Source organism: Bos grunniens, chromosome 1 (genome assembly GCF_055505025.1).
Source record: "Bos grunniens cultivar Pamir isolate PY7600 chromosome 1, Bosgru_T2T1.0, whole genome shotgun sequence".
Taxonomy (NCBI): domain Eukaryota; kingdom Metazoa; phylum Chordata; class Mammalia; order Artiodactyla; family Bovidae; genus Bos; species Bos grunniens.
In genome coordinates this window covers 17,932,674-18,176,466 of record NC_141165.1, presented here as the reverse complement: position 1 = coordinate 18,176,466, position 243,793 = coordinate 17,932,674, and the positions used below count along the sequence as shown (strand labels likewise).

The 243,793-nt window shown below is 42.4% G+C and overlaps 5 protein-coding genes, 1 long non-coding RNA gene and 3 other non-coding genes across 22 annotated transcripts; 3 read left to right on the top strand and 6 right to left on the bottom strand.

Moving 5' to 3' along the window:
• Positions 1–9,132: 9,132 nt before the first annotated feature.
• On the bottom strand, positions 9,133–15,517 carry HMGN1 (high mobility group nucleosome binding domain 1). 3 transcript variants are annotated; one of them, XM_086342726.1, is made up of 6 exons: positions 15,395–15,517; positions 15,032–15,064; positions 14,917–14,946; positions 14,784–14,834; positions 11,695–11,823; positions 9,133–9,988 (listed from the first exon to the last, which is right to left on the bottom strand). In XM_086342726.1, exons 1-6 carry the CDS (start codon positions 15,407–15,409, stop codon positions 9,941–9,943), a joined length of 306 nt encoding a protein of 101 aa, XP_086198852.1. In that variant the 5' UTR covers positions 15,410–15,517; the 3' UTR covers positions 9,133–9,940. The 3 variants fall into 3 exon arrangements, with proteins under 3 accessions (XP_086198852.1, XP_086198927.1, XP_086199010.1); XM_086342801.1 differs by lacking the exon at positions 14,917–14,946; XM_086342884.1 differs by lacking the exons at positions 14,917–14,946; positions 15,032–15,064.
• A 658-nt stretch (positions 15,518–16,175) lies between these two features.
• On the top strand, positions 16,176–19,595 carry LOC147379071 (uncharacterized). Of its 2 annotated transcripts, none has more exons than XR_015142902.1 (2): positions 16,176–17,059; positions 17,535–18,346. It is a non-coding gene; the product is annotated as an uncharacterized LOC147379071 (long non-coding RNA). The 2 variants fall into 2 exon arrangements; XR_015142910.1 differs by lacking the exon at positions 17,535–18,346 and adding an exon at positions 18,424–19,595 and having other exon boundaries at positions 16,181–17,059.
• A 5,991-nt stretch (positions 19,596–25,586) lies between these two features.
• LOC147379070 (histone-lysine N-methyltransferase SETMAR-like) lies at positions 25,587–40,618 on the bottom strand. The gene is made up of 4 exons (XM_086414914.1): positions 40,607–40,618; positions 38,602–39,147; positions 38,293–38,325; positions 25,587–26,701 (listed from the first exon to the last, which is right to left on the bottom strand). Exons 1-4 carry the CDS (start codon positions 40,616–40,618, stop codon positions 25,685–25,687), a joined length of 1,608 nt encoding a protein of 535 aa, XP_086271040.1. The 3' UTR covers positions 25,587–25,684.
• An 8,974-nt stretch (positions 40,619–49,592) lies between these two features.
• GET1 (guided entry of tail-anchored proteins factor 1) lies at positions 49,593–64,610 on the top strand. Of its 9 annotated transcripts, none has more exons than XR_015142555.1 (7): positions 49,593–49,779; positions 56,642–56,722; positions 57,629–57,794; positions 58,799–58,866; positions 61,098–61,216; positions 61,881–61,995; positions 63,712–64,610. XR_015142555.1 is itself a non-coding variant. In XM_086342057.1 (6 exons), the coding sequence occupies exons 1-6, from the start codon at positions 49,603–49,605 to the stop codon at positions 63,783–63,785; spliced, it is 681 nt and encodes a 226-aa protein (XP_086198183.1). In that variant the 5' UTR covers positions 49,593–49,602; the 3' UTR covers positions 63,786–64,610. The 9 variants fall into 9 exon arrangements, 5 of the variants coding, with proteins under 5 accessions (XP_086198183.1, XP_086198233.1, XP_086198307.1 ...); XR_015142510.1 differs by lacking the exon at positions 61,098–61,216 and adding an exon at positions 60,475–60,545; XR_015142676.1 differs by lacking the exon at positions 56,642–56,722.
• A 12,516-nt stretch (positions 64,611–77,126) lies between these two features.
• On the bottom strand, positions 77,127–119,073 carry LCA5L (lebercilin LCA5 like). 2 transcript variants are annotated; one of them, XM_086341976.1, is made up of 11 exons: positions 118,851–119,073; positions 118,374–118,536; positions 105,672–105,829; positions 102,396–102,724; positions 101,980–102,126; positions 95,462–95,976; positions 91,987–92,124; positions 86,877–86,961; positions 83,451–83,557; positions 83,168–83,285; positions 77,127–77,956 (listed from the first exon to the last, which is right to left on the bottom strand). In XM_086341976.1, exons 4-11 carry the CDS (start codon positions 102,712–102,714, stop codon positions 77,226–77,228), a joined length of 2,160 nt encoding a protein of 719 aa, XP_086198102.1. In that variant the 5' UTR covers positions 102,715–102,724; positions 105,672–105,829; positions 118,374–118,536; positions 118,851–119,073; the 3' UTR covers positions 77,127–77,225. The 2 variants fall into 2 exon arrangements, with proteins under 2 accessions (XP_086198102.1, XP_086198069.1); XM_086341943.1 differs by lacking the exon at positions 101,980–102,126.
• LOC147379068 (small nucleolar RNA U2-30) lies at positions 98,604–98,673 on the bottom strand. Its single transcript, XR_015135411.1, has one exon. It is a non-coding gene; the product is annotated as a small nucleolar RNA U2-30 (small nucleolar RNA).
• LOC147379067 (small nucleolar RNA U2-19) lies at positions 98,803–98,882 on the bottom strand. Its single transcript, XR_015135408.1, has one exon. It is a non-coding gene; the product is annotated as a small nucleolar RNA U2-19 (small nucleolar RNA).
• Positions 119,074–135,472: 16,399 nt separating the features above from the next.
• Positions 135,473–208,395, top strand: SH3BGR (SH3 domain binding glutamate rich protein). Of its 2 annotated transcripts, XM_086342533.1 has the most exons (8): positions 135,473–135,600; positions 143,207–143,392; positions 154,649–154,729; positions 177,906–177,980; positions 178,833–178,925; positions 199,052–199,081; positions 204,008–204,157; positions 207,967–208,395. In XM_086342533.1, the coding sequence occupies exons 1-7, from the start codon at positions 135,556–135,558 to the stop codon at positions 204,122–204,124; spliced, it is 627 nt and encodes a 208-aa protein (XP_086198659.1). In that variant the 5' UTR covers positions 135,473–135,555; the 3' UTR covers positions 204,125–204,157; positions 207,967–208,395. The 2 variants fall into 2 exon arrangements, with proteins under 2 accessions (XP_086198659.1, XP_086198735.1); XM_086342609.1 differs by lacking the exon at positions 154,649–154,729.
• On the bottom strand, positions 182,976–183,082 carry LOC147379065 (U6 spliceosomal RNA). Its single transcript, XR_015135229.1, has one exon. It is a non-coding gene; the product is annotated as a U6 spliceosomal RNA (small nuclear RNA).
• Positions 208,396–243,793: the final 35,398 nt, after the last annotated feature.

The following is a 243,793-nucleotide window of genomic DNA, read 5'->3' as shown; positions in this document are numbered from 1 at the left end:
AGCAGAGACATTACTTTGCCAACAAAGGTTCGTCTAGTCAAGGCTATAGTTTTTCCTGTGGTCATGTATGGATGTGAGAGTTGGACTGTGAAGAAGGCTGAGCGCCAAAGAATTGATTCTTTTGAATTGTGGTGTTGGAGAAGACTCTTAAGAGTCCCTTGGACTGCAAGGAGATCCAACCAGTCCATTCTGAAGGAGATCAGCCCTGGGATTTCTTTGGAAGGACTGATGCTAAAGCTGAAACTCCAGTACTTTGGCCACCTCATGCGAAGAGTTGAGTCATTGGAAAAGACTCTGATGATGGGAGGGATTGGGGGCAGGAAGAGAAGGGGACGACAGAGGATGAGATGGCTGGATGGCATCACTGAGTCGATGGACGTGAGTCTGGGTGAACTCCGGGAGTTGGTGATGGAGAGGGAGGCCTGGTGTGCTGTGATTCATGGGGTCACAAAGAGTCAGACACGACTGAGCGACTGAACTGAACTGAACTGAAAGGAATGGCCAATTGGACTGAAAATCTTTTCTGAATGGTCTCTTCCTGACTGACTTGAAATGCTATCTTTATCCTGTAGTAAATCTGTTTTGGCCTATTTTGTTTTATTGACTTTTTCTCTATTTCTGCTCCAAAAATCATATGGCTTTTATTGCTGTAGTTTTATAGGAGCTTGTGATATCTGATAGAGCAAGACTTCTCTTATTTATATTTATTATCAAAAAAATTCTTTGCTAATCTCACAATTTTATCTTTTAGATGAACTTTAGACTCAGCTTTCCAATTCCTAATGGAAAATCTACCAATATTCTGATTGGAATTGCATCACATTAAGAGATGTCACCCTTAAATATTGACTCTTTGTAGGAACATTGTGTTCCCCATTTATTCAGATCTTTTACATTAGTCAGTCAAATCTTTTATTTTTCTTCATAGAGAAAAGTGCCCATTTTTAATGCTGGCCAAGACCCATTTTGAATTCCAAAGTTCAGAAGAGCAGTGTGCTCCTTGTCAATGTCAAGTATCCAGGCTTTTTTTATCTGGATATCTAAAGAAAAGTATTTTATTCATATTCAGTTCACTTCAGTTCAGTCGCTCAGTCGTGTCCGACTCTTTGCGACCCCATGAATCGCAGCACACCAGGCCTCCCTCTCCATCACCAACTCCCAGAGTTCACCCAGACTCACGTCCATTGAGTCGGTGATGCCATCCAGCCATCTCATCCTCTGTCACCCCCTTTTCCTCCTGCCCTCAATCCCTCCCAGCATCAGAGTCTTTTCCAGTGAGTCAACTCTTTGCATCAGGTGGCCAAAGTACTGGAGTTTCAGCTTTAGCATCATTCCCTCCAAAGAACACACAGGGCTGATCTCCTTCAGAATGGACTGGTTGGATCTCCTTGCAGTCCAAGGGACTCTTAAGAGTCTTCTCCAACACCACAGTTCAAAAGAATCAATTCTTCTGCACTCAGCTTTCTTCACAGTCCAACTCTCACATCCATACATGACCACAGGAAAAACCATAGCCTTGACTAGACAGACCTTTGTTGACAAAGTAATGTCTCTGCTTTTGAATATGCTGTCTAGGTTGGTCATAATTTTTCTTCCAAGGAGTAAGCTTCTTTTAATTTCATGGCTGCAATCACCATCTGCAGTGATTTTGGAGCCCCCAAAAATAAAGTCTGACACTGTTTCCACTGTTTCCCCATCTATTTCCCATGAAGTGATGGGACCAGATGCTATGATCTTCGTCTTCTGAATGTTGAGCTTTAAGCCAACTTTTTCACTCTCCTCTTTCACTTTCATCAAGAGGCTTTTTAGTTCCTCTTCACTTTGTGCCATAAGGGTGGTGTCATCTGCATATCTGAGGTGATTGTTATTTCTCCTGGCAATCTTGATTCCAGTTTGTGCTTCTTCCAGTCCAGCGTTTCTCATGATGTACTCTGCATATAATATTAGCTCAGGTAAATTAGTTGAATGGTAGTGGTAAAGAATCTACCTGCCAATGGAGGAAATCCAAGGGACCCAAGTTTCTATCCCTGGGTTGGGAAGATCCCCTGGAGTAGGAAATGGCAACTGGTTCCAGTATTCTTGCCTGGAGAATTCCATGAACAGAGGAACCTGGCAGGCTACAGTCCATGGGGTCACAGAGAGTCAGACACAACTGAGTGACTGAGCACACACCCATGTCACTCAATATTTAGTTCACTTTGGCTTCAAAGATGAATACGAAGTGAAGCAAGGGGACTTCCACATGGTCCAGGGAAGTCAGGTTTGATCCCTGTTGGGGAACTAAGATTTCACATGCCAAGAAGGAACTAAGCCCATGGGCCACAACTTGAGAGTCCAGGAGCCACAACGGAAGATCCCACGTGATGCAACAAAGATCCTCATGCTGCAACTAAGACCCAAAGCAGCCAAATAAATAAGAAGTGAAGCAGAAAGTGAGAAATCATGCTACAACAGCTAAGACTGTCTTTAAATACATTTCTTGTGAAAGCCCAAGTCAGCACTGGTGGAAATTTTAATCTTGCATATTTTGATAAACAACCATCACCTTATACAGACACATCCAAGCATGCAAGACTTTCAGCTTTTCCTCTCTATAAATCATGCATAACAGATTAGTATATTCAAAATTTTTCATATGTTACTTGAATGTATCATTTGCTTTCATACATTTTTCAACTTGAATTTTCTCTGGGTAACAAAGTTCTTTCCATAAAACCACAAAAACTCCCAAAAAACTGCTTTCCGAGATAAAAAGTAATATTAGCAGAATTTACAGTTAGGAATTACACCTAAAATGCAACAGTAGCCTTTACAGTACGTTAAAGATGTAAGGGAACACTATCGGACTTAACCAATGCCACATTCTAGTGAGTAAACACAGCCAGATCTTACGAGCCGGAGTTCTCATTTATAGCACTCAACTTAAAGTTGGTTCAATCAAATGTATTGTCTAAGGTTTTGCACTGAAAACATATATCGGTGTAAAGGGGAATACGTCTAACAAGAATCTAGGTACTGTAAGCTCTGAGAATCACTGAGGAATAACAACATCAGAAATTTTATTGGCAGGCTTCTCTGGTGGCTCAGCAGTGAAGAACTGGACTGCCAAAGCAGGAGACATGGGATCTATCCCTGGGTCAGGAAGATACCTTAGAGAAGGAAATGGCAACTCACTCCAGTATTTTTACCTGAAAAATCCCATGGACAGATGAGCCTGGAGGGAAACAGTCCATGGGGTGGCAAGGAGTAGGACACGACTTAGTGACTGACCAATAGCGAACAACCATTTTATTGCGTGCTCTGTGCCAGCACTGCTTTAACTCCTTGGACCTTCTGAAATAGGCATTAATATCACTCCAGTTAAGTCCTATTACCAGTCCCTCTCCCCTTCCCTGGTGGGGTCACAGGCTTCTGCAACCAAGGTAGTGCAGCTGCTGTAACCACCCTTGACTCAGACCTGCATTTGTACCACGTTGTCCAGACTCTCTCTTGCCTCCCTGCTCTGTGGTTTCAAGAGCAACTTTCTTACCAATCATGTTCCATTTCTATGCCCTCCCAAAATTTCCAAACACCTTCTTACTTAAAAAAAAAATCCAAGTGGATTCAGTGTCTGATGCTATTATAGGTGGAACTACACCAGATTTTTTTTTTCTTTTTAAAACAGCAGCAGCTTGTTAAATTGAATCTGCATGAAACCCTGACCAAACATGTAAAACTTCAAAGATAAATGAACAATTTTTACCACCTATGTAAATATTTGCTTCCTGTACATTCTGTTCGTTTCCTATTTATAGGTATTTTTAAAATATCCATCTTTATTTGCTTCAAAATAATAAGGATGGACTAGATTGGTCATGTTGGATGGCTTTGGGGACTGGTTGACTGAAACATGGGGATTTAGTATACTGTACTTATTTCTGAGTATGAGTAATATCATCCCTAATTAAAAAAAACTGTGATGGCCAAATTATGGCACAGCCATACAACGAACTATTAAGCCAATATTAAAACATTTTACAAATAAAACCCAGAGCTTCCCTGGTGGCTCAGTGGCAAAGAATCTGCCTGCCAATTCAAGAGATATGGGTTCAATCCTGATTCAAGAATTTCCACACTCCGCGAAGCAACTAAGCCCATAGGCCACAACTGCTGAGCCTGTGCTCTGCAGCCTAGGAGCTGCAACCACTGAAGCCCAGGCACCCTAGAGCCTATGCTCCGCAATAAGAGAAGTCCCCACAATGAGAGGTCTGAGCACCACAGTAGCCCCTGCTCGCCACCGCTAGAGAAAAGCCCGAGCAGCAACAAAGACCCAGTACAGCCAAAGATAAATTAAAAAAAATTGTAAAGAAAACCCCAAACATATATGAAGAAAATCCAACATGTTGAAAACAATTATTTTTAGCTTCCAGGATTAAATGATTGTATTTTTCAATTTTTAAAAAAAATGTAATCCTAAACAATTATGATCTGAAAACCAACTTGTTACTTTCTGAGCTGCTTCCCATCATCTATTTAAGATTCTTTTTTACCTATTTAAGGTTAATGTTTTCAAACTCTCAGCTGCCTTGCAATTAAGTGATGGAACAACTCTGGATTGTAATAGGCAGATATATACTTAGAATTTATCTGTAGAGATTAATAGAAATCACCCATATTTCAGTTTCACAATGCTTGTTTTAATGGGGAAAATGTCTGGCAAATTACATTCCTGAAATAAAATACTACGCAGTGCTTACAAATGCTATGGAAGAATACTCATTAACCTAGGGAAAAAGTTCACAGTATGGGAGAGACTACAAAACTGGATGTAGAGGGAATACCCTGGCGGTCCAGTGGTAAGGGCTCTGTGTTTTCACTGCCAGGGGCCCAGGTTCTATTCCTGGTTGGGGAAATAAGATCTGTAAGCTGTGTGGCTCAGCCAAAAGCAAAAAATAAAAATGGAAAAAAGGACTTTCCTGGTAGTACTCTGGATAGAAGAATCACTTGGCCAATGCACGGGACAGCAGTTTGATATTTGGTCCGGGAAGGTCCCACATGACTCAGAGCAACTAAGGAGATGCGCCACAACTACCAAGCCCGTGCCCTAGAGCTAATGCTCTGCAACAAGAGAAGCCACCACAATGAGAAGCCAAAGCTCCACAGCTAGAGTATCCCTCACTCTCTGTAACTAGAGAAATCCTTGCTCACAGCAATGAAGACCTAGCACAACCGAAAAAAGAAAACCAAAATGTATGACGCCAATTTTGTAAATTCATATAAGCACAGAAAAGGATCTGAGAAAAACGCATCTTTAAATAGTTGCCTAGAGAGTGATTTATAATTTCAGGTGTTTTTAGCTTGTCTGTTTCCTGCAGTTTTCCCCCCAGTGAGCATGGATTGCTCCTGTACTCGAATTACACACACATACATACATATTTCTCCTCCCTGCACCTGCCAAATCCCCTAATTCCTGTCCCCAACCTCACAGACTTTTGCACATGCTTCCCAACACCCCTACAACTCTTTTCTGGGGCCTCTGTGATTATCATGCATCTCTGCATCACGCACCAGGCTTTGGTCTTTAAATCCTCTAATTGGATTCATCTGAAGGTCAACTCCAACCTCAGTTCAGTTCAGTTCAGTCGCTCAGTCGTGTCCGACTCTTTGTGACCTTTGAGGCCATGCCAGGCCTCCCTGTCCATCACCAACTCCTGGAGTTCACTCAGACTCACGTCCATCGAGTCAGTGATGCCATCCAGCCATCTCATCCTCTGTCGTCCCCTTTTTCTCCTGCCCCCAATCCCTCCCAGCATCAGACAAGCCCAAATACAGGGCTCTTGCTGACTTCCCTAGCTAACAAATGAAACTGTAAGATTTGTCAGTGAAGTGAAAGTCACTCAGTCGTGTCCGACTATTTGTGACCCCATAGACTATACAGTCCATGGAATTCTCCAAGCCAGAATACTGGAGTGGGTAGCCATTCCCTTCTCCAGTTGGGATTTTCCCAACCCAGGGATCAAACCCAGGTCTCCCACACTGCAAGTGGATTCTTTACTAGCTGAGCCACCAGGGAAGGTCTGGTTCTATTTGTCAGCATTATTACTAAACAGTTCTCTTCCTTGTCCTTTGAGGTTTGCTGTACTGATGTCCACTCAACCATTCCTATCACTTGGTTCTCGTTGTTCAGAACTAGTTGTTCAAAGTGTAGGAGATGAAACTTTTCCTGAGTACTGATCCCAGAAAAGATGCCTCAAAGTGGTGTTCTTTTTCCTATTTTTTAATTGAAGGACAGTTGCTTTACAGAATTGGTTTCTGTGAACATCAACACAAATCAGCCATAGGTATACATACCTAAGACATAGTTTTTAAGTAATAGTTTTGACAGCTGAGGGGAACATCCACTTAAGAGTTCACTTTTTAAGAAAATTAATGTCTCTTTAAACGTACTATTATAGCACTGAGTTCAGAATAAGAAAATAGTTGTGACTGTAAACATGTATCATGTTCTTAGGGGTGGGATGGTTGGGTAGTACAATAAAGACTGCCAGATGGGTTACAAGGTTACAACTATTTTCTTTGTTTTTTTAGATACCCCTTAACCTGTGAGAAACAGCTGCTAGAAATTCTGGTACCCAAAAACTGCATAAGTAGCCATTCACACAGCAAAATGTTTCAGCTCCTTTAAATTTGCATATGCACTTTGACCTATTCTATCAAAACTTATAAAGTGTCTGAAGGGAATGGCCATCCACTCCAGTATTTTTGCCTGAACACCCCATGGACAGAGGAGCCTGGCGGGCTACAGTCCATGGGGTCCCAGAGTCAGACATGACTGAGCAACCAAGTTTTATTAGCGTCAGGATCAAGAATTTTCACATTCTCCAAGGGTTGCCAAAGCCCTCTTTTTTTTAAATTTAATTTTTAAACTTTACAATATTGTATTGGTTTTGCCAAATATCGAAATGAATCCACCACAAGTATACATGTGTTCTCCATCCTGAACCCTCCTCCCTCCTCCCTCCCCGTACAATCGCTCTGGGTCGTCCCAGTGCACCAGCCCCAATCATCCAGTATCGTGCATCGAACCTGGACTGGCGACTCGTTTCATACATGATATTATACGTATTTCAATGCCATTCTCCCAAATCATCCCACCCTCTCCCTCTCCCACAGAGTCCAAAAGACTGTTCTATACATCAGTGTCTCTTTTGCTGTCTCGTATACAGGGTTATTGTTACCATCTTTCTAAATTCCATATATATGCATTAGTATACTGTATTGGTGTTTTTCTTTCTGGCTTACTTCACTCTGTATAATAGGCTCCAGTTTCATCCACCTCATTAGAATGGATTCAAATGTATTCTTTTTAATGGCTGAGTCATACTCCATTGTGTATATGTACCACAGCTTTCTTATCCATTCATCTGCTGATGGACATCTAGGTTGCTTCCATGTCCTGGCTGTGATAAACACTGGGGTACACGTGTCTCTTTCAATTCTGGTTTCCTCAGTGTGTATGCCCAGCAGTGGGATTGCTGGATCATAAGGCAGTTCTATTTCCAGATTTCTAAGGACTCTCCACACTGTTCTCCATAGTGGCTGTACTAGTTTGCATTCCCACCAACAGTGTAAGAGGGTTCCCTTTTCTCCACACCCTCTCCAGCATTTATTGCTTGTAGACTTTTGGATCACAGCCATTCTGACTGGCGTGAAATGGTACCTCATAGTGGTTTTGATTTGCATTTCTCTGATAATGAGTGATGTTGAGAATCTTTTCATGTGTTTGTTAGCCATCTGTATGTCTTCTTTGGAGAAATGTCTATTTAGTTCTTTGGCCCATTTTTTATTGGGTCATTTATTTTTCTGGAATTGAGCTGTAGGAGTTGCTTGTATATTTTTGAGATTAGTTGTTTGTCAGTTGCTTCATTTGCTATTATTTTCTCCCATTCTGAAGGCTGTCTTTTCACCTTGCTTATAGTTTCCTTTGTTGTGCAGAAGCTTTTAATTGTAATTAGGTCCCATTTATTTTTGCTTTTATTTCCAATATTCTGGGAGGTGGGTCATAGAGGATCCTGCTGTGATGTATGTCAGAGAGTGTTTTGCCTATGTTCTCCTCTAGGAGTTTTAGTTTCTGGTCTTATGTTTAGATCTTTAATCCATTTTGAGTTTATTTTTGTGTATGGTGTTAGAAAGTGCTCTAGTTTCATTCTTTTACAAGTGGTTGACCAGTTTTCCCAGCACTACTTGTTAAAGAGATTGTCTTTAATCCATTGTATATTCTTGCCTCCTTTGTCAAAGATAAGGTGTCCATATGTGCGTGGATTTCTCTCTGGGCTTTCTATTTTGTTCCATTGATCTGTATTTCTCTTTGTGCCAGTACCATACTATCTTGATGACTGTGCAAAGCCCTCTTTTTGGTACCAGTTCAACCCAAACCAATGTCCTCTGGATTTTTTTCTGTAGTTTCACTTTTTAAGATGCCACATCTTGCCACTCCCTGTGAACTCTGATCTTTTGGGGCCATTCAAATGGCACACAGCCTTTGCAGAGTTCTATGACCCTGTAGGAGTCATTTCTAAAGCACTCATGCATCCTACTCATCAAATCCATATGTGGTGTAACATCAAGTGTAGAGAGCTCTAAACTCTCTTCCATGGCTTCTCCCTCTTCAGTGCTGACCCTTGCAAAGTGCTATCTCTGGCCCCACTTCTGCATTTACCAAATCAGCACAGGTGTCCAGTATTATCTCTGAAGACTATTTAGATGGGAAAACAGGACAATACACATGAAAACAAGTCTTGAAAATATGCACACACACCTAGTTCTAGCTTACTCATTATTTAAAGCTTACTTCATAAGAAAAGTAGTAATTAGGTATTTATTTTGCTTCAGAGAACAAGGCGCTCATTTCCCAAAAAGCCAATTTGGTCACAAAAATATCTGCAAGGTACACTGTAGAAGTATTATAGAAAAAAGTAAGTAAGAACGCACACGGAAATTCTTTAAAATCTAGGGAACTCCCTGGCGGTCCAAGGGTCAGGACACTTCAGGCTTTCACTCCTGAGAGGGAATGAAGATCCTCCAAGTCACTAAGCCAAAAATAAATATATATATAAAATTTAAACCAGAACTTAATACATGCATTTCATGAAATTCTTTTATAACTGAGATTTTATTGGTTGTTTTGAGGATCACTACACAGACATTTCAATTTGTACACAATTCTTCACATATGTACCAGAAATCTAAAATATCATGTAGTTGTGATTCATAACAGTTATTCCAGTGACTTTCCAGCTTAAAATTTGGAGCAAACTTCCCTTAACAGGATATCAAGTACCAATATCTTCAAATATTGATATGTTGTTACATCATAAGTCCCACTGATTCACAATTTAATATCATATACACTACATACCCAAACTGTCAATCGTTCACAGCACATTAACCAAGTTACTAGGAAAACTGGACTACCACGACCAAAGATGTTATAGTATAGTGCACAAAATTCTGACCAGGAGAGCCAAGATCAAAAAGTGGTTTGCTGTAGGAAATAATTCTACCAAAACGATATGGGAAGAGAAGTAATTTAAAGTGTTCAAGACATTAAATGCACAACTTACTCCAAACTGCCATTTAGTATGCTTTTGTGTTACAGGATATAAAAGCTACCCCCCATCTATGGAATGTTAAGCTGACACCCAAGACAATCAAAGCCTCCCGTATCCAATATCCCACTATTTTCTGGTTGTACCAAAAAATAAACAACCAGCAAATGATTTCACCTCTTAAAAAAAAGCATTTACACTTAAAAAATGGGATGAGGTGGGATTCCCTCCTTTTTAAAAATGTTTCTAGAGCTACTAAAAAACTTGCATTTACAAAATAGTTGATAAAAATATTCCTCTGGATTGTACAAGAAGGGAAACAGGGACCACTGACAGGACTCGGTATGTGGTTATTAATCAGACTTGGCTTCTTTCTCTTCTGCTTCGTCAGAGGCTGGGCTCTGCAAATCAATGAAAAAAAGTGATCAAACATTTGACTCCTGCATCATTGCTATAATCAATGCTATATTTAGCATTTATAATAAGTTTTCCTCATTGTACTATTAAGTCTTAAAAATACATTCAACCCTCAATATTTGTAGATTCTGTACTGGTGAATTCAACAACTCACTACAAGTTATTTGTAAACCCCAAATCAATACTGATGGCATTCCCACGGTCTTGTGCAAATACATAGCAGTAAAACCATGAGTCACCTGACACGCAGTCTCAGCTAACCCTGCTTGTTTCAGCTCTAACGCTGTAAACAAGCATTTATTTCACAGTCTATTTAGTGCTACACGTATCAATTTTTTTTGTCCTCATGGTGGAGAAAATGTTGACTAGACAAGTCTAGTGTTTTTCAAGACTATGTGCAACAAGGCTGTGGTGTACATCTGTGTATATGGAGAAAACCGACAATGGACAGCTTGACTGAAGCACAAGTTATACTGCTGCCTCTCTTGGCCCTGCGTTCTATAATTCCTCAAAAACACGTATTAAGCATGAATGCACATAAGGTTGGGGGCTTCCCTGGTGGCTCAGTGGTAAAGAAGCCACCTGCAAGGCAGAAGATGCAGGAGACTCAGGTTTGATCCCGGGTGAGGAAGATCCCCTGGAGAAGGACACGGCAACCCATTCTAGTATTCTTGCCTGGAGAATGCCATGGACAGAGAAGCCTGGGAGGGTACAGTCCATGGGGTTGCAAAGAGATGGACATGACTGAAGCTACTAAGCACACACGCACTTAAGGTTATGGTTTGATCTGTTGATGGAAATGTTGCAATGAGTGTATTTTGAGACTCTAACCCTGTATTTCCACTACATGCAACTATCCAGTATTTGGAGCAACCTTATAGAATACAACCATCACAGATAATGAGAATCAACTATAGTTTGATAAAAGGGATTAGAAGGTGACATTCTCCCCTTATAATTGTATTAGTTATTTACCACAACCTTGAAACCCACTTATTTTTATAGGTAAAATCTTTTTTTTCAGAGCTTAAAAGGATAGATTGAGGACATCAACCCTTTTAGTTGATCGAAGTTACTACCTAAATCTAGACAAGTGGCTACTTTTAAGAAAAACTTCATTATATAAAAGTTGAGAAAAATGTGAAAAATTAACGGAATGGATTAAAAAAATTTTTAAAGGAACATCCAGAATATTAGAAACTAACAAAGGGAATGTATGTATATCTATGGTTGATTCATGTTGAGGTCTGACAGAAAACAAAATTCTGTAAAGTGATTATCCTTCAATTAAAAAATAAATTTATATTAAAAAAAGAAACTAACAAAATTATTAAGATCTACAGATGGCAATTTGGTTAAAAAAAAGACCAGAATGTTTAAACAAAATCCCTACATTATGTAAAGAAGAATAATTTAGTAAAAGAAATCTTTAAAAAAAAATCTAGCAATTAATAAACATATATACAATAAAAATGGTGAATCTGAATGTAAAATTCTGTGTACGATTTCATGTTTACAGTTAAAAAAAAAACCCATTAAAGGTAAAATTTAAAATATTATCTAAATTCATAAAAAATATTCTGCCCACTTGGAGCAAAATACAATCTTTGTTCAATATTATAAAGATTGTCTTATCTGCTACATTATTCACTGTTGAGAGTCAAAATTAAATCACACACACACTCCTGACCTCCTCGTTTTTAGTCTCTCCATTTTCTGCAGGTAAGTCTTCTTTAGTCTCCTGGTTGGCCACTTCCGCCTGTTTTCCCTTTGCTCCTCTTTTCCCTTTTGTTTGCACTTTTTTGTCTGAAGATTTATCCTGTGATAAGAGTAAGAGTATATTTAAGTATCAACTCTGCACTTATCAACATTTTTTGACTTGCTAGGAATTGTCCCTACCATAGCTGCAGTGTTAGTGCTGCCGCTTGCCAGTCTGAGTTACAGGACAGACTTCAAGGTCAGCCCGCAGCAAACAGGACCACATAGCATGCTGAGGTCCTAACAGCACCTGTATACCAAGCCTCACCAGACTCAAGACAATTACATCTAAAGCCTCAGCAACTCCTTCTCCACTGTTCTCTGAAGTTCCAACAGGAAAGAACAGACAAACTGAAGAATTTTTGCAAGGCTCTCTCCCAGCCCCCAACCCTACCCACCCCCAAACTTCTTTTAAGTGGGAACAACAATCAAATTATCAAATAACCACTGTCCCGAGGATTCACCTGAGAAAAGCACCATGTTGTAAGGTCAGATTGATTACCCTGCTCCAGTTAGTCCCTTGATACATAATCAATAGCTAAAAAGATCGAGTTTATAATTTCATTTAGGCATATGAAGTATCTGAAAACACACAGGTATGTGATGATAAAAGACCTTCAAAGGTTATGCCGCTTTAAAATAATATACAACAGTATTTCTGGATTCGATCCACCAGTGGGGAAGGAGAAATCTAACAAATATTTCCTATAAGTAGAGGATGTAGTTAACAGTCAAATTAAGTCAAGTCACCAGTGAGTTGCGTAATACTGACCAATACTTGCATTAAACAGCCACAAAGATACAGAAGACCTTACAACTTTAATGCTAAGGGAGCGGGGGATCAGTGGAATGGATTCTGTGCCAATAGTGGCATTCCATACATGACAGCAAGTCAACCACTAGCAACTGAGTATCTTTAGAATAAACAATAAATCATCTAATAACAAACGTATTTGGGGCAACACTGCTACATATAGACACACCATGAAGTGTCACAACACTTTCTGCATTTAAAAATAATTCTTTAACAATCTGATTGCTTTAGATTTCTCATTAATTTCATAACCGCTATCAGAGCATCATCAAAGTATAAAACCTTAAGTGGATAACAGCCTAGACTGAAATATCACTTTTAACTACTAACAGCCGGAAATCGAGATGAAAGAAAATAAATCTACGCATCTATAGAATGGTAATCAATACACCAAAAGCTTTACCTTCTGTTTAAAGCTTTAAAGTGGATCAATTATGAAGACAATACTACTTTATTAAAATTAAACGGAAGAAAAACTTCTCCCTTTTCCCATCACTTTTCCTTTAGGAAACTGAGCCGACAGGTTTGTTTCTCAAGGAACACGTGAAAACTTACCTGTTGGCCTCTGAAAGGGAAGAAGAAAAACGTTAATTACATCTAATGGCCCCAAATGCAACTGATAGTAAAATTTGATTTTTTTCTTTTTGGCCGCACTGTGCACCGTGTGGAATTTCAGTTCCCTGACCCGGGATCGATCTGGGGTCCCCTGCATTGGGAACTCAAGAGTCTTAACAAACTTACTACTGGGGAAGTCTCTGAACTGTTTTCATTAAAAACAAAATAAAACCCCAAACTTTTAGGACAGATTAAAACAGAGACAGGTAAATAAAAAAGATGTAAAAGAAAACAAGCATAGCATTTTAGCCAATTGGTTTATTGAAAAAGTAAATAATAAAAGACGAGTAGTAATAGTATACTTTACAAGTGGATACTTTCCAACAAGATCTATTTTCCCTGCATTCATGAAGTTTCCCTTTACTGATTTTTCGTATGGAATTCTTCATTTTCAGGTCTGAGAAATTCCAAGTTGGCCTACTACACCTATACCTTCTTTAAATCCACTTTGAAAAGATCACAAAACAACTTTCTATTGGGAAAACTCTGAAATTTTTACACTCAGCTCTGTACAATGTTTAAATAAAGACAAAGGAAAATTTTTTGGTATTATTCGGTATTTAGCTTTCACCTATACTCTTAGGAAAGGGGAGATAACAATGAAGACTGAGGGGAGAGGAGGCTTCTAATAGCAAACTTTCACCTAAGTTTTGAGTTAACAGAAGTTAATCACACCAGGAATTTCCCCTGAAGAACAAAGAAGAGCTTTAGAGGGTGGTATCAATGCTAGATCCAAAGAGTCACAAATGATGTACACATATTTTGCTGTCCCAACTTAGATTTTCAAAATACAAACATCCAACAACTACCCAAACACTCTCCATGTGAATAAAGCAATCAGGAATCTATTCCAGAGCAACACTATTTACGATCATCTTAAAGAATGTCAGGATAAAACAATTTAGAGAACTTTCACATGAACTATACAAAATAATCTTAAAAGAGGAATGTTCTCAGAGAATATAATTTTTGATCTCCCCCTGCACATAAGGTATAATCCCATACCTTGCTTTGCAAACCTCATATGCAAAAACAGTCCCCATCTCCTGGCTTCAGTCCTAGCTTTTCTGATACTCAGAATAGGAAGGCCAAACATGCAACAGAGAACCAACAGGGAACCATTAACCATAACATACACATTACAAAGAATGAATTACCCTGGTGAGTCAAAGTTATTCAATATTTTCAGTTTCAGAATTTAAATTTCCCAAATTCTGGAGCAGCACTAATGTGATACGTTATACTCTCGTAAGCCAGGATGATGACTACATTCACTGAATTTTTCTCATACTAAAAAAGGCAGTTGGTGATGGACAGGGAAGACTGGCATGTTGCAGTCTATGGGGTCGCAAAGAGTCGGACACCACTGAGCCACTGAACTGCAAAAAGGCACTGTTTATTGAAATTATATAACATAAAACTAAAGTGGTAAATAAAATAACCCTCCGACGACTTTTCGGCAGACTGTGACAACAAACTGTGGTTGATTTGCAGAGTCTCAAAGTTAAGACCTCCGTTGCCAACAGTAACCGTTAGAGACCTGCAACAATTCAAAGACACCATGATCTCTAAAGGCTGAGTCTGAAACCTACCTTTCCCGCCGCCTTTTTTGGCTTCGTTTCCACTTTTGCAGGAGCCGGTTTCTGAAAGACAAAGGTAACACTGAGCTTCTTCCCTAGGTTCGAACCCACGGAAAAGAAAGGTTAGGGAGCTCGCTTTACTTACAGCTGACAACCTCGCCGACCTCCTCTTGGGCTTTGGGAGAAAAAACGAAAATGAGCAAGGAATGCGCGGTGCGGAGCAAACCTAGCCCACCCCCGGGAGCGGAGCGTGTTCTTACCTCCTCCTTCGCCGCCCCCTCGGCGGAGCTGACCTGCGGGAGAAAGAAGAGGGCGAGTGGGCACAGCCCGTGAACAAAAGTGCCCGCGCGCCCCGGGCCTGTCTGAGCGCGAGAACAATGCCCGGCCGCGTGACGTCAGCGGATTCCCGCCGCCGCGTTCGAATCTCGCACCCGGCTCCTCGGGCTGCCGAACGTTCCAGAACGCGGCACGGAGGCCGCCGTGCGCTAGCCCTCCCGCCCGCCGCAAGTTCGGCAGCCTTCCCGGCCCAGCGCTGCAGAGGAAGCGGCGGGCCTGGGCCTCGCGGGGCTCTGGGGACGGCCGGGCGGCGGAGTGGGCGTGTGCGGGACGCGGCCACTGCTCACCTTCCTCTTGGGCATCGTGGCGACGGGGCGGGCGAGAGCCGGGTGCCTGAGGGCCGCGGCGCGCCGAGAGCCTTCGCGAAGCTGAGTAGCCTGACCGCTGCCGCTCCTCCCGCCGCCCGAGCTGCTGGGACCCGCGGCGGGGGTGGTGGGAGAACCGGATGGAACCGGATTGGGAGCCCGCCCCCTCCTCCCCCCGCGTCCCCCGGCCGCGGGCTCCCCCTCCCCGCCGGCCGGGCCGCCCCTCGCCCTCGCCCCCGCCCATTGGCTGCGGGGTCCACCGCTCCGCGGCCCGCACCCCGAATAGGTGAGGCCGGCCGTCACTCGACCACTGCGCCCCGCCCCCGCTCTCGGCGCCCCCACCCGCCCGCCGTCTCGCGGGGCCCCAGACCCAGGCGAGGGGGCGGGGCCCCACAGGCCGCTCTCGCCTGACGGTAGTTTGTTTGAAGCCGAGCCGCAAAGTGCGGTCTGCACGCTGATTGGCGGACGCCCGCCACGTGGTCTCCGTGTGCGCCCACCCACAACCCTCCGGGGTACCTGGTCGCCAGCCAGCGCCAGGGAAACCCCGAGGTTAGAGTCCCTTCTCTGTAGGGGCAGTTGGGTCGGAAGGTTTATAGTTCACAGAATGGGAAGGGAGAGACAACGGGTTTAACTACGAACCAATTTTCCCCACCTCAGTCGTTAAGAAAAGCTATCTACTAGGTTTACAGTCTTGCTGGCCTGCGGTCTTAATGCGCAGGCGCGGGATGGAAGGTCGTGGGAAGGAACGTCCGCGCGGGGCGCCACTGCGCAGGCGCGGATCTTTGCGACGGCGCTGGATTCCCAACCAGTATACCCTGGTCGGGTCTTTTCGTATAGCTTTTTAAAAAAAGTTGTCCGTCCCTTGAGGGGCTGGGGGTGCTGGCGGTTCGTCTCAGGAGCTCAGTGGGCGTCTGAGTCCACACCCACCAAGCCGAGGACGCGCGGACCCACTCTCAGATCCCTTGGCCGGCCGATCCTCTCCTGCGCTGAAGTGAAAGGGCAAGAACGCCCACCCAGTTCTTGCTTGTTTTCTAACCACTTCCTGACCCAACTACCTTTCTGAGGTGGAAAAAAAGAGTTTCACGCTGGGAGTCAGCTGGGAACCAGTGAGAGCACGTTACCCAGTTTCTTTACTGAATAAGAAAATTTTGCTTGTAAGGACCACTTGAGTTACTGCAGAAGAAGTTTTTAATCAGAACAGTGTTAACTGGAGTTCATGGAGAGGAAGAAACAGACTGAAAACAGACTGAAAGTCCACCACTGAAGAGCTCCAGATAAACCATGACACTATCACATAGTGGAATAATGAGCTACTGCGAAAAAGAATGAGGCTGCTCTTTGTAGAAATGAATTTTCGAAACCACTAGTCAGACTCTAACTCCTGATCCATAAGTATTGCCTTCCCATCTCATTCAAGAAAGTCTTGGACTGCCCTTGCGGTCCAGTGGTTAAGACTCTGGGATTCCACTGCAGGGCTTGTGGGTTTGATTCTTGGTCCGGAAACTAAGGAGCTTCCCAAATAGTGCAGCGGTAAACAATCATGCCTGCCACTTCAGGAGGTGGGGATTCCTTCCCTGAGTGAGGAAGAGGAAATGGCAACCCACCCCAGTATTCTCGCCTGGAGAATCCCATGGACAGAGGAGCCTGGTGAGCTATATTGTCTATAGGGTCCCAAAGAGTTGGACTCCACTGAGCACACATGCATGCACTGGGAACTAACATTCCCAGATGCATGGGAATGCTTGGCCAAAAAAAGTCTTAAGTTCTTAGAGTGGCTTATATGGTCCTCTGCCAATGGGCCCACTTCAAAAGGTTTTTCCCCTTGGTTCTCATTACCAGTCTCAAATAGGCTGGGCATCACTGTTTCTGGCCTTGTCACTTGCTGTTCCCTCAGCCTGGAATGCTTCCTGTGCTGCTTCAGACCAGTGCCATCTCTTCCTCACCTTCTGTGGGTCTTTCCACAAATGTCACCGTGTCATTGAGACCATTACTGAGCTGTCAGTTTAGGATTGCACCTCCCAATCTCCAGTTCTTGCCACATCTGTTAACTAACTAGCTGCTGCTGCTGCTGCTGCTGCTGCTAAGTCATTTCAGTCATGTCCGACTCTGTTCGATCCCATAGACAGCAGCCCACCAGGCTCCGCCGTCCCTGGGATTCTTCAGGCAATGACACTGGACTCTTGAGAGTCCCTTGGAGTGCAAGCAGATCCAACCAGTCCATTCTGAAGATCAGCCCCGGGATTTCTTTGGAGGGAATGATCCTGAAGCTGGAACTCCAGTAATTTGGCTACCTCGTTCGAAGAGTTGACTCACTGGAAAAGACTCTGATGCTGGGAGGGATTGGGGGCAGGGGAAGAAGGGGACGACAGAGGATGAGATGGCTGGATGGCATCACTGACTGGATGGACCTGAGTCTGAGTGAACTCCAGGAGTTGGTGATGGACAGGGAGGCCTGGCGTGCTGTGATTCATGGGATCGCAAAGAGTCGGACACGACTGAGCGACTGAACTGAACTGAACTGATGCTGAGTATAAAGTTACATGTTCGTTGTATATTTCAGCAAGGTGCCCGGAGAGGTGGTGCGATTGGTTGCTTGTGAGAACAATTGGGGGAGAGGGGAAAATGAAAATTTACCTTTTTCTTTTGGACAAGAACCCTAATTTTTTCTTTTCTTCTTGAGATCTATTCTGGCAATCCTGTCCCCCTTTAATGTAATCTCCCCCTTTTCAGTTCCTTCCACGTCACCTTGCAGTATTTCTTTTATGATTGGTCACATTCCATAATTGCTTTATGTGTTTAGTTATTTGCTGCCTGTCTCCCTTACAAGAGTGGGAGTTCTGTAAAGGTAGGAACCCTGTTAATAATCGTCCCCAGAACCTTAGATGTTTGTTCAGTTAGTAATTCTTTTGGAATTGAAGTATATTTGATTTACAATGTTGTGTTCATTTCAGGTGTATAGAATAGTGATACACACACATATGTAATCTTTTACATATTCTTTTCCCTCACAGGTTGTTACTCGCTCCCACGCCCTGCTCCTGTTTACATTAAAAAATAATAGCGTTGGGACTTCTGGTGGTCCAGAGGCTAACACTCCTGTTCCCAGTGCATGGGGCCCCAGTTCAGTTTCGTGTCAGGGAACTAGATTTCACATGCTGCAACTAAGACCTGGTTCAGGCAAGTAAATATTTATTCTAAAGAATAGCATCAGAGTGTTTCCAAGTTTTGGCACAAACATGTACTGAGCCCCTACCCTCTGCCAGTGGTTGTGATAATCCCTAGGTTCAGATCAGATCAGATCAGTGGCTCAGTCGTGTACAACTCTTTGCAACCCCATGAATCAAAGCACGCCAGGCCTCCCTGTCCATCACCAACTCCCGGAGTTCACCCAGACTCACGTCCATCGACTCAGTGATGCCATCCAGCCATCTCATCCTCCGTCGTCCCCTTCTCCTCTTGCCCCCAATCCCTCCCAGCATCAGAGTCTTTTCCAATGAGTCAACTCTTCGAATCAGGTGGCCAGAGTACTGGAGTTTCAGCTTTAGCATCAGTCCTTCCAAAGAAATCCCAGGGCTGATCTCCTTCAGAATGGACTGGTTGGATCTCCTTGCAGTCCAAGGGACTCTCAAGAGGCTCCTCCAACACCACAGTTCAAAAGCATCAATTCTTCAGCGCTCAGCCTTCTTCACAGTTCAACTCTCACACCCATACATGACCACAGGAAAAACCATAGCCTTGACTAGACGGGCCTTTGTTGGCAAAGTAATGTCTCTGCTTTTGAATATGCTATCTAGGTTGGTCAGAACTTTCCTTCCAAGGAGTAAGCGTCTTTTAATTTCATGGCTACAGTCACCATCTGCAGTGATTTTGGAGCCCAAAAAAGTAAAGTCTGACACCGTTTCCAGTTTCCCCATCTATTTCCCATGAAGTGGTGGGACCGGATGCCATGATCTTCGTTTTCTGAATGTTGAGCTTTAAGCCAACTTTTTCACTCTCACTTTCACCTTCATCAAGAGGCTTTTTAGTTCCTCTTCACTTTCTGCCATAAGGGTGGTGTCATCTGCATATCTGAAGTGATTGATATTTCTCCTGGCAATCTTGATTCCAGCTTGTGTATCTTCCAGTCCAGCGTTTCTCATGATGTACTCTGCATATAAATTAAATAAACAGGGTGACGATATACAGCCTTGACGTACTCCTTTTCCTATTTGGAACCAGTCTGTTGTTCCATGTCCAGTTTTAACTGTTGCTTCCTGACCTGCAACAGATTTCTCAAGAGGCAGATCAGGTGGTCTGGTATTCCTATCTCTTTCAGAATTTTCCACAGTTTCTTGTGATCCACACAGTCAAAGGCTTTGGCATAGTCAATAAAGCAGAAATAGATGTTTTTCTGGAACTCTCTTGCTTTTTCCATGATCCAGCAGATGTTGGCAATTTGATCTCTGGTTCCTCTGCCTTTTCTAAAACCAGCTTGAACATCAGGAAGTTCATGGTTCACGTATTGCTGAAGCCTGGCTTGGAGAATTTTGAGCATTACTTTACTAGCGTGTGCGATGAGTGCAATTGTGCGGTAGTTTGAGCATTCTTTGGCATTGCCTTTCTTTGGGATTGGAATGAAAACTGACCTTTTCCAGTCCTGTGGCCACTGCTGAGTTTTCCAAATTTGCTGGCATATTGAGTGCAGCACTTTGACAGCATCATCTTTCAGGATTTGGAATAGCTCAACTGGAATTCCATCACCTCCACTAGCTTTGTTCATAGTGATGCTTTCTAAGGCCCACTTGACTTAATTCCAAGAACGTGGTGGTACTTCAGTGGGGAGAAAAGTATTAATACACAAATTGGCCTGAATTACTAAGTGGAAGAGGAAGCCACTAAGAGACAGAACATCCCAAGGCATATGTTCTTAGCAGAATGAGACAGCCATGCAGAACCCTTAGAGTGGCATGGATGGACACACTGACAGTGGGAAGGGAAAATGCGTGAAAAGAGGCAGAAAAAAGAAGGGCATCCTGCAGAGAGCACTTGACGCCAGGCTAAGAGATCTGGCTGTTGGCCTGGGAGACATTGCAAGGTTTGTTTTTTCTTTTTTTCCCCCTGATGTCCATTTGTGGGATTTTAGTTCTCTGACCAGGGACTGAAACTGGGCCCTTAGCAGTGAGAGCTCATGATTCCTAACCACTGGACCACTAGGGAATCCAACAAGGTCTTAAGGGAATGATGTGCTGAGAGCTCAGCCTCATGAAGGTCTTTCTCCCATGAGAACTGACAATGCACTGGGCCAGAAGTGATGACAGATGGGTGGCCCACAGGTGTTTGCTTTACTTGTGACTTTTCTTAAAGTTGCCAAGACAAGGATGTGGAGCAACTGGAAGACAGTAAGAAAAGTCTTAGTATTTTTTTAAAAAGTAAACAGATACTCTGTGACTCAGTAACTCCACTGCAAAAACATACCAAAAAAAAAAAAAGCTTACATCTGTTCACAAGAAGACATGAAATAGAATTTTCATAACTGAACTATTTTATAAGCCCAACTGGCAGCAACTTAGATGCCTACCAACAAGAGAATGGATAGGTGGAAAAGTATGAGCAATGAGAAACGGCTGCCTGCAACTCCACCCAAGATGAGGCCAAGCACAGTACTGAGAGGCAGGCCAGACACAGTACTGTGTGATCCTGTTCATACAGTACAGAAAGGCAGGCAAAACAAATCCTGTGTGTCAGAAGTCAGGATAGTAATTGAGGTGGGTGGGATGCTAGTGACTGGAAGAGAGCAATGGAGGGCTTCATAAGGGAGCTGGCCATCTTCTATTTAAAAAAAGGTTTTTTCAGTAATTTTGTATCTTGGCCCAACTTAGTTTTTTAATTTTTGGCCGAGTGGCATGTGGGATATTAGTTCCTTGACCAGGAATTGAACCCGGGCCCCATGCAATGGAAGCTTAGAGTCTTAACCACTGGACCATCAGGGAAGTCCCATCTTGTATTTATTTTTTTTAACGTTACACATTAATCTAAAACGTCAAAAGTTTAAAAAGACCAAACATATTGGCAAGGATATGGAAGAACTGGAAGTCCCAAACTCTTCTGGTAAGAATACAACAGGAAACAACCATTTAAGATTATAGTGTGTGCTGATGTGCTTAGTCATGGCTGACTGTAGCCCACCAGGTTCCCCTGTCCATGGCATTTTCCAGGCAAGAATGCTGGAGTGGGTTGCCATTTCCTTCCCTACCATCTTGTATTTCTTGATCTGTGTGTTACTTGTACTGTTGTGTTTGCTTTGTGAACGTTCATGGAGCTGTGCATGTGCACGTCAGCAGTAAAGTTTGTAAAACTTTTTTTTTTTGTAACATGCCCAAATCAGGTAATTTCACCTTCTAATAGGGCGCTTCAGCTTGTCCTGGTCTCCTTTGTGTGTGATTCCACAGCACACTTGACCTTCTAACTTGTAATGAGGCTTCCTTTTTCTAATGTGTCAGGGTCCCAGCCCTGGTGATTTTTCTCACCTGTGTCTTCTACCAAGCCTCTGAAGGCATTTTAGTTTGACCTGCCTGTATGTAAGCATATGTAATTATAGATGCCACTTGTTATATTTCTGTTTATTTTTGGAAGAAATATTTATGTGGCTCAAAATTCCACAAGAGCAAAATGCTTTCCAGAGAAGTCTCCATTCTGCTTCTGTTCCCCCAGAGGTCTGGCTGTCTCAAGGAGCTGCCAGTGCTGCTGCTTCTTGTGGATCCTTCCAGAATGCTTTATGCAAATATAAGTGTATATATAATATATACTTATTTTTCACAGTTTGGCACCTTGCATTTTTCAGTTAATGGAGTTTGTTTCCTATGAGTACTTGTTAAGATTCCTCCTTTTTATTGCTGCATTGAAGTGCACTAAATAGATGTACCAAATGTTTATTATTTTGGGGGGGCCATGTCACGCAGCCTTCGGAATCTTAGTTCCTGAACCAGGGATAACCCTCGCGCCCTGCATTGGAAGCTCAGAGACTTAACCAGTGGATGGCCAGGGAAATCCTTGTACCAAAGATTTTAAAACCAAATTCTCCATTGACCAAACTTTACAAATTGTGCCGTGTTTCGTTCCCGCAAAGGATGTTGCAATGAATAACCACGTACATACACATCATGTGCATACTGTATAAAACAAATGTCCTTACAAGCCCCAGTACGGGCTGAAATGACTATTATAAAGTCCACTTATGCCTTTGCAAACTTAAGGTTGAAATGTTCAACACTTAGCAGTTTTAAATAATTATAAAGCTAGAACTAACTTTTGAGCCTCCCCAAATCTCTACAAAACCAGTAAAATTTAAACCAGTAACATTAACATGAATATGAGTTTTGCTAAAAGCAAATTGCTGCATGCATATGGTATTTGGCCCATATGATCTCTGCGGAGATTGTTCTGGCACCTTGTGTGTGTAATTGACAAGCCATCCTTTATTTGGCCTTCTGTGGTATGACGTGGGCTTCATGTGATATACACTGTTTATGAATTAAAATCATTTCTACAGTTTTATTATTACCCATAAACTGTGGAAAGCTGGTCGCACTTGATGCCAAATATACACACACACCCAAAACAGCACAAAAATAGGTAATGCTTGGTCAAAAGTGGCAATCTATGTTGGGTGATGCAGAATGTCAGATAATCACCTGAACACACAAAGGTCTAAAAATTCCCCAAGAATCCACAGGACTTTTGTATACATTCACGAAAGTATCCTCACCACCACTCTACCCAGGGTCCACGTGACCCACTTTGGAAAATCATGCATTGATTCAGGCTAGTCAGGACGTGCTTGCAGGAATTTTAGAATTACAAGCTTAATGTAGGGCAGAAATGGTGGTGACAGAGAAGGTTCTGAGGGGAACTGAGAAAGAATGGATAAGAGGCAACAGTTTGCCTACCCCTTACCAGGTGGTGTCCTCAACCTAGGGATAGAGTGACCTAGGGATAGACAGGCACAAGAGTTAAATGCCTGTCCTCCTGGGGCTTCTGCTCCAGTGGGAATACCAATAAGGAAAGTAACAAAATTCTTTCCCATGGTGACGGCACCTTGAAGGAAGCAGTGTCCTAATATAGAATGTGCTGGAAGCACACAGAAGGGAGCTGCTGTACATGGGATCGTTCGGGAAGTTCCCAAGGGAGAAAAGGGAAGGGTGAGATGACCTGTACTCTGAGGGATCTGAGGGAGAAGCCTCTGGACAGAGGAAACAGCTCCCACAAAGATCCTGAGGCAGGACCAAGCTTGGTGTCCACGAAGGAGGCAAACATGTTGTGCTTAGGGAAGGCAGCAGCCAGGATGTGAGAGCAGTGGTGGAGCTCTGAGGGCATCTGAAGTCATCAATCTGGACTCCCAAGTGGAGGCTGGGCTGAGAGGTTGGGATGTGAAGTCTGATCGCTGGGAGGAGGCACAGGAGACCAGGAGAGGTTTTAAAGTTGTCTAGGAGAGATTTCTCTGGTGGTTCAGTGTTTGACTCCAGCTCCCAACTCAAGAGGCCCTGGGTTAGATCCCTGGTCAGGGAACCAGATCCCACACCCTGCAACTAAAAATCCCGCCTGCCACAACTGAGACCCAGTGCAGCCAAATAAGTATTTTAAAATGTTAAAGTTATCTAGACAACAAAATGACTAGGATGCTAGCTGTGGGGATGGAAATAAATGGAGGGAGGGTCTGGGACCTATTTTGGTGCGGGTGGCTGACAGGACTCTTCAGTGGATTGGGTGGGTGAGAGATGAGAGTTTTGGTTAGGAGTTACAGAAACCCAGATCAACATGAACAATAAGCAAATAGATTAAATAAGCAAAACCATGACAGTGTTCCACACTGGGGGATTCAGTGGCTTACTGTATTATCACAATCACAGATTCTTTTCTACCCTCTGTCATGCTCTTGACTCCTCCCTCCTAAGCCAGCTTCCCCTTTGGTCCAGAAGTGCAGGTCCAGATGTTACATGCAGATTTATAGCATCCAGGAAAAGCATGTCTCTTTTATCCTAAGCCCTGACTAATTGCCTTTATTACTGGTTGGAACTGTCACATGGAAGGGAGATGGGATATCCTTAGAGAAAATCAAGCCAATCCTGGATTTGGGCATAGGGCCAAGAATGGGAATGGATGCCTGAACAAAAGAAGGGTCGTGTGAGGAAGGACGAAGAGGGGAACGGGCTGATCATCACCTGTGTCTAGTAGGCTGTGTGGTTAGACAGCCACTCGCCAGGCTAGGGACCTAGGAGTTTTGGGGGAAGCAGGTGGGCTTGGTATTGACACACTGAGTGTAAAGGGCTTGGGAAATATCCAGAGTCTGGCAGGTAGTTGGATCTACAGGTTTGGGGCTCTGGGGAAGGACAGAGCTGAAAGAAGTGATGTGCTCTGGGGGCTGAAACCAAACGGATGTAAATAGTCAACCAGGGTTTGGAAAGTGTCACCACACTGAGAACTAAGCATGTCACCAATTGTCCTGATGAAGCCGTTTCAGCAAGTGGTAGGGAGGAACCAGACTCAAGTTAGAGAGTAGAAAGGAAGGTAAGAAGCAGAGTGAGTTTCAAACCCTACTGTGCTGGGCTATACTGTACTGCATCCCAAGAAGCCCAGTCTCGGCCAGTTTGTTCATGTGGTGAAGACTGAATATAAACAAGGGCAGGTGTGAGCCAGCATGCAAAAGAAGGTGAGAGGGAAGACGACGGCCAGAGACTCAAATGCCTCTGTTCACTGCTATGCTGGATATCCAAGCTGCAGAAGGATGAGATGTAAGGGATGCAGAGAACAAAGATATGGGCCCTGATACGGGAGCTCTTGAGGACCACTCTGCTCAGTAAGTTGGCCAGAAATGCTGCAACACAAAGAGCCCAAGGATGAACAACCGATATAGATCTTACCATGCAATACTCGTTTCTAGCCTGCTTGCAAACTTTATGGATACACGACTGTATAAATATTTGTTACTAGACAAGATCACTGGCGTTATTATTGTTACAAGCTTTCCTTTCCAGCAGTCCAATGTACTTACTGACTGTTATTTTAAAAAGAACATTAAGCCAGGAGGAACCTGGTCACATTATTCTTTCCTGCTCCCAGTGAAGTATGCCTTTCTAAATATGGAAAGGAAGTGTTTTAATATACTGGGGCTGCTATAACAAAAATGGCATAGACTGGGTGGCTTATAAACAACAAATTGTTTATTTGGTGCAAAAGTAATTGCAGTTTTGGACCATGAATTTTAAATTATTATAACTAGGCTCAAGCACATCTTTATTAGTCAAAATAGGAACCATTACAATCAACACATTTTTGCCAACGAGAAGTAAGTTCATTTATTCCTGTAGCGTAAAAACCCGTGCTTCGGGATTCGACAAACTCTTGGAAAGCATTTTCTGCATCCTGCTGGTTGTGGAAGCGTTTACCCTGCAGAAAGTTGTCGAGATGCTTGAAGAAGTGGTAGTGGGTTGGTAATAGGTCAGGTGAATGTGGCGGATGAGGCAAAACTTCGTAGCCCAATTCATTAAACTTCTGAAGGGCTGGTTGTGCGACATGTGGTCGGGCATTGTCGTGGAGAAGAACTGGGCCCTTTCTGTTGACCAATGCTGGCTGTAGGTGTTGTAGTTTTTGGTGCATCTCATTGATTTGTTGAGCATACTTCTCAGATGTAATGGTTTCACCAGGATTCAGAAAGCTATAGTGGATAAGACCGGCAGCAGACCACCAAACAGTGACCATGATCTTTTTTTGGTACAAGTTCAGAGTTTTCCCTCGATCCAACCTCTGAGCTGGTTGTCGCCGGTTATCAGATAAAATCCACTTTTCGTGGCATGTCACAATCCGATCGAGAAATGGTTCATTTTTGTTGCGTAGAATAAGAGAAGATGACACTTCAAAACGACGATTTTTTTGAATTTCAGTCAGCTCATGAGGCACCCACTTATTGAGCTTTTTTACCTTTCCAATTTGCTTCAAATGCCGAACGACTGTAGAATGGTTGACCTTGAGTTCTTCGGCAATTTTTCGTGTAGTTTTAAGAGGATCGGCATCAATGATTTCTCTTAATTGGTCGTTGTCAACTTCTGATGGCCGTGCACTACGCTCGTCATCTTCAAGGCTCTCATCTCCTTTGCGAAACTTCTTAAACCACCACTGCACTGTACGTTCCTTAGCAGTTCCTGGGCCAAATGCGTTGTTGATGTTGCGAGTTGTCTCTGCTGCTTTACGACCCATTTTGAACTCGAATAAGAAAATCGCTCGAATTTGCTTTTTCTCTAACATCATTTCCATAGTCTAAAGTAAACATAAACAGCAAATAGTAAGTCATTAGGAAAAAAACATACATCAAGAAATGCCCATTAAAGTGATGTATAACAAAACCACATTTAAGAATATACTGCATTATCAAATGGAAAATTTAAAAATGCAAAAACCACAATAACTTTTGCACCCATCAATACAACAGTATTTTTGGATACCATCCACCAATGGGGAAGGAAAAATTTAACAAATATTTAATATTTATTTCCTTTAAGTAGAGAAGGTAGTTAACAGCCAAATTAAGTCAATAATGAGTTTTACAATACTGACCAATACCTACATTAAACAGCTACAAAAACAGATCTCACAACTTCAATGCTAAGATGGGGGAAAAAAATCAGTGGGATGGATTCTGTGCCAATAGTGGCATTTCATACATGATAGCATGACAACAACTAGCAATTCAGTATCTTTAGAATAAATAATAAATTACCTAATAACAAACAGAATTGGGACAACACTGCTACACACACTGACACCATGAAGTGTCACAATTGTTTCTGTATTTAAAAACATTCTTAATCTGATTTCTTTCTGATTTCTCATTAATTTTATAACCACTATCACAGTAACATACAAATGTGAAAACTGAAAATATCCTACACTGGGATAATACCACTTTTAACTAATAGCTAGAAAGCAAGAGTAAACAAAATAAATCTACATGTCTCTATCATGGTATTAAAGACACCAAAACCTTTACCTTCTGTTTAAGCCTTCAAATGGATCAATTACAAAGATGACTAAAGGGAAAAAAGCTCCTTCCTTTCCCCATCATTTTTCCCTTGGAAAAACTAAACCAACAGGTTTGTTTCTCAAGGAACATGTAAAAACTTACCTGTTGGCCTCTCCATGGGAGGAAGAAAAACATTATTTACATCTGATGTCCAAAGCCAAACTGGAAGTAAAATCTTTTTTTCCCCCCACCCTCTTTTGGCGGCTCAGATCATCATGTGGGATCTCAGTTCCTTAACCAGGGAAGGAATCTGGGCTCCCTGCATTGGGAACTTGGAGTCTTAACCACTGGACCACAGGGAAGTCCCTAAACTCTTTTTAGGGACTCTTATTAACAACAACAACAACAAACTTTTAGGGCAGATCAAAATGAAGCCAGGTAAATAAGAAAGATGTAACAGAAAATAGGCATACTATTTCAGCCAACTGGTTTACTGAAAAAGCAAATAGATACATAATAGTAGTAAACTTTTCATGCAGATATTTTGCAACAAGATCCACTATTTTTTCCCCACCTTCATGAAATTTCCCTTTACTGCATTTTTGTACAGAATTCTTACAATTTTTCTGGTCAGAGAAATTCCAAGTTGACATACTATGCCTATACCTTCCCTGGATCCTTTTATAAAAGATCACAAAACAGAAACTTCTTTTGGAAAAACGCTAAAAATTTTACACTCCATTCTGTAGTTGGTTGCCAAGTTGTGTCCAATTCTGTGACCTCACGGACTGCAGCATGCCAGGCCTCCCTGTCCCTCACCATATCCTAGAGTTTGCCTAAGTTCACGTCCATTGAATTAGTAATGCCATACAATCATCTCATCCTATGTCATCCCCTTCTCCTTCTATCTTTCTCAGCATCAGGGTCTTTCCCAGAGAGTAGGCTATTCACATCTGGTGGTGAAAGTACTGGAGCTTCAGCTTCAGTCTTTACAATGAGCATTCAGGGTTGATTTCCTTTAGGATTGACTGGTTTGATCTCCTTGCTGTCCAAGGGACTCTCAAGATTCTTCTCCAGCACTAGAGTTCAAAAGCATCATTTCTTTGATGCTCTGCCTTTTTTATGGTCCAACTATCACATCCATACATTGACTACTGGTTTGACTATACAAACTTTTGTCAGCCAAGCAATGTCTTTGCTTTTTAATACATTGTCTAGGTTTGTCATAGCTTTCCTGCCAAGAAACAATCGTCTTTTAATTTCACGGCTGCAGTTACCATCCACAGTGATTTCAGAGCCCAAGAAGAAGAAATCTGTCACTGTTTGCACCTTTCCCCCTTCTATTTGCCATGAAGTGACGGGACCAGAGATCATGAACTTAGATTTTTAATATTGAATTTAAAGCCGGCTTTTTCACTCCCCTCTTTTCACCCTCATCAAGAGGCTCTTTAGTTCCTCTTCACTTTCTATCATTAGACTGGTATCATCTGTGTATCTGAGGTTGTTGATATTTCTCCCAAAAATCTTGATCCCAGCTTGTAACTCATCCAGCCCAGCACTTCCCATGATGTTCTCTACATATAAATTAAAAAAGCAGAGTGACAATAAACAGCCTTGTCATACTCCTTTCTCAACCCTGAACCAGTCAGTTGTTGCATAAAGGATTCTAACTGTTGCTTCTTGACCGGCATACAGATTTCTCTGGTATTCCCATCTCTTTTAAGAGTTTTCCACAGTTTGTTATGATACACAGTCAAGGGCTTTATGGTAGTCAGTGACACAGAAATAGATATTTTTCTGGAATTACCTTGATTTCTCTATGATCCAGTGAATCCTGGCAATTTGATCTCTGGTTTCTCTACCTTTTCTAAACCCAGCTTGAATATCTGGAAGTTTCAGTTTATGTACTGCTGAAGACTAGCTTAAAGGCTTTTGAGCATAACCTTACTAGCATGGGAAATGAGTACAACTGGCCAGTAGTTTGAACACTCTTTTACTAATGCCCTTCTTGGGAATTGGGATGAATTGACCTTTTCCAGTCTTGTGGCAACTGCTGGGTTTTCCAAATTTGCTAATATATTGAGTGCAGAACTTAAATAGCATCATCACTTAGGATTTTAAATAGCTCTGCTGGAATTCCATCATCTTCACTAGCTTTACTTGAAGCAGTGCTTCCTAAGGCCCACTTGACTTTACACTCCAGAATGTCTGGCTCTGAGTGAGTGACCACACTATCGTGGTTATCTGTGTCATTGAGATAGTTTTTGTACAGTTTTTCTGTGTATTCTTGACATCTCTTCTTGATCTCTTCTGCGTCTATTAGGTCTTTACCGTTTCTGTCCTTTATTGTGCCCTTCTCTGCATGAAATGTTTGATATCTCTAATTTTCTTGAAGAGATTTCTAGTCTTTCCCTTTCTGTTGTTTTCCTCTATTTCTTTGCATTGTTCATTGAAGAAGGCCTTCACGTTGCTCTGGAACTCTGGATTCAGCTGGATAAACCTTTCCCTTTCTCCCTTGCTTTTTGCTTCTCTTCTTTCCTTCATAGGTCAGTGCCTTGTTGTGGAGAAGGAGCTTGCGTAACTCAATGAAGCTATGAGCCACGCCACGCCACGTAGGGCCAGTGAAGAAGGACGGGTCATAGTGGAGAATTCTGACAAAACGTGATCTACTGCAGAAAAGACTGGCAAACCACTCCAGTATTCTGGCCGCGAGAATTCCGTGAACTGTGTAAAAATGCAAAAAAGATATGACACCTAAAGATGAGCCCCCCATGTTGGAACATGTCCAGTATACTACTGGGGAAGAGCAGAGGACAATTACTAATAACTCCAGAAAGAATGAAGAGGCTCAGCCAAAGCAGAAACAATACTCAGTTTTGGACGTATCTGGTGAAGAAAGTAAAATCCAATGCTGTAAAGAAGAGTATTGCATAGGAACATGGAATGTTAAGTCCATGAATCAAGGTAAATTGGACGCAGTCCAATCAAGGTGAATTGGAAGCAGATGGTAAGAGAAAACATCGTCTTAGGAATCAGTGAACTAAAATGGGTGGGAACAGGCAAATTTAATTCAGGTGACTGTTATATCTACTACTGTGGGGAAGAATCCCTTAGAAGAAATGGAGTAGCCCTCACAGTCAACAGAAGAATCAGAAATGCAGTACTTGTGTGCAACCTCAAAAATGACAGAATGATCTCGGTTCCTTTCCAAGAAAAACCATTCAACATCCAAGTCTATGCCCCAACCACAAATGCTGAAGAAGCTGAAATTGACCAGTTCTATGAAGACCTACAAAACCTTCTGGAACTAACACCAAAAAATATCCTTTTCATCACTGGATTGAAATGGAAAGCTAAGGAAGTCAACATGCACCTGGAGTAACAGGCAAGTTTGACCTTGGAGTACAAATGAAGTAAGGCAAAGGCTAACAGAGTTTTGTCAAGAGAATACACAGGTCATTGCAAACACCCATTTCCAATAACATAAGAGACTACTCTACAAATGGATATCACCAGATGGTTAACATTGAAATCAAGTGATTACATTCTTTGCAGTGAAGGATGGAGACGCTCTATACAGTCAGCAAAAACAAGACCAAGTTAACTATGGCTCAGATCATGAGTTCCTTATTGCAAAATTCAGCCTTAAATCGAAGAAAGTAGGGAAAACCCGGAGAAGGCAATGGCACCCCACTCCAGTACTTTTGCCTGGAAAATCCCAAGGACGGAGGAGCCTGGTGGGCTGCAGTCCATGGGGTCGCTAAGAGTCGGATACAACTGAGCAACTTCACTTTCACTTTTCACTTTCATGCACTGGAGAAGGAAATGGCAACCCACTCCAGTGTTCTTGCTTGGAGAATCCCAGGGACGGGGGAGCCTGATGGGCTGCCATCTATGGGGTCGCACAGAGTTGGACACGAATGAAGTGACTTAGTAATAGTAGGCCATTCAGGAAGGACCTAAATCAAATCCCTATGATTATACAGTGGAGATGATGAATAGATTCAAGGGAATAGACTCTGGAAGACAGAGTGCCTGAGGAACTTTGGACAGAAGTTTGTAAAAGTGTACAGGAGGTGGTGACCAAAACCATCCCAAAGAGAGGAAAACAATAGACTGGGAAAGACTAGAGATCTCTTCAAGAAATTAGAGATCTCAAGGAAACATTTCATGCAAGGATGGACACGATAAAGGACAGAAACAGTAAGGATCTAAGAAGCAAAAGAAATTAAAAAGAGGTGGCAAGAATACACAGAAAAACTATGCAAAATAATCCAGATACCCACAATGGTGTGGTCACTCACCTAGAGCCAGACATGCCAGAGTGTGAAGTCAAGTTGGGGTTAGGAAGGCTTACTGCAAAGAAAAGTAGAGGACATGACGAATTGCATTTGAGCTATTTCAAATCCTAAAAGATGATGCTGTTAAAGTGCTGGACCCAGTATGTCATCAAATTTGAGAAACTCAGCAGTGGCCACAGGACTGGAAAAGGTCAGTTTTCATTCCAATCCCAAAGAAGGGCAATGCCAAAGAATGTTCAAACTACTGCATAATTGTGCTCATTTCACATGCTAGCAAGGTAACGATCAAAATCCTTCAAACTAGGCTTCAGCAGTATGTGAACTGAGAACTTCAGATACACAAGGTGGGTTCCAAAAGGCAGAAGAACCAGAGATCAAATTGCCAACATCTGCTGGATCACAGAAAAACAAGGGAATTCCAGAAAAACATTTACTTCTGCTTCATTGACTATGCGAAAGCCTTTGACTGTGTGGATCACAACAAATTGTAGAAAATTCTTAAAAGAAATGCACAGACCAACATAGTTGTCTCCTGAGAAATCTGTATGCAGGTCAAGCATCAACAGTTAGAATGAGACATGGACCAACCCACTGGTTCAAAATTGGGAAAGGAGTATGTCAAAACTGTATATTGTCACTCTGCTTATTTAACTTCTATGCAGAGTACATCATGTGAAATCCTGGGCTGGATGAATCACAAGCTGGAATCAAGATTGCCAGGAGAAATATCAACAACCTCAGATATGCAGATGATACCACTCTAATGGCAGAAAGTGAAGAGAAACTAAAGAGCTCTTGATGAGGACTAAAGAGATGCATGAAGAAGCTGGATTAAAATTCAACATTCAAAAGACTAAGATCATGGCATCTGGTGCCATTTCTTCATGGCAACTAGAAGGGAGAAAAGTGGAAACAGTGACAGATTTTATTTTCTTGGGCTCCAAAATCATTGTGGACAGTGAGTACACTCATGAAACTAAAAGACGCTTGCTCCTTGGAAGAAAAGCTATTACAAAGCTAGACAGAGTATTAAAAAACAGAGACATCACTTTGCTGACAAGGTCCCAAGAGTCAAAGCTATGGTTTTTCCAGTAGTCACGTGCGGATGTCACAGTTAGACCTTAAAGGTGGCTGAGTGCCTAATCCTTTCAAATTGTGGTCTTGGAGAAGACTCTTGAGAGTCCCTTGGACAGCTTCAAACCAGTCAATTCTAATGGAAATCAACCCTGAATATTCATTGGAAGGACTGATGCTGAAGGGGAAGCTCCAATATTTTGGCTGCGTTAGGTGAAAACGCAGCTCACTGGAAAAGATCTTGATGCTGGGAAAGATCAAGGGCGAAGGAGAAGCGGGAAACAGAGGATGAGCTGGTTGGTTAGCATTACCAACTCAACGGACTTAAGTTTGAGTAAATCTAGGAGATAGTGAAGGATGGGGAAGCTTGGTATGCTGCAGTCCACGGGGCCACAAAAAGCAACATGACTTAGCAACAATACACATTACATAAAATAATTTTAAAAGATTGTTGGTCATGTTCTCAAAGGACACACCTCTTGATCTCCCCCTGCATGTAAGGTATGACCCCCTATCTTGCCCTGGGAACATTACTTGCAAAAAGTTACACATTCCCCATTTCCTTGCCTCAGCTCTAGCTTTGCTGATATTGTCATATGAGGAAGTACAAGCATGTAACCAACAGATATACTAACCAAAATGCACACAAAGTAAAGAATGGATTTCTCTGGTAAGTGAAGGTTATGCTTCAGTATTTTCAGCTGTCTTAAATTTCCCAAATTCTGCAGTAGCATTAATCTGATACATTATATTAATATTACCATAAGCCAGGTAAATGACTGTGCCAAGTTGCTTCAGTCATGTCTGACTCATTGCGACCTTATGGACTGTAGCCCACCAGGCTCCTCTGTCCATGGGGTTCTCCTGGAAAGAATACTGGAGTGGGTTGCCATTCCCCTTTCCAGGGGATCTTCCTGACCCAGGGATAGAACCCACATCTCCTGAGGCTCCTGCACAGCAGGGGGATTTTTTACCTTCCCTTGAGCCTCTAGGGAAGCCACAGGACAATGACTACATCTACTGTATTTTACCCAGACCAGAAACAACATTGTTCCAAAGGAACATTTCATGCAAAGATGGGCTCGATAAAGGACAGAAATGGTACGGACCTAACAGAAGCAGAAGATATTATGAAGAGATGACAAGAATACACAGAAGAACTGTACAAAAAAGATCTTCATGACCCAGATAATCATGATGGTGTGATCACTCATCTAGAGCCAGACATCCTGGAATGTGAAGTCAAGTGGGCCTTAGAAAGCATCACTATGAACAAAGCTAGTGGAGGTGATGGAATTCCAGTTGAGCTATTCCAAATCCTGAAAGATGATGCTGTGAAAGTGCTGCACTCAATATGCCAGCAAATTTGGAAATCTCAGTAGTGGCCACAGGACTGGAAAAGGTCAGTTTTCATTCCAATCCAAAAGAAAGGCAATGCCAAAGAATGCTCAAACTACCGCACAATTGCACTCATTTCACATGCTAGTAAAGTAATGCTCAAAATTCTCCAAGCCAGACTTCAGCAATATGTGAACCGTGAACTTCCTGATGTTCAAGCTGGTTTTAGAAAAGGCAGAGGAACCAGAGATCAAATTGCCAACATCTGTGGATCACAGAAAAAGCAAGAGAGTTCCAGAAAAACATCTATTTCTGCTTTATTGACTATGCCAAAGCCTTTGACTGTGTGGATCACAATCAACTGTGGAAAATTCTGAAAGAGATGGGAATACCAGACCACCTGACCTGCCTCTTAAGAAATCTGTATGCAAGTCAGGAAGCAACAGTTAGAACTGGACATGGAATAACAGACTGGTTCCAAATAGGAAAAGGAGTACGTCAAGGCTGTATACTGTCACCCTGTTTATTTAACTTATATGCAGAGTACATCATGAGAAACGCTGGACTGCAAGAAACACAAGCTGGAATCAAGATTGCCGGGAGAAATATCAATAACCTCAGATATGCAGATGACACCACCCTTATGGCAGAAAGTGAAGAGGAACTAAAAAGCCTCTTGATGAAAGTGAAAGTGAGAGTGAAAAAGTTGGCTTAAAGCTCAACATTCAGAAAACAAAGATCATGGCACCCGGTCCCATCACTTCATGGGAAATAGATGGGGAAACAGTGGAAACAGTGTCAGACTTTATTTTTCTGGGCTCCAAAATCACTGCACATGGTGACTGCAGCCATGAAATTAGAAGATGCTTACTCCTTGGAAGGAAAGTTCTGACCAACCTAGATAGCATATTCAAAAGCAGAAACATTACTTTGCCAACAAAGGTTTGTCTAGTCAAGGCTATAGTTTTTCCTGTGGTCATGTATGGATGTGAAAGTTGGACTGTGAAGAAGGCTAAGCGCCGAAGAATTGATGCTTTTGAACTGTGGTGTTGGAGAAGACTCTTGAGAGTCCCTTGGACTCGTGGCTTGAGATCCAGCCAGTCCATTCTAAAGGAGATCAGCCCTGGGATTTCTTTGGAAGGAATGATACTAAAGCTGAAACTCCAGTACTTTGGCCACCTCACGCGAAGAGTTGACTCACTGTAAAAGACTCTGATGCTGGGAGGGATTGGGGGCAAGAAGAAAGGGGTCGACAGAGGATGAGATGGCTGGGTGGCATCACTGACTTGATGGACGTTAGAGTCTGGGTGAACTCCAGGAGTTGGTGATGGACAGGGAGGCCTGGCGTGCTGCGATTCATGGGGTCACAAAGAGTCGGACACGACTGAGCGACTGATCTGATCTGATCTGATTATAACACAAACTTAAAAGTGGTAAATGAACTCCTACTTTTCAAGAGGTTATGACACCAAACTCTGGTTGGTTTTGAGATACTCATAGTCAAGATGTCAGTGGCCAGAAGTATGCATTAGCAGCACTGGAACATTTTGAAGACACCATGGTCTTTAAAGGTGAGTTTGAAATCTACCTTTCCGGCTGCTGTTTTGGCTTCGTTTCCACTTTTGAAGGAGCAGATTTGTAAAAGGTAAAGTTATTAGGTTGGTGCAAAAGTAACTGTGGTTTTGCACTGTTGGACTTTGCTGTTTGACATAGGGATACATTCTAAAATTAATGAGGTTATGCTATACATGAATGTAATATGCATTTATCGCTTTTTAAACTTTTGTTATGATTTATTACTTGCTATTTATTTTAGATTACAAAAATGATGTTAGAGAAAAAGCAAATTAGAGTGACCTTCTTATTCGAGTTCCAAATGATTGCACACACATTTGGCCCAGGTACTAAGGAAGGTACAGTGCAGTACCGGTTCAGGAAGTTTAGAAAAGGAGACAAGGGACTTGAAGATGAGGAGTGTAGTGGCTGGCCATCAGAAGTTGACAGCTACCAACTGAGAGCAGCATCAAAGGTGATCCTCTTACAACTACACAAAGAGTTGCCCAAGAATTCAACATCAACCATTCTACTGTCATTTGGCATTTGAAGCAAATTGGAAAGGTGAAAAAGCTTAATAAGTGCGTGCCTCATGAACTGACTTCAGATCAAAAGAATTGTGATTTGAAGTGTTGTCTTCTCTCATTCAATGGAACAACATTGAACCATATCTCAATCCAATTATGACGAGCCACAAAAACTAGATTTTTATCCAACAACCGGCAGTGACCAGCTCAGTGGCTGGATCAAAATGAATCCCTGAACTTGTACCAAAAAAGTGTCATGGTCACTGTTCGGTGGTCTGCTGCTAGTCTGATCCACTACAGCTTTCTGAATCCAAGTGCAAGCATTACATCTGAGAAGTATGCTCAGTAAACCGAGATGCACCAAAAACTGCAGCGCCTTCGGCCAGCACTGGTCAACTAAAAGGGCCCAGTTCTTCTCCACAATGCCAGACCATAGATTGCACAACCATGCTTCAGAAGTTTTACGCACTGGGCTACAAAGTTTTGCCTAATTTGCTGCCATATTTACCTACTCTCTTGCCAACCACTTCTTCAAGCGTCTTGACAATTATTTGCACGAAAGCTGCTTCCACAACCAGAATGACTAAGAAAATGGTTTCCAAGAGTTCATGGACTCCCAAATCAGAGTTTTATACACTAAAGGAATAAACAAACATTTCTCATTGGCAACAATCTGTTGATTGTAATGGTTCCTACTTTGATTAGTAAAGATGTTTGAGCCTAGTTATAATGATTTAAAATTCACCTTCTGAAGCCACAGTTACTGTTTGCAAAGACCTAACAACACTGAATTTCTTTCCTGGGTTGAACCCCAAGAAAAAAAGAGGTTAGGGGCCTTGCTTTACTTACAGCTGATAGCTTTGCCAATCTCCTCTTGAGCTTTGGAAGTATATAAAATGAGCCAAATTGCCAATATCCATTGAATCATCGAAAAAGCAAGAGAGTTCCAGAAAAACATCTACTTCTGCTTTATTGACTATGCCAAAGCCTTTGTGGATCACAATAAATTGTGGAAGATTCTGAAAGAGATAGGAATACCAGACCACCTGATCTGCCTCTTGAGAAATTTGTATGCAGGTCAGGAAACAACAGTTAGAACTGGACATGGAACAGACTGGTTCCAAATAAGAAAAGGAGTACGTCAAGGCTGTATATTGTCACCCTGCTTATTTAACTTATATGCACAGTACATCGTGAGAAATGCTGGGCTGGAAGCACAAGCTGGAATCAAGATTGCCGGGAGAAATATCAATCACCTCAGATACGCAAATGACACCACCCTTATGGCAGAAAGTGAAGAAGAACTAAAGAGCCTCTTGATGAAAGTGAAAGAGGAGAGTGAAAAAGTTGGCTTAAAACTCAACATTCAGAAAACAAAGATCATGGCATCCGGTCCCATCACTTCATGGGAAATAGATGGGGAAACAGTGTCAGACTTCATTTTTTTGGGCTCCAAAATCACTGCACATGGTGACTGCAGCCATGAAATTAGAAGACGCTTACTCCTTGGAAGGAAAGTTATGACCAACCTAAATAGCATATTGAAAAGCAGAGACATTACTTTGCCAACAAAGGTTCGTCTAGTCAAGGCTATTGTTTTTCCAGTGGTCATGTATGGATGTGAGAGTTGGACTCTGAAGAAAGCTGAGTGCCGAAGAATTGATGGTTTTGAACTGTGGTGGTGTTGGAGAAGACTCTTCAGAGTCCCTTGGACTGCAAGGAGATCCAACCAGTCCATTCTGAAGGAGATCAGCCCTGGAAGGTGTGATGCTAAAGCTGAAACTCCAGTACTTTGGCCACCTGATGCGAAGAGTTGACTCACTGGAAAAGACTCTGATCCTGGGAGGGATTGCGGGCAAGAGGAGAAGGGGACGACAGAGGATGAGATGGCTAGATGGCATCACTGACTCGATGGACGTGAGTCTGAGTGAACTCCAGGAGCTGGTGATAGACAGGGAGGCCTGGCGTGCTGCGATTCATGGGGTCACAAAGAGTCGGACACGACTGAGCGACTGAACTGAAAATGAGCAAGGAATGTGTGGTATGGTGCAAACCGAGACCACCCCCGGGGAACGGAGCGGGATGGCGTCTTACCTCTTCCTTTACTGACCCCTCCGCGGAGATGACCTGCAGGAGGAAAGAGACGACCAGTGGGCGCAGCTCGCGAACAATACTGCTCTGACGCCCAGCAGCCACGGGCGCGTGACATTAGCGGCCTTCACCGCACCGGTTCGAATAGCCCACCCAAGCTCCTCCGGCCGCCGAAAGTCCCAGAATCGCCCGGCGCCCGCTCAGGTTGGTCCGGCCGCCTTCCCGGCACAGCGCAGCGGGCCTGGGCCTCGCGGGGCTCTGGGGACGGCCGGGCGGCGGAGTGGGCGTGTGCGGGATGCGGCCACTGCTCACCTTCCTCTTGGGCATCGTGGCTACGGGGCGGGCGAGAGCCGGGTGCCTGAGGGCCGCGGCGCGCCGAGAGCCTTCGCGAAGCTGAGTAGCCTGACCGCTGCCGCTCCTCCCGCCGCCCGAGCTGCTGGGACCCGCGGCGGGGGTGGTGGGAGAACCGGATGGAACCGGATTGGGAGCCCGCCCCCTCCTCCCCCCGCGTCCCCCGGCCGCGGGCTCCCCCTCCCCGCCGGCCGGGCCGCCCCTCGCCCTCGCCCCCGCCCATTGGCTGCGGGGTCCACCGCTCCGCGGCCCGCACCCCGAGTAGGTGAGACCGGCCGTCACTCGACCACTGCGCCCCGCCCCCGCTCTCGGCGCCCCCACCCGCCCGCGGTCTCGCCGGGCCCCCAGACCCAGGCGAGGGGGCAGGGCCCCACAGGCCGCTCTCCCCTCAGGCCGCTCTCGCCAGACGGTAGTTTGTTTGAAGCCGAGCCGCAGTGTGCCGTCTTGCGCTGATTGGCGGATGCCGGCCACGTGGTCTCCGGGTGCGCCCACCCACAACCCTCCGGGCTACCGGTTGGCAGCCAGCTACAGGGAAGCCCCGAGGAATGAGTCCCTTCTGTGTAGAGTCGGAAGGTTTATAGTTCACAGAATGGGAAGGGAGAGACAACGTGTTTAACTATGAACCAGTTTTTCGCCTCACTCAGTTGTTCAGTCGCTCAGTTGTGTTCGACTCTTTGTGACCTCATGGACAGCAGCACTCAAGAAAAGGTATGACTCAATGAACAAGAGTTTGAACAAACTCCCGGATATGTGGACAGGGAAGCCTGGCGTGCTGCAGTCCATAGGATCGTAAAGAGTCGGACACGACTGAGCGACTGAAGAAGAAAACGTCTCCAGGGTCGGTGGTCTGCGGGAAGCGAGTCTTGGTGCGGGGGCGGGGGGTGGGGGGGGCATCTTGCAAAGTTGGTGCGGGGCGCCACTGCGCAGGCGCGGGTCCTGGCCGTGCTTCCCTGATAGGTTTCTGGGTGGGGTCTTCGTGAGTAGCTTCTTTAAGTCGTGCATTGAGGGACCAAGAGTGCTGGCAGTTCGTCTCAGGAGCTTAGTGGGTTTCTGAGTCTCCCCCCCCACACACACACACCCACACCAGGCCCAGGATGCTCACCCTCTCTCAGACCCCACCTGGACCACCGATCCCCTCCTGTGCAGAAGGGAAAGCACATCCACCCAGCTCCTGCCTGTTTTTTTTTTTTTTTTTTTTAAACACTTGCTGACCTAAACACCTTTCCGAGGTGGAAAAGAGCTTCAGGCTGGAGGTCAGAGCTGGAATTCCATAACTGGTGAGATCACATCACCCAGTTTCTTTTCTTGCTGTTGTTCACTCGCTGAGTCGTGTCCAATTCTTCGGGACCCCATGGACTGCAGCATGGCCAGCCAGGCTTCCCTGCCCTATGAGTTTGGTCAAACACATGTCCATTGAGTTGATGATGCCATACAACACTTTCATCCTCTGTCACCCACTTCTACTCTCAGTCTTTCCCAGCATGAGGGTTTTTTCTAATAAGTTGGCTCTTTTCAGCAGGTGGCCAGAGTATTGGAGCTTCAGCTTCAGGATCAGTCCTTTCAATGAATATCCAGGGTTGATTTCCTTTTGGATTGACTGGTTTGATCTCCTTGCTGTCCAAGGGACTCTGAAGAGTCTTCTCCAGCACCACAGCTTGAAAGCATCAGTTCTTCAGTGCTCAGCCTTCTCCATGGTCCAACTCTCACATCTGTACATGACTACTGGAAAGCCCATAGCTTTGTCTATATGGATCTTTGTTGGCAAAGTGATGCCTCTGCTTTTTAATATGCTGTCTAGATTTGTCGTAGCTTTTCTTCCAAGAAGCCAGGGTCTTTTAATTTCATGGCTGCAGTCATCATCTGTAGATTCTTTGCTGAATAAGAAACTTTTGTTTAAAAGTACCGCTTGAGAACACAAGAGAACACACTGGAAATATTGGAAATACCCTCTTTGAACAACACAAACCTTTCTACACATGGTCATCACCAGATGGTCAATAGCAAAATGAGATTGATTATTTGCAGTCAAGGATGGAGAAGCTCTATACAGTCAGCAAACACAAGACCTGGCGCTGACTGTGGCTCAGATCATGAGCTCCTTATTGCAAATTTTAGACTTAAATTGAAGAAAGTAGGGAAAACCAGTAAGCCTTTCAGGTATGACCTAAATCAAATCCCTTATGATTATACAGTGGAGGGGATGAATAGAGTCAAGGAATTAGACCTGGTAGACAGAATGCCTGAAGAACATGGACAGATGTTTTTTTGTAACATTATATAGGAGGTGGTGATCAAAACCATCCCAAAGGAAAAGATAGGCAGGAAAGTAAAGAGGTTGAGAAGGTTTTAGAAATAGCTGAGAGAAGAAGAAAAGTGAAAAACAAGAAAGGGAAAAATACACCAAACTGAATGCAGAATTCCAGAAAGTAACAAGGAGAGATAAGAAAGCATTCTTTAGTGAACAATGCAAAGCAATAGAGGAAACCAACCAACAGAATGTGAAAGATGAGATCTCTTCAAGAAAATTGAAAATATCAAGGGAAGATTTCATGCAAAGATGGGCACGATAAAGGACTGAAGGTCTTTTTGTTAAGGACCTAATGAAAGCAGAATAGTTTAAGAAGTTTTGGCAAGGATACAAAGAACTGTACAAAAAAGTCTTAATATCCCGGATAACCATGATGATGTGGCCACTCATCCAGAGCCAGACATCCTAGAGTGTGAAGTCAAGTGGGGCTTAGGAAGCATTACTAGGAACAAAGCTAGAGGAAGTGATAGAATTCCAGCTGAGCTATTTCAAATCCTAAAAGATGATGCTGTGAAAGTGCTCCACTCAATATGCCGCAAATTTAGAAAACTCAGCAAAGGCCAAAGACTGGAAAAGTTCAGTTTTCATTCTAACCCCAAAGAAGGGCAGTCCCAAAGAATTTTCACACTACCATGTAATTGGGCTCCTTCCACATAAACAAGGAGTACAGGAGTACATCAAATACAAAAAAATGATCAAATAAATAACCTTTGGGCTCTTTAAAAAATAAAATATAATGTCAGACCATGCACCAGTTCTTGTACTGGAGGGAAGATGTTACAAAGGATGTTATTTGGTTAACTGACAAAACTGGAACACAAATGGCAGATTAGATAAAATACTGGATCAACGTTTACTTCACTGTAGTTGATAAATGTACTGTGATTATATAAGGGAATATTCTTAGTTGTATATTGAAAGATATAAAGTAAATGATAAAGCATAGGGTAAAATGTTAAATGTTAAAGTAGGTGAATATTAAAAAAAAAGGGTACTGGGTTTTTTGGACACCATTTATATATTTATGTTTGAAATTTTTTTTACTTGTTTATTTTGCTGCATTGGGTCTTAGTTGTGGCATGTGGCACCCATCTTTCCTTACAATGCAGGGGCTCTCTAGTTGTGGCATTCAGGCTGAGTTGCTCTCAAGCGTAAGTAAGTGAAGTATCTCAGTCATGTCCGACTCTTTTCGACCCCATGGACAGTAGCCTGCACCAGGCTCCTCCGTCCATGGGATTTTTCTAGGCAAGAGTACTGGAGTGGGTTGCCATTTCCTTCTCCAGGGAATCTTCCCAACCCAGGGATTGAACCCAGGTCTCCCGCATTGTAGACAGACACTTTACTGTCTGAGCCACCAGGGAAGTCCATGAGGGATCTTAATTCCCTCGCCAGGGATGGAACTGGAGTCCCCTGCATGCTTAGGCAGATTGTTAACCATGGTACCACCAGGGAAGTCCCTGCTATTATTTTAAAATAACTTTTTAGAAGAAAAAGCTCATAACAGTTTTATTTAGAGATGCATTTCTGGACACAGTAAAAGCCTATGAAAAATCGAGGTCTAAATGAGATTTATTGCACTAACAACAGTAAGAAGTTCAATTTTTACCCTACTGAATTTTGCATCAGAATGGCTTAGCATAACAAAGAGAATGGTTCTAGCAATATTTTTCTTAAATAGAGGTGAAATTCACATGACATGAATTAATGCCTTTAAAGCATACAGTCCTATTCAGCCATAACAAAATATCGAAATAATGCCATTTATAGTAACACAGATGGGCCTGCTGCTGCTGCTGCTAAGTCGCTTCAATTGTGTCCGACTCTGCAACCCATAGACGGTAGCCCACCAGGCTCCACCGTCACCGGGATTCTCCAGGCAAGAACACTGGAGTGGGTTGCCATTTCCTTCTAGAGATAGTCATATTGAGTGAGGTAAGTCAGACAGAGAGATAGAAATATCATATGATATTCCTTATATGTGGAATCTAAAAAAATACAAATGAACTTATACAAAACAGAAAGAGTTACAGATGTAGAAAATAAGCTTATGGTTACTGGGGGGAAGGGGAAGGGATAAATCAGAAGATTGGGATGGACATATACAAATTAGTATTAATATTTATAAAGTATCTAACTAATAAGACCTCCTGTATAATACAGGAAACTCTACTTAACCCGCTGTAATGGTCTATGTGATAAAATAATATAAAAATTTAGGTATCAATAGAAATGGTTCTTGACACAAATTGGAAAAAAAGTATACAGTCCATTGTCATTCAGTACATTCATGATGTTGTTCAACCACTAGCAATAACCTCTCTGCCTTGAAAGATATTTAACATTTGCACTTTAAAATTCTGCACAAATGCTTTTTAAAAACTAAGAGTCAACAGTTAAGAAAAAACAACAGCTCAAATTACAATCTGCTACACTTTCCTTTCTAATTAGCTCCTTATACACACATGTGCAGGCACATGCATATACACACAAGAATGCTTGAATATTCAACTATCATAGAATGCAGTTTTTCAAGAGATCCTAATTCATTCATTGTTAGCCATCTTGGACCTAGGACTGGCTGCCAATATACAGACAAGTTGAAGCCTCTGACAGCCACTGAGCAAGATGATGACTATAAGATTTGTGTAAGCGAGGTACCTGCCTGCACTTCATTTGTGCCAGTCAATTACTGAAACAAACACTGCAGATTTTACTTAACTTACTCTGAATATCGATGTTCCCCTAGCTCCCAGTGGAAAGATTGTGGGTCATTTCCTTGGTTCAACCTTGTATGTGATCATCGTCATTATTTAGTACAACCAAGTGGGCAAAGCTAAGAAGAGGTGAATTCAGTTCCCACTAAACTGTTTCTTCTCTTTATTGCTTCTGTTTTCCCTGATTTGGGAATCCCTGAAGCTCATGGCATCTGGTCCCATCACTTCATGGGAAATAGATGGGGAAACAGTGGAAACAGTGTCAGACTTTATTTTTTGGGCTCCAAAATCACTGCAGATGGTGACTGCAGCCATGAAATTAAAAGAAGCTTACTCCTTGGAAGAAAAGTTATGACCAACCTAGATAGCATATTGAAAAGCAGAGATGTTACTTTGCCAACAAAGGTCTGTCTAGTCAAGGCTATGGTTTTTCCTGTGGTCATGTATGGATGTGAGAGTTGGACTGTGAAGAAAGCTGAGCACCGAAGAATTGATGCTTTTGAACTGTGGTGTTGGAGAAGACTCTTGAGAGTCCCTAGGATTGCAAGGAGATCCAACCAGTCCATTCTGAAGGAGATCAGCCCTGGGATTTCTTTGGAAGGAATGATACTAAAGCTGAAACTCCAGTACTTTGGCCACCTCATGTGAAGAGTTGACTCATTGGAAAAGACTCTGATGCTGGGAGGGATTGGGGGCAGGAGGAGAAGGGGATGACAGAGGATGAGATGGCTGGATGGCATCACTGACTCGATGGACATGAGTCTGAGTGAACTCCGGGAGTTGGTGATGGACAGGGAGGCCTGGCGTGCTGCGATTCATGGGGTCACAAAGAGTCGGACACGACTGAGCGACTGAACTGAACTGAAGCTATCTCATTTTCACCTTGCAGTTAGTTCAGTGTTGCCTTCTGGGTGTGCCTGTCTTAAGAAGACTCCACAGGTGGGCCGCCCTCAGTCACTGACCCTAAATCACTCAGTTCTGGGCATGTCTCTGCTTCCTGCTGAAGTTCCTCCAAGTATCTGACCAAGATTTGGTCTCTATTAGAAAACTCATTTCTCCAATTGTTGCCGGCCAAAATCTTGGCTTTCTCTACTCACCAAAGCCAAATAAAAAATACAGAGAGAGAGTTTGGAGGAAATAGAAAGGTGGCTTTAATCCTCAGCTGGAGGAGAGGGGAACACAGTAGGTTTATGCCTCAAGAACTGTGCCCCCCTCCCCATTTCCATGAGGAGTCTTGGTGTCGTCAGTCACTAAGCCGTGTCCAACTCTTTGTGGCCCCATGGACTGCAGCATGGTTGGGTTTCCCTGTCCTTCACTATCTCTTGGAGCTTGCTCAAACTCGTGACATTGAGTCAGTGATGCCATCCAACCATCTCATCCTCTGTCATCCCGTTCTCCTTCTGCCCTCCATCTTTCCCAGCATCTGGGTCTTCCAATGAGTCATCTCTTCCCATTAGGTGACCAAAGTGTTGGAGCTTTAGCTTCAGCATCAGGTCCTTTCAATGAATATTCAGGGTTGGTTTCCTCTCTGTATGAGGAGTCTAGGGACTGATATAAGATGAAGGCTCAAAGCCAGGGGTCGGTGATAAGGAGCAAAAGTATTAGGGCCTCATATTCTTCCATTTGCAATGTTTCAAAAACAGTCATTGGCTGGCCTCTGGTAGCCTCTGACAGTCTGGTATCCTGGTAGTTTGATCCATTGTCTTTTGTTTATTGTACTGTGGCCTTCTTTCTGATTTGTAAAAAGAGAAAAGGGGTGGTCTGTGAAGAGAGTGCTGCAAAGGTGAACAACAGCTACAGGTTGTAATTAGCACAGAGTCAAAGGAGAATAGGTGCAAAATGGCTTAAGGGGCAGAACAGACACTTAGTTACAGACAGGCAGAGTCAGGGGGCAGAAAAGCAAACTTAGTTACAGACTACCGATTAGGAACAGTTAAAGTAAAAACTAGGAATGTTTAGGTCTGCTCACTGTTCTCAAGAAAGGGAAAGAAAAACTCATTCCTCTTTTTTCCTTTTCACTGCAACAGTCTCAGTAGTGGTTTAACATTGACATAAAAGCCACTGATATAGGGCAGGAATACACAGAAGAACTATACAAAAAAGATCTTCATGACCAAGATAATCACGATAGTGTGATCACTGACCTAGAGCCAGACATCCTGGAATGTGAAGTCAAGTGGGCCTTAGAAAGCATCACTATGAACAAAGCTAGTGGAGGTGATGGAATTCCAGTTGAGCTATTTCAAATCTTGAAAGATGATGCTGTGAAAGTGCTGCACTCAATATGCCAGCCAATTTGGAAAACTCAGCAGTGGCCACAGGACTGGAAAAGGTCAGTTTTCATTCCAATCCCAAAGAAAGGCAATGCCAAAGAATGCTCAAACTACCACACAATTGCACTCATCTCACACGCTAGTAAAGTAATGCTCAAAATTCTCCAAGCCAGGCTTCAGCAATACGTGAACTGTGAGCTTCCTGATGTTCAAGCTGGTTTTAGAAAAGGCAGAGGAACCAGAGATCAAATTGCCAACATCTGCTGGATTATGGAAAAAGCAAGAGAGTTCCAGAGAAACTTCTATTTCTGCTTTATTGACTATGCCAAAGCCTTTGACTGTGTGGATCACAAGAAACTGTGGAAAATTCTGAAAGAGACAGGAATACCAGACCACCTGACCTGCCTCTTGAGAAACCTATATGCAGGCCAGGAAGCAACAGTTAGAACTGGACATGGAACAGACTGGTTCCAAATAGGAAAAGGAGTACGTCAAGGCTGTGTATTGTCACCCTGCTTATTTAACTTCTATGCAGAGTACATCATGAGAAACGCTGGGCTGGAAGAAGCACAAGCTGGAATCAAGATTGCCGGGAGAAATATCAATCACCTCAGATATGCAGATGACACCACCCTATGGCAGAAAGTGAAGAGGAACTAAAAAGCCTCTTGATGAAAGTAAAAGAGGAGAGTGAAAAAGTTGGCTTAAAGCTCAACATTCAGAAAACGAAGATCATGGCATCTGGTCCCATCACTTCATAGGAAATAGATGGGGAAACAGTGGAAACAGTGTCAGACTTTATTTTTCTGGGCTCCAAAATCACTGCAGATGGTGACTGCAGCCATGAAATTAGAAGACGCTTACTCCTTGGAAGAAAAGTTATGACCAACCTAGATAGCATATTGAAAAGCAGAGATGTTACTTTGCCAACAAAGGTTCGTCTAGTCAAGGCTATGGTTTTTCCTGTGGTCATGTATGGATGTGAGAGTTGGACTGTGAAGAAAGCTGAGCACTGAAGAATTGATGCTTTTGAACTGTGGTGTTGGAGAAGACTCTTGAGAGTCCCTTGGACTGCAAGGAGATCCCACCAGTCCATTCTGAAGGAGATCAGCCCTGGGATCTCTTTGGAGGGAATGATGCTAAAGCTGAAACTCCAGTACTTTGGCCACCTCATGTGAAGAGTTGACTCATTGGAAAAGACTCTGAGGCTGGGAGGGATTGGGGGCAGGAGGAGAAGGGGATGACAGAGGATGAGATGGCTGGATGGCATCACTGACTCGATGGACGTGAGTCTGAGTGAACTCCGGGAGCTGGTGATGGAGAGGGAGGCCTGGCGTGCTGCGATTCATGGGGTCGCAAAGAGTTGGACACGACTGAACGACTGAACTGAACTGCACTGAACTGAACCCCATTCTGTGAAGTGGTATGAAGAGGAATTGTTGTATTATGTCAGAGGTTCCAGTTTTTCTTTTTTTTTGAGGGTCCAATTTTGAAAAAGAAATGGTTTGGTGAAAGCCCCCAGTGGTGATAGTATCTTCTTCCAGTCTTGCTCTGGACTGAAATGCATTTGTGGCATTATCACAATCTTTATTTTCTAAGGGATGGCTGCTTTCTTTTTTTTTAACTTGAAAATAGTGTGATGCTTGGATAGTGTTGTCAGCCTTCAACTGTTGGTGCTTTTTTGTTGTTCAGTAGCTGAGTTATGTCTCTTTTCGACCCTATGGACTGCAGCACACCAGGCTTCCCTGTCCTTCATCTCCTGGAGATTGCTCAAACTCATGTCCATTGAGTTGGTGATGCCATCCAACCATCTCATCCTCTGTCATCCCCTTCTCCTCCTGCCATCCATCTTTCCCAGCATCAGGGCGTTTTCCGATGAGTCAGTTTTTGAATCAGGTGGCCAAAGTATTGGAGCTTCAGCCTCAGCATCAGTCCTGAGAATGAATATTCGTGGTTGATTTCCTTTAGGATTGACTGGTTGATCTCCCTGCTGTCCAAGGGGACTCAAGAGTCTTCTCCAGCACCACAGTTTGAAAGCATCAATTCTTCACCAGTCAGACTTCTTTATGGTCAGACTTCTTTATGGTCAGACTCTGATGTCATCCATCCTCTATGGTCCATCCTGTATGGTCATCCATGACTACTGAAAAAACCATAGCTTTGAATATAGGGCTCTTTGTCTGCAAAGTAATATTTCTGCTTTTTGAGAGCTGCCCAAATAGAGCAATAGGAGAGAGCTGAGTTACTCGAATTGGGTTGCCTTTGAAGACCAGGTACTGCTGGTCTTTTCTCACCACTGTTGTACTATCCTAGACTGGACACACTCCAGGGTTTTTTTTTTTTAAACCAAATCCTGGGGAGCAGGCAATACTGTCCTCTTCCTCCTGAAAGTGGAGACTGGTTTCGGGGAAATGGACACAGGAGGACCTGCCTTCACTTTTCACAAGGTTGTTGCTGCATCCAGTTCTAAACTTTTAGTGGATAGAGGTAGCCAGGGTGCAGCCTTGGCTGGTCTGGCTTCAGGGTAAGGCTATGGAGAAGAAGCAGGCTCCAAGCCTGTGTTTTGGTAAGCTTAGCCACCTTTCCATGAAAATAATTCACTGTCTCTATTGAACAGTCACATCTCACATGTCTTCTTTAACCAGAAATTTGTAGAACCACAGCTCCTCCATTCATTTGGATTGGAAATTAGTTCTCAGACTCCAGCCAGGCAGAAGAGACAGCTAATCATCTTTTGCTTTATCTACTACACATAAATGGGATTAGGATCCTTTTACTGCAAAAGCGTCATCTTCACCTACATGTGGGTTTGTGCGCAGTCGCTTCAGTCCTGTCTGACTCTCTGCGACCCCATGGATTGTAGCCTGCCAGGCTCCTCTGTCCACGGGATTCTCCAGGCAAGAATACTGGAGTGGGTTGCCATGCGAGGATGGAACCCTGCGTCTCTTGTCTCCTGCATTGTCAGGCGGGTTCTTTACCACCAGCGCCACCTGGGACGCCCTTTTTTATAGGTTGAATGTAACCATGGCCTTTTACGATACTACTTATTTTTCAGGTATGCAGTTTTGTAAATTACTTAGATTTATGGACTTCCCTGGTGGCTTATTCGGTAAATCGTCTGCCTACAGTGTGGAAGACCTGGGTTCGATCTCTGGATCAGGAAGATCCTCTGGAGAAGGAAATGGCAACTCACTTCAGTACTCTTGCCTGGAAAATCCCATGGACGGAGGAGCGTAGTAGGCTACAGTCCATGGGGTCGCAAAGAGTCGGACATGACTGAGCGACTTCACTTCATTTAGTTTTGAAATGTAAAGACTACTTACTGAACTCTACTTGCAAAACGTTTTTACGTTTCCTTGCTACTGTAATGACGGTCACTATTTACGGGACTGTGTCTTTAAAAATACAGTTGCTTAGGAATAAAGCTGAGTCAATTTAAAGAAAGTATTAATTACATAATAACACAGGTAGTTTGCTGATAAAACAAAACTAAAGTCACGGTGGAGGCCGAATTTGGAAAATAGGTTCCGCAGAGATGAAGGAACCGGAGGAAGAGGGCTACGGAAGCCAGGAATGTCAAGAAATTAGAAGAAAAGATGGCCCCGCCTCCCGAAGCGCGGCTCAGTGCGCAGGCGCGGCGGCGCCCCTCTGCGGGTCGCAGTTCTCAATGCGCACGCGCGGCCGTCGGCGTGGTCCCCATGGAGCTGCTTTAGCTGACCCGGCGACGCCGCTAGCTTCCGAGATGAGCGCTGCCGAGGCCGACCGCTGGGCGTGGCTGCTGGTGCTCAGCTTCGTGTTTGGGTGCAATGTGCTCAGGATCCTCCTCCCGTCCTTCTCCTTTTTCGTAAGTGGCTACCTGGCCCTCCAGGGACCGATGGGGTCGCAGCTTTGGTCCTCGGCCAACCTGCGGTAGACATAGGGGTCTCCAGCTGGCCGCCTGAGGGCCGGATTCGGCCTGCTGAGGCGTCTCGGTTGGGCTGTTCTGTGTTCTAAGATGTTTTTGAGTGTGCTAGCGTTTGGGTACAAAGCTTTACCCCTAAATCTGGATTTCTGGATTCTCGGTGAGAAAAAACAAAACATAATAACCTGCCCACACTTGGCCACATTTTCACGTGGCAGCAGTCTTAAGCCTGGAGTGCCCAGTGCCTTTCTGCCGGCCTCCCCCCTCATTTCTGTTATCCTCTGGCCCCTGGGGGCGGAGAGCAGCCTTCGGGTGCTGAGGGCCAGGGCTCGGCAGCCGGGGCTCCGGGAGATCCCGCCTTGTGTGTAGTGTCTATTGTGCCAGGTCCCAAGGGATGGGTCTCAGGGTGCGGGGGCTCCCATTCGTGGGGCGGGAGGGGTTGGAGACAGCATAGACAGAGAATCTCAGTGCTCTTCGTGTTGTTTCCTGTACCCAGAGGAGCCACGGCCACCTCGGAGCACTTTGCGGGGCGTTTTGCCCATCATGAGTACAGTTCCTCGTGTTCAGTCGCCAGGACTGCTGTCACTGTCATCCCATCTTCCTACACCTCCAGGAGGAGGTGTCTGGCCCAGAGTCTAGTAGTTGTACTAAGTCATCCAGCTGGTGACTGATGGCTGGAGATTTGATCTTTGGTTTGTGATCCTCCAAGGTCTGCCCTTCTGGAGCGTGAATATGGATGGGGTTGGGTGGCACATTTGATGGGAGATGTGTTTGGGAGACGTAGGGAGCTGTTCCCCGGGGAAGGGCGCCCTCTGTATGCCCACAGTAGTTCTGAGGAACTGTCTGACTCAGACCCAGACTTCAAAGGTGGGGAGCACCACACTGTAGCAGGATCCGGGGAACTCAGTACTGCTATTCTCTCCAGATATAAATCTGCGGCGGCGGTGATGGTCGGGTGTTTAAAGATAGAGAAGATTTCTACTTCTTTTTCTTTTACTCTACCCTGGAAGAGACCCTGATGCTGGGAAAGATTGAGGGCTGGAGGAGAAGGGGGCGACAGAGGATGAGATGGTTGGATGGCATCACCGATTCGATGGACATGAGTTTGAGCAAGCTCCAAGAGATAGTGAAGGACAGGGAAGCCTGGCATGCTGCAGTCCTTGGGGTCAGAAAGAATCGGTCACGACTGAGCGACTGAACAACAACTGGTATCCACCGAGTGCCTGTTTTATGTAAAACTCTATTCTAGGACCTTACCACCCAAGTGTGTGCTAGTCTTTTGTGACCCCATGGACTATAGCCCACCAAGCTCCTCTGTCCATGGGATTCTCCAGGCAAGAATACTGGAGTGGTGGTAGCCATTTCCTCCTCCAGGGAATCTTCCTGACCCAGGGAACGAACCCGAATCTCTTATGTCGCCTGCTTTGGCAGGTGGGTTCTTTACCACTACCACCACCTTGCCCTGAGGCATGGGGAATTCTGTCTTAATCCCATCCCCCATTCAGAATTTTTCCTGATGCTGCCTTGTCTTTAAGATGATGTCCCAAGTACTTAGCATTGCATAAAATACCCTTGAAGAGCAGGCCCTTGCCCACTTTTCTTTTCTTTTATTTTTTTTAAAATTGTGGTAAAATATACACAGCATGAAATTGACCACATTAACTATTTTTAGGTACATAGTTCAGTGGCATATAGTCTATTCACATCGTCGTGCAGCTGTCACCACCATCCATCTCCAGAACATCTGCAGCTTCCAAACAGAGACTGTCTCCCCACTGAACAGGGGGAGTTAGCCCCATGCTGCTTTCCCCAGCGCCTGGCAACCACCAGTTTACTCTCTTGTCTCTCTGAATTTGACTCTTCTAGGCACCTCGTATAAGTGAAATCATATTTTTCTGTCTTATATTTCATGTCCTTTTCTCTCTGGCTTATTTCTTCACTTAGCATAATGTCTTTAGGGTTCATCCCTATTGTAGCCTGTGTTAGGATTTCCTTCTTTTTTAAGGCCAAATAATATTCCATTGTATTTGGAGTAGGAAATGGCAACCCACTTCAGTATCCCTTCATGGAAAGTTCCATGGACAGAGAAGCCTGGTAGGCTATAGTCCATGGGGTCGAAAAGAGTTGGACACGACAGAGCGACCGAGTATGCACTTACGTATATACTGCATTTTGATTTTTACTCATCTTTTGATGGACATTGGGGTTGTTTCCACCTTTTGGCTATTGTGAGTAATGCTGGAACGTTGGTATTATAAGTGTTTGTTTGAATCTGCTTTCACTTCTCTTGGGTAAATATCCAGAAGTAGAATTGCTGGATCATACAGTAATTCTATTTTTATTTTTTTTGAGAAACTGCCATACTGTTTTCCATAGCAGCCACATCATTTAAATTCTCATCATTTCAATTTCTCCACATTCTCTTGTTATTTTTAGGTTATTATTTTTTTCTTTTTGGATAATAGCCATCCTAATGGATGCTGAGTGGCTTATCTTCATTTTCCTAATGATCAGTGATGTTGAATACCATCTCATGTGTTTATTGGCTATCAGTATATGGAAAATGTCTATTCTGATCTGTGGCCTTTTTTCTGGCCATGCCACATGGCTTGTGGGATTTTGGTTCCCTGACTAGGGACTGAACCTGGACCCTCAGCCCTCTCAGTTAGAGGTAGTGAGTTAGATGGTCTAACTGCTGGACCATCAGAATTCCCTGTGGGCCATTTTTCCATGGGGCTTCAGGAGCTGTCCCTGAGAGAAGGGTGCCCTCTGCCGGTGCACCTCCAGAGTAAGGGGCTGTGTTTTCATAGTTGAGTCAGACAGGGCTTCCCTCCTAGTTCAGTTAGTAAAGACTCTGCCTGCGGTGCAGGAGACCCAGGTTCAATCCCTGGGTCAGGAAGATCCCCTGGAGAAGGAAATGGCTACCCAGTCCAGTATTCTTGCCTGGAAAATCCCATGGACAGAGGAGCCTGGTGGGGTCCTACAGTCCATGGGGTTGCGAAGAGTCAGGCATGACTGAGTGACTAACACTTCAGTTCTTCACTCAGACGGTAAAGAATCTGCCTGCAAAGCAGGAGTCTTGGGTTTGATCCTTGGGTCAGGAAGAGCCCCTGGAGAAAGAAATGGCTACCCACTCCGGTATTCTTGCCTGGAGAATTACATGGACAGAGGAGCCTGGTGAGCTACAGTCCATGGGGTCACAAAGAGTTGGACACAACTGAGAGACTAACACACTAGAAGTTTTTTATATAGTCTGGATATTAACTCCTTATTAAATATATGACTTGCAGGTTTTTCTCTCATTTTGTGTGTTGCCTGGCACACCTACAGAATCACCTAGATTCTCCCGACGTACCCCCATCTCTCTCCGCTTCATGTTGGCTGCTGCTGCTTAGTCACTTCAGTTGTGTTTGACTCTGTGCAACCCTATGGACTGTAGCCTGCTAGGCTCCTCTGTCCATGGGATTCTCCAGGCAAGAATACTGGAGAGGATTGCCATGCCCTCCTCCAGGGGATCTTCCCCACCCAGGGATCAAACCTCATCTTAGAACCACATACAGAACTAATCTCAGTTGTTCAAAGAGGCTGTTGGTTTTGTATTCCTTAGTGAATTGTTCCTGGGCTTCCCAGGTGGCTCAGTGGTAAGGAATCCACCTGCAATGCAGGAGATGTGAGTCATTTTTTAAAATTAATTTATTTTTTAATTGAAGGATAATTGCTTTACAGAATTTTGTTGTTTTCTGTCAAACCTCAACATGAATCAGTCATAGGTATATGTATATATCCCCTCCCTTTTGAACCTCCCTTCCATCTCCCTTCCCATCCCACCCCTCTAAGTTGATACAAAGCCCCTGTTTGAGTTTTCTGAGATAAAACAGCAAATTCCCATTGACTATTTTACATATGATAATGTAAGTTTCCATGTTACTCTCTCCATACATCTCACCCTCTCCTCCCCCTCCCCATGTCCATAAGTCTGTTCTCTATATCTGTTTCTTCATTGCTGTCCTGCAAATAAATTCTTCAGTACCATTTTTCTAGATTCTATATATTCATTAGTATACAATGTTTCTCTTTCTCTTTCTGACTTACTTCACTCCGTATAATAGGCTCTGGGTTCATCCACCTCATTAGAACTGACTCAAATGCTTTCCTTTTTATGTCTGAGTAATAGTCCATGGTGTGTATGTACCACAACTTCTTTATCCATTCATCTGTCAATGGACATCTAGGTGGCTTCTATGTTCTAGCTATTGTAAATAGTGCTGCAATGAACAATGGGATACATGTATCTCCTTCAGTTTTGGTTTCCTCAGGGTATATGCCTAGGAGTGGGATTGCTGGGTCATATGGTGGTTTTATTCCTAGTTTTTAAAGGAATCTCCGTACAGTCTTCCATCGTGGCTGTATCAATTTACATTCCCACCAACAGTGCAAGAGTGCTCCCTTCTCTCCACACCCTCTCCAGCATTTATTGTTTGTAGACTTTTTGATGATGGCCATTCTGACCCGTGTGAGGTGATATCTCATTGTAGTTTTGACTTAAATCTCTCTAATAATGAGCGTTGTTGATCATCTTTTCATGTGTTTGTTAGCCATCTGTATGTCGTCTTTGGAGAAATGTCTGTTTAGGTCTTTCCCCCAGTTTTTGATTGGGTTTGTCTTTCAGGAGATGTGAGTTTAATCCCTGAATCAGGAAGGTCCCCTGGAGATGGAAATGGCAACCCACTCCAGTGTTCTTGCCTGGGAAATCCCATAGATAGAGAAGCCTGGCGGGCTACAGTCCATGAGGTTGAAAAAGAGTAGGACACAACTTAGCGACTAAACAAACACAAAAATAACAGCTATAAATAAGACCTATCATCATCTCCAGCTCCTTCCCCAAGCTTATAGGAAACCTAAGCCCTGTAGCTTCCACATTCTCATAAGAAATTATTGCTGCAGTCTGCACATGCGTGAGGCTTGTGCCTTATTGGATGGCTGTTTGTCATTCAGGTGAAAGATACTGGGTTTGTCCTTGGACCCGGGTCATCCCTTTTGCTGCATCCTACTGCTGTATAGGCTGTCTAATCTCAAGCCAGTTGTTGTCGTTCAGTCGCTAAGTTGTGTCTGACTGTTTTCAGCCCCATGAACTGCAGCACACCAGGCTTCTCTGTCCTTCACCATCTCCTGGAGTTGGCTCAAACTCATGTCCATTGAGTTGATGATGTCATCCAACCATCTCATCCTGTGTTGCTTCCTTCCCCTGCCCTCAGTCTCATCAGTCTTTTCCAGTGAGTTGGCTCTTCGCATCAGGTGCCCAAAGTATTGGAGCTTCAGCGTCAGCATCAGTCCTTCCAATGAATATTCAAAGTTGATTTCCTTTAGGATTGCAGTCCAAGGGACTCTCAAGAGTCTTCTCCAACACCACAGTTCAAAAGCATCAATTCTTTGGCGTTCGGCCTTCTTTATGGTCCAGCTCTCACATCCATACATGACTACTGGAAAAGCCATAGCTTGACTATAAGGACCTTTGTTGGCAAACTGATGTCTCTACTTTTTAATGTGCTTGTCTGGGTTTGTCATAGCTTTCCTTCCAAGGGGCAAGCGTCTTAATTTCATGGCTGCAGTCACCATCTGCAGTGATTTTGGAGCCCAAGAAAATGAAATCTGTCACTGCTTCCTCTTTTCCCCCTTGTTTGTCCTAAAGTGGTGAATCAGTAGGGTATCCGCCACAACAATCAAGATAAAGAATATCTCTGTGACCTCTGAAAGTCCTTTTCCCCACCCAGCAGTTTCTTGGTTTACAAAGTTTAAGCAGCATCTATGAACTCCTTCCTCTTAAGATGATTCTGTGGTTTTTAGAGCTAGTTGGGCACATTCCTGTGTTCTTCTCTAGGGTGGATCTGGCCGGAGTGTATGTCCTTTAGTTAGAGTGTAGGGCAGTGGTCAGTCCAGGGCAGAGTGGACAAGACGAGCAGAGCGGAGCTCTGGCTGCAGGCTCAAGGCCTGCAGGAGGCTTCGCAGTGGTAAACACGGTGTGCTGCGGCGCAGGCGCCCTCTGGCGACCGAAGGGCCTCATTGCTCGGGTGCCGGAAAGCGGCCCTGGTGGGGCGTTGAGGGGAGGGGCGCGTCTGCGCACCTGGAACTGAAGAGTCACCACACTGTGTGCCGGGCAGCGGGCATCGGGGCTAGAGGAACAGACTCAGTTATTGTGCACCTGCTATGTACCAGTACACTGAAATATGTTTATATGTTTTAAAATTTGAAACAAACACAGATGTGCAGAAAAGTTCAGTAGAAAGAACTGGTTTTGTTTCCTGAGCCATTTGAAAGTAAGTTGTGACCCTGAACACCCTCTTTCTCTTTCCATGAGGCTTCAGCGTATAAACAGCGGCCTCGTCCACAGTCCAAACGTTAGGTACGATCCTCCTGTCCCATTCAGGGTTCTCTGTCCTGACGAGGTCCTTCCGAGCAGAAGGACCTTAGTCAGCGTCGTCTGTAGCGCATACTTGTCAGGCCTCTCTAGTCTGGAAGGAGTCTTGGTCCTTCCCTGACTTGTGTGGCTGACGTTCCCGAGGCTCGCAGGGCAGTGGTGTTGCACGATGGCAATCTGCGGACGTCTCTGTCCGATGTTGGCGGGTTTGTCACATGAAGGATGCTGTGTTTCATTACATCTCATCAGGTGCTGTGGGCATGGATTTGGGGATGTACACGCATCACTCCAGGCCAATCCCGAGGGATTCTTAGTGCCCTACAAGGTTGCCCGTGGACCTCTGTGTGCCCCTGTGAGAGTGGTCACCTCTCTCTCCCCTTACTCTCCCAGGACCCTCACTCGTCCTCGTCGGTTTGGCACCACCTGGCAGCCACTGCCATCTGGAGTCTGGGCCACTGGCGTTCCTGGCAGGTGTGTGTGTGTGTGTGTGTTGTGGGGTGGTGCCTGGGAAGGGCGTCAGGGGTGGCGAGAGTGGGTCCCCTCCACTATCTGGGCACTAGGAACACCTTGGGGAGGGCGCCTGGGCCAGCTGCTTCCCATGGGGGCCCTGGCTGTGCAGGCATATCCTTTGCAAACATTTATGTCTGTTATTTCCTCTGTGTGTCTGGAAAGTCATGTGTCTCCAATTTTAATCTACCCCTGCAGGACTCATTCTAGTTCTCCACGGATTTTTATTTCTCACTCCCTTTTCTAACGATGAGAACGCTGCTACCATAATCCTTAGTAGGTTTACTTGACTAGCTCAGTGCTTTGTAAATGGTCCTCCGTCTCCAGCACCGCCCCATCTCTCTCTGGGGCTCTGACACCATGATAGGCTGGGTTCCTTCTTCCTGTTGTGTATGCTTATGTATGCCCCCCTCACCTGCTGGGGCTCTGACTCTCATGCCAGGCAGCTCCTCTGTAGGAGCGCTGTCTTCACCAGCCACCACTTCATCCCTGACACCCAGCACCCACTCCTGCTCTGCCCTAATTGAGGACAGAATTGAATTCTTAAGGGCGGGAAGAGGATGTGGGATCCTTGCCACCTGAGTGCAGCTCTGGGGGTGGAATCAGTGTTCACTCTATAATCACAGTTTTACAGTAAAAATGAAGGCTACGTACATTTGTGCTATAGCAGCTGAAGGAAAGGCATAGTTGACAGGGGACTCGCCTGCAAGGAGTCTTTATCTGTGCGGTGATTGTGGGCAGCATGCCCAGCACGTGCAGCGAAGCCAGGCTTTGGAGGTAAAGGGCAGCTCACCCAGGGGCAGGAGGCAGCAAGCTGATGGATGGAGGAGGTGGGGGACAAGACCCTGACCCCGCTGTTTCCTCCCCCAGATGTCCCGGGTGCTGCAGAAGGACGCAGAGCAGGAGTCCCAGATGCGAGCCGAGATCCAGGGCATGAAGCAGGAGCTCTCCACTGTCAACATGATGGATGAGTTCGCCAGATATGCCAGGCTGGAGAGGAAGATCAACAAGATGACGGATAAACTCAAAACTCATGGTACTGTGCTCAGCTGTAAGAAAGCTTTGTAAGAGCTAATTCACAGAGAAGCCTTTATATGAAGCTGGCATAGCATACACCCTTTGAGCTTCAATGTTCTGATGTTGATGGAGAGTTTTAAGTTGTCTGGAAGAGACCTGACAATACTTCTTACTTTCTCCTTAGTGTGCTGGTGAACCTTTGCTTTCTAAACACAGACACCTGGGAATTCCCTGGTGGTCCAGTGGTTAGGACTCTGCACTTTCAGTGCTGGGGGCCCAGGTTCCATCCCTGGTCCAGAAACTAAGATCACGCAAGCCTTGAGGTGTGGCCAAAAAAAATTTTTTTTTAACTGAAAAACAAAACAAAAAAACCCACACAGAAAGCTTTAACATCCTCTTAGATTTCTTCATTCTCTGTAGGCTGATATTCTCAAATTCAACACTTTTCTGAGAGAAGCCCAGGAAAATCTTACAGTGAATTTTCAAGGGCTTTTGTGAACACTCTCTAAAAATTGCCCAGGAGTCTCCTTATCTGAGTGTTGACTTCAGGGTGGGGATTAGGTCTTACTCAGCCACTGTTCCTAACTCTCTCATGGGATGGAGAGGAGGTCAGCCTGTGTGCCAAGAGTGTGCGTGGCTCATAAAACACACCGAGGGAGCTTCCCCAGGCCTGAGACAGACTAGACTGTGGATTAGTGTTCTTTGTGGGCTGGGAAGTCTGGAAAGAAAGTGTAGTTCTGTTGGTTAAGTGCGTTGTAAAATGAATCTCTGATTTAGATGAATAGTTTTAAGAGTTTTTAAAATTAAAGCTTCAGGTCTCATAATCTGTGATTGTATTTTAAATAATGGCATAGTGAGTGATTTTTAAGAAATTCCATTTTATATTTTCTAAGCATGGTGAGCAAATGTTGTATACATAGTTAGAAAATATTTAATGAGAGGAAAAAACATTTCTGTGTTCTTGAATATTTTCTTCATTTTTTTTTTTTTTTAAGGACTGATAGCATTTGTTTTTCCTTTCAGTGAAAGCACGGACAGCTCAATTGGCCAAGATAAAATGGGTTATAAGTGTTGCCTTCTACATATTGCAAGTAAGTGTCCCGTTGTGTCACCTGAGGCCATTGAAGTCCTCCAAAACCGAGTGACCCAGAATCCAGGCCTGGGAATTCAGGCTTTCCCGCTTCCAGCTGCCGGCTGCTCCTGCTGGTGTGTGACTCTGAACACTGGCCTTTCTTCCTCTTAGTCTCTTTTAGCTTTTCTCTTTGTTGTTGTTCAGTCACTAAGTTGTGTCTGACTCTTTGCAACCCCATGACTGCAGCATGCCAGGCTTCACTGTCCTTTACTATGTTCCAGAGTTTGCTCAGACTCATGTCCATTGAGTCAGTGATGCCATCCACCCGTCTTATCCTCTTCCGTTCTCCTCCTGCCTTCAGTCTTTTCCAGCACCAGGGTCTTTTCCAGTGAGTCAGGTCTTCACATCAGGTGACCCAGGTATTGGAGTTTCAGCTTTAGCCTCAGTCCTTCTGGTGAATATTCAGGGTTGTTTTCCTTTAACGCTGACTGGTGGTTTGATCTTGCTATCCAAGGACTCTCAAGAGTCTTCTCCAGCACTACAATTACAAAACATCAGTTCTTCAGCCCTCTACCTTCTTTATGGTCCAGCTTTCACATCTGTACCTGACTGCTGGGAAACCATAGCTTTCATTATACAGACCTTTGTCAGCAAAGTGATGCCTCTGCTTTTTAGTATGTTGTCTAGGTTTGTCTTAGCTTTTCTTTTTTTTTTAGCAAGCATCTTTTAATTTCATGGCTGCAGTCACCGTCCACAGTGATTTTAGAGCCCAAGAAAATAAAATCTGTCACTCTTTCCACTTTTTCTGCATGTATTTGCCATGAAGTGATGAGACAAGATGCCATGATCTTAGTTTTTTGAATGTTGAGTTTCAAGCTAGCTTTTTCACTCTCCTCTTTTATCCTCATCAAGAAGCTCTTTAGTTCCTCTTTGCTTTCTGCCATTAGAGTGGTGTCATCTGCATATCTGAGGTTGTTGATATTTCTCCTGGCTACCCCCTCCAGTATTCTTGTCCGGAGAATTCCATGGACAGGGGAGCCTGGAGGGCTACAGGTCATGGTATCTGTAGTCAGACGTGACCGAGCTTTTCTCTTTAAGAATTGTTAAACGTTGGAATTTTTTTAGCACCTGAGCTTCTCTGGAGTTCTTCCATGTTGCAGTTTTGGGAGCCGGGGGGTCAAGTCAGAGAGCATATTATTATTTTTTCATCTTCCTATTTGCTTTTATTTATTTTTTTGTTGGCGGATAATTACTTTACAATGTTGTGGTGGTCTCTGCCATACATCTGCAAATCAGTCATAATTATATACACATATCTTCTTCCTTTGGAGCCTGCCTTCTGCCTCCATTCCGCCCTTTAAGTCATCACAGTGCCTCGCTGGGCTCCCTGTGCTGCACAGCACCTTCTCACTGGCTATCTGTTTTACACATGATGGTCTATGCGTGTCAGTGCTGCTCTCTCTTTTCCACCCTCTTCTTCCCCTGCTGTGTCCACCAGTCCTTTCTCTGAATCTTTTTTTTCTTCTCTGTGATAGGTTCATCAGTACTGTTTTTCTAGATTCTACATACATGCGTTAATATTTGATATTTATTTATTTTTCTCTTTCTGACTTACTTTGTATAACAGGTTCTGGGTTCATCCACCTCACTACAACTGACTCAACTTCGTTCCTTTTTATGGCTGAATAATATTTCATGGTGTGTATGTACCACAGCTTCTTCATCCATTCATCTGTTGATCGACATCTAAGTTGCTTCCATGTCCTGGCTATTGTAAATAGTACTGCAGTGAACATTGGAGTGTGTGTGTGTTTGAACTGTGGTTTCTCCAGGTATATGCCCAGCAGTGGGATTGCTGAGTCACAGGGTGGTTTTATTCCTAGTCTCCATACTGTTCTCCATAGTGGCTATACCAGTTTACATTTGCACCAACAGTGCAGTAGAGTTCCTTTTTCTCTACGTCCTCTCCAGCATTTATTGTCTGTTGCTTCTGTTGTTTAGTCGCCAAGTCGTGTTTAGTGCCAAGTCTTTTGAGACCCCCTGACTGGAGCCCACCAGACTCCTCTGTCCGTGGAATTTTCCAGGCAAGAACACTGGAGTGGGTAGCCATTTCCTTCTCCAGGGGATCTTCTGACTGAGGGATCAGACTTGCATCTCCTGCCTTGACTGGCAGATTCTTTACCATCTGAGCCACCCAGGGAAACCCTTTTGTTTGTAGTTGATACTTATTTAGACATTATATTTTCTAAGGTGGTCAGTGATGTGGCGGTCGCTTGTCCCCGTGTAGATGATGAGTAGCTGTCTCTCCGTCAGGGGACGCCTTATTCTCACCCACGTCCAGCACCACTGCTTCCCAACTTTCTCATCCGGTGGGTTTTTCCTTGTTTCATTTCTCGCCCCTGCTCCTCTCCTTCCACCCTGAGGTTGTGGATGGGTTGCACCGGAGGCTAGAAGCTGCTTTCAGTGATCTCCGAGTGTCAGTGCTGGGAGCCCTGCCCCCACAGTCCCGGTGGTCTGGGTGTGTGAGGACTTTGATCCTGGGGCAGTCACTTTGCTACAAGAGAGGTTTCACAGGGACAGGAGTTGCGAGAGCCGCGCTCTTAGGTCTGGTCACCTGGGTGGCATCTTCAAGACCATGAAGAGGACGGAAGACAGCTGACAGAACGCTGCTGGGAAAAGAGGAGCCGTTGAACATCACAGAGGGCTGCTGCTGCGCTTGGGTTGAGGATGGGAGGAGCAGCTAGTTTTCTCAAGGGTCCGAGAGACATCAGTTTTGTCACAAACGAGGTGTATTTAGCATAAGCTGGCTACTCAGAGGAGTTGCTTAATGGGAAGGGAACACTTACACTGTGGAGACCTTGGATAATGTATCAGCTAATTTAATCGTGTGTGTGGATGGTGAGAACTGGATTGGCTGGGAGTGAGGTCACTGATTGGGAGAGTTTCCTGTTTGTCTTCCTGTTTCCTTGTTTTCCGTGGTGGTGGGTTGTGTGACGGGCAGGGTGTCTCCGTTCACCAGCCGTATCTCCACAGGCCGCCCTGATGGTCTCGCTTATCTGGAAGTATTACTCTGTCCCTGTGGCTGTGGTGCCAAGCAAGTGGATAACTCCCCTGGACCGCCTGGTAGCATTTCCTACGAGAGTCGCAGGTGAGAGGGTTCTGGCAAGCGTGGTAGGGGAGTGTGGCTAAGGCTGATGTGGGGCGTGTGCAGTCAGATGACCTCCCCCTGCCGCCTGGGGTGAATAGTGCTTGTGTCCGCCCCTCCCACGAGGCTTGCAGCGAAGAAGCCAACACCAGGAGAATTTACTTAACTAGTCCCGCATGACCAAACTGTGAACTAGCAGAGCTATAATTCAGCCCAAGCCTGCCTCTGCAGTCCAAGGCCAATATCATGGTCTGATACCTGTTTTTTGAAACACCACTTCTAATTCCCAGATTCAGTGGCTCCTTTTGAATTCATACTATGCTTAGTCCCTCAGCAGCATTTCCTGCTGTTGGCCATTCTTTCACTTTTGAAAGGATTTTGTTCAGATGTTAAATCAGTCCATGTCCTGGGAATTCTCTGGCAGTCCAGTGATTAGGAATTTGTGCTTCCACTGCATGGGGCTCAGGTTCAATCCCTGGCTGGGAAACTAAGATCCTACATGCTGCCTGGCATGGCCAGAAAAAAGAAAAATTAGTGCATGTGTTTGTAGAATGAGTAGGAATATCAGAAAAATTTTTTTTAAAGACTTGGATATCCCTCTTAACAGTGTGGTGTATTTTTTCCGGTCTTCTTTGCTATATATTTTTATACAGTAAAAGTTATTTGGCACATATAATTTTTACCCTTCCTATTATTTAAGCCTTTTCCCACATTGGGCTTCCCTAGTGGCTCAGACAGTAAAGAATCTGCCTGCAATGCGGGAGACCTGGGTTTGATCCCTGGGTTGGGAAGATCTCCTGGAGAAGGGAATGGCCATCCACTCCAGTATTCTGGCCTGGAGAATTCCGTGGACTGTATAGTCCATGGGGTCACAAAGGGTTGGACACGACTGAGTGACATTCACTCTCCCATATCATTAAGTTTCTTCACATTAGCAGACTGAAATGCTGCTGGCTATGCTGAGAGGGCAGCTTACGGGGTTTCTTTATGAAGGACTTGGAGTAGCTGTTCTTCAGTTAGGTGTGTTATCATTTATTACTTTCCCTGCTAAAGGACGTTTGTTTCAGTCCCGGGTAGTTGCTGTGGAGTGGATGCTGTAGGACACGTGCTGCTTGGCCAGTCTCTGGCTGTGATTTGTGGTCACACTGGAGGTGAATTACTACATCAGCTTAGCCAACCCCCTTCCTTCCCCTCCTCTTCCCCCTTTCTGGGTTCAACCAGGAGGGCACGGCCGGTGGTTCTCAGTGGTTCTGAGCCGAGGAGCTAAGAGGCCACCCTTCCAGGCATCTTGTGGCCTGCCGTCCTGTCTCTCAGCATCAGTGGGGCAGGGAAAGCCCGGGGAAACATTGCTCCATGTTTGTAATGCTTTTGTGAGGAGGGAAAGACAAGTGGTCTGAGAGGGAGGTCCTACAGTCAGTTAATAATAATGTCAGTCAGTACGTAAATAATAAATAATACAGTCAGTCATAAATAATGATGCACAGCTCAGGCAGGAAAGAGAAATTCAAATCATTGTTTATTGTTCTGAGTAATTCCTGCAGGTCCGTGAATCGGTAGAAAGCATGATCAGTTTGAACCCACAGAACACAAACTTAGACCTAGCCCAGCATGACTCAGAGAGGACTGGCGTGCTCCGTTTGCCAGAAGTCAAAGGCAGCAGGGGCAGGAAATGTGGGCGGCATTCCTGCATGTTCTCATGTTGAATTTCTTTGTTTTTAGGTGGTGTTGGAATTACCTGTTGGATTTTAGTCTGTAACAAAGTCGTGGCTATTGTGCTTCACCCTTTCAGCTGAAAACGAAGATGAATTTGACTACAGCACTTTCAAGAACAAATTTTCACTTAGGAGGTTGCAAGTCTGACTTATCCTTTTTTTTTTTTAAAGAAACACAAGCCACAGATTAGTTGTTGTTGAACATGTCTGTTCTTGGACTTCATGTTGAGATTCTTAGAAGAATCACGATTTTCTATACTTGTCATGGGCCGTGAAGGTCAGTCTCACACATGTGCACTGGCCACCATGGCACCAGATTTGGGACGAGAAGTGTGTGACATTATGGGCTACATGTTGTTACTTGTGATCGGCACTCGTGACATGTTTTAAAGGTCATCTTGCCAACTGGAAAGTCAGACTTTTCTAGTAACATAAGTGCTTTAAAGAGTTGGAGCTATTTTTAATCCCGATTACCAAGTAGCTTAATTTTAATACCACTACTAGAATTTGAAAATCTGTGTTTTAATTTCATGCAGTAGTACTGGGAGAGTAACACTAATTGACAGTGCTCTTTTCTTCCTCTGTTTCAAGTCATTTGTTGGGCAAACCTTCAGATATTGTCTACGTATTTGAAGCGAATGTTTCATTGCTCTGTTTTATAAATGTATTCATGAACCCATAATGCATTGTTTTATGCTTAAACTGTGTGTTTTATAAAGTATTTCCAATGAAGGGTATTTTTTAAAGCATATAATTTTTATGCTCTGTAGAAAGGAAGAAAGTTAAAAAACAAGCTAGGACCCCTGATTAAATTACTTTGAGTGACTGCTTGTTTGCCCCATCAAGTACAATTCTGCTACGTATTTTTTAAATCACTTTTTTCTAATTAAAATTTTTGCAAGCGCTTGTGTGACTTCGTTCCTTATGGCCACTTTTTGCTACGACTGATCTGTGGTGGGAGCTTGCACCGATGACTAAGTGGGACTCAGCCCTGTAAAGCCAAATACTAGCGTGAGTTTTTGTTTTGTTTTTAAAGTATTTATTTGAATTGAGGTATAATTGTTTTACGATGTTGTGTTAGTTTCTGCTGTACAACAGCATGAGTCAGCTATATGTAGACATATATCCCCTCCTCCTTGAGCCTCCCTCTCACCCGTCTGTCGCAGCCGCCGTCTACGTCATCGCAGAGCACCGAGCTGAGCTCCCTGCGCTTCACAGCAGCTTCCCACTGGCTGTTTTACACGTGCTGGTGTGCGCGTCACTGCTGCTCTTGCAGTCTGTCCCACCCTCTCCTTCCCTGCTGTGTTCACCAGTCCACTGTCTGCACATGTGTCTCTGTTCTGCCCTGTGGAGAGGTTCACCGGTACCGTTTTTCTGGATTCTGTATATATGTGTTAATATGTGGTATTTGTTTTTCTCCTCCTGACTTCATGCTGTATGACAGACTCTAGGTCCATCTGCATCACTGCAGATGACCCAGTTTCTTCCCTTTTTATGGCTGAATACTCATTATATGTGTGTACCACACCTTCTCTATCGCATCCTCTGTCAATGGACTTCTAGGTTGCTTTCATGTAGCACGAATTTTAAAAAATCATGTGTGTATCCTTGTACTCCCTGATGCTGTGATAAGTAAGCTCATTATTATTTCTGCTGATCATGCTATGAAGCGACCAAGAACTGTGTTGCTTCAGTCAGGTATCACCAGAGTGGGTTTCGGGTTCATCTCAGACTCACTCAGCCCCAGGCTGCCCCAGCTCTGGGAGACGATGCAGAACGGGCAAGACAGCCGTGCTTATGGCCAACACCAGTGTCTACCATCCGGTCACCTCACGGTTTATTTCAGCCGCAGGGGATGAGCCCTGACCTCGTCCTCATCAGTGGAGGCAATTACAGCAGCACAAGGAAGCTGTGGGGTCTCGGGCCCCTGGGAAGCCGCATGCCCAGTGTGATTTTATGAGCTGCAGGCATAAATGGCGGGTGACACAGTCCACAGTTGGGTGGCCAGGTACCCACCCCCAGGCCCATCCTGGGATCACTAATCCATGAAAGTCTCCTGAGCTAGATCCTCATTTCTCTACTAAGGATATAGTCTTTCTGCACGCGTTTTGACAGATCTCATTGAGGCTAGAAGAAAAGGTTTATAATTCACAGCTGTTCCCTTTTTTCCACATACATTAATAATAGTTTGTGAAGATTAAATAGGGGGCATTTAAATGTCTCATGTTTCACATCCTTGTGGTTTTTGAAAAGTTTTTTTTTTAATAGTAAATGTGGGACTGAATTCAAAAGATATAAAAAGCTGTGATAAAAGTACATCTTCTAAGCTTCTGCTGTCGCGTCCTCGTTTCCGGAGTTGTCACTGCTACCAGTATCTTCCGGTGGTATTTCATACCTTGATGAAAATTGATACATGTGCTTTTAAGATAACTTTTTAAAAGTAACACCTAAAAAACTCTCCACAAAAAGTTTTATTTATTTTTTAAAAATCCTAGCTGGAAAGTACAGAAAAGGAACTAGGAAGCGAAGTCTCCCGAGATTCCACAGAACTGGGACTGTGGTGTCATCGTTTGAGCGTTTCCTTTCTTTCTAAAATTTTATGGATAGCTTTAGGTTTTGTGCTCCTATTAAAAATTACTGGATGTGGTTTGTAGCTTCACATGAAAATAGACATCTGTTTGATTTAAAATACGTCTAAAGTGGGAATTCCCTGGAGATCCGGTGGTTAGGATTCTGTGCTTTCACTGCCAGGCCAGGGTTTGTTCCCTGGTGGGCGAACAAAGATCCCACAAGCTGCAGGCCGCAGCCAAAAAAAAAAAAATCTAAAGTTCTCTTCATACCGGTTTGGTTTGCTCTAAATTTATGATAAATCAAGCAGGGGAATCTTTTTATATACAAACCTATAATCATTTTAGTATGTGGTTAATACAGTCTGTTACTGGCACAGGAGGGTGGAATGCTACCTCGGCTAGTTTACTCTTCCCTGACATGGCCAGACTGTTTGGCCGCCCATGATTTTTCTTATACACAGGTCTGTGGGGGCAGTGTGTGTGTGTGTGTGTGTGTGTGCGCATGCAAGTATGTGTGATGCCTCTTCTGTCCAATCTATATTTTGTATGCTGAGTCACTTCAGTCATGTCCGACTCTTTTGCAACCCTATGGACTGTGGCCCGCCAGGCTCCTCTGTCCATGGGATTCTCCGGGCAAGAATACTGGAGAGGGTTGCCATGCTCTCCTCCAGGGGATCTTCTGAACCCCAGGATCGAACCCCCTGTCTCTTATGTCTCCTGTTTATATTTTATTGGACCTTTAAGATTATTTATGAAGCTTTTTCTGACCACTTTAGATGATAGTGATTTCTTTTTTCTTCCCCTCCTTGTCTGAACATCTGAAGTAGCGTCAGTATGACTAACCTGTCAACAAATTTTGTATTGACTTGTGATATCTGCTATTGTGTGTTTTTATTCCTAACGTTTGGTGGTGGCTTAGTCCATAAGTCCTGTCTGACTCTTTTGCGACCCCATGGACTGTAGCCTGCCAGGCTCCTCTGTCCGTGGGATTTTCCAGGCAAGAATACTGGAGTGAGTTGCCATTTCCTTCTCCAGGGGATGTTCCTAACCCAGGGATCGAATCCCAGTCTCCTGCATTGCAGGCAGATTCTTTACCATCTGAGCCAGTAGGGAAGTCTGATTCCTAATGTTTAGGTACTTCTTTTGTGATAAAGGGTTTTCCTTCTGTTGATGCTGTAAGTGCCTTTAGGGCCAGAGGCTGTTGCTTAGGCTTTTTTATACCCCTCCCAGCATGTTGTAAGTCAAAACCCAGGAATATTTAACTTAAAAAAAAAACTCCACCAAATAATGGTTTTCACCTAAGGCCCATGTACACCTTTTCAGGGAGTATTCACAGTTGAGCTGTTACCAATTAGCAGTTAGGGGAGCTTCCTTGGGTGCTGTTCTCTTACAAGTTCATGGTGGAGCCTTTTGGTGGTCTCACCAGATCCACAGCTCTGTGTGTTTGCACCCCAGGTGGATCCTGGGACACACGGCTCGTTTTCTGTCTGCGTTCACTGTTCTTTTCCTTTCGGGGGCGGGGGGTGTTGTGCGCACCATGCTGCTTGTTGGGTCTTAGCTTGTTGGGCCAGGGGTCAAACCTCTGCTCCCTGCAGTGGGAGTGCGGAGTCTTAGCCACTGGCCCTCCAGGGAAGTCCCAGGTTCACCATTGTTTGTGTGTCGGCTTTGCTGCCTGTGTGTTTGGAACATAAAGTGTACGCATTCCTCTTTCAGTATGGAGAGCACCGACTCTTGCTGTTGAGTCCAACCTTAAGTTGAATGAACGCTGTGTATGCTGCTGATGCTTTAGAGGTTGCTTGTGCTTTTGGTGTCATTCCTAAGACTCCATTGCCAGATCTAAGTTCAAGGTTTATGCCTCTGTTTTCTTTTCAGAGTTTTATAGTTTTAGCTTTTACATTTAGGTCTTTGGTTCATTTTGAGTTAATTTTATATACAGAGTGAGGTAAGGATTCAGTTTTATTCTTTTACATATGGGTATCGTGTTGTCCAGGCTTCCCTGATGGCTCAGTGGTAAAGAATCCACCTGCCAACATGGGAGACCTGGGTATGATCCAGGAAGATCCCCTGGAGGAGGAAACGGAAACCCACTTCAGTATATTTGCCTGGAAAATTCCCTGGACAGAGGAGCCAATAGTCTACAGTCCATGGGGCCACAAAGAGTTGGACACGACTCAGCAACTGAGAATGCACGCATGCAGCCTGTTGTGCAAGCGCCATTTGTTAAAGAGACTTAAATCAGTGGACTATAAATACATGGATTTGTTTTTTGGACTCAGTTCTATTCCATCCATCTACATATCATTCTCATACCAATTCCATGGTGTTTTGATTACTGTTGCTTGGTATTAAGTTTTGAAATTAGGAAGTGTGAAGCCTCCAATATTTTTCTTTTGAAAGATTTTTTTTGGCTGTTCTAGGTCCCTTGTGATTCCATCTGAATTTTAGAATCAGCTTTTCAGCTTCTTCAGTGATGCTAGCTGGGGTTGTGTTGCCATCTTGACATTATCTTTCAGTCCTTGTGCACTGAAAGGGTGTCTTTCCAGTTATTTTGATCTTTAATTTCCCTCAACAATGTTCTGTAGTTTTCAAATGATAGACATTGCATATCTTTTGTTAAATTTATGCATTAGTATTTTATTCTTTTAATGCCTATAAATGGAATTGTTTTAAAATTTCAGATTTTTTGTTTCAGGTATATAGAAATAGATTTTTGCATATTGATCATGTTTTATTGCTTCTCCCCTCACCTCCTTGGAGCAGTTCTCTCAGGGTTACTTGAGGTGCTGCCTCCTGGGCTTAAAGTCCTAAAAATTCTCAATAAATAAAACATAACTCTCAACTTTAAGGCTGTGAATATTTTTTTAAGTTCACACCCCATAACAACCAACTCTTTGGGACACCAGCTTGGTGTCCAACAAGTTAACTCAGTTCTGACAAACTTTACCTGGAGATGGTTTCAGATGCCACAGGTGAAGGTCTCAGTACCATAACACTCCTCCCCTTCCCCCACTTCAGATGCCAATCCCAAGTTAGGTTGTCATAGTGCTTCTGACCGACCAGTTGAATATCAGAGGTTCCCACAGCCCTCTCCTCAGCAATTGCAGTTTGATTAATTTGCTGGAGCTGCTCACAGAGTTCAGGAAAACCACGTACTTAACTGTTTTGCTGTTCAGTTGCTAAGTTATGTCTGACTCTTTGTGACCCCATGGACTGCAGCACACCAGGCTTCCCTGTCCTTCACCGTCTCCCAGAGTATGCTCAAACTCATGTCCATTGAGTCGGTGATGCCATCCAACCATCTCATCCTCTGTCGTCCCCTTCTCCTCCCACCTTCTATCTTTGCAGGGACCTTTCCAGTGAGTCAGCTCTTGGCATCAAGTGGCCAAAGTGTTGGAGCTTCAGCTTCAGCTTCAGCATCAGTCCTTCCAATGAGTATTCAGGGTTGATTTCCTTTAGGATTGACTGGTTGGATCTCCTTGCAGTCCAAGGGACTCTCAAGAGTCTTCTCCAGCACCACAGTTTGAAGGCATCAACTTTTCAGCACTCTGCCTTCTTTATGGTCCAGCTCTTACATCCATACATGACTATTGGAAAATCTATAGCTTTGACTATACAGACCTTTGTCTGCAAAATGATGTACATTTACTAGTTTTATTACCAGTTTTATTATAAAGGATGGGATAAAGAACCCCAATGAACATCAAGAGGAAGGAATTCGTAGTGCAGGGGCTTCGTGCCTTCTGTGGGCATGCCAGTCTCCCCAAATCTTCATGGGGTCACCAACCCAGAAGCTCCCCACCCCTGTACTGTTGGGATTTTACGGAGGCTTCATCATGTAGGCATGTAGGCATGATTGTCATTAACGCCATTTCAGCCCCTCCCCACTCAAGACAGTGGAATGCATGGCTGACAGATCCAAACTTCCAACCATGGCTTGGTCTTCGTGGTGACCAGCCCCCACCCAGGAGCCATTCAGGAGCCACCCGGAGTCAATTCATAGAAAAAAGACCCTCCCATCACCCAGGAAATGGCAAGGGCTTCTGGAGCTCAGTGCCAGGAGCTGGAGGCAAGGACCAAATACCAGAACAAAAGATGCCCTTGGTGATCTCATTACTGGAATCGCCAGTGTTTCAGGAGCCTTGTGCCCAGAACCAGGGGCAGAGACCATGACATGTTCTCTGTTTTATCTCACGATTACCTTTTGTTTTTCACATCTGTCTCTCCCATATGTTTTGAAGTTGATTTTTGCTTTAGTGCTTACCCTAGATTTTTATATCAGAGCTTAAAAGTTAGTATTTTACTCTTATCAGCAGTATAAGACTCACAACACTTTAACTCCAGTCCTTTCCTCCCAGTGTGAGTGCTATGCTTGTCATAAACATATGATACAGGATACTTCAGCTGTATCTTACCTTTTTGCAAGACCATGAGGGACCAATTATATAAAACTAAATTCCTTAACTTGTTCATCCTACTGTATAGCACAGGGAACTCTGCTCAATGTTATGTGGCAACCTGGATGGGAGGGGAGTTTGGGGGAGAATGGATACATGTATGGCTGAGTCCCTTTGTTGCCCACCTGAAACTGTCACAACATGGTTAACTGGCTATATCCCAATACAAAATAAAAAGTTAAATAAAAAACAGTAATGTCGGGGCTTCCCTGGAGGCTTGGTAGTAAAGAATCCATCTACAAATGCAAGAGACACGGTTCTGGGAAGAACCCACATGCTGTGGAGCAACTAAACCTGTGCCATAACCACTGAGCCTGTGCTCTGGAGCCCAGGAACTGCAACCACTGGGCCCATGTGCCCTGGAACCTGTGCTCAGCAGCAAAAGAAGCCACTGAAGTGAGAAACCCATGAGCCACAGCTGGAGAGTAGTCCCCTCTTGACCCAACTAGAGAAAGGCCTGCTCAGCAGTGAACACCCAGCACAGCTGAAAATAAATACAAAATTTTTAAAAGCAGTAAGTCACTTAAAATTACACATTTACTACTCTCTTGCATGAGACCTTTTAAACATCTCAAGTCACTTTTCTCCTGCCTGAAGTTTATCTGTTAGGACAAGGTTCACAAAACACTATTTGCAAAATCAGGCAGCAGCTGGACTTGGCCTATAGGCTGAGTGTGTTTACTTTATTGGAATGCAGCCATGCCCTGAGATGTCTGGGCTTACTGAAACAATTCCTTTGATATACATGTTTACTCTCCAGGGCCTGTATCCTGTTTTTCTCCATCCTGAATTTCCCTCGGCCATCAGGGGCAGCTGCAGTGGCTGATGGTTTTCTGGCCCCAGCATCCTTTGTTTACTGAAATGGCAGATGAGATTTTTTGTCCACAGTGGTATTAACACTAACATGTTAATAACTTGCAGAGCTGACCCCATTATCTATTGTTCCTGTTGGTTTTCTTAGCACTTTGTTTTCTTGTGTCTTTCTCTTACCTCTCTTGGGAATTTCTTGAGGCCTGGATCAAAGCTAGCTTCTTCCAGAGAGGGTTTGCCTATCTACTGCCCTGGGGATACCACTTGCCTTGATCACTTTAAACTTTAGATTATAAATACTGGGTAACCATATGGTTAAGGCTATGGTCTATTAGCCATGTATGGATGTGAGAGTTGAACAATAAAGAAGGCAGAGTGCTGAAGAATTGATGCTTTTGAACTGTGGTGCTGGAGAAGACTCCTGAGCGTCCCTTGGACTGCAAGGAGATCAAACCAGTCAATCTTAAAGGAAATCAACCCTGAATACTCTTAGGAAGGTCTGATGCTGAAGCTGAAGCACCAAGGTGCTTTGGCCACCTGGTGGGAAAAGCTGACTCACCAGAAAAGACCCTGATCCTGGGAAAGATTGAAAGCAGAAGGAGAAGAGGGCAACAGGCAATGAGATGGTTGGATGGCATCACCGATTCATTGGACGTGAACTTGGGCAAACTCTGGGAGATGGTGAGGGACAGAGAAGCCTGCATGCTTCAGTCCATGGGGTTGCAAAGATTAGGACACAACTTGGTGACTGAACAACAACAACCCAATTCAGGCTTTCCTGAGGATGAATGCTGATTATGGTTACAGAGTTTCAGAGTTTAAGACAGTTTAGGAGCTCATGGAGGCTGGATGTCCCCTTATGTGGGAGGGAACTCCTCTGAGGCTCCTACTTGGGCTGGTTTTGTCCTCTGGGTTTTATCCTGGAGGCTTTTTGGATACTTATCAAATGCTCGGGGAACTAGAAATGTCCCCACCATGTCAATTAACAGAGGATGCTGCAGCCGCGGTGTTGCAGCCTCCCCAAGGTGAGCGCCAGTGGAACAGGATGCCCGCCATCTAGCGGTCAACTGCTGCAGCTGCCCTGGCAGTGCGCCCTGAGGAGACTCAGCATGTGAAAAAACAGGATCCTGGCCTCAGAACAAGTGTGCATCAAAGGAATGATTTCAGTGAGCCCAGACTCTTGCATCTTCTCATATGTAGGTGCACTAAATTCCTTAACTTTAGATGCCTGGTTTTCTTTAACAGTCATCTTTTGATGTTCTGACTACCTGGTCTTTGTTGTGAAAACTATATACCCTGGCTTCCCACCTTGCTCACCTCTTCAGAGCAATCCCTCAGAGTGACCTGAGATGATGAGTCCCAGGCTTAGGTCCTCAGTTTTGTCTGTGGAATAAAGCATAACTTTTTTTCAGTTGACAACCTGTTAGGCGGAAGCTGACTTCAGAGCCCTCCTTCCTGCCTCCCTGGTGCCCACTTTCCTGAGTGTTTACCCACTCAACAACTGATCAAGAAATGTGTTTATATAGTTACTATGGCATTTTTAGCCTTTTTACAGCAGGAGACCCAGAGGACCTTGTATACCAGCCTACATGAAATGGCTCTCTTGTTTTTATTTTGAAACCTTTTTTCCTCCTGTTTACAAAATTGTGTTCATTATAGAAAATCACAGTAAAAAAAAAAAGCCAAGAATAAATTTAAAAATTGGCCACAATCTCAGAAATAAAAAAATCATTTATTACTCTAACTTCCTACACCTATAATTTTTAAAATAAGATGACCAGAAAATAACCATCTTAGTTTATATTAGATTATATTTTAAAATATTCCCTACAGAAGCTCTTTTAGATTGCTCTGATTTAATGTTACGATTTGTGCTTCTCTTGTGGGCATAAGAAAAGATCCCCTGAAATTCTCCATCTGCTATAAAGCAGGAGTAGGTGTTGGAATATTGTAATATTACTCTGTACACCATTTCATTCAATCCTGTATATTCATTGGAAGGACTGATGCTGAAGCTGAAGCTTGAATACTTTGGCCACCTGATGAAAAGAGCTGACTCATTGGAAAAGACCCTGATGCTGGGAAAGATTGAAGGCAGGAGGAGAAGGGAATGATAGAGGATGAGTTGGTTGGATGGCATTATCAACTCAATGGACATGAGTTTGAGCAAACTTTGGGAGATGGTGAAGGACAGGGAAGCCTGGTGTGCTGCAGTCCATGGGGTTGTAGAGAGTTGGATACGACTTAGCAAATGAACACCACCACCACGACCATTTCTAAGAATCCTTTTAGTACATTTCTCCAGAATGTAGAGCTGAGCAGTTGTATAATGTCATGTGCATTAAGGTCTCCCCCTCTAGAAGCCTCTCAGAATTCTAACTCTCCTCCCTCCCTCTCTCCCCTTATCTTTTTGTTTTTTTTTATCCCCCACTGTGATTTTCATAAAGATCAAAGCTTATACCAGTTCTAGTATTTAGAACTGGCATTTAGGGGCTGCAGCTGGCCCTTCTGAAGACCTCCAGGGAGGAGGGCTGCTGAGGGGCTCTAGAGAAGTAGGGGGGACCCCGCTTTTCAGTAAAATTAAAAAAAAAAAAAAAAAGAACTGGCATTTAGAACTTTGGTTTTAAATATAATTCTTTTCCAACCATGACTTCTGTTTCCTTTGGAAAATTTATTTGGCTATTCCCAGTTTTCAAAAGGGTGTTGCTATTTCAAAAGAAATAAAGCTCTTATTTTATGGTGAGACTTTAAACATAAACATTTCCTCTGTCCAATTGGGCCTTCTCTCTCCCCTTTGGTGTCTGTTGTGTGTCTGCATTAACCAGACCTCCTTAGGAGATAACATTCCTTCTTAGTCTCAGGAAGGATCACCACTGCTCAGGAAGATAACCTCCCTTCTTGATGTGACAAGATCATGGTGATTCACTGTTTGTATGTGTAGATCTGGATTGTGTAAACTAGCAACAGTAGATAATCTTTTGATAGATAACCCTTTGCCTTAAAAATGTACATAACTTACATAACTGCACAAAACTTACATAACTGCACTTTGACCTTTAGTGGGCAGAACAGTCCTAGAGCCTTCTGAAAGGTTGACTCCAGGTTTTAATCCTCAGCTTGGCTTGAATGAAGTTTAACATTTCTTAGATCAACTACAGTCTCAGATCAACAATATTACACACCAACTCATAAACATATTTGAAATAATATGGTCTAAATTATAAATCAGTTCAGTTTAGTTGCTCAGTTGTGTCCAACTCTTTGCAACCCCATGAATCACAGCATGGCAGGCCTCCCTGTCCATCACCAACTCCCGGAGTTCACTCAGACTCATGTCCATCGAGTCAGTGATGCCATCCAGCCATCTCATCCTCTGTCATCCCCTTCTCCTCCTGCCCCCAATCCCTCCCAGCATCAGAGTCTTTTCCAGTGAGTCAACTCTTTGCATGAGGTGGCCAAAGTACTGGAGTTTCAGCCTTAGCATCATTCCTTCCAAAGAAATCCCAGGGCTGATTTCCTTTAGAATGGGCTGGTTGGATCTCCTTGCAGTCCAAGGGACTCTCAAGAGTCTTCTCCAACACCACAGTTCAAAAGCATCAATTCTTTGGCACTCAGCCTTCTTCACAGTCCAACTCTCACATCCATACATGACCACTGGAAAAACCATCAGATCAGATCAGATCAGATCAGTCACTCAGTCGTGTTCGACTCTTTGCAACCCCATGAATCGCAGCACGCCAGGCCTCCCTGTCCATCACCAACTCCCGGAGTTCACTCAGACTCATGTCCATCGAGTCGGTGATGCCATCTAGCCATCTCATCCTCTGTCGTCTCCTTCTCCTCTTGCCCCCAATCCCTCCCAGCATCAGAGTCTTTTCCAATGAGTCAACTCTTCACATGAGGTGGCCAAAGTACTGGAGTTTCAGCTTTAGCATCATTCCTTCCAAAGAAATCCCAGGGCTGATCTCCTTTAGAATGGACTGGTTGGATCTCCTTGCAGTCCAAGGGACTCTCAAAAATCTTCTCCAACACCACAGTTCAAAAGCATCAATTCTTTGGTGCTCAGCCTTCTTCACAGTCCAACTCTCACATCCATACATGACCACAGGAAAAACCACAGCCTTGACTAGACGGACCTTTGTTGGCAAAGTAATGTCTCTGCTTTTGAATATGCTATCTAGGTTGGTCATAAATTTCCTTCCAAGGAGTAAGCATCTTTTAATTTTATGGCTGCAGTCACCATCTGCAGTGATTTGGGAGCCCTCAGAAATAAAGTCTGACACTGTTTCCACTGTTTCCCCATCTATTTCTCATGGAGTGATGGGACTGGATACCATGATCTTCATTTTCTGAATGTTGAGCTTTAAGCCAACTTTTTCACTCTCCTCTTTCAATTTCACCAAGAGGCTTTTTAGTTCCTCTTCACTTTCTGCCATAAGGGTGGAAAATAAGTTACCCTTATACATACAATACTTTGGCAACAAAGGTCCATCTAGTCAAGGCTATGGTTTTTCCAGTAGTATGGATATGAGAGTTGGACTATAAAGAAAGCTGAGTGCCGAAGAATTGATGCTTTTGAATAGTGGTGTTGGAGAAGACTCTTGAGAGTCCCTTGGACTGCAAGGAGATCCAACCAGTCCATCCTAAAGGAAATCAGTCCTGACTATTCATTGGAAGGACTGATGTTGAAGCTAAAAACTCCAATCCTTTGGACACCTGATGCAAAGAACTGACTCATTGGAAAAGACCCTGATGCTGGGAAAGAAGGCAGGAGGAGAAGGAGATGACAGAGGATGAGATGGTTGGATGGCATCACTGACTCAATGGACATGAGTTTCAGTAAACTCCAGGAGTTGGTAATGGACAGGGAGGCCGGCGTGTTGCAGTCCACGGGGTCACAAAGAGTTGGACATGATTGAGCGACTGAATTGAACTGAACTGATATTATGAATGAAGGTAAGTTAATTAACATTGGGAGTACAGTCTCCTCTGTATAGTCCTAATATAAAATATTCTAAGTATAATCAATATATTCATTAGGACTGAGCAGCTAACCCAGTGGACACTAATTATTACAATATACTGTTAAAGATTGATAGAAAAAGGGTTAAGTTACAGGTATTAAACACATATAAATAAAAAATATGGACTCTTGGGTGTACTTGAGGAAAGTGTTAACAACCAGGGCAGGATACTGGATACCCAGTTTACCTGAATAAGAGATGCTCAAAAATAATTTTCATAAAACCAAGCTTGGTAATCAATGTGCTTTTTTGTCTTTTCTTTAAAAAAAAAAAGAGAGATTTCTTATATTCTCTTTCAGAGCTGCTTCCATGTTTTTAAGTTACAATGCAGTCTGATTCCTGATAAGGTTCTGACAGGTATGAGATGTGTATGTTTTGGGTTGACTAACTTAGACTTATTAGCTATGGAGCCCTATGGAATATTGAAATAATATAATGAATTAGTCTTCCAAACGATAGTGGACATGTTTCAGTTGTAGGAAAAAAGATGTAATTTTGTATTTGAAATGTAATTGGCTAATATACAGTGGACTTTTAAAATTAGATTAGAAATAAAACAAAACCTTAATTTTTAAAAATCAGTTTAAGTATTGAAAACACACACATTAAAGTTACAAGACTAAAGGCCCATAAAGCCAGAGTGGGTTAGGATACTGATTATATTTAAATAATTATCTTTCTGTTTCCTTCTGTGGGTGAAGATGACTTAATAGAATTTACTACAGTTACTCCAGAATCTCCAAAAGCATTGCTGGCGGACGCCTGGCTAGTGGGTAGATGATGTATCTTCGTACTCTGCAAAGTCTCCTCGGGCTCTTTCATAACAGTAGTACTTGTTTGGTTGTTTTTTAAGACATAGTCTGATCCAAAAAGTTCCTCCATTAGATTGCTTTTCTTCTCCCTGAAAGTTGTGTCTTTTGCCTTTGTTCTGTAAGATTTAGCGAAGGAGGGTTCGTAGGCGATGGCAGGATGCTCCAGCTTCATTTCTTCCGAGTGACTGTGGTGCTTGCCTGTGCTATGAGGGTACCTCGTGCTGCCTGCGTTGGCCGGCCCACCTGAGGCGGGAAGCCCGTGATGCAGGTTTTCGATTGCTTCCGTGAATGAATAATGCTTTCTTTGTCTGAAGGGTATTTTGATATGTGGAGCAGCATTTTTATCTGGCATATCACCCATGTCACTGATTTCTGGACTTCTTTTAAACTTGTATTTTTCTGTATCATCTTCCTGACCACCTTCCCCTTCGGGATGGATTACTTCAATTCTTTTTGGTGGTAGTTCCTGTTCTTCTTTCACTAAAGTGATCTTCTTTTCTTGATTTTCTGTTCTGTATCTCTGTTGTCCAGTATTCTTCAGAGATGGTTGTGCTTCCAAATGTTGTTCTTCCTTGGATAAATCTGTAGTAGAAAAATGGTCAATTTATTGATCTTTAAAATTAATAGATTTGTTTCAAGATGGCATGTTGAGCACTCTTATTTACACCTCCTGACAAGCACATTAAAATGACAAAGAGGAAATAAAAGTAATGCATACAACCCTAGAATACAGGGAAAGGTGCTATTAGCAAGTCTGAGATGTTATACTTTTTAGAACATACCAGGTAAGTGAAAAGTATGAAGCCAAAAGAAAATGATGCTCATAAACTTTGCCAATATATTATAACAGATGTTCAACATCACCAGCTAGGTTGTGCCAATTAAAAAACAATGAGAGTATTTTTCACTCATCCAATTGGCAAGTAATTTTCAGAACTGGTGAGAATATGGGGAAATGGAAACTTTTGTTCCCCATTGGTGGATGAGTAAGATGGTAGGTAGTTTGGATGGTGATTTGGAAATATCTATCAAAATTTTAGGTGAGCATGCCCTTAGACCCAACAACTTCCCTTTTAGAACCAAAGCCTACCAAAATATACAAAAGTGTGTCTAAGGATGTTCACTGTAGCCTGATTTAGTAAGAGTGAAACATCCTGAATATCCCTGGAAGGAGTCCTGGTTGAATCAATTAGAGCAAGTGCATGCATGCTAAGTCTCTTCAGTCGTGTCTAACTCTTTAGGACCCAAGAACTGTAGACCCCCAGGCTCCTCCATCCATGGGATTTTCCAGGCAAGAATGCTGAAGTCGGTTGCCATTTCCTACTCCAGGGGATGTTCCCAACCCAGGGACCAAACCCAGTCTCTTATGTTTCCTGCATTGACATTGGCAGACATATTCTTTACCATTAGTGCCACCTGGGAAGCCCCCAAGAACACGTGGGGCTGTGCAATCTGGGCAGTAATTATAGAGAAGGAGAAGGTAGCATGTGCTGACAGAAGAGACAACTGCAGAACACCGTCGAGTGTAGAGATGCTCTTTCCTCTGCTGCTTCTTCCCCAGGCACCCAGGAAGTCCTCTGTGCAGCCCTCTGCTTGTCCCAGGACCAGACCTGCATGGGTTCTGAGGAAACAGCATCACTCCCTGCCAGCCACTCAGCGAGGCCATTGTTTGTGAGGGAGAATGGGGACACAGTTGGGTATGCAGAGAGTTGAAATGTTTTCTCATGGGAATAAATTCTTGAATAAAATAATTTACCTACACTCTAGGAAAATGAAAAAAAAAATACTGGGAGGAGAAAGTAGTATGTTTCAAGAATTAACGGTGAGCCTAGAAGCTAGTCAAACATATAATGACTTGTAAATAACTGCTAATGTTATGCCCTATAACACCTGATGAGAATGTTAACATTTGAGACCACAGGGGGAACATGCTTGTTTTCCCCTGCCTCCCCTGCCCCCTCCTGGCCTCCTTCTGGAGCAGAAGTGGGTCTGCTCCCTCCTTTGCTCCAGCTGGTTCCAGCTCCTGGGGACCTTCCTGGAGGCCACAGCCTTTGTATGACTCCTCCTCTGGCCCTGGTATCCCTAGGACATTCTGTGCCAGGAGTAGGTCATGTCCTTACTGGTCTCTCCTGAGCTGTCTGGACTCAACCTCGTCCTTCCCTCCACCCCCCCTCACCACCCCCTCCTTAGTCTGGACCCTCTTTTTCATACCCATTGCCCTTCGTCACTGCCGATCTCCCCAAGGGCACAGGATCCCGAGGGCGCGGCATTTTCCCCCAGTATTTGGAACAGTCCCAGACACACAGTATATGCTCAGAAAATATTTGTCAAGCAAATGAAGAAAATTTCTAGGACAATATGTGTGTGTGTTAGTTGTTCAGTGGTGTCTGACTCTTTGTAACCCCATGGACTGTAGCCCACCAGGCTCCTCTGTCCATGGGATTCTCCAGGCAAGAACACTGGAGTGGGTTACTGCCAGGAGCCAGCGTGAGGAACTCCGTCCATGGCAAAGGTCATGAGGAAGGAGGCTCGGCATACGCAAAGGTGGGATCGAGCCTCAGGAGTTCCCCTGGATATTCTCGAGCATCTACCCCCAAAACCAGAGTCTGCCTACTTTACTGCTTTGTGCTCTCACCTCTGACTTTACGGGGGGCTCTCCCCCACCACCATCTTGCTCTCTCTGATAAAGGGTTAACTTACAGCTCCAGTTAATAAAGTTCCTGGGCATAATAGGAGTGTTTAAATCCAAACCCGTCAGATGGCTCTCTAACTTGCCTGACAAGTTTACCCGGACTCCTACAGCTATGCATATGATAGTTTACAGTCTCCCAACCGTGAGAGGCACGGGAAGCTTAAGATATTCAAATAGCTTAGAGCCTCTCGGAGAGTTAGAAGCTGTCAGAATAAAACTAGTAGAAGATTTCATTGATGAGCCAATGCTTGCTGCCAAGTTTCCACATCCCCTGTATTGTATCCTTGAATGTATATTAATTAATATAGTTGGTATGTAGGAAAAATAAGTAGTGGCCTTGGTGTTAGCAACTTTAGACCCTTAAGGTAATAAATTCTTTCCTTTGTTGTAAACCCACTGCACCTCTGCCCTATAGGAATGCAACTTTATCTAACACCTTCGGAGGATGGCGCCAAACTTTAAAATAATTACTCTTAGAGAAAATAAGCCTTATGGTTGACAAACCTTTGTAAGAGTCATAAAATGTTAATAGGCCTTCTGGCCAGAAGATGATGTAAATCACCTAAACCATTTGTATATGGTAAGTTTGCAGAAAAGAAACCCTGGTTTTGATAAGGATCAAAGACTGCTGACTTTGCATGATTTCACACCCTCTATTATCCTCTATGTACAACTTATGGTATAAAAGCCCCTGTTGAAAATAAAGCTACGGGCCTTGCTCACCAAAGCTTGGTCTCCCCATGTCATTCTTTCTTTCAACCTCTGGCTGAGTTCCCATCTGGAGAGCGGAGCCCCGCCAAGCTTACTAATTTTGCCTGGGCTTCTAAGATCCATCCGGGGAGGCCTCAGTGTCTCCTCTTCCACAGGAGAACGGAAGGACGCCTGTGGCCTACGTAAGTGGTGCAAACTTCTTGTCTCGAAGTTTTATTGGTTTTCCGCATAAACCAAGTTACTCAGCCTCTTTCCTCCACTGAATTTTCCTACTGAGCTATCCTTATTCTATTACTCTTTATATCTTTGATTAATATTTAATTAAAGCCAGTGTACTCGCTGACGCCGTCTCCCGTTCGAATTCCCTGGATCAGCCGGGGCTGGAGCCGGCAGGTTACCATTTCCTTCTCCAGGGGATCTTCCCAACCCAGAGACTGAACTCAGGTCTCCTGCATTACAGACGGATACTTTATCTTCTGAGCCATTACCAAATGGACTAAAAAACAGGCGGAAAACATGAACAATACCAGTACAGGCGGATACTTTATCTTCTGAGCCATTATCAAATGGACTAAAAACAGGCGGAAAGCATGAACAATACCAGTACAGGCGGATACTTTATCTTCTGAGCCATTACCAAAATGGACTAAAAACAGGTGGAAAACGTAAACAATACCAGTATTTACTGCACTGGAGCAGTGGCTTTCCAGGTGGTGCAGCCAGACCTGGGGGTTGTTTAAACTTCATTCTGGGACGGGGGAGCCTGGTGGGCTGCCAACTATGGGGTCGCACAGAATCGGGCACGACTGAAGCGACTTAGCAGCAGCAGCAGCAGCAAGGTCATTTGGGGACTTCCCTGGTGGTCCAGTGGCTAAGATTTTGCACTCCCAATGCAGGAGGCCTGGGTTTGATTCCTGGTCAGGAAACTAGATCCTACATGTCGCAACTAAGACCCAGCCCACCCAAATAAATAAACATTACAAAAAGAAAATAAAGCTTTCCTGGTGGCTCAGAATATGCTTGCAAAGCAGGGGATCGAGGTTTGATCCTTGGGTCAGAAAGATCCCCTTGAGAAGGAAATGGCAACTCACTGCAGTGTTCTTGCCTGGAGAATCCTATGGACAGAGGAGCCTGGAAGGCTATAGTCCATTGCGGTCACAAAGAGTTGGACATACTGCCACTAAGACCTGGCATGGCCAACTAAATAAACAGTACAAAAGGAAAATAAAGCCACTTGGGCCCCACAGCTAAGATGTGGCCTCTCCAGGCCCACTGCCCGAGGCCCTGAGGCCCCCCTGGGAGGTCTTTCCCATGGCTGCTCTTTCCAGGGGGTTGTGCTTGCCCAGCTGGGTGGAGGGTCCCCAGATGCCCCTATATCAATAATTTAACATGGAAACAATGGGGGAGTGTCTTCAACAGTCTGAAGGAAAATGATCTTCAGCCTAGAATTTTCTTGCCAGTCCATTACTAACCAAGTTTAGGGTAGAACCATGACATCCCCAGGGAAAGGTGCACAGGGTTGCCTAATGTGCACCTGTTTCTCAGAAAGCCAGTAGAGGTTTTGCTCCTTGTCCAGGATGGCATTCATTACAGAAGGACACAGGGAGGAGGGGGAGAAGGGGGGAGGAACCAGCAGGAAGGGTTGTGACCTTGTGCCCTGGACCACAGAGGCAAAGGGCACCACCAGGCCTGACGCCAAGGGCTTAAACCTTAAGGGCTGGCATCACCAAGACTCTGCTAGCTAACTCCCCAGCCTCTAGCGTCCTTGGTCCATCCTGACTGGCCCACAGCCTGGTGGAGGCGTCCCTCCCCCTGTGATGTCTGCAGCCTGGGTGGGATGAGAATGCTCCAGAGCCCAGTGCACAGGGCCTCTCCCTGCACCAGCAGAGCAACCCTGCCACGTGTCTGGCTCTTATGGGTCCCCATCCCCCAGGACTGTGAGTGACCTTGACCCTGGCCAGGCCCTGTGCCCTCAGGGAAGCTGCAGCCAGTTTGTGTCCAGCCTGCCTGCTCTGGAATCTTCTTCAGGGGCGGTGCTTTCCTTAATTCAGCTGGGTTTGGGTTTGAGACTCAGTTTTTCAAAAGTGAATATGTTGTTTAGGATACACACAGGTTTGGGAGCTGTGGCAGAAAATGGAATGTCGAGGTTGTTTTTGGTGGTGGTGATGGGGCAGGGCAAGAACGTTATGGTTATGAAGGGCCCACAGGGTGTCCCAGGGGATGCTCATGTTCTGTTTCTTAAACAAGGTAGTGGCTATGCAGGTGTTTATAACGGTTCTCTCAACTGAACACATCTGTTTTATGTATACTTTTAAACACACACACAGTGAGTAATTCACAACTTAAAAAAACAAAGTGTAAAGGAGACTTTTACTAGTTGTTAAAATTACCTTCATATTTTCTCTTGGAATCCTCTTGGTTTGGTAGTTTGGTGATACAGGGAGGCATTGCATGGATTATTTCAATAGATTTTTCTTTATGACCATTGTTTCCTGTTGTCTTTTTGCTCTATAATTAGAAAAGTGGCAAAAAATATTTTTTGGTGGTAGAGATAATTTTAAATTGTGCTTTATTTGATGACTACAACTACTTTTTGTATAGAACGAGTGTGTAAAGCCTATGTTTGCAAAAGTATGTGTAATTAGACACTTCAAGAACTCAAATTTGCTGTACCTTAGTTGTCCAAGACGCAACATCTTCCGATTTTTGGGTTTCCTGGTGTCGCATACTTATAAATGGAAAACTTTTCCTGTCTGCTTGTACTGACTTCGTTGAAGAAACTACAGAACAGGTACATTCAATATATGTAAGAAGCATAGCTTGCATTTGGAAGCAATGTTGATTTTAAATAGAAAATAACAACTGAAGTTGGTAATGTAATAACGAAACAAAGTATACTAGACATTTTCTAAAGATGTTCAGTAAATATCAAACATTTGCCAGTTTCACTTTCTCCTCTACCACGTCAGCATTTTTGTCCTGTTTTGGGCCGCGGAGGTTATGGGTATCACAGTGGTACCCATACAAGCAGGCATGAGGATGGGTGGGCCTTGCTCTGGGAGGACACAGCGGCCCGTGCTGGCAGGAGAGGTTCAGGAGCATAGTTCTGCAGTTGCGAGAGGGGCACCACCATGTCTCCTGCGTCAGAGCTCTTGGTTATCAATGGTTAGATCACCCATGCTAAAGTTCACGACTTCTAAATCTGGTAGCCACTTTCCTCAGAGGTTTTATCCTATTTAAATAACCCCATGTTTGATTTTATCATCTCTGCTGGCTGTTATTCTGGATTATAAACCAAAAGCAAAGAGATTGTTGCCTTGAAAAGTAAACACAATCAAAAAATGGGCCAAAGAACTAAATAGACATTTCTCCAAAGAAGACATACAGATGGCTAACAAACACATGAAAAGATGCTCAACATCACTCATTATCAGAGAAGTGCAAATCAAAACCACTATGAGGTACCATTTCATGCCAGTCAGAATGGCTGCTATCCAAAAGTCTACAAGCAATAAATGCTGGAGAGGGTGTGGAGAAAAGGGAACCCTCTTACACTGTTGGTGGGAATGCAAACTAGTACAGCCACTATGGAGAACAGTGTGGAGATTCCTTAAAATACTGGAAATAGAACTGCCTTATGATCCAGCAATCCCACTGCTGGGCATACACACTGAGGAAACCAGAAGGGAAAGAGACACGTGTACCCCAATGTTCATCACAGCACTGTTTATAATAGCCAGGACATGGAAGCAACCTAGATGCCCATCAGAAGATGAATGGATAAGAAAGCTATGGTACATATACACAATGGAGTATTACTCAGCCATTAAAAAGAATTCATTTGAATCAGTTCTAATGAGATGGATGAAACTGGAGCCTATTATACAGAGTGAAGTAAGCCAGAAAGAAAAACACCAATACAGTATACTAACACATATATATGGAATTTAGAAAGATGGTAACAATAACCCTGTATATGAGACAGCAAAAGAGACACTGATGTATAGAACAGTCTTATGGACTCTGTGGGAGAGGGAGAGGGTGGGAAGATTTGGGAGAATGGCATTGAAACATGTATACTATGATGTATGAAACGAGTCACCAGTCCAGGTTCGATGCACAATACTGGATGCTTGGGGCTGGTGCACTGGGATGACCCAGAGGGATGGTATGGGGAGGGAGGAGGGAGGAGGGTTCAGGATGGGGAACACATGTATACCTGTGGTGGATTCATTTTGATATTTGGCAAAACCAATACAATATTGTAAAGTTTAAAAATAAAATAAAAAAAAAGAAAAGTAAACACATAGTTACTTCCTCTAGCAAAATAAGAGGTAAGTGTTTCTGTTGTTTCTCTTCTTAGCAGAATCTTGCTGGAAGGTCTTGTCTGTCAAGGGTGGGTTGGGGAGTGAGTAAGTACATCCTGTCTTGAAGGAAAAGGTACTCCTGATCCCCTGGAGAAAGGAATGGCAACCCACTGCAGTATTCTTGCCTGGGAAATCTCATGGACAGAGGAGCCTGGAGGGCTACATACAGTCCATGGGGTCACAAAGGGTCGGACATGACTGAACGATGAAACACAAACACAACACAGCAATAAAAAGGTACAAACTAATGAAAATAGCACAGCATAGATGAGTCTCAAACACACTATGCTGAACAAGAGAAGACAGATACAAAAGAGGACCTGCTGTATAATCCCACTTGTGAATCTGTAAAACAGGCAAACTGAACAACTGTGACTGAAGGGAAGTCAGAGGTGGCTTTGGGCTGGGGCTGGAGGATCCCTGACCTGACTGCCAGGGATAAGAGCACCTCCTGAGGAGATGGCCATATTCTACATCTAGATCGAGGTAATGGTTACATGGGTATAAGCGGATGTCAAAACCCACTGAACTGCACACTTAAAATGGATGCACTGCATTGAGGTTTATGCATACTCAGTTGTGTCTGACTCTTAGCGACCTCATGGACTGTAGCTTGCCAGGCTCCTCTGTCCATGGGATTTCCCAGGCAAGAATACTGCAGTGGGTTTTCCATTTCCTTCTCCAGGGGATCTTCCTGACCCCGGGATTGAACCTGCCTCTCCTTTGTCTCCTGCATTGGCAGGTGGATTTACCACTGAGCAACCCAGGAAACCCACTGTATTGAGGTGAGAGTGTTAGCTGCTCAGTCGTGTCCGACTCTTTGCAACCCAAGGGCTGTACCTGCCAGGCTTTTCTGTCCATGAAATTCTCCAGGCAAGAATACTGGAGTGGGTTGCCATTCCCAACCCAGGGATCGAACTCTGGTCTCCTGCACTGCAGGCAGGTTCTTTATCATCTGAGCCAAAGGTACCTAAATAAAGTTAACCTTAAAAATCTACATAGGTCTTCCCTCGTGGTCCAGTGAGTGGTTAGGACTTGGTGCTTCTACTGCAGGGGTGTGAGTTCCTTTCCTTGGTCTGGGAACTAGGATCTTGCATGCCATGAGGCTCCACAAAAAAAACAAAAACAAAAACAAAAAACCCAAACAGAAAACAAAACAAAAAATCCACACACTGGATGACAGATCTACCTAGAAAGTTCAGTATTTGGCAGACATTTTGCATTAAACTGCAAGTTATCCCCTCATTCACCTGAGTGAGGACATATAAGACTGAGCCGATGATGGGGGAGGACTGCATCTCTGTTTTCTTCTAGCTGTTTCAACCATGGGGCGGTTTCATTATTCTATATTACATTACAGTGCCTAACAAAATGATTTTTTAAAAAAATAGACTTTTGGACTCTGTGGAAGAAGGCGAGGGTGGGATGATTTGTAGATCACCAGTCCAGGTTCGATGCATGAGACAGGGTGCTCAGGGCTGGTGCACTGGGATGACCCTGAGGGATGGGATGTGGGGGAGGTGGGAGGGGGGTTCAGGATAGGGGACACATGTACACCCATGGCTGAGTCATGTGAATGTATGGCAAAAACCACTACAATAAGGTAATTAGCCTCCAATTAAATAAATAAAATTTTTTAAAAATGTCCATTATCTTGATGATATTAGTTAGGAAAATTTAACTACACATTTTAAAACAGATTTCAAGCAAAACTAATTGAAACACACTTTACCTTTTGGATAATCTTCTTTGTCATGTAAATTTCCGACTATCCGGTTAGAATAGATGTTTCTAATTTCAAGCTCTCGATCCTTCTCCTATAAAGAACCACAATACCAATATTTCTATAAGTGTTTACTTTTATCAACCTTCATTTTATGTAAAAAACTATTTAATGTGAGGAGCTTGGTAAGCTCTAACAGGAAAAGAAATTGGCCATGTCATCGTATATCATTCCCAACATAAAAAAAAATTAGTTCTTTTAAAAACAATATTTATTTATTTTGGCCACACTGGGTCTTAGTTGTGGCATGTGGGATCTTGTTCCCTGACTGGGGATTGAACCTGGGTCCCTTGCTTTGGGGAGTCTTAGCCTCTGGATCACCAGGGAAGTCCCAAAAAAGCACTAGCTTTTAAACAGAGTGATAAACCATTGTGACTCAGACAATATTTTGAAGAGTTTGCAAGCCAAATTCTTTCACAGTATTTTTTTCTATTCCCTGGGTCTACTCTAAGAAGTTTACTGTCCTTTGTGGTGCAATGCAGTGGCCACTAGTCATGTTGCTCCTTGGATTAAGTAGAATTAAAAATAGTTAGTTCTGAGAGTCACATGACCTGTATTGTGGCTGCTCAGTCCTGCATGAGAGTGGTGACCACAAGGTTGGACAGTGAGAGAGAACACTGTCCTCATCACAGAAAGTTTTGTCTGTACAGCCAGTGCAGGGTGGGTGGGACCTGCAACAAAAATACTGCTCTTTAGCTTGAGATTTCAGTGCTGACTTTTTAAGTCTTGGCAAAACAAAAGGTTTGACACCCTGGTTTTCTGAGAAAAATTGAAGTATGGTTGATATATAGTATTATATAAGTTACAGGTGTAGTATAGTGGTCACAAGTTTTAAAGGTTATACTCCTTATTGTAAAATATTGGCTATATTCCCTGTATTGTACTGTGTTTCCCTGTAGCTTCAGTTCAGTTCAGTTCAGTTCAGTTCAGTCGCTCAGTTGTGTCCGACTCTTTGCGACCGCATGAATCGCAGCACGCCAGGCCTCCCTGTCCATCACCAACTCCCGGAGTTCACTCAGACTCACATTCATCGAGTCAGTGATGCCATCCAGCCATCTCATCCTCTGTCGTCCCCTTCTCCTCTTGCCCCCAATCCCTCCCAGCATCAGAGTCTTTTCCAATGAGTCAACACTTCACATGAGGTGGCCAAAGTACTGGAGTTTCAGCTTCAGCATCATTATTTCCAAAGAAATCCCAGGGCTGATCTCCTTCAGAATGAACTGGTTGGATCTCCTTGCAGTCCAAGGGACTCTCAAGAGTCTTCTCCAACACCACAGTTCAAAAGCATTAATTCTTCGGCGCTCAGCCTTCTTCTCAGTCCAACTCTTACATCCATACATGACCACAGGAAAAACCATAGTCTTGACTAGATGGACCTTGGTTGACAAAGTAATGTCTCTGCTTTTGAATATGCTATCTAGGTTGGTCATAACTTTCCTTCCAAGGAGTAAGCGTCTTTTAATTTCATGGCTGCAGTCACCATCTGCAGTGATTTTGGAGCCCAGAAAAATAAAGTCTGACACTGTTTCCACTGTTTCCCCATCTATTTCCCATGAAGTGATGGGATCAGATGCCATGATCTTCGTTTTCTGAATGTTGAGCTTTAAGCCAACTTTTTCACTCTCCACTTTCACTTTCACCAAGAGGCTTTTGAGTTCCTCTGCACTTTCTGCCATAAGGGTGGTGTCATCTGCATATCTGAGGTGATTGATATTTCTCCCAGCAATCTTGATTCCAGCTTGTGCTTCTTCCAGCCCAGCATTTCTCATGATGTACTCTGCATATATGTTAAAAAAGCAGGGTGACAATATACAGCCTTGATGTACTCCTTTTCCTATTGGGAACCAGTCTGTTGTTCCATGTCCAGTTCTAACTGTTGCTTCCTGACCTGTATACAGATTTCTCAATAGATAGATCAAGTAGTCTGGTATTCCCATCTTTTTCAGAATTTTCCACAGTTTATTGTGATCCACACAGTCAAAGGCTTTGGCATAGTCAATAAAGCAGAAATAGATGTTTTTCTGGAACTCTCTTGCTTTTTCCATGATCCAGCAGATGTTGGCAATTTGATCTCTGGTTCCTCTGCCTTTTCTAAAACCAGCTTGAACATCAGGAAGTTCACAGTTCACGTATTGCTGAAGCCTGGCTTGGAGAATTTTGAGCATTACTTTACTAGCATGTGAGATGAGTGCAATTGTGTGGTAGTTTGAGCATTCTTTGGCATTGCCTTTCTTTGGGATTGGAATGAAAACTGACCTTTTCCAGTCCTGTGGCCACTGCTGAGTTTTCCAAATTTGCTGGCATATTGAGTGCAGCACTTTCACAGCATCATCTTTCAGGATTTGAAATAGCTCAACTGGAATTCCATCAGCTCCACTAGCTTTGTTTGTAGTGATGCTTTCTAAGGCCCACTTGACTTCACATTCCAGGATGTCTGGCTCTAGGTCAGTGATCACACCATCATGATTATCTGGGTCGTGAAGATATTTTTTGTACAGTTCTTCTGTGTATTCTTGCCACCTCTACTTAGTATCTTCTATCTTCTGCTTCTGTTAGGTCCATACCATTTTTGTCCTTTATCGAGCTGTAGCTTAGTTTATACCCTGTAGCTTAGTTTATACCTTCTACTTTCCTACCCCTATAGTACCCCTCCACCCTTCCCTCCCCACTGTTAACCACAAGTTTGTTCTGTATACTCATGAGTCTGCTTCTTTTTTGTTATATTCACTAGGTTGTTGTATTTTTTAGACTCCACATTTAAGTGATATCATACAGTATTTGTCTTTCTCTGTTTGACATATTTCACTTGACACTATTTTGTGGTGTTGGAGAAGACTCTTGAGAGTTCCTTGCACTGCAAGGAGATCCAACCAGTCCATCCTAAAGGAGATCAGTCCTGGGTGTTCATTGGAAGGACTTATGTTGAAGCTGAAATTCCAATACTTTGGCCACCTGATGCGAAGAGCCGACTCATTTGAAAAGACCCTGATGCTGGGAAAGATTGAGGGCAGGAGGAGAAGGGGATGACAGAGGATGATGGTTGGATGGCATCACTGACTCGATGGACATGGATTTGGGTGGACTCTGGGAGTTGGTGATGGACAGGGAGGCCTGGCATGCTGCAATTCATGGGGTCGCAAAGAGTCAGACACAACTGAGTGACTGAACTGAACTGAACTGAAAGTGTTAACAAGGTACAATACTATTACTTCATGTGATGAGATAAAAAATGATAACAGAAGTTTTGTAAATAGAGTTTTAATTTTTCTAATTATAATGCATATTCATCAAGCTGTTAACTCATTCTAATAATTTATGTTCCTAGGGGAAAAACTTAATTTGAGAAAGCTATTCTTTAAGTAATTTAAAGATATATTAGGCAGTGGCCACTGGACTGGAAAAGGTCAGTCCTCATTCCAGTTCCCAATAAGGGCAATGCCAAAGAATGTAAAAACTATGGTACATCTGCCCTTATTTCACAAGTTAGCAAGGTAATACTCAAGATGCTTCAAGCCAGGCTTCAACAGTACATGAACCAAGAACTTCCAGACGTACAAGCTGGATTTAGGAAAGGCAGAGGAACCAGAGATCAACTGGTTGCCAACATCCATTGGATCATAGAAAAAGCAAGGGAATTCCAGAAAAACATCTACTTCTGCTTCATGACTATGCTAAAGCATTTGACTGTGTGGATCACAACAAACTGTGGAAAATTCTTAAAGAGATGGGAATACCGGACCACCTTACCTGTCTCCTGTAAAACCTATATGCTGGTCAGGAAGAAACAGAAGCAGAAATGGAACAACAGACTGGTTCAAAATTGGGAAAGGAGTATGTCAAGGCTGTATATTGTCCCCTGCTTATTTAACTTATATTCAGAGTATGTAATGTGAAATGCCAGACTGGACAGAGCTCAAGCTGGAATCAAGGTTGCTGGGAGAAATATCAATAACCTCAGATACGCAGATGACACCACCCTTATGGCAGAAAGCAAAGAGGAACTAAAGAGCCTCTTGATGAATGTGAAAGAGGAGAGTGAAAAAGCTGGCTTAAAACTCAGCATTCAAAAAACTAAGATCATGGCATCTGGTTCCATCAGTTCATGGCAATTAGACAGGGAAACAATGGAAACAGTGACAGGCTTTATTTTCTTGGGCTCGAAAATCACTGCAGATGGTGACTGCAGCCATGAAATTAAAAGACACTTGCTTCTTGAAAGAAAAGCTATGACAAACCTAGACAGCATATTAAAAAGCAGAGACATCACTTTGCTGACAAAGGCTGATGTTGAAGCTGAAAATCCAATACTTTGGCCACCTGATGTGAAGAACTGACTCATTTGAAAAGACCCTGTTGCTGGGAAAGATAGAAAACGGGAGGAGAAGGGGACGACAAAGGATGAGATGGTTGGATGGCATCACTGACTCAATGGACATGAGTTTGAGCAAACTCCAGGACCTGGTGATGGACAGGGAGGCCTGGTGTGCTGCAGTCCATGGGGTCACAGAATCAGAGATAACTGAGTGACTGAACTGAATTGAAATATCCGTATAGTCAAAGCTATGGTTTTTCTGGTAGTCATGTACAGATGTGAGAGTTGTATCATAAAGAAGCCTGAGCACAAAAGAATTGATGCTTTCAAATTGTTGTGTTGGAGAAAATTCTTGAGAATCCCTTGGAGTGCAAGGAGATCAAAGCAGTCAATATTAAAGGAAATCAGTCCTGAATATTCATTGAAAGGACTGATGCTGAAGCTGAAACTCCAATACTTTGGCCACCTGATGGGAAGAGCCAACTCATTGGAAAAGACCCTGATGCTGGAAAAGATGAGGGCAAGAAGAGAATGGGGCAACAGAGGGTGAGATTGTGGGTTGGCATCATTGAACCAATGGACATGAGTTTGAACAAGCTCCGGGAGATAGTGAAGGACAAGGAAGCCTGGTGTGCTGCAGTTCATGGGGTCACAAAGAGTCAGATGTGACTGAACAACAACAGCTCTGATATTTTTGGAAGCTGAATTTCACAAGTTTTCGTACATTTTGCTTTTAAAAAAAAGTACCTTAAGTTTTTGTTGAAGGTGTTTTATTTCCATCTGCAGAGTCTTTGTGGCAGCCTGAGCTGCTAAGGTCTTCCGGTTCTCAAAGGTCAGCTGCCGAGTAAAGGCTTTATTGTTCAGCCTCAATTGTTTCTCCAAGTCCTGAAAACAGTACATATTTCAGCTCTTTGTGACCAGTGTAGTATTATACAAAACTTCAACTGTAATGAAACTAATTACACTTATGAAAAGTTCAAGATTTTAATATAATTTTAGTGGGGAGAACACATATTAGAACTAAAAATTATCATACACACACAGAGAGGCACAAAGCCCCAAAATCTCAGATCCCAACTCTAGAGAATAAATATCATGTTTACAGTCTGATGTTTTTTACACTCTGGAATTTGATAAAAAAGAAATTTTTTTTTTTGGAACAGAGCCTGAAAATCAATAAGTATAATCAGTGTTATACTTTCAAACTAAACCTAAGCAATTGTGTTGAAATGAAGTATTATGCAACTTGGCATATAGTGCACTCTGTGAAAATCTTTCAAGCATCTCTTGCTGAAAGCTTTACCAGCATCAGTGCAGATCATGATTCTGTGGGACTGTGATTCTCAGATAACCGAGGTTGGAAATTATGCTGGGGCCTCACAGAGCCACACCCGTGTGAATGGGTTATATGTGAGACAGCGAAATGACTGACTTAGTAGCACAATGGAGTGTATCGGAGTTGCTCAGTTGTGTCCGACTCTTTGTGACCCCATGGACTGTAGCTTACCAGCTCCTCTGTCCATGGGTTTTTCCCGGCAATAGTACTGGAGTGGGTTGCCATTTCCTTCTCCAATAACCTTCTATAAAAATGCAGGATTTACTATTGCATATTCACCTTTCTGGAATGAGACCTGTTTTACTGGAGAATTGTTTGAGCAGGACTTTAATAGGAGGTTGGCCTAAAAAGACCTTTCTTTCCTTTTTTACCATAAAGTTTCCCTTTATGGATTCCCTCATTATAACATTAACACTTTCTCATTAAAGTGTAAAATATGGTAAACTAATGGGGTTGAAATGAAATAATCTTTAAAACCACACTTTCTAAAATATTAACACTAAAAAAATACTTACATGTTTTGCTCCACAAATGTTTTCCCCCCACCAAATGCCCTAAAACCAAATGAAATCTCCTATATGACCAAGTGCTCCTGATAAGAAAATAGGTAAGTAGTTCTTGAATTCTTTTTGGTTTTGGTTGTAGTATGGAGACATCGGAGAAGGCAATGGCACCCCACTCCAGTACTCTTGCCTGGAAAATCCCATGGTTGGAGAAGCCTGGTGGGCTGCAGTCCATGGGGTCGCTAAGAGTCAGACATGACTGAGGGACTTCACTTTCACTTTTCACTTTCATGCATTGGAGAAGGAAATGGCAACCCACTCCAGTGTTCTTGCCTGGAGAATCCCAGGGACGGGGGAGCCTGGTGGGCTGCCGTCTATGGGGTCGCACAGAGTTGGACACGACTGAAGCGACTTAGCAGCAGTAGCAGCAGCAGCATAGAAACATGAGCTACTTAAACATATGTTTAAAAATATGTAGATGAGATACAAACACATGTACTTTCACATGACAGACAGATGCTAAGATGGATTCAATGCTACCTGAATGGCCAAACATTAGAACCTTGGTACACTATTTACATCAGTAAAAAAGGAGGTTCCTCATTATGTCCTGTGGCTCACATATCCATTTTATGTGAGAAAATTCTCTTTGAAAATAGAGAAGGATTTTTACCAAAAAAGAAATAACTGAGAAATGGCTGAAATGAACTTAATGTCTTGTTATTTCAAGTAAATACTTGTCTACTTCACGAATGATTTCTATTTCATAGAAAATACTTGTCCTTCGCCATTAAGGAATGAAAGAGTAAGTTAATTCCATTTGTGTCCATTCCATTTTGTGTTCATAGTGACCAAACCACCTAATGTAGAATAGGCAGAATTCCCAGTGTAATCAGTGTTCTCCCAAATCACCCCGTGTAAACCCAAGCTTTTAACCACCATGCACCCTTGAGGAATAGCAACCTATCCATTCCTTCAGTGATTTACATTCCTTTCCCCTATCTGTCTCCAGGAATATTACCTAGAAAACTTTTCTGTTTCCAGGACATGGGTCTTTGTGGTGATGACTGTACAGATGGATGAGGGAGAGAACAAGGAAGGGGGTGAGGAGATGCACTTACAGTTTAGGGAAGTGATCTTTTCAGAAGCACTTTGGAGCAGAGGCTCACTTTCTAAGAGAGGTTTCCCGCAACATAGCACAACACGACATAGCACAACACACTGCCCTCCAGCATATGAACAGACTCCCCTAACCCTGGCAGCCAGAGCGTCTCAGAGAATGGTCATTTCCAGATAAATGAGCCCAACTGTAACCGAGCAGGACACTATGGGGCTTTTTCTGGAACAGGGACCCCTCCTCACCACATGTCCTCCGTCTGCCTCCTGTCTTTAGAAAAACTTTAGCCTCCTACAACTTGCCTGAGTTCCAAAGAGCAAATTTAATCAGAGAAGTGAGAAGATGCAGAAAGAAATGAAAATAGTAAAGTAAGACAATTTGTTTCCCTGTGGCTCAGACGGTAAAGAAGCTGCCTGAAATGCAGGAGACCCAAGTTTGATCCCTAGGTCAGGAAGATACCTTGGAGAAGGGAATGGCTACCCACTCCAGTATTCTTGCCTGGAAAATCCCATAGACAGAGGAGCCTGGTGGGCTATAGTCCATGGGGTAGCAAAGAGTTGGACATGACTGAGCGACTAAACACAGCACAAGACAAAATAATAATAGTTTAGCTATTAAAGTTAAGAACTTGTAGTTCCTCCTCAAGGGCTATAGGTAATATTCTGAGCCATTTCCTGTGAGCTGTTTTGCAGATACTGAACCCCCACCAGGTGGAAGAAGTTTAACTGCGTGCTGCCCACAAGCACATAAACCCCAGACTGGTTAGAACCAGAAGATTGATGACGCTGACTCCTGAATACCTCACCACCAACCAATCAAGAAGAATATCCATGAACTGATCACATAACACACCACCCCAAACCTTGTCTTTAAAAAATTTTCCCTGAAAGCCACTGGGGGAGTTCAGGTGTTTTGATCACTAACTAACTGGACTCCTTGCTTGACATTTGCAGTAAATGCTGTTCTTTCCTTTAGCACTTCAGCACAGTGTCAGTAGACTGGCTTTGCTGCCTGTGGACGAGTGGACCTGAGTTAGGTTGGGTGACACAAACACAGAAGGAGCCCTGGCTCAGTCCACAACAAGAGGGGCTGTTGCTATTTCTCCTGTGCACCTCCCCTTCCCTGCCCCCACCCCATCCCCACCGGATACCACCATCTGTGTGCTCAGCTCAGTAGTGCTTCATTCCTCAGGCAAGTATTATGAATGTGCACCCTCTCCACATTGCTTTTGGAACCTTAACATTCCTAGGCCTCTGAAGTACAGACCTGTATCTTTTTGTCGTTTGCCTCCATCTTAGCTGTAAGAATGGACAACCTCTGAGTGAGCTCTTCTCTCTCTGGAAGATTGTTCTCTTCAGAAATCTTCTGCAGTGCCTGCAAGGCATCTTTTGTCCTCAGAAGCTCACCGTCCATCTCTCTCAGCTTCCTCGACGTGGCTCTTTCCTTTCCCTGGGATTTCCTGAGGAGCTGCCTTAAATTTTTCACTTCGTTCTGATGTTTGGCCATAATTTGAGGTAGATTATTTTGTGAATTCTCATATTTTCCTATAGCTTTCAAGTGCTTAAGCTGGACTTGTTTCAGAAACTGGTTTTCTATGACTGTAGCTTCCGCTTTGTGGTGCAGATCAGCTAACTCATTCTTCAGTTCTTTGATCTTATGAAGCCTCGCTGACAGGATGCGGTGAATCATGGCATCACGTCGCTGAGCAGCCACACTGATCTGAGAGTTGAGAAATGGTACATTCCAGCTGTGCTTTTTTCTAACCGAGATTTCCTTCTGGCCTGTGTAAGAAGATAATCCAGTTTGTAACTACAGTCATATGTATGTGCTTAGTTGCTCAGTCACGTGCAACTCTTTGTGACCCCATGGACTGTAGCCCGCCAGGCTCCTCTACCCATGGGGATTCTCCAGGCAAGAATATTGGAGTGGGTAGCCTATCCCTTCTCCAGAGGCTCTTCCTGACCCAGGAATCAAACCAGGGTCTCCTGCATTGCAGGTGGAGTCTTTATGAGCTGAGTTACCAGGGAAGCCCAATCATGCATATAGATATGTAAGTATGCAGGTATCTGTAATACCCACACCCCCTCTTCTCCCCTACTCCCACACACATATACACATACACACGCAAGGTAGAAGGGGAAGGAACTAACACTGAATGAATACTCGTGCTTTAGGCTAGGTACTTTATGTCTAGCTATCTCATTTAATGCAATCCTTTAAGGTCAGTAGTAGTCCATTTTATAGCTGGAGATTATAAGTCATTTGTCCATGGTTACATAACCACAAAGTGACATAAAAGGAATTGAAATCAGGTCTTCTCTGACTCTAAAACCCGCACTTACTTCTATTATAAAAGGTAAACTAAAAACCATAAGAATAAATAACATTTACCAAGCATTTCCCATATGTGAAGCATTGAATTAAATGCTTTGTGTAATAGATTATCTGACGTAATTCTGCCAACAAAATGTTATGAGGCAATTAGAGGGTAACATTAGAGCCAAGAGTTATATATGAAGGTCTCATAGATTTAAAAAGATGTTTAAAGAGCCATTAAATTGCTTAGAGAATTCATATAAGTATTCTATCTCTCAATATATCAAACATAGGCAGTTTTTCCTGTGTTGCTTTTGGCTAGGCACTCAATTAACCAGTTAGATGGTTTGTGCTCAGGAAACTATTTTAATCAAAAAGCATCTAAATGATATTACACCAAGCTCATATAACTGAATTTGCGTATGTCAACTGTATATGTAACATCATTGTATTATTATCCCATTTTATTTTTTAAATTATTTTTCATTGGAGTATAGTTGCTTTACAGTGTTGTGTTACTTTCTGCTGTACAGCAAAGTGAATCAGCTCTATGTGTACACACATCCTTTCTTCCTTGGATTTCCTTCTTATTTAGGTCACCACAGAGCACTGAGTAGAATTCCCTATATATTATGTTCTCATTAGTATCTATTTTATAAATAGTATCAGTAGTGTCTATTATCCCATTTTAATGATGATGCTTATCAATGGGCACACAGCTAGTAAGTGGTGAAACAGACTCAGGCCTGTGTGCCTTTGCCCCTTCCCCACAGGTATGTGCGTTTATATGATATTCATATGTGCATCTGTGTATGTACACATATGTGTGCCTGTATACATATCAGGATACCTATATTCTGAGAAAGAGCAGTTGGAACTGGATTCTAGAATTTAAAAATGTATGATCCTCATCCTGCAGAGAGAAAGGCTCTTAGTGGCCAGTGTCACTGGGGTCTTAGCCCTGAGCTATTGGCCCAAGTGAGGACACATTGTTTGAGACATGCCTCACTGTGTTTGGTCTCGTGGTGGGAAAGGCAATTCTGCCTGTGATGGAAACAATGAGCCAGCAGAGATAGAGGACACTTTCCGGGGATAAAGCATGTGGATCTTGAGGGTGACAGACCACACAGATTTCACAGTGACCACACTATCTGTTTCCCAGGTGGTTCAGTGGTGAAGAATCTGTCTGCCAATGCAGGAGACACAAGAGACATGGGTTTGATCACGAGTTTGGGAAGATCCCCTGGAGAAGGAGGTGACAACTCTCTCCAGTATTCTTGCCTGGAGAATCCTCATGGACAGAGGAGCCTGGAGGGCTATAGTCCATGGAGTCACAAAGAGTCAAACACGACTGAGCGATTAGCACTTTCCTTTTTTTAAAAAAGCTGAATGGTTAAACTACTCTTAAGATACCTAGTTGTTAAACTACTAAGCTAAAACACTTAAATTATTTCACAAAAAACATGTACATCTAGGTTCATAGTTAGTTAAAAAGTGACTCTTACTACTCAAGACTAGTCATGCCTTCCCAGTACAAAGAGTGAAATAAGCTCTTTGAACAGACCTAAGCCCAAGCCCCGCTTCACTGGCTCCAGCCTCTCCTCTTTCCTCAGCCTTTTCCCCAGGTGCACCCTCACCCCCATCCTCCTTTTCAAAGCACCTCTGTCCTCCTGTCACACTGCTGTGCCCATCCTCCCTGCCCCGTCATGGTCCTGTCATCTTCATCTTTGTGTCGCAGTCCCATTCTGTTCCTGCCGTCGGCACCCTCAGTCTGGTTCAGGTCCTCATCCTGAGCCACGTTCCTGCTGGTGCTGGCTCTACCCTGTGCTGGGTCCTCTCTCTCTTCCAGGTCACCTTAAAGAAGGTGGCCCCTTCTTCCAAGGACCAGGGTAGGAAGAGGTTCAAAGGCCTTTCCCCTTCCTGTTCTCCACAGCTCCAGCATCAGTCGCAAAGCATACCTCCTCAACCCCACCTTAGGGCTTCCACCCACCTCTGCCCAAAGACAATAGGGCAAAAGGTGTCCCAAGCAAATGAATGCAGTAAAATAATTTTTCTTTTTGGCTATACCATTTTTCCCCCTTTTTAAAATTTCTGAGCTCAGAGCAAGTGTAGAAACCTTCATAGTTATAAAGATCCACAATAAAACCTTTTCATCATTGCTTAGAAATGATCAGTCTTTCATACACATACACCCACAGCCAGCTCTCACTCACCCACCAATAAGTCCTCAGTTATCCACAGTCACCTTTACACAAACACACACACACCTTATTTTAAATTATTCTCTTCCTTCTCAGAACTACAGAGATCATGGATCAGGCAGACTGGGAGCTCTTCTGAGGCTCAGATTTGGCTATTTTCATCACTGATCCACTTCAGTGAGAGAGGATCTCAGAGAAGGTATACCAGTTTTTTGAGTGACTATCACAAAACGTCTTGGTGGGCTTCCCAGGTGGTACTAGTGGTAAAGGACCTACTTGCCAGTGCAGGAGACATAAGGAGTTGCAGGTTTGATCCCTGGATCAGGAAGATCCCCTGGACTAGGGAATGACAACCCCATCCACATTCCACTAATGAACCTTGCCTGGAGAATCCCATGGATAGAGGAGCCTGGCAGGCTATAGTCCATGGGGTCACAAAGAGTCGGCATGACCGAGGGGCTTAGCATGCACCCATGTGCACACAGGTTTTGGCATTGTACTGAAAAATCACAGCAAGGAAGGGTATAACTGAAGGAGTCTGAAAGTAAATTTTTCTACAAAAGAAAGAAATATCCACATTTTGAAAATCAAATTATAGAAATATATTGCTTGCTATTTACATTAGTCTAAAGAAAGGCAATGCCAAAGAATGGTCAAACTACCACTCAATTGCACTCATCTCACACGCTAGTAAAGTGATGCTTAAAGTTCTCCAAGCCAGGCTTCATCAACACAGTTACGTGAACTGTGAACTTCCAGATGTTCAAGCTGGTTTTAGAAAAGGCAGAGGAACCAGAGATCAAATTGCCAACATCCCCTGGATCATGGAAAAAGCAAGAGAGTTCCAGAAAAACATCTATTTCTGCTTTATTGACTATGCCAAAGCCTTTGTGGCTCACAATAAATTGTGGAAGATTCTGAAAGAGCTGGGAATACCAGACCACCTGACCTGCCTCTTGAGAAACCTGTATGCAGGTCAGGAAGCAACAGTTAGAACTGGACATGGAACAACAGACTGGTTCCCAATAGGAAAAGGAGTACGTCAAGGCTGTATATTGTCACCCTGCTTATTTAACTTCTACGAAGAGTACATCATGAGAAACGCTGGGCTGGAAGAAGCACAAGCTGGAATCAAGATTGCTGGGAGAAATATCAATCACCTCAGATATGCAGATGACACCACCCTTATGGCAGAAAGTGAAGAGGAACTCAAAAGCCTCTTGATGAAGGTGAAAGTGGAGAGTGAAAAAGTTGGCTTAAAGCTCAACATTCAGAAAACGAAGATCATGGCATCTGATCCCATCACTTCATGGGAAATAGATGGGGAAACAGTGGAAACAGTGTCAGACTTTATTTTTCTGGGCTCTAAAATCACTGCGGATGGTGATCGCAGCCATGAAATTAAAAGATGCTTACTCCTTGGAAGGAAAGTTATGACCAACCTAGATAGCATATTCAAAAGCAGAGACATTACTTTGCCAACAAAGGTCCGTCTGGTCAAGGCTATGGTTTTTCCAGTGGTCATGTATGGATGTGAGAGTTGGACTATAAAGAAAGCTGAGTGCCAAAGAATTGATGCTTTTGAACTGTGGTGTTGGTGAAGACTCTTGAGAGTCCCTTGGACTGCAAGGAGATCCAACCAGTCCATCCTAAAGAGATCAGTCCTGGGTGTTCTTTGGAAGGACTGATGCTAAAGCTGAAACTCCAGTACTTTGGCCACCTCATGTGAAGAGTTGACTCATTGGAAAAGACTCTGATGCTGGGAGGGATTGGAGGCAGGAGGAGAAGTGGAAGACAGAGGATGAGATGGCTGGATGGCATCAGCGACTCGATGGACATGAGTCTGAGTGAACTCCGGGAGTTGGTGATGGAGAGGGAGGCCTGGCATGCTGCGATTCATGGGGTCGCAAAGAGTCGGACACGACTGAGCGACTGAACTGAATGATACATTGGGGTACAGGGATCTTCAGGGGCATAAAATTTGGGTTAAAGAAGCAGCCAAGATTTATTTAAAATAATTTGAGAGTATTCATACACAAAAGAGTACCCAAGGGAGAACAAGCAGGTTCTGCATGCTCAGTCACTTCAGCAGTGTCTAACTCTTTGTGACCCAACGGACTGTGGCCCTCTAGGCTCCTCTGTCCATAGGATTCTCCAGGCAAGAATACTGGAGTGGGTTGTCATGCCCTCCTCCAGGAGATCTTCCATACCCAAGGATCGAAGTCTTCTGCATTGGCAGCAGATTCTTTACCTGGGAAACCCTCACTTGGATCATGGAATTTAGGTTCTAGTCCACTGTGAAGTGATAGTTCATTTGGGCTGCTGCCAATTTATGAATAAGTATCTTGCATAAAGGACACAATAAATATTTGTGGAATAAATAAATGAGGAATCAGTTTAAAAAATTTGTATTGTCTCTTAGAACTCAACATGCATTTTATTTCTTATAGAAATAATTTTATAAACACTAACTGCCTTCTTACACAGTTCTGTGAAATTCTAGACTCAGTGTAAGATGTAGTATATTGTTTGATGATTTCTTGTCATAAACCCATGGGGGCCAGACTACTTCTGAATTTTGGGGGGTTTATTCTTTGGGATGGGCTTTCCTGGTGGCTCAGCCTTTTCCTGGCAGGGTCTTCTGCCCTGGCCTTGCCAGTGGGTGCAGGACTCCCACCTCTCCAGAGGAAGGGCTGTGAAACCTTTCGAGAACCTGGAGGAAAACTATGAGTCCTTCTCCCTAGAAAGTTCACAAACACAAATAGATGCACACAGATACACACACTCACACACAAAATGCAAAGGATTCCCTAAGGCTCCCAGAGTCAGGTCTTAGATGAAGACTCCCTGCTCTGAAGCTGGGAAGAAGGGCAACTGAAGACTCTAGCTCTTCACAGGGTCCCAGGCAGGCTGGCTGTGGGAGGCAGGCCCTGGGGGAATGTGGCACTGGACGTGCTCCACATGCAACAGGCTCTTAATTGTTTTTCGGCCACTTACTGACACCAGTTCTGATGGTCCCAGCCGGAAAAGAGTGGCAGTGGTTTCTACACAGGGAATATTTATAAGCCCAGTATTGCATGTCTGGGAATAACCACAGTCTAGGCAAGGGGGCAGGAAGTGAGGAGGTCGAGGATGGTGCAGAGCTACTCCCAGTTTGGACAGTTAGAAGCTGATGCTGTTGCTACTCTTAAAATCCGCAAGGAAATGACATTAACAGCCTTTTGACCAGCCCTGTTCCTAAAGAGCATCTTTGTCAATATGCCTCACCGGACTTGAAGACCATCTTCGTGGGGTGCTGAGACAGATAGTTACATTTCATTGGAGATTGAAACCTTGCCTCTTCAGCTGAGATGAAAGGCAAGAAGCCCGTGAAATCCAAGTACTGTGGTGCGCTGTAACAGGGCCACCTGTTAACTAAAAACGGAACTAACCTCACTCACGGGTTCCAGGAGGGTGAGCTGGGCAAGAGGGCTTTCTGTCAATTTGGTGATTATTCTTAATTTCTCTATTTCCTACTCCTTCTATAAAAAAATTCACTTGTAATACTTATAATTTTGTAAGTAGTGGTACAATCTGGAAAAACAATAAAACTGAATATGGGCCACTCCCGATTACCAGTTCATTAAATAATAATGTCATTATAACCCGAAATTTGGTCTTGGTTGGGAGATTTTGCTTCTTACCTTTAAGTTGGGAGATTTTAGAAACATTATACTTCTTCTTCTCCTTTTTTTCTTTTACTGTGGGCTTCTCTAAGTAGTTGTTTCTAGCTGTGGTTTCTGAGCATGCAGACAGAAAGTCTTCGGAATAATCGTAGTGGGAGCTTGGGCTTCTGCAGGAACACCGAGATCTGCTATAATCAACACTCTTGTCAGAAGCGTCGCTGTTCCTGGGAAAACCTGGGCTGCTGCTCTCCCTTTTTGAGGAACTCCCGCCATTTTCGACGGCTGTGCCCGGGAAATGTCCACCCAGATTTGTTTCTGTTGGACCAGCCAATGACATAGTAAACAACCTAATACAAGAAAAGTAGTTTTAGGTTTAGAGCTATAGCCCTAAAAACAGACCTATGCTTTATCATGTGTGTGTGTTCAGTTGTGTCCGACTCTTTGGACCATGGACTGTATCCTGCCAGGCTCCTCTGTCCATTGGATTCTCCAGGCAACAGTGCTGGAGTGGGTTGCCATTTACTGGGTGGTGAGGATCACCTAACTACATTCATTCATTCACCTGGGAAAATGACCAGCTGACTCCTCCATGTGTAGTCCCTGTTCTTTCCCAGAGAGTGATCAAGAGGAGAGCCACATTTATCCTTCGGACGTTGACTTTGGAATGCACACAAGTGGCAGGCGGCATCTAAGATGGCCTGCACCGATTTCCACTTTCTGGTGTAATCCCCTTCACTCCGGTGTGACTCAGAGGTGGCTTCCAAGGTGAGGTAACTAAAGGACTCTGACTTCCCTCTTTTTTTTAAAAAAAATTATGTATCTATTTATTTTTTAATACATTTATTATTTATAATAAATAAATTAATATTATTTGTTTATAATAAATGGTCTTCCCTGGTGGCTCAGATGGTAAAGACTTTCCTTGCAATGTGGGAGACCTGGGTTCGATCCCTGGGTCAGGAAGATACCCTGGAGGAGGGAATGGCAACCCATTCCAGTATTCTTGCCTGGAGAATCCCATGTACAGAGGAGCCTGGCGAGCTACAGTCCATGGGGTTGCAAACAGTTAGACATGACTGAGTGACTAACACTTTCACTTGCACTTATGATAAATATGTTATATTTACATTATTTATATAATATTTATATTATAATAAATAACTAATGTTATCTATGATAATATATTAATATAATTTAATGTACATAATATTATATATACACACACACAGGTCTCCGTTCCTGCCCGTGGGCTTTCCCTGGTTGCAGCCAGCAGGGTCTACTCTCCAGTTCTGGAGTGCAGGCTTCTCATCATAGTAACTTCTGTTGTTGCAGACCATGGGCTCCAGGGGGCAAGGGTTCAGTAGTTGTGACACATGGTCCCATGGCAAGTGTGATCTTCTTGGACCAGCAACTGAACCCATGTTCCCTGCATTGGCACACGGATTCTTAACCTCTGGACCATGGGGAACATACAGCATGCTACATCTTGATATATCCAATTTATGATAGTGTACAGTTCAGATTTTCAGTTGCATTTACATTTTGAACAATCAGTGTTTACAGTATAACGATTCCCATTTTATTGCACTTGAAGCATGATTTCACTATGTTTCTATCATTATAGAGTTTATAGTATTAGTAGCCTCTTTGCTGTTACGTATGACTCCGGAATTGCAGGTCAAGAAGAAACAGAACCTGACATGAAACAGCTGGCTGGTTCAGATTTGGGAAAGGAGAATGACAAGGCTGTATATTGTCATCCTGCTTATTTAACTTACATGCAGAGTACATCATGTGGAATGCCAGGCTGGATGAAGCACAAGCTGGAATCAAGATTGCTGGGAGAAATATCAAAAACCTCAGATATGCAGATGACACCACCCTTATGGCAGAAAATGAAGAGGAACTAAAGAGCCTCTTGATGCAAGTGAAAGAGGAGAGTGAAAAAGTTGGCTTAAAACTCAACATATAAAAACTAAAATCATGGCATCAGGTCCCATGACTTCATGGCAAATAGAAGGGGAAAAAGTGGAAGCAGTGATAGATTTTCTCTTCTTGGTCTCCAAAATCACTACAAATGGTGACTGTAGTCATGAAATTAGAACACACTTCTTAGAAGGAAGGCTATGATATATGGCAATCTGTGCGTTTTAAAAAGCAAAGACATCAGTTTACCAACAAAGGTCCATATAGTCAAAGCTATGGTCTTTCTAGTAGTCATGTAGAGATGTGAGAGTTGGACCATAAAGAAGGCTGATCACCAAAGAATTGATGCTTTCAAATTGTGGTGCTGGAGAAGACTCTTGAGAGTCCCTTGGAATGCAAGATCAAACCAGGTAATCCTAAGGGAATCAACCCTGAATGCTTTTTGGAAATCAACCCTGAATCCTCATTGGAAGGACTGATGCTGAAACTGAAGTTCCAGTACTTTGGCCACCTGATGCAAAGAGCTGACTCATTGGAAAAGACCCCGATGCTGGGAGAGACTGACGACAAAAGGAGAAGAGAGTGCAGAGAATGGGATGATTGGGTGGCATCATCGATTCAATGGACATGAACTTGGACAAACTCTGGGAGATGGGGACGGACAGGGAGGCCTCACATGCTGCAGTCCATGGGGTCCCAAAGAGTTGGACACAACTTAGCGACTGAACAGCAACAACAATGACTCAGGAATATAACCCACAATTAAAAAGACTAATGGAAAATGGTGAATCTTTTGATGATATGATTTTTCTGGAATGCACTGTAGTGAAAAGGGGTGTCTGCTTATATATACAATAAATTTGTAAATCACATTCATTTAATTATAGAATGAGAAATAAGATTGCTGAAGAGCAAGATTTATATCTGAATAATTCTGAATTCTACAGTGTTGTATAGTTGCTCAATTCTGCTTTTATAACAAGGCCAACCGAAAAATAAACACAAGCAAAAATGTTTTAAAATGAATAAATGTGGACTTCCTTGTGGTGGAGTGGATAAGAATCCATCTGCCAATGCAGGAGACATGGGTTCAGTCTTTGGTCTGGGAAGATTCCACATGCTGAAGGGCAACTAAGCCCCTGCGTCACAACTACTGAGCCCACGTGTTGCAACTACTGAAGCCCATGCGCCTAGAGCCTCTGCTCCACAAGAGAAGCCACTCCAGTGAGAAGTCTGTGCACGGCAACAAAGAACAGCCCCAACTCGCAGCAACTAGAGAAAGCCTGCACACAGCAATGTAGACCCAGCGCAGCCAAAAAATAAAAATGAATACAATTTAAAATAAAGATAAAATGAATTAATGCATACCTGGTGTTCTTTACCAGATGTTCCTAAAGTGTATGAAAAATCAACTTTATGTCCTGAGTGGAGGGGTCTTCACACTGTAGTATTTATGAAGTTTTCAGGATAGTGTTTTTTTGACATGTTTTGATTTCTTTTTAAGAAAATAATGTATTTCAAAAAACCTAGAATGATATTACAGAAGTAAAATTTTAAGAGCCCATATACAAACATTTATAAAAGAAGTTAACCTAGATGTCCATCAGCAGATGGATGGATAAGAAAGCTGTGGTACATATACACAATGGAATATTACTCCGCCATTAAAAAGAATACATTTGAATTAGTTCTAATGAGGTGGATGAAACTGGAGCCTATTATATAGAGTGAAGTAAGCCAGAAAGTAAAACACCAATACAGTATACTAATGCATATATATGGAATTTAGAAAGAAGTTAACTATTACCCTGTATGCAAGACAGCCAAAAAGACACAGATGTATTGAACAGTCTTTTGGACTCTGTGGGAGAGGGAGAGGGCGGGATGTTATGGGAGAATGGCATTGAAACATGTAAAATATATGTGAAACGAATTGCCAGTCCAGGTTTGCTGCAGGATACAGGGTGCTCGGGGCTGGTGCACTGGGATGACCCAGAAGGATGGGATGGGGAGGGAAGTGGGAGGGGGGTTCAGGATGGGGAACACATATACACTCATGGCAGATTCAAGTCAATGTATGGCAAAACCAACACAATACTGTAAAGTAAAATAAATAAATTAATTAAATTTTACAAAAGTTTTGAATCATTATTAATATTCATTCATTTGCATATGAATTGCTTTATACTTCACATACTATAAGGCTTTTTCTCTATCAAAGTGATTTGTAAATTATATGTTTCATGATGGTAGTATTTTTGATAGTTTTGTCTATGCTGTATCCTCTGTGCCTAGAAGAGTTCCTTGGAAATAATGTGTTCAATAAATATTGATTAAATAAATTAATGTTCAGGGTGCCTGTATGCTTAATTCCTGTCTCCATATCCATTACTCCTGACAAACTTCTCACTAGTGACCCGACTCAATGCCCTAAATAAATGCTTGCCAATATAATAAAGAAATACATATCTAAAACTAAAAGCAAACCTCATGCTTAACAGTGAAACATTAATTTACAGTGTTGTAAAAATTAAGATAAAGGTGCCAATGCTCACTTCTGTTGATTAATAATTGTTCTGTAGGCACTAGCCACTGAAATTGGACATGAGAAAAAATAGCAGGTATAAATGTTGGGGAAAAAAGGCAAATTATTTATTATATGTGCTGCTGCTGCTAAGTCACTACAATTGTGTCCGACTCTGCAACCCCATAGACGGAAGCCCACCAGGCTCCCCCATCCCTGGGATTCTCCAGGCAAGAACACTGGAGTGGGTTGCCATTTCCTTCTCCAATGCATGAAAGTGAAAGTGAAGATGCTCAGTCGTGTCCGACTCTTAGCGACCCCATGGACTGCAGCCTACCAGGCTCCTCCGTCCATGGGATTTTCCAGGCAAGAGTACTGGAGTGGGGTGCCATTGCCTTCTCCGATTTATTATGTGTAGATAACATAATTTTAAACTTAGAAAACCTCATAAAACATTATAAAATAGTGAGAATTCAATAAAGCCATAGGTTATTAAATGCATATAAAAGCAATGTTTTCTATATGTTAATTAAAATGACTTAGAAAACAGATGAAAAGACCCCACTTACTATATCAGCTAAAAAATCAAAAGCATCTGATACAAGTATAATACAAATAATATGAAGAAAACTTTAAAACTACTGAAATAAAAGATTTATGTATGTGGAAACACATACTGTGTCCTTATATAGGAAGGACTTTGGTGATAAAGATGTAAATTCTCCCTAATTTAATTTACATAATCAAAATATTCCTAGTAAAAATGTTGAGTAATTTTTTAGAAACTTGACAAAATGATACTAAATTCACATAGTTATAAATATGAAAAATGAGAACAAAAAAGGTTTTGAAAAAAATAATGAGAAAGGACCACCTCTATCAGATACTAAGGTATAAAACTACAGTTAGTAAAAGAGTTTGATTCTAGTGCTTGAATAGACAGAGCAATATAATGAAATAAAGACTTCAGAAACAGAAACATATGGAAACTTGGCATAAAATAAAGGTGGAGAAGAGTAGACATTCAAGAAATGATGGGGTGGGGGCAACAGACTAGACTTCCATCTGGAAATCAAACAAAAGTGAATTCTTATTACCTTTCTTACACTGAAATAAACACTAGGTGAATTGAAAATGTAAATGTAAAAAACAAATGTTAAAAGAAAACATGGGGGGTGGCAAGAAATAAAGCCCACAAACCACAAAGGAAACAATTAGAAAAACAGCACAAAATTTTAAGAAGTTTTTTTATTGAGGTAAAGTTGATTTATAATATTATATCTTTCAGGGGTACAACAAAGTGATTCTCACAATTTTAAAATATTGTACTCCATTTATAGTTATTATAAAATTCTGGCTATATTCCTTGTGCTGTACAATATTTCCTTGTAGCTTATTTATTATATACATACTAATTTATACTTCTTAATCCCTTACCCCATCTTGCCTTTTCCCTACTCCCTCTCCTCACTGGTAACGATTAGCTTCTTCTCTATACCTGTGAGTTTCTTTTTCTTTTTTGTTATATTCACTAGTTTGTTTTATTTTTCCTTCCTCTGCAATTTTTTGGAATCATTTGAGAAGGACAGGTGTTAACTCTCCTCTAAATGTTTCATAGAATTCACCTGTGAAGCCATCTTGTCCTGAACTTTTGTTAGCTGAGAGTTTTTTTTTTCCACATTATTGATTCAATTTAATTACTAGTAATTGGCCTGTTTATTATTTTCTATTTTTCCATGATTCAGTCTTGGGAGATTTTACATTTCTCTGATAATTTGTCCATTTCGTCTAGGTTTTACATTTTATTGGCATACAGCTGGCTGTAGTCATCTCATGATCCTTTGTATTTCTGTGGTATTAGTTGTAACTTCTTTTTCATTTCTAATTTTATTGATTTGGACCCTCTTTTTTTTTCTCGGTGAGTTTGGTAAAGATTTAACAATTTTGTGTATCTTTTCAAAGAACCAGCTCTTAGTTTAACTGATCTTTTCTATTCTTTAGACTTTTTTTTTTTTAGTCTCTATTTCATTTCTGCTCTGATCTTTTTGATTTATTTCCTTCTACCAATTTTGGGTTTCATTTGTTCTTTTCCTTGTTCTTTAGTGGTATGGTTAAGTTTTATTTGAGAATTGTTTTTGTTTGTTTCCTGAGGTAAGCTTGTACCACTGTAAGCTTCCCTCTTAGAACTGCTTTTGCTGCTTTTGGATCCTTGTGTTTTCAATTTCATTTGTCTCCAGGTATTTTTTTTTTATCCTGATTTCTTCAGTGACCCTTTGGTTAGTTAGTAGCAGATAGCCTCCATGTGTTTGTGTTCTTGCCTTTTTTTTGCCTTGTAGGTATTTCTAGTCTCATAGCATTGCGGAGAAGGCGATGGCACCCCACTCCAGTACTCTTGCTTGGAAAATCCCATGGACAGAGGAGCCTGGTAGGCTGCAGCCCATGGGATCACGAAGAGTTGGACAAGACTGATCGACTTCCCTTTCACTTTTCACTTTCATGCATTGGAGAAGGAAATGGCAACCCACTCCAGTGTTCTTGCCTGGAGAATCCCAGGGACGGGGGAGCCTGGTGGGCTGCCGTCTATGCGTCTCACGGAGTCGGACACGACTGAAGTGACTTAGCAGCAGCAGCAGCATGTTGGGTGCATATATAAAAATTTTAAAACTTCTCTATAACAAAAAATAAGTCATAAACTTAAAAGGCACATCAGAAACTGGGAAGACTACTCTCAACATATATGACAAACAGCTAACTCAACTCCTTAATTTATAAAGAACTCATGATAATCCATGAGTAAAATGGGCGAAGGGTATGAACACATTATATACCAAGCACATTACAGCAACAGAGACAACCAAAAATATAAAAAAAGTTTTTTACCACTTCCCTGGTGATACAGTGGATAAGAATCCGCCTGCCAATGCAGGGGACACAGGTTTGATACCTGGTCCAGGAAGATTCCACATGCCACAGAGCAATTGAGCCTGTGTGCATAGCTATGGAAGCTAGTGTGCCTGCAGCCTGTGCTCCTCAATAAAAGAAGCCACTCGATGAGAAGTCTGTGCACTGCAGTGATATCCCCATTCGTTTTTATGCTGGCTTCGAAGATGGAGGAAGGGGTCATAGGCCAAATATAGTCTTTTCTAGAAGATGTAAGAGGCAAGGGGATGGATTCTTCCCTGAATGCCTGGAAGGATCCAGCCCTGCTGATATCTTAATTTTTAGCCTCCTGAGACACATTTCAGACTGCCGACCTCCAGAACAGATTTGTATTGGTTTAAGTCACTGGGCTTGTGGTATTTGTTAGAGCAATGACAGGAAACTATTAGAGATTGTCTTGAAAATCATTATGAATCAAAATGAGACTAAAATAGGCTATTAAAATGTAAAATAAAAAGATAAAGTATTATACAGTTTAAAGTCAAAGAAGAGGGTAACTTCAAGTGCTTTGGGAAAGTAACTTAATGTTCTCAAAAGAAGCTTTCTATACCTGGTCCAGACTACATCTAGAAAAAAGATCACCAACTCTGGAAAGCTGGTGGGATTGTTTGCTTTGGAAAAACTAGCTAGAGAAACTAGCCAGCTCTCTCATCAAACACTCAGGGTGGAGATTCTAAAAACCAAGAAGGCTGTCTGGTGCAAAGGCATTGGTGGAGTGGTGGCATGGCTGGAGGCTGAGAAAGCTGGGTAGGGAGGAGATGATGTGTGTAGGGGGCAGTGGGTGACAAAAGATGACAGCAAGATCGGGAGATTATCTACACAGAGCAAATAAGATCATTGAGGAAATCAAGTTGTTTTCTGCCTGAGAGAGTTTTACTTACACAGAGAGGGGGAAGGCTCAAAATAACCCTGAAGTGTTAGGTTATATATATATATATATATATATATATATATACACATACACATACACACACATTTTATACACACAGGGACAGATATAGAAATACAGATGTGTGTGTGTGTGTATTTTTCCTAACTCTGTTGAGGACCTAGAAACAATGACACCCCTGTAACAATGAGCACACTGACCTCCATTCTTCACTAAATACCATTCTTTACAAAAGGAAATCAACCCTGAATGTTCATTGGAAGGACTGATACAGAAGCCAAAGCTCCAATACTTTGGCCACCTGATGCAAAGAGCTGACTCATTGGAAAAGATCCTGGTGCTGGGAGGGATTGAGGGCAGGAGAAGGCGGCGACAGAGGATGAGATGGTTGGGTGGCATCACTGACTCAATGAACATGAGTTTGAGCAAACTCCAGGAGATGGTGAAGGACAAGGAAGCCTGGTGTGCTGCAGTCCACAGGGTCACAAAGAGTTGGACACCTCAGTGACTGAACAACAACTACTAACTCGAATCAGAGTTCCTTGGAGAAACGGGTAATTCCAGGCATGGATCAGGTAAAGTTCAAGATAAAGCTGGTATGTGCTTAAAGGACATGGAAGCCAACTTGAAGTATTCTCCCATTAAATCTAGGACAATTTGAACATCAAAATAAATAAGGATGAAATAAGATGACAACCTGTTAAATAAGATAGGAACCTATGAGTCCATACTAATACAAATGAATAAATAAATAGAGAAAGGAAGAGAAAGCTCTTCCTTATGGCACAATGACAGCTAATAAATGTAGAAGGAACAGAGGAAAGAAACAATGACTGATGCCTATCAGGGAGTTAGTTGAAACAGGCAGGACCTGCATTGAATGCTAAGTGCCAGTGAGTGTAAGTCTGATAAGGAACAGGATTGTGCATAATACTAACCAAAAACATGGAAAGAGGGTGGCTTTGTGCAGAAACCTGGCAGACACCTTGATCGTCATCTGGTCAGCAAGGCCTGAACCACCAGTGGGACAGGTGGATCTCATATGCCCCCTGGAGACTGCTAAGGGGAAAGGGTCATTCCTGAAATCTCCCTGCCAGGAACTGGCCTGAGTTGGGTCACGGGGAGACACCAGCTGGACCCAGGTTGAGGGTCATTCTACAGGAGGAAAAGCCTGAACTGTTTGACACAAAGTTCAGCAGAATGTAAAATGAATACAAAAGCTCTTCCTTTAGCTTACAAAACCAGTGTTACATACGTAAGATGATCATGTATTTTAGGGTTTTCAAGAACATGATTTTGAACATTGTATCCACTTTTAAGATGATGTTCCAGTGGGGGAAGGAGAGGATGGGACAGACTGGCAGAGTAGCATTGAATATGCATTGCCATGGGTAATGGCAGTCAGTGGGAAGTTGCTGTATAACCCAGGGAGCTCAACCCAGTGCTCTGCAATGACATGGAGGGGTGGGATGGGGTGGCAGGAGGGAGGGAGGTTTAAGAAGGACGGGATGTATGTATACATATGGCTGATTCATGTTGCTGTATGACAGAAACCAGAACTTCCAGGTGGCTCAGTGGTGAAGAATCTGCCTGCTAATGCAGGAGACCTGGGTTCCATCTCTGGGTCAAGAAGATACCCTGGAGCAGGAAATGGCAACCCACTCCAGTATTCTTGGGAAATCCTATGGACAGAGGAGCCTGGTGGGCTACAGTCTATGGGGTTGCAAGAGTCAGTCATGACCTAGCAACTGAACAACAGTAATGGCAGAAACCAACACAATATTGTAAAGCAATTATCCGCCAATTAAAAATAAATAAGATGATGTGTCCCAACTTTTGGCTTCAGAAATGTGATCTCTCTAATAGTGAAGAAAGGCAGTTTAAGAATGAACACAGGGTTGAGAAGAAAGAGAGCATACTATAGAAGGGAAAAAGGCTTGTGTGGCATCTGAGCTCTTGCTCTTGGCAGTATATCTAGCTGTCTGGTCTCAGTGGTTTAATGTATGAAAATTTCTGCTTTCAGTGATGTCTAAGGTTTAGTCCAGCACGAAAATCCATCCATTAAATATATCTATATACATCAGAAGTTGCAAGCTTTCTTGGATAACATGGAATTGTGCCATGTTCAAGGTTTGGATGGTTATAGACAAATTATGTAGGTTTTGGGTATTTAACAATTTTATGTATTTTATTTATTTTTGACAAACTGTTCAAATCCATTACCAGACTAGGCCTCCCAAAGAAGCACCTTCAGGGTTAGAAGTTCTACTCCCACCAAGCAGTGGCAAATGCAACTACCACACTTGTCTGTGCTCAGTCTCGCTCAGTCATGGGGGACTCTTTTCGACTCCATGACTGTAGCCCACCAAGCTCCTCTGTCCAGGGATTCTCCAGGCAAGTATACTGGAGTGGGTAACCATTTCGTTCTGCAGGGGATCTTCCTGACCCTGGGTCTACTGCACTGTAGGCAGGTTCTTTACTGTCTGAGCCACCAGGGAAGCCCAACTATTGCATGGGCTACAGAAAAATTCAACATTCTAGGGCTAAATTTATAGATGTGTAAACTTTTAGCTCTTCCTCCCAGCTGCTGCCACATATCTTTTTAATTTCCAGTGTTGACCTGACTCTTTTTCATTACAATGTTTAATAAAATTCCATAAAAATATCCCAGATTTGATCTTACACATTTGGATGTTCATTCATTCACTCTTTCAACACACAGTTGAGTGCTTACCACGTGCCAGGAGCTGTGTGAGGTGTGGAGGGTATAGTGAACACAGAAATGTGTCTGTTTTTGTGGAGCTAGTATGTCAGTAATAAAATAATCACTGTAGTGACTGTTCTATGTGTTTTAAAGCAAAGAGCTACAAGTCTGTGAGGACACGTGACAAAAAAACCTGATCCAGACAGTGACCTGGGAAGCTTCTCTAGAGCAGTGCCAGCTGACTGAGATATAGGGGGTCAGTAGGAACTGCCTGGGCAGAAAGAAATGTTTGGTATGAGGGAAGAATGGTGTGGACAGAGGAGGCAGCACCAGGGCTTGTCGATGGAGGAGGGCCCCATGTTTGGGGCCCAGTGAGAAACTCCAGGGGGTGCAGATGGGTCTCCAGAGGTCCAAGAGGTGAGCAAGCTTCAGGTCATCAGAAGGCACATTTATGATATGGCTCATTCATCCAAGAGGAACAGACAGCTAGCACTAAGAAGAGAGAGAGGCTGGGGAAGGGGGATATGATGAGCTGCCTTCTGAACAGGTGACTCTGGCTGCATTCTCCATCCCTGTGCAAGATGGAGAACAGAAGAGGGAAATGTCAGAGAGTAGTGGATGCAGAAGGCGGGACTAAGGAAGGCGGGAGCTTGGACCGAGGTGCCTGCGATGATCTGAAAGATGCATGGGGGACAATGTCACTGGGGCATGGAGGCCCACTGGATGCTGGCGGGAGGGAAAATGTCAAGGAGGAATCCTGGATTCCAGTGCAGGGGTGCCAGTGGGGTGGGTGGGGGAGACCATCAGGGCTTGTGTGTGCTAAGTTGCAGGGGGTCTGAGAGGTATTAAGTTGTGTTGCCACCCAACAGCTTGACCTATGGGTTGAACTCAGAAGATGCCAAGTGGAGAGATCAAGTTGGGGGGCCAAGAGCATAGAGATGGTGGGCATGGATTTGTGCCTAGTGTTGGAATCTGGGGGCCTGAGGGGAGGACACTGCACTTTGAGGAACTGCAGTGCTAAGAAGCCAGGAGAGGACAGCAGCTGGGATGGGAGCAGGAAGTGTGAAGGCTGAGGGCACAGGGGCCGAGGGAAGGCAGCCCTTTGCTGTGGGGTCAGACTTAAATGCTGCTGGGAGACTGAGCAAGACTGAATGGCCAGGGATGTCTGATTAGCGGTTCTTGTTTTAATGCAGAGGTGAGAGTGGAGGGCAGACTGGAGCAGGCTGAGGAATGAGAGATGAGGAATGGATACACTGAATACCGCGATTCTTTACCAAAGTTTGCCTGTCGAGGGGGATGAGAAATTGGACATGTCAACTACAAACTGGCACTTGCCAAGAGCATTTGGCAGCAACTGAATAACAACAGGTGACGCTAGTGGTGGAGAATCTGCCTGCCAATGCAGGAGATGTAAGATATGTGAGTTCAATTCCTAGGTCTGGAAGATCCCTTGGAGGAGGGAATGGCAACCCACTCCAGTATTCTTGCCTGGAGAATCCCATGAACAGAGGAGCCTGGTGGGCTACAGTCCATGGAGTTGCAAAGAGTTGGACATGACTGAAGTGATTTAGTGCACACACACAAAAAACAAGAAGGACATTTGCCATCTGCCTGTGCTGCAGCTACTGACCTTCAACACTCCCTGAAGGGAATATAGGGTGGAGAGTGAGGCACTCTGTGCTCCAAGGAAACATGGGACAAGTCTTTAGATAGATATTTTCAGGAACTGACTGCATGATCTCAATCTTTGCATCTCCTCATATCTAGAAAAGCACTAAACCTTTTTTAAAGTTAGTGACTAGCAGAGAACCTTTTTTAAAGTTAGTACTTCATTGCTTTGGCTCCCCCTTCACCAAAATCTTATGTATTGATCTTCCCCCACTGCCTCTTCAGGCTTCCCTGGTGGCTCAGGTGGTAAAGAATCCACCTGTGATGCAGGAGACCTGGATTCTATCCCTGAGTCAGGAAGCTCCCCTGTAGAAGGGAATGGTTACCAACTCCAGCATTCTTGCCTGGTTAATCTCCTGGCCAAAGGAGCCTGATGGGCTGCAATCCACAGGGTCACAAAGAGTTGGACACGACTGGGTGACTAAGCACAGCACTGCCTCTTTAGGGCAGTCTCTCAGAGCTATCTGAGGTGCTGCCTCCCCGGGCTGCAGTCCTCATTTTGCCCCACATAAAACTTAACTTGCTGCTCTCACGTTGTGCATGTTTTTTTAGTCGACAGTTATTAACTAGAAAATGAAGAGGGGCGCGGGTCAGGGAGCTTGTTTCTCTTTCTTTTGTGATGGGAGGTCTTCAGTTCAGTTCAGTTCAGTCGCTCAGTCGTGTCCAACTCTTAGCGACCCCATGAATTGCAGCATGCCAGGCCTCCCTGTCCATCACCAACTCCCGGAGTTCACCCAAACTCATGTCCATTGAGTCGGTGATGCCATAAAGCCATCTCATCCTCTGTCGTCCCCTTCTCCTCCTGCCCCCAATCCCTCCCAGCATCAGAGTCTTTTCCAGTGAGTCAACTCTTCGCATCAGGTGGCCAAAGTATTGGAGTTTCAGCTTTAGCATCAGTCCTTCCAAAGAAATCCCAGGACTGATCTCCTTCAGAATGGACTGGTTGGATCTCCTTGCAGTCCAAGGAACTCTCAAGAGTCTTCTCCAACACCACAGTTCAAAAGCATCAATTCTTTGGCACTCAGCTTTCTTCACAGTCCAACTCTTAAATCCATACATGACCACTGGAAAAACCATAGCCTCGACTAGACGGACCTTTGTTGGCAAAGTAACGTCTCTGCTTTTCAATATGCTATCTAGGTTGGTCAGAACTTTCCTTCCAAGGAGTAAGCGTCTTTTAATTTCATGGCTCCAATCACCACCTACAGTGATTTTGGAGCCCCCAAAAATAAAGTCTGACACTGTTTCCACTGTTTCCCCATCTATTTCCCATGAAGTGATGGGACCGGATGCCATGATCTTCGTTTTCTGAATGTTGAGCTTTAAGCCAACTTTTTCACTCTCCTCTTTCACTTTTATCAAGAGGCTTTTTAGTTCCTCTTCACTTTCTGCCATAAGGGTGGTGTCATCTGCATATCTGAGGTGATTGATATTTCTCCCGGCAATCTTGATTCCAGCTTGTGCTTCTTCCAGCCCAGCGTTTCTCATGATGTACTCTGCATAGAAGTTAAATAAGCAGGGTGACAATATACAGCCTTGACGTACTCCTTTTTCTGTTTGGAACCAGTCTGTTGTTCCATGTCCAGTTCTAACTGTTGCTTCCTAACCTGCATATAGGTTTCTCAAGAGGCAGATCAGGTGGTCTGGTATTCCCATCTCTTTCAGAATTTTCCACAGTTCATTGTGATCCACACAGTCAAAGGCTTTGGCATAGTCAATAAAGCAGAAATAGATGTTTTTCTGGAACTCTCTTGCTTTTTCAATGATCCAGGGGATGTTGGTAATTTGATCTCTGGTTTCTCTGCCTTTCCTAAAACCAGCTTGAACATCTGAAAGTTCACGGTTCACGTTTTGCTTAAGCCTGGCTTGGAGAATTTTGAGCATTACTTTACTAGCCCGTGAGATAAGTGTAATTGTGCGGTAGTTTAAGCACTGTTTGGCATTGCCTTTCTTTGGGATTGGAATGGGAGGTCTTAAACATGTTTAAAAGCCAAGGGAAAGAGCCAGCAGAGATGGGAGAGGTGATGACACGGGTGAAAGAATGGGCAGCCAAAAGTAACAGCAAGCAGGAGGGGGTAAGACCCAACGCACAGGGGAACTTGCTGCGGTGGTGGCTGGAGCTGGAGGAGAGTCCCCTCCTGTGGCTTTAAGAGGCTCTGGGACGTGAAAGCACGCGGGATGAGGAGGAGCCTCGGGAGAGTGGAACATCCCACAAACCCTTTGCAAATCGCAATTGTTCTACTGTTGCTCCTTTCCTCAGTCAGGGTTTCACGGGATGGAAAAAAAAAGAAAACGAAAGTGGGCGTTTGCGATTGGCCAGGGGACAGGTGGGCGGGGCCATCCGCTCCCAGAGAGTAGCGGACAAGTCTTGTCAGTCATTGCATCACTCTGTGACTGACAGGACTTGCTACCAAAGGGATCAGCCCAGGAATGCTACTGTGTCCCCATTTCAATTCACCTCTCTTGGTGCTTCTCTAAAACACCAAACAAGAAAGACTACTAACAGAGTGTAAAATTCCTCCACGACTTCTTTTTCTCACTGGGAAGAAGTCTACAGATTCTTTATTTCTTCCCTAAAATCAGTTAGTTTTAATGTTCTTGCCATAGCTCTATCCAGAGACACTGTCCTAAGCCTCAGAAAGCTAAAGGGCATCTTTTGATTTTTAGCTTAATAGTAAGGCACTTACGGAGCTTTATCTACTGGTTTAAAGGTCACAATTCTCAAAATACATACTAAAAATGTTGTATTGTTATCTATAAACTATAAAATTCAAATCCTTAAAAAAAAAATAACCCCACCTAACTCACATGAAATAACAGAGAAAGGGAAAATAGCCTGTCTCTACTCAATGCAGAGAGACCAATTAGGAGGCTTCTGACATAATCCAGGACTGGACCGGGGTGGTGACAGTGGGGGTTGGGAGAAATGGTAGGACTGTACATCTATTCTAGGTACATTCTGAAGGATGTGTTGACAGACTGAAGGTGCAGATGGAGGAAGAAAGGGAGTACAGGAGGACTCCCAAGGCCCAGACAACTGACAATGGCTTCTAGTAACTGGGATGGGTAAAAGCCGGGGACGAGTAGGTTTGGGAGAAGCGTTCTGGACTTGCTGTGTAGGAGATGGTTAGTCATCTATGGAGAGATGTGGGCAGAAGACACGAGTCTGTAGCTCAGAGGAGGCTCAGGACAGGAGAAACGCAGTTGGGGTTCATCGGCATTGAGATTGGTTTTGAGCCTATGACACTGGATGAATTCATTAAGAAAGTGAGTGTAGATTTAAAAAAAAAAAAGAAAGACTCAAGGTCACGTTCCCCAGTGAAAATCTGGTCTGAAAAAAGTTACCTGTTGGCACAAGTGTGGCAAGGAAATGTTAACGCGCCACCGGGAAATTGCGGACAGAGAGCTCCGAGCCTGAGTTCAGCGGGGGAGGGGCAAACATACAGATGCTGTTGCAAAGGGTTCAGACTTCCAGGGGATGGGGATTAAGGGACCGTCAGCGCTGAGACTAGAAGAAAACAAAGCAAAGCAAAAGCAAGCCGGTAGATGCATAAATGAAGGTGTCAGATTTAAAAGGGAAATAGTGAAAGAGAGTAAATTGGGGAAGGGGTGAAATTTGCCCCCGCGTGATGGGGCAGGGGGGGTGGGGTGGGGTGACTGGGGCCGGCCGTCCCCTGCCCGTCAGCCTCTGGCGGCCAGTCTGCGTGCAGGCGGGTCCGGGACCCGCCACCCGCCCGGGACAGCGTGGGCTTGTGAGTGCGCTGTGTGGGCTGAGTCACAGTGTCTGAACCAGGAAAGAGGACGCCGAGGGCCGCTCCTCACCAGACCGCGTTTGCAGGAGGAAGCGGCCTGAAGACCCGGCTACGTTACCAACTCCAGAGCCAGGCAGCGATGCCCGAGTTGGGCAGGGGCGGACTGAGTGATCGGGAGACACCGGAGGGCTCAGAAAGGTTAGCAGGAGGCTCGGCTGGGCGCGGCGGCGGCTGGGCGGTTAACGGTTCAGCGCTACTCGCGCGGCAGCGCCAGCCCCGCGGCCCCCGGCTCTGACGCGTCGCCCTGGAAACCGGCGCGCGGGGCCTCCTGGGACTGGCCCGCCAGCCGGAAGGGGCTAGGGAACGGGCCCGCAAGGCCTGCGCGCACGCGCACTCGAGACCGCGTCCGTGCGGCCTGGGCGGGGACGTGAGTTCCGTCCCAATGGACTGTTAGGGTAAAGTCAGCTGGCTGCGAAGATGTTTGTAAACAAGCCTCCCACCGCTCCTTCTCGGCGCCTAGGACCACGCCTGCGTCCTGGCGCGCTCGTGGCGAGGGAGACGGCCCCTCGGCGTCTCTGTGGGCGCAGAGTTACCGCGGATCCTTCCCGCGTCGGGTCCCTCGCGTCCGCGCACCGGCTGTGTTGAATCCAAGTCCGATGTGTATGTCCGCTCCCCAGCCTGGTAGGGCCGTGTACCTAGAGCACAGCGCCCGTGTTAAACTCTATAAAGATGGATTTCTCCGTAGCAGAAAATCTGATCCCAAAGCAATGCATATTTGGTGAAGACAAATTACCATGTAGAGAAAAGTACCAAGGAAAAGTAAAAAAAAAATGAGTGATTGATTAGGAGTTTTTAGTGGTACAATAGAGCTTCCCTGGTGGGTGAGACAATAAATGTCTCCAAACCTTAATCCACATTGAGGGTAATCGTATTTCTTAAAAAAAAAATGTATGCCCATGTTATTGTCGCAAAGTGACACCTTGGAACTTCTCTGGTGGTCCAGTGGTTAAGATTATACTCCCAGTGCAGGGCCCTGGGTTTGATCTCTAGTTTGGAAACCAGAATGAAAGAATGAAAACCACAATCACAGAAAACTAATCAAACTGAAAGAAAGTGAAGAAGAACTAAAGAGCCACTTAATGAAAGTGAAAGAGGAAAGTGAAAAAGTTGGCTTAAAGCTCAACATTCAGAAAACTAAGATCATGGCATCTGGTCCCATCACTTCATCGCAAATAGATGAGGAAACAGTGGAAACAGTTGCTAATTTTTTTTTTTTTTTTGGGCTCCAAATTCACTGCAGATGGTGATTGCAACCATGAAATTAAAAGATGCTTACTCCTTGGAAGGAAAGTTATGACCAACCTAGACAGCATATTAAAAAGCAGAGACGTTATTTTGTCAACAAAGGTCCGTCTAGTCAAGGCTATGGCTTTTCCAGTATTCATGTATGGATGTGAGAGTTGGACTGTGAAGAAAGCTGAGTGCGGAAGAATTGATGCTTTTGAATTGTGGTGTTGGAGAAGACTCTTGAGAGTCCCTTGGACTGCAAGGAGATCCAACCAGTCCATCCTAAAGGAGACCAGTCCTGGGTGTTCATTGGAAGGACTGATGTTGAAGCTGAAACTCCAATACTTTGGCCACCTGATGCGAAGAGCTGACTCATTTGAAAAGACCCTAATGCTGGGAAAGTTTGAGGGCAGGAAGGGAACAACAGAGGATGAGATGGTTGGATGGCATCACCGACTCAATGGGCATGAGTTTAAGTAAACTCCAGGAGTTGGTGATGGACAGGGAGGCCTGGCATACTGTGGTTCATGGGGTCGCAAAGAGTCGCATGCGACTGAGTGACTGAACTGAACTGCACCAAACTGATCACATGAACCACAGCCTTGTCTAACTCAGTGAAACTATGAGCCATACCGTGCAGGGCCACCCAAGACTGATGGTCATGGTAGAGCATTCTGACAAAACATGGTCTGCTGGAGAAGGGAATGTCAAACCGCTTCAGTATTCTTGCCTTGAGAACCCCATGAACAGTATGAAGAGGCAAAAAGATAGGACACTGAAAGATGAACTCCCCAGGCCGATAGGTGCCCAACATGCTACTGGAGAACAGTGGAGAAATAACTCCAGAAAGAATGAAGAGATGGCGCCAAAGCAAAAACAACACCCAGTTGTGGTTGTAACTGGTGATGAAAGTAAAGTCCGATGCTGTTAAGAACAATATTGCATAGGAACCTAACGTTCTAGGTCCATGAATCAAGGTAAATTGAAAATGGTCAAATAGGAGATGGCAAGAGTGAATAACCACATTTTAGGAATCAGTGAATTAAAATGGACTGGAATGGGCGAATTTAACTCAGATGACCATTATATCTACTACTGTGGGCAAGAATCCCTTAGAAGAAATGGAATAGCCCTCCTAGGCAACAAAAGAGTCCAAAATGCAGTACTTGGATGCAATCTCAAAATGACAGAATGATCTCTGTTTGTTTCCAAGGCAAACACAATCAATATCACAGTATTCCAAGTCTATGCCCCAACCAGTAATGCTGAAGAAGCTGAAGCTGAACGGTTCTATGAAGACCTTTGAGACCTTCTAGAACTAACACCCCCAAAACATGTCCTTTTCATTATAGGGGACTGGAATGTAAAAGCGGGAAGTCAAGAGATACTTGGAGTAACAGGCAAATTTTCCCTTGGAGTACAAAATGAAGCAGGGCAAAGGCTAACAGAGTTTTGCCAAGAGAATGCACTGGTCATAGCAAACACCCTCTTCCAACAACACAAGACAAGATTCTATGCATGGACATCACCAGATAGTCAATACCAAAAGCAGATTGATTACATTCTTTGCAGCCAAAGATGGAGAAGCTCTATACAGTCAGCAAAAATAAGACTGGGAGCTGACTGTGGCTCAGATCATGAACAGGATCCTTATTGCCAAATTCAGACTAAAATTGAATAAACTAGGGAAAACCACTGGACTATTGGGCCAAAGTACTGGAAATTCAGCTTCAGCATCAGTCCTTCCAATATTTAGGGTTGATATCCTTATAAATCATGGGAAATAGATGGGGAAACAGTGGAAACAGTGTCAGACTTTATTTTTCTGGGCTCCAAAATCACTACAGATGGTGACTGCAGCCATGAAATTAAAAGACACTTACTCCTTGGAAGGAAAGTTATGACCAACCTAGATAGCATATTCAAAAGCAGAGACATTACTTTGCCAACAAAGGTTCGTCTAGTCAAGGCTATGGTTTTTCCTGTGGTCATGTATGGATGTGAGAGTTGGACTGTGAAGAAGGCTGAGCGCCAAAGAATTGATGCTTTTGAACTGTGGTGTTGGAGAAGACTCTTGAGAGTCCCTTGGACTGCAAGGAGATCCAACCAGTCCATTCTGAAGGAGATGAGTCCTGGGATTTCTTTGGAAGGAATGATGCTAAAGCTGAAACTCCAGTACTTTGGCCACCTCATGTGAAGAGCTGACTCATTGGAAAAGACTCTGATGCTGGGAGGGATTGGGGGCAGGAGGAGAAGGGGACGACAGAGGATGAGATGGCTGGATGGCATGAGATAGCTGGATGGCATCACTGACTCGATGGACGTGAGTCTGAGTGAACTCCGGGAGTTGGTGATGGACAGGGAGGCCTGGCGTGCTGCGATTCATGGGGTCGCAAAGAGTTGGACACGACTGAGTGACTGATCTGATCTGATCTGATCCTTATAAATCAAAAAATATTAGGGCTGTTTTTCCAGTTGGCAAAAGCAAGACTGAGGCTCAGATCATGAACTCCTTATTGCCAATTCAGACTTAAATTGAAGAAATTAGGGAAAACCACTGGAGTATTCGGGTGTGCTCTAAATCAAATCCCTTATGATTATACAGTGGGAGTGACAAATAGATTCAAGGGATTAGATCTGATGGGCAGAGTGCGTGAAGAACTATGGATGGAGGTTTGTGACATTGGTTGAGGAGGCAGTGATCAAGACCATCCCCAAGAAAAATAAATGCAAATATGCAAAATGTTTGTCTGAGGAGGCCTTACAAATAGCCGAGAAAAGAAGAGAAGTGAAAGGTAAAGGAGAAAAAGAAAGATACACCCATTTGAATGCAGAGTTCCAAAGAATAGCAAGGTGAGATAAAGAAGGCTTCCTCAGTGATCATTGAGTAGGTGATGACATCCAACCATCTCATCCTCTGTCCTCCCCTTCTCTTCCTGCCTTGTCTTTCCCAGTATCAGGGTCTTTTCCAATGAGTCAGTTCTTCACATCAGGTGGCCAAAGTATTAGAGTTTCAGCTTCAACATCAGTCCTTCCAATGAATATTCCAGACTGATTTCCTTTAGGATGGACTGGTTGGATCTCCTTGCAGTCCAAGGGACTCTCGAGAGTCTTCTCTAACACCATTATTCAAAAGCATCAATTCTTTGGCGCTCAGCTTTCTTTATAGTCCAACTCTCACATCTGTACATGACTACTGGAAAAACCATAGACTTGACTAGATGGACCTTTGTTGGCAAAGTAATGGCTCTGCTTTTTAATATGCTGTCTAGGTTGGTCATAACTTTTCTTTCAAGGAGTAAGTGTCTTTTCATTTCATTCCTGCAATCAACATCTGCAGTGATTTTGGACACCCCCCCAAAATAAATCTGCCACTGTTTCCACTGTCTCCCCATCTATTTGCCATGAAGTGAAGGGACCGGATGCTACAATCTTAGTTTTCTGAATGTTGCGCTTTAAGCCAAACTTTGTCACTCTCCTCTTTCACTTTCATCAAGAGGCTCTTTAGTTCTTCTTTGCTTTCTGCCATAAGGGTGGTGTCATCTGCATATCTGAGGTTATTGATGTTTCTCCTGGAAATCTTGATTCCAGCTTGTGCTTCATCCAACCCAGCATTTCTCATGATGTACTCTGCATATAAGTTAAATAAGCAGGGTGACAATATACAGCCTATACAATCAGCAAAAATGAGACTGGGAGCTGACTGTGGCACAGATCCTGAACTCCTTATTGCAAAATTTAGACTTAAATTGAAGAAAGTAGGGAAAATCACTAGACCATTCAAGTATGACCTAAATCAAATCTCTTACAATTATACAGTGGAAGTGACAAACAGATTCAAGGGTTTAGATGTGATAGAGTGCCTGAAGAACTATGGATGGAGGTTCATGATATTGTGGAGGCAGTGATCAAGACCTTCCCCAAGAAAAAGAAATGCAAAAAGGCAAAACGGTTGTCTTAGGAGGCCTTACAAATAGCTGAGAAAGGAAGAGAAGCGAAAGGCAAAGGAGAAAAGAGAAGATATACCCATCTGAATGCAAAGTTTCAAAGAATAACGAGACATGAGAAAGCCTTCCTCAGTGATCAATGCAAAGAAATAGAGGAAAACAATAGAATGGGAAAGACTAGATCTCTTCAAGAAAATTGGAGATATCAAGGGAACATTTCAAGCAAAGATAGAGACAATAAAGGAGAGTAATGGTATGGACCTAACAGAAGCAGAAGATATTCAGAACAGGTGGCAAGAATACACAGAAAAACTATAGAGATACCAAAGGAACATTTCATGCAAAGATGGGCACAAAAAGCACAGAAATGGTACAGACATAACAGAATCAGAAGATATTAAGAAGAGGTGGCAAGAATATACAGAAGAACTATACAAAAAAGATCTTCATGACCCAGATAACCACAATGGTGTGATCACTCACCTAGAGCCAGACATTCTGGAATGCGAAGTCAAGTGGGCCTTAGGAAGCATCACTATGAAGAAAGCTAGTGGAGGTGATGGGATTCCAGTTGAACTATCTCAAATCCTAAAAGACGATGCTGTGAAATTGCTGCACTTAAAATGCCAGCAAATTTGGAAAACTCAGCAGTGGCCACAGGACTGGTAAAGGTCAGTTTTCATTCCAATGCCAAAGAAAGGCAATGCCAAGGAATGTTCAAACTACCGCACAATTGCACTCATTTACATGCTGGCAAAGTAATGCTCAAAATTCTCCAAGCCAGGCTTCAATGGTAGGTGAACCATGCACTTCCAGATGTTCAAGCTGGATTTAGAAAAAGCAGAGGAACCAGAGATCAAATTGCCAACATCTATTGGATCATTGAAAAAGCAAGAAAGTTCCACAAAAACATCTACTTCTGCTTTATTGACTGTCAAAGCCTTTGACTGTATGGATCACAACAAACTGGAAAATTCTTAAAGAGATGCAAATACCAGACTATCTGACTTGCCTCCTGAGAAATCTGTATATGGGTCAAGAAGCAAGTTAGAACTGGACATGGAACAACAGATTGGTTCCAAATTGGGAAAGGAGTCCATCAAGGCTGAATATTTTCATCGTGCTTATTTAACTTATATACAGAGTACATCACGTGAAATGCCAGGCTGAATGAAGCACAGGCTGGAATCAAGATTTCCGGGAGAAATATCAATAACCTCAGATATGCAGATAAGGAACTAAAGAGCCTCTTGATGAAAGTGAAAGAGGGCAGTGTAAAGTTGGCTTAAATCTCAATATTCAGAAAACTAAGATCATGGCATCTGGTCCCATCACTTCATGACAAATAGATGGGGAAACAATGGAAACAGTGAAAGACTTTTTTTTTTTTTTTGGACTCCAGAATTACTGTAGCTGGTGATGGCAGCCGTGAAATGAAAAGACACTTGCTCCTTGGAAGAAAAGCTATGACCAACCTAGACAGCATATTAGAAAGCAGAGACCTTACTTTGCCAACAAAGGTCCATCTAGTCAAGGCTATGGTTTTTCTAGTAGTCATGCATGGATGTGAGAGTTGGACGATAAAGAAAACTGAGCACTGAAGAACTGATGCTTTTGAACAGTGGTGTTGGAGAAGACTCTTGAGAGTCCCTTGGACAGCAAGGAGATCAAACCAGTCAATCCTAAAGGAAATCAGTCTGGAATATTCACTGGAAGGACTGATGTTGAAGCTCAAACTCCAATCCTCTGACCACCTGATATGAAGAACTGACTCATTGGAATAGACCCTATGCTGGAAAGGATTGAATACAGGAGGAAAAGGGGTAGACAGAGTATGAGATGGTTGGATGGCATCATTGACTCAATGGACATGAGTTTGAGTAAGCTCCGGGAGTTGGTGATGGACAGGGAGGCCTGCCATGCTGCAGTCCATGGGGTCGCGAAAGTCAGACACGACTGAGAGACTGAACTGGGAACTAGATCCACAGAGCAAGCAATACTCAGAACAGTCAAATAAATAAAAATAAATGATAACTACATATATATATATATTAAAGTGACACTTTACTATGATTTTATTCACAACTTGGTTACTAGGAAGGATAGGCATTTTTTGCTGTATTTTTAGTGACTATTTGTGCTTTCTTTGTAAAAATTGATTTGTTAGAACTTTTGAGTATAGTATATGTTGCAAATATCTCCTTTAGTTTGTCAATTACCTTTTAATTTTGTTTACAGTGTATTTTGTGTTTGTGTAGTTTAGTTCAGTTCTGTTGATATTTGTGTTCTGTTCAGTTATTTTCTGTTCAGTTGATATATGACACATTGATTTTTTTTCATCTGAGGTTATTGATATTGTGTACTTTAAAGCTATCCATTTCCCTTCTTTTTGTGTGTGTGTGTGTTTGGTTTTATATGATAGGGGCAGTGGGCATTTCCAAGCAGACTCTTTTTTTTTTTTTTATTTTATTCTTGTTGTTATTGTTCAGTTGCTAAGTTGTGTCTGACTCTTTGTGACATCATGGACTGCAGTAGAGCCAGGATTCTCTGTCCTTCACTATGTCCTGGAGCTTGATCAAACTCATGTCCATTGAGTCAGTGATACCATCCAATCATTTTGTCCTCTGTTGCCCCTTTCTTCTCCTGCCCTCAGTCTTTCCCAGCATCAGGGTCTTTTCTAATGAGTCAGCCCTTCACATCAGGTGCTGGAGTTTCAGCTTCAGTAATTTTATTGAAATATAGTTGATGGTTGGATGGCATTACCCACTCAATGGACATGAGTTTGAACAAGCTCTGGGAGTTGGAAATGGACAGGGAAGCCTGGCGTGCTGCAGTCCATGGGGTTGCAAAGAGTCAGACATGACTGAGCAACTGACCTAAACTGATTAAATATAGTTCCCTGTGCTATACAGTAAGTCGCTATGTGTTTCTACAAGCTTGGATGATGAGTTATTCATATAGAGTGGGTGGTGGTTTTTGTTATGGGCCAGCTGGGCACCATCTCCAGACAGACATACATTAGACAAGTATTGCCCTAGACTTGTTCATGGAAAGATGGCTGGTTCATGGCTGGTGGCACTCCCAAGACAGCAACAAAAGTGACTGCATATTATTTAGGGGACATTCCAATTACTTGGTTCTCAGGATTCGAGGACCCTGAAAGATGGAGGATCCTCAGAATGTCCTTTCCCATCGGAATGGTCTTTATCTCTCTTTTTTTGCCAGCTCTTTGCAGTCTATAGTCTTTGCTTCTGCCTTGGAAAGAGGTGCTCCTTTTCTGTTTGTGTGTTATGGAAGTGGAATAAGCCCTGAGTAATTATGGTGATCACCTCCATCATTATTAACCCAGGCCTTCATTGCTCTAAAGGTTGCTGTAACAAATTACTACAGAGCTGGTAGCTTAAAACAGCAGAGATTTATTCTCTAATGGGTTTGGAGGTCAAAAATACAAAATCAAGGTGTCAGCAGGGCCATGCCCCCTCTGAAGTCTGGGGAGAATCCTTCCAGGCTTTTCCACCTCCTGGTGGCTCATGGTGTTCTTTGGCTATGGCCACATCACTCCAATCTCTGCCTCTGTCTTTGTGTCTCACTATGTTTTCTCCTCTTCTTATAAGGACATCAGTTATTGGATTTAGGGCCCACCTGAAATCCTGGATGATTTCATCTCAAGATCCTTAACTGGGCTTCCCTGGTGGCTCAGCAGAAAAGAATCCACCTGTCAATGAAGCAGACACAGGTTCCATTCCTGGTCTGGGAAGATCCCACATGCCGTGCAGCAACTGAGCCTGTGCACCATGACTATTGAGCCTGTGCTTTAAAGCCTGGGAGCCACAAATACTGGAGCCCACATGCCCTAGAGCTTGTGCTCTGCAACAAGAGAAGTCACCACAATGAGAAGCCTGTGCACCACAGCTAGAGAGTAGCCCCCAATTGCTGCAACTAGAGAAAAGCATAAAGACTCAGCACAGCTGTAAATAAATAAAGCTTTTATTAAAAAAAAAAAAAAGGTCCTTAACCAACTTCATCTGCAAAGACTCTGATTCCAAATAAGGTCATATTCTGAGGTTTGGGGGGAACACTAATTTTTTTTTTGCGGGGGGGGGGGGACAATATTCCACCCACTACTTTTGCTATTACCAACCTAGACAGCATATTAAAAAGCAGAGACATTATTTGCCAACAAAGGTCCTTCTAGTCAAAGCTATGGTTTTTCCAGTAATCATGTATGGATGTAAGAGTTGGACTATAAAGAAAGCCGAGTGCCAAAGAATTGATGCTTTTGAACAGTGGTGTTGGAAAAGACTCTTGAGAGTCCCTTGGACTGCAAGGAGATCCAACCAGTCCATCCTAAAGGAGATCAGTCCTGACTATTCATTGGAAGAACTGATGCTGAAGCTGAAACTCCAATCGTTTGGCCACCTGATGTGAAGAACTGACTCATTGGAAAACACCCTGATGCTGGGAAAGAATGAAGGCAGGAGGAGAAGGGGATGACAGAGGATGAGATGGTTGGATGGCATCACCAACTTGATGGACAATGAGTTTGAGTAAGCTCTGGGAGTTGGTGAAGGACAGGGAAACCTGGTGTTTTGCAGTCCATGGGGTCGCAAAGAGTTGGACATGACTGAGCGACTGAACTGAACTGAACTAAACTGTTACCATGATAGTCACCACTGTTATTCTGCATAATAAAAATCAGCCTTTACTTTTCATTTTATTTTACCTGTAAAGTTATATAATTAAACTAAGCATAGCATCTGGTATCATTTATTGTAAGATCATCTGAGAAGCTCTGCTAAGTTTGGAGCCAATATATCATACTTCTATAATTAAAACTATATGAAATTGTCTTTTCACAGTGTATACATCTATCAATCATCATGATTTACACTTTAGATATCTTACAATTTTATTTGTGAACTGTAACTCGATAAAGCTTGAAAAAAGAAAATTCTGTTAAAAATTAGGTCAGATCTAAAACTATTGTTATTTAACTTTAACATCAAGAATTACAGATCTGAAATAATTAGGCTCTTTCATCTTCACTCGATCATGCAACTTATTTCTGAAGTGAAACTTCAAAGTCAGAGATTCATTGAGCTTTCTTTTAAGACTCATTTGGAATGTTTGATATTTGTATTAATTATCTTGAAGCTCATGAGTGTCATTGTAACAAAAGATCTTTCAGTTAGAGTTTTCAAATTTCTAATTTGTTCCTTTGCATGGTCATTATTAAAAGGATAAGCTTTGAAGGATAATTCATAGTGAAATAAAGGAGCACTAGAAATTTGAAGGTAGGAAATTAGGAGTTTTCCTGGTGTGGTATGGATGTAAATGGGGTTGAGTTCAATTCCTGGACACACTGTTTACCTTTCCCATCATCTCCCATTCTTTCTTTCTTTCTTTCTTTCTTTATTTTTTTGCCATGCCTCAAGGTTTCTGGGATCTTAATTCCCTAATTAAGAATCTATCCTGGGCCCTTGACAGTGAAAATATTGAGTCCTAACCACTGGATAGCCAGGGAATTCCCCCATCTCCCATTCTAAGTCCTCATCCCTGAGGATGGATAGTAATAGAACCTGGTTTTAGAGTTGTTGTTCGGACCACGGGAGTGGTTTGTGCAAAGCCCTTAGATGAGTTCTGGCATGGCAAACTGCTCAAAATTGTTAACTATTATTTTAAATAGGCAATTTGTTTATCCCTGTGGCAAGCAGCTCAAGGGGATGTCAAGACTGAAGTCAGTTTTACCCTACTGTTACCAAACCAAACTTGGGTTCTCTGGCTTTGTGTACAATAATGTCAATCTACTGACATGGAGTTGTGAAGGAAAGCACAGGGTTTGTTGTAGGTACCAAAACAAGGAGTGTGGGCAGCTGATGGTAAAAAAAAAACAAACCCTGAGCTTCCTGATGGGCTTTAGGGAAGTGTTTTTATGGGTAAAGTGAGGGACAGGGAGGCTGCAGGGTGGGTGATCAGCTTGTGCACAGTATTTGATTGGTTGATGGTGAGGATACCAGTTATCAGGGTGGTGTCACAGGAGGTAACATCATCAGGCTCCAGTCAGTCTGAGGGCTATGTGCTCATGGACATCATGCAGTTAGCCTCTTCCGCTGGTGGGGGCTTTAGTATCTGTAAAACAACTCAGGAATGTGCATGAGATACGTTATCCATGTACTTCAGGGAGGAACTAAAGATTCTGTGACTGCCATATGGCTGATTTACTGTTTAAATTGTTACCAGTTCTCTTGGCTCAACTGCTACTTTTCTCACTACATGTTCACATACTCTTAATCAATAATTTTTTATTTTTGGCTGTGTTGCCTCCTAAGGTTTTTTCTAGTTGCAGTGAGCAGGGGCAACTGCAGTGCATGGGCTTCTCACTGTGGTGGTTTCTCATGTTTGGAGAGCATGTTGGAGAGCACAGGCTCTGGGGCGAGAGGGCTTCAGTAGTTGTGGCATATGGGCTCAGTAGTTTTGGCTCTCAGGCCCTAGAGCACAGGCTCAATAGTTGTGGCATACAGGCTTAGTTGCTTTGTGGCATATGGGATTTTCCCAGGCCAGGGACTGAACCCATGTCTCCTGCATTGGCAGGCAGATTCTTACCACTGAGCCACCAGGGAAGCCCAATCAGTAATTCTTGAGCCAGGCTTTTGTGACTCAGGGAAGGCCTGGGAGACTATAGCTTTTCTACAAAGGAGAGGCAAGCAGAGGATATGGAGGGAGGGGTTTGTCCCAGGAAGCCCCCATAGGGGACCCCATAGACTTAGGTCCTATACATAATGCAAAATAGAGTCATATTTAACCTTTCTAGAATTTGACCCAATTTTATGTCTGAAGTTTCTTTCCAGACTTTTATAATTTAATAAGCTGTGGCTATGGTTTTTCCAGTAGTCATGTATGGATGTGAGAGTTGGACTGTGAAGAAGGCTGAGTGCCGAAGAATTGATGCTTTTGAACTGTGGTGTTGGAGAAGACTCTTGAGAGTCCTTTGGACTGCAAGGAGATCCAACCAGTCCATTCCAAAGATCAGTCCTGGGTGTTCTTTGGAAGGAATGATGCTAAAGCTGAAACTACAGTACTTTGTCCACCTCACGCAAAGAGTTGACTCATTGAAAAGAGTCTGATGCTGGGAGGGATTGGGGACAGGAGAAGGGGACGACAGAGGATGAGATGGCTGGATGGCATCACCGACTTGATGGACATGAGTTTGAGTGAACTCCGGGAGTTGGTGATGGACAGGGAGGCCTGGTGTGCTGCGATTCATAGGGTCGCAAAGAGTCGGACACGACTGAGCGACTGAACTGAACTGAACTGAACCGAAGCTGTCGCTATGCAGAATCAGTATATATACATGACCAGTAAATGTATATTTTCTAGGCACATGAGCCATAGTGTATATTAAGATTTACAAAGACATTAAGAAATATTCAGAGCTTATTATTCTTAATATTTGGAGCAAAATAATATGCTTATGTGGTGGACTTAGGACTAAGTCCTAACATTGAAAAAATGTTTTGTATGACAAAATAGTATATACTCACTGTAGAATTTCCTCTCGGCCGGCCCCCCTGACCTCGGACGTGGGGTAGCTCCTCTCGGCCGTTCCTGCGCCCTCACAGTCTGGTACTCTCGGCCGCTGCCCCTGACCTCGGACGTGGGGTGGCTCCTCTCACCTGCGCTTTGGCGCGCCCGTCGCAGCACCCGCTGGATCATGGAAAAAGCAAGAGAGTTCCAGAAAAACATCTATTTCTGCTTTATTGACTATGCCAAAGCCTTTGACTGTGTGGATCACAATAAACTGTGGGAAATTCTGAAAGAGATGAGAATACCAGACCACCTGATCTGCCTCTTGAGAAATTTGTATGCAGGTCAGGAAGCAACAGCTAGAACTGGACATGGAACAACAGATTGGTTCCAAATAGGAAAAGGTGTTTGTCAAGGCTGTATATTGTCACCCTGTTTATTTAACTTATATGCAGAGTACATCATAAGAAACGCTGGACTGGAAGAAACACAAGCTGGAATCAAGATTGCTGGGAGAAATATCAATCACCTCAGATATGCAGATGACACCACCCTTATGGCAGAAAGTGAAGAGGAACTCAAAAGCCTCTTGATGAAAGTGAAAGTGGAGAGTGAAAAAGTTGGCTTAAAGCTCAACATTCAGAAAACGAAGATCATGGCATCCGGTCCCACCACTTCATGGGAAATAGATGGGGAAACAGTGGAAACAGTGTCAGACATTTTTCTGGGCTCCAAAATCACCACAGATGGTGACTGCAGCCATGAAATTAAAAGACGCTTACTCCTTGGAAGGAAAGTTATGACCAACCTAGATAGCATATTCAAAAGCAGAGACATTACTTTGCCAACAAAGTTTCGTCTAGTTAAGGCTATGGTTTTTCCTGTGGTCATGTATGGATGTGAGAGTTGGACTGTGAAGAAGGCTGAGCGCCGAAGATTTGATGCTTTTGAACTGTGGTGTTGGAGAAGACTCTTGAGAGTCCCTTGGACTGCAAGGACATCCAACCAGTCCATTCTGAAGGAGATCAGCCCTGGGATTTCTTTGGAAGGAATGATGCTAAAGCTGAAACTCCAGTACTTTGGCCACCTCATGCAAAGAGTTGACTCATTGGAAAAGACTCTGATGCTGGGAGGGATTAGGGGCAAGAGGAGAAGGGGACGACAGGGGATGAGATGGCTGGATGGCATCACTGACTCGATGGACGTGAGTCTGAGTGAACTCCGGGAGTTGGTGATGGAAAGGGAGGCCTGGCGTGCTGCGATTCATGGGGTCGCAAAGAGTCAGACACGACTGAGCGACTGATCTGATCTGATCTGACTGTAGAATTTTTTAAATCTATTTATTTATTTTGGTTGTGTGGCTTGGGTTGGCTTAACTCCAACTCAAATGACCAGGGAATTCCATGTAGGAATTTTGAAAATACAGAAAAGAAGAAAAGACAAAACGACTTATAATCTTCAGTTAGTGTTAGTTGCTCAGTCATATCTGACTCTTTGCAACACCATGGACTGTAGCCTGCCAGGCTTCTCTGTCCATGGAATTCTCTAAGCAAGAATACTGGAGTGGGTTGCCATTCCCTTCTCTGGGGGATCTTCCTGATCCAGGGATCGAACCCTGGTTTCCTGCATTGCAGGCAGACTCTTTACCATCTGAACCACCAGGTACAATGAGTTGGTGGGGTTTAAAACAAAAAGCTTGTGACTTAAATTTGGGGAAGCATTAATCATCTTCACTTAATTTGGGGAGTAAACTTTGTATGTTGAGGCTGTAAGTTAAATTATGGTGGGTTCATCTTGACCATTCATTCTGATGTAAATGAACTGAGCTATATTCTGGGCTCAGGGTAGCCTTCTCTTGCAAGGAACTTACGTGAGGGGGAGAGGAGGAGGCCTCTGGACCTCCTGGCTCTGGTGAAGGGGTTGGATGCAAAAACCTGAGAGGTTCCTTCCTCTCTGGGATCCCACAGGCATGTCCCCCGTAAGTAGCAAGGGACTGAAAATCAGAGAGTGACTTGCTTATTTCTCTCATTTTTTTTAAGAAAGAGGAGAACTTTGTTTACATAAATGCTCCATCACTATATTTTCATATTTTGGCCATGCTATAGGGCATGTGGGATCTAACCCTCATTCCCTGCAGTGGGAGTGAACGCAGAGCCTTAACCACTGAACCACCAGGGAAGTCCTAAGACTATTAAGAAAACTAAATATAGTCTTCCATCTTTGCCCCAAACGCCCTTGATCTTGACTTTGAAACCCATCAGGAGAGTTGGGTGGCTTCTATCTGGGCTTCTTACTAGAATTTTAATGCTAATGTTTAACAGAATTCAAATTATCTATACAAATAAGACACAGAGAGAGAGCCTGTTACAAACAGATCCCCCTTCCCCCAACAGCTCCAAAATAGTGGAGACAATTTGCTTGTTGATGTCACTGGTGCTGACAAGCAGGCCGCCACCTCCCTGCCTGCTTTAGGGTGTCAGTGAAACCTGACACGGTCCTCGGCTTGTCAGCTTCTGTTCTTTAGAAGAAACAGGTGGTAAAGGGAGAAAACTGGAGACAGGCCACTCCTAAAGGAATCTATTGTGTGGCAGCTCATTGCATTTTTTTTTTTCTCAATGGAAAAAAACATCATTAGTTTTACTTTTTAACTGTATCCATTGGAATTGTATTGGAAGGTTTCATTAAGGTATTCCTCAGAGTAGACTTGAAAAGATGAGTATTCATAAATGATAATGAACAACGACTAAGTATTAATGTTTTAGGGACTTCTCTGGCACTGCTGCTGCTGCTAAGTCGCTTCAGTCGTGTCCAACTCTGTGCGACCCCATAGATGGCAACCCGCCAGGCTCCCCTATCCCTGGGGTTCTCCAGGCAAGAACACTGGAGTGGGTTGCCATTTCCTCCAATGCATGAAAGTGAAAAGTGAAAGTGAAGTCGCTCAGTCGTGTCCGACTCCCAGCGACCCCATGGACTGCAGCCCACCAGGCTCCTCCATCCATGGGACCCTCCAGGCAAGAGTACTGGAGTGGGGTGCCACTGCCTTCTCCACTACAGTGGTTGAAATACCTCTCTGCTAACGCTGGGAGCACTGGTTCCAGCCCAGGTTGGGGAACCAAGATCACACGTGCCATGCGGTGTGGTCAAAAGATTAAAAAAAACCCAAACATACTTTGTACACTAGGTGCCACTACTGAATGGCTTAATAATAAAAATCACGCACTCTTTAAAAACATTTAATAACCAACCGCTACTGCTGATCCAGAAGGGATACTCTTTCTTATTAATGACAAACGTACTTTCTTGAGTAAACTTTCATCACTTGTTCCTTTATTTTTTTTTACTCAGCCAAATTTATCTGATGCAATATAATAAAGCAAGACCTATGTAATGCAGAATTAAAGTGGAGATTCATTAAAGCGGACTCCAGTTGAAGGTCATTTAATTTTTTAATTTGTCATAAAATTCTAAATTAAGGAAGCCCGTCTTTATTTATTTAAAGGCTTCTATGGCTGTTCTGACCCTTCCTTGTGCGTTTGCCAAAAGCCCTGTAAATAAAGCCTCCTCAGGGACAGAGGTGATTATCTGGGCTTCTCCAGCTCCTTCCCTTCTCTCCGCCACCCTCCGCCCCGGGCCCCGCCTCCCTCCGCCCCGGGCCCCGCCTTTCTCCGCCCCGGGCATCTCCGCGCAGGCCTCTGATTGGTGCAGAGCGCAGCCTTGCCTTTTAGGGACAGTTGTCGGGCTTTTAAAGTGGTAGGGGAAAGGGTGCAGTGGCTGCTTTTATCAACCAATCAACTGTTTTCTTGCCAGATCCCCAAATATTCCCGGGCCAATGGAGGGGAGAGCCCAGGATGCCCGGGAGAGGCCGGGCTTAAGTTGAGCCGAGAGGCAGGCGCTCAGACAGCCTTGGGGCCCCGCCAGCCCCCATCTGGCTCTTGTCTGTGTCGCTGTCAGAATCTGTCTAGCTCCGCGTTCCCTCGCAGGGGTGTGTTGGGGGGAGTCCTCATTCCGACTCTCAAAATGGTTATCAAAGTGTTTGTTGCCACATCATCTGGGTCCATAGCGGTAGGTGTCTGATGGAATTCGGGGGCTTTCTTCTCGTCCTCTTTTCTGAAAAACTCAGACTTGGAAGTAGAAGCAGCGGGTATGGCCCAGCGCTGGGCTTACATTTCTTTTTGAGGCGTGTGTAAGTAAGCCTGTGAGCCCTTTGCTCTCTGCCTTGATCTGAATGGTGTAGAAGTGTGTAAAACGTGTGATCTGGGGCAGCTGCGTGTGGAAGGGGATTCGAGGAAGGGGGGGTGTGTTGGATGCTAAGACTTAATGTGTGGTTTGTGTCTATTGTGTCGCATCTTTGGTAGAATCAGAGGCTTTTTTTTTTTTTTTTGGTGGAATGTTTCTGCCATTCATCCTGTGAGACTTAGACAAATCTAATATTGCAAGTAAATGACACTTTATGTAACAACATTTTTAGCTTATGATGGGCCAGATTACTAAAATGACCCCTGGCTATAATGACTTGTGTATGTGGTGTAATCCTAAGGAAAGTGTAAAGTTAGCATGTGTAATACTATTATTTGAGGGTAATGATGTCACAGTGAAAAAAAACCAAATATCTCTGAGGTTACAGATTTAAATGCTCTAGGAATCCAAACAGACCAAAAATAGGTGCCATCTCTCTAAGTCCAGCCTTCGTTTTGTGCCTTAAGAAATAGGGGTAAGGGAGGGACTCCTTTTATCCTTGGAAATGCTTCAGGTTTTGATATTAGACTTGAACCTGCAGTGTCTATCTGGGACTGATATTTGGACCAGCATTTTAGCATCTGCAAGGCTGTGGAGAGAAAACAGTTTTATTAGTCCTGAGAGGTGAAGACCAGCACAAGGGCTGTTTCCTTTTATATCTGATTCCTGGAACTTCTCGGGTTGCAGCTTGGATTTCAGCGGTCCCTCAGCCAGGATGACACCCTAGGCGAGTGACTGGCCCAGGGAACAATCCTAACAGCAGCTACTGAATGGCTTCCCCTCTCCCCTACCACCCACCTCCAGCCCTGAAAGTTCACACCGTTTCGAGAGAGGACAAGAGGAAAACCTGAGAAAAGAGCCTGGTCCTTCCTTCTGACACAACTGTTTAATGATCTGCCGAGCATCTTTCATGATGTTCCAATTTTATGAAAAAATTCCAAATGTAAAACAGTAAAGTCTTTTACGGCTGTTGATGACCTCAGAAATTTGATCTACAAAAAGCACATTTTTGGATTGCTTAGATTAAAAAAAAAATTTTTTTTTTTTTTAAAGAAAATGGCTTTCATCATGGAAAATGGCTTTCATCGTGGGCTTCACATAAGCTGTTGACACACTCATTGCTGGAAACTTTTACTGCTAACCTGTCAATCTTGTACATATTCCATAGATCAGGTCTGAGTGACCCTAGACATCCTTAACAAAGACAATGAACAAACAGGTCCTTTCTTCAGATTTTCTGATTTCCTACGTTCTTGAAATTTAGGAACATGATTTAATTAGCCTGGGAGGACCTGGAGGGGTACTGTTTATTCCAGGATCTTGAAAAATCCAAGTTCATTTTGCTGCTGTAAGCAAATGTTTTGGTGCCACGTGGGACGATGTGACTTTGAGAAAGTTATTTCACCTTGCTAAGCCTCAATTTCCTTGTCTGTAAAATGAAGATAAGAATAGAACTCAACTCAACTTACTTAGGAAGTAAGTTAAGAGTGAGAGTCAGTAAGGGTCAGTAAGCAAGGGTCAGTAAGTAAGGGTCAGTAAACCAAGAGTGCCCAGCATGGTCTCAAGTGCTTAATAAATATTATCATTATTAGTTAATGCTATAATTATCAGCTATTAATATTGTTATAGCTATTGGATATTATAATTATTAGTTAATGTTAAATGTTAATAATATTATTAGTAATTGTTAATATTATTGTCATTGTTATAATTATTAGTTAATATTAGAAGGTCTTCATTTGTGATGATGTTCATAATAATTATCTCAAGCCACATAAACTGAAGAATTTCTGTCTTATCATAACGAATAAGAACAGATTATTCCTACGGTGTCTGTGCTAAAGACTTTTCCTGGTTGAGGGAATTTCACCCGGAAGTTTCTTTGCAGGACAACCCAGAGCAGCTGTCAGCACTTATGCTGTGTGGATGGTGGTTGGTCTACAAAACTTTTACTCCTTATTTCTTCAGTCTATATGCTTTAAAAATAGGTTCTTGCCTGTGACATCATCAGAGAGAGCATTATGACTTCTGTTGGATGAATGAAATAAATGAAAAAGGAAAATACTGATTGTAATCTCTTGATGAAGATTACACATGCAGTTGTGTATTACATCTCTGTTTTAACAGTTGATGCCAAACTGTGGTTCCATGTTTTACTACTTTAGAGATAGATGTGGGTGAAGAGACCCTGGGAGCAGGAAAAGGTTGTGTCTTCGTGTCTAACCATCCCCTCATCTTGAAGGCCATTGTTGCAAGGGGCTGAAGACAAAGGGAGAGAGATCAGTCCTCCCTGTTTTCAAGATGCACAGCCCCTGAGCCACCATCATTAAGGACAGACTAATGCTGGCTCCTGGATTTCTTAGTCCTTTTTCCAGTCTTGGGCTTTCCTGGTGGCTCAGATAGTAAAGAATCTGCCCACAATGCAGGAGACCCAGATTCTCTCCCTGGGTTGGAAGATCCCCTGGAGAAGGGAATGGCTATCCATTCCAGTATTCTTGCCTGGAGAATTTCATGGACAGAGGAGCCCAGTGGGCTACAGTCCATGGGGTCGCAAAAGAGTCAGACACAGTTGAGTGACTAACCTTATCACTTCATAGAGGGAAAAACATAGCTCTTGAACTGATGACTCTGGGTGTGACCCTTGGGAAATTCTTTAATTCACTGCACCTCAGTTTTGTTATCTTAAGATGCTGATCAGAATTCTTGCCTGGTGTGGCAGTCAGGACGAGACAATGAGGTAACAGTGTACTGGGTGCCTGATTGTGCAGCTACTCGAATTGTGGTGCAAAATGCTTTTCCATGCATTCCTTAGTTCTCACCAGCCCTGGGAGAAAGGCAGTGTTCTATCCATTTTGCAGATGAGGTGATGGACAAGCAGAGCTTCTGCTCAGATAGCAACCTTCCTGGCCAGGATGGACTCGCAGGTCACCTGTCACTTAGATGTAGCATGCTTTATGTTACAGTGCAGTCACCTCTTTTGGAGAGGTTTCTAGCTGTACAAGACAGTAAGTGGGAGGGGCCAAGCGAGTGACCCGAAGATCCCTCTGATGCATCACAGTCACCAACAGTGGCCGGTGACTTCAGGACCCCGAATGACACTTTCTTTTTATTTTTTGATTCATTTTATTGCAATATAGTTGATTTACCATGTTGTGTTAATTTTTGCTGTATAACAAAGTGATTCAGTTATATATTCATATACGTTCTTTCTCAGATTCGTTTCCATTATGATTTATCACAGGATATTAACTATGGTTCTCTGTGCTATATAGTCGGGCCTTGTTTATCCATTCTATATACAATCGTTTGCATCTGCTAATCCCAAATTCCCACTCCATCTCTCCCACACCCTCCTCCCCTTTGGCAACCACAAAACTGTTCTCTTTGAGAATGACACTTTCTTATGAGTCAATGTAACAGGATAAGAAAACAGAGCTTTCTGAGCTTCCACTGAGGTCCCGAAGGCTCCAAGTGACAAAGACCCTGAGGACCCCAGACCCTCCGGAGGGGCTGCTCAGAAGGATGAGGCAGCCTTGGCCATGGCACCCTGGAGAGGGGAGAAGGGGTGAAGCATGCAAGGAGAAGTGGGTCTGTGGTGAGGACTGTTGGGGGGCTCTGCACCACCCCTCCCCTTGAAGCCTTGAAGGGGAGCTCCCCTCTGGGGGCTGATGTTGTGTCCCTGGGGTCAGCTTGGGAGGCCATGTGGAGAAAAGCTGTACATTGACTGCAAGGAGTGGGGAGTGTGTAGCGGGGTTCCTTGAGCAAGGGTCCACTGAGGGGGTGTTGTAGGAGAGTGCACCCACACTCAAATGGGTATCAGAGTGTGGGCAAAGGCCACGTGCCAGCCAGGTTAAGTCACATGCTTACCCCTCCCTCTGGGCTCATCCTAAGACCCTTCTCCAGCCTCCAGCAGAAGTCAAGTGCTCCAGACAGCTAGGAGAGCAATGCTTTTGACCTATTTTAAGTGACTGGTGTTTGGGAAGTCCAGGATGGCAGATTTTATTTTTCTTCTATTTTTTTTGAATGAGGTGCTGAGAGATAAACTTTAATGCAATATCATGCTCCCAACAGTCAGTCAACTTTCTGTAGATGTAATTGCTTGTCTTGAGAGGGATAATAGTCAACAGATCATCCCCTCCTTTTTTCTCCATTTTTCTTTGACTTTCCAGAAGAGAAAAAAATAAGTCAGGACTTGGGAAAATGTTCTCCATCTATTTAGAAATTGTGGAATAAAATTAAATCCTTTTCCATCCCACCTCAAATCCTAAGGTATGATTTTTTTAAGTTCTTTTCTTTTATAATTGACATGTAGTTAATTTACAATGTTGTGTTAGTTTCATGTGTGTTGTATAGTGATTCAGTTAAGTCCTGAGGCCTGATTAATAGAGATGGGAATGCCGTCCGTGGGGAAGTGGACTTCAGCCAGGCTGAAGGTATTTGAGGAGCAAGGAAGAGAAGGGTTTGAACAGAATACAGAATGTTGCCTTCTAAGTATTTAACTAAAAGGAAATCTACCTGAAGTGAGGATGTCTCTACTCTTTGAAACAGCAAGGTTATCTCTGAAAATAACTAAAGGAGTAAGTGATTTATAAAGTGACATAGTAATTATGAACAGGTTGGAGAGTATGTAGAGAAAACATGATTAAAGTAATAATTTAGTCCAACAACCGGTCGTCGTGTCTGGTGGGATTTTCTGATATTCAGAAACTCTGCCGTGAGGCCTGGGAATATGGAGTCCAGTTTCCACTAGAAGGACCAGGAGGTCTGGGGTTCCCCTAGCATAGCCTTGGGGAAGCTCACCCTGGTGGGGAGGTGAGCAGTCTGTCCATTGGTTCTGAGAGATGTGACACTCAGGAATGTGCCTAAGTGCTTATGCCAGATTCTTAAGGGACCTTCCATCGTTCTATTCCTTTCTGTATGACTTATGTTTTTATTTTTTGTCTACGCTTGCCCCAAACTGAAATAGATCCCTTGGCCTGAGTCTTATGGATTAAATGTTTTATTGTAGCTAAGAGCAGCCTTTAATTTATTGACCTAATGCTTTTAGTTGTTTTATCTTTATTATGTTGATGGTACAAATATTAATTAAGAAAATGTATGATTACCATTTATGTATGGGTATATGTAATTTATATACAAAAATTTATATATAATTTATATTTAGGTAAGTATTAGATACTCAGTCGTGTCCAGCTCTTTGTTACTCCATGGAGTGTAGCCCACTAGGCTCCTCTGCCCTTGGGATTCTCCAGGCAAGAATACTAGAGTGGGTTGCCATTCCCTTCTCCAGGGGACCTTCCTGACCCAGGGATGAAACCAGGTCTCCTGCATTGCAGGCAGATTCTTTACCATCTAAGCCACTAGGGAAGCCCATAATTTATATTCACTGTACATTAATTAAAATTATAAAAGTAATTTATATTAATTAAATTATTAAACAGTAACATTATGCTTATAATTAATATGCTATATCTATATATAATCAAGTCACCACCCAAACCAAATTACATAGGGTTCATTTTTGGTGGTGATTTGATTCTAGGGCATAAGCATCCATATGTATCTTTCTTTACCTTACCTTAGGAAGGAACCTCTACACAAAAGTCATTGATATAACCAATCATTTTGGCAAAAATGAATAAAATAAGAATTTTGGGGAGGTGTATAAATCTCTGAAAGCTCAGTTGGTAAAGAATCCACCTGCAGTGCAGAAGACCCTGGTTCAATTCCTGGATCGGGAAGATCCTCTGGAGAAGGGATATGCTACCCATTCCAGTATTCTTGGGCTTCCCTGGTGGCTCAGCTGGTAAAGAATCCGCCTGCAATGTGGGAGACCTGGGTTCGATCCCTGGGTTGGGAAGATCCCCTGGAGAAGGGAAAGGCTATCTATTCCAGTATTCTTGCCTGGAGAATTCCATGGACTGTATAGTCCATGGGCTCTCAAAAAGTTGGACATGACTGAGTGACTTTCAGTGACTTTTATAAATCGATAAAGATTTATATCGAATGAATTGGGTTTAAACAAAAGAGGGTTTGAATCTAGATGTTGGGTTTAGGATGGGCATGTACCTTTTCAGTGTTTGGAATCCTCAGAATCTAGTCCTTCTGCTGATAAACAAGTTACATGAAAATGACAAGGGGGCTCATATCCTAGAAAACATTCTTAATGACTATTTTCATTGTGAGGCAATATTCCATTCAGAGGACTTAAAATTAAGATATTGGATATTTTTATATCAAAGAAGATACTAATGTAAACTTTCAGTTTTAAGAAAGGACCATATTGTGCCTCTTTATCATCTGTGCAAATGAGTGCATTTTTTTTTTTTACCCAAATAACATCTTATGAATCTATTCATGTGAAGAGCTTGGCACCATGTCTTGTGCAGGGTAAGGAATCAATAAATGAGTATTGATTGGTTTATGCTATTGATCATTCTGAAGTTTCTCCCAGAGTTCTTACAATGTGGTCCGCACTCTGCTGTAAGTTGTCTACAAAACAGCCTGGTGGTCCAGTGGGTAAGACTCCATGCTTCCAATGCAGCAGGTGCAGGTTTGATCCCTGGTCAGGGAACTAAGATCCCATATGCCCTCAGTCAAAAAAAAAAAAAAAAAAAAAAAGGCATCGTGCATTCTGGGAGTAAATTCCTTGACTGAAGAGAGAAAAATTCTGACTGAAGAGAGAAAATTGGGGAAGGAGGGCTAAGATTTCAAGATGGCCACATTCACAAAGAAATGACATTGGTAGAATACAGTCCTTACTGGTGACCCACGTGTGGAGAAAAGGGCACCTGGGTTTTCTCTTAGGTGCGGCTGCACTTTGATTTTGCTTAAAGAGTTGGTTGTGAATAGAGAACAATTATTTTACTGCTTTACTCTTTCATGTGCCAGGAGAAATATCCACCAGCTTTTCTAGTTTTTTCCCTGCTCTTCCTTTTCCAATAACCTCCATGCGGACTTTTCGGTTTCCTGTGTTATTTCTAAAGCTACGTTTGTTCATCGTGACTCATGTTCCCATTTTCATAACTGTGAATAGTGCCTTTTAGTGTGGGTATACTTGGTATTTGAGTTTCATAGTAAATTGTGTTTTTTTTCCTTCTTTCTATCATCTTGTTCTTTGTAACCAATCTCTATTTATTTTTTGGCTTTAAAGCTTAGCAGAGAATTAAAAGTATTTTGAAGACCTCAAATAAAAGCTATGATGATAGTATCTTTATTCCTATTCGGTTGACTATATCATGATTTAAACATTGATGAGATTAAATTTTCAGAATTTAAATGATTGCTCTGTTGATCCTATTAAATGAAGAAGTGTGATTTTATGATTTTTCTTGTTTAAATACTTAGCAAAGTTATTGGTATTGTATGGTATAGTTGGAGAATGGGTTTTTACAAAACGGTCTAACGGTAATCCTTTTCTTCTCATGACTAGATTAGGAAGAAACAGCAAGAAGTTGTGGGCTTTTTGGAAGCTAATAAAATCGATTTTAAGGAGTTCGATATTGCTGGAGATGAAGACAACAGGAAGTGGATGAGAGAAAATGTTCCCGGAGAGAAGAAACCTCAGAATGGGATTCCGCTGCCTCCTCAGATCTTTAACGAGGAGCAGTATTGTGGGGTGAGATTTAGTTTCTCTGAAAATTCTTCTGCATGTGTGTTTATCAGAAATTGTTTAAAGCAGATAAGCTTCGAGGTAGCATTTACATTTGTTGACATTTTTCGGCTTGTGATCTATTTCTACTATTTGATACCTGGATGGTTAGATCCATGGTGGAGAATAAATAGTTAAGATTTTAAAAATGATAGAAACAATAAAATGATGATTCATAAGTTCTTGGGATTCCTTTAGGTTTTTTATTTTATTTTGAAGAGAGGAGGCCACCTGTTCAGGCAAAATAAGTGTTTAGTTGAAATGACATTCTGTTCAACCTGGTAGGGTACACATACCTGCATCCACTGGGTACACTTTCACCTTTGTAAAGAATGATTTGCAGAAGTAAAGTTTTGTGTGAAAGTGAAAGCGTTAGTCCCTCAGTCATGTTCAACTCTTTGTGGTCTTATGGCCTGTAGCCTGCCAGGCTCCTTTGTCCATGGAATTCTCCAGGCAAGAATACTGGCGTAGCTTTCCATTTCCTTCTCCAGGGTGTCTTCCCAATCTAAGATCGAACCCGGGTCTCCTGAATTGCAGGCAGAAAGTTTTGTGTAAATGCATCTAAATTGCTAAAAAACTGTTCTGGACACCCTTCCTCCTTGTGAGGACACAAGAAGATGACCGTTTATGAACCAGAGAGGGGGTATTCAACAGACACTGAATCTGCTGACACCTTCATCTTGGACTTCCAGCCTCCAGATCTGTGAGAAATAAATGTCTGTTGTTCGTCAACCACCAAAAACAAAACAAAACCAACAAAAACTCTTCTGGGCATTTAATTATAATAGCAATTTTATTTTATACATTTAGTCATTCATTTTACCACAAAATCATTTTTTCCTCAGGGTTTACAGATTCTGCTTGGTAAATCAAATTGTTGAAAAGAAACGTTTAAAAGCTCAAAGGACTTTGGAGCATGAGAACTGGAGTTAGCTTTGGGGGGTCATCTAAGTCTTCCAGGTCATTTTTCAGACTTGGCCATCATGCTTCTGGAAGGCAGAGGAAACTAATTACCCAGAGCTGTGCTGGTTCTGGAGGTTGGAGCCTGGTATAGGATTTTTTCACTCACTTCTTCTCTTTTATAAAAAATTAATTATTTATTAAAAAATTGTAGGCAATTATTATTTTGTTTTGCTTCACCACATGGCATGTGGGATCGTAATTCCTCGACCAGGAATCAAACCTTTGCCCTTTGCCTTGGAAGCATTGAGTCTTAACCATTAGACTGCCAGGGAAGTCACCACCTTTCTCCTTGCTATACAAAACTGCTGGTCCTTTAGCTTAGCTTCTCTTTGTTATTATATTTCTCACCTAAAGCAAGTGTCATCAAACTACAGCCCGAGTGCCAAGGCCTGCAGCTATCTGTTTTGGTGAAATTTTATTGGACATGCCTGCACTAATTTACCACCTAGTGCCTATGGCTAATTTTGCATGATGGCAGAACTGAGCAGTTGCAACAGAGACCATCTGACCCACAAAGCGAAAAACATTGAGATTTATTATCTTTTCTGGTGGTTCAGATAGTAAACAAACCGCCTGCAAAGTAGGAGATCCAGGTTTGATCCCTGAGTCAGGAAGGTCCTCTGAGAAGGAACTGGCAACCCACTACAGTATTCTTGCCTGGAGAATCCCATCGACAGAGGAGCCTGGTGGGCTGCAGTCCATGTGGTCTTAGAGTCAGACATGACTGAGTGACTAGATGACATGACATTTACAGAAAAGCTTTTAGACCTCTCATTTGAAGCATGAATTGTTCTGCTGTTGGGGGTTTATATAACTTTCTTAGGGCTGATATAACAAAATACCACAAACCTGGTGATTCTTATGGACTGTATGTTTGTGTCCCCCTAAATTTGTATGTTGAAGTTCTAAGGCCCAAGGTGATGGTATTTGAAAAAGGGATCTTTGGGAGGTGATTAGGATCAGATGAAGTCCTGTGGGTGGGGCCTTCATGGTGGGATTAGTTCCCTTATGGGAGGAGGAAGAGAAAGAGACCCCTTTCTCTTCACCCTGTGATCACACAGCCAGAGGCAACTGTCTATGAGCCAGGAAGAGAGCAGCACTTAATGATGCTACACCCAGAACACATTTCTGTTAGTCAGCCACCCAGCGTATGGTATTCTGTTATGGCATCCCCAGCTGATGGTTACAGTGCTTTAAAACAACAGAAATTTATTCTTTCACAGTTCTGGAGGCCAGAAGTTTTAAATCAAGGCATCAGTAGGGTTGGTTGTGCAGCAGGCTCTAAGCGAAAATCTGTTTGATGAGTCTTTCCCGGCTTCTGGTGGCCGCCAGCCATCTCTGACATTCCTCCACTTGTTGACACATCAGGTCCTTCTCTGCCTCCATCTTTACATGGCCTTCTTCTTGGGGTCTCTCTGTGTCTTCACATGGCTTTCGTATAAGGACAGAAGTCACTGGAATAGCGTCCACCCTAGTCCAGCATGGCCTCATTATAAGTAACTACATCTGTGAAAGTAAAAAGAGAAAGTGTTAGTTGCTCAGTCATGTCTGACTCTTTTTGACCCCAGGGAGTATAGCCCACCAGGCTCCTCTGTCCATAGGATTTTCCAGGCAAGAATACGGAGTGGGTAGTAATTCCTTTCTCCATAGGATTTTCCTGACTCAGGGATTGAACCCAGGTCTCCTGCATTGCAGGTGGGTTCTTTACCATCTGAGCCACCAGGGAAGCCAATATCCCAATTTCCAAATAAGGTCATTTTCTGAGATTCTGGGTGGACATGGCTTTTGAGGGGGAAGTACAGGCTGTGTGAATTTACATGGCTGTGTTAGGCTTCTTCAGAGGCTTAACTTAAAGTCCTGTGGATGTGAGAGTGTTTTCAAACAGGTTTAAGGTGTTGAGTAATTATTTAGTGGAACTTATGGCCAGTCCCTTGGACTGCAAGGAGATCAAACCAGTCAATCCTAAAGGAAATTAACCCTAAATATTCATTGGAAAGACTGATGCTGAAGCTGAAGCTCCAATACTTTGGCCACCTGATGCAAAGAGCTGACTCATTGGAAAAGACCCTGATGCTGGGAGAGACTGAAGGCAATAGGAGTAGGGGATGGCAGAGGATGAGAGTTTAGATAGCATCACTAACTCTGTGAGCATGAATTTGAGCAAACTCCAGGAGATAGTGGAAGACAGAGGAGCCTGGTGTGCTGCAGTTCATGTGGTCACAAGGAGCTGGACACTATTTGGTGACTAAACAAGGAACAATGGTCCAGTCCAACTCTCTTGTGATTGAAGCTGGGGCTTCCCAGAGTGAGGAAAGTATTTCCTTGGTAAGGGAGGGTCCCTCCCCTGTACACCACACTCCTCTCCCCACACCCTCCAGATTGCTTGGCTTCCGGACATCTATCCAACCTGACCTGAATTTCTAAGAATTGTGGCTCTTATTAGATAAGGAAAGGGAGAAAAAGGCTTCTTGGGGTGGGGGCCAATGGTGTTGGTCAATTTTTATTTTTTAGAAATTAAAATTTTATTTATTTATTTGTCTGCACTTGGTCTTAGTTGCCTCATGGGGGATCTTTGTTGAGTCATGAGGGATCTTTTGTTGTGGTGCACGGGCTCTCTAGTTGTGGTGTGAGGGCTCAGTCGTTGAAATGTGTGGGCTCAGTTGCCTCGTGGCATGTGGGATCTTAATTCCCCAACCAGGGGTCCAACCCACAGTTCCTGCATTGCAAGGTGGATTCTTAACTACTGGGCCACCAGAAAATTCCATATAAATTTTTTTTTAATAATTGAAAAACGAGTCTGTGTACACACAGAAAAATTAAAATGGTTACAGAGTTGTCCACAGTGGAGATGATTCTTCCTCCCATTTTAGACCCCTCTAGTTCCTTTTTCTGCAGAGAAGGCAATGGCACCCCACTCCAGTACTCTTGCCTGGAAAATCCCATGGACCGAGGGGCCTGGTGGGCTGCAGTCCATGGGGTCGCTAGGAGTCGGACACGACTGAGCGACTTCCCTTTCACTTTTCACTTTCAAGCATTGGAGAAGGAAATGGCAACCCACTCCAGTGTTCTTGTCTGGAGAATCCGGGGGACGGGGGAGCCTGGTGGGCTGCCGTCTATGGGGTCACACAGAGTCGGACACGACTGAAGCGACTTAGCAGTAGCAGTAGCAGTTCCTTTTTCTAAAGTGGGCCAGATTTATGAGCCCACCACCTGGGAAGTTACACCTGGCTCCACTCAAGAGAGCACTCTGCTTATTTTAACACTCTACTGTTGCTGTCTTGAAATTCATAATGATTTTTGAAAACGGGTTGCCTTGTTTTTATCACTTTATTTGCACTGGGCCCTGCAAATTATGTAGCCGTTCTGCTTTGACCCATCAATGTTGGTAATTTCTTGTTTGGCCTTCCATGAATTTTGTACGTATATTAACCATTGTTAATCACTTAAAAAAATGGGAATAAACTCTATACACTTGTTCTTTTCACTTAATAACTGTATCTCAGAGGTTATTGCAGAGCTGCTCATATTCTTTTTAAAAAGCTTTTTAAAATTTTATATTGGCGTATGTAGTATGCTCAGTTGTGCCTGACTCTTTGAGACCTTATGGCCTGTAGCCACCCAGGCTCCTCTGTCCATGGGATTCTCCAGGCAGAATACTGGAGCGGGTTGCCATTTCCTTCTCCAGGGCATCTGCCTGACCCAGGAATCGAACCCATGTCTCCCGCTTTGCAGGCAGATTTTTTTTTTTTAAACCACTGAGCCACCATGGAAGCTCAGGAGTGGGATTGGTGGGTCACATATTCTTTATTTCAATGGTTGCAAAACATTCCATTAGATATGCCATAATTAATTGCCACAGTTCTCTAACGGGAAACATTCAGGTTGTTTTCAGTTTCCCTCTGGCTCAGCCTGCAATGCAGGAGACCTGCATTCGACCCCTGGGTTGGGAAGATCCCCTGGAGAAGGAAATGGTAACCCACTCCACTATTCTTGCCTGGAAAATCCTATGGACAGAGGAACCTGGCAGGCTACAGTTCCTAGGGTTGCAAAGAGTCAGACACGACTGAGCGACTTCACGTCTCTTCTCAGCTACAGACGATGCTGCAGAAGTCTCTTTACACGTACAGAACTTTGTGTTCAGTCTGGGTATATATATAGGATAAATTCCTAGAAGTGTGCTGAGTTACAGCATATATGCATCTCATATTTCAATAGATATTAAATCTGGACTGTAGTTGCACCATTTTATGTTTGGGTGTGGCTGGTTTCCTGTGACTTTGACAATACTCTATATGCAAACTTAATCAATTTGTTAGATGAAAAATGTGTTCTCACTGCTTTGACTTGGATTTCTGTCTTTATTGCAGAGGCTGAACATCTTTTCCTCTGTTTATAAGCTTTCTGTGTTTTTTTTCTATGACTTTCTACTTTTTCTGTTTGGTTCCAGGTAATGTTTATTGGCTTGTGAGAATGTTTGCTTATGATGGAAAGTAGCCCTTTCACTACCATAGATGTTGCAAATATTTCCCTATGTTTCTTATTTGTCTTTTGACTTTTTGAAGTTTTTTTTTTTTTTTTTTGGAATGCAGGGCTTAACATTTATTTTCTGTAGACAGTTTATTAATATGTTTTATAGTCCCTGCACTCTATGTCTTGTTTAGAAAATCATTCAGCACTCTAATATCATTAAAGGAATCATCTCGTTTTCTTCTAGTACTTTTCTAGTGAAAGTAGAATTTTAAATCTCTTACTTTTTCTTATTTCACTGTCCTTTTCAATTAAGACTAGTTACAGTGGGGACAATACTGAAGTCTTTTCTTTCAACCTATGTTTATCCCAGAATAAAAATTCTGTAGTTATTTTCTGCTATAGAAATAGAACTTCAAAGGCATTTCTTATTTCATTTTACTGTCATCTAGCAATGCTTTCTGTATTAACTGTGGAAGAAGAAAAGATTTCCCAACTAAGAAAGAAGACTTGTATTTTTAAGATGTGTTTTCCTATTATAAATACGGCTCTAATGAGATAAGCATACAAATGATTTTAGGTTTAGCTGTTTTGAATTCTTTCTGCATTCAGAGAGGTATTAGTAATTTTTCTTACTAGCAGCTTTGCTAAACTTGCTTTTCTGCAATCTGTGGATATTCCCAACAAAAGGGCATTAATGAGGCAGAGGACTTTGTTTGCAGAAAGTAGGTAAAATGACTATTTGTATTGTAGATTCCAATTTTAAAAAGAGACTCAAAGTTCTGAAGGACGTGTCAGGTTTGAAATGGCATAGTTGTTCAGTTGCTAAGTTGTCTCTGACTCTTTGCATACAACCCCATGGACTGCAGCACGCCAAGCTTCCCTGTCCTTCACTATCTCCTGGAATTTGCTCAAACTCATGTCCATTGTGTCAAGGATGCCAGCATAAATCTACTCAATATTTTGTAATAGTCTATATGAGAAAAGAATCTGAAAAAGAATGGATATATGTCTATGTATAACTGAATCCCTTTGCTATGCACCTAAAACTAACAAAGCATTGTGAACCAACTATACTCCAATATAAAATAAAAATTAAAAAAATAAAGTAATAAACCTGCTTTAAAAAAATAAAATGGCATAAATCTGAATGGTTAGCATATCTTTCCACATGATAGAAATGTTGAGCATCAGAATAAGGCTATCACTTAAGTTGACTCAATGGCCTCTGTGAATTCTCAAATGATGATGGCAGCAGCTGGAGGGGACCTCAAGGGCAAGCAGTGGCTTTCTCTGCACCAGGTCAGTGCAAGGGCTGGTGTCATGGGTGGTTCTGTGTACCATCGTGTCCCTGCCAGCCTGAATTCCTGCTGCTCTGGGCAGAACAGATGAAGATGTTATCTCGAGGGCATGGCAGACAACCTGTAGCTACAGAAAGGGGACACCGCCAGGAAGCCAGGCCCAGTGGAGGCCAGGTCACCCGCCTGGCAGAAAAATACTAACAGGAAGTGGCAGACTTGTCTGCTGATGCCAAGTTGGAGTCTGTGCATTTTCACCAATGTGAGAGTTGGAGTGCCTGCCTGGTCCTGAGCGCAGCTAAAAGGGTCTTCGACCATGCAGCAGAGAGGCAAATATGTCTGGGGACCCAGGGCTGCAAGAGGGGACAGGATGCCTGCCTGATTAGGGCAGGGGGAGGGTGTTTTCAACACACTGATGTTACTGAACACGCTGTTTTATTTTTTAATATTTTTGTATGATGGCAATTTTATTATATCTACATATAACTTTGATAGTGTACATATCAACATGTTAATAAAAATTATCTTTTGTTTTGCCATTATGGTCAAGTTTTGTTTGCTTTTTAAATTAATTAATTTGTCTATTTTTGGCCAAGCTCAGTCTTCGTTGCTGTGCACGGGCTTTCTCTAGTTGTGGCAAGCAGGGGCTACCGTCCAGTTGTGGTTCACAGGCTTCTCACTGAGGTAGCTTCTCTCGTTTCCGAGCACAGACTCTAGGCATGTGGGCTTCAGTAGTTGGTGGCACATGGGCTTAGTGGCTCTGCGGCATGTGGGATCTTCCCAACTAGGAACAGGGATCCAACTGGTGTTCCCTGATTGGCAGGCAGATTTTCAAATACTGGACAACCAGGGAAGTCCTTCTTCTTCTTTTTTTTTTTTTTTTATTTTATAGAAGTGTAGTTGAGTTACAATGTTGTGTTAGTGTCTGGTATATAACAAAGTGATTCAGTTATACATATATTTGTTTTCATATTCCTTTCCATTATGGTTTATCACAGGATATTGAATGTAGTTCCCTGTACTATAACTACTACTTGACTACTTGTTAGTAATTCAGTTCAGTTCAGTCACTCAGTCGTGTCCGACTCTTTGCGACTCCATGAATCGCAGCACGCCAGGCCTCCCTGTCCATCACCAACTCCCGGAGTTCACTCAAACTCACATCCATCGAGTCAGTGATGCCATCCAGCCATCTCATCCTCTGTCGTCCCCTTCTCCTCCTGCCCCCAATCTCTCCCAGCATCAGAGTCTTTTCCAGTGAGTCAACTCTTTGCATGAGGTGGCCAAAGTACTGGAGTTTCAGCCTTAGCATCATTCCTTCCAAAGAAATCCCAGGGCTGATCTCCTTCAGAATGGACTGGTTGGATCTCCTTGCAGTCCAAGGGACTCTCAAGAGTCTTCTCCAACACCACAGTTCAAAAGCATCAATTCTTCGGCGCTCAGCCTTCTTCACAATCCAACTCTCACATCCATACACGACCACAGGAAAAACCATAGCCTTGACTAGACGGACCTTTGTTGGCAAAGTAATGTCTCTGCTTTTCAATATGCTATCTAGGTTGGTCATAACTTTCCTTCCAAGGAGTAAGCATCTTTTAATTTCATGGCTGCAGTTGCCATCTGCAGTGATTTTGTAGCCCAAAAAAATAAAGTCTGACACTGTTTCCCCTGTTTCCCCATCTATTTCCCATGAAGTGATGGGACCAGATGCCATGATCTTCGTTTTCTGAATGTTGAACTTTAAGCCAACTTTTTCACTCTCCACTTTCACTTTCATCAAGAGGCTTTTTAGTTCCTCTTCACTTTCTGCCCTAAGGGTGGTGTCATCTGCATATCTGAGGTTATTGATATTTCTCCTGGCAATCTTGATTCCAGCTTGTGTTTCTTCCAGCCCAGCGTTTCTCATGATGTACTCTGCATATAAGTTAAATAAGCAGGGTGACAATATACAGCCTTGATGTACTCCTTTTCCTATTGGGAACCAGTCTGTTGTTCCATGTCCAGTTCTAACTGTTGCTTCCTGACCTGCATACAGATTTCTCAAGAGGCAGGTCAAATGGTCTGGTATTCCCATCTCTTGAAGAATCTTCCACATGATCAACACGGAAATCAGATTGATTATATTCTTTGCAGCCAAAGATGGAGAAGCTCTATACAATCAACAAAAACAAGACCAGGAGCTGACTGTGGCTCAGATCATGAACTCCTTATTACCAAATTCAGACTTAAATTGAAGAAAGTAGGGAAAACCACTAGACCATTCAGGTATGACCTAAATCAAATCCCTTATGATTATACACTGAAAGTGAGAAATAGATTTAAGGGCCTAGATCTGATAGAGTGCCTGATGAACTATGAAATGAGGTTCGTGATATTGTACAGGAGACAGGGATCAAGACCATCCCCATGGAAAAGAAATGCAAAAAAGCGAAATGGCTGTCTGCGGAGGCCTTACAAATAGCTGTGAAAAGAAGAGAAGCAAAAAGCAAAGGAGAAAATGAAATATATAAGCATCTGAATGCAGAGTTCCAAAGAATAGCAAGAAGAGATAAGAAAGCCTTCCTCAGCGATCAATGCAAAGAAATAGAGGAAAACAACAGAATGGGAAAGACTAGAGATCTCTTCAAGAAAATTAAAGATACCAAGGGAACATTTCATGCAAAGATGGGCTTGATAAAGTATTATACATTAGTTTAATATATATAAATATATATTAGTTATATATATCGGAGAAGGCAATGGCACCCCACTCCAGTACTCTTGCCTGGAAAATCCCATGGATGGAGGAGCCTGGTAGGCTGTAGTCCATGGGGTCCCTAGGAGTCGGACATGACTGAGCAACTTCCCTTTCACTTTTCACTTTCATGCATTGGAGAAGGAAATGGCAACCCACTCCAGTGTTCTTGCCTGGAGAATCCCAGGGATGGGGGAGCCTGGTGGGCTTCCGTCTATGGGGTCACACAGTGTCAGACACGACTGAAGCGACTTAGCAGTTATATATATACATGTTATATATATATATATACACACACACATATGTACAGGCTTATATATATATATATATGTATAAGCACACACACACACATATATATATATATGTTGTTAAGAGCAAAAAATTGTGAAATCCATCCAAAATTTAGCAAGAGATATCTGGGAAAATTTGCATGTTAGTGAGAGACTTTATTTTCTTGGGCTCCAAAATCACTGTGGATGGTGACTGCAGCCATGAAATTAAAAGACGCTTGCTCTTTGGAAGAAAAGATATGACAAACCTAGACAGCATATTGAAAAGCAGAGACATTACTTTGCAACAAAGTTCCATCTAGTCAAAGCTATGGTTTTTCCAGTAGTCATGTACAGGTGTGAGAGCTGGACCATAAAGAAAGCTGAGTGCTGAAGAATACATGTTTTTGAACTGTGGTGTTGGAGAAGACTTTGGAAAGTCCCTTGGACTGCAAGGAGATCAAACCAGTCCATCCTAAAGGAAATCAGTCCTTGATATTCATTGGTAGGACCAATGCTGAAGCTGAAGCTCCAATACTTTTGGTCTCCTGATGTGAAGAGCAAACCAGTCCATCTTAAAGGAAATCAGTCCTTGATATTCATTGGTAGGACCAATGCTGAAGCTGAAGCTCCAATACTTTTGGCCTCCTGATGTGAAGAGCTGACTGATTGGAAAAGACCCTGACGTTGGGAAAGATTGAAGGTAGAAGGAGAAGGGGGTTGGCAGAGGATGAGATGGTTGAGTAACATCACTGACTCAATGGACATGAATTTGAGCAAATTCCAGGAAATAGTGTAGAACAGAGGAGCCTGCGTGCTGCAGTCCATGGGGTCACAAACAGGCAGACATGACTTAGTGACTGAACAACGACAACTTACTAGTACTACTACTACTAATGCATCCTATCATGTAATCTTTAGCAACAACTAGTAAGTGTGTGTTCTGGGAATCAATGAGTATTTTTAATACCAAAGACTCACTCACAGTATGTGATATTTCCCTTAAGATATGAGGCAGCTTACAAAAATACATTCAGTACAAAAGAAGAAAATAATCACAGAGAATCAGGGTGACAGGTAGGAAAAAAGCAAAGCTTTGGATAAGATGAACACACAGGAATTACATAAAATTTTCTTCTTAACATAGGTGGACTGTCTTTGGTTTTAAACTCTTAACACATGTCAGGAGAGGGTAGGCAGTAGCAAGACTGCCAATGTATGTTTGAGTCTTGTCAGTAATTCCTGAGCCGGGATACTCCGTGTGTGTGTGTTCTCACTATACTATAACAGGCACAATGAAGGCGTGTAAAAACAAATGTAAACTTCATGGTTCAATTTCCCAAATTTGGGGATTTATCATCTTTGGCAAAGCGAATAAACTTTTGTGTTAGCTCCTCACTTTATGACTAATAAATAAGAAAGATTAACTTAGGTCAATGTACTGGCTCACAAGTGTGTATTGGGTTTAATCATTCTTTTTCTTTGCTTCAAGGATTTTGACTCTTTCTTTTCTGCAAAAGAAGAGAATATTATTTATTCCTTCCTTGGCTTGGCTCCCCCTCCAGGCTCAAAGGTAAGCTTGAGCACCCCCATGGGGTTCGATATAGGTCATAAGTGAGGATAAGATCAGCATCCGAGACTGTTAAATAAATAATGATCTTTAAATTAACATGATTGCAATATACTTCTTTTTCTTATGCAGAGATATGCATGGGTTGTACTGAAACATATTTCAGAACTATACTTTTATTATTTTTGAGGTTTATACCTAGTTATAATAAGTTTTACAATACCTAAGTTAAGAAATATTGCATTCAATAATTTTAAGGGTGTTAATTGAATATGTAAAAATATAAATTCTCAGGTTATATCTATGAAATTATTTTGTTGTGAATTTTTCACAACAGCTTATGTTAGTTAATTTTATAGTGATATATACTCTTCTATTATTTCTGTTTAAAATAAATTGAATTTTGCCTTTTTGTATCTGGTAAGGAGGGAAAAAGTATGATCTAGACTCGTAAATAAATTTCATAAGGTTTTTCCCCCCCCTCTGGTGTTGTTTCATCTTTAATTATGTATTAATATCATTGAAATAAAGAATTATGCTAATAAAACAAGTACCATGAATTTGAATGTTTGATGGAGATCATCTGGCTTTATTCTTTACTTTCATTGAAACCCTTACCTCTACCAAGCATCTCATACATGACATAGATACAAGACAAGCACACATTTATCTAATTCATTTATTTCTTAGTTAATTTGTTTGTGCCCTGCTTCATTTCAAAAGAGATTTTTGTGAAAGTTAATTCTTGCACAAGTAAATTCTGAGCTCCCCCGAAAGGATTACCTTACAGAGATGGGTGTGTCTCAGAGGCATGTGGGTGTGCTGTCTTCCATGTGTCTGCATTCTTCAGGTAATAATGCCTGAGGTCTCTTTTATGAAGTTTAACAGATTCTGTCTCCAAATGGTAATGTAGATTTCCCAGATGGCTAATGGTTCTATAGGAGGATAAAGCCTCCTGTTAAGATAATGAAACACCTTTCTGGCTTTGGTCAACTTAAATGCAACATATTTCATACATTTTATTAACAGCTTAAAAAAAGTGCTAAAAGTTATTACACACAATTCAATCTTTTTTATTTGATGAAAGAGTTTGTTAACGGAGTCACATTAGTTTAGCTAGTATGTTTAAGAGATGGTGCCTTAGTGTTAGGATATATTTCTTGGTGGGGACACTCAGGTCCCTGGGATCTTGAAAAGGAAAGGAAGGGTGCAGGGAAGAGTGTTTCAGGGAAAGGTAAGAGCAAGTGCAAAGGCCCTGAGGCAGCATAGAGCTTGGAGAAGACCTGCTTGATGGCCATGAGGCCTGAGTCCCTGGAGTGAGGGGAACAGATACATGGGATGCAGGGGTGGCAAGTGAGCAGCCTGTGGCTTACTGGGGTGCTCTGGAGTCTATCTTAGGTGTGTGAAGACATAAGGGTTTTCAAGCAGAGGAATAAAGTGATCTTATTTCCTTCTTAGAACTCTTTTGACTACAACAGGATGAATGGATTGAAGTGGGATGAATGACTACAGATGTCCTGGTGGCTTGGATTAGGGTGGTGGGGATAGAATGGTACAGAAGTGGATGACTTTAGTGCCTGTTCTGAAGGAAGAATGCTGGTAAGAATTGCTGATGGACTGAATCAGCAATGAGCATGTTGGACAGCAAAGAGATGTATTGCAGGCAGATTCTTTACCATTTGAGCCACCACAAAGGGACCCCACTATTTGCAGTGCAGTTTGAGCTAGAACCTTCGTTGCTGTCACTATTGCTCAGTGTTTATGTGTGTGCACCCTGGCAAAGTCCTTCAAGTCTCCTTTGGGAAGACAGACACTTGATGATTTATGGAAATGATATTATTTGTCACAGTATCATTTTGTAGTAAACAACATCGTGGAGAAGTGTCAGCAAAGAAATCAATCTTGCTTAAGCTAAAAATAGACATTCTTGACTATTGTGGAGAAAATGTATACTTATAAAATGATATTCAGCATTATAAGCAGCATTATTGCTTGCAGAACTGGTTTTTTGTCTTAGGCAGGCTGTTCCAGGCCAAGTACAGGGCTGGTTTTCCTAAGAGAGCTTTGTGAGTAAGCACTGTCCCTGTAAAGTCAACCTTAGTTCTTCACAGGCATCTGGTCATATCTGATTCAATGAGCATCATTCTTCTATTTTATTTTTAATTGAAGTATAGTCGATTTACAATGTTGTGCCAATCTCTGCTGCAAAGTGACCTAGGTATATACATATCTACATTCTTTTAAAATGTTCCTTTCCATTACGGTTTATCCCCAGAGATTGGATATAGTTTCCTGTGCTATACAGTAGGACCTTGTTGTTTCTCCATTCTCAATGTAATAGTTTGCATCAACCAGCCCCAAACTCCCAGTCCATCCCTTTCCCCCCTCTCTCTCTGCCTTGGCAACCACAACCCTGATCTCTAGGTCTGTGAGTCTATTCCTGTTTTGTAGGTAGGTTCATTCTTTTTTATGGCCGAGTAGTATTCTACTGTATATATGCACCACATCATTACCCATTCATCTATCAATGGACATTTGATAGGTTTAGGTTGTTTCCATGTCTTGACTATTGTGAATAGTGCTGTTATAAACATAGGGGTGCATGTATCTTTTTGAATTATAGTTTTGTCTGGGTATATGCCCAGAAGTGGGATCATATGATAATTCTATTTTTAGTTTTCTGAGGAACCTCCATACTGTTTTCTGAGGAACCTCCATACTGTTTTCTGTAGTGGCCACACTAACTTGCATTCCCACCAACAGTGTAGGAGAGTTCCCTTTTCTCCAGACCATCTCCAGCATTTGTAATTTGTAGACTTTTCAGTGGTGGCCATTCTGACCCCTGTGAGGTGGTACCTTGCAGTTTTGATTTGCATCTCTCTGATAATTAGTAATGTTGAGCTAAATAATTAGTAATTTTTTCATGTGCCTACTGGTCATCTGTACATTTTCTTTTGAGAGTGTCTATTAAGGTCTTATACCCATTTTTCAATTAAGTTGTCCGTATATTTTGGAGATTAAGCCCTTGTCAACTGTATCATTTGCAAATATTTTCTCCTATTTTATAGGTTGTCTTTTTTTTTTCCTTTCCTGAGAAAAAGCTTATAAGTTTGGTTAGGTTCCATTTGTTTATTTTTGTTTTTATTTCTATTGCCTTGGGAGGCCAACCCAAGACATTTATATGATTTATGTCAGAGAATGTTTTGCCTATGCTCAGTGAGCCTCGTCCTTAATAACACAGAAGCAAGGCTTTGGTTGCATAACCAGTTTCCAATTATGCCTTCGTAACAAGGAATATACATTCTTACTGAACCTAGGCAAATAACTATATTGTAAAAAGTAAAAAGATTCAATTAGAATTTTTGAATTCTGGAGGAATCAGAGAGAATGTTATTTACAAATGTTTGATTTCAATGTACAAAAGTAGCATCTACTACAATGTCAAAATTTATAAAATACTTAAGAGAAAAAACAGGGCTTCCTTACACATCCAGAAAATAAAACATTAAAAAAAATCAACAATATTCCAAGCAAAAACTACAGTCATACCTCATTGATTCATTCTGTCCTATGTAATTAGCTCTTAATTCCACTGGATCCGAGTTTAGAAGCCTCAGGAATCCATCTACATCTCAACTAGAATTTTGGAAATTCTGACTCAGTCCAGTCATATGGTCTCTAACTGATGCTATCAGAAGCCTCTACTCCACAGCACTCGACGTCAAATCCTTTTCTGTGGCACTCTGAGTAGTCATTCTACATAGTAGATTAAGCACGATGGTTTGTAGCTGATTACAAAGGCTTTCAGGGAAGCTAAGAAAAATATCTGTGTGTGACAAAAGACTTAAAATGACTGTGGTTAATTCATTACTGTTCATTTTCAAATTTGAAAGACTTGATGAGAATTATGATAAAAATAGTGCAGCTGGCAGGAAATTTTGTTATATATGCTAACAAAGAGCCAGCAGAAAAAGAAATTAAGAAAACAATTCCATTGCAATTGCAGCAAAAAGTAAAATACCTAAGAATACATTTGAGCAAAGGGGTACATTACCTATGCACTGAGAACAGTAAGACATTGTTGGAAGAAATCGAATAAATAATAAATGGAATAAATAAATAAATGGAAAGATATTCTGTGTTCATGGATTGGAAGAATTAATGTGGAATCTATAAATTTTTTGACCAAATTTAGGAAGATTTTAGCCATTATAGTTTCAAATATTATTTCTGCCCCATTTTTTCTCATCTCCCCTTCTGACAGTCTAACTCCATATATTTTAAGTCTTTTGTCATTATCCTATATTTCCTTTATTTCCCTGAAGCTTCTTTTTAACCCTTGTTTTTCTCCAGTCTTCAAATTGTATAATTTCTGTTTGTCTATCTTTAAGTTTACTTACTTTTTCCTCTGTCATCTTTATTTTGCATTTAGTCTAGTGACGCTTAAATTTCAGATATTGTACTTTTTTTTACATTCTAGAATGTCCCATTTGTTTGCTGTTTACAGTTTTTATTTCTCTGCTGATATTTCCAATTGTTTCATCACTGTAGGAATATTTTCCTTTACATCTTTGAGTATAGTCTTATTAAGTTAAGTTGCTCGCTCAGTCATGTCCAACTCTTGGCGACCCCGTGGACTGTAGCCCACCAGGCTCCTCCGTCCATGGGATTCTCCAGGCAAGAATACTGGAGTGGGTTGCCGTTTCCTTCTCCAGGGGATCTTCCTGACCCAGGGATCAAACCCAGGTCTCCCGCATTGTAGGCAGATGCTTTAACCTCTGAGCCACCAGGGAAGCCCATAGTCTTATTAGCTGCTTTTAAAATTCCTTGTCTGCTAATTCCGACATCTGGCTTCTTTCTGGATTCAGTCTCTATTCTTTTTTCTTTTTGGGGATGGGTCACATTTTCCTTGTTCTTTATACTTCAAGGGTTTTGGATACTTGGACATAGTGAATATTGTGTTGTGCAGACTGTATTTTGTTACATTCCTCTGAAAAATGTTGATTTTTTTTGGCTTCAGTAGGGCATTTACTTTGTTGTACTCAGATTGCAAACACTATGTTTCTAGTAGCAGCTTAAATCTGAATTACTTTTTCTTTAGCTGAAACCAGTCATATGCACACATTATTCTGGGCTCAGTTGAGGATTTTGGCAGAGTTTATAAACAGAATTTGGGGCCCTCTCCATTTGCCTCTCTCCTGTCCAAGATTCTGTCTTGATTTTCCAGGGGCTGTGGTTGCCCCAAATTCAGGTTTTTTGATTTTTCAGACAAGAAAGAAAAAAAAACCTGTGAATTTGCTGTTGTGGTTTTATGTTTCTCACAAGATTTGCTTACTTTCAGGTTCAAGCCTTGAGAATGGCAACTTACTCGGTGCTATTCCTACTTTCTTAAAAAATATTAAAAAAAAATTACTGCTCAGTAGTGTTAACTATATTTACATTGCAGTGCAAAAGACCTCCAGGACTTTTCATTTTGTAAGACTGAAAGTCTTATATTCATAATACTCCCCATTTTTCCTTATTCTCAGTCCCTAGTAACCACCATTTTTCTTTTTGTTTCTGTGAATTTTTCCATTTTAGACTCCTCATATGAGTGAAATCAAATGGTAGTTGTCTTTTTGTGACAGGCTTGTGTCAGGATTTTCTTTTTTTTTTTTTAAGGCTGAATAACATTCCATTATATATTCCATTCACCCACTGATGGTATTTGGATTGTCTCCAGTTCTTAGCCTTTGTTAATAATGTGGCTGTGAGCATAAGGGTACAAATCATTCTCATCTTTCAAGTGTCAACTTCCTCTTGAATCATCTAGCTTTTTATTTTTCCTTTAACTTATGTCTTACAGAAAATTTGTTTTTTAAATTTCACCTAGAGTTTATAATCATTGTCTGTTTGAGTGTCTGTAGATTACTTTCCTATAACAGAATTACAGTCGTCAGTGAAATTAGATTTTAGTGAAGATTGAGATATGTTATTTATAACAATAAAACAATAACTCAAAGAAAACTTGAAATGAAGGGCATAAACAAAAAGAAAGCGGGAATATTGGCTCTCAGAGGAATTAAAGACCAAAAGTGATAATGAAGTAAAAGAGGTATTATATAAAGAAAAATGGTAAAAATATATGAAGAAAATATAGTAGTCATGGATCTTTGTGGATCATAGTACATGGCAGTCAAATACATAAACCAGAAACCCCTAGAGAAAACTTGTTAAAAACATACCTTTCAATACATACATTGCATTTCTTACATATTAGGTACTCTTTTAAGCATACAAACAAATGTAATTAGCAAAATTAATTTTTAAAAAATCTTAAAATTAAAAAAAATTCTTCCAGTTTTATTGGGATATAATTGACATATAGTGCTAGAATTTAATGTATACAGCATAATCATTTACATGCATCATGAAATGAACCACAGTAAGTTTAGTGAACATCCATTATTTTGTATAGATACCAAATTGAAGAACTAGAAAAGAAATTGTTTTCCTTGTGTGAGAATTCTTAGGATTTACTTTTTTAACATTTTTCATATATAACATACAGCTATGTTAATTATATTATCATGTTGTATAATACATCTATAGTTCTTATTTATCTTGTCATTGGAAATTTGTACGTTTTGTCCATCATCATCCGGTTCACTTCTCCCCACCCGCTGCCTCTGGTAAACACATTTTTTTCCCCTATGAGTTTGTTTATTTGTTTTTGAAATATAATTAACCAACAACACTACATTAGTTCCCATTGTACAACATAGTGATTCATTATTTCAGGACATTTCAAAATGATCACCATAATAAATTTAGTTACCATACAAAGATATTACATAATTATTGACTGTATTCCCTATATTATATGTTTCATAACAGTGATTCATCAATTTTGTGACTTAAAGTGTGTATGTCTTAATCTCCCTCAGTTGTTTATTTCCTCCCTCCATCCTTCTCCACTCTGGCAACCACTACGTATTTATGACTCTGCTTCTGTTCGGTTATGTTTGTTCATTTGTTTTGCTTTTTAGATTCCACATATGAATGGTATCATACAGTACTTGTCTTTTTCTGTCTGACTTATTTCAGTTAGCGTAATACCCTCTAGGTCCATCCATGCACTTGCAAATTCCATTCTTTTATATGTGTGTGTTGTGTGTTAGTTGCTCAGTCATGTCCAGCTCTTTGCGACCCCATGGACTGTAGCCCACTGGGCTTCTGTGTCCATGGGATTCTCCAGGCAAGTATACATAGGAGTGGATCACCATTCCCTTCTCCAGAGGATCTTCCCCACCCAGGGATCAAGCCTGGTCTCCTGCATAGAAGACAAATTCTTTACCATATGGGCTACAGGGAAGTCCTAATTATTTTTATATGATGGTATAATATTCCACATATATATGGAATATATATATATATATATATATATAATATCTTCTTTATTTACTCACCTATTTAAGAACACTTAGGTTGCTTTGATATTTTGGCTATTGTAAATAATGCTGCAATGAACATTGAAGTGCATATATTTTTTTCAGATTAGTGTTTTCATGTTCTTCAGATAAATACTCAGGAGTACCACTGATGGATAGTATGGCAGTTCTATCTTGAATTTTTTGAGGACTCACCATACTTTCTTCCCTAGTAGCTGTAACAATTTGCATTTTTGTCAATGGTGCATGAGCGTTCTCTTTTCTCCATATTTTCACCAATACTTGTTATATGTTGTCTTTTTTATTTTTTAAACTTTAGAATATTGTGGGGTTTTTTTTGCCATACATTCACGTGAATCAGCCATGGGTGTACATGTGTTCCCAATCCTGAACCTCCCTCCCACCTCCTTCCCCATCCCATTCCTCAGGGTTATCTCAGTGCATCAGCCCTGAGCACTCTGTTTCATGCATCAAACCTGGACTGGTACCTATTGCATGTATGATAATATACATGTTTCAATGCTATTCTCTCAAATCATCCCACTCTCACCTTCTCCCACAGAGTCCAAAAGTGTTCTTTAAATCTGTGTCTCTTTTGCTGTCTCATATATACAGTCATTGTTACCATCTTTCTAAATTCCATCTATATGTGTTGCTGCTAAGTCACTCCAGTCGTGTCCGACTCTGTGCAACCCCATAGACGGCAGCCCACCAGGCTCCCCCGTCCCTGGGATTCTCCAGGCAAGAACACTGGAGTGGGTTGCCATTTCCTTCTCCAATGCATGAAAGTGAAAAGTGAAAAGTGAAAGTGAAGTCACTCAGTCGTGTTCAACTCTTCGCGACCCCATGGGTTGCAGCCTCCCAGGCTCCTCCATCCATGGGATTTTCCAGGCAAGAGTACTGGAGTGGGGTGCCATTGCCTTCTCCGTCTATATGTGTTAATATACTGTATTGATGTTTTTCTTTCTGACTTACTTCAATCTGTATAATAGGCTCCAGTTTCATCCACCTCATTAGAACTGATTCAAATGCATTCTTTTTAATAGCTGAGTAATATTCTATTGTGTATATGTATAAGTATATGTGTATGTATAAGCTTTCTTATCCATTCATCTGCTGATGGACATCTAGGTTGCTTCCATGTCCTAGCTATTGTAAACAGTGCTGCGATGAACATTGGGGTACACGTGTCTCTTTCAATTCTGGTTTCCTCGATGTGTATGCCCAGCAGTGGGATTGCTGGGTCATATGGTAGTTCTATTTCCAGTTTCTGAAGGAATCTCCACACTGTTCTCCATAGTGGCTGTACTAGTTTGCATTCCCAAAACAGTGTTAGAGGGTTCCTTTTGCTCTGCACCCTCTCCAGCATTTATTGTTTGTAGACTTTTTGATAGCAGCCATCCTGATCAGTGTGAGATGGTACCTCATTGTGGTTTTGATTTGCATTTCTCTGATAATGAGTGATGTTGAGCATCTTTTCATGTGTTTTTTAGCCATCTGTATGTCTTCTTTGGAAAAATGTCTGTTTAGTTCTTTGGCCCAGTTTTTGATTGGGTCGTTTATTTTTCTGGAATTGAGCTGCAGGAACTGCTTGTATGTTTTTGAGATTATTCTTTGTCAATTGCTTCATTTACTGTTATTTTCTCCCATTCTGAAGGTTGTCTTTTCACCTTGCTTATAGTTTCCTTCATTGTGCAAAAACTTTTAAGCTTAATTAGGTCTTATTTGCTTATTTTTGCTTTTATTTCCAATATTCTGGGAGGTGGGTCATAGAGGATCCTGCTATGACTTATGTCAGAGTGTTTTGCCTGTTTTCCTCTAAGAGTTTTATAGTTTCTGGTCTTACATTTAGATCTTTAATCCATTTTGAGTTTATTTTTGTGTATGGTGTTAGAAAGTGTTCTAGTTTCATTCTTTTACAAGTGGTTGACCAGTTTTCCTAGCACCACTTGTTAAAGAGATTGTCTTTTCTCCATTGTATATGCTTGCCTCCTTTGTCAAAGATAAGGTGTCCATAGGTGCATGGATTTATTTCTGGGCTTTCTATTTTGTTCCATTGATCTATATTTCTGTCTTTGTGCCAGTACCATACTGTCCTGATGACTGTAGCTTTGTAATATAGTCTGAAGTCAGGCAGGTTGATTCCTCCAGTTCCATTCTTCTTTCTCAAGATTGCTTTGGCTATTCGAGGTTTTTTGTATTTCCACACAAATTGTGAAATTATTTGTTCTAGTTCTGTGAAAAATACCACTGGTAGCTTGATAAGGATTGCATTGAATCTGTAGATTGCTTTGGATAGTATACTCATTTTCACTATATTGATTCTTCCAATCCATGAACATGGTGTATTTCTCCATCTATTTGTGTCCTCTTTGATTTCTTTCATCAGTGTTTTATATTTTTCTATGTATAGGTCTTTTGTTTCTTTAGGTAGATTTATTCCTAAGTATTTTATTTTTTTCATTGCAATGGTGAATGGAATTGTTTCCTTAATTTCTCTTTCTGTTTACTCATTGTTAGTGTATAAAGAATGCAAGGGATTTCTGTGTATTAATTTTATATCCTGCAACTTTACTATATTCATTGATTAGCTCTAGTAATTTTCTGGTGGAGTCTTTAGGGTTTTCTATGTAGAGGATCATGTCATCTGCAAACAATGAGAGTTTTACTTCTTTTTCAATCTGGATTCCTTTGATTCTTTTTCTTCTCTGATTGCTGTGGCTAAAACTTCCAAAACTATGTTGAATAGTTGTGGTGAGAGTGGGCACCTTTGTCTTGTTCCTGACTTTAGGGGAAATGCTTTCAATTTTTCACCATTTTTTTCACCACTGAGGATAATGTTTGCTGTGGGTTTATCATAAATGGCTTTTATTATGTTGAGGTATGTTCCTTCTATGTCTGCTTTCTGGAGGGTTTTTTAAAATCATAATTGGGTGTGAATTTTGTCAAAGGCTTTCTCTGCATCTATTGAGATAATCATATGGTTTTTATTTTTCAATTTGTTACTGGGGTGTATCACATTGATTGATTTGCGAATATTGAAGAATCCATGCATCCCTGGGATAAAGCCCACCTGGTCATAATGTATGATTTTTTAAATATGTTGTTGGATTCTGTTTGCTAGAATTTTGTTAAGGATTTTTGCATCTATGTTCATCAGTGATAATAGCCTGTACTTTTCTTTTTTTTTGTTTGTGGCATCTGTGTCTGGTTTTGGTATTAGGGTGATGGTGGCCTCATAGAATGAATTTGGAAGTTTACCTTCCTCTGCAGTTTTCTGGAAGAGTTTGAGTAGGATAGGTGTTAGCTCTTCTCTAAATTTTTGGTAGAATTCAGCTGTGAAGCCATCTGGTCCTGGGTTTTTGTTTGTTGGAAGATTTCTGATTACAGTTTCAATTTCTGTGCTTGTGATGGGTCTGTTAAAATTTTCTACTTTTTCCTGGTTCAGCTTTGGAAAGTTATACTTTTCTAAGAATTTTTCCATTTTGTCCAAGTTGTCCATTTTATTGGCATATAGTTGCTGATAGTAGTTTCTTATGATCCTTTGTATTTCTGTGTTGTCTGTTGTGATTTCTACACTTTCACTTCTAATTTTGTTGATTTGGTTTTTCTCCCTTTTTTTCTTGATAAATCTAGCTAATGGTTTTTCTATTTATCTTCTCAAAGAACTAGCTTTTAGCTTTGTTGATTTTTGCTATGGTCTCCTTTGTTTCTTTTTCATTTATTTCTGCCCCAATTTTTATGATTTCTTTCCTTCTACTAACCTTGGGGTTCTTCATTTCTTCTTTTTCTAGTTGCTTTAGGTGTAGAGTTAGGTTATTTATTTGATTTTTCTCCTGTTTCTTGAGGTAAGCTTGTATTGCTATGAACCTTCCCCTTAGCACTGCTTTTACTGAATCCCATAGGTTTTGGGTTGTTGTATTTTCATTTTCATTCATTTCTACACATATTTTGATTTCTTCTGTGATTTGTTGGTTATTCAGAAACGTGTTTTTTAGCCTCCATATGTTTGTATTTGTAATAGTTTTTTTTTTTTTCCTTCTGGTATTTGACATCTAATCTTACCACATTGTGATCAGAAAAGACACTTGAGATGATTTCAAATTTTAAAAATTTACCAAGGCTAGATTTATGGCCCAGGATATGATCTATCCTGGAGAAGGTTCTGTGTGCATTTGAGAAAAAGGTGAAATTCATTGTTTTGGGGTGAAATATCCTATAGATATCAATTAGGTTTAACCGATCCATTGTATCATTTAGTGTTTCATTGCTAGTTTTCTGTTTAGTTGATCTATCCATAAGTGTGAGGGGGGGGGGTATTAAAGTCTCCCACTATTATTGTGTTACTGTTAATTTCCCCTTTCATACTTGTTAGCATTTGCCTTACATATTGCATATGTTAGGTGCATATATATTTATAATTGTTATATCTTCTTCTTGGATTGGTCCTTTGATCATTATGTAGTGTCCTTCTTTGTCTCTTTTCATGGCCTTTATTTCAAAGTCTATTTTATCTGATATGAGTGTTGCTACTCCTGCTTTCTTTTGGTCTCCATTTGGGTGAAATAGTGTTTTCCAGCCCTTCATTTTCAGTCTATATGTGTCCCTTGTTTTGAGATGGGTCTCTTGTAGACAGCATGTATAAGGGTCTTATTTTTGTGTCCATTCAGCCAGTCTTTGTCTTTTGGTTGGGGCATCCAACCTATTTACATTTAAAGTAATTATTGATAAGTATGATCCCTTTGCCATTTACTTTGTTGTTTTGGGTTCGAGTTTATAAACCTTTTCTGTGTTTCCTGTCTAGAGGAGATTCTTTAGCATTTGTTGAAGAGCTGATTTGGTGGTGCAGAATTCTCTCAGCTTTTGCTTGTCTGTAAAGCTTTTGCTTTCTCCTTCATATTTGAATGAGATCCTTGCTGGGTACAGTAATCTGGGTTGTAGGTTTTTCTCTTTCATCACTTTAAGTATGTCCTGCCATTCCCTTCTGGCCTGAAGAGTTTCTATTGAAAGATCAGCTGTTATCCTTATGGGAATCCCCTTGTGTGTTATTTGTTTTTTTTTTTTCCCTTGCTGCTTTTAATATTTGTTCTTTGTGTTTGATCTTCATTAATTTGATTAATATGTGTCTTGGGGTGTTTTGCCTTGGGTTTATCCTGTTTGAATGCTTCCCTGGTGGCTCAGAGGGTAAAGTGTCTGCCTGCAATGCAGGAGAAACAGGTTCGGTCCCTGGGTTGGGAAGATCCCCTGGAGAAGGAAATGGCAACCCAGTCTGGTACTCTTGCCTGGAAAAATCTCATGGACGGAGAAGCCTGGTAGGCTACAGTCCAGGGGGTTGCAAAGAGTCAGACACGACTGATCAACTTCACTTTCACTTTATCCTGTTTGGGACTCTCTGGGTTTCTTGGACTTGAGTGGCTATCTCCTTCCCCATTTTAGGGAAGTTTTCAACTGTTATCTCCTCAAGTACTTTCTCATGGCCTTTCTTTTTGTCTTCTTCTTCTGGGACTCCTATGATTTGAATGTTGGGGCATTTAACATTGTCTCAGAGATTCTCTGAGGTTTTGTCCTCATTTCTTTTAATTCTTTTTTTTCCTTCTCTGCTTCATTTATTTCCACCATTCTATCTTCCACCTCACTTATACTATATTCTGCCTCAGTTATTCTACTGTTGGTTCCCTCCAGAGTGCTTTTGATCTCATTTATTGCATTATTCATTATTGATGAACTCTTTTTTATTTCTTCTAGGTCCTTGTTAAACTTTTCTTGCATCTTCTCAATCCTTGTCTCCAGACTATTTATCTGTAACTCCAGGTTGTTTTCAAGATTTTGGATCATTTTTACTATCATTATTCTGAATTCTTTTTCAGGTAGACTCCCTATCTATTCCTCTTTTGTTTGGTTTGGTGGGCATTTATCATGTTCCTTTACCTGCTGAATATTTCTCTGCCTTTTCATCTTGCTTAGATTGCTGTGTTTGGGGTGGACTTTATGTATGCTGGAAGTTTGTGGTTCCTCTTTATTGTGGAGGTTCCTCATTGTGGGTGGGGTTGGACGAGTGGCTTGTCAAGGTTTCCTGGTTAGGGAAGCTTGTGTCGGTGTTCTGGTGGGTGGAGCTGGATTTCTTCTTTCTGGAGTGCAGTGAAGTGTCCAGTAGAGTTTTGAGGTGTCTATGAGTTTGGTTTGACTTTTGGCCTCCTGTATTTTAATGCTCAGGGTGTGTTCCTGCATTGTTGGAGAATTAGCTTGGTATATCTTGCTCTGAAACTTGTTGGCTCTTGGGTGGAGCTTGGTTTCAGTGGAGGTATGGGGGTTTTTGGATGAGCTCTCCTTTTTGGAGTTTGCTGGTGTTCTCAAGTTTTGGGTTTAAGCCTTCTGCCTCTGGCTTTCAATCTTATTCTTACAGTAGCCTCAAGACTTCTCCATCCATACAGCACTGACGATAAAACATCTAGGTTAATGGTGAAAAGATTCTCCACAGTGAGGGACACCCAGAGAGGTTCACACAGTTACATGGAGAAGAAAAGAGGGAGGGGGGAGATAGAGGTGACCAGGAGGAGAGAAGGGGCAGTCAAAAGGAGAGAGACTAGTCTAGCCAGTAATCAGTTCCCTAAGTGTTTTCCACAGCCCAGAACCCCCAAAGAGATTCACAGAGTTAAGTAGAGAAGAGAACAGGGAGGGAGGAGATAGAGGTGACCTGGGGGAGAAAAAGGAGAGTCAAAAGGGGAGAGAGAAATCAAGCCAGTAATCACACTCCTAAGTAAGAGTGGGTACTGAAGATTGGATTCTTAAAGGTACAAAATTGATAACAAATACCAAAAAGCACAGGTTAAAAATCTAGAGTAGAGGTTACACTCTTAAAAATACAATATTAAAAAAAAATCACAAAAACTATAAAAAAGTATATGAAATTTGCTTTATAAATAGGGTATTTTCTTTGCAAGGTAATAGTATGTTTTTAAAATGAAAATTAAAGGAGTAATAAAGAACTTAAAAATAAAAAATATTAAAAAATGATAATAGTAAAATATATCTAGAAATTTCTTCGGAGCTGTTGAGGGCAGTGTGGGGTCAGTTCAGTTTCAGATAGTTCGTTGTTCCAGCTTATACTTCTTCTCAAGGTCTATAAGCCCCTTCCAATGTAGCCAATGCTAACTACAGGGTTTTAATCTATTGCACCTGTCACTTCCAAAGCAGTTCCCTCTTCTTTGTTTATTTTGACTTCCTCTGTTTGCAAGTTTCTTCAGTGTCTAATTTCCACTCTGACACAAGGGGGCGAAGGTGATCATTTATTTAGGCTCACTTGTTCAATTGTGCTGTGAGGAGGGAGGAACACTGCAAACAAATATCACTGGCATATGTGGGGAGTGCTCGCAGTGTCTGGGCTACACTGGGTTTGCCCCCGTTCGTGGCGTGTGTGCTTTTCCAGTCTATACTGCTCAGGCTCCAGGTTTCTCTGCAGGGGAACTGTCTAAAGCCAGCCCTGGGTTGGGTGCACTTCCCAGGTCTAAGCTGCTTGGGTTCAGGTTCTCAGGTACTCCACAAAGGCACAGACTCAGCTGGGCCTGTGTTTTGTGCCCTTCCCAGGTCCGAGCAGCTCAGGTGACCAGGTGTTTGGCAAGCACACTCTCCCCAGGTGGGTGGTGCATCATATCACCTCCTCAGTCCCAGCCGCTCAGTTTTCTGGGTGCATCACAACAGCGCTATCTCAGGTGTGCTGTGTGTCTTCTTTGGTGAGCTGATCTCTTACCGTGACCCTCCTGGTGGATGTCAACCGTCCAGGATCCCAGGAAGTCTTGGTTAGCAACTGGGAGCCTGCTCATAGTTTGGTGGAGGATGCCGTCTCTGGGGTTGAGATTGCCTCTCACCTTCTGGCTCTGGCTGTTGCCCGCCTGCCTCTCTGCTTCCAGTGGGTGGAGGGGCCGGTCCACAGCCAGCTAGTTCTCCTCTGGTATTCGCTCAATCCTTTGCTCTGTGAGTGGGCCAGGTTGTGTCTTAGAGCTTTTCGAGGGGAAGTTCTCTCTCTCTCTTTTTTCTCTCTCCCTGACTATCCCACAGTTTGGGTTGCTATCTTACGTTAACTCCCTCAGATTGACCTCAGGGCATTCAGACCCGGTCCTTGCCCTAAGCATGCAGCCTGGGCCTCCCTGTTCAGCCCCCATTCGCTGCTGGCAGATGGGAGCATCTGGGCTGCTACTCCGCTGGGAGTTGCGGTTAGGTGCATAATCTGTGTTTTTTTTTTTCCTTCGAGTTATGTTGCCCTGTGAGATTCCAAAACTTCCCACAGACCTGCTAGCGAGAGGGTTTCCTGGTGTTTGGAAACTTCTTCTCCCTCAGGGCTCCCTCCTGGATGGGTCTCTGTCCCTAACTCTTTGGTCTCTCTTTTTATCTTTTATGTTTTGTTCTATCTCCTTTTGAAGAGAATGGGCTGTCTTTCTGGGTGCCTGGTGTCCTCTGCCAGTGTTCAGAAGTTGTTTTGTGGAATTTGTTCAGCGTTCAAATGATCTTTTGATGAATTTGTGGGGGAGAAAGTGGTCTCCCCATCCTATTCCTTGCCATTTTAGGACAGCCCTCTGTGCTGTCTTTTTGATAATGGCCATTCTGACAGGTATGAGGTGATATCTCATTGTGTTTTGATTTCATTTCCCTGATGATTAGTGATGTTGAGCATCTTTCATGTGCCTGTTGGCCATCTGTGTATCTTCTTTGGCAAAGTGTCTATTTAGGTCCTCTGACCGTTAACATTTTTGTGTGTGATAAGTTATATGAGTTCTTTGTGTATTTTGGATATTAACCCCTCCTGAAATGTATTGTATACAAATATCTTCTTCTATTCAGTAGGCAGTCTTCTTGTTTTTTGATATTTTCTTTCACTGTGCAAAAGCCTTTTAGTTTGATGTAGTTTAGTTTATTTATTTTTGCTTTTGTTTCTCTTCTCTGTGGAGACATCCAAAAATACATTGCTAAGACTGATGTTAGAGTGTACTGCTTATGGCTTTCTTCTAGAAGTTTTATGGTTTCAGGTCTTACATTTAAATGTTTAATCTATTTTAAGTTCATTTTTGTATGTGGTATGAGAAAGTAGTCCAGTTTGATTCTTTAGCATGTAGCTGTCCAGTTTTCTCAACTCCATTTACTGAAGAGATTGTCTTCTCCTTATTGTATATTCTTGCCTACTTTGTCATAAATTAAATGACCATAAATGTGTGGGTTTATTTCCGGGCTCCCTATTCTGTTCCATCAATCTGTATGTCTGTTTTTGTGCCAATACCATACTGTTTTCCTTTTGTAGCTTTGTACCATAATTTGAAATCAGGGAACATAATACCTCCAGTTTTATCTTTCTTAAGATTATTTTGGTACCTTGGGGTCTTCTGTGACAGCAAACAGTTTAATAGAAATGTGTAGACTTATGTGTGCAAATACAAGAATAAGAATATATTGGATAGAAATAGAATGTATTTTTCTTGTATACTTATTACACAATTTCTAAATCTATTATAGTCTTGGTCACAAAGGAAACCTTCACAAACTTCAAAAAGGGATGATTTTATAGGATACATTTTTATTCCAAGTGTAGAATTACCATATGAAAGGGAAATAACATACAAAATTAAGAAATAAACATATTTCAAATAACTCCATATCCAAAGGAAAACAAAACTGATATTACAAATCATAAAATAATAAGCAAAAGATATTATTGCATATACAAATCACAATATATAGCCAAATTTCTATACAGAGGAAAATTGTTAGCTTTAAATATTTTGGGGCTTCCCTCATGGCTCAGTGGTAGGGAATCCATGTACCAATGCAGGAGATGTGGGTTTGATCCCTGGTCCAGGAAGATCCTCTGGAAAAGGAAATGGCAACCCACTCCAGCATCTTTCCCTGGGAAATCTCATGGACAGAAGAGCCTTGTGGGCTATGAGTCCAGAGGTTGCAAAGAGCCAGACACAATTTAGCTACTAAACAACAAAAAATAACAGAAAAATAAAAACCTAGTAAAATGAATACTCAACTTTTAAAATTAGGAAAATAGAAAAACAGAATAATTTATATGCAGTGAATGAATAAAAGGAAAAACCAAGATTAATACAAAATAGAAAGTGTGTATCTGTGTATGTTTATGTGTGTATATATATATATATTCAATTTATATATCATTTGAATACAAATCGATGGGGAAACAATGGAAACAGTGAGAGACTTTATTTTCTTGGGCTCCCAAATCACTGCAGATGGTGACTGCAGCCATGAAATTAAAAGATGCTTGCTCCTTCAGAGAAAAGCTAAGACCAACCTAGACAGCATATTAAAAAGCAAAGACATTACTTTGCCGACAAAGGTCTGTCAAGTCAAAGCTATGGTTTTTCCAGTAGTCATGTATGGATGTGAGAGTTGGACCATAAAGAAAGCTGAGTGTCAAAGAATTGATGCTTTTGAAGTGTGGTGTTGGAGAAGACTCTTGAGAGTCCCTTGGACTGCAAGGAAATCAAACCAGTCAATCCTAAAGGAACTTAGTCCTGAATATTCATTGGAAGGACTGATGCTGAAGCTGAAGCTCCAATCCTTTGGCCACCTCATGTGAAGAACTGAGAATCTGGAAAAGACCCTGATGCTGGGAAAGATTGAAGTCAGGAGGAGAAAGGGAGGACAGAGGATGCAATGGTTGGATGTTATCACCAACTCCATGGACAAGAGTTTGAGCAAGGTCTGGGAGTTGGTGATGCATAGGGAAGCCTGGCATGCTGCAGTCCATGGTGTCTCAAAGAGTCGGACACAACTGAGTGACTGAACTTGAATACATTTATATGAATTAAAAATATTTATGTTTTATTATTATTTACTTGGCTGCTTGGGGGTCTTAGTTTCATCATACAGGATCTTTTGTTGTGGTGCGTGGACTCTCTAGTTGTGGAGCATGGGCTCTGTGGTATGTGGGCTCAGTAGTTGCAGTGCACCCAGGCTTAGTTGCTCCACAGCATGTGGGATCTTAGTTCTTCGACCAGGGATCGAACTTGCATTCCTAGCATTGCAAGGCAGATTCTTAACCATTGGACCACCAGGAAGGTCTCCTGTTTATATGTAATTTGGCTGTGTATAATTTGAACAGACAAATAAAATAGATAAAATCCCTAATCAGTTGAGGCATTACTTAGAAAACTTTCAGTTATACCTAGATCAATTTATGTTATGAATTTGGATAGGAAAAGTCTAAATAATGATTAGCAAATTGTATCTAGCAGTGGGTTACAGGTAACTAATTAAAGCAGAACTTTTTCTATTGATGTAGTTCATTACATGAACTTATTAATAGAGAAAAACTGTAAGATTCTGTCTATAAGTACCAAGAAGATATTTGATATAATTAATCAGATATTCCTGGTTAAAAATAAACGTGGATTAAAATATAAGCAGAAGGAAACTGACTAAATGTGATAAAAACCAGTTGTCAAGAGGAGACTATCATAATGAACCATGAAATACTGAAGAATTTCTATTAAAATCAAGAGACAATAGGCATGCCCATCATCACCATATTATTAAACATTGTTTTAGAAACTGTGGCTATTGGGCTTCCCTGGTAGCTCAGATGGCGAAGAGTCTTCTTGCAATGCAGGAGACCCTGGTTTTAATTCCTGAGTTGGTAAGATCCCCTGGAGAAAGGATAGGCTACTCACTCCAGTATTCTTGGGTTTCACTGGTGGCTCAGATGCTAAAGATTCCGCCTGCACTGCGAGAGACCTGGGTTTGATCCCTTGATTGGGAAGATCCCCTGGAGAAGGGAACAGATACCCACTCTAATATTCTTGCCTGGAGAATCCCATGGACAGAGGCGCCATGGACATAATATTAAACATTGTTTTAGAAGCTGTAGTTATTACAATAAAGTAAGAAAATGAAATATCTCATATATATGTAATGTATGATATATAAAAACTATCTTCACTTGTGTATGATGTAAATGTATACTTAGAAATTTCAACAGACTCCAGTAAAATTCATTAGAATTAATAACATAGAATTTCTGGGTTAAAGAATGGAAAAATTAGTAGCTTTTACTTGTATCAACTATAATGGATGAAAAGTTAAAATGTAAAAAACAAATCTCATTCACAATGGAGTAAATCTATCTGAAGGACACCAACAAGTACTAAAGTTATGGGGAGAGTATGATGCCCTAGGTGAGATGACTTAACAATAAGAAGTGAAAATTTCTAAACTAATAAATACATTTAGTGGTATTTCAATGAAAAACCTATTTAAGAATTGTTAACACTGGGAAAAATGATCTTAAAATGTACTGGAATAATACAGGTCTGAGAAGAGCCAAAAAACTTTGAAAAAGCAGACTTTATAGCAGCTTGCCTTTCTGAATATTAAAATTCATGTTAAAACTACAGTGATAAAAGCTATATATTGGCTTGGGAACATATAAATACATCCAAGGGAAAAAATAAATGCATCCATGGATATATTTATATATTTATATATAGACTAGTGTGTTAACAGATCCAAATGTATACTTACAATTTTATAAATGACAAAAATAACATCTTAATTGAAAGGATAATCAGATCAGATCAGATCAGTCGCTCAGTCGTGTCCGACTCTTTGCAACCCCATGAATCACAGCACGCCAGGCCTCCCTGTCCATCACCAACTCCCGGAGTTCATTCAGACTCACATCCATAGAGTCAGTGATGCCATCCAGCCATCTCATCCTCTGTCATCCCCTTCTCCTCTTGCCCCCAATCCCTCCCAGCATCAGAGTCTTTTCCAATGAGTCAACTCTTCACATGAGGTGGCCAAAGTACTGGAGTTTCAGCTTTAGCATCATTCCTTCCAAAGAAATCCCAGGGCTGATCTCCTTCAGAATGGACTGGTTGGATCTCCTTGCAGTCCAAGGGACTCTCAAGAGTCTTCTCCAACACCACAGTTCAAAAGCATCAATTCTTCGGTGCTCAGCCTTCTTCACAGTCCAACTCTCACATCCATGCATGACCACAGGAAAAACCATAGCCTTGACTAGATGGACCTTTGTTGGCAAAGTAATGTCTCTGCTTTTGAATATGCTATCTAGGTTGGTCAGAACTTTTCTTCCAAGGAGTAAGCGTCTTTTAATTTCATGGCTGCAGTCACCATCTGTAGTGATTTTGGAGCCCAGAAAAATAAAGTCTGACACTTTCCAGTGTTTCCCCATCTATTTCCCATGAAGTGGTGGGAACAGATGCCATGATCTTCGTTTTCTGAATGTTGAGCTTTAAGCCAACTTTTTCACTCTCCACTTTCACTTTCATCAAGAGGCTTTTGAGTTCCTCTTCACTTTCTGCCATAAGGGTGGTGTCATCTGCATATCTGAGGTGATTGATATTTCTCCCAGCAATCTTGATTCCAGCTTGTGTTTCTTCCAGTCCAGAGTTTCTCATGATGTACTCTGCATAGAAGTTAAATAAGCAGGGTGACAATATACAGCCTTGACGTACTCCTTTTCCTATTTGGAACCAGTCTGTTGTTCCATGTCCAGTTCTAACTGTTGCTTCCTGACCTGCATACAGGTCAGGACAATGGTGGTTTATAAATGTTACAGGCATACTTTGTCATCTATCTGGAAGAAAACAGAGCCCTACTTTATATTATACACAAAATTAGATTTCACGCTGATTAAATCACTAGATGTTAACAATTAATATAAAATAACTACATGTCAGAAAATAGAAGTTAGATGTGTGCATGTTAAGTTGCTTCAGTCATGTCTGACTCTTTGCAACCCCATGGTCTATAGCTTGCCAGGCTTCTCTGTCCATGGGATTCTCCAGGCAAGAATACTGGAGTTAGTTGCCATGCCCTCCTCCAGGGGATCTTCCTGACCCAGGGATCAAATCCCATCTCTTAGGTCTGCTGTATTTGCAGGCAGGCTCTTTACCACTCCCCTGGAGAAAGAAATGGCAATCCACTCCCATACTCTTGCTTGGAAAATTCCATGGATGGAGGAGCCTAGTAGGCTACAGTCCACGGGATTGCAAAGAATTGGACATGACTGAGTGACTTCACTTTCTCTCTCTCTTTACCACTAGTGCCACCCAGGAAGCCCAAAAGTTAGATAAATTTGTGTATATAAAAGGCTACAAAACAAAAAATTTCTTTTTTTAAAAAGTGATTTATCATGCATTTATTCAGTTTAGTATAGTGTTGTTTGTAGACACACAAATGTGAACTTTCTGAATAGCCATCAGTTGGGAATATATGAATAAGTTATTATATTTTTAACATTAAGCAAATGTTAATAGGAAGGAGTTACAACCATATGAATTAATCTGGACAAATGCCCATGATATACTAAGCAAAAGAATCAAGTTGTGTGTAGTATGTACCTATTTATTATTTTTAAAAAACACAAAAATGAAACAAAAATAGCCTGTGTATATGTTAACATAGAGTTGAATACATATAAAGATTTTAATATTGAGTATTGTAGGAGTGTGGGATTGGAGGGTGTGTTTATGGTTCAATTTGTTCCCATGAACTTGAAGTGCCTTTGGAATAAAAATCACCAAATCTTTATGCATTATTATATATTTGTTTCTCTCTTTCTGACTTATGTTACTCTGTATGTCGGTCTCTAGGTCCATCCACATCTTGCATGTGGGTGTGGAATCTAGGAAAATGGTATAGATAAACCTATTTGCAAAGCAGAACTAGAGACAGATGTAGAGAACAAACACATGGACACCAAAGGAGGAAGGGGAGTGGAATGAATTGGGAGATTGGAATTGACACATACACATGCAGGCTATGTGTAAAATAGATAGCTAATGAGAACCTGGGCTTCACTGGGGGCTCAGATGGTAAAGAATCTGCCTGCAAAACAGGAGACCTGGGTTCAATCTCTAGGTTGGGAAGATCCCCTGGAGAAGGGAATGGCTACCTACTCCAGTATTCTCGCCTGGAGAGTTCCATGGACAGAGAATCCTGGCAGCAGGCTACAATGGGAGCATAAAGAGTCGGACATGACTGAGTGACTAACACAGACTCACAGATGTGCACAATGAGAACCTACTGTATAGCACAGGGAACTCTGCTCAATGTTGTGTGGCAGCCTGGATGGGAGGGGAATTTGGGAGAGAATGGATACATGTATATGCACGGCTGAGTCACTCTGCTGTGCACTGGAAACTATCACAACATTGTTAATTGGCTATACTTCAATATAAAACAAAAAGTTTAAAAAATCACTGAATTCTACCCTCACCCCACTTTACTAAGATATAATTGAAATACAACATTGTATGAATTTAAGGAGTGCAACACAATGATTTGATATATGTAGATATGTGAAATAATCACCACAGTAAGTTTATTTAACATGTTACCTCACATAGTTACAATTTACTTCTGATGAGGAAAATAAACTAGTACTTTAAAAGGCTGGAAACCGCTGGATAGATCAGGAAACCATAAAGTAGAAGGTGTATCCTAGCCCTGCCCCTAACTTGCAATGTGACAATTTTTGCCTTATTTTCTTGTTTCTTAGGTGTGAGTGGTGGTGACTATCTACTGACTTAGGTTGTTTCTTGTTTCTTAGGTGTGAGTGGTGGTGACTATCTACTGACTTAGGTTACAACATCATAGTGAAGATAAAATGAGGGGTGAAGACAAACATAGTTTGGAGACATAAAAGGTGTTGAAATGCAAGCCATTATCCTCAAGAAAACTCTCAAACATTCTCAATTTCTGTGATGCAGGTGACAAAGTCGCCTGAGGAAGCATCTTCCCTTCCTGATGGTGAAGTGGCAGGAGAGGCTCAGAGCACCACAGAGGTAAGAGTTGGGGTCTTGAACCATCTTCCGGGAAACCTATTTTATATAGAATGTCTACTGGGTTCTAGTTTTTCCGTATCTGTTTGTCTGTCTACCTCCTCCATCCATCCATCCATCTATCACATCTATCTGTCTATTTATCCATCCATCCATCACACTTATTTAGCTACCCATCCAACTATCTATCCATCTATCCATCACATCTATCATTTCTCTATGTATCTATCAATCATCCATCATTCATCTCTATCATCTATCTTTTTTAATCTCTAAAATTATAATGCCTCTCTCCACATAAGCAATAGAAAACAAATACTCCCTAAATATGGAATCCTTTGAAGTTCTCTTCACAAGCCATAAGTGGATGAATTAACTCCTATTAGAGTCTTTATGGGGCTTCCCTTGTGGCTCAGAGGGTAAAGCATCTGTCTGCAATGCAGGAGACCTGGGTTCGATCCCTGGGTTGGGAAGATTCCCCTGGAGAAGGAAATGGCAGCCCACTCCAGTATTCTTGCCTGGAAAATCCCATGGACAGCGGAGCCTGGTAGGCTACTGTCCATGGGGTCACAGAGTTGGACATGACTGAACGACTTCACTTCACTTCACTTCGGGGTCTTTATGACTCTTCCATGCATGTGAGTTGGGTCTGTTCACTGACACTGATAGATCCAATTAGCAATGTTGAGGGTTGGTGATCCTATACTCTAGGAGTTAAGTGACTAGTAAATAGAGGTCTACCTTTGCTTCAGGTATATACTGTATCTAAATAAGGAAACCGTGGCAGTTATGGCCTGGGGTTGTCTTGGAAGCTTATCCAAGGTTGGTGATACCATGGGTTTCCTTTGTGACCAGGGAACAGAGAAGGCTGAAGAAAGTGGAGAACAGGAGGCACAGAAAGAGGGTGATGAAGATGCGGGCGACCTCGCTGGATCCCAAGAGAAGGATGTGAGTGTTTGCTTTTCTCACTGTAGTTTCACTGGATTCAGTTCTATTCAATAACCATTTACTGAGCTCTGACCAGATGCTAGGAATCTTTCTAGGCACACAATAGTGAGCTCAAAAGTGAGGAACTGAGGGATTAGCCAGAAGGCAGCAGGTAATTTTCACTTAACGTGTTAACTGCTGTGTGTCAGGTAGGTGAGGGCTGAAAGGAAGCCAGAGGAAGGGCCTGAACTCAGTCCTGGAGTGGCAGGCTACACAAGGCTTGTCATTGTGTTGTTAGGGTTAGGTTGGGTTCATGTTCTTTCAGAAACAAGGGACCTTATGCCTTGTTCACAAGTATTGATGAACTCCTATCATACTTGTTGAAAAAAAAAAAAAAAAAGAGGCAGGTCAGGTGGTCTGGTATTTCCATCTCTTTCAGAATTTTCCACACTTTATTGTGGTCCACACAGTCAAAGGCTTTGGCATAGTCAACAAAGCAGAAATAGATGTTTTTCTGGAACTCTCTTGCTTTTTTGGTGATCCAGCAGATTTTGGCAATTTGATCTCTGGTTCCTCTGCCTTTTCTAAAACCATCTTGAACATCTGGAAGTTCACAGTTCATGTATTGCTGAAGCCTGGCTCGGAGAATTTTGAGCATTACTTTACTAGAATGTGAGATGAGTGCAATTGTGTGGTAGTTTGAGCATTCTTCAGCATTGCCTTTCTTTGGGATTGGAATGAAAACTGTCCTTTTCCAGTCCTGTGGCCACTGCTGAGTTTTCCAAATTTGCTGGCATATTGAGTGCAGCACTTTCACAGCATCATCTTTTAGGATTTGAAATAGCTCAACTGGAAATCCATCACCTCCACTAGCTTTGTTTGTAGTGATGTTTCCTAAGGCCACAAGTTTATCAACCTCAATTTATCTGCTGCTGCTGCTGCTAAGTCACTTCAGTCGTGTCCAACGCTGTGCAACCCCATAGATGGCAGCCCACCAGGCTCCCCCGTCCTTGGGATTCTCCAGGCAAGAACACTGGAGTGGGTTGCCATTTCCTTCTCCAATTTATCTAAATGCTACTAATCTTTTAATAACACATTGTTACTCTAACAAGCAAGTGTGCAATGTTTTATAATTTTAACTAAGGAATGTATCATTAAATATAAAATGAATAAAATATATGGACAAAAAAAAACAATGCACATTTTGAGAGTTTTGAATTAAGCTTTATTTGGGCAAAATGAGGACTATAGCTTGGGAGACATCATTTCAGTTAGCTCTGAGAAACCGCTTCAAAGATGTAAGGGGAAGGTCAGTATATATTGTCTTTGTGAAGGAGGAGTATGTACAATCAAGCTTATATATTTTGCAGAAGGTTTCTGGTAGTCTTGAGGAGCAGTCATCACCATGAAGGGTTTTGGTGCTTTTCTAGATATGAGGAGGTGCAAGAATTGGGCTCATAAAATCTAGTCCTGGAAATATCTATCCGAGGACTTGTTCTGCCAGTTCCTCCCAGGGCACAGAGGGCTTTGTTCCTAATCTCCACCCTGAACTCCTTTCTGGGAGTGTTGAAGGTCAGCAGCTGCAGTGGCTCATGGTTAATCCTTGTAGAGGTAGATGACATATGATTTGTAGTTGACATACTCCACCAAGAGGATTTGTGGGAAGCCAACAGGAGCTGAGGATAGAGGGACTGGGGGGAGGGATTTGAGGCCTCCAATTTGAGGCCAATCAGAGGAACTGCAGGACCCAGCTGATGCAAGGCTTCTTCTAAAAGGTTCCAATGCAGGGGCTGCAGAGTAAAGGGCCAAGTGGAGATTGTGGTTCTGGAAGCGCCAAGCTAAGATAATGAGGGGTCAGATGGGCTACTTATTCAAGAAATTCTGAAAATGTGGCTGGGAAGCCAGGCAAAGGAGAGACCCTGGTGCCAAGGGAGCCTGAATGGGCAGGGTAGAAATCAGGAGGATTTCAGTGGGTTTCTGCTTTGGGCCAATTGTAGAAAAGATTATTTACCAAAGCCTAGCGGTTTGCTTTTGTCCCTATTTATTGATTCCAGGAGAGGTGTGAACAGCTGTTGATCGTTGGACCCTTGTTCCCAGCAGAGAGACTGTGACTGGGAAAGGGGCCAAGACTGATGCCTTGCTATGGAAAATGTGAGATGGCATCAGTTTATCTTTATCTCAAGGAATTTAATTTGGGAGGAACCAGGACAGTAAATTCCCTTGTGTTTCAACACTGCTATTTCAGTGTTGATAATTTAAGACCCTTTGACATTTCTGTTTTGAAGAAAGACCAGATCTTCTTCAGTCTTTGCTTAGAAGTTAGGTGGGGTTTCATGGCTCCCTGTATAATTCAGAAATAATCAATTTAACATGAAATGGAGTGACCATTTAATTATCTTGGAGATTATAAAAATCTTTAAAAGCATTTTATAATCTGACTTTGCATGGATTGCCTAAAACTGGTACAGAATTATTGATTTATACATTGAAATTCAGTTTTCTCTTTTTAAGGCAGAGAAACAAAGGAAAGAAACGTTACACCCCACACACTTTCTCTCATGAGACCTAAGAGGAAGACAGCATCTTGAGGCCAGAGCCTGCTGGCTTCAGCTTCTCAGCTTCTCAGTTGCTGGGCCGGTTAGTTCAGTGAAGTGATAAGCCATTCAGCCTGGGGATTTTCTTGTTAATATTTTCTAAAATTGTGAGCACTTTGCAAAATAAATTACAATCTTGTGGATCCCCATAGGAATTAAAAACATTGTTTTGGTATTTTTGCGTGGGCTGTGGTGAAGGAATGACTAAGTTTAGAAGACATTTTTATTTTAGATGAATTAATGTTAATAATTAATTAACATCAATGTCAACTATCAATTCTTTAATAATATTTATTCTAGTCTAGTGGCTTAGATTGGAGAAGGCAATGGCACCCCACTCCAGTACTCTTGCCTGGAAAATCCCATGGATGGAGGAGCCTGGTGGGCTGCAGTCCATGGGGTCAGAAAGAGTTGGACAAGATTGAGTGACTAAAAATTTTTCATTCTACATAAAGAAAGATTTTGACTTTTTCTCATTTAACAAGCGATGCATGCCCTATGACTTACTGTAATTCAGTTAAATAAGGGAGAAAACCATGATCTGTCAGAGAACATTAAAATGACATAATAACATGATTAGCTTTGGGATTGAATACATAGAAAACTTGATTAAAATTTTAAACAGAGACAAAAGTGATCTGATATTTAGAATGATTGCATTTTGTGCTTCAAGAACCTTCTGTCTGCTTTTCTGGTTGGGGTTGTTTTTCAAGGTTGAGATGGCTGTCTCAGCTCTTTGTCATCATGTCTTTCCCAGCTGTGCACCCAGGCTTACACAGGCTTATCTGTGATGAGCAGAAAGACCAATTAGATCACTGTGTTCTACCTTTGTAACATGGATTTTTTTTTTCCAACTACAATTTTATTTTATTTTTAATCTTTACAAAATTGTATTAGTTTTGCCAAATATCAAAATGAATCTGCCGCAGGTATACATGTGTTCCCCATCCTGAACCCTCCTCCCTCCTCCCTCCCCATACCATCCCTCTGGGTCGTCCCAGTGCACCAGCCCCAAGCATCCAGCATTGTGTATTGAACCTGGACTGGCAACTCGTTTCATACATGATATTTTACATGTTTCAATGCCATTCTCCCAAATCTTCCCACCCTCTCCTTCTCCCACAGAGTCCATAAGACTGCTCTATACATCAGTGTCTCTTTTGCTGTCTCGTACACAGGGTTATTGTTACCATCTTTCTAAATTCCATATATATGCATTAGTATACTGTATTGGTGTTTTTCTTTCTGGCTTACTTCACTCTGTATAATAGGATCCAGTTTCATCCACCTCATTAGAACTGATTCAAATGTATTCTTTTTAATGGCTGAGTAATACTCCATTGTGTATATGTACCATAGCTTTCTTATCCATTCATCTGCTGATGGACATCTAGGTTGCTTCCATGTCCTGGCTATTATAAACAGTGCTGCGATGAACATTGGGGTACACGTGTCTCTTTCTCTTCTGGTTTCCTCAAAAAATATGGAATGCTTCACGAATTTGCATGTCATCCTTGTGCAGGGGCCATGCTAATCTTCTCTGTATCGTTCCAATTTTAGTATATGTGCTGCCGAAGCGAGCACTGTAACATGGATTTTTAAAGTACCAGTCACATGTAGTAGGTTCTTCTAGATATCACAATTCAGATAAATCCAAGGCTTTTAGGTGCAAACCCTGGCTTTGTTGAAACCATCTTAGGGAGATCTCATGGATTCTTAGCTTTTGCTAAGTCTGTTGTAACTAAACAGCGGGTCCCTGCACTTCCTTTTCTAACCAACACTCCATGAGGAATTTAAATAACATTGGATTTGTGGGCTGTTGCTGCTGCTGCTGCTAAATCTAGGTTTAGTTTTTTTTTTTTTTTTTTTTTAAATCACATGCTCCCCATCCTGAACCCTCCTCCCTCCCAACCTCCCCATACCATCCCCCTGGGCCTTCCCAGCGCACCAGCCCCAAGCATCCAGCATCGTGCACTGAACCTGGACTGGCATCTCGTTTCATACATGACATTTCACATGTTTCAATGACATTCTCCCAAATCTTCCCACCCTCTCCCACAGAGTCCATAAGACTGTTCTATACATCAGTGTCTCTTTTGCTGTCTCGTACACAGGGTTATCGTTACCATCTTTCTAAATTCCATATACATGCGTTAGTATACTGTATTTATGTTTTTCCTTCTGGCTTACTTCACTCTGTATAATAGTCTCCAGTTTCATCCACCTCATTAGAACTGATTCAAATGTATTCTTTTTAATGGCTGAGTAATACTCCATTGTGTATATGTACCACAGCTTTCTTATCCATTCATCTGCTGATGGACATCTAGGTTGCTTCCATGTCCTGGCTATTATAAACAGTGCTGCGATGAACATTGGGGTACACATGTCTCTTTCCCTTCTGGTTTCCTCAGTGTCTAGGTTTAGTTTTTAAAACTTGTGGTCGTGGACCGTCAGCTTCATTGATTTCTCTAGACATCATATTATCTGCTTCATGCCTCCACTTCTGGCAGGCAGGAAATTCAATCTAGGTGAAGCATTTCAGAGACCCACCCTTCTCCAGGGACTTAAGAGTCATCCTGGGGTCTTCAGGGGTGACTGGAGGCCAGAGGGCCCTGGTTCTTTATGGTGGTCCTGCTGTGATGTGGGTTTCCTGAAGCCCATTGGAAACTGTTAATGCTGGTCCCTCAGCATGGGTTAGGTCCTCTGCCTTGGCTGGACGTGGCCATGCCTCTCACAGTGACCAGCCCTCTGACCACAGTTGATGCTTCCCCGAGCACCATGTCCAGGTGCTGCCCTGATGCCCCAAGGGTCCCTGACTCAGCTTTTGCATCAGGTAAGTCCTGGCACCACCTGGAACATCCACCTCCTTCTCTCTTGAATCTGGCTGCTTCCATCTTCTTAGCTCCAAGCCCTAAACTCCAAGGACTTTTTTTGCAGGGATCATCTAGCCTCCTCACCTCTCTCAGCCCAGGGTTTTGAAAAGCACAGTTGGTAACTTCTTCCCAGCAGGTGGGGAACAAGAACAAGTATGTATCTGTCTCCTTGGAGTTTGTGTGTGGGGAAGACAGTAACTCTTATTTTGGGTAGCAGGGAGAACAAAATGAGAATTTGTATCCTGGTATAAACCATTGCTTCCCAGGTAGCGCAGTGGTAAAGAATCCACCTGTAATTCAGGAGACGAGGATTGAGCCTGGGGTGGGGAAGATCCCTGGATAAGGAAATGGCAACCCACTCCAGTATTCTTGCATGGAAAACTCCACGGACAGAGCAGCCTCGCAGGCTACAGTCCATGGTGTTAGAAAGAGTTGGACATGACTGAGTGACTGAGCACATGTATACAGCCACACTGTTCATGACAAGGAATACAAACATATTTTAACCTTTTATTCTGAAAGAATTACAGACTCACAGGGATCTAGTACTGAGTCCTGTGTGCTCTTCTCCTGGCTTCCCCTAGTGGTTACATCTCAGCTGGCTACAGTAGGAGGTAGAAACCAAGAGTATGACCCTGGTGCATCTCTGATAAGTAGACTTATAGACCGTATTCAGGGTTGACCATTTTCCCCAAACCTTTCATTTGTGTGTTAAACACCATTCCTGTGTGTCCAGTAGTCATGTATGGATGTGAGAGTTGGACTATAAAGAAAGTTGAGTACAGAAAAATTGATGCTTTTGAACTGTGGTGTTGGAGAAGACTCTTGAGAGTCCCTTGGACTGCAAGGATATCCAACCAGTCCATTCAGGACTAAATGAAATCAGTCCTGAATATTCATTGAAAGGGCTGATGTTGAAGCTGAAACTCCAATACTTTGGCCACCTGATTTGAAGAACTGACTCATTGGAAAAAACCCTGGTGCTGGGAAAGACTGAAGGCAGGAGGAGAAGGGGACAACAGGGGATGAGATGGTTGGATGGTATCACTGATTCAATGGACATGAGTTTGAGCAAACTCCAGGAGATGGTGAAGGACAGGGAGGCCTGGCGTGCTGCAGTCCATGGGGTCACAAAGAATCAGACATGACTGAGCAACTGAACTGAACTGTGTCTTCAGAACCATTTTCAAGTGGGCAGTGGTAATAGCTCCCTCCAGTGGCTGGGAGCATTAAAACCAGTGATAGACCAGCTGAGTGTCTAAGCTCACCTGATTTCAGCTACTGCACATGCTTATTCAGTACACACTTCTAAGTGCTCAGATGATGCTAGTTTCATGGGGAAGATATTTATCAAAGAATATCACATTGATTTAAAAACAATAAAACACTGGTGAGAGAAATCAAAGAGGACACTAATAGATGGAGAAATATACCATGTTCATGGATCGGAAGACTGAATATAGTGAAAATGAGTATACTACCCAAAACAATCTATAGATTCAATGCAATCCCTATCAAGCTACCAGTGGTATTTTTCACAGAGCTAGAACAAATAATTTCACAATTTGTATGGAAATACAAAAAACCTCGAATAGCCAAAGCAATCTTGAGAAAGAAGAATGGAACTGGAGGAATCAACCTGCTTGACTTCAGGCTCTACTACAAAGCCACAGTCATCAAGACAGTATGGTACTGGCACAAAGACAGATATATAGACCAATGGAACAAAACAGAAAGCCCAGAGATAAACCCATGCACCTATGGACACCTTATCTTTGACAAAGGAGGCAAGCATATACAATGGAGAAAAGACAATCTCTTTAACAACTGGTGCTGGGAAAACTGGTCAATCACTTGTAAAAAAAAAAAAAAAAAAGAATGAAACTAGAACACTTTCTAACACCATACACCAAAATAAACTCAAAATGGATTAAAGATCTAAATGTAAGACCAGAAACTATAAAACTGCTAGAGGAGAACATAGGCAAAACACTCTCTGACATACATCACAGCAGGATCCTCTATGACCCACCTCCCAGAATATTGGAAGTAAAAGCAAAGATAAACAAATGGGACCTAATTAAAATTAAAAGCTTCTGCACAACAAAGGAAACTATAAGCAAGGTGAAAAGACAACCTTCAGAATGGGAGAAAATAATAGCAAATGAAGCAACTGACAAACAACTAATCTCAAAAATATACAAGCAACTCCTGCAGCTCAATTCCAGAAAAATAAATGACCCAATCAAAAAATGGGCCAAAGAACTAAATAGACATTTCTCCAAAGAAGACATACAGATGGCTAACAAACACGTGAAAAGATGCTCAACATCACTCATTATCAGAGAAATGCAAACCAAAACCACTATGAGGTACCATTTCACGCCAGTCAGATTGGCTGCAATCCAAAAGTCTACAAGCAATAAATGCTGGAAAGGGTGTGGAGAAAAGGGAACCCTCTTACACTGTTGGTGGGAATGCAAATTAGTACAGCCACTATGGAGAACAGTGTGGAGATTCCTTACAAAACTGGAAATAGAACTGCCTTATGACCCAGCAATCCCACTGCTGGGCATACACACCAAGGAAACCAGAATTGAAAGAGACACGTGTACCCCAATGTTCATCGCAGCACTATTTATGATAGCCAGGACATGGAAGCAACCTAGATGTCCATCAGCAGATGAATGGATACGAAAGCTGTGGTACATATACACAATGGAGTATTACTCAGCCATTAAAAAGAATACATTTGAATCAGTTCTAATGAGGTGGATGAAACTGGATCCTATTATACAGAGTGAAGTAAGCCAGAAAGAAAAACACCAATACAGTATACTAACGCATATATATGGAATTTAGAAAGATGGTAATGATAACCCTGTATGTGAGACAGCAAAAGAGACACAGATGTATAGAACAGTCTTTTGGACTCTGTGGGAGAGGGAGGGGGGATGATTTGGGAGAATGGCATTGAAACATGTATAATATCATATAAGAAATGAATCGCCAGTCCAGGTTTGATGCAGGATACAGGATGCTTGGGGCTGGTGCACTGGGATGACCCAGAGGGATGGTACGGGGAGGGAGGTGGGAGGGGGGTTCAGGATGGGGAGCATGTGTACACCCATGGTGGATTCATGTTGATGTATGGCAAAACCAATACAATATTGTAAAGTAATTAGCCTCCAATCAAAATAAATAAATTTAAATTTAAAAAATCATAATTATTTCCTTTAATGATGTGGACTTTTCCTGACCACCAACCCAAACCTCGGGGGTTCTTACACATACGAAGCCGAAGTGTATGTTACCTACTTGCTGACAGGTTGGGGCAGTGTTTGGGAGGCAAAATGGTGCACCATGAAAAGGGCTTTCATTCCTGTCTAAGATGTAATCACCTATAGCTTCAGATCTACAGAGAGGGGACTTCATGGTTCCCTTCCCTGATGACCAGGGAGGGATGAGGGGCTAAGGAGGAGAGGGGAGGTTTGTGAATACTACCAGAGGAGGAAAGAAGGCAAGCAGGTCACCTCAGCTTCTGGGAACTCTGAGAAGGGGACTGCAGACTGGGGGTGTCATGAGAACTTTATGAAACCCTGGAAGTAAAAGATGCAATTTGTTCATCTTTGTGTTTGGTTTTCATTGAGGCCAAAATATTTTACATTGTGTTCTTTGCCAATTCAGTGATCCTCTCCAAAACCTTCTGACGCCTTGGCTTGACTGACTACATGATTATGGTCTATACATATTCCCCACACTGCTTCCTCCAAAATCAATCTTGAGGGTAGTTTCTACATCAAGGGGCAGGTGTTGGTTTATGTCCACCATGAACTTGTGAGTCTAAGGCTGAGCTCCCATACTGTCTGACAATGGAGAGAACCTGCCGGAGTCCAACTCCAGCAACCAGGGATTCAACCTGAAGAGATGGACGGTGCCGGCCAATGAGACAGCCTCTCAGTTTTCTATGGACTGCCTGTTTATTCCAAGTTTAAGATTCTCTTTTATACTTTTACAAAAACATTAGGCCAGAGGTTTGACATTTTCTGTTCCCCCTCTCCCAGATTTATTATATCCATAAATCACTGTTGCTCTTCAAACAGAGTTCTTGTTTCAGTGATTCTCTTGGAATCAGCCTTATCATCTATTGTCTACCTCCTCTAATGTCCTATAGTTAACTTGTGATTATATTGTAGCTCATGCTACATTCCTCAGTTTACTACTTATCTTCCTAAATCCTGTTTGCCCCTAACATCCTGAGCTCAGTATCTCTTAAAAAAGGTTTCTAGCTATCAGATCAGATCAGATCAGATCAGTCACTCAGTCATGTCCAACTCTTTGTGACCCCATGAATCACAGCATGCCAGGCCTCCCTGTCCATCACCAACTCCCAGAGTTCACTCAGACTCACGTCCATCGAGTCAGTGATGCCATCCAGCCATCTCATCCTCTGTCATCCCCTTCTCCTCTTGCCCCCAATCCCTCCCAGCATCAGAGTCTTTTCCAATGAGTCAACCCTTTGTATCAGGTGGCCAAAGTACTGGAGTTTCAGCTTTAGCATCATTCCTTCCAAAGAAATCCCAGGGCTGATCTCCTTCAGAATGGACTGGTTGGATCTCCTTGCAGTCCAAGGGACTCTCAAGAGTCTTCTCCAACACCACAGTTCAAAAGCATCAATTCTTTGGCGCTCAGCCTTCTTCACAGTCCAACTCTCACATCCATACATGACCACAGGAAAAACCATAGCCTTGACTAGATGGACCTTTGTTGGCAAAGTAATGTCTCTGCTTTTGAATATGCTATCCAGGTTGGTCAGAACTTTCCTTCCAAGGAGTAAGCGTCTTTTAATTTTATGGCTGCAGTCACCATCTGCAGTGATTCTGGAGCCCAGAAAAATAAAGTCTGACATTGTTTCCACTGTTTCCCCATCTATTTCCCATGAAGTGATGGGACCGGATGCCATAATCTTCGTTTTCTGAATGTTGAGCTTTAAGTCAACTTTTTCACTCTCCACTTTCACTTTCATCAAGAGGCTTTTGAGTTCCTCTTCACTTTCTGCCATAAGGGTGGTGTCATCTGCATATCTGAGGTGATTGATATTTCTCCCAGCAATCTTGATTCCAGCTTGTGTTTCTTCTAGTCCAGCATTTCTCATGATGTACTCTACATATAAGTTAAATAAGCAGGGTGACAATATACAGCCTTGACGAACTCCTTTTCCTATTTGGAACCAGTTTGTTGTTCCATGTCCAGTTCTAGCTGTTGCTTCCTGACCTGCATACAAATTTCTCAAGAGGCAGATCAGGTGGTCTGGTATTTCCATCTCTTTCAGAATTTCCCACAGTTTATTGTGGTCCACACAGTCAAAGGCTTTGGCATAGTCAATAAAGCAGAAATAGATGTTTTTCTGGAACTCTCTTGCTTTTTCCATGATCCAGGGGATGTTGGCAATTTGATCTCTGGTTCCTCTGCCTTTTCTAAAACCAGCTTGAACATCAGGAAGTTCATGGTTCACATATTGCTGAAGCCTGGCTTGGAGAATTTTGAGCATTACTTTACTAGCGTGTGAGATGAGTGCAATTGTGTGGTAGTTTGAGCATTCTTTGGCATTGCCTTTCTTGGGGATTGGAATGAAAACTGGCCTTTTCCAGTCCTATGGCCACTGTTGAGTTTTCCAAATTTGCTGACATATTGAGTGCAGCACTTTCACAGCATCATCTTTCAGGATTTGGAATAGCTCAACTGGAATTCTATCACCTCCACTAACTTTGTTCGTAGTGATGCTTTCTAAGGCCCACTTGACTTCACATTCCAGGATGTCTGGCTCTAGGTCAGTGATCACACCATCATGATTATCTGGGTTGTGAAGATCTTTTTTGTACAGTTCTATGTATTCTAGCCATCTCTTCTTAATATCTTCTGCTTCTGTTAGGTCCATACCATTTCTGTCCTTTATCGAGCCCATCTTTGCATGAAATGTTCCTTTGGTATCTCTGATTTTCTTGAAGAGATCTCTAGTCTTTCCCATTCTGTTGTTTTCCTCTATTTCTTTGCATTGATCGCTGAAGAAGGCTTTCTTATCTCTTCTTGCTATTCTTTGGAACTCTGCATTCAGATGCTCATATCTTTCCTTTGCTACTTTGCTTTTCACTTCTCTTCTTTTCACAGCTATTTGTAAGGCCTCCCCAGACAGCCATTTTGCTTTTTTGCATTTTTTTCCCATGGGGATGGTCTTGATCCCTGTCTCCTGTACAATGTCACGAACCTCATTCCATAGTTCATCAGGCACTCTATCTATCAGATCTAGGCCCTTAAATCTATTTCTCACTTCCACTGTATAATCATAAGGGATTTGATTTAGGTCATACCTGAATGGTCTAGTGGTTTTCCCTACTCTTCAATTTAAGTCTGAATTTGGCAATAAGGAGTTCATGGTCTGAGCCACAGTCAGCTCCTGGTCTTGTTTTTGCTGACTGTATAGAGCTTCTCCATCTTTGGCTGCAAAGAATATAATCAATCTGATTTCAGTGTTGACCATCTGGTGATGTCCATGTATAGAGTCTTCTCTTGTGTTGTTTGAAGAGGGTGTTTGTTATGACCAGTGCATTTTCTTGGCAAAACTCTATTGGTCTTTGCCCTGCTTCATTCCGTTTCTAGCTATAGTGTCTAAAAATTCCTAACTTCTATAAGCTATAGTAAAATATGCTAACTTTACAACATTCCTTAAATCTTTAACTTCTAACTATTTTAATTATTTATAAGCCCTAAATTCAGTAAATTCCTTTGCCATAAATATTCTCCCCACAAATAGGCTTCAGATATCAATCCCTCCCATGGCCTCAAGCTACGGCCTATGTGCTCATCCTGGAACACTCTTTTGTAAAAGTCCTTGAACAAATGTCAGTGATTAACTTTATGAATTATTTTCTGAGCACAACTGAAGAAGGCTTTGTGCCTTTTCATGCTCCTCTCAAGAACAATAAGCACCCTAATATTCCTTTTCAGTCAACTCAGCAGAGGAGAGGAAAAGACAAGTCAGAATTACAAGGCCTAACTCCTTCATCCCAGGATCCATGCCTGCGGAATGAGGAGAGGGGGCTGGGGACCATGCCTCCATTTTGTCAGTAATGCCCTATGTGGCTCCCAACAAGAACCCTGCTCTTATTCCTGACCTCCAGCCTGGTCACCCTCTTCAGATCCCTCTGGGCTGGTCCCTGCCTTCCTTCCACACTGGCCACTTGTCTTAACCAGCCACTGCCTGACACTCACCACGGCTGACACCTGTCCTTAGTCCTGGTCACATGCCATGTCAGCAGCCTGCCTCCCTGGCCAACTTCCCAAGAGAAACAGCTGCTATGAAATTCTAAGGCTTCTCACTTTGGAGACTTCCTTTAACTAGGTTTCTTTTTTTAAAAAAGTTTATTTATTTATTTTTAATTGAAGGATAATTGCTCTACAATATTTTGTTGGTTTCTGCTAAACATCAACATGAATCAGCCATATCCTATCTCCCTCCCCATCCCATCCCTCTAGGTTGTTACAGAGCCCTGGTTTGAGTACCCTGAGTCACACAGCAAATTCCTACTGGCTATCTATTTTACATATGGTAGTGTATGTTTCTATGTTACCTTCTTCATGCATTCCACCCTCTCCTTCTTTTCCACCCGTCTTTTCTTAAGTGTGTTCTCTAGGTCTGTGTCTCTACTGATGGACTAGCTTTCTTAGAAGAACAACAAGGTAAAATAATTTTAAGTTGTAGCTTTGTCCAGTGCATGATTCAAACCTATTCTGTTGTTGTTGTTTAGTCGCTCAGTCATGTCTGACTCTTTGTGACACCATGGACTGTAGCCCACCAGGCTCTTCTATCCATGGGATTTCCCAGGCAAGAATACTGGAGTGGTAGCCATTTCCTCCTCCTGCGGATATTCCCGACTCAGGGATTGAACCCGTGTTTCCTGCATTGCAGGCAGATTCTTTACCATCTGAGCCTCAAGAGGACATTTAAGGATCTGTGTAATTCTGATGCTTTAAAATTTTGTGAGCTAAGTGACCATTATATCTAATACTGTGGGCAAGAATCCCTTAGAAGAAATGGAGTAGCCCTCATAGTCAACAAAAGAGTCCAAAATGCAATACCTGGATGCAATCTCAAAAATCACAGAATGATCTCTGTTCGTTTCCAAGGCAAAACACTCAATATCACAATAATCCAACTCTATGCCCCAACAAGTAATGCTGAAGAAGCTGAAGTTGAATAGTTCTGTGAAGACCTACAAGGCTTTTTAGAACTAAGACCCAAAAAAGATTTCCTTTTCCTTATAGGGGACTACAATGCAAAAGTAGGAAATCAAGAGATGCCTGGAGTAACAGGCAAGTTTGGCCTTGGAGTACAAAATGAAGCAGGGCAAAGGCTAACAGAGTTTTTCCAAGAGAACACACTGGTCATAGCAAACACCCTCTTCCAACAACACAAGAGAAAACTCTACAGGTGGACATCACCAGATGGTCAATACCAAAATCAGTTTGATTATATTCTTCACAGTCGAAAATGGAGAAGCTCTATACAGTCAACAAAAACAAGACCAGGCGCTGACTGTGGCTCAGATAATGAACTCCTTATTACAAAATTCAGACTTAAATTGAAGAAAGTAGAGAAAACCACTAAACCATTCAGGTATGACCTAAATCAAATCCCTTACAATTATACAGTAGAAGTGACAAATAGACTCAAGGGATTAGATCTAATAGACAGAGTGCCTGAAGAACTATGGATGGAGGTTCATGACATTGTGTAGGAGGCAGTGATCAAGACCATCCCCAAGAAAAAGAAATGCACAGAGGTAAGATGGTTGTCTGAGGAGGCTTTATAAATAGCTGAGAAAAGAAGAGAAGCGAAAGGCAAAGGAGAAAAGGAAAGATATACTCATCTGAATGCAGAGTTCCAAAGAATAGCAAGGTGAGATTAGAAAGCCTTTCTCAGTGATTGATGCAAAGAAATAGAGGAAAACAATGGAATGGGAAAGACTAGAGATCTCTTCAAGAAAATTAGAGATACCAAGGGAACATTTCATGCAAAGATGGGCACAATAAAGGACAGAAATGGTATGGACTTAACAGAATCAGAAGATATTCAGAAGAGGTGGCGAGAATACACAGAAGAACTATACGAAAAAGATCTTCATGACCCAGATAACCACAGTGGTGTGATTACTGATCTAGAGCCAGACATCCTGGAATGAGAGGTCAAGTGGGCCTTAGGAAGCATCACTATGAGCAAAGCTAGTGGAGGTAATGGAATTCAACTGAGCTATTTCAAGTCCTAAAAGATGGTGCTGTGAAAGTGCTGCACTCAATATGCCAGCAAGTTTGGAAAACTCAGCAGTGGCCACAGGACTGGAAAAGGTCAGTTTTCATTCCAATCCCAAAGAAGGACAATGCCAAAGAATGTTCAAACTGCTGTACAATTGCACTAATCTCACATGCTAACAAAGTAATGCTCAAAATTCTCCAAGTGAGGCTTCAAAAGTATATGAAGCAAGAATTTCCAGATGTTCAAGCTGGATTTAGAAAAGGCAGAGGAAGCACAGATCAAATGGCCAACATCTAGAAAAAGCAAGAGAGTTCCACAAAAACATCAGCTTCTGCTTTATTGACTACACCAAAGCCTTCAACTGTGTGGATCACAATAAACTGTGGAAAATTCTTAAAGAGATGAGAATACCAGACCATCTGACCTGCCTCCCGAGAAATCTGTATGCAGGTCAGGAAGCAGCAGTTAGAATTGGACATGGAACAACAGACTGGTTCCAAATAGAAAAAGGAGTATGTCAAGGCTATATACTGTCACCCTGCTTATATAACTTAAATACAGAGTACATCATGTGAAATGCCAGGCTGGATGAAACACAAGCTGGAATCAAGATGGCTGGGAGAAATATCAATATCATCTCAGATATGCAGATGACACCATCCTTATGGCAGAAAGTGAAGAGGAACTGAAGAGCCTCTTGATGAAAGAGAAAGAGAAGAGTGAAAAAGTTGGCTTAAAGGTTAACATTCAGAAAAACAAATATCATGACATCCGGTCCCATCACTTCAAGGCAAATAGATGGGAAAACAGTGGAAACAGTGACAGACTTTATTTTGGGGGGCTCCAAAATCACTGCAGATGGTGGCTGCAGCCATGAAATGAAAAGACGCTTGCTCCTTGGAAGAAAAGCTGTGACCAACCTAGACAGCATATTAAAAAACAGAGACATTACTCTTCCAGCAAAGGTCCATCTAATCAAAGCTATGGTTTTTCCAGTAGTCATATATGGATGTGAGAGTTGGATCATAAAGAAAGCTGAGTGTCGAAGAATTGATGCTTTTGAACTGTGGTGTTGGAGAAGACTCCTGAGAGTTCCTTGGACTGCAAGGAGATCAACCCAGTCAAACCTAAAGGAAATCAGTCCTGAATACTCATTGAAAGGACTAATGCTGAAGCTGAAACTCCAATCCTTTGGCCACCTGATGCAAAGAACTGACTCATTGGAAAAGACCCTGATGCTGGAAAAGATTGAAGGCGAGAGGAGAAGGGGATGACAGAGGATGAAATGGTTGGATGGCATCACTGACACAATGGACATGAATTTGAGCAAGCTCTGGGAGTTGGTGATGAACAGGGAAGCCTGGCATGCTGCAGTCCTTGGGGTTGCAAAGAGTCAGACATGAATGAGCAACTGAACTGTAGGATGGGCACTGAAGTTTTTATTTAATTAATATCCCATCTCCTCCTAAGAAGGATTTGAGGCAGGAATGGCATACATAAATACCTTAATTCAACATTTTATTGACAGATTGAATGCTGCCTCATGCCATGCAGTCCAGGGATCGGGGATGGTGCCGTGAAAATTAGCTTCTGTTCTGGTAGAGCTGATGATGGTCTTAGCCAAGTTTCTTCAAAGTTTACATGACCTTTAAAACTTTTTTTTTTAATTTGAGTATAGTTACTTTACAATATGTGTTAGTTTCTACGTTACAGCAAAGTAAATCAGCTATATGTATACATATATCCCCTCCGTTCTGGTCTTCCTTCCTATTCAGGTCACCGCAGAGCACTGAGTAGAGTTCCCTGTACTATACAATAGGTTTTTATTAGTTACCTATTTTATACACAGAGTGTATATACGTCAATTCCTTTCTCCCAATTCATCCCACCCTTCCTTCCTCTCTTGGTGTCCATACATTTGTTCTCTATGTCAATGTCTCTACTTCTGATTTGCAAATAGATTCACCTGTACCATTTGTCTACATCCCACTCCTGCTGCTGCTAAGTCACTTCAGTCATGTCTGACTCTGTGCGACCCCATAGATGGCAGCCCACCAGGCTCCCCTGTCCCTGAGATTCTCCAGGCAAGAACACTGGAGTGTGTTGCCATTTCCTTCTCCAATGCATGAAAGTAAAAAGTGAAAGGAAAGTCACTCAGTTGTGTCCGACTCTTCATGACCCCATGGACTGCAGCCTGCCAGGCTCCTCTGTCCATGGGATTTTCCAGGCAAGAGTACCGGAGTGGGGTGCCATCGCCTTCTCCCTACATCCCACATATACGTGTTAATATACAATATTTGTTTTTCTCTACTTGACCTTTTGAGGCTAAGTATCTCTAGAAATTCTCTGAGCAATTACTTTTTCTATTTAATGCCTCTTTCAAGAAATCAAGGTCAATTCAGGTATTGATAAAAAGCCCTAGGTTCCGTGGTAATTGCTGCTAGCTAACCTCTAGAAGTTGAGATGACCACTTATTCCTATAAGAACTCTTAGTGGCCTCCAGCCTAGCTCTAAGGATAACCCCATTTTTAATAGTGTGTTTTTGTTAACTCAGTTGTTTCAACTGTACACAATTAATAAAAATAATTGGATTTAGAAAGTGTAAAACTCTACATAGCTGATAGTTCTGTATTGTGTAGTGTGAATTCTAATTTGATTGTATGTGGATAAGAAGAAAATGCATGTTCTTTGAGATCTAAAGAGTTAATAGATCTAAAAGAGTTACAGGTTCATTTATTTAGTCACTTAATACATTTATTGTATTTATTCCAGACAGTAGCTGGGTCCTGGAAACCCCAAAATGAACAAGGACACATGTTGTGCCCACAAGAGCACACAGACAGTCAGGGAGGCCAATAAATGATGATTGTAGGAGCAAATAAGGGGATTCTTTAACTCAGCCCTTGTTGTTATTGGTTAGTTGCTAAGCTGGGTTTGACTCTGCTGCCCCATGAACTGTAACCTGCCAGGCTCCTCTGTCCTTGGGATTTCCCAGGCAAGAAAACTGGAATGAGCTGCCATTTCCTTCTCCAGGGGATCTTCCCCACCTAGGGATCAAACTTGATTCTGCCACATTGGCAGGCAAATTCTTCACTACTGAGCCACCAGGGAAGCCCTTGGGGGTCAGGAAAGTCTTCCTTGAAAATATCATTGTATGCAGTGTCCTGGAAGGTGTGGCTGATGTGAGAAAGTTACATGTGATCATTAGCTGAAGTAAAACATGATGTGACTAGAAAGGTGAGCAGGAGCCAAATCATGACGGCCTCTCAACCATCCTAAAGATTATGGATTTATCATGAAAAGATGGAAGGTTTTAGACATGAGGTGGATTGTCTTTTTTAAGTTAACTAATAATTTTTTGACTGCACTAGATCTTCTTGCTGTGTGTGGGCTCTCTAGTTTTAGTTAGCAGGGGCTACTGTCTAATTGCGGTGCATGGGGTTCTCATTGCAGGGACTTCTCTTGTTGCTCAGCACAGGCTCTAGAGCTCAGGCTCAGCAGTTGCGGTGCACAGGTTTAGTTGCCCTGAAGCATGTGGGAGATTCCTGAACCAGGGATGGAACCTGGGTCCCCTGCTTTAGCAGGCAGATTCCCAACCATTGGACCACCAGGGAAGTCCCTGGGATGTCTTTTAGAATGATATCTCTGGCTATAGTGTGGAGAGTTACTTGGAGATAAGGAAGCCTAGAGGTGATGTAATCTTGGTGAGAGAAGATGGCAGTCATGGTGAAGGAAAGACAAGGCATTGGCAGAGGTAGACAATATCAAAGACATTTAATATTCAACACATTGCTGAAAAACCAACACTCAGATTCTGCAACAAGTGCAGGACTATCTTTTCCTGAACTTTATAAGACTTGCTGTGTTGCCAGCTTCAGTTTAGAGATTCCCCGTACTGGGACACCTCTTGGGTTGACTCAGGTTAAGCTGGCTGGATCAGGCTTTCTGTATTTTCTTTGCCAGCATCAGAAATCTGAGAGTATTGTTCTGGAGCTGGCCAAGAACTTGAGGCTGGGCCAGAGAAGGTGGCTATATGGCAGGCCCTCCATGACTTGCCTTCTGTGATAATCTTGAGAGGTAGTGTGGTGTAGTAGGAAGAACACTAAGTTAGGAAACAGGATAAGGGGGCGACAAAGGATGAGATGGTTGGAAGGCATCACTGACTGAGTAGGCATGAGTTTGAGCAAACTTGGGGAGATAGTGAAGGACAGGGAAGCCTGGCCTGCTGCAGTCTATGGGCCACAAAGAATTGGACACGCTTAGCAACTAAACAACAACAACAACAGAGAGTCTCAGAGGAAGTCCTGATTGTGTTACTTGGCTTCTGATTTTTGTCTAATTACTTAACCCTGTGGTCTTTGTGTCCTCATTTGTCCAAAGAAAAGACTGAGTAAGAGGATATAGGTAATTATGAGGTTGCTTTCAACTCCTTTGGTCCAGAATTCCATGAGCTCACTGCCTGCTTTGAAAGGCATTAGGAATGTTTAGGGACTACTTTTTAGAACCAGATCTTCCTGCCCAATTAAAGCCGTTGTAATACTCTGGCCCCAGAAAGGCTCACGAGAGGGCCATTCTGGGAAAGGATGTGAAGGTTCTTATTTCTTTGCAATTTTAGGAGGTATTGCCTGGTTTTCCTACTTTGATCCCAGGGAAATAGAAACTTCTGTGCATTGGCAGAGTGGAGACCTGTTTGAGCCTGGAAATGGCTTTATCATTTCTTAACTTTAAGTTTCTTTCTTTAACCAGGACTCAGTGTTTAAATGGTTTAGAATGTTATTTGTTCTGATGGAGGAAAAGTTTTTAATCTACTTTTATTAGTTGGTTCAGAACTGAAGTAAGGCATACTTATAAGGTCATAAAAGCAGAAAAGACATAATTTAGTTCAAATTTTCTAGTTGCTTACATATATAGTCTGAATTTTCCTTGATAGCTCTATAGGTCTGCAATATGCTTTGGATATAGAACAGTATTAAACATATAATTAAGCAGTATTACTAATTAGTTGTATTTTCTTAGGAGTAAGAGTGATGAAAATATGTCTTTGATTTTATAATATTCCAAGGACTTGAAATAAAATGCATGAAATAAGTAGGCATTGCTCAGTTATAATATCTTTGCTATTGATGTTTTCTCAATAAATTGATATTCTTAGTTTTGGTAAACATGCATTTATTATAGCTTGCTTAATTTCTATTTATTTTTTTAAGTAAAATTTTTTATAGTTTTAAATTTTTATGCCATTTTAAAAGTTGCTTTCCATTTACAGTTATTACCAAGTATTGGCTATATAGTTTGCTTAATTTTTAGATTCAACTTAAAACTTATGTGAATTTATGTTTTTATTTAATTTCTGTTTGTGGATTTAAGGAAGAAGAGGAAGAGACAGCAGCGGAAGAGGTACAGTAGCATATTTCACAGTTGTGTTGTGCTTAACAGAAGCATCTTTTAGGTGAGAGAATTGCAGCTTTTCCAACATTTCTCCATGTTCATGATACAGAGAAGCTGACTCAACCCACATTCCCAGAAAGTCCTCCTTTAGCCTGCCAAGAAGAGAAATAAAATAAGTTGGAGATACATTTGGAGGTGAATGGAGAAACAGGGGCTCTGAAGCCTTCACCTCTTGTGGTGAAGGTGTTATCAATGAAGTCAGGCCAGGCCGGACCAAATCCTTCAGTGGTGATGCCTTCTCCCTTTTTCCTTCCCACCCCATTGAATAGCGCACCGTTTATGCTGCTTGTGTGGTTCTCATGGGTGTTACTTGATGGCCTCCTCTTTACCTTGTTGGTGAGTGAGGAATTCCCTCCCTCTGGTTATGGGAATGGCAGACACACAACTGGACCACTCACTGGACAAGTGAGATGGACAGGGCTTATTTTATTTTCTTAATTAATTAATTAATTTTAACTGGAGGATAATGACTTTACAATATTGTGGTGGTGTTTGCCATACATTGACATGAATTAGCCACAGGTGTGGACAGGGTTTATTATTCACATGTGCTCCCGGGGGATAAGGTCATCTACACAGGGCAGGGCCACACGGGGTAGGGTCCCTTGGGAACAGTGTGAACAACCAGGGCTGCGGGAGGCAGGTTGTGTAGAATCAAGAGGGTGGGGTGTCCCCGAGTCCACACGGGGGACATGGTTGGCCTGATTGAGTAATTCTGGGGTGAAAGCAGGCACTGTATCTGGTCCCTTGATACCGAGGGCTGCTTGGGTGAGAGACCTAATTTGTGGGATCAGAGCGGGAGGGGAGCCAGTGGTCAGGCCATTGTAAGTCTTCCCAATTTTACCAGTGTTAAGGCAGCGGATAATACTGAGTCTTAATTGTAGTCTTGCACCATGGTGTGTACCTTAGACACCAGGAGGTTTAAACATGCAGCTCATCATTTAGTGTCTGGAAGACATGTGACATAGGTAAGTAACCACATGGTTCCAGGATTTCTAGTGTGGATCTATCCAGGGGGAGCATTACTATTTGTGTGTGTGTGGTTTTTTTTTTTTTGGAACATAGTTGATTTACGGTGTTATGTTAGTTTCAGATGTGTAACAAAGTGATTGATGTGTGATTCTTTTCCCTTACATGTTATTATAAAATATTGAGTAGAATTCCCTGTGCTATGCAATCATTACTGAGCCGGTGCACCACAACTAAGACCCAGAGCAGGCAAATAAAATAATAATAATAATGATAAAAAAAGAGTTGCACAAAGTAAGAAGTATTACATAAGTGAGTACTGAGGATACAAGTACATTTAAAACAATGAAAGAAAAGTTATAAAACAATATTAGTGATATTAAGGATAAAATTTAAAGGAATGAAATATATCCTCTGTAACATATAATTTAAACTATTATTGGGCTGGCCAACATGTTTATTTACAGGATCTATGCTCAAATAATAACCAACATTCCTAGGGAGACCTCATGTCTCATATTTGGAGCTGGGAGTTATTTGAACAAATGAAGAATTTAATTAAAATGTTAAATCACAGAAATGTAGAGACCTTAAACATTTATTTTAACTTGAAATATACAGATGTGTATTTACTGCCAAGTTTTTGGGTACAGGACAAAAATAGCTTCTTTAAAAAATAGTCCAATGACTAGAACTACCTGCTGTCTTCCTAACATAATCAGTAGTCTGTCTAGAAATTCCAGTTTTGGTTTCTTTCCTTTTGTGTTTCAGGAGTCCTCCTTAGCACCCAAGCTTTTCGACACTTCATTTGATGACAGACATATGTTGGTCTTTTCAAAGTATTCCATTAACTTTACATGGGAAAAAAGTTATTTTCATGTTCATATATCATTGGATTCCATGGTGCTTATTTTTTTAAAAGATTTTTTGATGTGTACCATTTTTGAAGTCTTTATTGAATTTGTTACAATATTGCTTTTGTCTTATGTTTTGGTTTTTTGGCCTCAAGGCACGTGTGATCTTAGCTTTTTGACTAGGAATTGAACCTGTACCCCCAGAATTGGAAGGCAAAATCTTAACCACTGCACCAGGGAAGTCCCTGTGATATTTATTTAAGTTGTGTAATTACAATAAGACTGACTTGGATATACCAGCATGGGAACAAACATAACCCACCCTGGTAAATGAAGACTTTGGCGGGTGGTGATACCAAACCTACTACTTGTAAGCACTCACCATGCCGTCATCAACCAGTGTGATTTAAGAGACAGAACACAGGCTCCTGCATTGCAGGCAGACTCTTTACCGTCTGAGCCACCAGGGAAGTCCAGGCTTCAGCGGAGGTTCTCAAAGTGGGTTTCCAGAGCAGAAGCAGCTGCCTCACCTGGGAACCTCTACAAATACATGTTTTCAGGCCTGGCCCCAGATCTATAAGGTCAGAAGCCCTGAGTTGGAGCCAAGAAGATTGTTTTGAGAAGCTCTTCAGGTGATTCTGATGCTCTATCAAGGCTGAGAACACAGGTTCTAAGTGACCCAAGGGTTGCCACGTAGAGGTCAAGGGCAAGAACTCCTACTGTTTTGATTCTGGTAATTGCTGCTGTTGTTCAGTCGCTTAGTTGTGTCCGGCTGTTTTCGACCCCAGGGACTATAGCAAGCCAGGCTTTCCTGTCCTTCATTATCTCCCAGAGTTTGCTCAGACTCATGTCCATTGCGTCGATGATGCATCTTCATTGTGGGGATTCAGGATTGAAAGGAAAGAGGGATCACTCAGAGGTAAAAACAGCTGATCAGAGCCTCCAACTGTTTGGGGCAGAGCCTTTCCCTCTGCCGTCCTTCCTGTACCCATAAAGGAAAACACTGGCAACGGGAAAGGAAAAGAAATAGCAGCTATATTCCAATAAAAATTAATTAAAAAGTACAAATGCTAATCAGAGAGCTAAATTAAAATTGAAAACTCAAGGATAGAATATTTACCAAAAGTCACATGTATTGTCTAGGTATTTCAGTGGAAGGTCATTCACATTAAAGGAGGTCCCAAGTGTCATAAGAAACTCCCCCCCAAAACTTATGCTGATTTTTAAAATTGCAAATAATTCATGACATTTATAGAAAGTATATTGTTTATAATGCTTTTCAGTTCAGTTAAGTTCAGTCACTAAGTGGCGTCTGACTCTCTGCGACCCCAGGGACTGTAGCACGCCAGGCCTCCCTGTCCATCACCAACTTCTGGAGCTTACTCAAACTCATGTCCATTGAGTTGGTGATGCCATCCAACTAACTCACCCTCTGTCATCCCCTTCTCCTCCTGCCTTCAATCTTCCCCAGTATCAGGGTCTTTCCTGATGCTCTTTGCATCAGGTTGCCAAAGTACTGGAGCTTCAGCTTCAGCAACAGTCCTTCTAATGAATATTCAGGATTTATTTCCTTTAGGGTTGATTGGTTTCATCTCCTTGTAGTCCAAGGGACTTTCAAGAGTTTCCTCCAGCAACACGATTTTAAAACATCACTTTTTCAGTGCTCAGCCTTCTTTAGCTCAGCTTGTAATAAAAGGTCCATTTAATTTCAAACACAATATTTATTTTACATGAGGAACTTGTGTAAGAAACTCCTCCCCAAAACTTTTGCTGATTTTTAAAATTGCAAATAATTCATGACATTTATATAAAGTTTAGATAATACAGAGAAAAATAGAAACTAAAAATAGTTTATAACCCCATTACACAGAGAGACCCACTAGTTACACACTCATACACACACACACACGTATTTATCAAACCTTAATGGATACTCTTCTGTAATCTACTTTTATTCATGTAATTAAGCCATATATTTTACAGGGATGGTAAATATAGGTCTGTTTCATTATTTTAATATTATTTTATCAAACGCATCCCTATTATTGGACCTAAAAGTTATTTTTAGCCTATTCTATACAGTAAATTTTCATTACCTGTATGTTATATCTTTCCAATAATAAATTTTCATTCCTCTCTTGCTAGCCAAGCTTCCATTTTAAAAAATCCCATTTTTATGTATAAAAATAAGACAAACAGATTATTAATTTGCAAGTGGTTTCAGATTATTTATGTAGGTTGCTGATAACTTTGGATTCAAGAAATTACTTTGTATAACAAAATATAGCCAGCTTACAGGTTTAAATCTTCATCAAAATTCTGACAAAATTCTATTTGCTGAGATTCTTTTTGTATTTTATTCTTCCAACTGCTTTCTGAATTTTTAAAGGTAATTGTATTAGAACAATCTGTTAATACAAGTAAAGACTATATGCTTAAGAGGAATCATGAAACTCATTAGAATTAATGTATTGCCAGCAGAACCATCCCAGGGTGAAGGGTCTCTGTTTAGGAAGGTGATGTCTGTGTGTGTGTATATGTGGTGGGTGTATGTGTGGGGTGTGGTGGGTGCATGTGTGGGGTGTGTTGGGAGGGTATGTGTGTGTTGTCTGTTGAATGTGTGGTGGTTTGTGTATGTTGGGTGTGTGTGTGGTGGGTGTATGTGTGTGGTGAGTATGTGTGTGAGGTGTGTATGTGTGGGGTATGTGTGTTCTGTGTGTGTGTTGGGTGTGTATGTGTGTGTGGTAGGTGTACAAGAAGGGATTGTGTAGGGGATTATGTGTGTGGTGTGTGTGGGGTATGTATGTGATGTGTTTGTGGGGTATGTGTGTGGTGTGTGTATGTGTTGGGCTTGTATGTGTGTGTGGTGGGTATATATGTGGGGTGTGTATGTGTGGCAGGTGTGTGTGTTGTGTGTGTGGTATGGGTATGTTGTGTGTGTGTGTTCGATGGGGTGTGGGAGGCCCTGACCTCTAGTCTGATATTTTACACTCTTCCTCACTGTATCTGTTGACCCTTACACTTCTCCATAACGGTGTAATTTTTGTTAAAGACAAAAGAAGTAACCACAGAAGGAGCAGAAGGGGAAGCAGAGGGAGAGGAAGCTGAAGAAGAAGAAGAGGAACCAGGAGAAGAAGAAGAAGAAGGAGACGAGGAAGAAGAGTCTTAGGCCTTTTCATGCTCTACTTTTCCACTTGTCCAGGTAGCCACATTGTTCTGGGGTTGAAGGCTTGTTTATTACTGTCTGCCGTCTAGACCACATTTCACTTAGTGAGGGAGGTAGATTCCAATTCGACCTGTTTGTCTGTCTTCCCAAGGCCCTGGGCTGCCCCTTCTTGGAGCCGCCGGGCTGGTTAACTTTCCTGGACCTGTTTCTTGGGCACCGGGGCAAGGAAGGCTGTGGTTGATACAATTTCTAGTAAAAAGTGTGACTTTCAGGTGAGGACGTTTGTGTTGCACCTGCTGCTGCTTCTCCCTCTTTATTTAAGTGAAAACACAGGAAGTATTCTGTTCTCAGCATCTATCACATGAACTCCTTTACACATCTGTGGGGGAATTTACAATAGATGTTCATAACAATGGTGATAAATTATCAATACAACCTAAAAAACCCACAAAGCTAGCTGCCCATGAAAAAAAATAATTGCCAGATTCAATGATAAGTACTTGATATTACTATTCATTGATTTATATTAAAACATCCATTTATTCAATAGTAGCCAGAGCACTCATGTAGAAACAGTTTGGAATAAGGTGAACTCACTTTAGATATCTTTGACAAATATGCTTACTACCTTGTAATTTTAAACTTCTAGTGACAATGAAGAAGAATTATGTGGTTCTTAACAGTTTGGTGAGTTCACCCTTTTGTTGTTCAGTCGCTCAGTCGTGTCCGACTGTTTGCGACCCCATGGACTGCAGCATGCCAGGCCTCCCTGTCCATCACCAACTCCCAGAGCTTGCTCAAACTCATGTCCATCGTGTCAGTGATGCCATCCAACCATCTCATCCTCTGTCATCCCTTCTCCTCCTGCCCTCAATCTTTCCCAGCATCAGGGTCTTTTCCAATGAGTTGGCTCTTGGCATCAGGTGGTCAAAGTATTGGAGCTTTGGCTTCAGCAGGTAACCCTAAATGTATTATATTAGTAGGATGCTGAAAGTGAATATTGAGGACACAGAGAAAATACTCAAATGTTGTGGCCTATACAGAAAATATGATAAGGTCATTAAGAGCTATAAAAGTATCTAATGTAACAGACTTTTAGCAAATAGCCATGTGAACATTATGTTTCTATTGACATGGTTTGACCTTGCCAACAGATTTGAGGGCAACTATTTATTCTCTACTGCAGTGAGGCTCACAATTTGCTCTGGTACCCTAAGGGTTCTTGTTCATTAAAAAAAATTTTTTTTTAGTCTTCTTTCTGTCTGTACCATGCCTCCACTGAAGCAGGTAAGACCGATTTGGTGGCTATTGATACCAGGGGAGCAGGAAGAAATAGAGGATGAGAGAATGAGCGCTGGACACACAGCAAGTCTTCAGTTAAGGTTTGCAGTCGCATTTGGAGCCTGTCTAGTGGAGGGCAGACAAAAGGGTACCACTATAGACAGGAAAAGAAACTCCAGTGCTTATAAATATCAGCTAACAGAAGGCTCCACTGTGCACCAAAGACCAATTTGAATAGTATATATCTCCCCTTTTAATATACTTACACTTATACATAAAATACTGATATTAAAAAAAAAGATGTATTTTTAAGAAATCTTGGAGCTGGTGGGAGCAGCCATCACACTGTATTATTGGGACTATGGAAGTTTCATTACTCCTTTATTCAAATTACAAAGCAAATCTGAAAGTGAAAGTGTTAGTCACTCAGTTCAGTTCAGTTCAGTCACTCAGTTGTGTCCAAATCTTTGTGACCCTATGAACCGCAGCACGCCAGGCCTCCCTGTCCATCACCAACTCCCGGAATCCACCCAAACTCATGTCCATTGAGTCAGTGATGCCATCCAACCATCTCATCCTGGCGTCCCCTTCTCCTCCTGCCCTCAATTTTCCAAGCATCAGGGTCTTTTCCAATGAGTCAGGTCTTCGCATTAGGTGGCCAAAGTATTGTCCAACTCTTTGAAACCCCATAGACTGTAGCCCTCCAGGCTCCTCTGTCCATGGGATTATCCAGGCAAGAATACTGGAGTGGGTTGCCATTCCCTTCTCTAGGGGATCTTCCTGACCCAGGGATCGAATCCAGGTTTCCTGCATTGCAGACAGATTCTTTACTGTCTGAGCCCCAGGGAAGCAAATCTAGCCCATCATTTGATGCTTTCCCAAGTGCTTTCTTTCATTTTGCGACCACACAGACCTCCACTTTAGGGCCAAATGATGATCAATTTGGAAGCGATCTCATTTCTTTATTTTTAATTTTCTTCTAAGTAGAAGAAAAAAGTTACAATTGAGAAGTCAGTCTGATTAGTGTCCCTAATCCCATTTCTTAGGAATGGATTAGGACTCAATTTTGAAAAAAATGAAGACTGGCAAGTTAACTTTTAGAATTCTATCTGAAGAATGATAGAAAAGGAAAATATGCTGATATTTACAGCAACCTTCCCCTCAACAGTAAAAGACTCATAAATACAGTTAAATGCATTTCTATTCACTCTGCTTGTAAAGTCTTTTAAAATTATGCAATTTAATGTGATACTTATAAAAAATATTGAATATGAAATGACACAGCTGAAAGAGAATCCTTCAGTAGCCAAATGGCTCTATAGACTGATTAAAAAAAAAAAACAAACCCTATGGCAAGGCCATTTTACCTGTTTCTCTGATGATGAGATGGTTGGATGGCATCACTGACTCAATGGACATGAGTTTGAGCAAGCTTTGGGAGTTGGTGAAGGACAGGGAAGCCTGGCATGCTGCAGTCCATGGAGTTGCAAACAGTTGGACATGACTTAGTGACTGAACAACAACAACCCGATGCCTTCTAGTTTGGAATTTAGTTCATAGAAGTTTGTCGTGAGGTCAAAATGCCTGGCAGGGAAGGCAAGAATCGCTTTCCTAAATTGCATCTCTGACCCCCAGAGAGATCCTATGTCCTTGAAAATGCAACTTGAAATGCATGGCATGGCGCATTTCACTGGGCAAACCATTCAGTGTCTAAAAGCAAACCATCTCATAGCTCATGCGTATGCCAGGCATTTTGCTTGAAGAAATGGTCCTAGGGAGAATATGGCGGTGAATGGAACTACGAAAGATTTCTCATTTCTTATATTTGAAATTGATGCTAAGTTGATGCCCCAGGAGAAACAGTCTATAGTCTGAGACTGAGTTCTGTCTCCTAACGGGATGCTGCTTCATGCTGTCTCTAGTCTAGCTGTTTGCTCCTCCCTTGCTTCCCCCCCTACCCCCAGGACTAAGCTGTAAATTCAGTCTCTCCATTTTTCATGAAAATGCAATGGGGAAACTGTAATGGAAGATGCCAGCTTCCCTCTGATGTTTGATAGGTTAGTACGGAGAAAGGATATAAACCTCGGCTAGTTTTCTACAAGAAAAATTTAGTTTCCTTTTTTTGCCCTTGATGAGTAGTAGTTTCTAGAATAAAAGGCAGTTCGACTCTTGATTGGAGAAGGAAATGGCAACTCATTCCAGTATTCTGGCCTGGAGAATTCCATGGACAGAGAGGAGCCTGGCAGGCTGCAGTCCATGGGGCTGCTAAGAGTCGGACATGACTGAGTGACTCCCCTTTCACTTTTCACTTTCATGCATTGGAGAAGGAAATGGCAACCCACTCCAGTGTTCTTGCCTGGAGAATCCCAGGGACAGGGGAGCCTGGTGGGCTGCCGTCTATGGGGTTGCATAGTCGGACACGACTGAAGTGACTTAGCAGCAGCAGCAGCAGCAGCAGCAGATCGACTTTCACTTCACTTCTCTTGATAAATAATTAAGTTTGTGGTAAACATTCTCTGTCTCTCTTTAATTTTCATCTCCCTAATATCTTCCCTTTCTTTTAGGAAACCCAAACCATGAAGCACCATTTCATCTGTCTCCCCACAAACTGAATTCAATGAAACGCTTTGGCCTGAAGCTAGCACACCTCTGTCAGGATGTCCAGGGTTCACCGGGGAATTGTATGATATGATGCGATTAGATCTCCACACATGTATTTACTTAATCATATCGACATGAAATCAAATGTGAAGACAGCCCACACATACCTTCACGGGCCTGACATTTGTGGCCTTTGCTTAAATTTTTTTTGCTTTGCATGAATAGTCCTTCTCACTAATACCCTGAAAAAAAATTTACAAAATATAGAACTTCTCTTTGTGATAAGACAAAAGTACTTCTTTGTATGTGCCTTACGCTACTTTTCTCAGAATTAGCTTTGAAGATGAAGAACTTTCCAGAGAACAACTATACAAATAAAGTTGAATAACAAATATCTTGTCCCAAGGAGTGGATTTTTCATCTCTAGCCTCTCCATGTACAGCCTGGCTCAGTCTGTCTGTAGTGGGGGGCGGGGGCTGGTCCTGGATCCTCGGCAGAACTTTTCTGTGCCCTCTGGGATGGATGCTTTTGTTGCATCGACATCATTGGTCCATGTTTTCCAATGACACTGATTGTCTCGTTATGTCCTATTTTGTATTATTTGCACCACTGTGTACCTTGTCTCCCAAGCCTTGTTTAAATGTCGCTGCTGTCCACGTGTGTAGGGATCTTGAGGCAGACAAATAAATTTGCCACCCCAGTGCCCTCTGCACATTGCCACGCTGGAGGGAGTGGCTGCTTCTGCTTCTCCTGTACTGATTGATTCGCAGCCATGACTGCTACGTGCAAAGCCTGTGACTGTAATCTTGCCTCCTGATGCTGAGTGTCTGTTCTCCAAGAGCTGGTCCAGCCCCTTGACTTGTTCACCAGGTAGGTTTGAAGCATTTCTCTGCTCACCTGCCCCATCTCAGTGTCTGATAGCAATTTTTTCCCTTCCTCGTAAGGTTTTGCTGACATCTCGCCCCTCTCTGCGTGCGTGGTGCTCTGTGTGCTTTCCTTGCAGCCAGGATTGCTTCTGTGCCACCAGAAGGGCCCTTCTCTGTGCTGTTTTCTTAATTAAGGACAATGCTGGCTGTTGACTTGGAGTAGCCCTTAACTTTTCCTCCTCCTAAGTCTGCCTATTGATTTTGTGGCTAAGCCTGTTGGTGTCACTGGGAATGTAGTCTCTGGTGGCAGAAGTCGTGTGGCTCACGGGAACTCTGGCAGACAGCTCTTTTCTGGTTACCCTGGTAACAAAAAGAGGCATTTTGAAGAGAATTAACATTATTTTGTTCCAAAATGTTGAAGTAGACTCCTCTGAGGAAATTTCTCTCCTTGTTAAAAATAAGGTGAGAGACTGCAGTGGGATGGAAATCCGTATGCTTAAAATTTAGTTTCTACCTTGTACTCTCTTTCATTAGATTATGTCCTATGTAAAAAGCATCACAATTTTATAGCTGCTCCACACCCAAATACGCCTTAAGCATTTGCTGTTTCTGGGGCTGACTTATAGCTCTTGTGGTAGAGCAGGCTGGAGACAGATTTATTCATCTAGATGCCAGTTTTCCTATTTTTTTTTTGTATTTTTGAATGAGAATAAATATTTGTGCTAATAATAAGCAGAGTAAATCACTTATTTAAATTAATTAATAAATCACTTAATTGAATTATTTTTTATTATGTTGTCTTTTGTAGTCAAGAAATTAATATTCTAGTATATATTATTTATTCACTCACATTTCACTCTTTATAAGGTATTATTAAAATGCAAAAATCATTTTGATCAATAATACCATGTAACTAGTATAAGTTCTCATCCAGATTTGGCTTCACCCATCAGTCTGGCCTCCAATGGCTAGTGGGTCCAGGGGCACAATGACAAATGTAGACTATGAGATATCAAAATATGGTTTAAAAATCCATATGCTTTGTCCACATATGAAGTTTCTAGAAAATAAACAGCATTACAAATATGTAAAAAAAAGCTCAAAAGAAACATCCAGGTTAATAAACAAAATCCTTCTGCGAAAAAAAAAAAAAAAAAAAAGAAAGAAAAAGAGAGAGAGAAAAGACCAAAGACATGGAATAATTCTATGATGATCTCAACTAACAGAGGTTCAAAGAGTTGGTTTGGATTAGTTTATACAGAGCCTGAACATTCAGAGTAACTGTTCCTTTTTAATTTTTTTTTAAATTGAGTTTTAGGCTACACTGGGTCTTTGTTGTTGCAGTCTTCTTCTGAATTGCGGGGAGTCAGGGCTACTCTCTGGTGGTGGGCAGGCTTCTCACTGCAGTGGGTTCTCTTGTGGAGCACAGGCCCTAGAGCACAGGCTCAGAAGTTGTGGTGCATGGGCTTAGTTACCCTGCAGCATGCGGAATCTTCCTGGACCAGGGATCGAACCTGTGTCCCCTGCAGGTTGGCAGGCAGATCCTTAACCACTGGACTGCCAGGGAAGTCCTCCTTTTTTATTTTTTAACTTGAAAAGCAGGTACACAAAAATTCAAGCACATTTTTCTAACCACAGAACAGTAAGTGCTTCCTCTTTCAGTTTTTACTTTTGGGTTTTTTTTTTTTTTTTTTTTTTGCATTTCTTTGGTTTGAAATCTTCCTCTGGTGCAAGGATCCAAGATAAGAGATAAAGAGGGTTTATTTTTGTCATCAAGTTTTCTAGATTAAATGTGAGAGGTATAGAAAGGGAATGGAATGTATTACCTACAAAGTTCCTTGAGGGATTTTAGAAATGCTTCTTTAAAAAACAGTGTCAAACCTGTGCGTAGGTAGTGAGTGTAGGGTGACCGTTTTGCTGTTGTGTCCGACTCTTTTGAGACCCCATGGATTGGGATTCTCCAGGCAAGGATACTGGAGCGAGTTGCCATTTCCTTCTCCGGGGGATCTTCCCTACCCAAGGATGGAACCAACATCTCCTACATTGCAGGTGGAATCGTTACCGCTGGGCCATTGAGAGAGCCAGTGTAGTAATAGAGAAGAGCCACTAGATGGCGATAAAACACAAGCTTCTTGATAAACAGCATCGCTGTCCCCGGAGACCCCTGGCTATGTGTGCGGGTACTGTGGAGATCAGAAGGTGAGCATAAAGCATTTGTCCACCAAACAGAGGAAAAGCAAACAAACCCTCTTCCACATCCACTTGTCAGTTAATTAGTATATTGTTTATAATGCTTTTCAGTTCAGTTAAGTTCACTCGCTAAGTGGTGTCTGACTCTCTGCGACTCCATGGATTTCAGCACGCCAGCCTCCCTGTCCATCACCAACCGCCCGAGCTTACTCAAACTCATGTCCATTGAGTTGGTGATGCCATCCAACCATCTCACCCTCTGTTGTCCCCTTCTCCTCCCGCCTTCAATCTTTCCCAGCATCAGGGTCTTTTCCAATGAGTCAGTTCGTCTCATCAGGTGGGCAAATGATTGGAGTTTCAGCTTCAGCATCAGTCCTTCCTATGAATATTCAGACTGATTTCCTCTAGGATTGACTGGTTTGATCTCCTTGCAGTCCAACGGGCTCTCAAGATTCTTCTCCAACACTACAGTTCAAAAGCATCAAATCTTTGGTGCTCAGCTTTCTTTATAGTCCAACTCTCACATCCGTACATGACTTTGGGAAAAACCAAAGCTTTGACAGATGGACCTTTGCTGGCAAAGTAATGTCTCTGCTTTTTAATATGCCGTCTAGGTTGGTCATTGCTTTTCTCCAAAGGAGGAAACGTCTTTTAATTTCATGGCTGCAGTCACCATCTGCAATGATTTTAGAGCCCTCCAAATAAAGTCTCTCACTGTTTCCATTGTTTCCCCATCTATTTGCCATGAAGTGATGGGACCAGATGCCATGATCTTAGTTTTTTGAATGTGAAGTTTTAAGCCAACTTTTTCACTGTTCTCTTTCACTTTCATCAAGACGCTCATTAGTTCTTCTTTGCTTTCTGCCATAAGGGTGCCATCTGCATATCTGAGATGACACTGATATTTCTTCCGGCAATCTTGATTCCAGCTTGTGCTTCATCCAGCCCAGCAAATGGCATGATGTACTCTGCATATAAGTTAAATAAGCAGGGTGACAAATACACAGGCTTGACACACTCCTTTCCCAATTTAGAACCAGTCTGTTGTTCCATGTCCAGTTCTAACTGTTGCTTCTTGACCTGCATACAGATTTCTCAGGAGGCAGGTCAGGTGGTCTGGTATTCCCATCTCTTTAAGAATTTTCCAGTTTGCTGTGATCCACACAGTCAAAGGCTTTGGTGTAGTCAGTAAAGCAGAAGTAGATGTTTTTGTGGAACTCTTTTGCTTTTTCTATGATCCAACGTTGGCAATTTAATCTCTGGTTCTTCTGACTTTTCTAAATCCAGCTTGAATTATCTGGAGGTTCATTGTTCACGTATTGCTGAAGTCTGGCTTGGAGAATTTTGAGCATTACTTTGCTAGTATATGACATGAGTGCAATTGTGTAGTTTGAACATTCTATGGCATTGCCTTTCTTTGGGATTGGAATGAAGACTGACCTTTTCCAGTCTTGTGGCCACTGCTGAGTTTTCTAAAGTTGCTGGCATATTGAGTACAGCACTTTCACAGCATCACCTTCTAGGATTTGAAATAGCTCAGCTGGAATTCCATCACCTCCACTAGCTTTGTTCGTAGTGATGCTTCCCAAGGCCTACTTGACTTTGCATTCCAGGATGTCTGGCTCTAGGTGAGTGATCACACCCTCATGGTTATCTGGGTCATTAAGATCTTTTTGTATAGTTTTTCTGTGTATTCTTGCCACCTGTTCTTGATATCTTCTGCTTCTGTTAGGTTCATACCATTACTGGCCTTTATTATGTCTATCTTTGCATGAAATGTTCCCTTGGTATCTCTAATTTTCTTGAAGAGATCTCTAGTCTTTCCCATTCTGTTGTTTTCCTCTATTTCTTTGCATTGATCACTGAGGAATGCATTCTTATCTCACCTTGCTGTTCTTTGGAACTCTGCATTCAAATAAGTATAGCTTTCCTTTTCTCCTTTGCCTTTAGCTTCTCTTTTCTCAGCTATTTGTGAGGCCTCCTCAGACAACCATTTTGTCTTTTTGCATTTCTTTTTCTTGGGGATGGTATTGATCACTGCTTCCTGTACAATGTCATGATCTCTGTCCATAGTTATTCAGGCACTCTGTCTATCAGATCTAATCCCTTGAATCTATTTGTCACTTCCACTGTATAATCATAAGGGATTTGACTTAGGGTATGCCTGAATGGTCTAGTGGTTTTCCCCACTTTCTTCAATTTAAGTCTGAATTTGGCAGTAAAGAGTTCATGATCTGTGCCACAGTCATCTCCCAGTCTTAGTTTTACTGACTGTATAGAGCTTTTCCATCTTTGGCTGCAAAGAATGTAATCAATCTGCTTTTGGTGTTGACCATCTGGTGATGTCCATGCATAGAGTCTTCTCTTGTGTTGTTGGAAGACGGTGTTTGCTATGAGCAGTGCGTTCTCTTGGCAAAACTCTTAGCATTTGACCTGCTTCATTTTGTACTCCAAGGCCAAATTTGCCTGTTACTTAAAGTATCTCTTGACTTTCCACTTTTGCATTCTAGTCCCCTATATGAAAAGGAAATCTTTTTTAGGTCTTAGTTCTAGAAGGTTTTGTAGGTCTTCATGAACCATTCAACTTCAGTTTCTTCAGCATTACTGGTCCGGGCATAGACTTGCAATACTGTGATAATGAATAGTTCCCCTTGGAAATAAACAGAGATAATTCTGTCATTTTTGAGATTGCATCCAGATACTGCATTTCAGAATCTTTTGTTGACTATGAGGGCTACTCCATTTCTTCTAAGGGATTCTTGCCCACAGTAGTGGATATAATGGTCATCTGAGTTAAATCCACCCATTCCAGTCCATTTTAGTTCACTGATTTCTAAAATGTCAATGTTCACTCTTGCCATCTCCAGTTTGACCACTTCCAATTTGCCTTGATTCATGGACCTAACATTCTAGGTTCCTATGCAATATTGCTCTTTACAGCATCAGACTTTACTTCTATCACCAGTCACATCCACAACTGGGTGTTGTTTTTTCTTTGGCTCTGTCTCTTCATTCTTTCTGGAGCTATTTCTTTACTTTTCTCCAGTAGCTTACTGGGCACCTACCGACCTGGGGAGTTCATCTTTCAGTGTCATATCTTTTTCCCCTTTCATACTGTTCATGGGGTTCTCAAGGGAAGAATACTGAAGTGGTTTGCCATTCTCTTCTCCAGGGGACCACATTTTGTCAGAACTCTCCACCATGACCTGTCTATCTTGGGTGGCCCTACATGTCATGGCTCATAGTTTCATTGAGTTAGACAAAGCTGTGGTCAGTGTGATTAGTGTGGTTAGTTTTATGCAATTGTGGTTTTTCAGTCTGTCTGCCCTCTGATGGATAAGGGTTAGAGGCTTATGGAAACTTCCTGATGGAGAGACTGACTGAGGGGAAAACTGGGTCTTGTTCTGATAGGTGGGGTCATGCTCAGTAAATATTTAATCCAATTTTATGTTGATGGGCTGGGCTGTGTTTCCTCCCTGTTGTTTGACCTGAGTCCAAACTATGGTGGAGGTAAGGAAGATAATCACTGCCTCTTCAAAAGGTGTGGTGCACCGCTGCACTCAGTGCCTGCGACGCTGCAGCAGGCCACTGCCAACCCACGCCTCTGCTGGAGACTCCTGGACACTCACGGGGAAGTTGGTCAGTCTCTTGTGGGGTCACTGCTCCTTTCTCCTGGGTGTGCACAAGGCTTTATTTGTGCCCTCCAAGAGTCTGTTTCCCCAGTCCTGTGTAAGTTCTTGGAGAAGGCAATGGTACCCCACTCCAGTACTCTTGCCTGGAAAATCCCATGGATGGAGGAGCCTGGAAGGCTGCAGTCCATGGGGTCGCTGAGGGTCAGACACGACTGAGTGACTTCACTTTCACTTTTCACTTTCACAAATTGGAGAAGGAAATGGCAACCCACTCCATCCAGTGTTCTTGCCTGGAGAATCCCAGGGACGGGGAAGCCTGGTGGGCTGCCGTCTATGGGGTCGCACAGAGTTGGACACGACTGAAGTGACTTAGCAGCAGCAGCAGCAGTGGTGTAAGTTCTGGTAACTCTATGGTGGGGTTAATGGTGACCTCCTTCAAGAGGGCTTATGCCATACCCAGGTCTGCTGCACCCAGAACCCCTGACTCTGTGGCAGGCCACTGCTAACCTGTACCTCCACAAGAAACACTGAAACACAGTTCTGGCTCAGTCTCTGTGGGGGTCTCTGGGTCCTTGTGTGCACAACGTTTGTTTGAGCTCTCTGAGTATCTCTGACAGGTAGGGTGTTTGATTCTAAATGTGATTTTGCCCCTCCTACCATCTTGCTGGGGCTTCTCCTTTGCCCTTGGATGTGGGGTATTTTTTTTTGGTGGGATCCAACATTCTCCTATTGATGGTTGCTCAGCAGAAATCTGTAATTTTGGAGTAGAGGATGAGTGCACATCCTTCTACTCCACCGTCTTGGATTTCTGTAATTTTGTAACAATGCTTTTATCCAGGACAATTAATTTTGGGCAAAATGTGGTACATGCTTAAAAGACATGAAAACCAGTGGTTGACTGAATTTCAAATGCTGGGTTACACAGGGGGGTTTCCCTGGTAGCTTAGCTGGTAAAGAATTCATGTGCAATGCAGGAGACCCTGGTTTGATTCCTTTCAGGAAGATCTGCTGGAGAAGGGATAAGCTACCCACTCCAATATTCTTGGGCTTCTGTGGTGGCTCAGCTGGTACAGAATCCGCCTGCAATACGGGTTCAGTCCCTGGGCTGGGAAGATCCCCTGAAGAAGGGAAAGGCTACCAACTCCAGTATTCTGGCCTGGAGAATTCCATGGACTGTATAGTCTACGCGGTTGATAGGAGTCTAAAGTTGTCAACAACTGATAGCCTAGTACAATTTTGATCAAGATACAGAATCTTCTTTTACCCTGTAAATAGCTCCTCGTGGAAGTATAAACAGAACCCCCATGGGCCAAGTGGCTGACTGCCTTTGTTTCAAGCCTTTTTAGCCTAGTATGACGTGTTTCCAAATGTTTGGAAATAGACTCATAATCCTCGAAGAAGTCTTCTTTTCCCAGGTGCCTGATCTGCTTGGTGTTTTGACCATTTGTTTTGGAAAGACTTTCAGGTAAGTAGGAAAAAAAATTAGTTGTGAAACCTCTAAAACACACTGGTAGAATGACTTTAATGAGGTAAACTATGCCTTAGTCCCAGGACAAGAATTTTAATTTGCTTGTTTTGTACCAGGTCACTTTTCTCTGTGGTTTGTTACATAAAATGTTTGTTTGTTTGTTCTGTCCATCCCTCGAAAGAAACAGAAGTTATCTAGGCATGCAAATAAAGCTCCCACAAGAAAACATTGCACTCATAGACTAATTTTTCCTCAGGGTCTCCAAAAAAAAAAAGCAGAGGAATGCAGCCTGGCTTTGCTTTTCTCTAGAGACCACTCTCTAGATATTAACAGATTTCTCTATAAATAACTTTGGACTTTCCTGGTGGCTCAGACGGTAAAGAACCTGCCTGCCATTCCAGGAGACATAAGAGATGCAGGTTTGATCCCTAGGTCGGGAAGATTCCCCTAGAAAAGGGAATGGCTATGCACTCCAGTATTTTTGCCTGGAGAATTCCATGGACAGAGGAGCCTGGTGGGCTACAGTCCATGAGGTTGCAAAGAGCTGAACACCACTTAGCAACTGAACAACAACAATAATAAATCACTTTCTCCAGCCTTTGACTAGGTTCATAGATTTTAAACGGAAATGTTGGTAGGTCAAATTCACTTAAAAATGTGCACCTTGATGGTGTTTCAGAGTGACTACAGGGGATTTGCTTGATATGTCGAGACTGCAAAATATCTAGGTAGAGAATGGGAGTTTTGCATGGTTCCTGAATACACCTGTTGATGGTTCTCCTCCTGGCTTGAATTTCTGGAATAGTTTTAGACCAGTGATGTCACCTTTGACTCACTATGAAATTCTTTATGGGGTTCATGAGCCAAAGTATTTTTAGAAGCTCCTCAGATAATTGAGCTGTGAAACTAGGTGTAAGGCATACTACGTGACACAGGAAGCTCAATCCAGTGCTCTGTGACCATTCACAGGGGTGGGACAGGGTGGGAGGCAGGTTCAGGAGAGAGGAGACATATGTACATGTGGCTGATTTATGTTGTTGTATGGCAGAAATCAACACAATATTGTAAAGCAATTATCCTTCAATTAAAAAAAATTGCTGGCCAGGAGGAATTTAGACCCTGGAAAACATCCAATTTGTTCTCCCTCAAGGGGAGCTTCCCAAGTGGCAGTAGTGGTAAAGAACCTACCTGCCAATGCAGGAGATATAAGAGACGCAGATTCAATCCCTGGGTCAGGAAGATCCCCTAGAGGAGAGAATGGCAACCCGCTCTAGTATTCTTGCCTGGAAAATCCCATGGACAGAGGAGCCTGGTGGGTTATAGTCCGTAGGGTCACAAAGAATCGGGCATGACTGAATCTACTTAGCACACATGTACACACCTGTATGGGACAATAAAGTTGATCATTATGGAATTTTACAAAGGATCCAGTTGTTTTCAAATACAATATAACTCTTTGTTTAAATGGATCTCCATATAAAAATCAGATGGATGAAGAGCTGCTCTGAGTATAGCTACAGGGACTTTGACCCCCATGGGGACTCAATTCAGAGTACAGTTTGAAGACTCTTTGCTTGTTGTAGATTTTAAAAGTTAACCTCATTGAGGTTAGATTGTTTTTCAGTGCAGAATTGTTCTGCAGTGATTTTGGAGCCCAAGAAAATACAGTCTGTCACTATTTCCATTGTTTCCCCATAAACATCTACTTCTGCTTCATTGACTATGATAAAGCCTTTGACTGTGTGGATCACAACAAACTGGAAAATTCTTTAAGAGATTGGAATACCAGACCACCTTACTTGCTTCCTGAGAAATCTGTATACAGGTCAAGAAGCAACAGTTAGAACTGGACATGGAATAACAAACTGGTTCCAAATTGGGAAAGGAGTATGTCAAGTCTGTGTATTGTCACCCTGCTTATTTAACTTATATGCAGACTACATCATGCGAAATGCTGGGCTGGATGAAGCACAAGCTGGAATCAAGATTGCCAGGAGAAATATCAATAACCTCACATATGCAGATGACACCATCCTTATGGCAGAAAGCAAAGAGGAACTAAAGAGTCTCTTGATGAAAGTGAAAGATGAGAGTGAGAAAGCTGGCTTAAAACTCAACATTCAAAAAAACAAGCTTGGGGAACCTAATTTTTCTTTTAATTTTTTAGGTTTCTTTTAATGTACCAGGTTTGATGTCTTCAGCTGTCTGCTCAGTGTTCTTATCAACAAGGCCTCCTGTGGCCACTCCATTTAAAATGAAACTCTCTCCCCCTAAATTAAACATAGAGTTACCATTGTTGTTGTTCAGTCACTCAGTTGTGTCTGACTCTTTTCAACCCCATGGACTGCAGCACACCAGGATTCCCTGTCCTTCACCATCTCCCGGAACTTGCTCAAACTCATGTCCACTGAATTGGTGATGCCATCCAACCATCTCATCTTCTGTCATCCCCTTCTCCTCCTGCATTCAGTCTTTCCCAGCATCAGGGTCTTTTCTAATGAGTCAATTCTTTGAATAAGGTAGCCAAAGTATTGGAACTTCAGCTTCAGCATCAGTCCTTCCAGTGAATATTGAGGATTGATTTCCTTTAGAATTGACTGGTTTGATCTCCTTGCTGTTAAAGGGACTCTTAAGAATCTTCTTCAACACCACAATTCAAAGTATGACCCAGCAATTCCACTCATAGGTCTATACCCAAGAGACAGGAAAACATATGTCCACTCAAGAACATATACATGAATGTTCATAGCAACATTATCCACAATAACCACAAAGTGGGAACAGCCCAGATGTTCAATCAACTGGTGAATAAATAAGCAGATGGCGGTTTCTCCATACAGTGGAATGTTACTCATCCACAACAAGGAATGGAATGTTGACACAGGCAGCAACATGGATGAATCTTAAAGACATTATGTGATTGAAAGAAGTCAAACACAGAAGGCCACATATTGTAGGACTCCATTTATATGAATTGTCCAAAACAGACAAGTCTGTACACAGGAAGGAGATCTGTGATCGCCATGGGCTGAAGAGAGGAAGCAATGGGGAGTGGCTGCTACTGGGTATGTTTTTTTTGGCAGGGGGTCAGTGCTGGGTGATGAAAATGTCCTGAAAGTAGGTAGTGGCTTTGGTTGCATAACTCTGTGAATACACTAGAAATCATAGAACTGGGCAGTTTTAAATGGTGACCTGTATCCCAATAACCAAGGGAACATTTCATGCAAAGATGGGCACAATAAAGGACAGTAACAGTATGGACTTAACAGAAGCAGAAGATATTAAGAAGAGGCGCCAAGAATACACAGATCAGATCAGATCAGTCGCTCAGTTGTGTCCGACTCTTTGCGACCCCATGAATTGCAGCACGCCAGGCCTCCCTGTCCATCACCAACTCCCGGAGTTCACTCAGACTCACGTCCATCGAGTCAGTGATGCCATCCAGCCATCTCATCCTCTGTCATCCCCTTCTCCTCTTGCCCCCAATCCCTCCCAGCATCAGAGTCTTTTCCAATGAGTCAACTCTTCGCATGAGGTGGCCAAAGTACTGGAGTTTCAGCTTTAGCATCACTCCTTTCAAAGAAATCCCAGGGCTGATCTCCTTTAGAATGGACTGGCTGGATCTCCTTGCAGTCCAAGGAACTCTCAAGAGTCTTCTCCAACACCACAGTTCAAAAGCATCAATTCTTTGGCGCTCAGCCTTCTTCACAGTCCAACTCTCACATCCATACATGACCACAGGAAAAACCATAGCCTTGACTAGACAGACCTTTGTTGGCAAAGTAATGTCTCTGCTTTTGAATATGCTATCTAGGTTGGTCAGAACTTTACTTCCAAGGAGTAAGTGTCTTTTAATTTCATGGCTGCAGTCACCATCTGCAGTGATTTTGGAGCCCAGAAAAATAAAGTCTGACACTGTTTCCCCTGTTTCCCCATCTATTTCCCATGAAGGGATGGGACCAGATGCCATGATCTTCATTTTCTGAATGTTGAGCTTTAAGCCAACTTTTTCACTCTCCACTTTCACCTTCATCAAGAGGCTTTTTAGTTCCTCTTCACTTTCTGCCGTAAGGGTGGTGTCATCTGCATATCTGAGGTTATCGATATTTCTCCCAGCAATCTTGATTCCAGCTTGTGTTTCTTCCAGTCCAGCGTTTCTCATGATGTACTCTGCATAGAAGTTAAATAAACAGGGTGACAATATACAGCCTTGATGTACTCCTTTTCCTATTTGGAACCAGTCTGTTGTTCCATGTCCAGTTCTAACTGTTGCTTCCTGACCTGCATACAAATTTCTCAAGAGGCAGATCAGGTGGTCTGGTATTCCCATCTCTTTCAAAGATCTTAATGACCCAGATAACCATGATGGTGTGACTGTCACCTAGCTCCAGACATCCTGGAGTCCTGTGGGCCTGAAGTCAAGTGGGCCTTAGGAAGCATCACTAGGAACAAAGCTAGTGGAGGTGATAGAATTCCAGTGAGCTATTTCAAATCCTAAAAGATGATGCTGTGCTGCACTCAATATGCCAGCAAATTTGGAAAACTCAGCAGTGGCCACAGGACTAGAAAATGTCAGTCTTCATTCCAATCCCGAAGAAAGGCAATGCCAAAGAATGTTCAAACTACACAATTGCACAACTGCACTCATCTCACACGCTAGCAAAGTAAAGCTCAAAATTCTACAAGCTAGGCTTCAACAGTACGTGAAATGAGAACTTCCAGATGTTCAAGCTGGATTTAGGAAAGGCAGAGGAACCAGAGATCAAATTTCTATGTTGGATCATAGAAAAAGCAAGAGAAAAACATTGACTTCTGTTTCATTGACTATGCTAACCCCTTTGACTGTGTGGATCACAACAAACTGTGGAAAATTCTTCAAGAGATGAAAATACCAGACCTCCTAACTTGCCTCCTGAGAAATCTGTATGCAGGTCAAAAAGCAACAGTTAGAACCAGACATGGAACAACGGACTGGTTCCAAATTGGGAAAGGAGTACATCAAGGCTATATATTGTCACCCTGCTTATTTAACTTATATGCAGAGTACAACATGTGAAATGCCAGGCTGGATGAAACACAGGCTGGAATCAAGGTTGCTGGGAGAAATATCAATAACCTCAGATATGCAGATGACACTACCCTTACAGCAGAAAGTGAAGAGGAACTAAAGAACCTCTTGATGAAGACAGACAGTTCGGAGAGAATGGGAAACTATTAGATGTCATAACCAGGTGAGGGGTGTGTGGAACAGGGAGCTGTGTGTGTGTGTGCCTGAGTAAGGAGTGGGAGACAGAGGGCTTCTGGGTAAATCTTGCCTCACTCCAGTAGGATTGACAGCTGTGGTCAGGCAAGTGAAATACCGTGTTAGTTGGGTAGTCCACCCTGGCAGGGTTTCTGCCTCAAGTGCAGACATCTGCTGCCTCCCATCTGGTTGGCTAGGTTTTCCCGGCTGGCCCCACCGGGATCTGTGTGCTCTCTCCACTGCGTGCTGGTGTAACTACCAGCACAGGTCCACATTCATCTTCACACCTATGCCTCCTGGAAAGTGAAGAAGAACAAAAAAGCCTCTTGATGAAAGTGAAAGAGGAGAGTGAAAAAGTTGGCTTAAAACTTAACATTTAAAAAACTAAGATCATGGCATCTGGTCCCATCAATTCATGACAAATAGAATAGGAAACAATGGAAACCGTGAAAGATTTTATTTTTAGGGGCTCCAAAATCACTGCACATGGTGACTGCGGCCTTGAAATTAAAAGACACTTGCTCCTTTGGAGAAAAGTTATGACCAACCTAGACAGCATATTAAAAAGCAGAGGCATTACTCTGACAACAAATGTCCGTCTAGTCAAAGCTATGGTTTTTCTGGTAGTCATGTATGGATGTGAGAGTTGGACTATAAAGAAAGCTGAGCGCCAAAGAATTGATGCTTTTGAACTGTGGTGTTGGAGAAAACTCTTGAGAGTCCCTTGGACTGCAAGGAGATCAAACCAGTCACTCCTAGTGGAAATCAGTCCTGAATATGCTTTGGAAGGACTGATGCTGAAGCTGAAACTCCAATCGTTTGGTCACCTGATGAGATGAACTGACTCATTGGAAAAGACCCTGATGCTGGGAAAGATTGAGGGCAGGAGTAGAAAGGGACAACAGGGGATGAGACAGTTGGATGGCATCACTGACTCAATGGACACGAGTTTGAGCAAGCTCTGGGATTTGTTGATGGACAGGGAAACCTGATATGCTGCTGTCCATGAGGTTGCAAAGAGTCAGACATGACTGAGAGACTGAACTGAACTGAACTGATATCCCAATAAAACTGTTATAAAATAATGTGAACTCCCTGTCTGCCTAGTACTCATTATCTCCCTTTCCTGCTTTATTTTCCTGCTGATTCCAACCTGCGTGTGGGCATGCTCAGTCGCTTCAATTGTGTCTGACTCTGTGAGCCCATGGACTGTAGCTCACCAGGCTCCTCTTGTCCATGGGATTCTCCAGGCAAGAATACTGAAGTGGGTTGCACCATGCCGTCCTCCAGGGGATCTTCCCAACCCAGGAATGAAATTCATGTCTCCTGCCTTGCAGACAGATTCTTTACCCACTGAGGCACCTGGGAAGCCCTAGTCCCATCCTACTATATGCCATTTATTCTGTGTACAGTCTGTCTTACTTCACTAGGTTATAAGCTCCATGTAATTAGAGATTTTTTGCTGTATTGTTGTTATGTCCTGTGAGCCCAAATAGTGCATACTACATGCCCAGTAAAACTGTGTTGTCTAATTGACTGAATAAATGTGACTGTACAGTAGACCCTTGAACAATGTGGAGGTTGGGATGATGACCTTCATGCAGTTGAGAATCTGACTGTAACTTATAGCTGTCCTCTACATCTGGGGTTCCATATCTGCAGATTCACCACCCCAGATCGAGTAGTACTATAGTATTTACTGTTGAAAAAAATCCATGTGGGCCTTCTCTGGTGGTCCAGCAGTGAGGACTCTGTGCTTCCACTGCAGAGGGCATGGATTTGAACCCTGGTTGGGGAACTAAGATCCCACAAATTGTGTGGTGCAACCAAAAAAAAAAAAAAAAAAGAAACCCAAGTATAAGTGGACCCAGCAATTTCAACCTGTGTTATCTGAGGGTCCACTGTCTATACACTGAAGCTGGCACAAGGATATCCTCTCAAAAAAAAAGATAAAAAAAGATAGTTGCTCAGAAAAGGAAAAGAGAATGAATATGCAGACACTTTTGTGTTAGGTTACTAGGTTTGGGTTGAAAATGTCAGTACAGACTTATGCCTTTGTAAGATGTAAGACTCTCTTCTCTCAGGTGGCACTAGTAGTAAAGAATCTGCTTTCAATGCAAGAGAGGTGGGTTCCATCCCTAGGTTGGGACGATCCCCTGGAGGAGGGCATGGCAACCCACTCCAGTATTCTTGCCTAGAGAATCCCATGGACAGACGAGCCTGCCGGGCTACAGTCCATAGTGTGGCAAAGAGTCGGACACAACTAAAGCAACTTAGCTCATATGCTGGAATGGGCATGGAGGCCACCTATGAAGGCCAAGCATTGAGGAGCTGGATCTGAAAACCGGAAGTAACAACTAGAAGAAATAAGCCAAGCCTGTAAGAACCTTATGTCTATGAAGCTGCTGAACTGATACTGAAAGGTGCCAGGGGCCTGTGTCCTACTTTGGTTGTAATGTTCACTGGTGCTTACATGTTATCTGTTCCAGGCACACTGTGAAATAATTGAATTTCACTCAAATTTTGGCCAACATCCAGACATTATTACTCCTTATACCTTTAGACTTGATCAAGTCATTAGGCTGGAGGTTGAGAATGTATACGGTTCTTTATTGTTCTGGCCAACCATGTATCTTTATCAAGTAGTGTTTGATGTGTGTGAAAAGTGAAAGTTGATTTTTAAGAATTTCTAATTGCTAACTGTATTTCAAATGCTTAGGTTTTATATACACACTGCACATACCTTTGCATGCATGCACACATGGACAATTGTATCCGCTACTCCAAATTCCTAAAATGGCTCAGCTACCCTGCTCTTGGAACCAGGAGAATATTAGGGGGAAATATGCAGGGGGAATTTCACAGGAAAAGATGAAAATCAGGTCAGCAATTTTCCCCTAAGCCTTGTTTCTTCGGAGAAGGCAATGGCACCCCACTCCAGTACTCTTGCCTGGAAAATCCCATGGATGGAGGAGCCTGGTAGGCTGTAGTCCATGGGGTCTCGAAGAGTGGGACACGACTGAGTGACTTCACTTTCACTTTTAACTTTCATGCATTGGAGAAGGAAATGGCAACCCACTCCAGTGTTCTTGCCTGGAGAATCCCAAGGACGGGGGAGCCTGGTGGGCTTCTGTCTATGGGGTCGCACAGAGTCGGACACGACTGAAGCGACTTAGCAGCAGCAGCTTGTTTCTTTGGTAATCTTTACTCCTTCCCTCCCAGGCCCAGTTCTGAAGCCAATAATTTTGACATGTCAGAGTCAAAATTTGAACCCAGGTCTCTCTGTATGTCAAGGCCATGCCTTACCATTTCCATCCCAGTTTATACATGCATGCATGGGTGCTAAGTTGCTTCCGTCGTGTCCGACTCTTTGGGACCCTATGAACTGTAGCCCGCCAGGCTCCTCTGTCCGTGGGATTCTCCAGGCAAGAATATTGGAGTGGGTTGACATTATATATGACATCTTGTAAACATTGTAAATACTCCTTTTCTGAATCTTCTTCCTCTTTCTCTCTTCTTCCTGCTCAGGGCTCCTCCTGTCACTGTCCCCTCCCCCTCCCTCTCCACATCTCCTCTTTCTTCTCATGATTATTATTATAGCCACCACTTATCAAATATTGACTATGCTGTGTCTTGAGTGTTGTGTCAAGCATTGTGCATGCATTCTAAGTCACTTCAGTCAAGTTGGATTCTTTGTGGCCCCATGAACTGTAGCCTGCCAGGCTCTTCTGTCCATGGGATTTTCCAGGCAAGTATATTGGAGTGGGTTGCCATACCCTCCTCTAGGGGATCTTCCTGACCCGCATCTCCTGTGGCTCCTGCATTACAGGCAGATTCTTTACCGTCTGAGCCACAGGGGAAAACCTCCAGTATTTCACTGTTATTTTGTACAACTGGTGTCGTCATTCTCATTCTGCCATGAGGAAATTGACACCCAGAAACATTGCATGGCTCACCTAGTTCTCAGGGCTAGCAAGGGGTTGGGCTTTGACCTCAGACTGACCTGATTTCAAAGCTGGTTCTCTGAACTATCATGGTGCATGGAGCCTTGATATCCACTTATCTGTAAACCTCAATTGTGCAAAATACCTCCCTCAAAAACCACATAGCTTTCTCTCTTGGCATGGGTTCAACAGTGCTCAGGTCTTCCTGTAGGTTTTGTAAAATTCCTTGGTCAGTAGTGACACCCCTGCTGTTGTTTTATACTTGTATAGTTCGCATTGACTTAACTTCATAATGACGTCGGGGTTGGGTACCCACATGAGTGTGTGCTACCCTCACCTTGGTTGATGTGGGGGGCTGCCTTCTGGCAGGTTCTCTGAGAGACCTCTCCTGAAGCTGGGGCTATTGAAGTGATGCTGACAACCCCCCTGAGATCTTTGATTTCCTCTAGGGCCCTGATGACTGATCTGTGCTTTACCTTGAGTAATTCTGATCACTGGGAAAGAATTCATCACTGGCAAGACATCAGCTGTGGTTTTTAGTTGGTCACTGCAATATTTACTTTATTATATCAGTAATATATATTTCAAGAGGAGTGTTTTTCTCTTTTACTTTTGCTTATGGAGAGGGCAATGGCACCCCACTCTGGTACTGTTGCCTGGAAAATCCCATGGATGGAGGAGCCTGGTGGGCTGCAGTCCATGAGGCTGCTAAGAGTCGGACACGACTGAGCGACTTCACTTTCAATTTCCACTTTAATGCATTGGAGAAGGAAATGGCAACCCACTCCAGTGTTCTTGCCTGGGGAATCCCAGGGACGGGGGAGCCTGGTGAGCTGCCGTCTATGGGGTCGAACAGAGTCGGACACGACTGAAGTGGCTTAGCAGCAGCAGCAGCATTGAAGCCATTCATCACAGGATTCCCTGACAGGAAGTCCCACCCAGACCTGAAATTAGACACAATATAAAGACATTAATGTAAAGGTATAAAATCCATTTGTCAAGCCAAGTGGTGTGCAATATGGTTGAAAAGACCATGCCATGCTCACAGGGCTCTTGAATACCAGAACTGAGAAGTATTCTTCAGTATCAGAGGCTCATGTTGATTTTTAACTCAAGAATAAAACAGTGGAAACAGTGTGAATGGAAGCCAAGGAGGTGGTTTGTTTTCAAACAATATCTGTAATCTGGAAAGCACCCTAGTAGGGCCTGGTAACTATGGCAACAGCTGGCACTCAGAGCTCATGGTCCTCAGGCTGCTAGGCTAATTCCTACAACAGAGTCTTTTCTGTGTTCAAGTGGAACCAGGGAAGCTGTGGGCTGGAACAGTGGCCACAAACCCAAGGACCCCTGAAGTGAAATATCTGAGTCTTAATTGTTCACTGTTAACTATTTTATGAAAAGATGAATGAAAATGTCAGCAAACCTGATGAAGGTGCTCATATGATTTGGGCTCCTCTCCTAAAAAGTGTCTTTGCTTCATTCAAAATGTTATTACATGAGTGCATTGGATAGTCCACAGAGTCTGGACATAGTCTTTAAGGATTTCTCATTTTATGTCCAAATTTCACAGTAGCCAAAGCCATCTTAAGTGTCTAGAAGGGATTGGAAAAGCCACCTTCTCTACAGAGTTTGTTTTAGAAGAACCCCCACTATTAGAATATTATGCTTCCATTAGATGCTGCTTCAGTGGTGTTGCCACCAGTTCCCCACTCAAAAATGTAATGGAACAAAAAGTATCGCCTTTTTCATGAAGTGTGATTTCCAGAATTTTCTATTTCAGCCCCATTGTTTAGGGAGTTTATTGTCAACTTACAGATAATCAATCAAATTCAAGAGAAAGTAGACCCTAAGTTAATAAAATGATTGGGATGGGAAGTATTAAACCTGAAAAGAGGTTTAATTTTGGATTTTAAAGAAAGAGGTTGTCTTCTGTGGGGTCACTTCTCCTTTCCTTTGGGTCTTGGTGTGCACAAGATTTTGTGCGTGCCCTTCAAGAATGGAGTCTCTGTTTCCCCTGGTCCTGTGGAAGTCCTTAATCAAATCCTGCTGGCCTTCAAAGTAAAGTTCCCTGGGGATTCCCAGTCCCATTGCTGGAGCCCCAGGCTGGGAGCCTGACATGGGGCTCAGAACCTTCACAACAGTGGGGAGAACTTCTTTGACATTGTTGTTCTCCAGTTTGTGGGTCGCCCACCAGCAGGTATGGGATTTGATTTTATTGTGATTGCATTCCTCCTACCATCTTGTTTCTGCTTTTCTTTTGTCTTTGGATGTGGGGTATCTTCTTTTTAGTGGATTCCTGTGTCCTCTGGTTGTTCAACAGATAGTTGTGATTTTGGTGCTCTCACAAGAGTAGGGGAGTGCATGTCCTTCTCTAAACAGGTTTCATTAGCGACTCATTTTTTTTTTTAAGATGGTACTTATGAATAAAATTATATGGTATCTTTCTCTAGCTCACATATTTCACTTAATGTAATACCCTCAAGGTCCATCTATGTTGTGACAGATGGCAAGATTTAATTCCTTTTTATGGCTGTATAACTTTTTGCTATACATATCACATCTTATTTACCCATTCATCCATCAGTCAACCCTTAGATTGTTTCCAGATCTTGGTTACCGTAAATAATGCTGCAATGGACATTGGGGTGCATATGTTTTTTCAAATTACTGTTTTTGTTTTCTTTGAGTATACTGCCAGAAGAGGAACAGACAGTTCAATTCCTAATTTTTTGAGTAATCTCCCTAATGGCTTCCATAGTGGCTGCACCAATTTACATTCCAAGCAACAGTGCAGGGTTCCCTTTTATCCACATTTTCAACCAACACTTTTTATTTGTTGTCTTTTTGATGATAATTACTGTGACTGATGTGAGGTGATACTACATTTTGATTTTGATATGCATTTGTCTAATCATCAGTGGTGCTGAGTACCTTTTCATGTGCCTATTGACCATTTGTATGTCTTCTTTGGAAAAATGTCTATTCAGATCCTTTGGCTATTTCTAAATTGTGTTGTTTGGTTTTATGGTTTTTGAATTGTATGAGTTCTTTATATACCTTAGATTCTTGAGTTCTAAAATGGGGATAAAAACAATGGGGGATGCCACTCTTCAGCATATTGTGAGCATTAAATGAGATCAAATTTAAATTACATTAAATAGTCTATGTAATGTGTTTAGCTCTGTGACAGTAAGGGTTCAATACTGCTTTATAAAATTGGCACATGCTTAATGGATCAGTTGTGGCTACATTCACCAGATCATATGTACATTTATTTGAAACTATTATGCAGTAGAAAATGTGGTGGTGGAAGTGTAGAGTAAAAGTTAGCCTATCTCTTGGCTTGTGTTCCCAGGTGGTGCAGTGGTAAAGAATCTGTCTGCCAATGCAAAAGAAGCTGGAGATGCAGGCTCGATCCCTGGGTTGGGAAGATCCCCTGGAGAAAGGAAATGGCAACCCACTCCAGCATTCTTGCCTGGAAAATTCTATGGACAGAGAATTGGGGCTGGATAGAGTCCATGGGGTCGCATGCAAAGAGTCGGACTTGACTGAGTGACTGAGCATGCACACATGGTGGTTTGGGTCAGAAGTTATTCAAGATGCTAGCTTCAACTTCTGGACTTGACAGCTTACCACTGAATTCACTATGAAATTGGAAAACCATTCTGTTCCTTACAGAGCATCCTGCCCTGGCAATGGGAAAGAAGCTCTTTTTCCAACAGAGGAGAATCAGCAACACATGGTGCTCCTTGGGCAACTGCCTACCTGGAGTCTAGAGCAAGGAAAAGGGGACACAAATGTTACTGAGTCTAAGCTTGGTCTGCTTGCCAAATAAGAGGCCAATTAACTGAGAGATGAAGTGTTGAGGCAAGGAATATGAGTTTATTTGGAAAGCCAGCTGACTGAGAAGATGGCAGAATAATGTCTCAAAATAACCATCTTGGCAGGGTCTGGATGACAGGTTCTTTTATAGGACAGAGATGTGGCAGTAAAGATCATTACCTTACAAATATCTCCTGGCATGGCCAACCTAAGGGAGGGATTGTGTTAATCCCTTCAGGTAGAGAGGCAGGGTCAAGAAGCAACAGTTAGGACCTTACTTGGAAAAACTGACTGGTTCAAAATTGTGAAAGGAGTATAACAAGGCTGTATATTTTCACTCTGCTTATTTAACTTATATGAAAAGCACATCATGTGAAATGCCTGGCTTGATGACTCACAAGGTGGAATCAAGATTGCCAGGAGAAATATCAACAATCTCAGATATGCAGATGATACCTCTTTAATGGCAGAAAGTGAAGAGGAACTAAAGAACTTTATTTCTGTTTTGTAAATAAGTTCATTTATACTGGTTTTTTTGGTTGTTGTTTTTTTTTAGATTCCACATGTAAGTGATATGATACTTATCTTTCTCTGTCTGACTTACTTCACTGGTGATGGTCTCTAGGTCCATCCATGGTTGCTGCAAATGGCATCATTTTATTCTTTTATGGTTGAATAATATTCTTTTGTATGTATGTACCACATATACTTTATCCATTTATCTGTCAATGGACATTTAGATTGCTTCCATGTCCTGGCTATTGTAAATAGTGCTGAAATGAACATCAGAGTTCATGTAGCATGTTTTTCTCCATATATATGCCCAGGAGTGGGGCTGCTGGATCACATGGTAACTTTACTTTTAACTTTTTTGTTTTTTTAATTTTTGGCTGCACTGCCTGGGGTGTGAGATCTTAGTTTCCCAACTAGGGATCAAACCTGCGCTCCCTGAATTGGAAGCAAGGAGTCTTAATCACTGGACTACCAGGAAATCCTCTATTTTTAGCCTTTTAAGGAACCTCCATACTGCTTTTCACAGTGACTGTACCTGCTTACATTCCCACCAACAGTGTAGGAGGGTTCCCTTTTCTCCACATCCTCTCCAGCAATCTATTTGTAGACTTTTTGGTGGTGGCCATTCTGACTGGTGTGAGACGGTACCTCACTGCAGTTTTGATTTGCATTCCCTGATGATTAGTAATGTTGAGCATCTTTTTATGTGCCCATTGGCCATCTGTATGTCTTCTTTGCATAGAATAAATTCTTAAGGAATATTTTAAGAATTTAAACTGTGCTAGTTTGTACATTTTAAATATATGTTGCCAAATTTCCCCACAGATATTGTACTTACACTGCAGCCCACGCTGTATGAGAATGCTTGTTTCTCATACCTAAACTTTAAATTTTTGCCAACATTGAAAAGAAAGCATTTTAATTATTTTTATCTTAGTTTCTGTAATTATGAGCCAGCTTGGGACTATTTTCCTATGTTTTCATGTCAACTACCTATTTAAATCCTATTTTTTCCCCCCAACTATTGGGTGGCTCCTTACTGATTTTTAAGAGCTCTTTTCATAGTGAAGAATAAGCTCTTGTGTACATTGTTGTTAAGTCGCCAAGTCATGTCTGACTTTGTGACCCCATGAACTGTAGCACGCCAGGCTTCCCTGTTCTTCACCATATCCCAGAGTTTGCTCAAACTCATGTCCATTGAGTTGGTGATGCCATCCAACCATCTCATCCTCTGCTGCCCCTTTCTCCTTTGGCCGTCAATCTTTCTCAGCATCAGAGTCTTTTCCAATGAGTTGGCTCTTCCCATCAGGTGGCCAAAGTATTCGAGCTTCATCTTCAGCATCCATCCTTCCAATGAATATTCAGGGTAGATTTTCTTTAAGATTGAATAGTTTGATCTTTCTGCCCAAGGAACTCTCAAAAGTCTTCTCCAGCATCACAATTGGAAACCATCAATTCTTTGGTGCTCAGCCTTCTTTATGGTCCCACATCCATACATGACTACTGGAAAATCTTAGCTTTGACATCAGCAAAGTGATATCTTTGCTTTTTAATATCGTGTCTAGGTGTGCCATAGCTTTTCTTCCAAGGAGCAAGTGTCTTTTAATTTCATGGCTGCAGTCACCATCCGCAGTGATTTTGGAGCCCAGGAAAACAAAATCTGCCACTGTTTTTACTTTATCCCCATCTATTTGCCATGAAGTGATGGGACTGGATGCCATGATCTTAGTTGTTTGAATGTTGAGTTTTAAGCCAGCCTTTTCACTGTCCTCTTTCACCCTCATCAAGAGGCTCTTTAGTTCCTCTTCATTTCCTGCCATTAGAATGGTACATACAGCATGCATATGGAGAATAACTTAATCATTTGCCATTTATCATCTGACTTTAGTTAGGATTTTTTTTTTTCCTCACACAGAAGTTGGAAAGGGTCACAGAGTTAAGTTACCAGCATGTTTTATGGCTGCTGGCCTCAGCCAGGGAGGACCCTTTCTTGAGGTTGACCTTGTGCTTTGGTGATGGGTGTACAAAGTCTTGTGGTTGGAAAAGCAGCTGAGTTATTATAGAAGAATGACTTCTTCCCTTACCTTATCACTCTGGGGAAATTTTAGGAAGTCTAACCAAAATATCTCCACCATCCCCCCCCCCCCCCCCCCCCCGAGAAATGCTTCTGGGTCTATGGTTATCAGCTCACTGCAGGAGCACACCCATGTAGGTATCTCTTTTGGGAATGACATCTTGCTCTGCTTGACTTACTGAATGTCATGGGATGTGGGCTTTTGGTCCCAATTAATAGGGCAAGCTCTGCTTGACCCAGCTTCTGAGTTTTCTGCTGAGATAGCTGCTGGGTGAAAATCGCAAAGAATACATGTAGAGGGTGTGACACTGAAAATGTCTTCCTTTCCCCCTGTAAGCTCTGGGGACAACCCAAAGGATGCCAATAGAGACAAATCCAGAAACATGGTTCCAATTAGTGACTCAGACTCTCTCTTGCCAGTTATGAAATGATGGGCTAACAAACCATAATCTCCAAAGTTTTCCAATCTTGTATTATTTTGTATGATTCATTCAGATTGTTTGCTTATGAAGTATTTCTGTTGTTGTTCAGTTGCTCAGTCGGATCCTACTCTTTGTGACCCCATGGACTGTAACACTCCAGGTTTTTCTGTCCTTCACCATCTCCTGGAGTTTGCTCAAACTCATGTTCATTGAGTTGGTGATGCCATCCAACCATCTCATCCTGTTGCCTTCTTCTCCCCCTACCTTCAATATTTCCCAGCATCAAGGTCTTTCCCAGTGAGTCAGCTCTTTACATCAGGTGGCCAAAGTATTGGAGCTCCTCCTCCTGGGTCATCCAGAAAGATACGACTCTGGGTTTACTGCCATGTGAATAATCACAATCGTCTGTTGCTGGGAATGTGACCTCATGAATTAGTTCCTGGCTCCTTGAGAAGTATCTGTTTCACTAGGTGGTAACTGGGCAGTACTGGTTCATCTCAGCTTCCTGCATTCCAGCCCCTGCTCAGCCCCTATTAACCTGGCTTCCCTGGTGGCTCAGACGGTAAAGCGTCTGTCTGCAATGCAAGAGACCCGGGTTCGAGCCCTGGGTTGAGAAGATCCCCTGGAGAAGGAAATGGCAGCCCACTCCAGTATTCTTGCCTGGAAAATCCCATGGACGGTGGAGCCTGGTAGGCTACTGTCCATGGGGTCGCAAAGAGTCGGACACGACTGAGCGAAGGGAAGATCAAAGAGATGGATTGATCTGGGCTTGGATTTAATACAACTTGATTCTTTTCTGTGTAAGTTTAGTGCCAATATTCCCACCCATTTCTTTATTCAAGTGTTTCAGAAGGTGTAGTGGCTCAGCAGGAACTCTCTGCAAAGCAGGGTAGCTGGTGGCTGGTGAGTGATTCAAGTTCAACATCTTGAGTTGTGAAGTTTGGGGTGTCACCATTGAGCACTCCTCAACCCCTGGAAGTGATCCAGGCCACTTCTAGTTTCAGTGTGAGCTCTTCCTTGATCCATCCTCTTTTTAAAAATATTTTTATTAGAGTACAGATGATTTACAACGTTGTGTTAGCTTCTGCTGCACAGAAAAGTGAATCAGTTACACATATAGATATATCCACCGCTTTCTAGGGCTTCCTGGGTGACTCAGATGCTAAAGAATCTTCCTGCAATACAGGAGACCCAGGTTCAATCCCCAGGTCAGGAAGATCCCCTGGAGAAGGGAATGGCAACCCACTCCAATATTCTTGCCTGAGAATCCCATGGACAGAGGAGCCTGGTGGGCTACAGTCCATGGGTAGCAAAGAGTTGGGCATGACTGAGTGACTAAAACACACACACACACTCCTTTCTAGATTCTTTTCCCAGTGCTTTCTTTTTTTAGGGGTGGGGGGATTGGACCATGGGACACACCAAATCTTGGTTCCCTGACCAGGGATTGAACCCATGCCCCCTGAAGTGGAAGTGTGGAGTCTCAACCACTGGACCACCAGGGCAGTTCCATGGGTCCATCCTTTTGAAGGTAGACTGCACCTCCAGTGTGTCCACCTTAGACCCTAGGGGGCTGGAAGGCTGCTGGTGTTACAGCAGGCAGGTAGCTAGGTCTGAGCCAGAGAAAAGGGGACTGGGGCCAGGCAGAAGGAAATCACACAATTTGTAAACAGTGAGGGTCCATGGGCAGAGAGAGGAAAGCAGGAACCTTCAGACTGACTGCAAGCTGCATATTTTGGGTGATAAGGGTCCAAGTAGCAAAAGCAGGGGAAGGGCAGGAATCTTCTGTGTCTAAATGTAACCTTTTGCTCACTGTGATCTCATTATAGTAAGATTTGTATGCTCAGTCTCTAAGTCATGTCTGATTCTTTGCAGCACCATGGACTGTAGCCCGCCAGGCTTCTCTGTCCATGGAATTCTCCAGGCAAGAATACTGGAGTGGGTTCCCATTCCCTTCTCCAGGGGACCTTCCCAACCCAGGGATCGAACCTGTGTCTCCTGAGTCTCCTGCATTGGCAGGTGGGTTCTTTACCACTGAGCCACCTAAAGAAGCCCTGAGAGTGTATCTTTGCTCAAATAAGCTTTCACTTTACTTTCTCAACCTCTTTGCTTCATCTCCGAATTCTTTCTCAATGAAGAAGAACCTCAAATTCACCTGCAATGCTAGAACCTGGGGGCTGAAAACAGGTGGAACTACAAGGAGAGGGGAAGGGGCGCAGGTTGTGAGCCTGGTGTTCACCTGCTTCCTTAATCTGGTCCACAGTGTTAGGGGCCATCTACCTTGATGACATCTTGCTCCTTCCATCCCCCTCTGCACACTTCTACCAACCCTGCACTGTATTGTTCTAAAACCTTACTGACCTGGCTTCAGAGATCAAGTTCAAGCTCTCAATCTAGTCCCAACCTGTGCCCCTGATTTATCTCCCACTCTGGACCAACACAGACTTTCTCCTTGAGCCTGGATATTCAAGTGACAACCCCCCATCACAAGAATACCTGCTCAGGTGCACACACCCATACCCACTTGTTCACCATCATCTGTCTCCAGAACTTTCCCAGGTGAAACTCTGTCCCCATTAAATACTAACTTTCCTTTTCCCCTACCCCAGGCCCTGGCAACTGTCCTTCTACTTCCTGTCTAGATGAATTTGACTGCTGTAGGTACCATATCGGAGAAGGCACTGGCACCCCACTCCAGTACTCTTGCCTGGAAAATCCCATGGATGGAGGAGTCTGGTGGGCTACAGTACATGGGGTTGCACAGAGTCAGACATGACTGAAGTGACTTAGCAGCAGCAGCAGCAGGTACCATATAGAACTGGGGTCAAGCAGTATTTATCCTTTTGTGAGCTGCTTATTGCAGTAAACATTTTAAACACCTCTCCACCATGGACTGGGTAAGAATTCCCACACCTGGGGTCAGAATCGCTGGCTCATTGGGGTGATTTGAGAATTCACCTGCAATGCATAAGACACAGGAGACTTGGGTTCAAACCCTGGGTCAGGAAGATCCTCTGGAGGAAGAAATGGCAACCTACTCCAGTATTCTTGCCTGGAGAATCCCACAGAAAGGGGAGACTGGCCGACTAGTCCATGGGGTGGCAAAGAGTCCGACACAATTTAGGAGCTAAACAACAACAATGGAGTGATTTGGCTTAATTTGCCTAAACCAGGAACAGCCTGTGCCCCAGAAAGTGCCCCTGCCATTACTCCCACCAGCAGAGCCAGCACAAGGTCCAGTGAGCCCCACACCCTTGCCAGTTCTTGGTATCAGTCAGCTTTTGAGTTAATTTTCAGGTTGAGAGGTGTAAAGTGATTTTCAGTGGTATTAATTTGCATTTCTCTGTCTACTAAGGATTTTGAGCACCCCTTCAAGTGCAGGGGACTTCCACAGCTTCCTGCCTGTAAGTTGTTTTTAACCCCTTTTCTGTCAGGGTTGTTAAGATTTTTCTTTTGCTTGCAGACATTTCTTGTTCCACATTTTTAATACCTTGTTGATTTACTTCTTTCAAAATCTTCTCTCACTTTGTTACCTATTATCTTAGTCTATGATGATCTTTCTTGACCAAAAGTCCTTCATTTTCTTTCTTTGTTTTTGGCCGTGATATTTGGCTTATGGGATCTTAACTCCCTGACCAGGGATCAAATTCATGCCCCCTGCAGTGGAAATGCAAAGTCCTAACCACTGGGCCAACAGGGAAGTCCCCAAAGTCCTTCATTTTCATGTCATCAAACTTACCAGCTTTTCTGTGCACTTGAAGTTCTGCTTAAGAAGTCCTACCTTATGGGCCAATCATTAAGGACTCTCTTATCTTTCTCTACTAACGTCATAGTTTTACCTTTCTCATGTCAGTGTTGAATCAATCTAGAGCTCACATTATTTGTACATTAGATAGAAATTTGATTTTATTTTGCTTGATACACTTACAATTTCCACAGTACTATCAACTAAACAATCTGCTCTTCCCTAATTGGTTTTCTCTAACAATGGGACTGAGCACACACAGCGAAAGGAAAAAAAAAAAAAAAGAATTCCCATATAGACCCAGGTTTTACTTAGGGCTCTCTATTCTGTCCCTTTTGATTCATTTTCTTTCTTTCTTTTTTTTTTTGTTTGTTTTTTAGTTTTCTGTTTTTTTTTTTTAATTTTATTTTATTTTTAAACTTTACAATATTGTATTAGTTTTGCCAAATATCAAAATGAATCCACCACAGGTATACATTTGTTCCCCATCCTGAACCCTCCTCCCTCCTCCCTCCCCATACCATCCCTCTGGGTTGTCCCAGTGCACCAGCCCCAAGCATCCAGTATCGTGCATCGAACCTGGACTGGCAACTCGTTTCATACATGATATTATACATGTTTCGATGCCATTCTCCCAAATCTTCCCACCCTCTCCCTCTCCAACAGAGTCCATAAGACTGTTCTATATATCAGTGTCTCTTTTGCTGTCTCGTACACAGGGTTATTGTTACCATCTTTCTAAATTCCATATATATGCATTAGTATACTGTATTGGTGTTTTTCTTTCTGCCTTACTTCACTCTGTATAATAGGCTCCAGTTTCATCCACCTCATTAGAACTGATTCAAATGTATTCTTTTTAATGGCTGAGTAATACTCCATTGTGTATATGTACCCCAGCTTTCTTATCCATTCATCTGCTGATGGGCATCTAGGTTGCTTCCATGTCCTGGCTATTATAAACAATGCTGCGATGAACATTGGGGTACAAGTGTCTCTTTCCCTTCTGGTTTCCTCAGTGTGTATGCCCAGCAGTGGGATTGCTGGGTCATAAGGCAGTTCTATTTCCAGTTTTTGAAGGAATCTCCACACTGTTCTCCATAGTGGCTGTACTAGTTTGCATTCCCACCAGCAGTGTAAGAGGGTTCCCTTTTCTCCACACCCTCTCCAGCATTTATTGCTTGTAGACTTTTGGATCACAGCCATTCTGACTGGTGTGAAATGGTACCTCATTGTGGTTTTGATTTGCATTTCTCTGATAATGAGTGATGTTGAGCATCTTTTCATGTGTTTGTTAGCCATCTGTATGTCTTCTTTGGAGAAATATCTATTTAGTTCTTTGGCCCATTTTTTGATTGGGTCATTTATTTTTCTGGAGTTGAGCTGTACAAGTTGCTTGTATATTTTTGAGATTAGTTGTTTGTCAGTTACTTCATTTGCTATTATTTTCTCCCATTCTGAAGGCTGCCTTTTCACCTTGCTAATAGTTTCCTTTGATGTGCAGAAGCTTTTAAGTTTAATTAGGTCCCATTTGTTTATTTTTGCTTTTATTTCCAATATTCTGGGAGGTGGGTCATAGAGGATCCTGCTGTGATGTATGTCAGAGAGTGTTTTGCCTATGTTCTTCTCTAGCAGTTTTATAGTTTCTGGTCTTACGTTTAGATCTTTAATCCATTTTGAGTTTATTTTGGTGTATGGTGTTAGAAAGTGTTCTAGTTTCATTCTTTTACAAGTGGTTGACCAGATTTCCCAGCACCACTTGTTAAAGAGATTGTCTTTAATCCATTGTATATTCTTGCCTCCTTTGTCAAAGACAAGGTATCCATATGTGTGTGGATTTATCTCTGGGCTTTCTATTTTGTTCCATTGATCTATATTTCTGTCTTTGTGCCAGTACCATACTGTCTTGATAACTGTGGCTTTGTAATAGAGCCTGAAGTCAGGTAGGTTGATTCCTCCAGTTCCATTCTTCTTTCTCAAGATAGCTTTGGCTATTCGAGGTTTTTTGTATTTCCATACAAATTGTGAAATTATTTGTTCTAGCTCTGTGAAGAATACCGTTGGTAGCTTGATAGGGATTGCGTTGAATCTATAAATTGCTTTGGGTAATATACTCATTTTCACTATATTGATTCTTCCAATCCATGAACATGGTATATTTCTCCATCTATTAGTGTCCTCTTTGATTTCTTTCACCAGTGTTTTATAGTTTTCTATGTATAGGTCTTTAGTTTCTTTAGGTAGATACATTCCTAAGTATTTTATTCTTTCCGTTGCAATGGTGAATGGAATTGTTTCCTTAATTTCTCTTTCTGTTTTCTCATTATTAGTGTATAGGAATGCAAGGGATTTCTGTGCGTTGATTTTATATCTTGCAAATTTACTATAATCATTGATTAGTTCTAGTAATTTTCTGGTGGAGTCTTTAGGGTTTTCTATGTAGAGGATCATGTCATCTACAAATAGTGAGAGTTTTACTTCTTCTTTTCCAATTTGGATTCCTTTTATTTCTTTTTCTGCTCTGATTGCTGTGGCCAAAACTTCCAAACTATGTTGAATAGTAATGGTGAGAGTGGGCACCCTTGTCTTGTTCCTGACTTTAGGGGAAATGCTTTCAATTTTTCACCATTGAGGATAATGTTTGCTGTGGGTTTGTCATATATAGCTTTTATTATGTTGAGGTATGTTCCTTCTATTCCTGCTTTCTGGAGAGTTTTTATCATAAATAGATGTTGAATTTTGTCAAAGGCTTTCTCTGCATCTATTGAGATAATCATATGGTTTTTATTTTTCAATTTGTTAATGTGGTGTATTACATTGATTGATTTGCGGATATTGAAGAATCCTTGCATCCCTGGGATAAAGCCCACCTGGTCATGGTGTATGATCTTTTTAATGTGTTGTTGGATTCTGATTGCTAGAATTTTGTTAAGGATTTTTGCATCTATGTTCATCAGTGATATTGGCCTGTAGTTTTCTTTTTTTGTGGGATCTTTGTCAGGTTTTGGTATTAGGGTGATGGTGGCTTCATAGAATGAGTTTGGAAGTTTACCTTCCTCTGCAATTTTCTGGAAGAGTTTGAGTAGGATGGGTGTTAGCTCTTCTCTAAATTTTTGGTAGAATTCAGCTGTGAAGCCATCTGGACCTGGGCTTTTGTTTGCTGGAAGATTTTTGATTAGTTTCAATTTCCATGCTTGTGATGGGTCTGTTAAGATTTTCTATTTCTTCCTGGTCCAGTTTTGGAAAGTTGTACTTTTCTAAGAATTTGTCCATTTCTTCCACGTTGTCCATTTTATTGGCATATAATTGTTGATAGTAGTCTCTTATGATCCTTTGTATTTCTGTGTTGTCTGTTGTGATCTCTCCATTTTCATTTCTAATTTTATTGTTTTGATTTTTCTCCCTTGATTCATTTTCTGTTTTTGTGCTTCAGTTCAGTTCAGTTCAGTCACTCAGTTGTGTCCGACTCTTTGCAACCCCATGGACTGTAGCATGCTTCCCTGTCCATCACCAACTCCTGGAGCTTGTTTAAACTCATGTCCATCAAGTTGGTGATGCCATCCAACCATCCCATCCTCTGCCCTTCCCTTCTCCTCCTGCCCTCAGTCTTTTCTAGAAAAGAATATCAGCTCTTCACATCAGGTGGCCAAAGTATTGGAGCTTCAGCTTCAGCATCAGTTCTTCCAATGAATATTCAGGACTGATTTCCTTTAGGATTGACTGATTTGATCTCCTTGCAATCCAAGGGACTCTAAAGAGTCTTCTCCAGCACCATAGTTCAAAAGCATCAGTTCTTTGGCATTCAACTTTCTTTAGGGTCCAACACTCACATCCATACATGACTACTGGAAAAACATTACTTTTGACATCAGCAAAGTGATATCTTTGCTTTTTGGTCATAGCTTTTTTAAAGAGACAAGTGTCCTTTAACTTCATGGCTGCAGTCACCATCTGCAGTGTTTTTGGAGACCAGGAAAATAAAGTCTGTCACTGTTTCCATTGTTTCCCCATTTATTTGCCATGAAGTGATGGGACCAGATGCTATTATCTCAGTTTTTTGAATGTTGAGTTTTAAGCCAAGTCTTCCACTCTCCTTTTTCACTTTGAGAGGCTCTTTAGTTCCTCTTCACTTTCTGCCATAAGGATGGTGTCATCTGCATATCTGAGGTTATTGGTATTTTTCCCGGCAATCTTGATTCCAGCTTGGGCTTCATCCAGCCCAGCATTTCTCATGATGTACTCTGCATAGAAGTTAAATAAGCAGGGTGACAATATACAGCTTTGACATACTCCCTTCCCAATTTGGAACCAGTCTGTTGTTCCATGTCCAGTTCTAACTGTTGCTTCTTGACCTGCATACAGATTTCTCAGGAGGCAGGTCAGGTGTTTGGTATTCCCATCTCTGGAAGAATTTTCCACAGTTTGTTGTGATCCAAACAGCTTTGGCATGGTCAATAAAGCAGAAGTCGATGTTTTTCTGGAACTCTCTTGCTTTTTCTATGATCCAGAAGATGTTGGCTATTTGATCTCTGGTTCCTCTGCCTTTCCAGCTTGAACATCTGGAAGTTCTTGGTTCAGGTACAGTTGAAGCCTTACTTGGAGAATTTTGAGCATTAGTTTGCTAGTGTGTGAGATGAGTGCAATTTGTAGTGGTCTGAACATTCTTTGGCATTGTCTTTCTTTGGAATTGGAATGAAAACTGACCTTTTTCAGTCCTGTGGCCACTACTGAGTTTTCCAAATTTGCTAGCATATTGGGTGCAGCACTTTCAAAGCATCATCTTTTAAGATTTAAAAAGATCTCAACTGGAATTCCATCACCTCCACTAGCTTTGTTCTTAGTCATGCTTTCTAAGACCCACTTGACTTCCCATTCTAGGATGTCTGGCTCTAGGTGAGTGATCACACCATTGTGATTATCTGGGTCATTAAGATCTTTTTTGTATAGTTCTTCTGTGTATTCTTGTCACCTCTTCTTAATATCTTCTGCTTCTGTTAGGTCCATACTGTTTCTGTCTATTATTGTGCCCATCTTTGCATGAAATCTCTCCTTGCTATTCTTTGGCACTCTGCATTCAGATGGGTATATCTTTCCTTTTCTCTTTTGCCTTTCACTTCTCTCCTTTTCTCAGCTGTTTGTAAGGCCTCCTCAGACAACCATTTTGCATTTTTGCATTTCTTTTTCTTGGGGATCACTGCCTCCTGCACCTCAATGTGATGAACCTTGGGCCATAGTTCTTCAGGCACTCTATCAGATCTAATCCTTTGAATCTATTTGTCACTTCCTCTTTATGATGTAAGGGATTTGATTTAGGTCATACCTGAATGGTATAGTGGTTTTCCCTAATTTCTTCAATTTAAGTCTGAATTTGGCAATAAGGAGTTCATTATCTGAGCCACAGTCAGCTTCTGGATTTGTTTTTGCTGACTGTATGGATCTTCTCCATCTTTGGCTGCAAAGAATGTAATCAATCTGCTTTTGGTATTGCCCATCTGGTGATGTCCATGCATAGAGTTGTCTCTTGTGTTGTTGGGAGAGGGTGTTTGCTATGACCAGTGTGTTCTCTTGGTAAAACTATTTTGTACTCTGAGACCAAACCTACCTGTTACTCCAGGTATCTCTTGACTTCCTGCTTTTGCATTCTGGTCCCCTATGATGGTGTTAGTTCTAGAAAGTCTTGTAGGTCATCATAGAACCATTCAACTTCAGTTTCTTTGGCATTTGTGGTTGGGGCATACACTTGGATTACTGTGATATTGAATGGCTTGCCTTGGAAACAAACAGAGATCATTCTGTCATTTTTGAGACTGCACCCAAGTACTGAATTTCAGACTCTTTCATTGACTATGATGGCTACTCCATTTCTTCTAAAGGATTCTTGCCCACAGTAGTGGATATAATGGTCATCTGAGTTAAATCCACCCATTTCATTCCATTTTAGTTCACCGATTCCTAGAATGTGTATTTCACTCTTGCCCTCTCCTGTTTGACCATTTCCAATTTACCTTGATTCATGGAGCTAACATTCCAGGTTCCTATGCAATATTGTTCTTTACAGCATTGGACTTTACTTCTATCACCAGTCATATCCACAACTGGGTGTTGTTTTTGCTTTGGCTCCACCTCTTCATTCTTTCTGGAGTTATTTCTCCACTGATCTCCAGTAGCTTATTGGGCACCTACTGACCAGAGGAGTTCATCTTTCAGTGTCCTATCTTTTTGCGTTTTCATACTGTTCATGGGGTTCTCAAGGCAAGAATACTGAAGTGATTTGCCATTCCCTTCTCCAGTGGGCCGACCACATTTTGTCAGAACACTCCACCATGACCCGTCCATCTTGGGTGCCTATGGCACACTTTTTTATTGCTCTAACTTTGAGGTATGTCTTTGTATCTACTTGGCCAAGCCCACTATTTTACTGACTTTTTCATAGTTGACTTAGCATTTACAAACCTTTATTCCTCCATATAAATCTTCAAATGGTTGTTGAGATTCCACCTGGCTGGAGTTTTCATTCACTTTGCATGCATTTACAGGTTAAGGCAAGGAGAAAGACACTTCTTTCCCCCTCTAGTGTTTTCCTATCTGAGTTATCTTTCATGGCTTCTTGACCCCTTCACACCCAGTGATAAAGTAGAGAGTGAAGCCTGAGGGCATTCCTGCCCCAGAAGGGGGCATGGCTCTCTTGGTCTGAATAATCCATCAGAATGGGTTTCCAGAGGCCCCAAAGGGAAATTTGGATGCTGTTTTCTCCCAGGATCCCTGTCTCCATCTGAGGGAGGTGGGGGTTGGAGGTATGTTACAGAAAGCTTGGCTTCTCTGTATATCAGTGTTGAATCAAATTCTTGGAGACAGACTTTTGGGTGTAGTAGAAAAGGAGAATCTAGACAGCATTTTAAAAAAGAGACATTACTGTGCCGACCAAGGTCTGTCTAGTGATGGATGCAAAGAAATAGAGGAAAACAACAGAATGGGAAAGAGTAGAGATCTCTTCAAGAAAATTAGAGATACCAAGGGAACATTTCATGCAAAGATGGGCTCGATAAAGGACAGAAATGGTATGGACCTAACAGAAGCAGAAGATATTAAGAAGAGGTGGCAAGAATACACAGAAGAACTGTACAAAAAAGATCTTCACGACCCAGATAATCACGATGGTGTGATCACTCACCTAGAGCCAGACATCCTGGAATGTGAAGTCAAGTGGGCCTTAGAAAGCATCACTACGAACAAAGCTAGTGGAGGTGATGGAATTCCAGTTGAGCTATTTCAAATCCTGAAAGATGATGCTGTGAAAGTGCTGCCCTCAATATGCCAGCAAATTTGGAAAACTCAGCAGTGATCACAGGACTGGAAAAGGTCAGTTTTCATTCCAATCCCAAAGAAAGGCAATGCCAAAGAATGCTCAAACTACCACACAACTGCACTCATCTCACACGCTAGTAAAGTAATGCTCAAAATTCTCCAAGCCAGGCGTCAGCAATATGTGAACCGTGAACTTCCTGATGTTCAAGCTGGTTTTAGAAAAGGCAGAGGAACCAGAGATCAAATTGCCAACATCCTCTGGATCATAGAAAAAGCAAGAGAGTTCCAGAAAAACATCTATTTCTGCTTTATTGACAATGCCAAAGCCTTTGGCTGTGTGGATCACAATAAACTGGAAAATTCTGAAAGAGATAGGAATACCAGACCACCTGATCTGCCTCTTGAGAAATCTGTATGCAGGTCAGGAAATAACAGTTAGAACTGGACATGGAACAACAGACTGGCTCCAAATAGGAAAAGGAGTACGTCAAGACTGTATATTGTCACCCTGCTTATTTAACTTATATGCAGAGTACATCATGAGAAATGCTGGGCTGGAAGAAGCAC

Bases quoted from the DNA above. Each gene is read 5' to 3' on its own strand.
- HMGN1 (XM_086342726.1), bottom strand. The intron at 11,824-14,783 runs GTAGGTTTCAGA...CTCTTATCACAG, and splicing joins CAAAAAAGGCGGCGGGAAAG to GATAAATCTTCAGACAAAAA. The intron at 9,989-11,694 runs GTCAGGAGTGTG...ATTGATTTGCAG, and splicing joins GAGAGACTAAAAACGAGGAG to AGCCCAGCCTCTGACGAAGC.
- LOC147379070 (XM_086414914.1), bottom strand. The intron at 38,326-38,601 runs GTGAGCAGTGGC...TTCCTCCTGCAG, and splicing joins CCACGATGCCCAAGAGGAAG to GTCATCTCCGCGGAGGGGTC. The intron at 26,702-38,292 runs GTAAGACGCCAT...TGTTTACTTTAG, and splicing joins AGGGGTCAGTAAAGGAAGAG to ACTATGGAAATGATGTTAGA.
- GET1 (XM_086342057.1), top strand. From the start codon at position 49,603: ATGCGCACGCGCGGCCGTCGGCGTGGTCCCCATGGAGCTGCTTTAGCT. The intron at 49,780-56,641 runs GTAAGTGGCTAC...TTACTCTCCCAG, and splicing joins TCCCGTCCTTCTCCTTTTTC to GACCCTCACTCGTCCTCGTC. The intron at 58,867-61,880 runs GTAAGTGTCCCG...GTATCTCCACAG, and splicing joins TTGCCTTCTACATATTGCAA to GCCGCCCTGATGGTCTCGCT.
- LCA5L (XM_086341976.1), bottom strand. From the start codon at position 102,714: ATGTCATTGGCTGGTCCAACAGAAACAAATCTGGGTGGACATTTCCCG. The intron at 83,558-86,876 runs GTAAAGTGTGTT...CCTGTTCTGTAG, and splicing joins CAAAGAAGATTATCCAAAAG to TTTCTTCAACGAAGTCAGTA. The intron at 83,286-83,450 runs GTACAGCAAATT...TTCTAATTATAG, and splicing joins TTGCGTCTTGGACAACTAAG to AGCAAAAAGACAACAGGAAA.
- SH3BGR (XM_086342533.1), top strand. From the start codon at position 135,556: ATGGTTATCAAAGTGTTTGTTGCCACATCATCTGGGTCCATAGCG. The intron at 154,730-177,905 runs GTAAGCTTGAGC...TCTGTGATGCAG, and splicing joins CTCCCCCTCCAGGCTCAAAG to GTGACAAAGTCGCCTGAGGA. The intron at 178,926-199,051 runs GTGAGTGTTTGC...TGTGGATTTAAG, and splicing joins CTGGATCCCAAGAGAAGGAT to GAAGAAGAGGAAGAGACAGC.